This window comes from Pinus tabuliformis, chromosome 7 (assembly GCF_031772625.1).
Source record: "Pinus tabuliformis cultivar Carrire ecotype Pingquan chromosome 7, CPIR1, whole genome shotgun sequence".
Classification (NCBI taxonomy): Eukaryota; Viridiplantae; Streptophyta; class Pinopsida; order Pinales; family Pinaceae; genus Pinus; species Pinus tabuliformis.
In genome coordinates, this window is record NC_142293.1 from 72,924,106 (window position 1) to 73,212,463 (window position 288,358).

The window sequence follows — 288,358 nt, forward strand, 5'->3', positions numbered from 1 at the left end:
GCCACGTGTCCCCTGTACTGACATCATGCTAACATCATCACCAAACAATACAATGTTGCCACATGCCTACCATGAAGAGAGAGAGAAGGGTCTCAGGCCTTGTGTTTTGTGGAAAATTCCTTTGAAAAATTTTGACAAGGGTCCCAATCATTTCTTTAGCTCTTCCTTGCTCTCATTGGTCATTGTTATTGCGTTGTCTTTCATATGTGTCCTTATGCTTGTATCTTGTCCCTTAACCTTCACGTCACTTTAAAACTTTAGGGGTACACCCATTGGGATTAACTGTACTATTGGCTTATTGGGGCCTGATCTAGGTTAAGAGTTAAGTTAGCCAAACAAATCTTGGTACTAATGGCTCTTTTGGCAACAATCCGGGGAACCCGGGCTGAGGTCTCACTCGAAGTAGTATGGGAGGGTGCTAGAACCAGGTTTCCGCACACTAGAGATGTCTGATGAGTTCAAGTGGTCCACGGTTTGACCCTGCACGCTTCACGCACTTTCCCGTACCTCGCAGCCTAATATACTGCCTTCGTGTAGCCCTACTTAGGGGCAAAACACTACACTTATGCGTTATTACCCAAGACCTTACTGTTATTCCAATGTTAGTTGATTATTTTAGCCTACTTGCGTACTTTAAGTTATACTTAACAACATAAACCATTTATACAGGTGGACGTAGTAAATAAATAGTATATTTGCAAATTATATCAAACATGCATTAACCCAAGAACAAATACATAGAATTATGATAAAACCTCTCTTTATTAATTCCTTCTTTGGTTACAGACTCGACTCTGCCCTACACACTCAGCTGCAGGGGTCCGCGCGCTCAGCTACAGACTACTAGGCCTTTGTGCACTCAGTTGCAGAGCCTTCTCCTACTCTATGACCCAGAGACACACTTCATCTTACTTCCTTAGCCTCTCTTCCTATGTCTCTACTTCTTCTCCTCTTACACTTAGAGCCTCACTCTATTTATACAATTCCAAGGTCTATCCAACTGACATTACATTACAAAACTAGGGCGAACAACCCTGTGACTCTATCATACCTTTTGCACTCTACGCCCGCAATTCGCATAGATTTACAACAAGATTGGGTCAAAACTTGGGCTTTGAGCCCCAAAACATGCCTTGGGGGGGATTCCATGCCCAACATGCCCCCAACACAAACATCGTGACTCGCCCTCGAGTCACTCTATTGTGTGGCGATCTTTGTGCGGAGTCCCTGCAACTATTCTCGAATTGCGTAGAGGTCAGTAGCGGACTGAGCTGCTACTTGCTGGATCTGCTGCATCCGTTGTTCCAAGACCTCTATGTCTCGAGTGCTTCTGTGCATTAATGTGTGCATCCCTTGTATGTGTGCAAGCTTTCCTTCGATGTCTGCCGTGATGGTGAAGGACTTGTCGATCCAAGGCTGGACTTGCACTTTTAGAACTGCCTCCTTATGTCGTGTCGTGTCCACCTGCTCCTTCAGTGCTTTAGCCTGCTGCATCCTCACAAGTCGCTGGGGGAGGACCACTGTCTGCACAGTTCCTTGGACACTATCATACTATTGTTGGAGTTTTCACGCCTCTGTCTCTAAGCGCTGGATGTTGGGGTCATCCTGTAGAGTTGTGAGGACCTTAAGTGATTCTTCCAACATGCGGGTGCAGTCTCGCACTGCACCTCCGATTTCCTCCAATCCCGCTGTGATAGCACTAGCGCACTGCTCTCTCACTTCTGGGGGAGTTGATGGTTGCACCTTTAACCACAACTCGACTATCTGAAGATTCAACTCCAGCTGAACCTTTGTCATTTCCTCCCTAGCCTCACGGACTCCTGCTGCTAACCTGTGGATTCGTGCCTCCCCCAGTATATCTACTGGGATGGCCAGCTCCAAGACACTTCGGTAAGCATCGTTTATCACCTGCACTAGCTATTGATTTTGCGACACCAATTCATCACGTTGGAAGCTGAGTTGTTCCATATTTATCTTTTGCTCACTAAGGACTTGGAGCGCGCGGCTCTCCCTAGCGTGAAACTCTGTCGTTATCCCATCCTGTAATAGATATAATGTCTCACGTGGAAGAGCAGCTAGATTAATACCAAGACCTTTCATCGCACTAACCAAAAGCCTGTCAGCCTCATTTTGAGTCACTAGAGTCACTTTTGGCAACACTATTGTGTTAGTCATCTCCAAACACAACATCTTATCTGTTGTCGTGGATCTGTCTGCTAAGTTGGTTGAAAGGGTACCAACTTGAGGGGGGTGCACTTGTAAGTCCTGTAACTGTACTCTGAGGGCCCCCAACACAGTATGGTGCTCCTGCATGAAATCTTGAAGAGCCTAATTTTTGACATTGCGCACCGTCTCACTGATGTCATGCAGATCACCCTCGGTTAGGGTGATCGGGCCGATGGACAATTTTGAGGCCTTGACCTTCTTCCATAATCCTACTTGCTCTACTGGGTGTTGGGATTTCAACTGTGTGGATGCGGTTCATGGGTCCGCACCTCCTTCTTCTGTTTTTTCTTCCTCTGCTTCCTGCCCTTGCGAAGGCTTTTCTTGGCCCTCACCCTCCTTCACGGCCACTTCCTGTGTTGCTGCTGCTGCTATGGCCTTTTCCTGCTCGGCTACTTTCAGTGCCGCATCTCGCGCTGCCCTCACTTCTGCTGTTGTTGTTTCCTTTCTTCGTTTTTCAACCAACTGTGCGATGCGCAGCTTGGCATCATCTTTCTTCTTTTGTGCTCCCGACTTCTCAAGCTCTGCAATGTCTGGGGCATGCCATTCTGGTGGTCATGCCTCCAAGACATTGAAAATGGCATCGTTAGTGGCTACAAAGAGTAGCTTTGTCCACTGCTTCGTCAGATTCTTGCGCGCCCTGATATATATATTATGCATGTTTTCCTTAAATTTTGTGAAACTCTGCAGACTATTGTAAACCATGGGAGACAACCGCGGCTTACTTTTGATCCAAATTCAGATGTTCATCTCCATGAGCACCCAAAATACCTTATTTTTGCATATCCTTGTAGCATCCTTCATGGCCTAGAGCGAAGCGTACCTCGTGGCCTCTGATAAATATCTGTCAATTATGGGGAATTGACTGTCCTCCGGCAATTCCCTTACTACGAGCATGATGGATAGAAATAGTCATGCATAGTGGAAGGCTTTACCCTGCTCTTGGGCTTCACATCAATTCTCTAAAAATTTTGTGCTGAGGAATTTAGACCAGTTAAACTAGACCCCCTCCACGCACTACTCAACTAGTGTGACCATTGGTGTAGGTACCTCGTCTACATGGCACTTGCGTATAACTTTTCCTGCAAGGATTTGTGTTGCCACAGGTACTGTTTTGTCCTTGATGTTGGATATTGCGTAACCCCTCTTCTTCTTTTCCAATTTGTACTTCTTCTTCATGGCATCCACGATGGCCAAATCACTGCCCTTCCCTTTCAATATGGCCGCGAGGTCCTCTCCTTTGTGTGGAAGCCAGGAGATGTGATGAATTAAGTCTACCGTGATGGGGATAGGCTCCTCCAGCCATAAACACCCATCATGCACCAGGTAGAGCAGCTACCTAATGACGAAAATGGTTATTGGGGCAGAGTGGAAATGTAGCACCCAGAGTAGGTTCAGCAACTCGGCCTTTTCCACTCTACGCAACCACTTTCGCAGCTCTAATGTTGTCACCACCTCTGCAGTGTTCTACTTCATGAGGTTTCTGGTCTCTAGGTGAGGGAACTTCTCATGGTCAGCAAGGTCCCAATATTTGACTTTCATGCTCGGTACGTGGCCCAGGTGCATGCCTTCAAACATAATGCCATCTGGGAGGAGCAAGGTCTGGAGTGAGATCTTGGTCTCGTCTAGGTCCTTGGACCCTTTGGACTTCCCTTTTTGCAAGGGGACATAGGCGAGTAGTTTTGTCGGAGAGTGCCTAGGCTAAGTATCCACCTCCATGCCTTCATCTTCTTCTTCTACGATGGTAAGATCCAGCAAATCTTCTTCTTCTTCGTCTGTTTCTATAGTGACATCTTTCCCTTTCTCCTCCATTGATAGTTTGTTGTGCAACAGGTTCTGTCATGCGGAAAGAGTCAATTTTGCGGACAAAACCGACCTCCCTAGAAGCTAAGGCTTTCTAGTGACAAACAAAACAATCAAGCACTATCTTTCCCTAAATATGCATTTAAAATACAAGCAACCAGGTGTTTAAAGCATACCTTTAGTCCAACGCTGTTTGTAGCAGCCAAGCCTCTTCGATCTAGATGAGCTCCTCCTTCTCTTTGAAACCTACATTCACTAACAAGCAAACGATTACATAACACCTGAATAACTCATATAATAAAACATATTCATCATAAAGACCAAGGAGTATATGAAACAAATTATATATAAAAACTTGTTGAGAAAAATGAACTTAATTGTATTAATTGGAAACAAAAGAAACCATTACAACCAGTGCCTTGGTGTTGTGCAGGTCCCTCCCAGGGTCCAGCAAGAGTTCTCCTTTACTTTGATCAGCTCACCCACTTCCAAATGAAGCTAAGAAAGGATGGGAATCTCTCCTCTCAAGCTCTATAAGGGAGTCCTAATTTCAGCAGCATCTACCCTTAGGAATGTTCAGCTTTTAACCTCTCCTCCCTCTGGCCCAATGTCTGTATTTATAATGCTTTGGAGGAAGTTAATCAGGTCCACCATCAATGGGATAAGCCCCTCTTTCAATAGGATAGCTCCCCTCTTGATGGGATAAGTTCCTCTTTCATAGGGATACATGAACCATCTAGAGGCGCTCAATACACGTCAAACCATCTTCTAGAATGCTCTAGAATCGACCACAAGTAACTTTTTTGAAGTAAAACTCGCGCCTTTTGACCTTTACAAGAGTACGCACCCACCCCTTTACAGACAGAGCATACAAGTACGCAAGTATTGTGAACTTGAGGTGCGTACACACAGGTAGGGTTAAGAGAAACTGCGTAACCAGAGTTAATTGACTTTTTTTCTCTGCAAATAGTCCTGGTGACAAATTTTAGTGTAACAGATTGCCCCCTAAAGTGCGAAGCCTGTAGTAGATTAGGGTTTCATATCATCTAGGAAGGGTGAAGTACTTTATCATTTCAAGGATTATCTTGTGGAGAGCCCAGTCGGGACTTGCAAATATTCAACACAAAATACATATATAAGATCATATCATCACTGAGGTAGGCATTCCCATACTCAGATTGAAAACTTTAACTAAAAAACTAACTATTGCTCTGATATAGGAATGATTTCGCAGTACATCATAATCATAGACTCATGTAGACATAGTATGGACGCAGCCATCTGTTTATGATTAGTCTACTATATAATGAATACAAAACTCCTCGCACCCTGGATGGTGGAAACTAGATCCAGAGTCTTCATTTCTACTTCCCGAAATAGTACGATTCTATCCATGCGAATAAATGAGTTGATGTCGAACATGGTAGAAACCACTTGACTACCAGTTGATGATGTAAATTGTTAACAAGTGTGAGAGAGACCACCAGTGATGTCAATGGTTCTCAAAGTACCCAGTACAATCCATGAGATGTGAATGAATGTGTTGATGTCGAACATATCACGGAATCCTTTGATCGAAAGTCAATGATGTAAACAGTCGTCAAAGGCGAGAAACCTGCCATTGATGCATGCAGATTTCAAGGTACTGACGATTTCTAGGTCATCTTTCTAGATAATGTGCTGATGTCGATAGAAAGCGACCCGTTGCAGGCAAGCCCACAACATGAAATCATAGATCAAGTTGAAGAAATGTATCTGTAAGGATTGACTCAGGGATGGTCAAAATGGATGACAGGTATTTTGCAGATGAATGGTTTATTTGCAGTGACCTCTTGAACACATAACGACACGACAGATGGCTTGGTGACAATTGACCCAAAGTTAATACCCGGAACCGGCTGAAGATTTTCAATGTGGTTTGATCAACTGTTCGGCAAAGGATTTCCCAACCCAGGTGAATGAAAAGTGTCGTGTTCAAGAGTGGTGATAAGGTTTCTTCTGAGACAAAGGATAACAAATAGGCTCATTTTCCTCTCTTTTCCCCCACCATTTCTGGCAAGTACCTCTTTATTTTTCACAAGCTTGAGGAGGATAACATATGCTTGATTATAAGCTCATCCTTCGGATGAGTCCAACTTAGTTTAGATTTGAACCCTAAGAAGGAGTGGTCCATTCCTGTTTGTAATCGAACAGGTCCTTTACTGTGAAATTTTAACGAGTTCAGTATAGGAGAAACTCAACGTTTTTCAATTTTAAAGAGTCTGAAAAACTTAAGAAGACTCCAGGGTTGACCTTTTTCGTAAATTTGTGTCTCCCAAGCCCGAAAAAGTATAAAATAATACTTGAGAGAACCGCTTGATCTTTACGACCAAGGAGTAATTTCATGATTAGTGTCTTTGACCTGAAAAGTAAAAAGCGATCAAGGACACGTCGTTTTATTTCCAATATCGAATTTGAAATAACAAAAATCCAGCAATCTTTTCATGTTTTTACGGTCAGAAAAGGGCTATAAGAGGACCGTCTTTAATTCCATTTTAACGAGTGTAAAAGAAACGCTCGACAATCTTTTCATGTTTTAGGAGTCAGAAAAGGGCTTAAAGATGACTCTGATGTTTTTGTTTGTAAAAAATGACAATTTTCCCTGAAAATCCTTTATCCTGCACAAAAACCAACACATTACTCATACCTGTTTAAAGATAGATAAAAATACTTTGAAAAATACCTTTTCATGGTGAAAAATAAACAAATTTACCATTTATTTACCCAAAAAACCTATAAAAAGGGCTTTTACCAATTCATTTTTACCATTTTACTATTGAGGAGAGAAAAAGGGCTTTTGGCAAGAAACTTCCCGTGGACATTTCGGAGAATCCGACCGTCGAAATCGAACGTCGTCTCTTTCAGGTATTCTACAACATCCTCCTCTTCATTTTCATCCATTTAGAATTTGTTTTTAGGCCCTAGATGTCATTTTTTTGGAGGCTTTGGGGTTTCAAGATCCGCCTTTCAGGGTACGCAGGTGCCACACTAGGGACCTGCGTACCCTGACATTTTCTCAGTTGGGAAAATGCCGGGCGTACACACCTTGCCTTAAGGGAACCTGCGTATGCATGCTCTGTTCCTAAAGGCAGGGTGCGTACTCCGCGCAAAGGGTTTACAAACCCCAAATTCTCCAAATTGGACCAACAATTTTTGATTTTATGGATTCTAATGGATGTTTACTGGTGTGTAGATTGCCCACCATGCTTGATTGGCACGAGAGAGAGCACGAAGATGTTGATTTGGCCGCCATTAGTCATCAATCATCCATTGATGCTTTGAAGGCATGCGACCTTTACAAATACTGGGCCATACCTGGCATGAGGGCCCAGGTGCGCTTTCTAGAGTGGCTGGTAGAGAGATGGAACGTTCAGGACCAGTGTTTTTACATTGGAGGGTACCAGCTCGAGATAGAGCCCTCAGATATCTACTTCCTCACTGGTTTGCCCAAGAGAGGCGAACATTTGACTCTGTTCGGGACTAGGCTGGGTGGCCAGTCCATCACTAGTCTCCGACTAGAGTGGTGTAACACTCAGTCTCAGGAGAAGGGGATAGAGATCAAAACTATTTCCCGACCTGAACTTATGGTGATTGCTTTTACAGTTACCAGACTTTGCGGGGCTGCCGCTTTACACATTGCCACTGGATCCTAGATGCGGATGGCGATTGATTGCTATCGAGGCACCATTTTCAACTGGTGTGATGCTGTGTTGGCCAATTTAAAGGGCCAACTGACTAGAGTAAAAAACGGACAGCTAAAGACTTTTGGTTATGGGCCTTTAGTTGTGAGTTTTGCCTTAGAGAGGGTTCCGATGCTGATCCCACAACAGCTCACTGTTGAGGCTGGGCTTCCCCGAGAGCCTAAATTGATGCGATGGGTTGCGGTTATGGCCCGTCATCCTGATGAAGGCACAGAGATTGTCCGATTTACTCCGGAGTACTTTCACTGGTTAGAGGACCAGGTCTTTTCTATACAGGATTTTCCTTATGCCAGAGTTGATTTTCGTGGAGATCCAGACATGGTTCTTCCACCGGGAGAACAATGGGATGACACAGGTAATTCATTTTTCACAAGTTTTTAAATTATCTATTTTTTTTGTTTTTTTATATCGTCTCAAAACTGACAGTAATAATTTTCAAAATGCAGATGTAGGCCCACGTCGTCCAGCCAATCTCCGGCCTTTCGAGAGGAGACTACCAGTTGCAGCGGCACCGGCCCCACGGGACGAGGCCACAGAGACCCTAGCTGAGTTGGAACAAGACCTAGAGCGTCTTACAGCAGATATACCAGAGACTACTATAGATGATATTCCTATCAGGCTTCAGCGCTATGTAGTCGCAGTCCCAGGACCTTTTAGGAGGTTCTTGTGTAGGGTGGCTCGTGCAGTGGTGTCGTATAGAGAGCATCACCAGTGATTAGATGGTCGTTTTTGTAGACATATGTGACATTTTGGTTTTTTGTACTTATCATTTTTGCCAATCATAAGGTGTTTTTCAACCTATGATCAAAGACGATGTATTTTTTGACACACTCCTATCTATATATATCATTATTACCGGCTTATCTTGTTAAACATGTGTGATGAAATGTTTTTAAATTTACATGTATGATTATTGCAAATGTCTATTTAACATTCGAGAAGCAATTGCATTTGTTAATGTATTTAAAGACCTTGGAATATGCTGATATTCAATGTAATCAAATTCACATTCCAAGAGACGCACTCTCAAAAATTACCCTAATAACACTGGATTTCTAATGGCTACACTGTATTAAGCTGTAATACAACGAGTTCAGAATCTAACCTCACTATCAAACTCCGAATCCCAAATGAAATAGATTCAGACAGTAACTCAATCACTGCACTGTACTCGGCAATGTTGTTTGTTGTTTGACCGAGGCTCACCCCATGCATAGAAACTAACTCGTCAGAGGGCGAATAGATAACCCAAGCTGCGGAAGAGATATTCTGTGTACTACGACAAGCACCATCAACAAATCCAATGTATATTTGGAGAGGCATCGACATCTGCAAACATCAAGGGTAAAACCAAGATAAGCAGAATAACGACGAAAAACACACTCTCTAAGCTAAGCACACTGTCTAAACTAACAAACGCACCAGCTAGAAAGAAAAACTAACCTAACTAAAAATTCTCCATACCCATCATTTAAGCATAATGCCTCTTTAGGTAAAGTCCATTTCTGGGTTTACCCAAAGAGTTCCCGTCAAAGTCTACCAGCTCATAGGCCCCTTTTGCTAGCTTTTGCTTGACAATGTAGGGCCCATGCCATATAGGAACGAATTTTCTAGCACCTAATTTATCGTTAGCTTGATCATATAATATCACTAGGTCTCCTTCCGAAAAATTTTGAGGGGTCACATTTCGATCATACTGAGCTTTCATACGTTTTGTGTGAGTCTCGATTGCCAATGCAGCATCACGTCGAGTCTCATCTAATTGAGCTAAGTATAATAAACACTTCTCCTCTTCAGAAGTAGCTGGAAGTAATTCGATGGCCATTTGAAGTGACGGGATTTCACATTCAATGGGCAGCACAACTTCCAAACCATAAACTAGTTGGAAAGGAGTGAACCCTGTTGATGTTTTCACTGAGGTTCGGTACGCCCAAAGCGCGGAAAATAACATGTTGTGCCAATTCGACCAATGAATACCAATGATTCTTCGGATCATGATAACTAAAACTTTGTTGATGGACTCAACCAGACCATTCGCTTGTGGATAATAAGGAGTTGAGCTATCGTGATGCAAACCAAGCTGGCCTGTAAGTTCTGTCATCATAACGTTTCGAAAATGGCGCCCATGGTCAGTGATTATCGCTTGTGGGACACCAAACCTAGCAATAATGTGATTGAATACAAAAATTGCAGTTGTCTTGCCGTCTGCCTCGAATATAGGCATCGCCTCGGTCCACTTAGTAAAATAATCTACCGCAAGGATGATATACGCATGCCCCCCGGCCGAGTGAGGGTTACATGTAATAAAATCGATACCCCATTTGGCAAAAGGACCAACGGCAATTATAGGGTGGAGAGGAGCAGGTGGAGCGTGCATCTTGCGATCAAACACTTGACAGTTGTGGCATTTCCAGACCGCAGTAATACAATCTTTAAACAAGGACGGCCAGAAGTAGCCAGTGCACAATATCTTTTGGGTTGTGGCATACCCAGACATATGACCGCCACACGCTCCAGAGTGACAGTCATTCAGAACCCTTTCAGCTTCTTCGTGAGTTAAACAACGTCAAAAAACCAAGTCCGCCCCACGACGATAGAGAGTATCTCCAATAATTTTGTACTGTTGGGACTGGAATCGAATTTTCCGACGTTCCGACTTTGAAACTTCGGGCCGAAAGGATTGGGTCTGGAGATAGACGATGATATCCCCATACCACGGATCTAAAGTGCTAATTAGAAACAAAGATTCGTCCGCAATGGGCTCCTCTACCACAGTTTCCGTATCAGCACGCGGGAAGTCACACATTAACTCTGCAAAAACTAAAGATTTCTTAGACTTAGATTTCTCAAACTCCAAGTCGAACTCTTGCAGGATAACAATCCATTTAGAGTACTTGCCCCCTAGCAATTTTTTAATCAAAATGTAGATCATATGGTTGCAATCCGAAATGACTGTAGTTTTACGAAGTAAAATGTAGTGACGAAAACGTTGGACAGCTTGAATGGCTGCCAATGCTAGTTTCTCCACATGTGAATATTTGATTTCAGTTGGATTTAACGTCTGACTAAGGTAATATATCACATGTTCTGTTCCAATTTCATCTTCCTGTACTAAGACCATTCCAATGGTGGAATGAGTGGCGGCGAGGTACAAAAAGTAATCCTGGTTGTAGTGGGAGGATGCAGCAACGGTGCATTGGTCAACGCGTGCTTGAGTGCATCAAAAGATTTCTGAGCTATCTCATCCCAAGAGAATTGAGCATTCTGTTTCAACAACCGGGTAAAACCCTTTGTAACCTTGGCGTAGTTAGGAATGAATCGTCGTAAAAAGTTTTCTTTCCCTTGCAAACTTTGGAGTTGGTGAAGACTCGAAGGAGGAGGCAATTTGATGATAGCTTCTACCTTCGAGGGATTGACGCGAATGACGGCTTTCGAAACTACAAATCCCAGAAATCGTCCCACTTCCATGCAGAAGACACATTTGTGTGGATTCAACCGAATACGATAATGCCGACACCTCATGAAGATTGCTCGTAAATGGACAAGGTGATCAGCTCGATGTAATGAATGAGCAGGCAAATCATCGAGATACGGTTGCACAATGTGTTTGTGTTGACACCTAATCCGAAACGGATGAGGTGAAGCCGGACAGTCATCTAGAAGATGAAATGATCCGTTTTGTATTTGTATAAATAAAGTACTAGCTAATGAATAAATCAATCAGTGTTTTCTCTTGTGGAGTTACCCTGGCCTGACATGGTATCAGAGCACAGGTCCCAAATTGGTTGTAACTCCTGGTCTGTTCTGTCCTGAACGCCTCTGGCCTGACACTGCTCACTGACTGCCAGAGACTGCGCCCTCAGACCTTGAGTACTGGTGCCCTGAGTTGATGCGTTCATTCCCTGGAACGCTGCGTTGAGGTCCGTTACCTATGCGTTGATGCTGTTGAACTGAGAACTGAGGTATCGTTTTCTTTTAATGGTGACTGTGGTATGCATTCAAGATTTTGGCTGCCTTCTTAGTTTAATCAAGACTGACGGTGAATGCGTTGAAGACATGGTAGAACAGTTGCTGCGTTGGGTTTATTACTCTACCCCCATCTCACCTGAAATATGACTGTGGTTTATGGTAGAACAGTGTATTGCTGCGTTTAAAAAGAACTGTGGTTTATTACTGCGTATCGCTGCGTTTTTTTCGTTTTTTAAAGACTGTTCTGAAGACTACTGCGTTTTTTAATGCTGGCTGCGTGCGTCCCTATTTTAATGAAATACTGCATTAATGGTGCCTTCATGACTGCATTGAAGCAATGTATTGAGGCCTGCGTTTTTGTATAAGAAAGACTGCGCTTTTAATCGTTGACTGCATTGAAGCAACGTATTGAGACCTGCGTTTAATGTATTGAGAACGTATTGAGACCTGCGTTTGGTGAAAGAAGTGATGGTGTGTGGGACTTGTGACTGCGTTTTGATGCCTCCATGTGCCTTCATGACTGCGTCTCCCGGAATCACAGCGATTTCTCATTGGTGACAGCGTTTTTTCTTGCATAGACCTTTGTTCTTGCGTAGATGACTGCATGAACTGTGATATATATGTGCGCCCTTTTTTTTCAAAACAATGGTATATGCAGTGATATAACCTTCGACACAACATCATCAAGCGCCATCTTCTTTCAAAGCAGGTCGATGTTTACAATATTGTAATGTCGAAACGCCCTCATTCTTTGTTAAGCAGTGAGATCAATAAGGCATATATTGAATGTTGGTGCGTATATATTGTGATATATATTGATTAATGCTGGCTGCATATATATTGAATGTTGGTGCGTATATATTGTGATATATATTGATATATGGAAAAGCAGTGAGCGCCCTCATTTTTGTTAAACAGTGATATATATTGATATATGGAAAAGCAGTGAGCGCCCTCATTTTTTTGTTAAACAGTAATATAGTGATATATGTGAGCAGTATTTGAGCAGTGAACAGTGTATTATGCGCCCTTGTTTTGTTGAACAATGATATGTGAACAGTGATATATATATACTGTTGGAATGTTAGAAGAAAAATAAAATTGCATAAGGCTATCATATAAGGATTTTTTTTTCTCTCTCAACAGAAGTGTTTTTGGCAGAGATTTTTTTTACAGAATGCATAAGGCTATGACATAAGATTTTTTTCCAGCAGAAGTCTTGCTGTGGCATAAGTATTTTTTTTCTATCAGCAGAAGTTTTTTGTTACAGTATGCCTTCAAGAGAAAGAAGAAGATACTTCAGAGGCAGGGGGGGCAGACACCCTCAAGAAGAAAAGGCAGACTTACATTGCATTCGCTGCAAACAAAAAGGATCTCATGATGCTTCTACATGCAAGCTACCATGGGAAAAGATTGAGCAGAGAAGAAATCAGCAGAAAGGTAAAACTGATGACACAGACAAAGGTAAAGCACCTGAATCCGCTCACTATATTGAGGCACAATGTAACATTGGAGTAAATGAAGATCTGTTTAATGCTTCACTTACTTCGTCGAAAAATGACTGGTTGCTTGATTCAGGAGCAACCTGTCATATGACTCATAGGAAAGATTTTTTTGAAGATTTCACTGATAATGTTGATGGAGCAGTATACTTTGCAGATCAGTCAAAAATCAAGCCATCAGGGCTTGGCACAGTCAGCCTTAAACTGCCTGGTCTTCCAGACTTTCTTCTGGATCATGTTCTATATCTCCCACAACTCAAGAGAAACTTGCTGTCCCTGGTCCACATCCGCCAGCAAGGTCACTCCATTCATATGTTTGATGGAAAGCTTGAGGTAAGAAAGGCATCTGACCATTCACTTGTCATGAGGGGTATAGAAGAAGAAAGACTTCTTAAACTGCAAGGAACCTCTGCTCATGCACACAGCATTTTTCATATATTTCTCATCATGATGAAGGTACACTTCCATCAAGTTTATTATGGCATGCTAGATTTGGACATTTAAACTATGATAGTCTCCGCTTGTTGAAGAAAAATGGTGTTGCTGGTTTGCCTACAATTCCTCGAAAACATAAACAATGTGATGCTTGCATTCTAGGAAAGCATAACAAACAGTCTTTTCATGATTCACATTCAAGAGCACATAGGAAGCTTGAACTTATTCATTCAGATTTATGTGGTCCAATGCCTGTTCCTTCTGCAAATGGAAATAAGTATATCATGACATTTAGTGATGATTACACCAGAATGTGTTGGGTTTATTTTTTGAAGAACAAATCTGATGCTTTTCAAACATTCAAGAATTTTCATAAATGGATTGAAAATGATGCACAATCTCATATTGGGTCTATTCGCACTGATAATGGAAAAGAATATACATCAAATGAATTTGAACACTATCTTCGCCAACATGGGATTAAACATCAAACAACTGTGCCTTATAATCCTCAACAGAATGGTGTAGCTGAAAGAATGAACAGAACAATTTTGAATATGGTACGATCCATGCTTTTCTTCAAAAATGTAAAGACAATGTTTTGGGCTGATGCTGTTCTATGTGCTGCATATATAAAGAATAGATGTCCATCTAGTGCTATAAGAAACAAGACTCCTTATGAATTGTGGTATGGACATGTTCCTTCGGTAAAACATCTCAGGATTTTTGGTTCCACCTGTTATGCTTTAATACCAAAGGTACATAGAAACAAACTTGGTGCTAGAAGTCGTAAGTGTATCTTCCTGGGGTATTCAAACACATCTAAAGCATACCGCCTTTATGATGAAGTAAATAAAAAGTTTGTTTTATCTAGAGATGTCATTTTTCTTGAATCATCCAAATCTGACAGTGTTGTTGAGCGGCAACTTGATCGCTTGGATAGATTCACAAAACCAAAATCATTTCAAGAGTTTGATAATCAGATTCCACATCTTGAAGGGGGGATTCCTATACTAGATCAACATGTGGAATCTTCTTCTGAAGAACAATCTCCCCTGCATGACACTCCAACAATGGATGATGCTTTAAGTGATGTAATTGATAGAATTGGGAGACTCAATCTTGATTCAGACCCAACTCCATCAATAGAACCGCCTGGACCACCTCAAAAAGGTCCCCCAAAGTGGCTGACAAAGACACTTGAAAGTGTTCATCCTGATGAAATTGGAAAAACAGGAACCAGAAATTCAAACCGACAAGATGGAGGTGATGTAGATAACTCTAATTCACCTGTTCATATGGATGTTACTTATGATTGTGAATTGAACTTGTCTACAGATTTTGAACCAACTTCCTTCAAAGAAGCTGCTTCTCATGATGAATGGAAAGAAGCGATGCAGAAGGAGTATGATGCCCTCATAAAGAATGGCACTTGGAAGCTGGTTGATCCTCCATTTGGAACCAAACCAATTGGCTGCAAGTGGGTCTACAAGAACAAGTACAAAGCTGATGGCTCACTTGACAAGCACAAAGCTAGGCTTGTGGCAAAAGGTTTTGCACAGAAGGAAGGGGTCTATTATGAGGAAACTTTTGCTCCCACAGCAAAATGGGCCACCATCCGGACACTCTTTGCACTAGCTGCTCAGAACGGTTGGAAAGTCCATCAAATGGATGTAAAAACTGCATTCTTGAATGGAGATCTAAAAGAGAATGTTTTTATGTCCCAGCCTGAAGGATTTGCTGTGAAAGGACATGAACACAAAGTATGCAAACTTGTGAAGTCCTTGTATGGCCTCAAACAAGCACCACGAGCCTGGTATGAAAAACTAACTGAGCATCTTCTGAAACTCAACTTCAATCATTTTGATCTTGATGATGCAACTTTATTTGTCAAGAAAGTTGGCAAAACAGTTGTATATCTTGTGGTATATGTAGATGATCTTTTAATGACAGGGAACAATGAAAGCTATATTGCATCCATAAAGAAAGAATTAGGAAAATTTTTTGAAATGACTGATTTGGGCTATGTTCATTACTATCTTGGCATTGAAGTAACCCAACACCCAAAGTCCATATTTCTTTCTCAAAAGAAATACATTGGAGATTTGTTATACAGATTTGGCATGACAGAGTGCAATCCCCTTTCTACTCCAATGGAACAAAACTTGAAGCTCACATCTACTGAAGGAAAGGAATTTGAGGATGCAACTAAGTATAGACAACTTGTAGGAAGTCTCATCTACCTCACTACTACCAGACCAGACATTTCATTTGCTGTTGGAATCCTCTCCAGGTTTATGCAAAGGCCTTGTGAGGGACATTGGTCTGCTGCAAAAAGAGTCCTAAGGTACTTGAAGGGAACTCAAGACCTTGGAATCAAGTATACACAGGTGGACGACTTCAACTTGATTGGATACTCTGATTCAGACTTCGATGGAGACAAAGAAACTGGGGTATCTGCTTCAGGATATGCTATGAGTCTTGGATCAGGAGTTGTCTCCTGGAGATCATGCAAACAATCAGTACCAACAGATTCCACAACAGAAGCAGAATACGTGGCAGCAGCTGAAGCAACGAAAGAAATTGTGTGGCTCAGGAAAATTCTTGAAGATTTGCAGGTAAAACAAATACAATCAACTCCACTCATGATTGATAACACATCTGCAATAAAGTTGGCCAAGAACCCAAAGTTCCATGATCGTACTAAGCACATCAATACTAAATATCATCTGATCCGACATCATGTTGAGGCCAAAACAATCCATCTCCGTCATTGTTCCACAAACGAGCAAATTGCAGACATCTTCACCAAAGCGCTTGGAAGAGAAAAGCTTGAAAGATTCAGAATGATGCTTGGACTCACCAACATCCCTTCAGATTAAGGGGGGGAATGTTGACACCTAATCCGAAACAGATGAGGTGAAGCCGGACAATCATCTAGAAGATGAAATGATCCTTTTTGTATTTGTATAAATAAAGTACTAGCTAATGAATAAATCAATCAGTGTTTTCTCTTGTGGAGTTACCCTGGCCTGACAGTTTGATGTCATGAAACGCATAAGACATCGCCCTTTGAAAAGTTGCTCCAGCATTATTAATCCCAAAAGGCAATTTGCAATAAGCAAATGTCCCCCATGGACAAATGAAAGCTGTTTTTCATTGATCGGCAGGTAGAATATTGATTTGATTGTAACCGGAAAAACCGTCCGTAAAGGAAAATATTTCACTGTCGGCACAATCATCAATTATTTGATCGATATAGGGTGTTGGGTAGTTTTCCTTTGGACAAGCTCGATTAATGTCCCTATAGTCAATGCATATTCTTATTGTTCCCTGTTTTTTGTTAACCAGAACAATATTCGATACCCAATCCGTTAACGGGATCGGATAAATGAAACCTACTTTCAACAATTTCTCGACTTCTACTTTAATTGCAGCCGCTTTTCGTGGGTGAATCTGACGCAAACGTTGCCGGACGGGTTTAGTGTTCGGGTAAGTCTTGATATCATGAAAGAAAATCGCGGGATCAATTCCTGGCATTTCCTCATAGGACCAGGCAAACACATCGTGGAATTCTTGAAATAGGGCCTTGTATGTCTAAATTTCGTCATCTGAACACGAGGCACCTATATGAATGTGCTCAACAATTCCGGGCTTGACTGAAATGTCAATGGGAAGAGTTCGAGAAATTTTTCCCAAATTCAGCTCTGAATCAGGATGTTTCATTGGATTCTGAGCTTCTTTGACATATTCAGCTGTAAAGATTGATGAGAAATCATTTTCAAAATGATCATCCTCAGGTAAAAATGAAGATCTGTGATGGAGATCTTCCCATGGTAAATCATCTACACACAGGACTTCACGAAGTTGCTCGTCAGATGACACAACTTCGGGAAACGCTATTAACTCCGAGGTTGACGTGAAAAGTGATTCCTCACGGACCACATTCATTTGGTCGATTTTGGTTGAACACGGGTCGGTAAAAGATTGCACGGCTTCATAGGCAATTTCATATGGACTCAAAGGCATAGCATCACCAAATGAGTCTATCTCAGATTCAGAAGGAACAATCCAATGATCGTCATAAACAATAGTGTCTGATGTAATCATATGAATAGATGCAAATGAAGACAATGCGTTGATTGGAGGAAAAGGAAAAGTTCCCAGTAAACCAGCATCTTTAACTAATCCTACTCCAACATCCTTGTATGGGATAGTCGTTTTACCGACATGTTGAATACTCTCTGAAGAGGATGGGTCGGACGAAAAGTAGGCCAGCTGGTCTATTGTTACGATCTTACCATTATGTGGAAACTTTATTACTCAGAAGACCGATGAAACGATCGCTGTCATAGCGTAAGACCAACTGAGACCCAAGAGAAGGTTGTAGTCTAGAGGGGCATCAACCACCTCCACATCTAGACTAACAGTTTTTCCTTCAACCCATATAGGCAAATCCTGTAGAATGCCAAACGGATGAAACCCACGGCCATCAAAGGCCTTAAGAATTGTCAGGGATTGATTTAGTGAAGGAGAACCAAGCGATCTCCAACACTGTATCGACATAATACACGTGGAAGCTCCCTCATCAATTATAGTCCGATGAATAGGCCTGTTTTTTACTATCACTGGGATCTGGAAAGCCATTTGATGAGGTAAACGCGGTGTACTATTTTCTAGATCAAAGATTATTAGGTTCGGGTCCTGAACATCAACAGCTCCTATAGCCGACAAAAGTAATTTACGTTGTGCTAGGCATGATTGCAGCACTTCCAAAGCTGACATTACTGAGGGTGAAACAACTAAATCCTCAACAATGTTGTAATTCTGCGCCGCTCTCGCATGTGGATTGAAAGCAGACCTTCGAAGTACACCCTTGGCGGGCGGTTTGATTACTAAGTCCGGGTTAGGTTTCTCGATCTGTAGTGGATCAGAACCGGGAGCTGAGGTTGATGGATTAGAACGAGAAGATTCTGCTTCTTTTCCATCAATAGGACTTTTACTACCATAATCTTGCGATCGAGTCGCAATCCTTACATGAGACATCATCAATATGGGTTATTCATTGGCACTCGAGGAAGAACCTATCATCTTACTCTCCTTCTTTGGAAATGGATCTTTTAAAACAGCAGGAGTTAGGGAACCCTTGACGATTTTCACAACCTCTGCCCGATGAGGGCAATCTCTTGTAAAATGATCCTCTTCGCAAATAAGACAAGGATATCGAGGTTTGCGTTTTTCGTCATTGGTTTCCGACTTTTCAGTTTTCTCCTTTGGAGTTTTGTTTGCTTTATTCTTCGTCTTGCCTTTCTTTTTCCCACCAGATTTTGATTTAGCTGTAGATGACTCTACAACGTGAATATCGGCGGAAACTTCAGCAGAAGAGTCTCCTGTCGGGGAGTCTGGTAAGGTTATAATAGGAGAAGAATTCTTTGAGGACTTCTTCTTTCTTTTAGTGTTCACCGTACCAATCATACCATCAGAGGCATGAGACCCAGAAGGAGCAGCAATGATTTGATTTGACTTAGGAAGATCTGGGATCTTTTCGTGTAACGTACCTGACTGAGTATAAACTAAGTCAAGGTACTGCGCTTGAGCAATCACTTGCTCCTCAGTAACTACTCCGGCCTTAGCTATGTCTTCAGTAATCTTCGGTAACAATGATTTAACAAACCATTCAGCTAAGATTTGGTCCGGGATAAAAACTTTCACTAACCACCTTCGACGTCTCCATTCATGAATATGATCGGAAATATAAGTGGACGTCGATTGTTTTAATGAAGTTAGTAACTCCGTACCATTGTCATATCTGACCGGCAACTGAAAATGAGTTAAAAATGAAGTAGCTAACTGGCTAAAATTATAAAAAGAGGCCCGTGGTAACTCAATGTACCACTTGGCCGCGAGACCAATGAGAGTACGCTGGAAAAGACGTAAGCAGATCGAATCATCCGAGATGGAATTAGAGGCACACCAGAGGTGGTAAGTCATCACATGATTCGACAGGTCCTCTCCAAGCTTACCTTCGAACTTGGGTATGTCACTGGGCAACTTATTTGGCATTGGTGGCCAAAACGGAAGATAATTTATTAGATCGTTCGTTAGGTGCGACAAGTCTGGTAAATCCAAAGTTGCGATAAACGGTAACTACCGATTAGGATCCCTAAAACTCAGGTCACGAGACCAGTCCCAGGAGGAGGATATCCAGGATAACTAGGAATAGGAATCGCGTTCGGGATATTGTATCCTCCCGGAAAACCAGGATTAACCGGACCGTACTGGGGTTTTTGTGGTTGTTGATAAGTGTACCCAGGATACGGTTGATACTGGTAAACTGGCTGCTAGACAGCAGGCCCGTATTGGTACTGTCCCTGGTACGGTTGATAAGTGAATTGTGGTTGACTTGTGACAACCGTACTTAAACCAGGTTGTCCTACAGGCATCTGAACCGTAGTTTGAATCGTGGATCCAGACGATGGTAAAGATGTCTGAGGAGTAGTTACAGAGACAGTAGAAACTGGAGCTGTCGATACTCCATAAGTAAGTGGGGTAGATTGAACAGATGTTGCGGTAGTTACAACAGTCGTTTGAGATGGAGTACTAGGTGCAATAGGCCCAGACTGAGAAACTACCGAAGGTACAAAAGTTTGAACATTAGACTGGATGGGTTGCTGGGGTGAACCAAAAACTAAGGGTTGTCCAGTTTGAGATGACAACTGTACACTTGGCTGCAATACCTGTTGAACTTGCGATGGATCCCACACTATGTTCATTCCGGGGTATTGACTCATAACAGGTTGAGGATATTGAGATCCATAACCGGATTGAGGGTAGGATTGATAATTGAAAGGTACATTTCCCGTACCTTGAACATAAGATTGACCTTGGGGTGGTTGGTAACCTTGACTCAAGTACTGACCTTGGGGTAGATACCCTTGAGGTAAGTACTGATACTGGGGTTGACCTTGAGGTATAAATTGATACTGAGGTTGACCTTGGGGTACATATTGAGGCTGGGGTTGACCTTGAGGAATGTACTGCACCACGGGTACATACTGTCCTTGAGGTTGCCCCCTAGAGGCAATTTGTGTACCTTGAGGTTGCCCCCCAGGCGGTAACTGGCCACCTTGAGGTTGAGAACTGGGAATTGAACCTGAAATCATGTAAATGTCTCCTACGCCCAATGGTTTATTACCATTGTTTCCAGTTAATAACCCATGTTCAATGGGTTGAGGAGATGCTCCCGCAAAAGTACCAGAAAGTGACTGATACCCAGAGGGAACAGAAGGACCGCCGTACAAAAAAGATTCAGGAGATTGAGTAAACATGGACGACTGACCTGACATATTTACAGGAGTATAAATACCTCCAGGAGGATAAGGAGTATGAGGTGGAGAAAAACTTAACCCTGAGTTGTCCAAATAATTAGTTAAAGAAAGATACCAAGTAGTACTTCTAGGTGGATTGTAAAAAATGGATTCACGCTCCCTTAGATCAATAGTAGGTTGATTTTCAGGGATAGGGACGCCTATTTCTTCTTCTGGAGCAAGTTCTTCAATAGCTATCAAACCAGAAGGAAGATTTTCGGTGATGACTCTTTCTACCCTAGGTGAATCAGGAGCACTAGAAGTTGGAGTAACAGGTTCATATATCTCAGGTTCTTTGCCTATATCACTAGTAGATGAAAAACTACCAGCCAGCTCGGAAACTGCAATAGCTTCGGGATTATAACCTATTTCTAGACTTTGGTAATCAGAATGAACTACCAATGAAGACTCTCCTTCGTCAGGTGAACCTACTTTACTGCCACTAGGAGTTACAAGGACTTTCAAACCTTCGTAATGACCCGGGATGTCTTCAGGAGGTTGGCCCCGAAGTCTACGGGACTTCCTCAACAAATCGGCCACGGTTACAATCTCAGGAGACTGGCCCCGAAGTCTATGGGACTGTCTCGGTAATTCAGCCACAGTTAAAAACTTTTAACTACTGCACACGCAAACAAAGTAAAATCTCAAAGCAAACTGCCTAAAGTCTCTAAAGAACCAAACAAATTCGAATCACACGCCTAAAGAATCTAGGGCGTCAAACCATACACAAACAGTAACCTTCCGGACCGAAAACACTAGTTGGTGATGAAATCCAACATCGCCGAATTCAGTACAGAAGTGGCGGGTGGAACAGTTACCCCGGCAACCTGCTTAATGAATAGACCGGCACAAGTTCCTCCACTTTAACCGTCTCGAGTGAAGTGAACCCCCCGGAAAATCCAAGTGAGTCTAGCCGACGTCTGCTCCAGGTACAGTGGGATCTTCCCTCCACTGTCACCTTGGGTAGAACCCTAAAGATAATGGTCACTAAGGTTACCAACAACAACAAATATACCTGGGGGAACAGTCTACGATCCGATAGCACGCAATGGCAGAGTATCAAGCTCAATCCCCTTGCCGGCTCCTTGACAATAATCCAAGGTTTACCGACAAGTGACCCCAGGCTCCTCGACAATGGTCAATCCGAGGTTTACCGTTTGTAGTACGTGCGTATCTGGCGTCGTTCCCAATGAAGGAGGATTGATCCCCTCACTGGTTCGGACATGATCTCGTGCTTCTCCTTTAAGAGGAGCTTTCCCAGAGCATAAATGCAACTATTGGATTTATCCTATCACAAGATGAGCTACTTTTTTGGTTTTGCTGTCTTGGAGAGTTAATTACTCTCCTACTCCAAGACACTAGCCTGATCTATATTGGTGTTTCAGAGCCCTAGTAAATAAAAAGTTACTAAGTAAATTTTACTTTAAGCGTTAATTTTTATGGCTTTTCTTTAGGACAAAAGGTAGTGAAGATGAAACTGATGGTGTGTAGACTCGACTCAAATCCACTAAAAAGATGCACCTAAGATGATTTATACTATCTTTCCTTTTCAATGAATACCCTAGCTAAGAGAGTTGGAGAATGCAAAATTTATAAAGACAACTTTCTTGGTAATGAAAATCAAAGAAACAATCTCTTTATCTTTTCCAAAGCACACAACACATGACCACTAATTATTTCACGAAAACTTCCTTTCTCTTTTCAAAGACTTCAAACGCTACTAAAACAAACTTTTTCCAAAGAGATTTTTGTATTTTTCCTATATTAACAAAGCATGTAAAACTACTTAACAAAAAACAACTTTAAAAAATCTATGACAATCAAATCAATTTTACCTAAAAGCAAATCTAAGAGAAATTCACCTAAAAGCAAATCTAATGAGGTAAAAGCCTACAAAATATAATTCCAGGATGTTTTACTCAGTTACAATTCAACCAAGGACTAGTTCATGCAGAATCATAAACCAGTCAAAAACAAAAATCAAAATCTTTTGTTCTTTTTCTTAAGAATGAAATTCACAGCTTTAACAAACAAGCTTTCTCGAAATTCCGCAAAGAGACAACACAAAGGTAGGTTTCTCACAAAGGTGGATTTTATGAAAGGTCCGACTCCTAAGAAGACTGAAAAGACCAAGGATATCCAAGGTTTTTACAACTTCCAAAGCCAAAGTCACTACAAGACCAATGCAAAAATCAAACCTAGGGCTAGAACTTCTATGAACTTCACTAAAACTCTTGATACTAATGAAACAAGCTTAGATGAAAACTTTTGACAGGTAACCAGTGGATCTGGGCAGCAAAAAACAAATTATAAACAAAATCTAAGAGGCAAAAAGGAAAAATTTGGAATTTTCTCAACTTTTGATAGGGTACACAGGCAGCCTGTTTGCACAGGTGCGGCCACGCTCTGTGTGCAAATCTGTAGTGCGTACAGGTACGCACTGTGCTTAACGCAGAGGGTGCGTACTTCTAGCAAAACCAAGAAAAATAAAAACTAATTTAACCCTAAGCTATTCCACCCAAATTCACAGTCAATCAGTCAAAAACCAGAAAGCAATCGACTTTTCTCAAATCAAAGTATCAATCAAAAGAGAAATCAATCAAATCCATGGATTCCCCAGCAGAGTCGCCATTTTGTCATGCGGAAAGAGTCAATTTTGTGGACAAAACCGACCTCCTTAGAAGCTAAGGCTTTCTAGTGACAAACAAAACAATCAAGCACTATCTTTCCCTAAATATGCATTTAAAATACAAGCAACCAGGTGTTTAAAGCATAACTTTAGTCCAACGCTGTTTGTAGCAGCCAAGCCTCTCCGATCCAGATGAGCTCCTCCTTCTCTTTGAAACCTGCATTCACTAACAAGCAAACGATTACATAGCACCTGAATAACTCATATAATAAAACATATTCATCATAAATACCAAGGAGTATATGAAACAAATTATATATAACAACTTGTTGAGAAATTTGAACTTAATTGTATTAATTGGAAACAAAAGAAACCATTACAACCAGTGCCTTGGTGTTGTGCAGATCCCTCCCAGGGTCCAGCAAGAGTTCTCCTTTACTTTGATTAGCTCACCCACTTCCAAATGAAGCTAAGAAAGGATGGGAATCTCTCCTCTCAAGCTCTATAAGGGAGTCCTAATTTCAGCAGCATCTACCCTTAGGAATGTTCAGCTTTTAACCTCTCCTCCCTCTAGCCCAATTCCTGTATTTATAATGCTTTGGAGGAAGTTAATCAGGTCCACCATCAATGGGATAAGCCCCTCTTTCAATGGGATAGCTCCCCTCTTGATGGGATAAGTTCCTCTTTCATAGGGATACATGAACCATCTGGAGGCGCTCAATACACGTCAAACCATCTTCTAAAATGCTCTAGGATGGACCACAAGTAACTTTTTGGAAGTAAAACTCGCGCCTTTTGACCTTACAGGAGTACGCACCCACCCCTTTACAGATAGAACGTACAAGTACGCAAGTATTGTGAACTTGAGGTGCGTACACGCAGGTAAGGTTAAGAGAAACTGCGTAACCAGAGTTAATTGACTTTTTTTCTCTGCAAATAGTCATGGTGACAAATTTTAGTGTAACAGGTTCCATGGGGACATGCGTATGGGAGCCATTGCGTGTTTATCCTTCTTGGGTCTTGGGGTGCGCGGTGATTTCTAGATCTCTGCCACAATCTCGGCACCTTCTGGAACATCCCCCACAGTTAGGGCCTGTGCGGCCTCGCCGGTGGTCACCTCTGCTATCTCCATACCATCCTTAGTTTCTTTCATTGTATCTGTGCAACAATATATCACTTGAAAATTTAGGGGCTTAATCAACGCTCGACTCACAACACTCAGGGCTCTGCTCAATCAATCAATTCGCAAATTACCACGTGTTGTTTGTTGGGAAGCCCTTTTTATTTTATAACGCTTTTTGAATTCGAATTTGACAGTTCCCCCCAATTCTGGTTCATTGATGCTTTCTTGGTGGCATATTTTTCCAAATCTTGCCCATAAATCATGTCTTAAATTCCTGCCGCCTGCTCCATTTGGCATCAAGTTGAGCATCCCATCTTGAATAGTGACTTCAACGGTCACTTTCTGGCCACCCCGCACGGCATCATAGCCCCCTGTGCGTGGTCGCAAACCTTGTGACTCTTTGCTTCTGTGTGCATCTATAATATCATACAGCTCTTGGGCATAATAGTTATAGTCCTGCGCTCCCTTCCAACTACCTGGAGCACTAATACTGTCCTTCCCTTGGCTAGTCAGGTGGTCACACCACCCGTGTAGAGTTCCATCTTGTCCTCTATCATCGTTCCTGGAGAATCCCCACCTTGTGTTGTTACGGTCGACATCGCGCACTTCACCATTTGCAATGTGCTACCCTGGTCACTATGCTTAGCAATATGCAATCCAAGCCAAGGCATCAGATTGATCAATTCGTGGCAATAGGCCTTAACCCTATCATCAGGATCACATGCACCCTGTCTTACCAGTCTGGTCTTTTTGCTGAGAAAATATTTCGTTATTTTGTCCTCGATATTCTTGACCTCTGCGTCCATCAACACACTTTTCTTCCTTAACCATATCCTATTGGGTTTCTTCCTCAAGTCCCATGCATTCTGTTTCTTGCGGCTGTGTGATCCCTCCTTTCTAGGCTTCGCAAACCATCGTATCTACGGATGCTACTATGCTCGGAATAAGCTTCACATGCTCCATAGGGATTACAACATTTTCTTCATACTTCAGCTTCGAAAGTGCCCACGTGGTCAGGGTTTTTCACATGGTCCTATAAGCCCATAGAACCGCCGGTATGCGCAGGTCCCAGTCAGTTCATTTCACATGGTGGACCGTGTTTAGTGCTTCATGTACTTTGTCAAAAGCTTCTACGTGAATATGATTCTACATGCTTAGTCTTACCATACTTCTTGGTCTTCGTTTGCGCCATTGACTTGCCCGTTCTTGCTTGTCAGTCATGTTTTCTATCGTGAGGACAATGTGCATTTGTACAGGATGCACACCATACGCCTATACCCATCTGGAAAGGTGGGTGCATGGGATGTCCCATCCGTCATACTCAACTTTCATCCACATCTGAGGCTTTCCAAACTGCATGTACATCTTCCTTCTGCATTCACACCAGTCCTCAAACTTCATTGATGCATACCCCACCATCTTGCAAGTGTAGCATGCATTGCCCATTTCAAAGTGTTGAAACGCTACTATTCTGGTACTTCTCTTTCAAATTTGTTCAGGAAATCATCCACCTCACTTAACCCATCATACATAGGTAGATCTCTTACCTCTATTGCCACACAGCGCAGTGACCTTATCATCATGTTACAATTGAGCGTGGTTACCTCATGTAACTGGTTCTGCCATCGTTCTATCTCTTTGTCTGAATCTGAGGTGCAGGATCTTTCGTGCTCCCACGAGAGTTTACCATTTGCTATTGAATTTACCCAGTCCTGCTTCCATGTGGTTATATTGTAGATATAGTCTAGATCATTGCCATTGTCGTAGTCACGCACTAGCTCTATATAGCATGATCCTTCCATAGGGTCTAAAGGTACCACTATGCGTAGTGAATTTTTCTCAAAAATCATCTTGCGCTTCTTTAGACTTATCACTCTATTCATGTCAGTGGCCCAATGCTGTTACTATGATGATTCTCTACAAAGAACTGCAACAACCATAGGACTCCCCCTGAGCTTGACACACCATGCATATCAATGCTAGCCCTAGTTTCCATCACAACTAGGCTAGTTGATCTGAAAGGGAAAATTAGTTTTGTTTTGCTAAATTCCTCTTTAGAATATGAAAAAGTGCTTAAGGATTCATGAGGTTAATTGAAAGTTATAATCATGAGTTTTTGAGCATTTTTATGTAAATTACATGTACAATTTAACATAAACAAATGACTGAACAACAACTATAATAGACATGAACAAATTGTTGGATGTGTTAAATGTCCTATAAGCCCCTAAATCCTAAAATTTATGACATGTGGGGGGACATATTTCCGGGGCTAAGTCCAATGGCCTACCCCGCCGGCCAAGCCCCCACTCCACTCCGATTGTGGTCCTATGGGGTGGCATGCTCCCAAGGGTTGGCCCCCGTGGCTGGCCCTTTCCCCAAAATGTGCAACACTTAACCTTTAAATAAATGTGGAAACCCATAGTTAATAAGAACTACATGTATGACATGCTAGTAATGGTTGGTGCCTTGTGTTTGGAGGTCATGGGTTCGACCCACGCTGTTGCTTCTCGAATCTTAACCAAATTTTTGTTGGCCTCGAACTGCCATGTGTCGGCCCCTCGCTGGGTCACGTGGCAACCCGTGGTTAGCCACCAACCAACCAATCAAAAACACCCAAATCTGAACCAATAACATCGTGCCACTTGGCACCACACCATTCGCCAGAGTTTCTCAGTCACCTTGCCACATAAGCATGCCCAGTCAGTGCCATGTCAGTAGTACAAACTACTGACTGGGTTGTCTGCATTTTTTTTTTTTAATTCATATTTTTAGGAAAATGAATAGAACATGTCTCTGGGATCATACGGAGTCTATTTCGTGCGAAATGAGTTGCACCAGATTCAGGATGACGAGCACTATATCGTCGTTCAAGTTCCACATTGATTTGAAAATTTTAAATTTTGAGCAAATTTTTGAGCACCTAATCATTCCTTCCCACTAGAACCCTTTTGGACCCCAAAAAATCACTCTCATTTGTTCAGCAGGTTAGGGTACAGTTCTCTCACCTTTTCAATCTCGATCCATTTGGCCTTGGAAGGATTTGTTCCTTTGAGCCCCACTCAAAGGTAGTCCACACTCCCTCTTTTTGAAGACCTTGTTCTTCTATCAACAATGGTGTCTTACAGTAGTTCATTAAGGTATTTAGGAGAAAATTCCTCAATGGAAGGATTCTAGACATTTTCTTCTTGATATTGAATCAAAGGAGGCTCATACAACCTTAAGTTCTCAACATTAACAATGTCATAAATTTTCATATATGAATGCAAATCCAACCTGAAGGCATTGTCACCAATATTTTCCAGAATTTTGAATGGACCATATCTAATTAGTTTTAGCTTTTTACCTTCTCCTTGGAGCCTCTATTTTCTAATGTGAATCCAAACTTCATCACCAACATGGAACTTGTGATCTACTTGATGCTTGTCATGCCTTGCTTTGTACTTGCCTTAGCGCTCTTCCAACTATTCCTGAACTCTTTGGTGTACCAATTGGATTAGTTCAATGAACCTTCTTGCTTTGTCTATGTCACTATGACCATCAATAGCAACATCCTTTCCAAAAATGAAATCCAAAGGAGACTTAGGCAAGTATCCCAAAGATGCTTCAAATGCCGATGTTTGAGTTGAAGAGTGCTTGGCTCAGTTGTAAGCATGTTGAATGTAGTGCAAATGTTCATCCCACAACTTAGGATGCTTGCTGAAATACCCACGAAGAAGATGTATCACTGTCCTATTCACCACCTCGGTTTTACCATCTGTTTGCGGATGGAATGCTGTACTCTTTTTCAATTTGGTGTCCATGAATTCCCACAAGCTGGACCAAAGGTTCCCAAAAAAGCAAGAACCTCGATCACTAACAACGGATGTGGGAAATCCAAAATGCACCCATACATTCTGAAAGAATCACTGAGAAATTTGTTCAGCTATAATTTTCTTTTAACATGGCATCAAAATACACATTTTGTTGAACCTATCCACAACTACATATAAATAATCATGACCTCTTTTTGATAATGGAATACCTCCTACAAAATCCATAGAAACACTCTCCCACGATCGTGAAGGTACCAAAAGTGGTGTGTACAATCCTAAATTCCTATTGCTAGGCTTACCAAATTTACATAATGAACATCCTTTAATAAAATGTGATGCACTTTCAACCATACGAGGCCAATAACAATACCTTTATAGATGTGCAACTGTCTTACTTACATGGAAATGACCAATAATAAGAGAAGTATGTGCCTCTCTTATGATGTTGACTCTTTCTCCTTGTGGTATACAAAGCTTACCAAGATGGTACAACAAGCTATCATGCAAATGATAATACAATTCCTCTACTTGGTTACCTTAACTCAAGCTTGCATAAACATCCTGAAAGTCATTTTCTAATGCATACTGCTCAATATAACTTTCATACAAAACAAAATTATGCTTGAGTAAAGTAGTTGCACTAATAATTGATCTAAATTTAAACATGAATGCAACAAATTACAGATATAAACATAAATATAGAGATGCAGCAGAAATAACATTTCCTTTAATTAATGTCAAATAATGAAATATGCTTACAAGCAAGTATGGAAATGAGACTATCTCGGCGAGGGTAGCTTATATTTGAGAAGAAATGTGGTGGTTACATTCCTCTCAACCACGTTACAATGAGGCTCAAGGGCCTTTTATTATTGAACAATAAGATCAAACCCTAAACAACCAAAACCCTAACCCGAGGAGATGTAACACCAAGAGTTTATGGGCCCCGTTGGGGTTAATTTGGAAACCAACTTCCCGAGGTCGTGACTTGGTCATATTATCTCTGTTTGACACACATGATACCCTGTTGGAAAGATGTCTTAGAGGACTACAACAGAAAAATGACTTATAATTTTTTTTTGCCAATATATTGCCAAAAAAACATTGTTTAGGACCTCAAAATGGCTCTAAAAGTTTAGGACCCCAAAAACTATTAAAAATAGTAAACTGTGCTACAATTAAGGAAACTGAAAAACTAAAAGAGACAATGATGGGGGTCCAAGTGGAATTGGCGGGTGGCCACCAATATAGACCTGGATCATTCCTCCCCCCTTAGGAAGCAGTAGTCCCCATTGCATTGAGTGCCTCCATGAGATGGGGAAACTTCTACTAAAATTGGTCCTTGATGAGCCACTTGCCCTAGTGAAGGGGTTAGCCTGATTTGACAACTCGATATAGTTGGATCTTATGTTGGCGAGTGTTCTTGATTTGCATGTCCATGATCCAATCAGTTTTAGCTTGTTCCATGCAATCTGGATGTAACTTTTTTGTTGTGAGTTGTTCTGCAATGTCGGATGTGTCTAGTAATGGTGGAAGGTATGTTTGAAGGTGATCCACATTAAACATTGGTGTAGGCCAAGGAATGGGGGAATTCTGAGCTCAAAATCATTATCTCCCACAACCTTGGTGATGGTGTATGCCTAATATCGAAGTGGGTGAATATTGTGATGGGGCCCAACGAGGCTCTCCTTTTAAAAATGTAGCCAAAATTTATCACCCACTTGGAACTTGTGTGGCACCTGATGTTGATAATGTTGCTGCTTGTACTTGGCATTTGTTTTTTCCAATATGTTATGGACCTATTGGTGGATGTGTTGAATATGATCAATGAAGTTATTTTTCGTGTTGGCTTCGGATTGGACATGAGATGAATCTCCTTGAGTCGCTGCAATTGGTATGGCCACATCAATGGGACATAGTGGTTGGAATCCTAAGCCCTCTTGAAAAGGGTTGTGGCCAATCAAGTTGTGGAGAGCCCGGTTGTAGCTATGCTGGACATAAGGGAGGCTCTCATCCCATGTGTGTGGATTCTTTGAGTTGTACATACGCAGAATGTGTATGATCATCCTGTTGATGACCTTTGTCTGTCCATCAGTTTAGGGATGGAAAGCTGTGGACTTAGTGAGCTTGGTGTCCAGCATCGACCAAAGACTAGACAAAAATGTACTGAGGAACCTATTGTCCCGATATGAGATGATAGACTGTGGGATACCAAATTGTACCCACACTCATTCAAAGAAGATTTTAGTAGTGGCTTTTGTTGTGATACTCTTCTTGCAGGCCTCCATAATGGCCATCTTCAAGAATCAGTCGACGACCACAAAAACACAGTGGTTTCCAATCTTAATAGAAGGCCTGACATGTAATCCATGGAGATGGATTCCCAAGGTCGAATAGGGGTAGGCAACGGAGTATAGAGACCTTGCTTCTTAATGGTCGATTTGGTGATGGTGTAGGCAGTGTAGGGTCTAATGTACTTCTTGACATCCTGTTGAAGATTTAGCCAATAGAAATACTTCTGTAGTACTGCCACAGTTTTCACGACCCCAAAATGCCTAGTGGCCCGACTGTAGTGCGCTTCTCAAATCATCTTCGCACGCTCGCTTGAAGGAACACAAAGGTGTCCCATATGGCATAACAAAGCATCCTGAAGGTGGAAACCTAGAACTTGTTGAACCTCCAAGAGCATATGGTATGTGTGGCTGAATTCTAGGTTGCTTTTGTAGAGAAGTGGCCAATTAGAAGTCTCGTGCCCACAAGAGTTGAGCATGATAGTTAATGTCATGATCAGCGGTCAACTGAGGCAGTCTACAACATTATTTGTTCTTCCCTTCTTGTACTTTACATTCAAATGGAACTATTGTATGTATGTGGACCACTTCTGATGGTGATCATTCTGAAACTTCCCTTACGTCTGTATGAATTGTAGGCATCGGTGGTCTATGTGGATGACCGTTTCTTTCCCCAAAATGTAATGCTTCCATTGTTGGTAGGTCTGCACAATGGAATACATCTCTTTATCATAAGTGGGATACTTCCAGACCATGTCTAAAAGTTTCTCACTATGGTATGCCACTGGATGCCCCTGTTGATCAAGGACTACCCTAATAGCATAGTCAAAGGCATCTGTCTCAATCTCAAATGGTTGTTGCAAGTTTGGTAATGTGAGCATTGGTGCAGAGCCAAGGCGATGTTTCAACTCTGCGAATGCCTTATGTTGAGATTCAGACCAAAATAATTTTGCTTTTTCTCCTCCTTTTGTGACTTGACTCAAGGCCCAAGTGATATGACAGAACCCCAACATGAACCTGCGGTAGAAATTGGAAAGACCTTGAAAGTTGTGGAGCTATGTCAAAGTGGTTGGGGCTGGCCAATCCAAAATGACTTAGATCTTGGCTAGATCCACATGTACCCCCTGTTCATCAATAATGTATCCCAAATACTGAACCTGAGTCATGTAAAAAGTACATTTCTCTAGATTGGCACATAGCTTGTGTTGCCACAGTATTTGGAGGACCTGTTGGATGTGGTGGAGGTGCTCTTCCCAACTCTGGCTGAAGATCAGGATGTCATCTAAGTATACCACTACAAATGAGTTCGTGAATGGTCGTAAGATGTCATCCATGAGCCTGATGAAGGTTGCAAGAGAATTCGTTAACCCGAAAGGCATAACCAACCATTCAAAATGTCCATCCTTGGCTTTGAAGGTAGTCTTCCACACATCGGAGGGTTCGATCGGTACTTGATGATATCCGAACTTCAAGTCGATCTTGCTGAAGTATTTTTCTCCCTTGAGTCAGTCCAGAAGGTCTTCAATTTGTGGGATTGGGTACCTATTATGAATAGTAATCTTGTTCAATGCTCGATAGTAAATACATAGTCTCCAAGTCCCATCCTTCTTCTGTACCCACATGATCGATCTCCCACGAGGCGATGAACTCAACCAAATGTGATCTTTCTGTAGCAACTCCTGAATTTGCCTCGTGATTCCATCATTCTCTAGAACAGGGCATCAATAGATTGGTCCATTGGGTAATGGCGTACCTGGGGTCAGATCGATTGATTGCTTGACCTAACAATGCAGAGGTACTTTTACGAGGGAGGTGAAGATGTCCTTGTACTCCTCCACAACCTTGTCCATCTATTGTTGTCATGTGGAGGGGCCTTGTCTAGAGTTCATGGCCACTATCTTCTTCTTTCCTTAAGGGTGTATCATCAGGAAAACAAATTTCCCAGTTTTTGAAATTAGCTTACTGCATTGTTTTGCAGTTGCCAAAGAGATGGCAGTGGGTGGGGCTACCTCCGCTATCCTATATAAATTATTTCCTAAATTAACAATAATAGTGTGAGGCCTTGACTCATAAATAGCATGTCACTTCCGCAAGTATGGTTGGCATAATAATACATCACAAACATCAAGGGGAGCAACGTCACATAATACCTCATCTATGAAGGGCTTGATACTATATGGAAGGTGGCATTGTTGGCTCATGCGCAAATCCCATCCTTGGTGAAGCCACCTAATGGTGTATGGTTGTGGGTGTATTGTAGGCGGTAAGCCCAGCCACTTCATGACCTTCACTTCAATGAGGTTCTTTTGGCTGCTGCTGTCGACAATGAACTATAGTGGGGAACCCTTCACCCACATTTGGGAGTGGAAGAGACGCTCCCCCTCATCTGGATATTCAGGTTCCTCCTTCTGGATCTTTGTGGTGGCAATGGTGGCATTGGTCTCCACATCAATAATCTACTTCCCTTTGTCATTCCCTTTGTTGGGTTCTAACATAGAGTAAGAAAATGCATCTGATTCTAAAGCCTTCACCTCAGCCACTGGTGATGCTTGGCCCAACACTCGATTGTGTTGTGGGTGGAGCTCTTATGGAACTCACACCACTTTCCCATGTCCTTCTTCGACTTTGTAGTGTTTTCCTTTGCTTGTGGCCTTGGTGGGTTGTCCTGGGCCATCCCGCCTTGGCTTTGTCCTTTGTTCTGCGGTTTGGGGGCACCTTTCCCTTGCTTTAGATTCACAAATCCAAAGTCTTTCTTCTTCTATTTAAACTTCTGCTCAATCTTGATGGTGTATCACTACGCCATACCAAGTGAGGAGATGTCCAGGAACTCCATCTCATCCTGGATGTATCTACGTAGGTAATCGTGATACTTGAGTACCAAATGTTTCTTAGAATCCTTAATGCCCAACTTCGTACACAGGGTATGAAAAACATTGGTAAAATCTGGCACATCTTGGTCCCTTCCCTGCTGCAACGTGGTCCACTTTATTTATTTGTCCTCATAGCTCCCAAAAGGGTAGTAATACTCCTTGATGGCATCCCAGAATGAATTCCAAGTGTAAGCGGCTGAAAATAGTGAGTTTGTACTTTCATCCTTCTGCTCACAATAGGTTTCCCACCAATCCTTGACATGGGGGACATCTTTGAGAAGAGAAAAAGTAATATTTTCTCGGCTAGAAAAATCATGAACATAAAAATATCCTTCTAACAAATTCAACCATTTATCTACAGTGTCTGCATCTATTTGGCCCTTAAATATGGGAATTTCAAAGTTTACTTGTACCTTAAAAGGCGTGGAGCCTCCAGAGTCACTGTTGGATATGGATGCGCCACCGGTGGGCAACCGTTGAAGGATCTGGGAAAATTTATCCATCATCGCGTTCCTTTGTTTCTCGAGGGCCTCCTCGAGCAATATTTTGATAGGATCTCCTACTCCTTCGTCTTTCTTTTCTTCCTCCATGGGAGGCTGTCGATGTTTATGAGGTTGGTGTTGTAAAGGTTCAACCAATTTGAGCCCAACTCCTTATATCCTAACCTTGTTGGGGACATGCAAAGAAAAATAGAGAAAGAGCAGACCGCTTTTATACACCTGATCCAAATTTAAATAGCAATGCAACAAATTACAGATATAACCACAAATACAAAGATGCAACAGAAATAACTCTTCCTTTGATTAATATCGAATAATGAAATATGCTTACAAACAGTATGGAAATGAGACTAGCTAAGTGATGGTAGCTTATCTCTGAGAAGAGATGTGGTGGCTACATGCCTCTCGACTGAGTTACAATGAGGCTCAAGGGCCTTTTTACTATTGAACAATAAGAGCAAACCGTAAACAACCAAAACCCTAACTCGAGGAGATGTAACACCAAAAATTTATGGGCCCCATTAAGGTTAGTTGGGCATCCAACTTCCTGGGGTCGTGACTTGGTCATATTATCTCTATTTGACACGCATGATACCCCATTGGAAAGACCTCTCCAAGGACTATAATGGAAAAAAAATGACTTATCTATTTTCATTGGTGGTATATTTCCAAAAAAACGTCATTTAGGGCCTCAAAATGGCTCCAGAATTTTAGGACCTGAAAAACTGCTTAAAATAGTAAACTGTGCTACAGTTAAGGAAACTAAAAAACTGAAAGAGACAATGGTGGGGGTCCAAGTGGAATTGGCGGGTGGCCGCCAATATCCACCTGGATCAATAATTGGTCTAGAAGGTATATTCGCAACTTTATTGTGGATACCTTTCTTATACCTTATTACCAAGTGGAATTGTTGAATAAATCCCATCCATCAGAAGTGCCTTGATTGTTGCATCTTAGATTGAGATTGCGAGTATTGCAATGGTTGGTGATCAGTGTGAATGATTATTTATTTACCCATCAAGTAGTGTTTCCACTTTTTCACACTTTGCACCAATGCATACAATTCCTTGTCGTATGTAGGATAATTAATCACTATACTATTGAAATTTTCCGAATGAAAATAGATAGCCTTACCATGTTTCATGAGGAATGCACCCATGGCATAGTCACTAACATCATTCTGGATCTCAAATTGCTGTCTCAAGTCTGGAAGTGCAAGAATTGGGGTTGAACTAATCTTTTCCTTCAATGCATCAAAGGCCTTTTGTTGTTTGCCTCCCTTCACACTAGTCAATGCATGCAAAGGAGCTTCTATAGAAGAAAAGTTAGCAATGAATTTCCTCCAATATTGGGCTACTCCCAAAAAACTTCTTACCTCAGTAACTATCTTGGGCTTTGACCACACAAACCTTGGAGGGATCTATTTTCAACTCACCTCCTTCAACAATATGACCCAAGTAAACTAAAGAAGTTTTTCCAAACTCACACTTTGACATATTTAAATACAATTGTTCTTTCTTTAAGACATCAAGTACTTTCCTCACATGCATGAAATGTTCATCATGAGATTTACTAAAAATTAAGATGTCATCTAAGTAGACTATAGCAAACTCATCAATAAATGGCCTCAACACATCATCCATCACATGCATGAAGGTAGTAGAAGCATTACATAAACCAAAAGACATAACTAGCCATTCAAACAAACCTTGTTTTGTCTTGAATGTTGTCTTCCAAATGTCTCCTTTAGAAATTATAATTTGATGGTAGCCACTCCTTAAGTCCAACTTATTAAAATACTTTGCATGTTCCAATCGATCAAGTAAATCATCTATTCTAAGTAGTGGGTAATGGTTCTTTACCATAATCTTGTTCAATGCACGTAAGTCCACAAACATGTGCCATGTTCCATCCTTATTTGGCACCAAAACAATAGGTGACCCACATGGCCAATAATTTGGCCTCATGATCCCTTTATCCAAAAACTCTTGAATTTTCTTTTTAATTTCTGCACTTTCCATCGCTGACATCCTGTACATTCCAATGTTAGGAACATGACTATCTTGTTGCAACTGTATGTCATGGTGGACTCCTCTCTTGGGAGGCAATCCTTTTGGTTCCTATAACATCTCATCATATTGGTTAACAACATCAACCAATTTAGATTTCAATCTTGAGTCACAAACTTGAAAAGCTTCATTATCAATATAATTTTTGGGTTTTATCATTAGAAGCACAAAATTCTTGCTAGAATTCACCAGTCTTTTCATCTGCCCCGCATTAACAAGTAAAAGATTTAGTTTCTTGCTATGGGCTCTTATAATGTATTCTACTCCATCTTTGAACAAATGGTATTTGTTTTCATGTGTATGGAAGATAGCTTTTCTGTCATAGAGATACGGGTAGCCCAAAATTATACCACATATGTCTAATGGCACAACATCAAGTTCCACTTCATCTATGAAATTTGTAGTAATGGTGAATTCCAGTCTACACTTTCTAGTTACTTCCAATTGTGCATTGTCACACACCAATCCTAATGGATATGACTTATGATGTGGAATGGTTTCCAAGTTTAAACTTTTGACAATGTTTTCAGAGAAGAAATTGGCTTGAGAGACACTATAAAAAAGAGTATCAATTTTACTATGTTTTGAGATTCTTTATGTGAAAAATTTATATCCTCTTCCTTTCATTTGGAGTTTCATTGTGTAAATTTGAAGTACTAGTGCTAGCAGTGGATTCTTTTCCTTTCATACCTATGGCTGTAATTTTAGTTTCATCACCCAAATCGGATCCCAAATCCTATTGAGTGGTTGCAGTTGTCCTTTGTTTTCACTTGTTGTTGAATTTATTTGGTTTCATCTCGGGATGAAGCTTCCAACTATGAGCTTCATCATGACCCTCTTTGGAACAATGTCTACATGTTAATTTATATCCTTCCTTCTTAATGGATGCATTTTTCTTTCCTTTCCCTTTGAAACCCTTTTCTTTTCATTTACCCTTAAATGGATTTTTACTACCCTCTTATGGAGTATTTTTCCCTCTTGCCTCAAGATGATTGGCTTTCACACACACCTCATCTAGATTATTGGTATTAAACATAAGGATAGTATGCCTAAGGTAACTGTGTAAACCCCCTATATACTTCAACAATGTGTCTTGTGATTGAAAATCTACACCTAACATTAGAGACCTTCTTCTGAATTCTTGGGTGTAATCTTGCACATTTTGACCTTTAAGTTGTCTAAAGTTCTACCAATTCATGATGGATTTCTACATATATGCTAGAGGGTAAAACTATCGTTTAATTACAGTAATGAAATTAGACCAAGAAATTGAGATCTTACCATAATTTTTTATCTCTCCTTGTGTCTTGGATTCCCACCATACTAGTGTTTTACCCTCCAACCTCAAGGAAGCTAGTTGAATATTTATGTCATCATCTTGAAGGTTTTGAATTCTGCAATAGAGCTCCAACTAATGAACCCAATTTTCAAGCTTCTCTGCATTCACTTCACCATTATACATGGGGAGTTCAAATTTAACATTAAGTTTTAAAAATGGTGTTTTACCAATTAGTTTTGAGGTATGTTGATGAGTATGAGTAAGAGTTGTATTAGTAGAAGAGGGTGAAGATTCCTGTGAAGATGAAGATGAAGATGATGGTGGAGAGGGTGGAGGTTTACCTCCATTTCCATTACCTCCTCCTCTTGAAGAACCTTCTCCTTTTTGAGGCTTGGAGCTTTCTCCCTACAGTCTTGTATTCCTCTCTTTATAAAGGACTTTACCATCTTTGTCATGCCAAATAAAGCCTTCCTAAAAACCTTCTCATCCTTTGCCATATTTTTAGGCTCTCCCTCATGTGACATGATTCCTGAAGCCTCAACTGCAATTTGAGGTAGAATTAGTGGTGGAGATTGTGACAACCTTGCACTCCTCCTTGACCCAACTTCAAGACCTTCAACCAGCTTCCCTTGTCCTCTCTTGAGATTAAACCTTGTAAGCATCACATTCACTTGCGAACAGTTAAATCCTCCTTGCACAAAGTTTTTGAAAATAGCAACAAGAAATGATAACAATAGAATCCATAATATTCCAATTTTAATTTGTCCTTGAATTAAAATTCGAATTTAGTCTAACTAGCCGCTTGGAAATAATTAATTAATTCATTATGGATTAATTAGTTGGAGAAATTCAAGTTAGAAGACTTTCTGAAGTCATGCAAGAGTTATCCGTTAAATTAAGGAGATTATCCCTTAATTAAGGAGATAAGATTGAGTTATATTTGATTTGTAATTAGTTAGCACATTTACTGAGTTAAGTCCAGTTAAATTAGTTCCAAATTGTTTGAGGAACTAATTGTGATTTATCAATCAGTTGATGCATGCATGCACTCAACTAGTGTCCTCCAGATAACTGAAGATTCCCTCATCAGAAACTCATGCATGTCTATTCTAAGAAAGACCCAGTTGATATTAAATTCAAGGACAATGTAGTATCAGTTGCATGTTTTCTCCTATAAAGGAAACTCATGCATGCAGTCAAGGTAAGGTTCCTTGAGGATTGCATAGTTCTGATAGTGTATTAGAGCGGTGTGTGAGAGTAGTGTTCCATTGGGTGAAGGAGATCATCCCAAATGAACTGCGCAAGGAAATAGGAGCTTGGAGGGCATAGGAGAAGGCTTGTGAGAATCTTTGATTGCCTGTGAGCATCCAGGAGGATTGTACTAAGAGCTGGCTAGCTGTGAGAGCTAAGGCTTTGTATAATTCCTATGTATTTCCACCTTGTATGATAATACAACTAGTGGGGTTTTTAGTTGAGGCTTTCCCCAAATTATTTTCATATGTTTCATGTGCATTGATTATTATTCATCTATTATATGTGTTCAACTTTGATTCAGCTCGATCTTTAAGCTTCCACAAATTGATAGTAGAAGTAGATTATAGTATTTTGCTTTGGTTATATTGCATTATCAGGTTAATCTACAGTTAGATTTTCTACATAGTCTTAGAGTGGGATTTGTAGAGAATTTTTAGAATTTCTACATGGTATCAGAGTGATCTGATCTATAGAGAAATTTCTACATGGTATCAAAGCTAAGTTTATCAGAGCTGTGAACAGTATACGGAGAAGAGAATTCGAAGTTTGAAGTTCAGGGTTGTAGGTGAAAAATCGAATTCTTATCATACTTCAAAGTTGGCCAATGGCATTCTATGGCTTGAGACTCAAGTATGCCTTGGAAGGAAGCTTGAATTACATAGCATGGAAAGATCACATGGAGTCTGTATTAGAAGACAACAACTTGAAGGATTTCATTGATCAAGGAATCCCAAATCCAGGTTCAACTAATGCATAAGAGTTGGCTGAGTGGAAGAAGTGTGTGGCGAGGGTGAGACGGATCATCCTTGAGGGAGTTCGAGACCATATTGTCTCGAGTCTCCATGGGAAGGATACTCCATATTCAATGTGGAAGACATTGAAAGACCTCTACCAAAACAGTAGTGACCAGAGGAAATTGGCGCTCAAGGATAAGCTTCGAAGAATCAAGATGGAGAACGATGATACTATTTCCACATATATGAACAAGCTCACCACTTGCATAGATGAGCTTGGTAGTGTGGGAATAACTATTTTCGATGATGATATGGTGAGCCTTGCTCTCCTTGGCCTTCCAAAGAGCTGGAATAGCTACCAGGACTCTGTGAATGGAAGGGAGAAACTATCAGATTGGGAACGACTGTGGTCGGATCTCATGCAGGAGGAGATTAGGAGGAGCACTTGTGATGGTTCTTCATCCAAGTATGACGATAAAGAAAATCTGGCCTTAGTGAGTAAGGAAAGGAAAGGGAAGGGGAAGGATTCCCATTCCAAATAGAATTCTTCTCATGGAGGGAAGAAGGGTGACAAGTCTAAAGTGAGATGCTTTAATTGTCAAGAAATGGGAAATTATTAGACTGTTTTCCCATTGAAGAAGTCCAAGAAAGGATCCTCGGAAGGATCGGAAGGTGAGGCATTATCCTCTCAATTCGAAATGGACTTTACCCTCATCACATGCATGGTGTCATCAATGATGGTGTTGGCATTATGATTCAGGTGTTGTCCTTGATGGCAACTCACTCAGATGACAGATCACAGTGCAGCAGGTCAATAGCAAAGAATTAACGATCAAACTACAAAGAATGAAGAAAAAGAGGTATACACAGGTTCACCTTGACAAAGAAGCATATACACGTGGGTTGATAGACCGGAAGGAGCGTATAATGTACGCACGCACTTTCACAAAAGGGAAAGTGCATACATGTTGGAAAACTAAGTTTTGTTCCATGGTATCTGGTCCGAGGTATTGACCTTAGGTATTTGGTCCAAGGTATTGGTCCTAAGTGGTTTTGGTCCATGGTATTGAGTAAGGCCTAAGACTATAAAAGGAGGAGAAGATCATTAGGCCAATGTGTGCAAGTGATGAATATTGGATGAAATGTGAGATCTAGTATGCTGGTTATGGGTATGTGATGCTTTGCTAAGGATGCACCTGTGGTGAATGATGGTTGATGGACCGGGATCATGAAGACTAAAATACATTATCATTATATGGTATGAATAGTTCATATCTAAAAACTGACATATGTTTTATCCTTTATGTATGATGATCTGGGTATGTTTGAAGTAGAAAATTGTAGTGAAGGTATAAGTAATTATTTACAGATCTGTACACTGGTTGGATTTGGTAAAAGTGTGTATACACGTTGGTTTGGTTCATCAAAGTAGTGTATACATTATGAGATTTGATATTTGAGGTTGTTGTTGGTTCTAGTGGTTGTTGCAGAGTTCTATGTTCTGCTCTATGTGACTGTGTTTTGATGTCAGGGTTTCAGTGATTCAGTGTTGGGTGATTCAGAGATTGATGATGTAGGTGTAGTTGATGGTTGTATTGCAATGGTGATTGATTTTGTGCTTCAATGTAGTTGATGGGTCCAGTATGAAAATTGGATGAAACATGACCTTCAGATTATGGTGTTGTGCTCTAGGAGTAGCCAGTTTGAAAATTTATGAAACATGGTCCCTAGAGGAAGAGTGAAGGTTGGAGCCTTCAGTAGGTCGACGCCTATGTACTGGTAAACATGTCAGCCAGTATAAGAGCTAGGGGGTTGGAGTTCCCTTCTAGTAGTAGCTAGAAAACGAGAGAGGGTTGTAGCATTCTATAGGCCGGCACCTACGTACTAGTAAATATATTGGCTAGTATAAGAGCCAGGGGGTTGTAGCTCCCTTCCAGTAGTAGCTAGAGAACAAGAGAAGGTTGTAGCCTTCTGCGGGTGGGTGCTTGCATACTGGTATGAGTCTGTACCAGTACAAGATTGTAAACAGGTTTTTCTTATATTAAAGGAAGATAGCATTGGGTGGTTTTTGTCCCACATTGGGTTTCACCTTATATCATGTGTGTTTCTTAGGTGTGATGATCTGTTTTGTTTTTACTTCACCTGGTTACTATTTATATGGTTAAATAAGTTTTGATGCACTGATTAAAGATCAACATATGATGAATTAACTGAATCATAAGTTTACTGGATATATGCTAGTTGCATTAAACACAATTGCATGTACACACGGGTTCCCTTAACTGAAGTAGCGTATATGAATCTGATTATGGAAATGAAAAGTTATTGACTTGCTAATACTGATTCACCCCCCTTCTCAGTATTATTTCCAACAATTGGTATCAGAGCAGGTCCTTTGGTAGAAGCTTGATCACTTGAAGGAGATCTGTAGAACAATGGGAAAGAAAGCGCATTAGAAGAAGAAGACAACTCAAAGGAACAGCGACAGCTTGTCATTAGGTGGAAGCAAGTATTCAGATTTTGAATCACCTCAGATTGAAGACGAACAAGCAAATGAAGCATCAAATAAAATCATAGATCAACAAGATCTATTTAATAAAAGGGAGAGTGCCCTCAAAGAAGAAGTTACCAGATTAAAAGCTCAATTGGAGTGTGCCTTCAAAGTATGTCAAATGCTACAGGATGAAGTGATATCATTAAAATGGAAGTAGAATGAAGTAGATAAAGAACAAGAAAATGAGATTCTCAAATTAAGGCAACAAGTGGAAGAAGGAAGAAAGGCTGCAGAAATCTTGAAGAAGCAACATCTGGAAAAGGAAGAGCAATATTAGGTTGAGGTAAATATCTTAAAAGGTAAATTAGAATAAAAGGATAAATTGTTATGATTTCAAGACAGTACTAAGATTTTGGATGAGATTCTTAGTATTCAAAGATCCCCTACTATCAAAACTGGTCTTGATTTTTAAAAATATGTTGAAGGTGAATCTAGCTCACAGGGTGAGACAAGGAACCCCAATTCAAAACCTGAAATGCTTAACAAGGAGATAAGAGGTCAACCACATCAACAACCAAGGAAAGAAATCCATCAAAGAAAATATTTTACTCCAAACTATGGAAGTGCTAGTCGATTATTTTCTCAGATGAATAATGTTGAATGTTATGTATGTCATAATCTTGGACATGTTGTAGTGAGATCCAGAAGTAGAATGGTGCAAGACCATCACGTAGAAAGATCATCACGTTTTAGGTACTTCAAGGGATATTGTTTTCCTTGCAATATGTTTGGTCACAAAGCCATTGGCTGCTATAGAAGGAATATGAAACATGTAAGATGTTATGCATGTAACAAGCTTGGACATATAGCAAAGGAATGCTGGAGAAGATTTTGGGCACCATACCAAAAGGAGAAAACATCATCATAGTCAAAGATATGGAAGAAGAAGGAAGTACAGTCCGAAAGATGTGGCATAGCTGAGTATTCAGACATGACAAACTCAGAGGGAGCTGAAAGTGTGAAACTTCAGTGTTCTAAATCTCGTACGCAAGTTTCATGAAGACAAGTTGCATATATACACGAGTTCTATGCTGCACAGTCACATATATGTTAGTTTGAGGAAAAGCAGTGGGACAGACTCATGAAAATGGGTCTGATGTGGTTCAGTCAATTATTTGCTCTATTTGATGATGGTGACAATCTACTGACGATGTGTGGAAATGTGTTGGCACTCATAAGATGTTGTTTAGAAGTGTTTTTTATCATCACAAGTTAACTTGATGTATATCTTATTGATGATGATGCCTTGATACTTATTTCTGATATATGCATGATCAGATCTGATAGTGAACAGATGGAACAGGTTCAGGGGGAGCATATGCTTCAAATAATGCATTGTTGGCATTATGGTTAGAAGTCTTTGGTGATGATGCTTATGTGGCTAAATGATACATCTTGCTACTTATTGTTGGTTGGTCAAGAGAATGGTATTGCAGGTTACAGATGGCATTGACAGATGCTTATGGTGCAGATCATATATGGTGTATGATAGTTGTTGATGACTATCATGGTCTTGTTTAGATTGTTGGTCCTTGTTATAAAAGTCATGTATATCATTTGATGTAAAGGTCATGAAAAGACCTAATTTGTAACCCCACTATGCATGGGAAGGATGATGTAATAATGTCTATTTCACTCATGTATAAACATTTGGTATATCCCCACTTGGTTGGGTGGATGAGTAAAAAATGGTGTATCCCCACTAGGTTGGGAGATTGATGTATGAGTCATTGGTGATAGGAAGGTCATACTCACTTAGTTGAGTTGTAGGGTCATGTTATTCTTTTGAATATATTTTTGTAGACTATGCATGTGCTCAGGGGGAGCATGGATGGATTGATACATCTTAGCATGTACACAGGGGGAGCTCAATCAGAGATTTCAGCATGTACTCAGGGGGAGTATGGACAACATAATGTATATCAAAGGGAGAGAATATCTTGGTCTGCCCTTTGCCCTTGATGTCAAAGGGGGAGAGTGAACTGGTGTGGTTGTTGCCATCAAGTCCAAAGGGGAGATTGTTGGCATTATGATTCAGGAGTTGTCCTTGATGGCAACTCACTCAGATGACAGATCACAGTGCAGCAGGTCAATAGTAAAGAACTAATGATCAGGCTACAAAGAATGAAGAAAAATAGGTATACACAAGTTCACCTTGACAAAGGAGCGTATACACATGGGTTAACAAATCGGAAGGAGCGTATAATGTATCCACGCACTTTCACAGAAGGGAAAGTGTGTACATGTTGGAAAACTAAGTTTTGGTCTGTGGTATTTGGTCCATGGTATCTGGTCCGAGGTATTGACCCTAGGTATTTGGTCCAAGGTATTGGCCCTAAGTGGTTTTGGTCCATGGTATTGAGTAAGGCCTAAGACTATAAAAGGAGGAGAAGATCATTAGGCGAATGTGTGCAAGTGATGAATATCGGATGAAGTTTGAGATCTAGTATGCTGGTTATGGGTATGTCATGCTTTGCTAAGGACACACCTATGTGGCGAATGACGGTTGATGGACCAGGATCATGAAGACTAAAATAAATTATCATTATATGGTATGAATAGTTCAGATCTAAAAACTGACGTATGTTTATCCTTTATGTATGATGATCTGGGTATGCCTGAAGTAGAAAATTACAGCGAAGGTATAAGTAATTATTTTCAGATCTATATGCTGGTTGGCTTTGGTAAAAGTGCATACACATGCTGGTTTTGTTCATCAGAGTATCGTATCCATTATGAGATTTGATATTTGAGGTTGTTGTTGGTTCTAGTGGTTGTTGCAGAGTTCTGTGTTTTGCTCTGTGTTCTGGTGACTGTGTTTTGATGTCAGGGTTTTAGTGATTCAGCGTTGGGTGATTCAAAGATTGATGATGCAGGTGTAGTTGATGGTTGTATTGCAGTGGTGATTGATTTTGTGCTTCAATGTAGTTGATGGGTCCAGTATGAAAATTGGATGAAACATGGCCTTCAAATTATGGTGTTGTGATCCAAGAGTATCCAGTCTTAAAATTTATGAAACGTGGTTCCTGGAGGAAGAGTGAAGGTTGGAGCCTTCAGTAGGCCAGCACCTACGTACTGGTAAACATATCAGTGAATATAAGAGCCAGGGGGTTGGAGCTCCCTTCCAGTAGTAGCTGGAAAATAGGAGAGGGTTGTAGCCTTCTGTAGGCTGGTGCCTACGTACTAGTAAATATATCGACTAGTACAAGAGCCAGGGGATTGTAGCTCCCTTCCAGTAGTAGCTAGAGAACAAGAGAAGGTTGTAGCCTTCTGTAGGTGGGTGCCTACATACTAGTATGAGTCTGCGCTAGTACAAGATTGTAAACATGTTTTTCTTATATTAAAGGAAGATGACAGCAAGTGGTTTTTGTCCCGCATTGGGTTTCCACCTTATATTGGTGTTCATGTGTGTTTCTTATGTGTGATGATCTATTATGTTTTTACTGCACTTGGTTACTGTTTATATGGTTAAAGAAGTTCTGATGCACTGATTAATGATCAACAGATGATGAGTTAACTGAATCATAAATTTACTGGATATACGCTAGTTGCATTAAACACAGTTACGTGTACACGCGAGTTCCATTAACTGAAGTAGCGTATATGAATATGATTATGGAAATGAAAAGTTATTGACTTACTAATACTGATTCACCCCCCCTCTTATTATTATTTCCAACATATGGGTTGTGTCTGGTATCTTGATAGTGGAGCCTCATTCCACATGACCAGCGATAAAAGTTTATTTAGTGCCTTGGAGGAGAAAGACCTTAAGATGTGCATAGAGATGGGTGACGACGAAAAGTATATTGTTTCAAGAGTGGGTACAGTTGCTTTTCAGAGGGAGCATGGACCTCCTATCACCTTGATAGATGTGAAGTATGTGCCTGGACTGAAGAAGAACTTGGTATTGGTCGTGATGTTGGAGAAAAAAGGCTACGATGTTGTCTTCAGTAAAGGAAAGGCATTCCTTAGATACATCACCACGAGACAGATGAAACAGATCAGTTTAGAGTCAAGAACCTATATGCTCTTGAGGTTCGAGATGCATGCAAAGCCTTGAGGAGCAAGTCAAATGTTAGAGACTTGGTGGTTGAGAGGGAGAGTAAATTACCTCTCAACATGCAGTCCCAGAAGAAGTCTCAAACAATTCTGGAGGAGCCACAATTGGAGAAGTGGGCAGAGGGATCACATGCAACCATACCTCCAAGTATGAGGTGGGGCGATGTGAAGTGATAGTCCCAAGAAGGCTGAAATTAGGCAGGGTCCATTGGGGGCTCTTATCTCATGGATCGTACCTTGCTACGAGAGCCCAAAGAACATAGTAGAGGGAGGAATAAGTGGGATTGATGAAGTCAGAGATCAAAGTGACAGAGGTTAGAGTATTCAGATACTAAAGAGTGCAGAGAAGGATTGACAACAGTGTAGAACGGTTGAGTCAGAAAAAGTGCAAACTTTTCAGTTGATAGAGGAAATAGCAGTCAGAGACTTTGATGGCAGATGCATCATACTAATTCAGGTTGGATGTTTTTCTTGTTTCTGGAGTTGTTGGAACAACAAGACTAGAGAGAAGTGTTGCATGCAAAACATTCCAAATGTTTAGGATCGCGATCGAGTTGAATTCCTTACTTGTTGAGAGGGAGTGTTGAAAATAGCAACAAGAAATGATAAAAATAGAATCCAGAATATTCCAATTTTAATTTGTCCTTGAATTAAAATTTGAATTTAGTCTCACCAACTACTTGGCAATAATTAATTAATTCATTATGGATTAATTAGTTGGATAAATTCAAGTTAGAATTATTTCTGAAGTCATGCAAGAGTTATCCCTTAAATTAAGGAGATTATCCCTTAATTAAGGAGATAAGATTGAGTTATATTTGAGTTGTAATTAGTTAGCTCAGTTTATTGAGTTAAGTCTAGTTAAATTAGTTCCAAATTGTTTGAGGAACTAATTTTGAGTTATCACTCAGTTGATGCATGCATGCACTCAACCAGTGTACTCCAGATAACTGAAGATTCCCTCATCAGAAACTCATGCATGTCTATTATGAGAAAGACCCAGTTGAGATTAAAGTCAAGGAAAATGTACTATTAGTTGCATGTTTTCTCCTATAAAGGAAAGTCATGCATGCAGTCAGGGTAAGGTTCCTTGAGGATTGTTATGCTCTTAACCTGCAAAGCAATACCCAAGCAAAGAAAAGATACCGAGAACACAGAATATGCGAAGAAAATATACCCAGAACACAGAATAGCAATGATTTTATTATTCAGAGAGAAATGTTCACAGGCCTCTTCGAGGGGGCAACCTCCAATAGAGCAGAGCTCGATTACAAAACAAGACACAATGCTCCTCGCAGGGAGTCTCTATCCTTTATATATGACTCATACATGCAATACCACGAGCCAATATCGTGGGTTTTATTAACACCATCTATCTAATACTACCGCCCATTTGCAACTAACTGTGGTCCCGTCATTAATTGCGGGTTAACCACTTACAAATATTAATATGGGCTTTATTGACTCTTGACTATGACGTGATCCCATGACATAAATAAGGGGGTTAGGGTGGGACCCTAACATGCCCTCCCCCTTAAGACTAGCCTTGTCCTCAAGGCTGAAGCTGCGGAAACTGCTGAAGAATAGTGGCTGGTTCCCAAGTTGCATCTTCCGGAGAGGTGTCTTTCCATTTGACGAGGACCTCCTTAAGCATGCGGCCGCGCAGGTGCTTCTCTCGTGTGTCTAGAACCTGTTCAGGTTGAAGCCAGATTGACCCTTCTTCGTCCAATTCAGGTAGACTGGTTTGAACTCGGCAATTGTTCCCAATCACTTTCTTGAGGCACGATACATGGAAAACTGGGTGGATTTTTGCTGTAGGTGGCAAAGCCAACTTGTAAGCCACTTCTCCAATGCGCTGAAGTACTTGGTATGGTCCGTAGAATTTTGGAGAGAGCTTTTGACAACCCTTGTCTTTGAGTGATGTTTGCTTATATGGTTGCAGCCTCAAAAAGACCTGATCCCCTTCTTGAAATTGGCGCTCTGAGCGATGTTGGTCAGCCTGTTGCTTCATACGGTTCTGAGCTTGATGAAGATTCTCACGCAGATGGGCAAGCATGGTTGCGTGGTGTTGTAGGAGTTGATCCACGGCTTGTACTTTGGAGCACCCCGTGAGATAAGAAGTAGGGGAAGGCGGAAGTTGTCCATAGACTGCTTCATAGGGAGTCATTTTGGTAGTGGCATGATAGTTGGTGTTACCACCATTCCGCCAGAGGTAACCACTGTACCCAAAGGTGTTGTTTTTCTGAAGTGAAACACCTAAGGTAGGTTTCTAGACATTTGTTGACTGCTTCGGTTTGACCATCTGTTTGCGGATGATATGAAGTACTGAGTTTGAGTTGAGTGCCTTGTATTCTGAAGAGCTCCTGCCAAAAATTACTGGTGAAGATTGGGTCGCGGTCGGACACAATAGAAGTGGGCATGCCATGCAATTTGAAGATCTGATCCATGAAAGTTTGAGCAACCAAAGTGGGTGTGAATGGTTGGGGTAGGGCGCAGAAATGAGCATACTTCGACAGTTGGTCCACAACCACCATGATGACTGACTTGTTCCCAGACTTTGGAAGACCTGTAATGAAATCCATGGAGACCTCCGTCCAAATTGACGCCGGAATGGGCAATGGTTGTAATGTGCCTGGTGTGTGGACGGTTTCCCCTTTGTGGCGTTGACAGACGTCACATTCTGCTATGAAAGTAAGGATGTCCTGTTTCATGCCGACCCAAAAAAATGATCTTCTGGTGCGAGCATATGTCTTCTGAAAGCCCGAATGTCCTGCAATGGGAGATGAGTGCAATTCTGCTAAAATGCGATTTTTGAGGGTGGATGTTGGTGATATTACGACTCTGTCCTTGTAGCGAAGAATATCATTCTGCCACGAGTAGCCCTTGCTGGAATTAGGATCTACCTGCAATTGAGAAATGAGTTGAGAGAGCCCGGGATGTGAAAACCATTCCCTACGAGCCTCTTCAATCCAGTCTGGAATGGGGAGTGAAATTGCGAGCAGAGTACTTTCCTCCTCAAATTGGCGCGACAATGCATCTGCTACCCTGTTGTCTTTCCCTTTCTTGTAAATGATCTCATAATCATATCCCAACATTTTGGCTAACCATTTATTTTGTTGTGGGGAAGATAGGCGTTGCTCCAAAAAATATTTAAGACTGTGATGATCTGTGCGGATTTGGAAACGTCGCCTCAACAAGTAAGGTCGCCAGGTCTCGACTGCATGTAAGATGGCCATCATTTCCTTCTCGTAGGTAGATTGGCCCAGATTCCTCCCACTTAGTTGTTGGCTGGTGAAGGCCAATGGTCGCCCTTCCTGCATTAAGACTGCTCCAATACCTATTCCCGAAGCATCAGATTCAATTAAAAATGATTTGGTGAAGTCCGGTAGTGCTAAGACAGGAGTGGAACACATGGCGGTTTTGAGAGCGGTAAATGCCTGTTGTGCTTCTTCATTCCAGAAGAAGGAATTTTTCTTTAGGAGTTGCGTTAGGGGCTTCGCTATGCGGCCATAGTTGCGGACAAATTTACAATAATAGCCTGTGAGACCCAAAAATCCTCTCAAGCTTTTCAAGGTCTTAGGTTGAGGCCATTCTTGCATTGCCTGGATCTTTTTTGGGTCCACCTTGACACCTTCACGCCCCACAATGTGGCCCAAATACTCAACTTCTTCCATGCCAAATGAACACTTAGACATCTTGACAAATAATTTATGCATGCGGAGCAGTTGCAAGAGTAGATCTACATGCTGAAGATGTGCCGCCCAAGTGCCACTATAGATGAGGATGTCATCGAAGAAGACAAGGACAAATTTTCTGAGATATGGTTTGAGGAGGTGATTCATAAGGCTCTGAAAAGTAGAGGGGGCATTAGAGAGACCAAATGGCATGACTAGGAACTCATAATGGCCTTCATGAGTTCTGAAAGCTGTCTTGGGAATGTCTACTTCCTTCATGCGAATTTGGTGGTAGCCTGAGCGAAGATCCAACTTAGTGAAGAATTGAGCCCCATTGAGTTCGTCCAGCAAATTGTCAACCACTGGGATGGGAAATTTATCTTTGACTGTTAACTTATTGAGGGCCTTGAAGTCTGGACACATCCGCCACTCCCCATCTTTCTTGAGGACCATGACCACTGGAGATGAATAAGGACTAATGCTGGGACGAATGACACCTGCTTCCAACAATTCCTTGATGATTTTTTCTATTTCATTCTTTTGGGTGAACGGATATCTGTATGGCCTCACATTTGGGGGTTGGGCCCCTCGAACCAATGTGATGCTATGATCATGTTCCCCTCGCGAGGGTGGAAGCTCATGAGGCTTGTCAAAGACAGTTCGATGTTTATTTAAAATCTGTTGCATCTCAGGATGAATTGGCGGGGGCATGGTGTCGACTACCTGGATGGCATTAAATTGAGCTACCACTCCATGATGGCCCTTTTTTAACAATTTTTCCATCCTATGTGAGCTGATGATAGAGGGGGCTCCCGCCTGTAGTCCACGGAGGGTATGTGTGGAGTTGTTATGCTTAAAACTCATATATAACTCCTGGAAATCCATTGTGATTGGCCCAAGAGTGCGGAGCCATTCCGCGCCGAGGACAATGTCGCAACCCCCCATGTGTATTACAGACATGTGGGTTTTCAATTGATAATCCCCCATTTGAATTTTGACATTTTCACAGCGACCTTCACATTTCATTGTGTCCCCATCTGCAATCTAGACTTGGAAGTTAGAAACTGCCCAGACGAAACAATGTGCTGCTTCAGCGATCTTTTGGTGGATGAAATTATGGGTACTTCCACTATCAATCAAGACTACTACTGGGCGATGTTTAAGAAAACCACTTGTTATGCTCTTAACCTGCAAAGCAATACCCAAGCGAAGAAAAGATACCGTTGATAAAGCATTCCATGTAAAACTCATCTGTGAGACCCTTAGTGCGGAAGGCTAAGGCTTCAAAAGCAGTAATATATTCCTCCACTGTACCCGTCTGTCAGAGCTTAGTGAGACGCCCCAAAAAAGAGTCTTCCTGTTCAAAGCGACTGCGAAGAGTTTTGGCAAATTGGGCCCAATTCTGAAAATGTCCATTGCAACGCTGATGCCATTCCTTCCATTGCCATCGTTCATTGTCCAAGTACATGGTGCCAACCATAAGCTTAGTCCCCTCATCTGTGATATGATTCAATTGGAAATACTGCTCCATTTGTGCTAGCCATGCGGACGTGTGAGAACCGTCAAATTTTTGCATATCCAACTTGGGAGGTTGCTGACTGGGTGGTGGATGGGAGTGCCAAACGTGAGGAGAGTGGCTAGACTCACCCTCATGGTATTCATGGCCATTATACGCCTCCTCGTGGGCTGGCTTCTTGCCCTTTGAGAATGCCTCCTGTAACTGGTTACTCATTCCTTTAAGCTCAAGTTCTATGTGGTTACTCATTCCTTGAAGGTCAAGTTCGATCTTGTTCACCGCAGTTTGGAGGGAGTTGACATAGTTTTCAATTTTTTCGATCCTTTCATTGGCCATCGCTTGAGCGCGAGTTTCTACCATACACCAACCTGATGAAAAATTGGGACCGCCTAAAAATTTTTACTAAGAAATTGAATGGTACCACCTTGCTCAGCTCGTCGTCTTGATACTAATGGGCTAGGTCAACAATAAGCGCCCCGGAAGATCTCAAAATGTCAATGCCGATAAAAGTCCTGCAAAAATTATATCCAGGTACAGGAACCCTTCACAACTACTCCGATCTGGTGGATCTGAGAGATCTGAATGGTGGAACAACTGTTGCTGCTGATCTGGAATATCCAATCTGGTGGATCTGAGAAATCTGAATGGTGGAACAACTGCTGTTGCTGATCTGGAATAGATGATGTGTGATCCCCCGATAGAAAGGGAACTATGGTCTTGGGGAGTGTCAGGTGCTACAGATCTCAATATACATAAGGGTCTGACAGTAGTACTCGGCCCAATGTTTCAAGGCTCTAACTAAGGAGGATCGACCGTACCCTTAGCCGTACAACCCGACTACCCTATCGTACGGGCGAGTAATCTCTCCGAGTGCTGTTCTCGGTGTACTGTAGCCACAAGACGGCCGAAGGTTTATCTATGGCGAGGTTTCAAGGGAGCTAGGGGGCTTCCTATATACCCAGAGGGTACGTGGAAGACAGTCCGTGCGCGGTTCTGTCTAATGCGCTACTACTCGAAGGGGTACCCACAGGGGTTACAAGGGAGTCCAACAGACGTGACCACCTCTTGTATTTCCTGCGTGCATGCCTCCCCAAATCCGCAGATTTATGCGCTTAATGATAGATCCCATGGTTTAAAGACGCTGGAACACGTCTCTAGCCAAAAAAAAATTTGCTAAAATTTGGAGATCCCACCGAGCCCTGGAAAGTGCTCTGATACCACTTGTTATGCTCTTAACCTACAAAGCAATACCCAAGCGAAGAAAAGATACCGAGAACACAGAATATGCGAAGAAAATATACCCAGAACGCAAAATAGCAATGATATTATTATTTAGAGAGAAAAGTTCACAGGCCTCTTCGAGGGGGCAACCTCCAATAGAGCAGAGCTCGATTACAAAACAAGACACAATGCTCCTCGCAGGGAGTCTCTATCCTTTATATATGACTCATACATGCAATACCACGAGCCAATATCGTGGGTTTTATTAATACCATCTATCTAATACTACCGCCCATTTGCAACTAACTGTGGTCCCGTCATTAATTGCGGGTTAACCACTTACAAATATTAATATGGGCTTTATTGACTCTTCACTATGACGTGATCCCATGACATAAATAAGGGGGTTAGGGTGGGACCCTAACAAGGATTGCGCAGTTCTAACAGTGCGTTAGAGCAGTGTGTGAGAGTAGTGTTTCACTGGGTGAAGGAGATCATCCTAGAGGAACTGCACAAGGAAATAGGAGCTTGGAGGGTAGAGGAGAAGGCTTGTGAGAAGCTTTTATTACCTATGAGCATCTAGGAGGATTGTACTGAGAGCTGGCTAGCTGTGAGAGCTAAGGCTTCGTATAATTCCTATGTATTTCCACCTTGTATGATAATACAGATAGTGGGGTTTTTAGCTGAGGCTTTCTCCAAAGTATTTTCATGTGTTTAATGTGCATTGATTCTTCTTCCTCTGTTATATGTGTTCAAATCTAATTCAGCTCGATATTTAAGCTTCCAGAAATTGATAGTAGAAGTAGATTATAGTATCTTGCTTTGGTTATATTGCATTATAGGGTTAATCTAGAGTCAGATTTTCTACATAGTCTTACAGTAATATATGTAGAGAATTTGCAGAATTTCTACATGGTATCAGAGCTAGCTGATCTATAGAGAAATTTATACAAAAGAAAACCAAGGCCTCTGATACCAAACTTGATATGAATGGGAAAATTAGTTTTTTTATGCTAAATTCCTCTTCAGAATATGAAAAGGTGTTTAAGAATTCATGAGATTAATTGCAAGTTTTAATCATGAGTTTTTGAGTGTTTTTATGTAAATTACATGTACAAATTAACATAAACAAATGGTTGAGCAACAACATATAATAGATATGAACATCACCAAAATAGTATCACAACAACACATGATGAAGGAGTTCACCCTGACTGGGCTACGTCTCCTTGGTCCAGCTTCTAATGGCTTGGCCTTCTCTATTATGCTAAAAAGTTTGAATACATCAGTTTACAATGCTCAGATAGCTCTGAAACTTGTTCCAATGGATCCAAAATGCCCAAAACTGCATGTCTGGCCTCTTTCCACTCTTGATTTGGTCAAAAACTGAAGAAGTTATGGCTTCCCCAAGTCTTTCTACTAATCGCACCTTAATTTCCCCAAAATCAGGCACCATCCTACAAATTCGCCCTGAATTGCGCTAACCAAGTGTAAATTTCACCTAATTCTGGGTGAAATTGTTAGACGCGTTAAATGTCGTATAAGCCTTTAAAACTGAAAATTTAGGACATGTTGGGGGCTGCGTGCCAAGGCTAAGGCCAACGGCCCGCCCTCGCCGGTCGAGCCCCCACTCCACTCCGATCATGATCCTGTGGGGTGGCAGACACGTAAGTTTTGGCCCTCATGGCTGGCCCATTCCCCAGAATGTGCAACACTTAACCTTTAAATAAATGCGATAACCCATAGTTAATAAGCACTACTTGTATGGCGTGTTGGTAATGGTTGGAACTTGGAGTTTGGAAGTCGTTGGTTCAACCCTCGCCACTGATGCCCAAACCTTAAAAAAAAATTGGTGACCCTCGGGCTACCACGTGGCAGCCCTTGGCTGGGCCACCTGCCAGCCTTTGGTTGGCCACCAACCAACCAATCATAAACACCCAAATATGAACCAATAACATAAAACCGCTTGGCACCACACCATTCATCATAGTTGCACAGTCACATGCATAGTCACCCTGCCATGTAGGCATGCCCAGTCATCACCATGTCAGCAGTACGAATTGTTGACTGGGTTGTCTACATTTTTTTTAAGTTCCCTTATTTAGGAAAATGAACAGAACATGTTTCTAGGAGCATACAGAGTTTGTTTCATGCGAAATGAGTTGCACCAAATTCAAGATGATGAGAACTATGCAGTCGTTTAGGTCCCACACAGATCCGACAAATTTGAATTTGGGGCAAATTTTGAGCACCTAATCACTAGTGGACATCAATGCCAACACATTTGCTGCTACCAATCATTATCAATGCCAACACATTTTTTTCCACCAACCTACATCAATGCCAACACATATGTTTCAACCAACCTACATCAATGCCAACACATATGTTGCCACCAACTTCAATGTTAATCTGGTTGACATCAATGCTAACACACTTACTGCCATCAGTCATCCAGGCAATCCTAACTGTCCAACATATATATGGGCCATCCACACATCCTCCACATTCTTATATACTCAACAATACCAATGTTATACATTCCAAAGTTTTATATTAATACAACATAATACAATACAATCGGCTCCACTAACCATATGCCCAACCAATCGATGGTGATGAAAGGTCCAAAGAAATGAAGGGTCCAGATTAAAATGTGGAACCCCCCCTCCCTTTTGCTAACTTCACAAAGGGGGTTTTGATATCATGATTCCTACTCTTCTTGGCATAGTTTTGGTTAATAACAAATAATTATGTTGGTTAACCTGGAACAATACCACCTTTTACAACCTTCAGCCCAAAACAAAAATATATATATATGAAGGCCTTTGCCCCCATCAGTTTCATAGTTGGAACTTTGTTGGGTTTCCACAACAATGTCGACGCCTCTAACCTTTGGAATGATGAGGCATACATGATTTCTGCCCTTAGAACTGTGCCCCATGAAATGTGTGTATGTGTGTGTGTACACTCCTTATAATCTGACATTTAACATTATTCTTACTTTCTTGAGTATCATCGATCACACACACACACACACACACTCACATATATTAACATTTAAAAAAAAAACTTATACATGGAAATAATTCCCACTTACGAATTTTAGCCATTTGAGGCTAAAATTAACCATTTTCCATAAATTTCCTTGTAATTTCCCTATAATTAAATTGAATTAACCATTATTGAGCCTTTATTAGCACCTGTACTTTGTTTCTGTGGTGAATTTTCATCATTCTCAGCGTTGGGGCTTTTTTCAAATTGTTGGTGAGAAACCTGTAATTCTTCAATATGCCCCAAATTTGGTCCAATCTAGCCTAAACATCATCAAATTTATGATCTATAATTCCTTTTAAACTCTACCAAATACCATTCTATGGCATCTTATCTCAAATTTAGGGAAATTTCTATTATTTCCACCAGTGTCACTTTCATCAAACAAATGGTGGGTAACCTATAACCTATAAACTTTTCCTCATACTACTCCAAATCTAGACCAATTCAGAACCAGTGTTGTAAATTGGGCTCTGATACCACCTTGTAGCAACCTCAGTCCCCATCCAGGCAATGCTACATAACCAATAATACTTAAAATTGATTAATTAAACTAGAGAAGTGAATACTCTCTAACCTGCCATAATTTTCTCATGCACCTAGCAATTTGGTTAGCATTAATGCAATACTACATACACGAAATGCATTATACATCACATATAAATAATAGATACATAATAACATAATAGAAATAAATGTTCATTAACAACAAATTAACCATAACCCTAAAACTAGAGTTATAACATCATAATAGAAAATAATTTAGCATAACTGATAATTCATTACACATGAAGCATAAACACTTATATGATAATGGCAAAAATTGACTAGCTGTGGGATCTGCACATTCCACCCATCCATAGACTGTGTGGTTCATAATCTCAACCATGGGTCACCCTTAATCTGAGACTACAACTCCAAAAGAAACAATTATAAACTGGACAACCAAACCTTGGCCAAGGCACCAACCCCAGTAGCCTTAGTCTCCATCCACAATCTCATGTTCCCCTAACCTGCACCCAAGTGGTGTATGCCAAGCCCCACAACACTACCCTCTTTCTAGGGCACCTTACAGCTGGGTAGAATGGTCTTAAATTGTAGCTCTAAGACCTTTGCTGCTCTCCAGGTGTCTAAGTTCCCATAAACCCAAACTAAATAACCCCAAAGTCAGTGTCAGATTCCAAACCAAGGCTCACCGACTATAACCAAACTTTGTTCTACTAGAACTCCATGGCCACCATGCCATAACTGGAGCCACCAGGACTCACCAAAAGCTAGGATACATCCAATTCAATGCGATAAAATGAATAACCACACCTTGACCAATTTCAAAGTCTAACCCCATGAATCTTTGGCTCATCTTTAAAAGGTTTTAATTACTTCCTTCATAGGAAAGCTACACTTCATTTATTTGCACAGATTTACTTCACCATGTGGCACCCTCCAAATCCACATGGGCCCTCGGTGCACTTTTCACCAAAAATAACCTAATCGTTGCCTTTTACCTAGAGTTGTGCCTGTCGTGATCTTTTCTATGAAGTGGGATCCACAACCACCCTTATTTTATTAATATAAAATTATGTACAATGTCTACATCTTGCCCCCCCAGCCACTTAACCAAAACCGACATATAAGTATCCGAGAAAATATCCCCAAAATCATTCTAATATAACTACATGGGCACACATGCCACATAATATACTCTACCTCACCAGCCTAAATATATTTGTACATATATTTACATCATAAAAATTGGGTAGGGGCATTACATCTGTAATAGCATTCATGAATGGATTTGGTGAAAAGGGGATATCATTCTCCTTCTCTACCAAATTCAATTTAATTTTTCTTCTAATTTACTACTAAAAAGGTAAAAAATAAAATTAAAATAAAGTATATTTATGGAAACTAGGGTGTTGGCATAACTATACGATAATCCTAATTGGAAACTAGCTTCTCGCAGTTAGGATTCCCCTCTTGAATTTTCTTGAAAAATTGAATTTTTAAAGCCTACATTTCTAGCATGTAGAATTTTATTTCCCTCCAAAATATCAAAACAATTAGAAAAAACATCATAAGACTATTATTTCAAAGATATGAAACATCCTTTAGTTCAAAATAAAATCATAATACTCTAACACAAATTTTATCAATCTTCCAATTTTCGTAGTTGAAGATATTTTTAGTAGCCATTTAGTTCTTCAAAGAATGAGGTAGCATGATCCAAAGTTCAACTCCAACATATAAATAACCTAAAGGACATGTTTCAAAGAACATTCAAGCTTTCTAGAGGCAAAAAAAGGTAAACATTTGTTTGCTTTTATTAACCAAAACTATAGAACATAGAATAATGGGCATATTTCTCTAACATATGCTCAAAGAGGCACAATTCCAAAAGGCCTCATTAATAAATGATAGAAAATGGTTCATAATATTTTGATTTACCATATCTAATTATCATCAACCACATCATAAAATATCAATCCCGAATATGAAATGAAATCCTTGTATTATTTTTATCAATGAATTAAGCAATGATTATAAGGATCAAATGATTTTTTCAGTATTCCTTCAATTCCCACAAGTACTCACCTATTATCCGCCACCTTCTCCATATTGCGCATACTCCATCCAACATCTGGTTATGTTTGTATCATCGTTCTTATTATTTTTTACATAACAATGACAGAGAGAAATATTATAAAACCCATAATTCTTGAGCACAATGATGGACATTGTCATCAAAACTAAACCATTTAATAGAAATTTCTTGGGAACTTATCCTTAGTGCAGGAAATGACTACAGAGAGTAGGATGGCTTAATTTTTTTAAGAAATTTTAGGGGATGATATAGAGGCAACCAAAGAATTTGCTAGGGAATTTGGTGGACTTGAATTTGAAATCAACAACATCATAATGAAGATTATAGAGTCATTCTTAGTAGAGGAACCTGAGTTACCCAGAACCGGTGAAAAATGGTTCAAATGCCAAAAATTTAAAGATCATTCATGGAAGATATTGTTCATAATGTTGGGTGTGTGATATATTCTTTCCATGACTAGTCATACGTATGAGGGTCCACCTTATAATAGGTGGTCGGACCTACCTATAGTTTTGTGCATGGGTTTTGGACATGGTTTTGGGCATCATGGTTTTTTACCCATGGTATTTTGTAGATCCAGTCAAGGGAACTACAATTATGTTCTAATATAGGGTTAATGGATTGGGGTTTATGAATGCTTTGGCATATATATATATATTGTAACATTGAAAGGAATATAATGAAAATCAATCCGGTAGTCTTGGTTTTGGGATTTAGGGGAAAATATCTGTGTTTATTTGTTTTATGTTTTATGTTCTCACCTTTTTTTATTTTTTGTTTTAAGAATTCATTTGCAGGTAATTTCAATAAAGGGTTAAAACCTACATATGGTTTCAGAGTTGTTTCGACTTCAAGGGGAAGCCTTTGCTACTGAGGGGTTTTTCTAAGGCCTATGGTAGACCCTATTCAGTGGGATCAATTCTTGTGGTGAAAGAAGATGGTGAGCAGTGGAAATATAGAGATTGAGAAATTTATTGGTCATATTTTTGAGTTTTGGAAGCTCAAGATGGAGGATCTTTTAGTGGATCAAGATCAATGGATTGATGTAGATTCAAGCACGATACCGACATGATCTTCTGAAAAATATTGGGCGAAGTTAGATTATGTAAGGACCGGATCTATATATATATATATATATATATATATATATAAAATAAATCACAATAAAATACAACTAGAAGAGGAAAAACATTGGGAATTCAAATTTATTCAGCACTATCTAACACATCCCTAAATTTCATTTCACTGAAACATATCATAAAAATTACATATATTTAAATAAGGCCATAAAGAAATCATACAAAAGATTATTGTGACACATATGTATCGTTCACCAGAAGACGAGGCTCCACTTGATTTGTCTTTACTTTTCTTCCCTTGTTGTCGTCCACCTCCGAGTGTGAATGACGACGTACTTGATCCGAATGATATGACCCACTGGTTAACCTCCCAGCCTACTCCTTGGGTACTCTTCTTCCTCACAGACCCCTGAGCTGCAATGGGGTTGTACAATGGAGGAATGCAATAGCTGGTAGAGGAGAGCACTCCTTGGCTTAAAAGTCCCCTCTCTAAAATCCTCTACCTCACCAAACTCACTATAGTTTCGTAATCACTACTCTAACATAGTCTCCATCCAACAATAGGGTTCCCAAATCGTCCCTTCTCCCATGGCTTCACCCTTCTTTTATAGGAGTCCTCATAGGTGACACTTGACATGTCATGCATAATTAATAACTTTTTATAATTCAATAGTTTTATTATTCACACACCCATGTGTCACTCTCTCATCAAGGGTCTCCAAAATTATCTACTTAAATTTTAATTTAAAACTAATATTTTCCTCACCTCAACAAGATTCCTATTTCTTCTCCTAGTTGCTTCTTGATCCCCCTTTTTACTCCTTAATTTGTGTTCATTACTAAAGTCAAATAATGAGTCAAGATTTGATCCCCTATCTACTCCCTAATTTAACTCAAGTTATCTCTTAGATGGATATTCTTATGTTGGTTGTTGCCACATGGAGGTTCTCTAAATTTCTCTAAAATTTAATTTATTAATCTTATTTTGATTCATCATCCTCTTCTCTTAATTAGGTTTAACCATTTTAGGATTAATCTTTATCCTTACAATTATGTCCCTCTTTCCCCTTTTACCTAATTAAACTACATAATCTACCTACTATTTTCCAACATGGGAAGGGTAGAGTTTTTAAGGTAACCTATTTTATTTCTTCTTATGATCCTCTTAACCCAAATTTTATTTTTTCTTTACTTACCTTGGTTTCTAACATCATTTACCCTTGATGTAAGTTTACCTAGTTTTCATTTCTTGATTATATTTATTAATTTATTTATTTTTAATGATTTCAAGGGTGCCAAGTTTGGTTGTGCCTTTCAAGAACTTCCCTCGAAGTTCCATGGGTGCCATGCCTAATAGTTTATTTGTGATGCCAAGGGTGCCAAGTTGATCATGCCCTTCAAGAAATTCCCTTGAAGTTCCAAGGGTGCCACACCACTTGGCCTTCAAGCATTCAGTGACTACGAGGGGAAAGTATAGGTGCAACGACATAGACCACTATCATCTCTTATGTTGCCTACTATAGTGAGACTATTGGTGACGAGGATCAAGGAATCCGCCTTGATGCACGCCCCCCGGTAAAATCCTCATGAGCGAACCAGCTTTGGGACCTTCCCTCATGACATCGTGATCTTCAAGGTGAAGGTGTTTCAACCTTTATAGCCCAAGTCACAATGGGAGTGCTAGTGGGTGAGATCAGGGACACTGTCCCACCCCTCCCATGTAGTTCCATCCACTTGTACAAACCCATCACCCATATGTGAGTCATTCGGCCAAGCAACTAATCTGTGCCTGCAACCACTAACATCTCATCAAAATATAGATAAACATATATAGTAGGCTTCAAAATTGACTTTGAAAAAAAAAAAAAAAAAAAACAATTTTTTTCATCAAACCAGTTGTCGTCAACTCGTCATATGCAAGTGCCTCTGGTGGTTTCCTGCCATACTCAATAATCATCAGTAACAAGGTTTCTCAGTGTTAGTCATTGTCATAATAGCATCTTTAACAACACCTAGTCATTCACATCATTGTTCATTGTAAGCCTGAATTAATGAAAGTAGGTAACATAGGGGACACATCCATCATGGCTATCGTCATCAAAACATCAATGGAAACACACATATTCATCAAAGCTATCAACATCATAACATCAAATAGATAACAAACATAACTATTTATGCCACAATCATCATAATATCAATAAAGAACATGCATAACCATAATTTCTATCTTCATCATAATATCAATGGAGATCATACATAAACATCACGACCACTAATATCACAACCAATAATAATAGATTCATGTGTCCAGGTCCTCAACCTGAGGTCCTCAAATAATAAATTGTGGGCCTTAGGGATAAATAAATGTAAATCTCATATCACTGTCAGTCAACTAGAGCGGGCCACTATAGAAAGAATATAACACAACCCAACAATATATTCTCTCCTATGTCTACTCATAAAAGCAGGGAAAAATCTAAACTCGACCTGTTTGGGGGAATTACTAATTCCTGATGGAGTATGCAAATGGGAAAGATCACTAAAGTAAGAAACATCATCGTTTTTTGCCTAATGGAACTCATGGAGTACTTGGCAACCCTAAACCTAGATGCTATATATGCAAGGTTTGGGCCATTGTGAAAGAGGTCGAAACATTTGAAAGGATTGCCTATTTGACTGTCAAGCAGAGTCTTAGACTAAGGCATCAGAAGAGGTTAAGAAGGGAGAGAGAGAGAGGAATAGGAGGGGTAAGGGAAGGTTGATGCAACTAATGGTTGTAATCACTCTTTCTACATCAATATAGAACTGTAGTTGTGTTGTCCACTCCGTGATGTTGGTAGTATAAACTTGTTTATATGTTGATCTAATATCTTCTAGCATGAGTGGCTTAGTTATATACAACTAGATATCTTTTATATGTTCATGCATTTGTCTATCAAGGTCTTATTTTGTGATATTATGCTTGTCTTTTCTTTGTGAAGGTTTTTATCTGGAGCCGGCTCAGGGGTCTTCCGCCTAGCTGCATTTCACTCTCCAGCAACACCACACTAAGACTTGAGATAATAATTCCTTATTTCTTTGATATTTGTTTGTTAAACATAGATATGCATGTATCTTTGTGACAACTGCAGCTAATCTGACTGTCTGCTAAGGATGCCAAGAAGATCCTTGAGGGTTTTCTACATCATCAAACACCCATGCATTAATCCCTATAGAAATGGTCACTGCACCGATTTTAGTCTTCCCGGATTGGAAGAAGGATTTTGATGTACATGTTGACACATCGTGTATAGTGCTAGGAGAAGTACTGACATAGGCTAGCAGAGGAGATTTGGACCATCCTATAGCGTTCACAAGCAGAAGGTTATCTAAGGTGGAGAAAAACTATTCCACCATCGAGCACGAAGGGTTAGCCATGGTATACGCACTCTAGAAGTTTAGAAACTACTTTTTGGGTGGCCCTTTTAAGATGTATATAGATCATTCCACGCTGAAATACATGGTCAATAAGCCTGTGTTGGGGGGGAGAATCTACAAATGGCTGTTATTGTTCCAGGAGTATGATTTTGAAGTTATTGTGAAACCTAGACGAATGAACGCGGGACCAAACCATCTATCGCGCATCGAAATAGGGGAAGAACCCACCAATTTGGAGGAGGGATTTCTTGACGTGCAACTATTTGCAGTGCGCGTCTTGGATGGTCATTTTTAGGATATCATACACTTCCTAACGACAAGAACTACCCTGTAATATCCCTCCCCTAAAAATAATAAATAATAAAAATAAATAATAATAAATCAATAATAAATAATAATAAATAAATCACTTAATAATAATAAAAATAATAAATCATAAATGATTAAATAATAAATAAGATTAAAAATATATACAAAGAAAATAGTAATAACCATACTAAAGCTCTAGATAAGAATAAGGAAACTATCAAAAAGAAGGAAATAAAACAAGAAAAGGAAACTATCAAAAAGAAAGAAATCAAAAGAAAGTTGCATGAGACACATGGAGAGTGTGCATGTGGTTCCTCTTCCAATGTTTGTTCTATTTAATAGATGGCGAGGAAGATGAGAGGCATTCCTGCATTCCATCTTTCCGAGATTCTGTCTTTCATTCTCTTGGGAGAATGGTATACTAAGACCTAGGAGTCGCTGGTAGTAGTATGTTGATTAAGGGCTCGGGGGTGGCCAGTTGTAGCAAGACGTTGCACAATTGAGCCTATGGTTGGGTGGAGAGTCATCCCAGCCTTGCGAGATCACCATCCAACAAAAGAAGAATTTAGTGGTGCGCACGACAAATTTTTCTGTGATTGTTGGGCATCTGTACAAAATGGGGTCTAATGAGATATTGCAATGATATGTACCAGAGTTTGAAAGAAGCAGCATCCATGCAGATGCTCATGGGGGCACCGCGAGAGGAAATTATGTAGGGAGAACGACCGCGCAGAATATTCTACGTGTAAGGTTGTGGTGGCCAACCCTCCATCAAGATTCAAAAGCATACTGCAAGGCGTGCAATTTATGTCAAAGGACTAGCTGACCATTGTGTAGGGATGAGATGCCTCTGAATCCATAGATGACATTACAACCCTTTGAGAAATGGGCGATAGAATTTGTGGGACCCATCCAGCCCCAAGAAAGGACGGGAGCAAGGTACATTATCACCACGATGGAGTATTTGACTCGATGGGTAGCCCGTGAAGGATTACACATGCGCGACTGCTCCAAAGTTCCTCTTTGAGAATGTACTAATGCAATCTGGGTGTCCCAAGATTTCGATGAGTGATCACAATACGTATTTTCTGAATGAGACAATCAGTGTGCTAATAGAGGAATTCCAAGTATATCACCAGAAGAGCACGCCTTATCACCCCTAGGCTAATAGGATGGTTGAAGTATTCAAGAAAGTGCTAGAGAACGCATTGACCAAGGTTTGCAATGCTCAATGAAGTGATTGGGACCTACGCATACCCACAATACTATGGGCCTATCGAACGACATGCAAGAAATTGATTGGACAAACACCCTTTAGGCTTGTCTATGGTGTTGAAGCAATGATGCCCATGGAATACATTGTGCCTGGTCTGTGAATAAAAACACTCACAAGTATGATTCATCGCAGAACCCTGGAAGAAAGGCTTGTGCAGCTGGCTGAGCTTGAGGAAGAGAGATTTATAGATGGATTTCATGAACAGGTCCAAAAGAAACGTGAAAAGGCATGGCATGATCGACACATTAAGCTGCACACCTTTAAGGTAAATGACCTGGTTTTGTTATATGACAGCAAGTTTGATAAATTTCTAGGGAAGTTCAAGATGCACTGGTTAGGGCCCTATATCATTAAGGAGATTACCGATGGAGGAGCGGTTCATTTGGTCAAATTGTATGGAGAACCCTTCCCAGGAAAGGTGAATTGCAGTTGATTGAAGCCATACATCGGTGGTCCGGCCATGTGACTAAATGAAGGTAGGACAGTCTTAGCGCTCTAGGAAGCTGAAAGGAGGTATGGGACTATAAACTACACTACCCATCTTGGGGATCTATGTGATTAGAGGATTTTGTGAAGCAAGGAAGTGTCACAGGGTTCACGACATCATGAAGGGAGCTTCGGTACCCAGGCAGGAATCATGCAGGTCATTCGAAAAGTAACTGTTAAAGTCACTGTTCATGATTTCACGGTAGAAATCTAGCCAAATGGAGTGGGCAGCCAGCATTTAAGATGAAATTTATGGGTCAAATCCTTGAAGATCTGCCCCCAATTCAGCATTAATGAACCGAATTTGGAGGGAACTGTTGGATTTGCATTCAAAATGCCCTATAAATTACAAGTGGTTGTCGAGAGAAAAACACTTGGCATTTTGAGAATTGAGTTGTTGAGCTCTCAGGCACACATGAATCGCAATCACTATGAACTCCTGATAGCCTATAAAGTATTTGAGACATTACCGAAGGAGACACAAGAGTTCTTGCATAAAATCATGTCGGCACCCACAGAAGCTATAGATATCGAAGTAGAGGAGCTGGTTTCGGAAATGGAGATAGAGGTGGAGGAAGCTGCTCCAAAAGTGGGTAAAGTATTAGCAGAAGTCCCTAAATCACCAAGAAGACCGAGACCAAATCCCACCCTAACCAAGGAGAGTGCAAAGGATAAGAAGGGTAAGCATCCTGCAATACCAGTATGCGCATCGCCAAGAAGAAACCCACCGAAGCCCACCGCACAAGAGAAGGGAAAAGCCATCAATTTGGAGCCAGAGTAGAAAGAAATCAAAGACATCCTGATGGATGATGAAGCCCAGGGTGCTAACCCTATCACTCGGTTGCCTGAATATGTCCCTCCGTAGAAGGGCAAGGCTAAGGTGCCAAAAGATATCTATGAGAGCAAGACCCCCTTGCAAACCCCTCTGCTGTTGGATGAGATTGTTTTAGAAGGATAGTGCTTGGTGTGGGTTTCCCTGTTAAAACTCAAGGGCTAGGACATGGCTGATCATGAGAATTTCCCAGACTTGGCGACCGAGTAGCTGATGTGCCGCATCATCGATACAAACACTGGAATGACTGCATTGGAGCTGCAGAGGTGGCTCGGAGGAGTAGACAATGCAGGGTTGGTCAACCTGCTTTGGGTGCCGCACTACAACTACACCCCAGTTACAATTTTGGTCATCAAGAAGTTGCTATGCTTGGTGCATGATGGGTGTCTGTGGCTACAAGAGCCAGTACCCCTCACTAACAGGTTGATCCATAGGATCACGCAGTTGCCTTACTCTAGAGAAAACCAAACCATGATATTTGGTGGAAAAGGTGGTGAGCAGGCCCTCGCAGAGGCAGTAAAGGAAAAGTTTAAGCTGGTGAAGAAGCCTTGTGGATATGCCATATCCAACATCTACGACCCTGTGATAAAGGTAGCTACGCATATTTTAGAAGGGAAGGTGATGAGGAAGTTCCGCGTTGATGAGGTGTTGGCACCTGTCGTTGCACTAGTAGCCTAGTGCGCTAAAGGAGTCCAGTTCAACTGGTCAGACTATCTTTGTGGAGAGTTCCTAGCAAACTACCATGAAGCACAGGAGCTCAGCAAGACATTCCACTACACATGGCTCTTGCTATTGATTGTGCTAGTAGCGTGGGAGCTGCCAAAGGACAACCAATTCCCTTTGATCATGCTAGACTTGGCAGAAGCAGCGAAGTACGCTTCACTATGGGCGACCAAGGATGCGTAGCGCATCAAGGACAACAAGATCTTGTGGATCTTAATGGAGATGAACATTTGCATGGCCATCAACTGCAAACCATGGTTGTCACCTATGGTGTACGCAAACCTACAGGGCTATGCAGAGTTTAAAGCAGACTTTCACCATGTGTCCATCAGGGCATGGAAGGACCCTGCACAGAAATGGTATGACTTGCCTTACATAGCAAAGGATGATGCCATTGATGCAATACTTGATCAATGGCCAACAGAGTAGCAATCTACAGCAAACTTGGCAGTAGGAGGAAGCAAGTCTGCCGCACAGAAAAAGAAGGAGGAGGCCAAGCTTAAGATGACACAGCTGGCCAAAAAGAGGAAAAAGGAGGCTGCTGACAAGGCACAGGTGGAGCGCGAAGCTGATCAACAGACAAGGAAGCAAACAAGTGGAACAGAGCGGGGCTTTGACAAAGGTGCGAGGTCAGCTTCACCTGCGATAGAGGAGGAGACAGATGAGTAGACAAAGAAGCATGGCACAAATCCATAGGCGACGTCCGCCCACATCAAACATACAAGGGCGCAGGAGAAAGGAGGGTCCAGGGATAAATAAAAGGCTACTAAGACATCACTGGACCCTATCATGCTAACAGAGGGAAATCCACATGACATCGGTGACACGGTGCGGGATGTCACCGCGGAGGCCCTACAATAGTTTGAGCAACAACAACAACTATTATTGGGGGCTATCTAGATATGTCTGCAGGAGCTGTAGACCCATGCGACATAGGCTGGCACGGTGTCTACCAGCCTTGCTATCGGAACTTCAGAAGCTGTCGAGATGCTGCGTGCAAAGGCCTCCAACGAGATAGTGCTGCTTGATGGAGCACTAACCACAGAGAACGAAGCTAACAGACCCACTGTCAGCTCCCTAAAGGGAGTAGGGTTGAATCTGGTAGCGCTTCCTGGTGAATCACTCCACCTCTTACAGGATGAAGTGATTGCTGAACTGAGGGCTCGTGAGAACCATGACCTCTAGGTGATTAGTGAGCAGCGGATCAACAATGAGCATATGGCCCGATAGCGAGATTCTGCCATCACCGTTGTGACCAAGGAGACCAACCAGAGTAAGTGAATTATGCAGGTCATTAAGGAGGCATGCAGAATGGTCCTAGAGTTGGCCATTCCTGAGGAGGAACGAATCGAGGTGCGCGTCCACAAGCTGGCCACAGTGGTGCATGACGCTCGAACATAAATGGTGAGGGTTCAGTTGGAGTTGAACCTACAAATCACAGAGTTAGAGTTGAAGGCCCAACCTTCCACTCCACGAGAAGTAAAGGAGTAGTGGGCTACCGCTGTTACAGAAGCAGTAATGGTAGTTGACAGTGTAGTAGCCAGCTGCGCGCAGCTTTTTGAGTAGTCGTTCGAGGTCCTGACAAGCTTGCAGGAGGACCCCAATGTACAATGACTAGAGATAGAAGTGCACAAGCTACAGTAGCACTATGATCAGGTCAAGGGAACAATGTGAATCATCGCACTTACACAAAGACTAGCAAAGTTGTAGGAGGCTAAGCAGCTGAAAGAACAGGTGCATGCAGCGCTACACAAGGAAGCAGTGTTGAAGGCCTGACTAAAGCCCTAGCTGGATGAGGCTTACATGGTGACATGATCTATTGAAGGAAAGCTTGCGACTCTGCAAGCAACTCAGCAAAAGCTTCAAGCCAACAGTTCAAGAGCAGTGACCAAGCAGATGGTCGAAGACGCGAAGCAGGCGGTAGCTCAATGCACTCCCGAGGTTGTGGTCATACTAGTTGAGCTGGAAGGTCTTCGCACTAAGATCTTTGTGCCTACCAAGTGACTCAAGGGCGAGTCACAATGTTTTTGTTGGGGACCTATTGGGAACGGGATCCCCCAAGGAAAGTTTTAGGGCTAAAAGCCCATGTTTTGTGTTAAAATTTGGAATAAAATTGTGAAGTCTTCACATTTTGTGGTCACGGAGTGCGAAGGTGTCATGAGTCATAAAGGGTTGTACACCCTTATTTTTGTAAAGTAGGCTGTAAAATATCTACCCATGGTCCGCGGACCATGGGATTGTATAAAAAGAGCTAAGTAAGTAAGCTCTAAGTAGTGCAGATAAGTCTTAGAGAGTCATAGCTTTGAAGTAAGAAGTCTAAGTTTTGGGTCATAGCATAGGTAGAGGCTCTGCAGCTGAGTACACAAAGGCCTAGGGTGGAAGTCTGCAGCTGAGTGCATAGACCCCTGCAGCTATGTGCACAAGGAGGATAGAGTCTTTAATCACTTGAAAATATCAATAAAGAGAATTATTCTACAAATTTTGTGCCTTTGTTCGAGTTACTGTATCTTGTCATATTATGTATGGATTTCCTTTATAATGCTTATATGATGTGCGGATGAATGTAATTATGTTGGATAATTGAACACAAATTAGGATACCTGTTTATGCGATGATAACTGTGAGTATCTAATAAGATAAGTAAGATCCTTAAGATAACTAGGGAATCTGTGCAATACGTTGCCTTAACAGTGTGAAAGTATCTAAACCGAAGGTTAGGTATGCACGAAGGTTAGCCGTACCCTTTCATGGAGGTATCAAAGGAACGAATAAGGGGCTAGGTAGACAGAGCCCTAGAGCTTAACGACCTGTGTGAAAGCAGGAATAGAAGGAATAAATTGACATTATGACCATTTCAGGTGAGGAAACTTGGTTCCAACATCCCCCCATACTACTTCGGGTGAGACTTCGGTCTGCACTCTATGGGCTGATGCCAAAAGGGCCAATAGTGTAGGCATTTGTTTAGCTCACTAACGCTAAACCTTGGTCAATCCCCACCAAGCCAACAAGTTCCAAGACACATTGTTACACCATGCATCACTAACCCCATCAGCAGGGTGTTGGAGCCATTACTTACTCCTCAAAAATAAGATTATAGACTCTCTTGGCTATGTGGGAGGAGCTGATGTGAAAAGTCCCTTCATGTACAAATGAGGGGCGTATTTATAGCCAAAGGTGAAACTAACCCTTGTGGCTATTCAACTTCCCTCATGAACATTCGACTTCCATGACTTTCTAACTTACATGACTCTATGTTCAACAAGTGGGTCTCTTGGACTTCCATGTTACATCACATTGATTGACAACAAGCCCATAGTGGAGATGTGGGCAACATGACTGATGGCTTGACTCGACATGACTTGACATGACAATGATGGTACATTCAAGTTGCTGCTGGAGTGCATGTTGAGCTAGAGTGTTGCTAAGTGATGGATGTCTTCATGGTGCATCATAGCTTCAACTCTGCATGGTGAAGCGCATGGAGTCTTCGATGGTCCTTGGTTTGCCTGATGAAGCTTTATCATGTTGTTCCTTGCTTTCATGTTGGAAGGCTTGACAGGCTCACTTGTTCGCAAAGGTGCATGTTCGTCACGTTTGTCTGCTTCGCATGCTTTGTTTATTCATCCATTGGTGAACCTGTCCATCTACATGTGCTCCCTTTGTTCATCCCATTCGTCATCTTGACATGTTTGTTGGTGTACCTGTACCTGGAGTCACTCATGACGAGACAACATCAAATCCAAAAGCTCCTAGTCTACCATGACGCATGATCATTTGGATGCGGGTGACCGGGAGAGGCAACATGATTTCGATGCGAGATGATGGATTTAAGCAACTGCTGATGAAAAATACGCAAGAGTCACTAAGGGATGGAGACAGACAATCTGAGTCGATAGTAGCTGTCTGCAAGGTCTGACTTGGCTAGGAGGCAAAATTGCGCAAATTTTGGGAGGGACAGTCTCAGCTATAGGAGGGCAAAGTAGGCATGCTCTACACATTTTCCGAAATGAACAGTTAGCAATGGCTGGACAACCAAATTTGTGCAATTTTTCCAGAGGAACGGGCCAGGCTGCATGAAGGGTCAGCAAGCAAGAATTGTGCAATTTTTCTAAGGAACTTTCTGAGATACTAACAACCAGAACTGCACAATTCCCAAATGGAACTGCTAGTTGGCTGCTTGGGCGCAATTCCTAGAGGGAACTTCCATTTGGCTGCTAGGGTCAGTAATAACTAGACTTGTGCAATTCTTAGAGGGAACTGCTAGTTGGCTACTATGGTCACTGGTAGCAGAAACTGCGCAATTCCTGGAGGGAACAAGTAGTCTCCTGCTGGTTGAGAAAACTGCACTAAGGCTTAAAGGTCGGCCTGCTGATCATCTCTGCGTAATTTCTGAGCTAAGTTGACTGATGGGTAGCGGGAGGCCTGTTCATGAGCACTACGCAATTTCTGAGATGAACAGTCGGTCGACTATCCAGGTGGCCAGCATGAGTGTTGCTTGAGTTTCTTGTGAACAACACTGCTTGGAGGAACTAGCTTGGTTCTTCTGCACTATTCTAGTTGATAGTCAATCAAGTCGAAAGCAAGGTGATGGTCTAGCTGTCAGTGAGGAGTCTGGTTGTATAAATTTAGAAAAAATGAATAAGTGTGTGAATAGTAGAAAGATGTATAGGTGACTGCATGAACACACACTCACATGACTTGACGACAAAATAACCAAACCATCCAGACACACATGTTCAACATGACTGACCGACGGTGCAAGTGACAAGCGCGACACTCGTGATTGATCATTCATGTTCGATATCACACTTGTGCGATAGTGAATGTGACTTCTTGTGTGAGTGTGACAAATTCTTTCATGGTGAAGACAACAAACACATACGAAGCAAAGAATTTGAACATAACCCGAACATGGTCGCAAGCATGACTTAGAAATCAACATGAAGATACTTGAGTGCAATAAACAAGCAAGGTGAATGTTAAGACTCACACTAGCTCATGGAGTGAACCCGAGTGTGTGTAGTCATCAAGTGAAACTCTCCAAGGGAGGCTCCGAAATTGGTGCAGGCCAAAATTTTGGAGGGTGGTTGTAGCCACTACAACACTTGGCGACACACTGGTAGAACTCCATCTTCTATGTTTCAGTTCATTGCTACTACAGGGCCTTTTTCCTTCAGGGAGCATTGAATCATTGTGCAGGTTCCTTTATTTTCCCCACTTACCCTATGGATATACATGGTTCACCCTTTGCCAACTCAGTTAAACACAAAAATTTTAGCTTAGATCTCAGTGTTTCGAATCGGAGAAGGGTAGTTTAGCTCGCGAGTTGAATATTTTCAGAGTATAAGTTTTCATCTTTGGTGTTTCTCTGTTGCTAGCAGGCCTGGACGGTACCCCGATGGAGTCAAGAAAGAACACACACATTTCTCCACTACCAGTGAGCCTGGTCAGTACCCTAATGGAGTTGCATGCTTCATCTCTCTCTGCAGGAAGCCTTTCTCTTCTTTCACCTTTGTATTTTTAAAGAGAATTGTGCATAGGCACTTATTTATTTTTGGGGTGGAAGAGGGATCCCGACTTATTGAGAGCAGAAGAGGTTGTTCCTTCAGAGAAGCATATAAAACCTCTAACATAGGTTTTCTTGTTTAGAGTTTTCCCCTTCTTCGTTTCTACTAATTGGATTAGCTTCAAAACACAGAGTGAAAGACTGAGTACAAGCATGGGGTTTCCAAATGTGGACACATGTTCACATTTGGACCAAAGATTCCCTTACAGATGGCTTGTATTTTCGTTCAAGACTTCATCATCTGAATATTCTAACCAAGCACAGAGAAAATGGACACAAGACTGGCCAAGTGTTGCAGTGTCACAAGCCTCTTCAAATTTCAACCACATACTATATTCCAAAGACAAAATGTAGTAGTTGGAAGCACTTATTTCCGGAAACAAAAATAGTAATATATCAAACAAACAAAATGCACGTGAATAAAAATATTAAGCATAATAAAACAAAGAAAAAGAAAAGATAATAAGCAAAAAAAACAAATTTAACAACAAATAGCAAGAAGACTATGTACAAGGCATGGGTGCGGCCCGACCTACTGAACTAATGTTTGAGGACTTGGCCACTTGACAGGAAGATTATCAATCCTCCCGTCGAGTGATTGCACATGATATGTGTGTGAGCCAAGTTTCTCATGGACCAGTGCTGGTCCAACAGGTTCTACTACTGAAACTTGGTGGCATCCTAGAAGACCTTCAAGTGAAGACAACACCACTATTTCAGGCACTATGTGCAACATGGGCTCAAATGATGGCACGGGGTAGTTGTTTTTATTCCAGGAAGGATTCAAGTTTTTGAAGTCAATGCACAAGCGGATCTTCCAAGATTTCTTACGTGAAGGATTTGAATTAGAAAACCAAGTATGATGATGAACTTTGCAAATAATCCAAAGATTTAAAATGTTAGTTAATATTTTCAGCAAAAGGAGGACAAACAACATGTATGTGTTACCTGTTCTTTGTTGCAATGGCTTGTCTCCTCCTTTACCTAGAAGATCATGTTGGATTGCTCGAGTGTAATCAGTACTCAGGGCATCATCTACTTGTGCAAATCCATCTCGGTACTGTTCGATCAAGTGGTCAACAGTTGGTTGTTGTTTGAGTGTGTAACTTGTACCTAGATTAGCCATCTTCGGATCATGGTGGGTTCCCAGGTTGCTCTGTTCATTCATGGTGTCGGTCCTTCGTGTGTTCAACACAAGTTCTTCAACATCATAGTTTGTGACTTCAGACTTCAAAAAACTTGAAATCACACATGGTTCATTGTTTTGGATGGTTAAGATACACTTGGTCCTTGAGCCATTATGTGTTCCTTATTTTCCAAGACTCATGGCCCACAACTTGTCTGTATATGGACCGTTCACTATGCTGGTACTGCTGTTACTACCACTATTGCTACTATCAAGAAAAAAACAAAAAACAAAAAAACACAAAAAAAAACAAACAAACAAACAAAACAAACAAACAAACAAACAAACAAACAAACAAACAAAAACAAAAAACAAAAAACAAAAAACAAAACAAAAACAAACAAACAAACAAAAAACAAAAAACAAACAAAAAAAAAAACAAAAAAAAAAAACAAAAAAAAACAAAAAAACAAAACAAAACAAAACAAAAAAAACAAAAAACAAAAAACAAAAAAAAAAACAAAAACAAAAAAAAACAAAAAACAAAACAAAACAAAAACAAAACAAAACAAAAAAACTGTACAAGTTTCATTATTATCATCTGGGTGAGGAAGGAGTCCCAACTACTTGTCTGATGAGGTTCGGGTTGGCCGTGTATTATAACACTCCAATGTCTTTTCCAAGAAGCAATTGCCAAACATGAGTTCTGTGAAGGCCAATGGTTCATTCTCACCGTTAAGGGGAGTGACATTGTGTTTCATATACCTCTCTGATAACACCCATGTTTGGTTTCATCTACCCTTGTATGAAAGCCACATGTGAGACCAGTTTGTGGAAAAATATCCATCTAGCTTGCTCGACTAGTCTGTACTAAGCAGTAGACCATATGCTTCTAGTATTTCAACAAAAACTATGTTGATGCACTAGTGGACTCGACTGTCATGGGATAGTTAGATGATCACATCTCGTAGTTCACCAATGGCTGGTATTAACATTCTATCATGTAGGATGATTCTTACGGATGTTTCACTCCATCGTGCATTGATCTTCTTAGAAATGGAGAGCGACGTGATATTGGTTACTGCGTGAGAATCAACCAAGAAATTGTGGACATTGTAGTTGAAAACTTTGAATGAAAGTAGGAATGGGGGGCAACCTGAGTTTTCTTCTTCCATCCGGAGTGCATTGAGCACAATGGATAGTGATCCAGGAGGTGTGCTTGCCCCCATGTTGGTGGAGGCTACGTTATCTATTGTTGTTTGACCCAATGCGCACAGTAGGATATCTCGCTGACTCTGGACTTTGGCTAGCTCAAACAAATTGATGTTCACTCAAGTTTTCTTCATGTCATCGACTATATTGTAATCCAAAGGTTGTATAATCACCGAGGTGTCCGGGGTGGAACGGATTCTCATGCTGTCCGCCGGATTGTTCTGCAATTTGCTGCCTATGGACGTGCTCTTATCTTCAACTGTCTTCCCAGACTTTCTTTTTGTTTGTTGCTTTGAAGCAGTTGGTGGGTCGGCCTTCTTTATTAGTTGTCTCTCCTTCTCTTGCATCTCCTCAAGTGTAGGGGGAGCCCCTTTACTCCTAAGATGGTAACAATGATTTTTCCTTTGGGGCTGCTTCTCGGTGTTCGTCTTCGAGACTACTTGCGAGCACTGGTATGCATTCACCACATGCCCAAAACTTGGTGCTTCATAAGGTGCAACCTCTTCATTATCATTAGTGTCTTTTGGATGCTCCTATATGTTACCATTTGCATCGAGTGTGTGAGTCCAAACAGAGGTAACAACTCGCTTCTAATATGAACAAGAGTTCTCGAGGTGAAATTATTCATGGAAGGAATAGTACTTAGGATCAAAGCATTGATCGAGTTGGAACATAGGCTTCTACACAAATTTGGAACCGAACCGGCTATTTCTTGATGAGCTGGTTGATGAACTACACACCTTTCTCTATCTGGGTAGATGACTATTCATGAATGTGTGTGTCTTCCATTGCTTGAGTTCATACATTTTGGTGGTCAAGTTCTTTAAAAGGCAAGTGAGGGTTTCAATGTTAGTTGCTTCCTTATCCTTGCCTTTTCTCATCATTTCTTGGGGATTTTTGCTCGCATCCTTGGAGTCTTTCATTGATTCATCATCCTTGATGAATCCAATGGCCCGCAAGTCTTTCTAAACAACAATAGCATGTTCATAACTTTCTAAAAGTGTTGGCTTCGCAGCTCGCTTGACAAACTACGTAATGGTGGTTGGAAGTACAGACGTGTAATAGTCGACAGTGATGGAGTCATGAGGTTTGGTGTCTACTGCAAACTTGTTCAAAAGGCATAAACCTTTGATTGAAATCTTTCACTTTCTCTTTTCCCTCCATCCTGAGGTTTCCCAATTCTTTGAGTAGCGTGGCTGGGGTCTTATAATCAACAAAATTTTCAAGGAACATATATTTGAAAGAACCCCCATTCTATATGGAGTTGCATCGAAGGCTGTAATACCAAGCAGCTGTGTAGCCATCCAAGGTACATGGAAATAATCTACATGCTACATCATCATAATGTACCTCATGGGTCTGCATTTGTAGGTAGAAGTTGTCTAAATGGTCTTCTGCCTTCACCACACTGTTAGGGTTGAACTTGATGTTCATTCTCTCTACTTGCTTCAAAATCTTGTGCAGAGTAGCTGGGAGAGCCAATGGTCCCTGAGTCATCCATCAAGATTTGGGACAGCCATCTCTTTGTCCTCCTCATCCTCTTCATTTTCTTCCTCTCCTTCAGAATCTGCTGGTTCTGGATCTGAGTCTGTCAGTTCATCTCCACATCCACTTCCTCCACTACCTTCCCCTCCACCTCCTATACCAGATTTTGATCCTAGGACCACAAGAGTGCCTTATTCATCTTCAATGAAGATTAGAGGTTCCTCTCTGTCTTTAATACCTTCTTCCAAACCTTGAAGAGTAGTGTTGGGAACAAGTCCCCTGGGGTCATTTTTGGGACTAAAAGCCTAAGTTTGGGGCTAAAGGCCCAATTTTCGTATAAAGAATGTAAATTCTCTGAATTTTGTGGTCACGGAGCATGAAGATGTAAATAGTCAAAAGGGGTTTCCACCCTTAGTTTAGATAGCTTGTGTCGGCTTAATGAGATCCGCCCTTGGTCCGCGAGCCATGGGAATGTATAAAAAGGGAGTCTTAGAAGAGTCTAAGGCATTTTTGAAGTAGAGTTCTAAGTGAGTTTGAGTTCTTGATGAGTATGTGAGGAGCTAAGAGTGAGAGTCTTAGCATAGGAAGAGGCTCTACACCTGAGTGTGAAGAGGCCTAGGGTAGAAGTCTACAGATAAGTGCGTGGACCCTTACAGCTATGTGCGCAGGGTAGATAGAGTCTGTATTGGAAATCTGAATCATCAATAAAGAGAAATATTCTGAAATTACTATGTATTTTGTCTCTGTGGATTGCTTGTGATTATGTCATGTTAAGTTCTGGGTTTATGTTATAATTCTAATTTGATGCACGAATATATATGTTTCTATCTACCATATGAATGCAAATAAGGATATATGTTTACACGAAGATAATCTTAATTGCATGGTAAAATTGGTGAACACTTGAGATAATTTGGGAAATTATACAATAACGTTGCAACATGACACGTAAATTCCTGAGTCGCTAGTTAGGGTTGCATGAAGGATGATTGTATACCTTTGTGGAGGTTCTAAGGGACATAAGAGAAAGTACATTGATAAGACCTAAAGGCTTATTGATCTATGTGAAGGAAGGGTTTAAGGTATAAAACCAACATCACAACCATATCAGGGTGTGGAAACTTGGTTCCTGCATCCCCCCAGACTACTTCGGGTGAGACTTCGGTCCGTGCTCTACGGAATGATGCCGAAAGGGCTAGTAGTGTAGGGATTTGCTTAGCTGACTAACACTGAACCTGGGTCAAGGCCCATCAAGCCAACAAATGGTTCCATTGCCAGGACCAAGATCTACATAACGAGATGTGTGATGTAACACCATTGGAATCCAAGGAAGAAGGAGATTGAAGGCTGGTTGGATAGAAAGATCCACGAATTCGCGGCGTAAGAAAACAAGAATTCACGATTGACAAAGGAACAATGGTTGGATAGATATTTGTACACAGAAATTCATGAAATATTCTTATGTTCTTTCTCGGTTGAACTATATGAGTGGATCGCAAAGTTGGCAGATGGCCAAGGAAGGTGGAGGCTTGAAAATCCAATTATATGGACCCTGGAGTTAGTGTAGAGATTGGAAGCATCTGAAGATAAGATCGCATGTGTTGTCGATCATTGACTCGATCATATCATAGGAGGGTTTGTGACAGAGTTTTTGGTTGATACTTCGATCAACTACAACGAAGCAGTGCACCGCTTCTTCAAGAGGATGCGAGGTAAGTATTTGAAATCACTAAATACTTGGATTAAGATTCTCTTTTGTGAAAAGCGGGTCATACAGTTACCTTGATGTTTGGAGCTACGCGAAGTAGAAGGTCTTTCAGGGACGGAGGAAGAAAAGGTCCTAAGTATAGCCCACTGATTGAGCCTCCTTTGAGTGATGATGAAGGAGCAGCGTAGGCTTGCTCGCTAAGTGCTATTCAATTGATAAGACAAGGGTTCCAGTGAATACCTACACCACCTCCATCCTCATCCCATCCATATACATCGCCTCCATCCTCACCTCCACTACTATTCAACATGGCGAACTCCGTAAAGCTACCTGTATTAAAAGGGCATAGGAAATGAAGATCCATACCAGTTTTTGTTCGTCGCGGAGGCTATATGGGAAGCTCAGGGTATCACAGACGATCAAATGAAGAAAGCAATGTTGGTTAGTGCTTTGCAAGACCGCGTACTAACGTGGTACATTAAGTACAATATTGATAACCCAATGCCTGCATTGGCAGATATCTAGACTGTGTTGAATAGCGAATTCAGTAGACTAGAGTCTCAAGCGCAATATATTGTGGGATTCAAAGAGATCATGATGAAGCCTGGGGAGACGCCCTAGGATTTGGATCAAAGATTGAAGTGTATGATCAGAGAATCCAACATGACCCTAACTGATGGGTAGCACCACGAATGGTTCGTGGCCTCGCTCCTGCCCCACTTAAGGGTTTCACTATCACAACAGAAGATTGGGACCTGGGAATAAGCTCTTGAAATCGCGATGAGACTGCATGAGACACCAATGTAGGATGATAATTTGGGGGTTCAGTAGATTCACGTGTAGTTGCAGAACCTTTGCCTCGAAATGCAAAGTCTGAAGAGAGATAGAACAAATCGGCCAGAGGCATGCGAAGAAGTTTGGTGCCGAAAATGCAAAGGTTAAGGGCATGACAAGGATCACTATCTAGTATTTTCATACTATGTTGCAGCAGGGGGACAAATGCCTCTAAGGCTGGAGGCTATGGCAGAGTCAAGTATAGGCCCCGCACTATGGTGTGCTATATACCAATTAGCTTGGAAACATGTGACTGACAATTTCCATTTGCTGCAAAAATTCATACAAACACCAAAACAACTCTTCTGCGATTTCTTTCAATCAGTAAGTCATGTCGAGCACAATTTTCATAGTTACAAATCAATGATGGACAGAACACTTGCATACAGGGTGTAAGCAGAAACATGGCCTCTAGACCAAGGTGCTGGGGGAGAGTGAGGTGAGTATTAGGGGCACGACTGAGGCCAAGGTCGAGGGGGGTCTGGTAGAGGCCGAGGGTAGCTTATTTGTTACAATTGTGGAGGACCAATACACTATGCGAGAGACTACCTGAATCTGACGTGACTATCATGCCACTACTATACTCAGTTTGACCATGCGACTGAGCATTGCCCTATACTATTGGCTAAGATTCGCGAGAAGGGGGAACAACCTCTACAAATGACTCATATTCTATAGATGCTGAGGGTTGAGCCTCACAAGGAAGAACCTAAGGTAAAAATTATGCTATGGAGTGGAATGACGAATGGTGAGGATAAAGGGAAGCAACCTCCAGAAGGTGAGTGGGTCCGCAAAGCACCAAAAAAAGAAATTGGGTTTAATCTGGAGCGTGCAAAAGAAACATTTATGGAAGCAAAGAAAACTTCACTGAGGCCTCTACCTCAGGAAGTCAGGAGAAACTAGTTTAAGAAATGAAGCCTAGGGTGTGATTGACAAACAAATACAATGGACAGGATGGTCCAAGCGCGAGTCTGGCCAGGTGGACGCAGGAATATGGAAAACAACCTACACAAATGCACACGAACTCCATGCTAAAAGGTATGATCAATAAAAATGTGTTGGGGGGGGGGGGCAAATGTGCAAATGCCTCTTACTATTGGGAGGACATTATGTAGGAAGAACAATCGCGTATAAGGTTATCCACGTGTAGGAAATTTGTGATAGGTTAACCTGATAATGCAATATAAATCAAAGTAGAATACTATAACCTACTTCTACTATCAATTTGCGGAAGCTTAAAGATCGAGCTGAACAATATAACCAGAAGAAGAAGAATCAATGGCACAATACACATGAAAATACTTTGGGGAAAGTCTCAGATAAAAACGCCACACTATTGAATTATCATACAAGGTGGAAATACATAGGAATTATACAAAGCCTTAGCCCTCACAGCTAGCCAACTCTCAATACAGTCCTCAGAGATGCTCACAGGAAATCTTGGCTTCTCTCCATCCTTCCTCTCTACCCTCCAAGCTCCTATTTCCTTGCACTGTTCCTTGTGGATGATTAGCCTATTACCAAGTGGAAAAACAAGCCTTCTAAACTGCGCAATCCTCAAGGATGAATCCTTGACTGCATGCATGAGTTTCTCCATGAGAAAACACATGCAACTAATAGTACACTCTCCTTGAACATTAATCTCAACTGGGTCTTTCTCAGAATAGACATGCAAGAGTTTCTGATGAGGGAATCTTTAGTTAACTGGAGTAGCACTAGTTGAGTGCATTAATGCATCAACTGACTGTTAACTCACTATTAGTTCCGCAAACAATTTGGAACTAATTTAACTAGACTTAACTCAGTAAATTGAGTTAACTAGTTACAACTCAAATATAACTCAATCTTATCTCCTTAATTTATGGGATATCTCTTGCATGACTTCAGAAAGACTTCTAACTTGAATTTCTCCAACTAATTAATTTAAAATTAATTAATTAATTATTTCCAAGTAGCTGTTAAGACTAAATTCGATTTTAATTCACAATTTAATTCAAGGACAAATTAAATTGGAATATTCTTGTTGCCATATTTCAACAAGTACGACTAACAGAAAAGTATGATGGGAGGAATGATCCATGTGATCATTTGGGCAAATTGACTGAAGCATATGGAGCGAAGACTCAGCCAGAGTGGGTCCATCTGTTTTGTCATACCATGGAGGTTATACCAATGAATTGGTACTTGGAGACAGAACTCCATCATGGCACTGAAGAATGGGATGTTTTACACCAAGGATTTCTAATAACGTTCAATTTTGAGGATGGATTTGAGTCCATCGATGAACCGTTGTAGGAGGTTAAGACAACCATTTTTAGGATACCGTAGGATCCTCTAGACCTGATTCAACTTGATTGGACTACCTAGATGAGCCACACACTGGAATGTTACAATGTAACAGTGGAAGAAGAAGACGAAGACTTGAGAAAGATTAATATCCCGGAGACTGAAGGTCACCATGGAGTTGAAGGACCATAGCTACAGAACCCAGACATAACTGAGCCACTCAAGATCAGGCAGGTGAAAATTGGCATGGAGGCAGAACCGAAGTTTGCAAATATTGGGGAATATTGGGACAACATGACAGTAGATAAGGTCGTCGAACTGCCCCGTGAATATCAGGACTTATTTCCCATGATGTTTTTTGATCTGAAATGGATAATAAGAGACCTGGGTGTCATGAATATCACCCTAAAGCCAGACACGAAACCTATGAAACAAATACCATACCGCCTCAACCCGAAGTATAAGGAAAGGGTCCGTGTTAAGTTAGATAAGATGCTTGTGGTAGGTATTATTAAACCAGTGGAAGAATCTAATTGGGTAAGCCCTACAGTGGTTCAGGAAAAGAAACAGAAGGAAGAAATAAGGATATGCATAGATCTCAGGGAATTGAATGACGCTTGTGTGCATGATACTTTTCAACCCCATTCACTAACGAGGTCCTAGATAATGTAGGTGTACAAGAAGCATACTCTTTCACTAATGGGTTCTCTGGGTACCATCATATCAAAATCGCACTTGAGGATGGAAGTAAGATGACCTTCGCGACTGAATGGGGATGTTTTCAATACATTGTAATGCCTTTTGGGTTGAAGAATGCACCATCGATATTTCCGCGCGTCGTCATTGCGACATTCAAAGACTTCATTCATAAATTTCTAGAGGTATGCTTTGACGATTGGATAGTGTTTGGATTGGTCAAGCGCCATGTGGCAAGTCTACACTTGATGTTAGATACATGTAGGAGATACCAGATCATGCTCAATATGAAGAAGTGTTTGTTTTGTGTCCCTTTTGGGATCTTGCTGGGTCATGTGGTATGAAGACAAGGATTGATAGTAGACCTCGTGAAGATCATGGTGATAATAAACTTGGAGGCGTCGAGGAGTGTGAAACAGTTGCATGAAACTCTAGGGCATATCGAATACTATAGGAAGTTCATCAAGAACTATGCCCAGATCACTGCACCTATGGAGAAATTGTTGACAAAGGATGCTACATTTTGTTGTAATGATGAATGTCAAAAGAGCTTGGATGTGCTGAAAGAGAAAATGGTCACTGTGTCGATCGTAGTCTTCCTGGATTGGAAGAAGGAATTTCATATGCATGTGGATGCATCATGTATTTCACTAAGAGTCGTACTGACACAAGCCGATGAGGGAAAACTAGATCATGCTATAGCATTCGCAAGTAGGAAGATGTCTAAAGCGGAGAAAAAATATTCCACAATAGAGCGCGAAGGATCAGCTATGGTGTATGTGCTCCAGAATTTCAGGCACTATTTTTTGGGTGGACACTTTAAGATGTATATGAATCATTCCACGTTGAAGTACCTGGTCAACAAGCCTGTGTTGGGGGGCAAAATATGTAGGTGGTTGTTGTTGTTCCAGGAGTATGACTTCAAATTTATTGTGAAGCGAGGATGACTGAATGCAGGACCTAATCATCTGTCGTGCATTGAAACTGGAGAAGAACCTACTAATTTAGAGGAATGACTCCTTGAATGTTATAGATCTAACCCAGAAATATTATAGATCTGATATGAAAATATAAGATAATGCAAATAAACCCAGAAATAATATGAAATGATTCTTTATTGATACCACTTGTTGTAGATCTAACCCGGAAATACTATAGATCTAATATGAAAATGTAAGATAATGCAAATAAACCCAGAAATAATATGAAATGATTCTTTATAGATCAAACCCTTAAGGTAGGGAAACACCATACATTCACTCCTTAAGGAAGGAAAACACTCCACAAGCCATATGCCTTTTCATACAATAATCCTTCTCTATTCCTTCACTCTCTTGACATGGAGTCTCTAGCCTCTATATAGGCCTCATACATACAATACCATGGGTCATTAACATAGTTTCCTCATACCATCAACTAATACCATTGGCCCATTACCTTATTACTAACTACTTGTGGTCCCTTACATGATATGGGTTAACCACCTTATTTATTACTATGGCCCATCCCATTATTACATTATTACCTTGGGTACCTCCCTTGGTACCCCATATTATCCCCCCTAGGTATATAACACTGGCACACAACTCTTTGAAATTCGTGTCATGGACAACCACTTTGAAGATATTATCCACTTCCTGACGATGGGAATGGCTCTTGAAGGTTATTCAAATCAACAGAATAAGGAACTAGTAGTGCACGCGATAAAATTTTCTATCATTGCAGGGCACTTGTACAAAACGGGATCAGACGAAATATTGCGACGTTATGTGCCTAACTTTGAACAAAGCAGCATGCTCGCTGAGGCTCATGGAGGAGTCGCAGGAGGAAATTATGTAGGGAAACCAACAACGCAGAATATTCTACGTGTTGGGTTGTGGTGGCCGACCTTGCATAAGGATTTGAAAGAATATTATAGTGCATGTGACAAATGTCAAAGGACTGGTAGGCCATCCCAAGGGGATGAGATGCCTCTGATACCACAGGTGACATTACAACCATTTGAAAAATGGTCAATTGACTTTGTGGGACTAATTCAGCCTGCAGGAAAGAAGACAGGTGCATGGTACATCATCACCACGACTAAGTATTTGACCAGATGGGTGGAGGCACAACATGTGAAGGACTGCACAGGAGTGAAAATAAAAAAAAAAAAAAATTTGAGTATGTCCTGACAAGATTCGGGTGTCCAAAGATTTTGATGAGAGATCATAGTACACACTTTCTTAAAGAAACAATCAGCATGTTGATAGAGGAATTCCAGGGGTATCATCAGAAAAGTACGCCTTATCATCCGTAGGCTAATTGGACAGTGGAAGCATTTAGTAAGATACTGGAGAGCGTGTTGATGAAGGTTTGTAATGCTCAGAGAAATGATTGGGATGTGCGCATACCCGCGATACTATGGGCCTACCGAATGAATTGCAAGAAGTTGACTGGGAAAATGCATTTCAGACTCATGTATGGCATAGAAGCTATCATGCCAATGGAATACATTGTACCTAGTTTGTACATAGCAGCATTCACAGGAATGGTGGATCGCGGAGACCTAGAAGAGAGGCTTGCGCAGCTAGCGAAGCTTGAGGAGGACCGATTTCTAGCTAGATTTCATCAACAAGTTCAAAAGGAGTGCGAAAAGGCATGGCACGATCAACACATCAAACTGCACACCTTCAAGGTAAATGATTTGGTCTCGTCATATGATAGCGAGTTTGATAAATTTCCAAGGAAATTTAGGATGCACTGGCTAGGGTCATATGTCATCAAGGAGATTACTGATGGTGGAGCAATTAAGCTGGTAAAATTGAATGAAGAACCCTTTCCAGGAAAGGTGAATGGTAGTTGATTAAAGCCATACACCAGTAATCCATCTAGGTGACTATATGATGGAAGCACAGTCTTAGCACTCCAGGAAGCTGAAAGGAAGTGTGGGACTATAAACTACACTGGCCGAGTTGGAGAGTTGTGCAATTGGGGAACTATGCGGAATGAAGAAATGTCATAGAGCCTGCAAAAGCATACAGGACAGCCGAAAAGTGACCATTAAATTCAATGTTCATGATTTGATGATCAAAAAATAGCCAAATGGAGTTGGGGGCGGCATTTAAGTCAGAATTTATGGACCAGATATTTGAAAACTTGCCGCCAATTCAGCATTAATGAACCGATTGTGGGGGGAATGGTCGGATTTGAATTCAAAAATTCCTATAAATTACAAAGGTTTTCCCAGCGAAAAACACTTGGCATTTTGAGAATTGAGGTGTTGAGCTCTCAGGTGTGCATGAACCCTGAATACTTTGAAGCTCTGATAATGAGTTTAGCATTTGATAAGTTGCCAAAGGAGACACAACAGTTGTTGAATAGCATCATGTCGACATCGGTTGATATTCTAAATGTTGGGGATGCAATGATAGCCGAAGGAGTTGTTCCAGAGGTATCCATGGCAGCAGAGGGAGTTGCCTTGGAGGTTGCACATACAAAAGTACCATATGAAGTAGCTAAGTCACCATGGTCGCCTAGGCCAAGGCCTACCCCAACCAAGGAGGGTCCGAAGAACAAGAAAGGAAAGCAGGCCGTGACACCGCAGACAGTGCATGCATCACCTAGAAAGCACCCACAGAAGGATAAGCCCACCGCGTAGGAAAAGGGCAAGGTGTTTGACCTAGAGCTAAAAAAAGAGGTCAAAGAAATCCCCATGGATGACGAGGATATTGTGATGGAAATGGAGGATGTTGAGGTCGAAGGGTCTAACCCCATTTCTAAGCTACCTGAGTACATTCCTCCGCACAGGGGGAAAACTAAGGTGCCGAAGGATATTGATGAGAGTAAGGTCACCCTGCACACACCCCTACTGCCAGAGAAAATTATCATTGAGGGACCACGCTTGGGGCATGTTTCCCTTCTAAAATTGGAACACTGGGATTTAGATGACATAGAGCGTTTCCCTCATTTAGTGATAGACCAACTTATGCACCGTGTCTTCCACAAGAACACTAGAGTGACCGCTTTGGAGCCGATGAAGTGGCTGAAAGGTGTGGACAAGGCAGGCCTGCTAAACCTACTATGGGTGCCACATTACAACTGCGCGCCCATCATGATGATCACGATCAAGAATCTGTTGTGTTTGGTGCACGATGGGTGTCTATGGCTGGAGGAGCCAATACCCATCACTGACATGTTGATCCATAGGATCACGTGGTTTCTACACTCAGGAGAAAACCCGGCCATGATGTTTGGCAGAAAGGCTGGAAAGCATGCCCTTGCTGAGGCAGTGAAGGAAAAATTCAAGCTAGTAAAGAAGTCATGTGCCTATGCCATCACAAGTATCATTGACCCCACGGTCAAAGTGGTAACGCAAATCTTAGCAAGAAAGGTCATGTTATCACCCCAAGAAACTCTCCTAGGTTGTATCTCAGAGATACTTGGGAACATTACAAACATGAGACATACAGACAGCAAATCAATAGGTCACTACAAATACCAGAGAACAGGGATGCAGTCAATGTTCTTGATGATCAACCAGAACTGATTTTTGGTCCTGAAGTCAATGGTAAAATAGTAGATGGAGGAGTTCCTCCATTCTATGTGAGCTTAAACATTCATGACAAAGTGCTGCATAATGCTATGTTTGATTCAGGAGCTTGCCATAACCTAATGCCAAAATCTGTGATGGAAAGACTGGACCTAGACATCACTAGGCCTTACAAAGACTTATTCTCATTTGATTCTAGCCAGGTTAGGTGTCTAGGCCTAATCAAAGACCTTTGTGTATCCTTAGTCCAATATCCAGCGAAAACAATCTTGATGGATGTGGTGGTAGCTGATATCCCACCTAAGTATGGTATGCTTTTATCCCGATCTTGGGGTGCTAAACTCCAAGGATCTTTGCAACTAGACATGTCCTATGCCACTATTTTAGTCTTTGGAAAACCAAAGAGATTATACCGAGAAACATTAATGAAATATGTGGTTAGCAATCAAGAAAAACCCCAAAACTTCCCCATCTATTCTATACATTCCAATATGGATTCATTCATCTTATACAATGCTGACATGTGTCCCAAAACTGATATCAAACTCCTAATAAAAGTACAACCAAAGGGTATGAATGAACAATCTGCTGCTCAAGATCAGAAAACTGTTGATATGATTGATGTAACAAAGGGAAATGATATATCAAATGACATACAAGATCCAAATCGACCCATTGAACAAGCTTCTAAAACTCTTAAGACAAGTCATAACCAAGATATCTTATGGTACTCAGAGTTTGATGGCTCGGTAAACAAGTTAGGAGCAGGGGCTGGGGTTTGGATTCACAACATGCAAAATGATCATGTTGAAGGTCATGCATATAGGTTAAATTTCAGATGCACAAACAATATGGCCGAGTATGAAGCCCTTTTGTTAGGACTCAAACTGATCAGAGGTCTAGGGGCAACCAAGGTCTCAATTTTAGGCGATTCAGATCTGATCATACAGCAGATGAAGGGAAATTTTGTCACAAACGATCTAAGGTTGAGGGCTTACAGAGGGGCAGCCACTGAAATACTTAACACTTTCTCAGAATCTCAACTCACCAAAATTCCAAGAAAGCACAATTTACATGCACATAGCTTGGCAACCTTCGCTAGCACTTGCAAGCTTCCTTTTGAGCCTAATCACCACTTCACTGCTGAAATTAAGCATAGGCCTGCTGTCCCAGATAATGTCAAAAATTGGCAAGTCTTTGAGAATGATACACAAATAAATAACTTCCTGACTTTGAAAGAGGAATTCTCCAACACAAACATTGATACAAGCACCATGGATGACCAACAACAGATAGACAAAATTGGACAAAATATATCAACTGAAACAGCAAATCTGTTTTTACACCCAACAACTTTTGATGACAGAAATTTACAAGAACTGAAGCAAACAAACCTTGATGAAATAGTTGAGGCAGAAGCTGAAGTAATTGAACTAAAAGACAATTTTTTGCCCACAGGCTTAACTCCTTTGGAGGATTTATTTGATTCAAATGATATTTCAAGGAAGCCAAAGATGCAACCTCTCAATGCAAAAATTGAGGACTGCAATATTGGAACCATAGAGAATCCCAAAATGGTAAAATTGTCAAAAGCATTGCCTGCTGATCAGAAGTTGAAATATATTGACTTGTTTAAGGAGTTCCAAGATGTGTTTGCTTGGAGTTATGAGGACCTCAAATCTTATGATACTTCAGTCATCCAACATACTATACCCTTGAAAGAGAATCAAAAACCTTTCAAACAAAATCTTAGAAGAGTGAATCCTGTCCTCCTTCCTCTGATTGAAAAAGAAGTTAAACGAATGTATGAAGTTGGAATCATTGCGCCTATCAGGTTCTCAGAATGGATTTCAAATCTAGTGCCTACTAGGAAGAAAACCGGAGAGATAAGACTGTGTGTTGACCTAAGAAATTTGAATAAAGTCTCTCTCAAAGATCATTACCCTTTACCAAAAATGGATCATATCCTACAATGGGTAGTAGGAGCCTCTAGGATCTCATTGTTAGATGGATTCTCAGGATTCAATCAAATGCTAGTCCACCCAGATGATCAAGACAAAACTGCCTTTACAACACCTTGGGGAACCTTCAAATATGTCAAAATGCCTTTTGGACTCAAAAATACAGGGGCCACTTTTCAAAGAGCAATGGACATAGCCTTCGCCAAAGATATCCATGATTTCTAAGTCATATACCTTGATGATCTCACTGCTTTTTCAAAATCAGACCAAGAACATTTAGAACATTTAAGACAAGTGTTCATAATTTGCAGAAAATATGGCATATCATTGAATCCAAAGAAATCATTGTTCGGCCTAGAAGAAGGCAAACTCCTAGGTCACATAATCTCAAAAGATGGCATTAGGATTGACTCGGACAGAATTCAAGCTATCCTTCAAGTGCCTCATCCAAGAAACATCAAAGAATTGCAAGCTTTTCTAGGAAAGATCAATTTCCTAAGAAGGTTCATTCCCAATTTGGCTGAGCTAATTAGATTGTTAAATAATATGCTGAAGAAAGATTCTAAAGTCAAGTGGACCATGGAAGCTAAACAAGCCTTTGAGGACATCAAAAGAGCTTTGACAAATACACCAGTCCTCACAAGTCCTAGGTTTGATAGAGATTTCATCATCTTTTCCTTTGCATCTGAACATACTATTGTTGTTTTCCTATTGCAAAACGATGACCAAGGATGCGAGAAACCCATTTCTTTCTTCAGCAAAGCCCTTAGAGATGCTCCCTTAAAATATCAGATCATGGAAAAGCAAGCTTATGCCCTTGTAAAAGCTATCAAGGATTTCAAAGTTTATATCTTGTACTCACATGTGATAGCCTATGTTCCAAATGTTGTGGTCAAGGATATTTTAACTCAAGAAGGAATTGAAGGTAAAAGGGGCCAATGGATAGCCAACATCTTAGAGTATGACATTGAAATCAAGCTTACAAAACTGATAAAAGGGCAAGGATTAGCCAAACTGATGACTGAAACTAATTTTCAAGCCCTTGACATCAATGAACTGGACAACGAACAGGAGATGGTGACTCCACAAATCAATCAAGCCTTTTTACAATCCCCTTGGTATGCTAATATATGTTTTGTATTGTTAAACCTGCAAGCTCCTCCAGGGTTGTCCAGAACTAAAAAGAGGTTCTTGAAAATGAAAGCATCAAAGTTTTGTATTGTGGATAATGCTCTATTTTGGAAAAATCATGAAGGATTTTTTCTGAATTGCCTAACATTGGATGAAACTAACAAAGTACTCAAGGAATTTCATGCAGGAGACTGTGGAGGACACTTATACTGGAAATCAACAGTTGATAAAATCCTAAGGGCTGGATTTTATTGGCCTTCCCTGTTTGTTGATGTGAAAAAATTTGTAATGTCTTGCCATAAATGCCAGATCTTTGAAGGCAAGAGAAAGCTCTTACCTTTACCCCTCAAACCTATTTCAACTGAAAAACCATTTCAACAATGGGGTTTAGACTTCATTGGTGAAATTCATCCTTCCTCTTCTGGCCAACACAGGTGGATTTTGAATGCCACAGATTATTTTACCAAATGGATAGAAGCCACCCCTTGTAGGCAAGCCAATGACTCAATCATCATGCAATTTCTAGAAACCAACATCTTGTCCAGATTTGGCTGTCCAGAAAAAATCATTACAGACAATGCTGCTGCTTTCAAATCCAAAAGAATGATCAGTTTTTGCCACAAATACCACATTACCTTAGGCCACTCCACAGCCTATTATCCTCAAGGTAATGGCCTAGCTGAGTCCTCCAACAAAAGCCTCATCAACATCATTAAAAAGGTCTTGGAGGAGAACAAAAAGAATTGGCATAAAAAACTTGTAAATGCACTATGGGCAGACAGATTGACCACCAAAAGATCCATTGGTACAAGTCCATATGAATTGGTTTATGGAATGGAGGCAAGATTCCCTTCATCATTGGGAATCCCTATGATCAAGTTGATGCAAGAAATACAAGAAAAGCCTAATGATATTCAAAGAAGGATCAATCAAACTATTCACTTGCAGCAAACAAGAGAGGAAGTATATCAGAGAACCCAAGTTTTACAAGAAAAGCTAAAAAAGATCTTTGACAAAAGAACAAAAGCTGAGGATTTTTTCATAGGAAACAAAGTGCTGAGATGGGATTCTAGGAGGGAAGATAAAGGGAAACATGGGAAATTTGACTTTCTTTGGAAAGGACCATATGTTATTCATGTTGTACAAGGTAACAACACTTATTTTCTGAAGAGTTTGGATGGCACAAATAATGAGGAAGGCCCGGTCAATGGGCGAATGCTCAAGCACTATTTTGATTCCCTTTGATCAACACAACACAACTGTATATTGTACATAAATATTTGTATTTCCATCAGTTTTATTTACAGCAACTAGACAAGGAACAAGATTGCAGCAGATTTTGAAGCTAAAAGTCAAGGAATTACACCACTTTGGTGTATATTTTCAAATCACAACAAAGGATCAAGAGAGGACTTGGAAACTACATAAATGATGATAAATACTCAGAAAAACCAGCAAAGACAGAGCTGTAATTTTGCACAGATCAGCTCATAAGACAGCATGCAGGCTACAAAGGCTCAATTCAGTGGTCTCCAAGAGAAGGAAGTTTCGAATTACAGCAGCCATCTGAGAATAAGGCAATCTGACCTGTTGTTCTTGGCTTTTCACTAGGAAAAGCCATCCCCAAGTGGAGCCACTGTTAGGTTCCTATACCAATAGGTTTCATTTTTCATGATTGACCAGGGAAGTGCCAAATATGTTCATCTTTTCATACTGCAAAGGTTCCATATTTTGTATACAGTTAGATAGAATTAAAAAATGTAAAGAGGGTATGCCCTAAATGAAAAATCAAAGGGCAAGAAAAATGAATTGGTCAGAAAAAATAACAGAAATGAACCCCAAACCAGAAGACCAGGAAAGTGTGCTAGCTCAAGTGCCACTACTGTTCCATTTTTGAAGAACTTCAAGTCATGAGTGATTTACTCACATTTGATGGATGGTCCAACAGCTCAATCTGGGCCAGTCCATATTTGAATTTACTGTTGTAGAATAGAGAATGAATATCTGTCCAAACAGTTCAAGCTTGGCAGATGAGTAGCTAAGTAGAGAAATTAAGGAGCCCAACTGCTTAATCTGGGCCCTTGGTGGAAATAAGGGTAGACCTAGATAGGAGGGCAGTCAAAAGAAAAAGAGTTACATCAGGGTTTGCAAGTTCAAGTGCACCCAATCAGAATGAAGAAAAAATGCTAGGAAATTGTAGAATGGGTAAGTAGCTTGAAGTTGCAGAAACAGGGCTTTCAGCAGTATCATCTTTTGCATATGATCTATTTTCATAAATGTCTCAAGAGCTATGGCAAAGGTATGTTGGCAAATCAGATGTTGCATGTCTAACTTCCTCTCCCCTCCCTCACAGCACTTTTTCACTAACATCCCTTAAAGAGATTGAGATCTGCTAAAAAACTCTGGACTTCACTCCATTTCCATGAAAAGTCAAGCCAAATTGTAGGTTGGCCAAAGAGCTAAAAGCCACATTTCTTGTGTAAAAAGTTTTATTTCTCCTAAAAAACACCCTAAAGCCTAGGTGATTCAATGTCATGCACATAGTGCTTTTCCCTTCACATTCATATTAATATTCTAACTTTAATATATAAATCCCCTTTATATCTCCCTTTCCCCTATTATGTATAAAAATCCACAAAAACCCAAAAACATTATAAATACTCCTCCCCCGGCCTAATATGGCTATAAATTTCTCTCGGGAGTCATTGGTCCACCTGGGACCAATAACAGCCCGCCATTTGTCACCCTGGGATTCGTCGACCTCCGGTTGAACGAATAACCATAGTCACTGTGCTTAAAACATTGGGATTTGGTTAATATTCGATTAATCAAATAACCGCAAGTGTTTAACCCCTAACCTAAGGTTTAATCCCCGCCCAAGCAATGATTAATGGCCAAACATTAATGCGGGCCCCGTACCTTAAACCGCTGTCATTTCGCTATCCCGTCAACCATTGGATCGCGCCCTACAGATCCAACGGCCCATATTGATATCGGAGCCGCTCCGACGTACGGGAGTTAGCACCCGATAGAACGGTGGTTTTTCCGTCGTACAAAGGATGCGCGTCCCATTCCTATTGCATCGGGCCTGCTCTGACATATACCGCCCCCGTACCAAAGGCGGTCCGATAAAAACCATTTACCGCCTTCTGTCCCCGCTGCCCACGTCATACGCCACGCCAGCCCCCATGTCACTATTTCACCCAACGTGCCTGCCTAATCATCCGGCCATGTCAGCGCCCACGTCGGCTGCCATGTCACCCTCCGTACCCGCTACGGGACAAAATATACATCATGATGATGTCAGCACAAAAAGCACCAAAAGTTTAAAAAGGCCCGAAATTTGTCAAAACTCGTGAAAGTGATGGTTTTTGTCTATCTTTATTCATTTGTCTACGGAGACTTTGCATGTGATTTACGACGATTTGATCGCCATAGCTTCAGTACGCCACCCACAGGAGTTCAGTCCGCAAACTTGGCCCCTCACCAAGCTCCTCAACCTGCATTTAGCACCTGGCGTCCACAGAACAGGTATTTACCCGCAATTCATCCATAAACCTCATTTTTCCAAGTTTTTTCTGTAAAAATCACCCGCAGAGCCAAAATTCGACCCAAAATTACAGTGTTGCTCCTACACTTCTCCATTAACATCACTGTTTCAACCATTTTTCAAAAGAAAAATTGTTAACTATGTTTCCCTCCGCAAATTCGCCTACTGAGCTAAATTGAAGCTCATTTTCTTTGCACTCCGCTTACAAAGCCAATAAATTCAGTTTTCTGCCCTAGCTGAGAACAGAATGGACCAATAAAGAGAGAAATTTACCAAGGTTTTCATCCCAAACCACCTATATGTAGCTTCCCTCTGTGAACATTCCAGAAAATGCCCAAAGACTGAGTTAAATTTGTCAAACTCAATGGAAAAAAAGCACCATTTCCTTTGTTCTACCCAGCTTCCCAATTAAACTCCGCAGGCCTTCTCTTTACATCTGGGATTCACCCTGTGAGACCATCTCCATATAAAAATCAAATTACCAGATTCCTATCAAAATTCTTGTGAAGGTCCCACTGCCAGCACCTTGTTTACTGTTGACACACAAACTCAAAATCCAGTTGTAAACACTGTTGATCATGGAGGCTCCAGTGGCCTTAAATATTTCCCCCTTGAACGCGCCACATAAGAACTTGGAGTGGCTGCCCCTTGCTGACAGGGATTACCAAATGAAGGAAACAGTTGAACTGAGCAACAAATATCACATTGAAACCTTTTGTGAGATAAGGAGAAGATACAAAAGCAATGCTGATGTCCTTGGTATCTAGGAGTCCAACCTGCCAATTTATTATCTCCCACAAGTAAATGTATTCCCTGACCTTATCCATCAGTGTTGTGAAAATTATGAGCCCACTCAAAGAGCAGTTTTGGCTCCATCTGGGACTATCTTGTTCCACATCACCCCACAAGCCATAAACCAGATGCTAAAATTTGAGCCAACTAAGCCTCTGGCTCCTCTATCCATGAAACTTCTGCTTGACCAAGGTGCCAAACTGCCCAGCTCAGAGATCACAAGAATTGCCCAGCTGTTCATGCAACCAGATTTTCAGCACCGGCAACCTCCTCCTTATCTACATGTTCGGTTCAATGAAACATGGAGACTGCTGGTAGATACGTTATCCTGCATCTTAGGATTCAATACCAGTGAGTTTGTTGATGAGACAATCTTGGTGTTGTTGTCCATGTTTGCTCCAGGACAGCCCCCTGCTGTCCAGTATGATTATGTCACCTTCTTAGCTGACAAAATTCATGAGAAATTCATGAACCTGGAGAGAGAAAAGGTATTCAAATACACCTCCTACATATATCATTTACTGTTGTACTATCATCCTGATAGTTTTCCAGTTTTCCTCAAAAAATTGGATGCTAAGGGGAAGCAAAGGTCTGTAATATTTTGGTCATCAGTCTGCCACCATGTTTATTACTCTCCATATACCTACTGCGAGTTTATTGACCTATTTATATATCCAGCTTCTTCCTTACTCGTGAGCACTCCTCTTCCCAGACTCACTGATGAGATGCAAAAGATTCTACAACTTTCCAAAAGCTACAACATTGGTGACTGGTATTTTTACCAAAACCACACAGTAATCAGGATTTATGGCTGCGAATTAGCCCCCTACAGACTGCCAAAATATGTCCCTATGAGACTCTTTGCCTTGGAATACTTCCGGCAATTTGGTAATTCAGATATGATTCATTTCTATGGCACTAGGAAGAAGGCACAACTCAAGATAAGACATCAATTGGGCCCATTTATTTTCAATAAGAGAGAGGAAGCCTGGGAAGAGGCAGACAAGATTTTGAAAAATTTTCTGTTGCTAAAACCAAGCTTTTATTGGGCACCATATGACCCCAATCACTTTATAAGCTTTAGAAGAGTCAAACACAAGCTTGCAAGATATGAACACTGCAATATCCCTCAAATTGAACAATATGCTAATCAACAAGAATGGGTAGAGGGCACACTAGTTGAAGAACTTTCTGAGGAAGAGATAATAGAAAAAGCAATCAAAGACCTTGAAAAAGCAGTTGACCTGGAATCTTTTGGATACGTGTTTTTCACAACCCCTCGGCACCTTGGAGAAGGCACCTCATCTGCCATGAACTCCTAGCAACCTGTCCAAGAAAGTGCTCCACTAGTAGGAACATCTAAAGGTAAGGAGGTGCAGGATTCAGAACAACAAGTGCACAATTTGGAACAGCAAGAGACAATGGCAGACCGCCCGGCTTCTACAGATGAAAAAAGTCAAGGGCTAGACCCTTCTACTCAAGCAAAGGCAACTGAAATCCCAGTGTTACAGACTCCTCTTAATGAGGAAAGGGCTAAGAAAAGAGATAGACATGAAGAGACCCCTTCAGGGACATCCGCAGAACAGCAAGGAGAAAAGAGGCAGAGATTGAATCCTTATTCAGAGGAAGAAATGCCAGAAGGGCCAACTGAACAACAAGTTCATCCAAGCATGGAGACATCAGCTAGCTCCTTCCAGCCAGAACAAGAAAGACAATAAGGGGTGGAGGTCACATCCATCAGGCAACAAAGCAAACAGGGCTCTGATATTAAAAAGGCATTCACCGATATTAAAGCTAGAAATGAGCCAGTGAGGTACCAGCTTTACAACCAGTTGCTAAGGATGGCTCCCACTAATCAGCAAAGGCTAATGGTAGCCTATGACATCCAAGAAGGGAAAATGACTCTCAGTCATTTCAAACCTACAACTCAGCAACCACAATCAGTTGCCGAATATATCAGAACCAATCTGGAAGTTCTCGCCAGGGATATCCATCCGATGGACTAGATTGAATTACACAAGAAGACTAGCGAAATGGTATATTCTACCTTGGCAGATAAAAATTGTTGGCCCATAGATTGCAAAACTCTTTGCACAATACTGTTGCCCAGCTAGAATTGGAGAAAGCTTCATCATAGGCCAAGGACAATAGAATCAAGTCCTTGGAGGAGATAATTATAGAGCTGGGACATGATCCCACTGATCCCAAGGTCGTGCAAGCTTTGATAAAGAAGAAAGAGGAAGACATAGCAGCCCTCAAAAGACAACTCAAGTTGCCAGCTACACTACATCCTCAAACCACAAAGATAGCACAACAAAAAGAAGAGCAGGATGTAGTAACCTTGCTTATGAGCTTGCATAAAAGGTTGATAGAAACAGAGAGTGCCTTGGACGCATCATTACAAGGAAGACAGGGAGAGTTGGCCTCTCAACCAATTCAAACAATTCACATTCTTACAGCTGCTCCTCCTACGGCCACCACAACAGTCCCTCCCTGTTACAGGGAAAAGTGTCTATGCAGAACTGCTAATCCCACTAAGGCGCGTAGCTACCTTAGAAACAAACAAAGTAAAACTACTTTCGTTTTCCTTTATGAAAGATAGATTAGAGAAGAATAAAGGAGACCAACCTCTGTCTTGTGCTTGGTTCCTTGTTTGATTCCTCTCTCTTCTGATAGTCCTTTTCTACTTGCTTTCTTGTATACCCAGCTTCACAGAGTACCTGTAGAATCAAAGCAGCATAACACTATACAAGAACATGGATATATTATCATAAACAATCTAGGATCAGATGTAAATTGACCATACAAATGCACAAAACATAAATTACACAATAGTATGGAGGAAAACTTGAATAGCTTTATTGATAATCAAGAAAGAGCCAAGAGAGTTACAACCAGTTGTTCTGACCCAGCATCATCCTCTCAGCAGGTAAGCCCTTCTTCACCTCATGCAAAGCTTATATCACCCAACACTATGATATTGCCTCAAGAAACCAACAGCAATTCCTTACAAGATGCAAAATTCCAGCCTCTGGATCTCTGGGATGAGGGATCCATATATAGATGTCTATAAGGGAGATGAGTCAGCTTGTGATTTGATTAGTGTCTTCCCTCTGATAGTTCTTGCTTCCACTTGGAGATTGATGATCTCTTACTCATCCTTGGTCGAATTCAGAGAGGCAAGTGTTACAGGAGAAGTTTCTAGAAGATTCCATGCTCCTCCACCTCGCGGATTGACACTACCATTCGTCTCTTCTAGCCCATTGCACCCCATAGAAGGGATTTTTGAAATGCAATGCACCAACTGAGTGTACTTAGATGAGATGCAACGCACTTTGCCTATGGAGCAGGTGAAATGATCCAGTTTTGACCAGTTCTGAGTAGTTTTTCATGGAGAACTTCTGGGAGAAGCTGTAATCAGTTGACCTTGTTCCTTTAGGGGTTGTAACAACACTTATAGGGACTTAGGAGCCCTTGGTTTGTGGACATTTTATGCTTGGTGTTGCAGTGCCCAAAAATGTCTATAACAGTTGCCCCCTAAAGCATGAGATCGTTAATCTTTTTTAATGTCGGGTGAAATGCTTTATCATGAGGATCTGAAGTTCTTTCAAGATGGAAGGAGACCTGTAATAAGATACAATACAATACATTATCTTCATAATATTTTCATGATCTAGCTGAGTCGGGAATTCCCATGCTCAGCTTTATAAATCATTTTCATGTACATAGGACAGACAATTGTATGAGTGTAGACTGATGATTCTGGAGGAGCCATCATCCCATAGATTGGATGATTACCTGTGAAGCAATGATGTACATTTGATGTCTTTATTTTACTGAATATATATCGCAGCCCGGATGGATGAAACTAGATCCGGGGTCTTCAATCTCGTTCGATCTTCACTCAAAGTACAAGTCGATCCATGTGAGAGATGTTCTGGAGTCGAACATGGAAAGACATCGCCTGATTACCAGCCAATGATGTAAGCTATTAACAGATGCGAGAGGAATCACCGATAATGATAATGATCCTCAAGGTACTGCAGTACAATTCACGTGGTGTGAATAAAGAACTTGGCGTCGAACGCCACGCAAAATCTTTCGGTTGAAGGTCATTGATGTAAACCTATCGCCAGAAGTGAGAAACTTGCCATTGAGGCATGCAAGCTTCAAAGTACTGAAAGGGTGTTCCTAGATTGACTTCTTGGATAATGAGTTGATGTCGACAAGAAGCGATCCATCATAGGAGGGCCTTAATGAATCCCACATCAATGACACGGAACAGAGCAAATGATTTTAATGGAGGTGAAAACGGTCTGGTGATATAAGATTCAGGGTGGCGGTCTTGAAAGAATGGAGTGTAAATGTATTGCAGCGGGTGAGACACAAGTGAATTCTCTAAGTGACTTCTCTTGAACATACCAGCGACACTGACATGATGGATTGGTAGAATTAACCCCAAATGTGGATGGTGTGATGTGATCATGGTGATGTGACCGGTGAATGAAACAACCCAACCCGACTTGGATGCAGAGTGAAAGTGTCATGTTCAAGAGCGACTTGCTACCAACAAAGTTTCTTCAAGTTTTCTTCCCAATTTTTCCCCAGTCATTGCTGACCAGTACCTCTTTATTTTTGTCAAGCTTGAGGAGGATAACATATGCTTGTTCTATAATTTGCCCTTCGGGCAAACCCATCGCTATGTTTTAACAAGCCTAGCGATAGTGAAACTCGTTCTTGTCTGCTATGGACAAGTTTGTTGTTATTAGGTTTTAACAAGTTTAAAGAAAAAGATAACTCAGTCCTTTTCAATTTTAGAGAGTCTGAAAAGGGACGTAAAGGAAACTCCCAAAAATCCTTCTTCGTCATCTAATCCCTTAAGTCCGAAAAAGTATAAAACAATACAGAAGGGATGAATTTTCGATACTTTTAACGAGCCGAACAAAACAAGCGCTCGATCTTTTTGTGTAATAATCCCTCAGGTCCAAAAAGATTAAAATCTAAAGGAGGGATAGAACTTCCGGTCCCTTTAACGAGCTGGAGAGGCCAATAGCTCGGCAATATTTTCATATTTTACAAGTCAGTTGAAAAGAGCTTAAAGGAGACTCGTCTTTGAGGAACGAGTGATAAATTTGGGTAGCAGCTGATTCCAAGTAAGGTTTGGAATTTCCCAATCATGGCAGTGTTACAAGGATGGCTAACAGGATCACTCTTCGCAGCTATTCCTCAAAAGAGGTAAAAAATCAAATGGAGGTGAATGATCGGCCAATACAAAGTGGAGGTGATGAAAAGAACACAACCAAGGCTTCAAAGGCTAAAGTACTACATTCACGATGGTTATTTACTGGAAATTGGTTCATTTTTTAATGAGCTTAAACGCTGGGGGAAACATTTGCTCATTGCTTATGTTTATTTTTTAACGAGCATGAAGCCCGCGTTAAAACTGCTCGATATATCCAGTTGTACAATAAGGATGTCTCATATATAAAAATGGCAATTTTTCAAATCTTTGCCCCACATCCTTTCTTTATGCAAGTTAGGAAACGACCAATCCTACGAGTTTAAAGGGTTAGAGGACCTACAAATTTAAAAAAATAAATGGTCGCTCTTCGCTTGCACGACAAAAGGTTTGCATGCCCCCAGGTATAAAATAGAGTTTCAAGGTCACCCTTCAATCTACCGACAAAAACATTTGTTTTATCAGGAAAGGTTTACCTCTTTCATGTTAGCAAAGATTGTTTTATCTGCACCGCAAACAAAACACTTCTTCGGCGCTGCCTACAGAAATAGACAAAGGCGAGTGGCGCAGATGCCTCCACCCACATAACTTTGACAAGGAAATATTATTCCAGTCTAACCCCCTTTTCCAATCACAGACGGGAGTGTCAGACTAGTCATATATCTCTCGCGAAAACCTATCCTATACCTGAAGTTTTCCTGCCAAAGCAGACCAGGGTGCATGCCCCCTGGGTTTCAGTCATGTGCCCCGAATTACTCACGCCCATCAGGTGGACGGAATGGAGATTGATGAGACATTCCTTGTGTGAAAAGACCATTCAGGGATGGTATACGACTATTTTCCATGTGTGAACCGGGAAATGAAAGCTGGTCTACAAGCTTAACCACTCTTCCTTCGTGCGGAAAACAAATTACTCTAAAGAGTGATGAGACAATGGCTCCCATGCAATAAATATAGTCTTGTCCAAGGAGTAGATTATAATCCAGGGGTCCTTGGACTACCATTACGTTCATTTGAACGGTTTTCCCTCTCAATGTTATGGGCACATTGGGAAGGATCCCTAAAAGTCGACTGGTTCCTTTGTCAAAGCCTGTTAGATTTATCATCTCAGGCAAAAGTGATGGCGAACCAAGCGCTTTCCAAGCAGTCGAGGAAAGGATACTCACAGAAGCCCCTTCACCTATGATGGTACCGGCCATAACCATTCTATATATTTGAGCAATGATTCAGAATAGTACACTAGCCGGTAAATGGGGTCTGCTTAGTTGATTCCAGTCGAAGGAGACAACCAGGTTGCTTGGAGGTGGGACCGAATAGACGGCCGGGTACGACTCTGATGAACTTCCTTCCTGCGGTAAAGGAATGGGTAAATTGCGTCCATGTTCATCGGAGTCTGTGTTTACGAAAAGAATTTGGATGGTGTCATCCTTGTTCTCTTCGGTGACTGTATCATCTGAAGATGGAACCTCTGAAGGCAAGACCGGATCAACTACCGCCTCGACCTTTTGACTTTCGTCTAGTATGGGTTTAGATGGTTTACCTTCACTGTGTTGGATACCTATACCAATAGGTTTCATATTTCATGATTGGCAAGAGAAAGTCCAAATATGCTCTGCTTTGAGTTCACAAAGATCCCATATTTCCTAAAGAGCAAGGAGGTGTGTAAAGTGTTTCAAATGTTGATGACCTTATTTCAAATTTTGATGGATGATCCAACAGTTTAACCTGGATCATGCCATATTTCAATTTTGTGTTATAGAATAGAGAAAGAAGTCTGTCCAAACAGCCTAATCTTGGCAGACAACTAGTTTAGGTAGAGAAGAAAAGGATCCCAACAGTTTAATCTGGGACCTTGGAAGAGATAAGGGTAGAAATAGATAGAGAAAAGAATAAAGAAAAAGCCAAAGAAAAGAAAAGGCAAGTAAGGGTTTGCAAGTCCAAGTGCACCCTCCAAGGAGAAACAAAAAATGCTAGGTAAGCAGCTGGGTAGGTAGTTGGGGTTGCAGAAAGTGAGTCCTATCATTGCAAGAATGGTGATGATGGGCAGCAAAGTAAAAGACTACAGCAGGAGCATGACTAACCTCCCTCTCCCCCTTCATTTCATCACTAACATTCCCTCTCTTTTTAGCTGAGATTTATGGAGAAAGATCATGGTTTTTAGGTGGTTCTGGTTCATTCAGAAGCCACATTTCTTGTCTAAAATCTTTTCATTTTGATCTACTCTCAAAACTAAATCACTTTCATATAAACTCAGTGAGATCCCCTTCATTTGCTCCCTTCATTCATATTAACACTAATTCTATTGTATAAATCCTCATATCGCCTCTTCCCCTAATATTACTAACACCAAGGTGTATAAATCCCAAACTCTTATAAATACCCACCCCCTTGGCATTATAGCCAATAAAGTTACAAGTCAGGGATCAAATGACATCAGGTCATGTTGATAAACCTATGCCAAATACCCCTTTTCCTCATAAGCCAGTTCCTCTATCTCTACCCCCTTTTGCACATAAAACCTTTAAAAAAAGGGCCCTAAACCCCACCTTACCCGCTTCAAAGAGCCAAAAGAGCATAAAACCCACTTTCCGCCTGTTAGCCAAGGTTGGCGCATATAATTGTTTTTATCAAAATACATTAGAAAAGCGCTCAAAAGCAGGTTTATTTGCCTCCGCCCTCATCCGTATATTCCACACATGTCACTTCCCCGACGACCATTAGATCAAAGGCCTACAGATCCGACGGCCCTGATCGCGTTGGACCCCTTCCGACGTCTGACCGATACCTGTACTAACCTCCCGTCACATCTGCCTCGCGTCCGCCGTCCGATCAAAGTCCGTAGATCTAACGATCATCGTGACGTCGGAGCCCATCCGATGACCGATAGATATCTCCCGACGTCCGTATCTGGAGGACGTCATTCCACTGCGACGTGTCCTCACCACCATACGTCGGAGGTACTACTGACCGATACCGCCCCGTACAGAAGGCGGTGCGATATGAAACCACTGCTGGTTTCCGGTTTCCTTATCCCGCCCACCCACGTCATCACCGCATCAGCAACGCGTCAGCGCCCCGTCACCCAGGTACGCTGCCCCGTCGACCTCCCTGTCCCTGCCATTGGTCCACCTGTCCTGCCATGTCACCGCCACCGTGTACCAACCAGACAGCGCCACGTCACCCGATGACGTCAGTATGACGTCATCCGACCTTGACCCCACCCAATGACGTCATGCTGACGTCAGCACATATTCGCGCCAAAAGCGTAAAAAGGTCTATTTCACCCAAAATTTCGCGTTTTTTGGTCATTTTGTGTGTTCATCGTTATTCTGCTCTGCATGCAAACAACGTCCAAATTGTCTACCAACCTGCTAAACTGACCAGAAGACCTCCAGCGCACCAGTTCAACCTGCGGTCACGACCTCTGCGCGTTGTTTTACCAGGTATTCCTCATCATTCATCCTCTGTGCGCCTGCAATTATCTATTTAACGCCTTAGAAAGCTTAAAGAAAGCCGAAAATCAGAAATTCACCACTGAATTCCTCAGCAAAGCCTTGAAGTTCCAATTATCACTTCGAAAAACACCAGCCGAGCCTTTTCCCAGTGGCATTCTGCTAAGAAACCAGGCCCTGTCTGCGCAATCGTGGCAGGCGCATTTGAAACCAATTTTTAACATTGAAAGGTGCCAAAAAAAAGGGCTAAGCTTCGCTCTTAATTACCATAAAGCAGCATTTCAACTGCTGCACACCCTGCATTTACCTCCCACTTGCATTTCCATCCCTCTACAAAGAAGCTTTGCTGTTGTTACTCTGCATAGTAACACAGCCCCTGAGTAAGAGTAAAATTTGCAAAGGAAAATCATGGACCCCCCTGTAGCTCCCATAGCCCTCAATGTGGCTCCCCTGAATGTTCCTAATAGAACATTTGACACCAGAGCATTGGCAGACCTGGACTACAAGATAGCAGAGGAAATGATGAGCAGAAGCAGGTTCCATCTGCAAATATTAAACGAGATAAAGATCAAACATGAGAGGGGGACAGACATCCTGGGAATTTGGGAGTCATTCCTCCCAATATTCAAACTTCCTCAGGTTAATCAATTCCCTGAGCTTGTGCACATAGTTGCTGAACACTATGATGCATCCCAGAGAGCAGTGCTAGATGCTGAAGGTTCAATCCTGTTCCTCATTACCCCTGAAGCCATCAGGGAGATGTTGCAATTCCAGACAGAGCATAAGTTGGTCCCTCTGTCACTAGCTGATTTAATAGTACAGGGAGCCAGAACCACAGAGGCCCAAATCACTAAGGTCAACCAGCTCTTCATCAAGGCTGACACTTTGCAGATTCCTCCCATCAACTGCGTTTACCTCAATCAATTGGGCCAAGACCTGGTTGACATGATCAGTCCCATCCTGGGATATGATTCAATAGAACATATTGATGAAACAGTTATACAAATGATGCTTATGTTCTCCCCAGGAAGGAAACCAATCCACTATGATTATGCAACATACATATCAGACAAAATGCATGAACAGTTGATGAATTTGCCAAGAGAAAGAGTGTTTAGGTACACCTCCTACCTATATCATCTGCTCATATACTTCCAGCATGATAAATTCTCCTTCCCAAAGAAGAGAGTAGATGCACAGGGCAATCTGAGATCAGTAGTATATTGGACATCTGTTTTCCACGTATCATGCTACTCTCCATATACCTACTGTGAGTTTATTGATCTCTTCATCCATCCAGCCTTGACTCTACTGATTGGTTCACCTCCTCCTAGACTGACAGAGGACATGAAAAGGTGCCTACATTTGTCAAAAGTATACAGTATTGGGGACTGGTATCTTTACCAACACCACACCGTCATCAGAATATATGGGTGTGAGTTACCCCCATTTAGACTACCCAAATTTGTGCCCATGAGGCTATTTGCCTTAGAATACTTCAGGCAGTTTGGCTATGTGGATATGTTCCACTTCTCAGGCAGAGGCAAGAAAGCACAGCTGAAAATCAAGAGCCAACTTGGCCATTTAGTCTACAATGAAAGGGATGAAGGGTGGAAGGAGGCAGATAGAATACTGGTGGGACTTGGTTTGAAGTACAGTTTTATATGGAAACCCTATGACCCCAACAACTTCATCACAATGAGGAGACTCAAATATAAACTGTCTGCTTACGGTCATCATAGCCTCCCCCAAATTGAAAAATATGCCAATCAAAGCAAGTGGAAAAGGGGAACTCTAGAAGAAGATATAACTCAAAAAGAGCTTGATCAAAGAGCTCTGAACAATCAAAAGAAGATGGCTGACCTTGAGTTTTATGCACAGGTCCCCTCACTGCCAAGCACACAAATTGGAGCAGCAGCCTCCTCTTCAACTACTCCACAGCAAACTACAAAAGTTGCTGGAAAAGTATCAGAAAAAGGAAAGGAAAAGGAAATGGAGGCAGAGCAAGAGCAACAGCAGGAACAACAGCAAAATCAAAGTCAGCAAACACAAGAACAAGTAGAAGGACTACAGCAAGGGCAGCAGGAAGACATAGGACAGCAAGAGGAACAGCAGCAAGAAAAACAAGGGCAGGAGCCGCCTGCCCAGCAAAAGGAAACAGTGGATACTCCTCAGACCACTGAACAAGTCATGCCTACAAGGCAAGACTCTACATTTGATGCCTCGGTCCTCCAAACCCCTCAAAAGGAGGACACATTTGTCTTTAGGAAAAGGGAAAGAGAAACTCCCTTGACATCCTCTATCAATCAAGGAGAGAAAAGGCAAAGACTCAACGATTTTCCAGAAGAGGATATAGCCATCAGAGAAGCATTGGGCATGGGCCCACCAAGTCAAGAAATTTCAGCAAGTTCCTCCCAGCAGGAACTAGACAGGACAATGGGAGGGGAAGTCAGCTCCTCCAGCCAGCAGAAAGAGGAAAGAGTGAGCATAAAGCAGCAGTTCATAGACATTAAGAGAGGAGTGACCCAATCAAAGTTCAATTATACAATCACCTACTTAACATGGCTCCTTCCAATCAGCAGAGACTCATGTCTGCTTTTGATGTAGGTGAGGGCAAACTGACATTGAGTCATTTTATGCCTACGGCACTCAAGCCACAGTCTTCTGCTGATTATCTCAGGACCAATTTAGAGGTCCTTGCCAAAGACATACACCCCATGGACAAAATTGAGTTGCATAAACAAACAGGGGAAATGGTGTATGCTTCATTGGCCGATAAGACCTTGGACAACTACAAGTTAACAAGCAGTCTGAATGCTACAGCTTCCCAGCTGGAGCTAGAGAGAGCCTCTTCTCAGGCCAAAGACAACAGGATCAAAACCCTGGAAGAAATCATCATAGAGATTGGGCACAATCCCAATGATATTAAAGGGATACAAGAGATCTTAAAAATCAGAGATGCTGATATGGCTGCACTAAGGAAGAAGGTTAAACTTCCAGCCACTATCCATCCACAGACCGATGAAGTGGCAAAACAAAGGTATGAGCAGGATTCCACTGCTCTGTTAATTTCTGTTTACAAAGAACTTCTGAAGGCACAAGAAAAATTGGGGCAATATGAGGCCACACAAGCACCTCTGAAAGGATCATCAACACAAGCGCAAGAGGGGCAAACATCTCAGCCCCCTCCACAGGTCATTAATCTTGAGGAGACTGCTCCTACTACTGCACCTCCACCTCAGCAGGTTGAACAACCAGCCACATCTACTTCAGCAGCACCCACCAGCACAGATCAGAGCTTAGACATGCAAAAGCTAAAAAGCGAAATACAAGCTTTAGAAGCACAAATGATGCAGCTGAATGAAACTAAGGAGCAGCTGGCCAAGGTGAATGAAAGGCATGACAAAACAAAAAGAGAAGTAGGAGAGAAGGCCAAAGAAATCAAAGCTCTTAAAGACAAAATCAAGGAGCTTGAGAAAGAGCTAAAGCTAGATAAAATCATAGCCGAAATCAGAGCAATGATATGGTCCAATATTGGTAAGTCCATCAATAACCAGTGGCCATACATTGAGACAATCCATGAGCAACTGGAGCTCATTCCAAAAGCACAGAGGGAAATCAGAACATCAAGGGCCTTGTTGGGGAACATGCCTGAAATTGCAACAAAAATGATCAATGTGCTCAATCATAAGACCAGTTCTCAGTTGACCATCATGGGAATCGCAAACAGAACTGATACTATCCAAATGATCAAGAGGGTTCTTACTCTTAGAAGTCTGATGCAAACCTTAGACAGAAGAACCCAGGATATGCAAACTGAGGTAAACAGGTTCTTTGAGAGGTTTCGGGTATTGGAAAGTAAAGGACTCCCTAGCTTGCTGAACAATGGAGGGAGATTATTCACCCATGAAGAATATGCCAAGAGAGTGAATGTTTTTGCCTCATCACAGGTAAATGAGAAGGCCAGCACCTCAGAAGATACAGGGCCTATCACAGGACAGATTTTCTATGGTAAGATAGAAAATCTACTTTTTATAATGAATGAAATGAATCATCTATTTGATGTAGCTCCCAACTTTTTCAAGTATACAGAAGCTGAAGAGACAATGCAGGCCATCCTCAAGCATCAGCTCCCTACACAGGAATGGTGGACAGATGCCATCCAGAGAATTTTGTAAACATTAAGCCATGCATCAATTTCTGTTTTTTCTATAAATTTTGATGGAAAGAACAGTCAGCAAAATCAGCAGGCATCATAAAGTCAAAGCTGAGCCAACTCAGCAGATGGAGCAGCCAACAAAGCAGGAAAGACAAACGCAGCTGGCAAAGCCGAGAAATTCATTGCGCAGGCAAAAGTAAATGCGTACCTACAGGATCGATACATAGTAATGTAACCGACTCAGTGACTCCTTAAAGTCAAAACAATCATCTGACAGACATAAAGGGCATTTACTCTGCATTTAACGTTGTAATAACTCCCTGCCTACTTTCTGAACACTACTGAAGATATTTTCTCTCTCTCAGATGACTCAATGCCTGAGATATTTTGTATACTTATTTCTATATAAACCCCTGCGCATGATAGAGCAGGGGGTTGTTGTAATTTTCTTTGAAGAGCTCTCGCTTGCTGTAAGATTCTCAGAGAAATAATACAAAGGGAGAATGGAATTTCCAAAGCTTGGTGTATTTTGATGCGTTGTGGTGAATGGTGAATGTTGCAGGATTCCAGACTGTTTTCATAAAACAATAAGTTTTCTCAAATCTCTGTATTACATGTTTTCGAGTCTTTTGTTCTCTTTTATTGTTCAGATGTTTTACACTTAATAGCAAAGTAGAAGAATGGTTCCAGGACTTAATCCATGATTACCCTGAACTCAAACTGAGCTATTATCCATGTTTTCCTCAGATACAGTAACAGAAGTGTAATTCTTAGTTGCTGCACTTTGAAACTATATCTTTCGCTGTGATAGACATTCCCAGGGATTCAAGTTTGCCCCTGTGACATCTGTCTTTTCTCATAACCAGTTTGGTGGAAACATTTAAAAATGAGTGAAAATTCTTGAATGCTTTCATTGTTTGTCTTACCTGTTTCCTGTTATTAATCAAAATTTGTTCTATGAAGCATCCAAATGGCCCTGTAAGTTTCACCGGTTCATCTCAAAGTTTCTAGACACCTACAGCCACAGACTCCATTGCCCAATGATACTTGACTCTCTGAATATTACATCACAAGAGATCTGAAAGAAATTCTCCAACCAAAATATAAACAAAACCTGTGCTCAATACCTAGCCTAAAACATTATCATTACAGATACAAATCATAAAGAGAGAGCCCTCTCTGATCACAGTTTGGCTAGAAACAGTGATTAAAAGATTGGTTAGTGGTTACCCCGGCCGTATTCCCTTGGGAGTCATAGGGAACAACCTGGGTGTTAACATAATTGGCGACTCCACTGGGGACTTAAGATTTTTCAATTACTATCTATCTTCCAAAGCTACCATCAAGCCTGAAACTAGCCAAGAGGCCTTAGGACTGTTTCTGCAAACACAGGGACAGCTTTAGGGAAGAGCTAACTAGGGAATCTTCATCCTAGCTTTGAAACATATATAGTCATTCCAGAATCCTTACCTAGTCCTTGTACATATATAACCTCCTGTATAAAGTTCTAAAAGAACACTTAGAAGCTGGCTCCCAAAAGAAACCCAAGGCACACTAGGGCAAACCCTGACCCTGATCAACCCATCATTGTTGATAATCCAAATATCATTCCAAAGAACATAAGGAGACAGCAAAAGCAGGAGAAGCCTGCTGATTCAGATATAAGTTCAGACCAACCTATCCTCATTCCAACTCCTTGCAAAGTCCTTTTCCGTTCCACACCTAATTCCCCTAGTTCATCATCAACCCCTCAGAGTCCTCCTCTTCCATCTTCACCATCTGCACATACTCTTTTATCCAGCCCCCCGCTTATTACCCATCCTATTAACCCTGTTACACCTGTAATCCCAGCTGTCCCATTTGTTCCTATTAACCCCATAAACCCTATAAACATGGCCAACAGATATGCACCTCTGCAGATACCAGCCAATGCTCCAGCTCTACCCCAAGACTACCAAACCAAAATTTCATTTTTTGACTCCCATGGCCCTTTGACAGCTGTCCAGCATGCTAAGAAGATGCAAGACCACTTTGAGACCTATGAAATAGATGATGACAGTGTTAGGATGAGAATTTTTGTTCAAAGCTTAACCGGGGATGTTAGAACTTGGTTTAGATCCCTGAATGCAAATTCCATTGCAACCCCTGAGGTCCTGTACCAAGAGTTTACCAACAGATGGGAGAAAAAGAAAGATCCACTACACATACTCGGTGAATACAACACTATTAAAAGAGGTCCCCAAGAAACAGTTTTGGAATATTGTGCTAGGTTTAACAATGTATATAACGCTATCCCCCAGAATTTAAGGCCCCCTCCTGATTTGGCCCTGTATAACTTCCCTGATGGTTTTGATTCTGATATGGCCTATCAGTTGAAAGAAAGAGATCCTCCAACCCTTGCAGAAGCCCAAAGAGTTGCAGTCACTGTAGAGGCCAACCTAATTGCCAAGAGAAACAGGGCAAAGCTGGAAAAGAAGGCTGGCTTCAGAGAAGAGCCCTCGGGCCTTGATCAAAAGTTGGATGCAATACTAAACAGCATGAAGAGACTGGGTGAAAGAGTGGAATCAGTTGAAAGAAAGTCATCATGGGAGGCATCACAAAGCAATCCTCCTAGAAACCCAAATTTTAGGAGAACGCAGAACCCAAACATAGGAAAAACAAGTGCAGACCAAGATATCAGACCCCCTTTTCAAGAAAACTATGCAGAAACTTCCTCAGCCAATCAGCTCAATGAAGATCCTGAAATCAACTTAATGGGTCTGGATGGTAAAAGCCATGTTTTCTTAACACAAGAAGACCATGAGGAGGATGAAAGCAAAACATTCCAAACAAAATCAGGAGAATCCTTTGACTTTAAACAAGGGTATGACACTGCTGTCTATGAAGTCCATAAACAATACAAACTAAGGAGTAGGACTGTAAATGTAAATCAGCCTGAAAAGGTAAAGGAGAAACAACAGTCCAAAGAAACCATGGTCACTGAACCTAATGACAACACAAACGTGCCTACAAAAGAAGTAGTGGTTGAGGAGGTTACTGAACTACTGTCCCCACTACAACAGCCCATGGCAACCTCGTCCTCTCACCCTAACCCAAACATTACCCCTCAAGACATGAGTATAAGGGGCAGGTTCCAAAATCAAGATGAAATCCAACAAGAAGATTTAATGAACAAAGAAAGAACTGTTATCCGTGATTCCAAAACCCAAGCTGATAAACCTTTTGACCTAGGTACAGAGATTGGCAAGTTAAAGATAGCAATTCCTCTCTCAGAGCTAGCCAAGCATGACATATACAAGCAACAGATAAAGAAATCCCTACAGCTCACCAATAGCAAAGATGATGTAAATGTGCTAGATGACACTCCAGAATTACTGTTTGGCCCAGAGGTAGATGGAAAAACAGTAGTCACAGGGGTTTTACCTTTTTATGTCAGCCTGCATGTACATGATAAAATACTGCACAATGCAATGTTTGACTCAGGTGCCTCTCACAACCTTATGCCAAAAGCTGTCATGGAAAGATTAAACTTGGATATAACAAGACCATACAAAGACCTGTTTTCCTTTGATTCTAGTCAAGTCAAATGTTTGGGCCTAATAAAAGATTTATGTGTGTCCCTGGTTCAATTTCCCAACAAAACCATACTAATGGATGTGGTAGTTGCTGATATCCCACCCAAATACGGGATGCTCTTATCAAGATCATGGGGAGCCAAGCTCCAAGGCTCCCTGCAATTAGATATGTCATATGCAACCATCTCTGTCTTTGGGCAACCAAAAAGACTTTATAGGGAAACACTCATGAAGTATATGGTCAGCAGTGAAGAAAAGCCTCAAAATTTTCCAATATATGCTGTCCATTCGGACATAGACTCCTTCATCCTCTTCAATGACAGCGCAAGCTTCTCACACAATGACATTAAGACCGAAACACTCATACAAGAACAAAACATTGATCAAACAAGTAGCACCTGCCAAACTTCAATCAGCCCAACAATACACATTAACCCTCCTCTAGTTGTAAAAAACTGTCAAACAAGTGATGAAATTATCCCAGAAAACAAATGGGAAAAGAAACCCCAACTCATGCTCACATTGCCATCCCATGAACAGAATGTTAAATCTCCTATTCAGCAAGATATTCTGTGGGTTCTAGAGTTTGATGGCTCAGTCAACAAGTTAGGGGCAGGGGCTGGAGTATGGATACATAATAAAGAGAAAGATTATGCAGAAGGTAGGGCTTACAGATTGAAGTTTAGATGCACTAACAACATGGCAGAATATGAAGCTCTGCTGTTGGGCCTAAAGCTAGCAAAATCACTACAGGCTCCTAAACTCTCCATCATGGGAGACTCTGATCTAGTAATTCAACAAGTGAAAGGAAATTTTGTTACCAATGACAAAAGATTGAGGTCCTATAGGTCTGCTGTAATTGAAATATTAGAGACCTTCTCCGAGTTTGTTATCACAAAAATTCCAAGGGGCCACAATCTCCATGCACACAGCTTGGCAACATTTGCCAGCACCTTCAAATTCCCATTGGAACCCAACAATTGTTTCACGGCAGAGGTCAAATATAGGCCTTCTATTCCAAACAATGTCAAAGAGTGGCAAGTATTTGAGAATGACATGCAAATAAACAACTTTTTAACCTTGCAACAAGAGTTCACAGGATTAAATATTGACCTTGAGACAGCAAGTCAATCACAAATGCTTGAGACAGCAAGTCAATCACAAATATTTGATGGAGCAAGTCCATCACAATTACAGTTTCAACAGTCTGCCCACCCAATGTCACCTAGAACAGCCAAACAATTACTCAGTCCAACCATTTTCAACAAAGAAAACATTCAGCAAATTAACCAAATTGACTGTGAAGAGATGAGTAGCATTGAGGCTGAAATCATACAACTCAAAGACAATTTCCTTCCTGTGGGCCTTACCCCACTAGAGGATATTTTTGACTCGAATGACATCCCTAGAAAGCCAAAGATGCAGCCATTGGATGCAAGAGTTGAAGAATGCAACATTGGTACTGTTGACAAGCCTAAAATAATAAAGCTATCTGCCTCTTTGCCCCCTGATCAAAAGCCCAAATACATTGATCTCTTTAAAGAATTTCAAGATGTTTTTGCTTGGGGTTATGAGGACTTGAAGTCTTATGATACCTCTGTCATCCAGCATACCATTCCCCTCAAGCCTAATCAAAAACCATTCAAACAGAAACTGAGAAGAATCAATCCTGTGCTCCTTCCTTCCATTGAAAAAGAGTTGCATAAAATGTTCAAAGCTGGTATCATAGCACCAATTAGGTTCTCTGAATGGATTTCAAATTTGGTCCCTACAAGAAAGAAAACTGGTGAGATTAGACTTTGTGTAGACTTAAGAAATTTAAATCAAGTGTCACTCAAAGACAACTACCCCTTACCCAAAATGGATCACATTCTTCAAAGAGTAGTAGGGGCTTCAAGGATATCATTGCTTGATGGATTCTCAGGCTTCAATCAAATCCTAGTACACCCTGATGATCAAGACAAAACTGCATTTACAACCCCATGGGGAACTTTCAAGTATGTGAAAATGCCATTTGGATTGAAAAATGCAGGGGCAACGTTTCAAAGAGCAATGGACATTGCTTTTGCAAAAGAGATTCATGACTTCTTGGTCATTTACTTAGATGATCTTACACCCTTTTCAAAATCTGACCAAGAACACTTGAAACATTTGAGACAGATTTTCATAACATGCATGAAATATGGTATTTCCTTAAACCCCAAGAAGTCATTATTTGGCTTGGAAGAAGGGAAACTTCTAGGGCATATTATTTCAAAAAATGGCATAAGAATTGATCCAGATAGGATACAAGCTATCCTACAAATGCCTCACCCAAGGAATGTCAAGGAATTGCAAGGATTCTTAGGGAAAATCAATTTTTTAAGGAGGTTTATCCCAAATTTAGCAGAGTTAATCAGATTACTAAACAATATGCTAAAGAAAGATTCAAAGGTCAAATGGACTGTTGAAGCAAAACAAGCCTTTGAAAGTATAAAGTTGGCCTTGACTCAAACCCCAGTGTTAACCAATCCGCAGTTTGACAGAGACTTCATCATTTTCTCCTTTGCCTCCCAACATACTATTGCTGCTGTTTTATTACAGAAAGATGACCAAGGGAATGAGAAACCTATTGCCTTTTTCAGCAGAGCTCTTAGAGATGCTCCTCTAAAGTACCAAATAATGGAAAAACAAGCCTATGCCTTGATCAAAGCTATTAAAGACTTTAGGATTTACATTCTCTACTCCCATGTTGTGGCTTATGTACCAAGTCCTATTGTCAAAGACATTCTCACCCAAGAAAACTTAGAGGGTAGGAGAGGAAAATGGATTGCCAATATACTAGAATTTGACATTGAAATAAAGCCTACAAAGCTGATAAAAGGGCAAGGTTTGGCCAAATTAATGACAGAAGCAAATTTCCAAGCCTTAGATATCAACCAACTGGACAGTGAAACAGAGCTGGCGACTCCAAAGATCAATGTAGCCTTTGAACAATCTCCTTGGTACTCTGATATCTGTTATGTGTTACAAAACCTGTGTGCTCCCTCAGGACTGTCCAGAACTAAGTGTAGGTTCCTAAAAATGAAAACAGCTAGATTTTGTGTGATGGATGGAAATCTACTTTGGAAAAACCATGAAGGTATATTGCTGCACTGTCTAATAGAGAATGAAACTAACCATATCATGCAAGAATTCCATGCTGGAGACTGTGGTGGACATTTGTACTGGAAGTCCACTGTGGACAAGATATTGAGAGCTGGTTATTACTGGCCTACTATGTTCTCTGATGTGAAGAAATTCACAGCCTCATGCCACAAATGCCAACTGTTTGAAGGCAAAAGACAGCTGCTGCCACTTCCTTTGAAGCCCATTGCAACAGAGAGACCTTTTCAACAATGGGGCTTGGATTTCATTGGGGAAATTCATCCCTCATCTTCAGGGCAACACAGATGGATTCTAACAGCAACAGACTACTTCACCAAGTGGATTGAAGCTGCCCCATGCAGACAAGCAAATGATTCAGTAATCATTCAATTTTTGGAAAACAATATACTGGCTAGATTTGGCTGCCCAGACAAGATAATAACAGACAATGCTGCTGCCTTCAGATCCAAGAAGATGGTGAACTTCTGCCATAAATTTCACATTACTTTGGGCCATTCTACAGCTTACTATCCTCAAGGAAATGGCCTTGCTGAATCATCAAACAAAAGTTTGATAAATATCATAAAGAAAGTGCTAGAAGAGAACAAAAAGAACTGGCACAAGAAACTAGTAAACGCTTTATGGGCAGACAGACTAACAACTAAAAGATCAATTGGGACCAGCCCATATGAGTTAGTCTATGGATTAGAGGCCAGATTTCCTTCATCACTAGGAGTGCCGGTTATGAAACTTCTACAAGAAAGCCAAGCAGAGCCAAATGACATGCAAAGAAGGATTAACCAGATAATTTGTTTACAGCAGACCAGAGAACAAGTTTTCAGCAGAGTGCAGATACTACAAGAGAAACTGAAAAAGGCCTTTGATAGAAGAACCAAAGCAGAAGATTTCAATGTAGGGGACAAAGTTCTAAAGTGGGATGCAAGAAGAGAAGAGAAAGGGAAGCATGGAAAGTTTGACTCTTTATGGATAGGACCATTTGCTGTCCAAGCAGTGCAAGGTAATAACACCTACTTCCTCAAAAGTTTGACCGAAACTGACTTGGATGAAGGTCCTGTCAATGGCAGGATGCTGAAGCACTACTTTGATTATTCCCCATGAGTGGAACCTAAAGATTCATTGTATATATACAGATGTACATATTATCTCCTGTTTTAGATTGTAAAGAGCAGTTTTCCCAAGTAATTCACCAAGCAGCAAGAGGCTGATAGAATCAGAGGTCTTCCAAGAAAGAAGCACACCATTTTGACACATTGAGGCAGCTAGTTTCAAAGATTGGTATGGGCAGCTAAGGAGCAAGGCAATCTGACCTGCTGTTCTTGGTCTTTCAAAAGAAAAACCATCCCCATGTGGAGCCACTGTTGGATACCTATACCAATAGGTTTCATATTTCATGATTGGCAAGAGAAAGTCCAAATATGCTCTGCTTTGAGTTCACAAAGATCCCATATTTCCTAAAGAGCAAGGAGGTGTGTAAAGTGTTTCAAATGTTGATGACCTTATTTCAAATTTTGATGGATGATCCAACAGTTTAACCTGGATCATGCCATATTTCAATTTTGTGTTATAGAATAGAGAAAGAAGTCTGTCCAAACAGCCTAATCTTGGCAGACAACTAGTTTAGGTAGAGAAGAAAAGGATCCCAACAGTTTAATCTGGGACCTTGGAAGAGATAAGGGTAGAAATAGATAGAGAAAAGAATAAAGAAAAAGCCAAAGAAAAGAAAAGGCAAGTAAGGGTTTGCAAGTCCAAGTGCACCCTCCAAGGAGAAACAAAAAATGCTAGGTAAGCAGCTGGGTAGGTAGTTGGGGTTGCAGAAAGTGAGTCCTATCATTGCAAGAATGGTGATGATGGGCAGCAAAGTAAAAGACTACAGCAGGAGCATGACTAACCTCCCTCTCCCCCTTCATTTCATCACTAACATTCCCTCTCTTTTTAGCTGAGATTTATGGAGAAAGATCATGGTTTTTAGGTGGTTCTGGTTCATTCAGAAGCCACATTTCTTGTCTAAAATCTTTTCATTTTGATCTACTCTCAAAACTAAATCACTTTCATATAAACTCAGTGAGATCCCCTTCATTTGCTCCCTTCATTCATATTAACACTAATTCTATTGTATAAATCCTCATATCGCCTCTTCCCCTAATATTACTAACACCAAGGTGTATAAATCCCAAACTCTTATAAATACCCACCCCCTTGGCATTATAGCCAATAAAGTTACAAGTCAGGGATCAAATGACATCAGGTCATGTTGATAAACCTATGCCAAATACCCCTTTTCCTCATAAGCCAGTTCCTCTATCTCTACCCCCTTTTGCACATAAAACCTTTAAAAAAAGGGCCCTAAACCCCACCTTACCCGCTTCAAAGAGCCAAAAGAGCATAAAACCCACTTTCCGCCTGTTAGCCAAGGTTGGCGCATATAATTGTTTTTATCAAAATACATTAGAAAAGCGCTCAAAAGCAGGTTTATTTGCCTCCGCCCTCATCCGTATATTCCACACATGTCACTTCCCCGACGACCATTAGATCAAAGGCCTACAGATCCGACGGCCCTGATCGCGTTGGACCCCTTCCGACGTCTGACCGATACCTGTACTAACCTCCCGTCACATCTGCCTCGCGTCCGCCGTCCGATCAAAGTCCGTAGATCTAACGATCATCGTGACGTCGGAGCCCATCCGATGACCGATAGATATCTCCCGACGTCCGTATCTGGAGGACGTCATTCCACTGCGACGTGTCCTCACCACCATACGTCGGAGGTACTACTGACCGATACCGCCCCGTACAGAAGGCGGTGCGATATGAAACCACTGCTGGTTTCCGGTTTTCCTTATCCCGCCCACCCACGTCATCACCGCATCAGCAACGCGTCAGCGCCCCGTCACCCAGGTACGCTGCCCCGTCGACCTCCCTGTCCCTGCCATTGGTCCACCTGTCCTGCCATGTCACCGCCACCGTGTACCAACCAGACAGCGCCACGTCACCCGATGACGTCAGTATGACGTCATCCGACCTTGACCCCACCCAATGACGTCATGCTGACGTCAGCACATATTCGCGCCAAAAGCGTAAAAAGGTCTATTTCACCCAAAATTTCGCGTTTTTTGGTCATTTTGTGTGTTCATCGTTATTCTGCTCTGCATGCAAACAACGTCCAAATTGTCTACCAACCTGCTAAACTGACCAGAAGACCTCCAGCGCACCAGTTCAACCTGCGGTCACGACCTCTGCGCGTTGTTTTACCAGGTATTCCTCATCATTCATCCTCTGTGCGCCTGCAATTATCTATTTAACGCCTTAGAAAGCTTAAAGAAAGCCGAAAATCAGAAATTCACCACTGAATTCCTCAGCAAAGCCTTGAAGTTCCAATTATCACTTCGAAAAACACCAGCCGAGCCTTTTCCCAGTGGCATTCTGCTAAGAAACCAGGCCCTGTCTGCGCAATCGTGGCAGGCGCATTTGAAACCAATTTTTAACATTGAAAGGTGCCAAAAAAAGGGCTAAGCTTCGCTCTTAATTACCATAAAGCAGCATTTCAACTGCTGCACACCCTGCATTTACCTCCCACTTGCATTTCCATCCCTCTACAAAGAAGCTTTGCTGTTGTTACTCTGCATAGTAACACAGCCCCTGAGTAAGAGTAAAATTTGCAAAGGAAAATCATGGACCCCCCTGTAGCTCCCATAGCCCTCAATGTGGCTCCCCTGAATGTTCCTAATAGAACATTTGACACCAGAGCATTGGCAGACCTGGACTACAAGATAGCAGAGGAAATGATGAGCAGAAGCAGGTTCCATCTGCAAATATTAAACGAGATAAAGATCAAACATGAGAGGGGGACAGACATCCTGGGAATTTGGGAGTCATTCCTCCCAATATTCAAACTTCCTCAGGTTAATCAATTCCCTGAGCTTGTGCACATAGTTGCTGAACACTATGATGCATCCCAGAGAGCAGTGCTAGATGCTGAAGGTTCAATCCTATTCCTCATTACCCCTGAAGCCATCAGGGAGATGTTGCAATTCCAGACAGAGCATAAGTTGGTCCCTCTGTCACTAGCTGATTTAATAGTACAGGGAGCCAGAACCACAGAGGCCCAAATCACTAAGGTCAACCAGCTCTTCATCAAGGCTGACACTTTGCAGATTCCTCCCATCAACTGCGTTTACCTCAATCAATTGGGCCAAGACCTGGTTGACATGATCAGTCCCATCCTGGGATATGATTCAATAGAACATATTGATGAAACAGTTATACAAATGATGCTTATGTTCTCCCCAGGAAGGAAACCAATCCACTATGATTATGCAACATACATATCAGACAAAATGCATGAACAGTTGATGAATTTTCCAAGAGAAAGAGTGTTTAGGTACACCTCCTACCTATATCATCTGCTCATATACTTCCAGCATGATAAATTCTCCTTCCCAAAGAAGAGAGTAGATGCACAGGGCAATCTGAGATCAGTAGTATATTGGACATCTGTTTTCCACATATCATGCTACTCTCCATATACCTACTGTGAGTTTATTGATCTCTTCATCCATCCAGCCTTGACTCTACTGATTGGTTCACCTCCTCCTAGACTGACAGAGGACATGAAAAGGTGCCTACATTTGTCAAAAGTATACAGTATTGGGGATTGGTATCTTTACCAACACCACACCGTCATCAGAATATATGGGTGTGAGTTACCCCCATTTAGACTACCCAAATTTGTGCCCATGAGGCTATTTGCCTTAGAATACTTCAGGCAGTTTGGCTATGTGGATATGTTCCACTTCTCAGGCAGAGGCAAGAAAGCACAGCTGAAAATCAAGAGCCAACTTGGCCATTTAGTCTACAATGAAAGGGATGAAGGGTGGAAGGAGGCAGATAGAATACTGGTGGGACTTGGTTTGAAGTACAGTTTTATATGGAAACCCTATGACCCCAACAACTTCATCACAATGAGGAGACTCAAATATAAACTGTCTGCTTACGGTCATCATAGCCTCCCCCAAATTGAAAAATATGCCAATCAAAGCAAGTGGAAAAGGGGAACTCTAGAAGAAGATATAACTCAAAAAGAGCTTGATCAAAGAGCTCTGAACAATCAAAAGAAGATGGCTGACCTTGAGTTTTATGCACAGGTCCCCTCACTGCCAAGCACACAAATTGGAGCAGCAGCCTCCTCTTCAACTACTCCACAGCAAACTACAAAAGTTGCTGGAAAAGTACCAAAAAAAGGAAAGGAAAAGGAAATGGAGGCAGAGCAAGAGCAACAGCAGGAACAACAGCAAAATCAAAGTCAGCAAACACAAGAACAAGTAGAAGGACTACAGCAAGGGCAGCAGGAAGACATAGGACAGCAAGAGGAACAACAGCAAGAAAAACAAGGGCAGGAGCCGCCTGCCCAGCAAAAGGAAACAGTGGATACTCCTCAGACCACTGAACAAGTCATGCCTACAAGGCAAGACTCTACATTTGATGCCTCGGTCCTCCAAACCCCTCAAAAGGAGGACACATTTGTCTTTAGGAAAAGGGAAAGAGAAACTCCCTTGACATCCTCTATCAATCAAGGAGAGAAAAGGCAAAGACTCAACGATTTTCCAGAAGAGGATATAGCCATCAGAGAAGCATTGGGCATGGGCCCACCAAGTCAAGAAATTTCAGCAAGTTCCTCCCAGCAGGAACTAGACAGGACAATGGGAGGGGAAGTCAGCTCCTCCAGCCAGCAGAAAGAGGAAAGAGTGAGCATAAAGCAGCAGTTCATAGATATTAAGACGAGGAGTGACCCAATCAAAGTTCAATTATACAATCACCTACTTAACATGGCTCCTTCCAATCAGCAGAGACTCATGTCTGCTTTTGATGTAGGTGAGGGCAAACTGACATTGAGTCATTTTATGCCTACGGCACTCAAGCCACAGTCTTCTGCTGATTATCTCAGGACCAATTTAGAGGTCCTTGCCAAAGACATACACCCCATGGACAAAATTGAGTTGCATAAACAAACAGGGGAAATGGTGTATGCTTCATTGGCCGATAAGACCTTGGACAACTACAAGTTAACAAGCAGTCTGAATGCTACAGCTTCCCAGCTGGAGCTAGAGAGAGCCTCTTCTCAGGCCAAAGACAACAGGATCAAAACCCTGGAAGAAATCATCATAGAGATTGGGCACAATCCCAATGATATCAAAGGGATACAAGAGATCTTAAAAATCAGAGATGCTGATATGGCTGCACTAAGGAAGAAGGTTAAACTTCCAGCCACTATCCATCCACAGACCGATGAAGTGGCAAAACAAAGGTATGAGCAGGATTCCACTGCTCTGTTAATTTCTGTTTACAAAGAACTTCTGAAGGCACAAGAAAAATTGGGGCAATATGAGGCCACACAAGCACCTCTGAAAGGATCATCAACACAAGCGCAAGAGGGGCAAACATCTCAGCCCCCTCCACGGGTCATTAATCTTGAGGAGACTGCTCCTACTACTGCACCTCCACCTCAGCAGGTTGAACAACCAGCCACATCTACTTCAGCAGCACCCACCAGCACAGATCAGAGCTTAGACATGCAAAAGCTAAAAAGCGAAATACAAGCTTTAGAAGCACAAATGATGCAGCTGAATGAAACTAAGGAGCAGCTGGCCAAGGTGAATGAAAGGCATGAAAAAACAAAAAGAGAAGTAGGAGAGAAGGCCAAAGAAATCAAAGCTCTTAAAGACAAAATCAAGGAGCTTGAGAAAGAGCTAAAGCTAGATAAAATCATAGCCGAAATCAGAGCAATGATATGGTCCAATATTGGTAAGTCCATCAATAACCAGTGGCCATACATTGAGACAATCCATGAGCAACTGGAGCTCATTCCAAAAGCACAGAGGGAAATCAGAACATCAAGGGCCTTGTTGGGGAACATGCCTGAAATTGCAACAAAAATGATCAATGTGCTCAATCATAAGACCAGTTCTCAGTTGACCATCATGGGAATCGCAAATAGAACTGATACTATCCAAATGATCAAGAGGGTTCTTACTCTTAGAAGTCTGATGCAAACCTTAGACAGAAGAACCCAGGATATGCAAACTGAGGTAAACAGGTTCTTTGAGAGGTTTCGGGTATTGGAAAGTAAAGGACTCCCTAGCTTGCTGAACAATGGAGGGAGATTATTCACCCATGAAGAATATGCCAAGAGAGTGAATGTTTTTGCCTCATCACAGGTAAATGAGAAGGCCAGCACCTCAGAGGATACAGGGCCTATCACAGGACAGATTTTCTATGGTAAGATAGAAAATCTACTTTTTATAATGAATGAAATGAATCATCTATTTGATGTAGCTCCCAACTTTTTCAAGTATACAGAAGCTGAAGAGACAATGCAGGCCATCCTCAAGCATCAGCTCCCTACACAGGAATGGTGGACAGATGCCATCCAGAGAATTTTGTAAACATTAAGCCATGCATCAATTTCTGTTTTTTCTATAAATTTTGATGGAAAGAACAGTCAGCAAAATCAGCAGGCATCATAAAGTCAAAGCTGAGCCAACTCAGCAGATGGAGCAGCCAACAAAGCAGGAAAGACAAACGCAGCTGGCAAAGCCGAGAAATTCATTGCGCAGGCAAAAGTAAATGCGTACCTACAGGATCGATACATAGTAATGTAACCGACTCAGTGACTCCTTAAAGTCAAAACAATCATCTGACAGACATAAAGGGCATTTACTCTGCATTTAACGTTGTAATAACTCCCTGCCTACTTTCTGAACACTACTGAAGATATTTTCTCTCTCTCAGATGACTCAATGCCTGAGATATTTTGTATACTTATTTCTATATAAACCCCTGCGCATGATAGAGCAGGGGTTGTTGTAATTTTCTTTTGAAGAGCTCTCGCTTGCTGTAAGATTCTCAGAGAAATAATACAAAGGGAGAATGGAATTTCCAAAGCTTGGTGTACTTTGATGCGTTGTGGTGAATGGTGAATGTTGCAGGATTCCAGACTGTTTTCATAAAACAATAAGTTTTCTCAAATCTCTGTATTACATGTTTTCGAGTCTTTTGTTCTCTTTTATTGTTCAGATGTTTTACACTTAATAGCAAAGTAGAAGAATGGTTCCAGGACTTAATCCATGATTACCCTGAACTCAAACTGAGCTATTATCCATGTTTTTCCTCAGATACAGTAACAGAAGTGTAATTCTTAGTTGCTGCACTCTGAAACTATATCTTTCGCTGTGATAGACATTCCCAGGGATTCAAGTTTGCCCCTGTGACATCTGTCCTTTCTCATAACCAGTTTGGTGGAAACATTTAAAAATGAGTGAAAATTCTTGAATGCTTTCATTGTTTGTCTTACCTGTTTCCTGTTATTAATCAAAATTTGTTCTATGAAGCATCCAAATGGCCCTGTAAGTTTCACCGGTTCATCTCAAAGTTTTCTAGACACCTACAGCCACAGACTCCATTGCCCAATGATACTTGACTCTCTGAATATTACATCACAAGAGATCTGAAAGAAATTCTCCAACCAAAATATAAACAAAACCTGTGCTCAATACCTAGCCTAAAACATTATCATTACAGATACAAATCATAAAGAGAGAGCCCTCTCTGATCACAGTTTGGCTAGAAACAGTGATTAAAAGATTGGTTAGTGGTTACCCCGGCCGTATTCCCTTGGGAGTCATAGGGAACAACCTGGGTGTTAACACACTGATAGATGCTTCGGCCGACCACCTGGGCGGGTCAGCCGGATTTTCAACTAGTGACGGACTCGGCAAGAGTTTCTTATATCTAGGAGGAAGTCGTAACAGTGAAACCGGACGATCATCCAAAACTCTTTTAGCCTCATCTAAGAAGGGACAATGGTGGATGACGTGATCACCTTCACACAGTTTACAAGGAAATTTTCACTTTCCTTTTTGTCCAGGGGCTTCACTTTCACTAGTCGACAGTGTGCTTTCAACATGATCATCAGAGGTTGACGACACTGGGTTGTGCAAACGGGGGGACCAGTCCCTTAAGAACCGAGGGATGCAGGGACAATCTCTATGATAGTGGTCTCCTTTGCAAATGACACATGGTGATTTAGGCCTGGTCGGTGCAGTGTGTGGATTTTCGCTAGACGACGCCTGGTTGCCCCTTTTCACCTGTTACACTAAAAAATGTCACCATGACTATTTACAGTTAGTATGGCTCAATCAACAGTCATGCTACCCTCTTAGCCAAGTCTTATGCCTCTGCTATCCATCTCAAACTCAAAAAAGAGAGAAAGTCTTGTAAAAAATGTGTTTATCTCTGGGGACGCAGGTTCTCTCAAGCCTTACCTGCGGGGACACTCACAATGTTCACAAAGACTGCGTCCTTGGACGCTCTGTATGTTAAGGGACAGGTGCGTCCTTCTGTAAAAGGCAAAATGCGCAAGTTTCATCTTAAAAAAAGTTACTTGTGGTTACTTCTAGAACTTTCTAGAGGTCGGTTTGATGAAATGGATGCGCCTCCAGTTGGTTCATGTATCCCTATTAAGGAGGAACTTATCCCATCAATAAGGGAGCTATTCCACCCAAAGAGGGGGATTATCCCATTGATGGTGGACCTGAATAACCTCTTTACAGCACTATAAATAAAGGCATTGAGCCAGAGGGAGAGGAGGTTGAAGCTATACATTTTCTTTGGGTAAATGCTGCAGGAATTAGGACTCCCATTTAGAACCTTGTGAGGAGAGATTGTCTTTGCTTGATTCTACTTGGAAGTGGGTGAGCTTTGTCAAAGTAGAGGAAAACCCTTGATGGACCCTGGGAGGAACTTGCACAACACCAAGGCCAGGTTGTAAGAGTTTCTTTGTTTCGTTATTAATACAAACTGGTTCATTTTTCTCAATAGCTTGTGTTAATGAGTTATTTCATGTGTTCCTTGGTCTGCATGTTGAATATATGTTTTATTATATGAGATGCAAGTGCTTGGTAATTGTTTGATTGTTTGTGGTTGCAGGAATTGATGTGAAGGAGGAGCTCATCCGGATCGGCAAAGACGGACTACAACAACAACGTTTTGGAATAAGGTAAGCCTAAACACTTGTAGTTTTCATGTTTTAAAAGGTGTATTTAGAGAAAGATCGCTCCATTTTGTCTTGTTTGTCGCTAGAGAGTTTAAACTCCTAGGGAGGTCAGTTGTGTCCGCACAAACGACTTTTTCCGCCACGACAAATTGGCGACTCCGCTGGGGAAGCCATTAATGTGAAAGTCTTTTCCTTTGTGTGAACTTTGCTCTGAGAAAATCATTTTTATTTTCTGGTTTTTGACTGTGAGAATTAGTATTTGGGTGGCTTAGCTTTAGATTTAGTTAGATTTGGTTTTTCTTAACTTTTCCAGAAGGACGCACCCCCTGAGTACTGCACAGTGCGTCTTTGGACGCGCTGTTGCCGTTTGCACAGAGCGGGCCCGCGCCTGTTCTAACGGGTTGCCTGCGTCTTCCTGTAAAAATTTAGGAAAACTCCATTTTTGCTTTAATTGCTTTTAGATTTTGTTTTTTCTTAGTATTTTCTGCCCAGATCCTTTAGTACCCTGTCAAAAATTTTCACCTGAACTTGTTTTGTGAGCTTTGAGTGTTTTAGTGGATTTCAACGAAGTTTAGGCCTAGGGTTTGATTTTTGAATAGGTTCTGTAGTGACTTTGACGGTAGAAAGTTGTCCAGCCTTAGATCTCTCTGGTTTGTCAGCCTTCTTAGAAGTCGGGCCTGTCGTAAAGTCTCCTTGTGTGAGCAGCTTGCCATTTAAGTTGTCTTTTGGGTCAAATTTCGAATTACTTGTTTATAAAGTGTTGATTTCCATTTTACAAAAGAACAAAAAGATTAGAGTTTTGTTTTGACTAGTTTTTGGTTCTGCAATAAGCTAGTCCTTGATTTGATTGTGATCAAGTAAAACACCTTAGAATAATCATTGTTGGCTTTGCCTCATTAGGATTAACTAAGGTAATTTCCTTTTGATTTGTTTGTTTTTTTTTGAGTGAATTTTCATAGATTTCATAGTTTGCAATTGATTTTTATTAAAATAGATTTATGTTTTTTGTTAAATAAGAAAAATACAAAAATATCTCCTTTTAAAAGTTTTGTTTCAAGTAGCATTTAAAGTTTTTGGAAGAAAAAGAGTTTTTTCGTGCAAGTAAAGAGCGGTCATGTTTTTATGCTTGGAAAAGACAAACGAATTGTTTCTTTGATTGTCTTTAATTAAGAAGTTGCTTTTATAAAAATTGCATTCTCTCAACTTTTAGTTAAGCAATTCATCGAAAAAGTAAAGTAGTGGGTAAATCATCCTAGGTGCATTTTGTAGTGGTTTCGAGTCGAGTCAACACACCACTGGTTTCACTTCCATCACCTTTTGACTTAAGAAACAACCTTAAAAGTAACGCTTAAATTAAAATCAATCTAGTAATTTTTATTTTTCTAGGGCTCTGAAACACCAACATAGCTTAGGCTAGGGTCTTGGAGTAGGTGAGTACTTAACTCTCCAAGACTACAAAACCAAACAGATAGTTTATCTTGAGTAGATTAAATCCAATTGTTTCAATTGCACTCTGGGAAAGCTCCTCTTAAAGGAGAAGCACGAGCTCGTGTCCGAACCAGTGAGGGGATCATTCCCCCCTCGTTGGGAACGACGCCAGACAGTACGTATTACAAACGGTAAACCTCGGATTAACCATTGTCGAGGAGCCAGGGGTCACTTATCGGTAAACCTTGGATTACTGTCAAGGAGCCGGTAAGGGGATTGAGCTTGTTACTCTGCCCTTGCGTGCTGTCGGAGTTTAGACTGTTCCCCCAGGTGTAATTGTTGTGATTGGTAACTTTAGTGACCATAATCTTTAGGGTTCTACCGAGGTGACGGTGGAGGGAAGGTCCCACTGTACCTGGAGCAGACGTCGGTTATACTCACTTGGATTTTCCGGGGGGTTCACTTCACTTCGAGACGGTTAAAGTGGAGGAACTTGTGCCGGTCTATTCATTAAGCAGGTTGCCGGGGTAACTGTTCCACCCACCATTTCTGTACTGAATCCTGCGAGGTTGGGCCTAATCACCAACTAGCGCTTTTGGTCCGGAAGACTACTGTTTGTGTTTGGTTTGACGCTCTAGATTCTTTAGGCGTGTGCTTCAAATTTGTTTGCTTCTTTAGAAGACTTTAGGTGGTTTGATTTGAAATTTTTACTTTGTTTTCGTGTGTTGTAGTTAAAAATCTTTAATTGTGGCGGAATTACCGAGACAGTCCCGTCGACTTCGGGGCAAGTCTCCTGAGATTGTTACCGGAATAGATTTGTTAAGAAAACTCCGTAAATCGCGGGGTGAATCTCCTGAAGACATTCCGGGTCAGTACGAAGGGTTAAAGGTCCTTGTAACTCCTCCTAGTGACAGTAGAGTAGGTTCACCTGAAGAAGGAGAATCTTCCTTGGTAGTCCATCCAGATTACCAAAGTTTAGAGACAGGTTATAATCCCGAAGCTGTTTCAGTTTCTGAGCTTGTTGGTAGTTTTTCGTCTGCTAGTGATACAGGCGAAGAACCAGAAATATCTGAACCTGTTACTCCAACTTCTAGTGTTCCAGATTCACCAAGAATAGAAAGAATTATCACCGAAAATCTACCTTCTGGTTTGATTGCTATAGAAGAACTTGCTCCAGAAGAAGATATAGGTGTCTCTCACCTTGAAGGTCAACTTACTATTGATCTAAGGGAGCGTGAATCCATCTTTTACAGTCCTCCTAGAAGTACTTCTTGGTACCTTGCGTTAACCAATTTTTTAGACAACTCAGTAGGTTTTTCTACACCTCGTACTCCTTTTCCACCTGGAGGTATTTATACTCCTGTAAATATGTCTGGTCAGTCGTCCGTGTTTACTCAAAGTCCTGAATCTTTTTTACACGGCGGTCCTTCTGTTCCCACTGGGTATCAGTCACTTTCTGGTACCTTTGCGGGGGCATCTCCTCAACCCGTTGATCATGGGTTATTTGCTGGAAACAGTGGTAATATACCATTGGGTGTAGGAGACATTTACATGATGTCAGGTTCAGTTCCCGTTTCCCAACCTCAAGGTGGCCAATTACCGCCTGGGGGGCAACCGCAGTTAACGCCTGGGGGGCAACCTCAAGGTACACAAATCGTGTCTGGGGGGCAACCTCAAAGTCAGTATGTACCTATGGTGCAATACGTGCCTCAAGGTCAACCTCAGCCTCAATATGTACCCCAAGGTCAACCTCAGTATCAATATCAACCTCAAGGATGGCAACCCCAAGGATGGCAACCTCAAGGGTATCAACCCCAAGGTTATCAACCTCAAGGGTACCAACCTCAAGGTCAAGGTCAACCCCAGTATCAGTATTTACCTCAAGGTTATCAACCTCAAGGTCAATACTCAAGTCAAGGTTATCAACCGCCTCAAGGTCAGTCATATGTTCCAAGTATGGGAACTGCACCTTACAATTATCAATCCTACCCTCAATCTGGTTATGGATCTCAGTATCCTCAACCTGTTACGGGTCAATACCCTGGAATGTTAGTGTGGGATCCATCACAGGGTCAACAGGTGTTGCAGCCAAGTGTACAGATGGTTCCTCAAGCTGGACAACCCGTAGTTTCTGGTCCAACCCAGCAACCGCAACCTGTCCAGCCAAATGTTCAAACTTCTGTAGCTTCGGTAGTTACTCAGCCGTCAATTGCACCTAGTACTCCATCTCAAACGGCTGCTGCAACTACCGCTACATCTACCATACTTACTTCTGGAGTATCGACGGCTCCAGTTTCTACTGTCCCTGTTACCACACCTCAGACATCTTTACCGTTGTCTGGATCTACGATTCAAACCACGGTCCAGATGCCTGTAGGTCAGCCTGGTATAAGTACGGTTGTCACTACTCAACCTCAATTTGTTCAACCTCCGTACCAGGGACAGTACCAACATGGGCAAGCTGTCCAACAACCGGTTTACCAGTATCAACCGTATCCTGGGTACACTTATCAACAACCTCAACAACCCCAGTACGGTCCGGTTAATCCTGGTTTTCCAGGAGGATATAATATCCCAAATGCGACTCCTGTTCCTAGTTATCCTGGATATCCTCCTCCTGGGGCTGGTATTGTGACCCAGAGTTTTAGAGATCCTAACCGGCAGTTACCGTTTATTGCAACTTTGGATTTACCCGACTTGACGCGCCTAACGAATGATCCAATTCAATATCTTCAGTTCTGGCCGCCAATGCCAAATAAGTTGCCCAGCGATATACCCAAGTTCGAAGGTAAGTCTGGAGAGGATCCGTCCAATCATGTGATGACTTACCACCTCTGGTGTGCTTCGAATTCTATCTCAGATGATTCCATCCGCTTACGTCTTTTCCAGCGTACACTCATTGGTCTCGCGGCCAAGTGGTACATTGAGTTACCACGGGCCTCTTTTTACAACTTTAGCCAGTTAGCTACCTCGTTCTTAACTCACTTTCAGTTGCCGGTCAGATACGATAACGGCACGGAGTTATTAACTTCACTAAAACAATCGACGTCCACGTATATTTCTGATCACATTCATGAGTGGAGACGTCGAAGGAGATTAGTGAAAGTTTTTATCCCGGACCAAATCTTAGCTGAATGGTTTGTCAAATCATTATTACCGAAGATTACTGAAGATGTAGCTAAGGCCGGAGTAGTTACTGAGGAGCAAGTCATTGCTCAGGCACAATACCTTGACTTAGTTTACACTCAGTCGGGTACGTTACACGAGAAGATTCTGGATCTTCCAAAGTCGAATCAAATCGCTGCTGCTCCTTCGGGATCTCATGCCGCTGATGGTATGATTGGTATCGTGACTACGAAGAGCAAGAAGAAGTCTTCCAAGGCTTCAACTACTCCAATTATCACTTTGCCTGATTCTCCGACAGGAGAGTCTTCTCCTGAACTCACCGCCGACATTCACGCTGTAGAGTCATCTACGGCCAAATCAAAAAACGGTGGAAAGAAGAAAGGAAAGAAGAAGGCTAAAGCAGACAAGGCTCCAAAGGAGAAAACTGAAAAGTCGGAAACCAATGACGAAAAACGCAAACCTCGATATCCTTGTCTTATTTGTGAAGAGGATCATTTTACGAGAGATTGCCCTCATCGGGCCGAGGTTGTGAAAATAGTCAAAGGTTCTCCCACTCCTGCTGTGTTAAAGAATCCATTTCCAGAGCAGGAGAATAAGATGATAGGTTCTTCTTCGAATGCCAGTGAAGAACCCATTTTGATGATGTCTCATGTGAGGATTGCGACTCGATCGCAAGATTATGGTAGTAAGGCTCCTGTTGATGGTAAGGAAGCAGAATCTTCTCACTCTAACCCATCAACCTCAGCTCCTGGTTCCGATCCACTACAGATCGAAAAACCTAACCCAGACTTAGTGATTAAGCCGCCCGCCAAGGGTGTACTTCGAAGGTCTGCTTTCAATCCACATGCGAGAGCAGCCCAGAATTACAACATTGTTGAGGACTTAGCTGTTTCACCTTCAGCAATGTCGGCACTCGAAGTGCTGCAATCATGCCCAGCACAACGGAAATTGCTTTTGTCGGCTATCGGAGCTGTCGATGTTCAGGACCCGAACCTAATGATCTTTGATCTAGAAAATAGTACGCCACGTCTCCCCCATCAAATGGCTTTCCAAATTCCAGTGATAGTCAAAAACAGGCCTATTCATCGGACTGTGATTGATGAGGGAGCTTCTACGTGTATTATGTCGATTCAATGTTGGAGATCGCTTGGTTCTCCTTCGTTGAACCAATCCCCCACCATCCTTAAGGCCTTTGATGGCCGTGGGTTCCGTCCGTTTGGTATTCTACAAGAATTGCCTATAGGGGTTGAAGGTAAAACCGTTAGTCTGGATGTGGAAGTGGTTGATGCCCCTCTAGACTACAACCTTCTTTTGGGTCGAAGTTGGTCATATGCTATGACAGCGGTCGTTTCATCGGTCTTCAGAGTAATTAAGTTTCCACATAACGGTAAGATCGTGACTATTGATCAGCTGACATACTTTTCATCCGACCCAGCCTCTTCAGAGAGTATCCAGCATGTCGGTAAGACGACAATCCCTTATAGGGACGTTGGTGTAGGTTTAGTTAAGGATTCCGGTTTACTGGGAACTTTTCCTCTCCCTCCACTCAGCGCAGATCCTTCGTTTGCAACAATTCATATGATTACATCAGAAAACATTATTTATGATGATCCTTGGTTCGTCCCATCTGACTCTGAGATAGACTCACTCGGTAATGCTATGCCTTTGAGTCCGTATGAAATTGCTTATGAAGCTCTCATGTCTTTTACCGACTTTCATTCAACCAAAGTCGACCAAATGAATGTGGTCAGTGAAGAGTCACTTTTCACCTCACCCTTAGAACGGATAACGTTTCCCGAAGTCGTGTCATCTGACGAACAACTTCGCGAAATCCTAAGTGTAGACGATCTACCATGGGAGGATCTCCATCACAGATCTTCGTTTTTACCTAAGGATGATGCATTTGAAAATGATTTTTCATCTATCTTTACCGCTGAATATGTCAAAGACGCTCAGGATCCAACGAAACATTCTGATTCAGAGTTGAATTTAGGGAATATTTCTCGTACTATTCCCATTGATATTTCAGTGAAGCCCGGAATCGAGGAAAACATTCATATAGGTGCCGCATGTACTGAAGAAGAAATCCAAACTTACAAGGCCCTATTCCAAGAATTCCGCGACGTGTTTGCCTGGTCTTACGAGGAAATGCCGGGAATTGATCCTGCCATTGTTGTTCATGAAATAAAGACCTACCCGGATGCTAAACCCGTCCGGCAACGGTTGCGTCAAATTCACCCTCGAAAAGCGGCTGCGATTAAAGCAGAAGTCGAAAAGCTGTTGAAAGCAGGTTTCATTTATCCGATCCCGTTAACGGATTGGGTATCGAATATTGTTCCGGTCAATAAGAAACAAGGAACAATAAGAATCTGTATCGACTATAGGGATATAAATCGAGCTTGTCCAAAAGACAACTATCCTACGCCTTATATCGATCAAATTATTGATGATTGTGCCGGAAGTGAAATGTTTTCCTTCATGGATGGTTTCTCGGGCTATAATCAAATCAATATTCTACCTGCCGACCAACCAAAAACGGCATTCATTTGTCCATGGGGGACATTTGCTTATTGCAAATTACCTTTTGGGCTTAAGAATGCCGGGGCTACTTTTCAACGGGCGATGTCTTATGCATTTCATGACATCAAGCACATTGTGCAACCCTATCTCGATGATTTGCCTGCTCATTCTTTACATCGAGCTGATCACCTTGTCCACCTACGAGCAATCTTTATGAGGTGTAGGCATTATCGAATTCGGTTGAATCCCCACAAGTGTGTTTTCTGTATAGAAACAGGTCGATTGCTGGGATTTGTTGTTTCAAAAGCCGGCATTCGCGTCGATCCCTCGAAAGTCGAGGCTATCATCAAATTGCCTCCTCCTTCGAGTTTGCGCCAACTCCAAAGTTTGCAAGGGAAAGCGAACTTTTTACGCCGATTCATCCCAAACTACGCCGAGGTCACTAAAGGTTTTACACGGTTGTTGAAACAGAACGCACAATTCTTTTGGGACGAGATTGCCCAACAATCTTTTGATGCACTTAAACACGCGTTGACCCATGCACCGTTATTGCATCCTCCCAACTACAACCAGGACTACTTCTTATACCTCGCAGCTTCGCATTCCACCATTGGAATGGTGTTAGTTCAAGAAGATGAATTCGGAGCGGAGCATGTGATATATTATCTTAGTAGGACCTTGAATCCCACTGAGCTAAAATATTCGCATGTGGAGAAATTGGCCCTGGCAGCCGTTCAAGCTGTCCAGCGTTTTCGTCACTACATTCTTCTCCGTAAAACTACAGTTATTTCGGATTGCAACCCTATGATTTACATTTTGACAAAACAATTGCTAGGGGGCAAGTACTCTAAATGGATCGTTATCCTGCAAGAGTTCGACTTGGAGTTCGAGAAGTCCAAGTCTAAGAAATCCTTAGTTTTCGCGGAATTGATGTGTGATTTCCCGAGTGCTGACACAGAGACTGTGGCAGAAGAGTCCATTGCGGACGAATCTTTGTTTCTTATCAGTACTGTAGATCCGTGGTACGGGGATATAATCATCTATCTCCAAACCCAAACCTTTCGGCCTGAAGCTTCCAAAGCGGAACGTCGAAAAATTCGGTTTCAATCCCAGCCATACAAAATTATTGGAGATACACTTTATCGCCGGGGGGCAGACTTAGTTTTTTGACGTTGTTTAACTCACGAAGAGGCTGAGAGGGTTTTGAATGATTGTCACTCTGGAGCATGTGGCGGTCATATGTCTGGGTATGCCACAGCTCAGAAGGTGTTGCGCGCTGGCTATTTCTGGCCGTCTATGTTTAAGGATTGTATCATTGCCGTCAGGAAGTGCCACAACTGTCAAGTGTTTGATCGCAAGATGCGCGCTCCACCTGCTCCTCTCCACCCTATAATTGCCGTTGGTCCATTCGCCAAATGGGGTATCGACTTTATTACTTGTAACCCTCACTCGGCCGGGGGGCATGCGTATATCATCCTTGCGGTTGATTATTTTACTAAGTGGGCCGAGGCGATGCCTACATTCGACGCAAGCGGCAAAACAGCTGCAGTTTTCGTATTCAATCATATCATAACTAGGTTTGGTGTCCCACAAGCAATCATTACTGACCATGGGAGCCATTTTCGAAACGTCATGATGACTGAGCTTACAAGCCAGCTTGGTTTGCGCCACGATAGCTCTACTCCTTATTATCCGCAAGCCAACGGTTTGGTTGAGTCTATCAACAAAGTTCTAGTTATCATGATCCGACGAACCATTGGTGTTCATCGGTCGAATTGGCACAACATGTTATTTTCAGCGCTATGGGCATACCGAACCTCAGTGAAAAATTCAACAGGGTTCACTCCTTTCCAGCTAGTTTATGGCTTAGAAGCTGTGTTACCCATTGAATGCGAAATCCCATCACTTCAAATGGCTGTCGAATTACTTCCAGCTACTTCCGAAGAGGAGAAACGTTTATTGTACTTGGCTAAATTAGATGAGACTCGACGTGACGCTACATTGGCAATCGAGACTCACGCGAAACGAATGAAAGCTCAGTATGATAGAAATGTAACCCCTCGAAGTTTTTCGGAAGGAGACCTAGTACTATTATATGATCAAGCTAACGATAAGCTAGGTGCCGGAAAATTCGTTCCCATGTGGCATGGGCCCTACATTGTAAAGCGAAAGCTAGCAAAAGGGGCTTATGAGCTAGTTAACTTTGATGGGGACTCTTTGGGTAAACCCAGAAATGGACTTTACCTAAAGAGGTATTATGCTTAAATGATGGGTATGGAGAAATTTTTAGATAGGTTAGATTTTCTTTCTAGCTAGCAAGTGTGTTAGTTTAGTCAGTGTGCTTAGCTTAGAGAGTGTGGTTTTTCGTCGTTATTCTGGCTTATCTTGGTTTTACTCTTGATATTGCAGATGTCGACGCCTCTCCAAACATACATTGGATTTGCTGATGGTGCTTGTCGTAGTACACGGAATATCTCTTCCGCAGCTTGGGTTATCTATTCGCCCTCTGACGAGTTAGTTTCTATGCATGGGGTAAGCCTCGGTCAAACAACGAACAACATTGCAGAATACAGTGCAGTGATCGAATTATTATCCGAATCTATTTCATTTGGAATTCGACGTTTGATAGTGAGGTTAGATTCTGAACTTGTTGTATTACAGCTTAATAGAGTTTATGCCATTAGAAATCCTGTGTTATTAAGGTTGTTTTTGAGAGTGCGTCTCTTGGAACGTGAATTTGATTACATTGAATATCAACATATTCCAAGGTCTTTGAATACATTAGCAGATGCAATTGCTTCTCGAATGTTGGACAGACATTTACGATAATCATGCAAGTAAATTTAAAAAACATTTCATCACATATGTTAAACAGGATAAGCCGGTAATAGTGATATATATAGATAGAAGTGTGTCAAAAAATATATACATCGTCTTCGATCATAGGTTGAAAACACCTTATGATCGGCAAAATGATAGTACAAAAAGTCAAAATGTCACATGTGACTACAAAAGTGACTAGTCAATCATTGGTGGTGCTCTCTGTATGACACCACTGCGCGGGCTACCTTACGCAAAAATCTCCTAAACGGTCCAGGGACCGCGACTACGAAGCGCTAAAGCCTGGTAGGAATGTCGTCCATAGTAGTCTCAGGTATATCTCCCGTGAGACGCTCTAGATCATGCTCCAACTCAGCTAGTACTTCTGCAGCCGCGTCCTGTGGGGCCGGTACCGGTGCAGCTGGATGTAGTCTATCAAAAGGCCGGAGGTTGGCTGGACGCTGTGGACCAACATCTGCATTTTGAAAGTTTTACTGTTAGTTTTGAGACGATATATATGAAAAATAAAAAAAATACATAATTAGAAAACTTGTGAAAATAAAAGTACCTCTGTCATCCCATTGTTCTCCCGGTGGAAGAACCATGTCCGGATCACCTCTAAAATCCACTCCGGCATACGGAAAGTCCTGTATCGAAAAAACCTGGTCCTCTAACCAGTGAAAGTAACTATCTGAGAATCGAACCACTGTCGCACCCTCGTCAGGATGCCGGGCCATCACCGCAACCCATCGTATCAGCTTTGGCTCCCGAGGACCCAAGATATCAACAGTGAGTTGCTGAGGGATCAGCATTGGAACTCTCTCCAAGGCAAAGCTCACGACTAGAGGCCCATATCCAAAAGTCTTTAGTCGTCCGTTCTTTGCCTTGGTCAGTTGGCTCTTCATATGAGCCGACACATCTTCACACCAGTTGAAAATGGTGCCTTGGTAACAGTCAATTGCCATCCGCATTTGGGATCCGGAAGCAATGTGTAAAGCGGCCGCGCCGCAAATTCTGGTAACCGTGAACGCTATGACTTTGAGTTCACGTAGAGTGATGTGTTTTATCTCTATGCCTTTCGAATGGTGAGCCCCAGGTGTGCACCACTCGTCGCAGAGACTATCAAGGGATTGGCCACCCGGCCTAGTCCCCGCAAGACTGAGTTGCTCGCCTCTGTTCGGCAAGCCAGTGAGAAAGTATACATCCGAGGGCTCTATCTCGAGCTGGTGCCCTCCTATGTAAAAGCATTGTTCTTGAACGTTCCATCGCTCAACCAGCCATTCCAAGAATCTTACCTGGCCCCTCATGCCCGGTATGGTCCAGTATTTGTATAACCCGCATGCTCTTAGGGCATCCAGGGAAGGTTGATGATTTATTGCAACTTCATCATCCTCTACATGCTCTCTTTCTCTCCAATCTAACATGGTTAATGCCCTGCACACCAGAAATAGTCATTAGAAATTGATTTGGGGATTTTTAGATAGTTATTTGAGGGGGTTGGGGTTTTGAAATGCGCGTTTCACGGAAGACGCACCCCGCCTTTACAGCACAGGGCGCCCGGACGCGGCTGGCCTGAAGGCGGACTGCGTCTTCCGACCGTTTTCCTGTATAGGAAAAAGTCGGGGGACGCGGGTCACCCGAAGGGCACCCGCGTCCGCCGAGAGGCGCATTCCAAAACCAAAACCCCCCCAAAAAATGAAACTAAGACCTAAAAATTAATTCTAAACGGATAGAAATGCAGAGTAGGATGTGTAAAATACCTGGATAAGACGGCGTTCGATTCCGACGGTCGGATTTTCCGCAGCGACCACGGGAAGTTTCTTGTCAAAAGCTCCTTTTTCAACCTCAACAGTCAAACGGTAAAAATGACATGGTAAAAGGTCTTTTTATAGGTTTTTTGGATGAATTAGTTCATTTTTTACCATGAAAAGATATTTTTTCGATGTATTTTTGCCTATTTTAAACAGGTATGAGTAATGTGTTGCTTTTGTGCAGGACAAAGGGATTTCGAGGGAAATTGTCATTTTTCACAAACAAAAATATCAGAGTCATCTTTTAAGCCCTTTTCTGACTCCTAAAACATGAAAAGATCGCCGAGCGTTTCTTTTACACTCGTTAAAACGGAATTAAAAGACGGTCCCCTTTTAGCTCTTTTCTGACCGCAAAATCAGGAAAAGATTGCTGGGTTTTTGTCGTTTCAAACTCGATAAGGAAATAAAACGACGTGTCCTTGATCGCTTTTTACTTTTCAGGTCAACGACACTATTATGAAAGTACTCCTTGGTCGCAAGATCAAGCGGTTCCCCCAGGTATTATTTTATACTTTTTCGGGCTTGAGGGACACAAATATACGAAAAAGTTCAACGTGGAGTCTCCTTTTGTTTTTTCAGACTCTCTAAAATTGAAAAACGCCGAGTTTCTCCTATACTGGGCTCGTTAAACTTTTACAGTAGAGGACCTGTTCAATTACAAACAGGAACGAACCACTCCTTCCTAGGGTTCGAATTTAAACTAGGTTGGACTCGTCCGAAGGATGAGCTTATAATCAAGCATATGTTATCCTCCTCAAGCTTGTTAAAAATAAAGAGGTACTTGCCAGAAATGGTGGGGGAAAAGAGAGAAGAATGAACCTGTTTGTTACCTTTTGTCTCAAAAGAAACTTTATTACCACTCTTGAACACGACACTTTTTCATTCACCTGGGTTGGGAAATCTTTTACCTCACAGTTGATCAAACCACTTTGAAAGTCTTTAACCGGGTTCCGGGGATTAACTTTGAGTTATTCGTCACCAAGCCATCTGTCGTGTCGTTATGTGTTCAAGAGGTCTGCAAGCAAAACTTTCATCTGCAAAATACTTGTCATCCATTTGACCATCCCTGAGTCAGTCCTTACAGCAACATTTCTTCAACTTGAACAATGATTTCGTGTTGCGGGCTTGCCTGCAACGGGTCGCTTTCTATCGACATCGACACATTATCTAGAAAGATGACTTAGGAATCGACAGTACCTTGAAGTCTGCATGCATCAATGGCAGGTTTCTCGCCTTTGACGTTAGTTTACATCATTGACTTTCGATCAAAGGATTCCGTGAAGTGTTCGACATCAAAACATCTATTCACATTTCACGGGTTGTGCTTGGTACTTTGAGAACCATTGACATTACTGGTGGTCTCTCTCACGCTTGTTAACAGTTTACATCATCAACTGGTAATCAAGTGGTTTCTAACATGTTCGACATCAAATCATTTAATCACATGGCTAGAATCGTACCAATTCGGGAAGTAGAAGTGAAGACCCTGGATCTAGTTTCTACCATCCAGGCTGCGAGGAGTTTTGTATTCATTATCTATGTAGACTAATCATAAACAGATGGCTGCGTCCATACTGTGTCTACAAAAGTCTATAAAATGATGTACTGCAAGATCATTCCTGTATCAGAGTAGTTAGTCCATTAGTTAAAGTTTTGAATCTGAGTATGGGAATGCCTACCTCAGTGATGATATAATCTTATACATGTATTTTGTGTTGAAAATTGCAGGTTCCAACCAGGTCGTCCACAAGACAATCCTTGAAATGATAAAGCGCTTCACCCTTCCTAGAATTACAAAACCCTAATCTATTCCAGGCTTCGCACTTTAGGGGGCAATCTGTTACACTAAAAAATGTCACCATGACTATTTACAGTTAGTATGGCTCAATCAACAGTCATGCTACCCTCTTAGGCAAGTCTTATACCTCTGCTATCCATCTCAAACTCAAAAAAGAGAGAAAGTCTTGTAAAAAATGTGTTTATCTCTGGGGACGCAGGTTCTCTCAAGCCTTACCTGCGGGGACGCTCACAATGTTCACAAAGACTGCGTCCTTGGACGCTCTGTATGTTAAGGGACAGGTGCGTCCTTCTGTAAAAGGCAAAATGCGCAAGTTTCATCTTAAAAAAAGTTACTTGTGGTTACTTCTAGAACTTTCTAGAGGTCGGTTTGATGAAATGGATGCGCCTCCAGTTGGTTCATGTATCCCTATTAAGGAGGAACTTATCCCATCAATAAGGGAGCTATCCCACCCAAAGAGGGGGATTATCCCATTGATGGTGGACCTGAATAACCTCTTTACAGCACTATAAATAAAGGCATTGAGCCAGAGGGAGAGGAGGTTGAAGCTATACATTTTCTTTGGGTAAATGCTGCAGGAATTAGGACTCCCATTTAGAACCTTGTGAGGAGAGATTGTCTTTGCTTGATTCTACTTGGAAGTGGGTGAGCTTTGTCAAAGTAGAGGAAAACCCTTGATGGACCCTGGGAGGAACTTGCACAACACCAAGGCCAGGTTGTAAGAGTTTCTTTGTTTCGTTATTAATACAAACTGGTTCATTTTTCTCAATAGCTTGTGTTAATGAGTTATTTCATGTGTTCCTTGGTCTGCATGTTGAATATATGTTTTATTATATGAGATGCAAGTGCTTGGTAATTGTTTGATTGTTTGTGGTTGCAGGAATTGATGTGAAGGAGGAGCTCATCCGGATCGGCAAAGACGGACTACAACAACAGCGTTTTGGAATAAGGTAAGCCTAAACACTTGTAGTTTTCATGTTTTAAAAGGTGTATTTAGAGAAAGATCGCTCCATTTTGTCTTGTTTGTCGCTAGAGAGTTTAAACTCCTAGGGAGGTCAGTTGTGTCCGCACAAACGACTTTTTCCGCCACGACATCACCTTTGGCTCCTTCTTCTTCTTCTCTTTCTTCTTCTTTTCCTTATTCTTCTCAGGTACTTGAGTTTTGGCTTTACCAGCCTCATCAAGCGAAGAGGAAGGAGGAGAGGAAGAATTGGACGAAGTAGAGGGTTGGGGGGTAACTCTGGAATTGTCTAGTTGCTAACTCGATTGTTCAGGAATTGCGGTGTTTTGAACGACGGAGGTTGAGAAAAGCCATACGGGCAAGCCAATCATCAATCTTGGAACTGACAATGTGGCCATGTGGGGTGCACCAACATCTCCCCAAGAGGAGAAGGGACTAGGATTCCCTCCAAGGGGAACTCCTTGGTTGGTGGACTCCATTCTCTCAACCTAAGACCAACGTAGGAAAGGTGGTGATTATTCCGTTTAAAATAAATTTTAGATGCTTTGACACAACTTGTTTTTTCAATTTAAAGAGTCAAGAAAAAACAAAAGATGACTTTAGTCGCCTTCGATTTTTAATGAGCCTGAAGTGACAAGTGCTCAGATGGACCTTTTCCATTAAAGAGTCTGAAAAGGAACGAAAGGGACTGCTCTGGAAATCTAGGCAGAGGGATTACCAAACCAATCGCAAAACTGCATAGTACTTTTTACGGTACGGCAGTCAATCTTCCCGAATGCTGTGTTTAGTGCATTGCAATCGATAGTGTGGCAGAAACGGCTTCCTATGGATAAAGGATTAAGCCTATTGTGGTCTCCCAAAATATACTCGACGGTACGTGGGAGTACAAGTCCGTACTGGCACTTATCATCTCAAAGTGGAGGAATCACCCAACCAACAGTGAGAACAATAGTTACCAAGCTTTACGACGCCGGAATACGTCTCTAGCCTAGACTTCTAGATGTTGTGCATTAGGTTCCAAAGCATTGTTAGATTCATTCAATTTATTTTATAGTTGATCTGCTTAAAAAATTTTCCTTTCAGGTTCACCGCGTGATGTAGATGTACAATTCATAAAATGCAATCTAAGATGATAAACAATTGTTTTATCTTCTTTGTGCAATGAAAATCCTAGCTACTAAGGAAAGAAAGACAGAACTCTTTCAACAAAGAGCAAAGAGCACACACTATATGCACTGTCCTAAATCAAACCAATCAAAGAGTCTAAATGAAAATGCACATGCATGTATTTGTTTTCAGCCTTCTTAATATGTGAATGATAAAAAGAAAGCTAATGCGCAAATCTGAATTACTTTTCAAAGCGACAATTACTAACAAGTTTCTTTTCAAAATCAAAATGAAGACAATGACAACACTTTGCGATTTGGAAATGAAAACTTGCTTTCGACACTAGAAAAACTACTAATTCATATCAAATACAATAGTAACAGGGTAATCGACCATCAAGAACAATCAGATTCTCTTCCATGACTGAAAATGACACTTGCGACACTTTCAAATCAAGAAACGACAGTACAATTACGTTACTTCTTTGCAAAGGAGAACTGAAAATGATTCAACAAATACTCAAAAACATTTACAGTTCTTTGCACAATGGAGGTGGAATAACAGCAAGGAAAGGGGTTTCAAACAGAGGTGTACTGACTACAGGCAGCAAAACTCTTGAATAGATCTGAAAAGAGTGAACACAGAAACCAAAATTTAGGAACAATGCCTAGTCTGATCAGCGCACCTGTAACACAGTGAATTTGAAATGCAGTGCACCTACTACACTCAGGAAGTGCGCTGAATTTGAGATTCACAGAACAGACAGTGCGTTGGACCAGAAACGAGACTTTGCTTGGGTTCTGGGTCACAGTTTGCAGTTCATTTCAGGAATTTTGGCCGAGCAAGTGGTAATCAGTAAATCAATCACAGGGGTAGATCCAAGGAGGTTACTAGAGCCACCACAAGGGCAATTAGAGAGTTTGTAAATCAATTGTTTAATTCATAAAAAAAACCTGGAGATTGAATGAAGCGGCATTTATCTACTTTGCATTTGCATAGCAAATGCAGTTCGAAGGCTACCTAGCTCAACTTCAGGCTCCGTCTGTAAGTTTATAAAGTAAACAAATGTAGATAAACAAACAACCTAGTCGCTCCCCAGTGGAGTAGCCATTTTGTTACAGGGAAAAGTGTCTATGCAGAACTGCTAATCCCACTAAGGCGGGTAGCTACCTTAGAAACAAACAAAGTAAAACTACTTTCATTTTCCTTTATGAAAGATAGATGAGAGAAGAATAAAGGAGACCAACCTCTGTCTTGCGCTTGGTTCCTTGTTCGATTCCTCTCTCTTCTGATAGTCCTTTGCTACTTTCTTTCTTGTATGCCCAGCTTCACAGAGTACCTGTAGAATCAAAGCAACATAACACTATACAAGAACATGGATATATTATCATAAACAATCTAGGATCAGATGTAAATTGACCATACAAATGCACAAAACATAAATTACACAAGAGTATGGAGGAAAACTTGAATAGATTTATTGATAATCAAGAAAGAGCCAAGAGAGTTACAACCAGTTGTTCTGACCCAGCATCATCCTCTCAGCAAGTAAGCCCTTCTTCACCTCATGCAAAGCTTAGATCACCCAACACTATGATATTGCCTCAAGAAACCAACAGCAATTCCTTACAAGATGCAAAATTATAGCCTCTGGATCTCTGGGATGAGGGATACATACATAGATGTCTGTAACGGAGATGAGTCAGCTTGTGATTTGATTAGTGTCTTCCCTCTGATAGTTCTTACTTCCACTTGTAGATTGATGATCTCTTACTCATCCTTGGTCGAATTCAGAGAGGTAAGTGTCACAGGAGAAGTTTCTGGAAGATTCCATGCTCCTCCACCTCGTGGATTGACACTGCCATTTGTCTCTTCTCGCCCATCGCACCCCATAGAAGGGATTTTTAAAATGCAACGCACCCACTGAGTGTACTCAGGTGAGATGCAATGCACTTTTCCTATGGAGCAGGTGAAATGATCTAGTTTTGACCAGTTCTGAGTAGTTTTTCATGGAGAACTTCTTGGAGACGCTGTAATCAGTTGACCTTGTTCCTTTAGGGGTCGGAACAACACTTTTAGGGACTTAGGAGCCCTTGGTTTATGGAAATTTTATGCTTGGGGTTACAGTGCCCAAAATTGTCTATAACACTCCCACTGCTCCAACATCAGAAGCAAGTACCTCAAGCTCAGCACCAGTCTCAACAACAACAATAACAACAGTAGAGAAAGAGAACAGCTTGAGTATGGAGGGGATTATGAAAGAAATAAAAGCCCTGGAAGTACAGATGGCAAAATTGAAAGAGGCCAAAGAAAAACTGGCTAAGATTGAGGAAAGATATGACAAGTCAAAGCAGGATGTAGCTGAGAAGACAAGGAAAGTGAAAGCCCTGGAAAAAAGAATAAAAGAGCTAAAGAAACAGCTTACTCTTGATAGCACCTTAGCTGAGGTCAAGAAATTTTTGTGGGCCAAGATTGGCCAATCCATTACAGACCAATGGCAATCCATTGAAACCATTCATGAGCAAATGGATTTGATAGGTTTGGCTCAGTTTGAAAATCAAAAGGCTAGAGCATCTTTGGGAAATATGCCTGAGCAAGCTAATAGAATGATCCAATTCCTCAACACTCACACCAAAGAGCAATTGGTAGCAATAGGTAGCAGGAATAGGACTGATACTATCTTGCTAGTAAAAAGGGTGCAGAACCTAAGGAATTTTGTGCAAACTCTAGAAAGAAAATGCCAAGAAATTCAAGCAGAGGTGAATGAATTCAGAGTAAAGTTTGCAGCATTACAGAGCAGAGGGCTACCAAGTTTAGTAACTAGCGCTGGAAGACTGTTGTCACATGAGCATTATGCCAACAAGGTAAACAACTATGCCTCCAATAAAATCACAGTGTCCTTGAGCATATCAGAAGAAACAGGGTCTCCATCTGGACAGAGTCTTTATGACAAGCTGGAAAATTTATTCTATATTAAACATGAGATAAACCACCTATTTGAAGTCCAACCCAACTTCTATAGATACACTGAAGCTAATGAAACATTGATAAAGATACAAAGACATCAGCTGCCTATAGAGGATTGGTGGAGAGGAATGATGGAGACATTGCTCAGGTAAATTTTATTTTAAATTCTTTTTTTCAGCTACAGGTCAACGTATACAGATGGCACGGTCCACCTGTCACAAGGAAAGAAAAAGAAGTGCAAGGCAGAAACAGAATGGTCACTACAACTCATTGAATGCAAAGAAACCGAGCACCGATGATGAAGACCAAGACATCAACAAACAATGTACCAGCATGAGGACAGCATACACAGAATGAATGCGCAGCAAGCAACCGACTCACACAGCCCAGAAAAGTCAAAATATCTCTGACTAATTGGACAGCTAGCACATTCATATTTATTATAGCATTTATTCCCTCATTTACTAGTTCTTAAGAGTTGGTAAAGAAAGTTATGAGTTCAAAGACTTATCTTCATGATATTTCGTATCTCCCTTTTGTATAGATACCGCCCCATAATATGTATTTGTCGTTGGTGATTTTCTCTCTAAGCTACGTTGTAATTTCTAAGACTTCTTAATACAAATGGCTGTTGAAGTTCATGGTTTCTGAGCTGTCTGAATGTGCAAATGGTGTTCTGGGACCTGATATTGAATTCCTGAGTCATTCGATGTAACAATAAGTTATTCTAAACTTCATCTTATGTTTTCTGTGCTTACAAATTTCACATATGTGTCATAATCTTGATAACAGGGAGAAAGAATAGCCCAGGATTTGTTTAATTACACCCTGTGCTCAATTTCTGTTATTACTTATGTTTTCCTTAGAATTAGTCATAGATATGAATTCTTAACTGCTCATGTTTGTACTAATTCCTTCACTTTGAATACTATTTAGGAATTCTTAATTGCTCCTGGACAATACTCATACACTTTCCCTCTACCAACTTAATGAAAGATTCTTGATTGCCTTTCATTCCCTGGCTTCATTTCATCATTTTAGATTTGAAAATTGTTCCTAGACTGCCTACCTTGCTCTGTAGTATTACCACTTACCCCAAGAATCATTTTCAGTTGTACACCATCCTTGACTCCATGGCCCAATGGAACAGACTGTATTAGACTTTCTCCTCAGCTCTGCTTGGAATCACCATCCAAACAACTTAAAACAAAAAACCTGTGCATCATAACTAGCCTAAAATACACCAAAACAAAGCTAAATTACAAAGGGAGAGCCCTCTCTGGTTGCAGGTAGGCTAGGACCTGCAGCTAAAAGATTGGTTAGTGGTTACCTCGTCCGTATTCCCTTCAGGAGGTAGGGAACAACCTGAGTGATAACACAATCTACAGGGGATATCGGGAGGAAGCGGGAACAATAAACATGAGCCGTCAGATCGCGAGTGAGCAGATCCGACGGCAATCGGAGGGCAAAGGTGCATGGGTGATAACGAGTGGGGAAGGTACAAGTGGGCGGTAAAAGGTATTCCCCGCACCGCTTACGGGGTCGAGCAGTATTTGTACATGGGCTTGCAATCCAGTAGAACTGTGACGCGTGGTGGACAGGACCGGTGGGAAACCACTTTCCCCGTTGGTTAATGCAAGGGCAACTCGTGCGATTGGGAGGTGAAAACGTTGTCGGATCACACGATGGACGGTCGAACCACGGGGAAATGAATGAATTTTAATGCACGGGGGAAAAAGGTTTTAGCGGTGGGGACCGTTGGATCAGGACGATCAACGACTGCAATTAAAGAACGACGAAGGGTTGAGGAAGCGCGGAGTCATGTAATCGTAGAGGGTCGTATGGGCGTGGGTTCATGGGTTAAGCACCTGGGGCTTAAGGAAAAGGGGCCGAAGAGGGATTTGCTAGGTTTTAGAGGGTTTAAACAGGGAATGGAAGGGTCTTATGGAAGAAGACGGAGAAAGTGGGGCTAGGGGAGTGCAAGGGAAATGAAGGAGGAGGGAGGGAAAGAGTGCTGCGACATGCCTTCTAAGCACAAACACACGACGAAGCTAGTATTTAGTCCTCCAAAAGTTGAAGTTTGTAGCAGAGCTAACACTAGTTCCCTCTGGGGATGAGATCCTCCCTGTGAGGTCTCAAGAATTGCAGCCAACACCTTCATACAAAACCAGCTTTAAAACATTGCCTAGTATCCATTGGGCATGGAGTCAAATTAAGTCTACGCTAAAAACCTGTAAAAGAACATGCTTACAAATATTAAGGCCTAGAACCTTAAACAACGTAAATCTTCAAAAACTGGCCATCTGCTAGGCTGTCAAAACTATTTCTCCTCCTCTGGACCGGTTCATCATAGATCAGCAAAATTGGATTTATTTGATCCCCTAGCTCAAAAATTTTAGGACATTTGAGCTTAATAGGTAGAGATGATCTATATTTCATCCCCTCTCTGTATACTCTCCTTCTTGGATGTTTTTCATAGGAGCCTCTGTACACCTGATGAATAACAATGGTGACAGTGTACTTGTTTATGTTATTTGTGGCCTGCACAATTACTATGAATGGTGAACCATGGTATTCTTGTGCGGGGGACACAGAGACACCACCTGCTCCTTCATTTTTCTTAGAACAGTCCACATCCAAGTAGGAGTCCCAAAACTGTACATCCTCTTCCTCTGTCATTTGGCAAATTTCCCTTTCAAGCTGTGTGGAGGCTAACTGGGCAGGCTTCGGAACATCAAGACTGAGATTATCCATATCAGCCTTGGGCATTGAATTATGGCTTGCTCCAGTACCTAATGGGCAATTATGAGGGATTCTCTTTTGAGTAGACAAAGAAACATATGATGATGGGGAGCTTTCTTCTCCCTTATTGATCATTGGGTTGGGGACACAAGTAGGCTGGCTAATTTGCAGATCTGCATAGTCATTAGAAGATGTGTTGGCTTTAGGCTCAGATTTTTTGAGGATGGTAAGACCTACTGCTGACTGCTTCTGCTGATAAGCTTGTTGTTTTGCAGGTACAACAAACTCACGAGCAGTGCCACTAGATAATGACCTTTCATAAGAAGCTTGGGTTAAGAAAGGGACACTGCCCTTATCTTCCAAACCGTGGACCTCCTCCTCTTCTTCATACTGCTCTTCTTCCATGACTATATTCTGAAAAAGGGTCTTCACCCTTTTGTCTTCATTTACCTCCTTGTTTCTTTGCAAAATCTGCCACTGTTCATTTGCTCCTCTATATGGATTTTGATTTGGAAGAGAAAAGGAACAATGAGCTCCTGCTTCCTCAAAATGCTGCTCAGCCTCTAATTTGGAAACTTCAGAGGCTAATAACTCTATCATCCTGGCTAATTCATCGATCTTAAGATCTGAGGATGATCAGAGCTCTCTTCCCTGTCTTCTCCTATCAGCATTACCTCCGATCCTCTCTACGGCTATGATGTTTGATTCTACTTCAAAGGCTGCATCTTGCATATTAGCCAAAGAAGCACATCTTCTTTCTCTTAACAGCAGGCAGAAATGAGATTCGAAGGCATTAGCATAAGTGAGCATAGCAGAAGTAGGGGTGGGTTTCACTTCCGCTGGCATTCTGTTGTACACATGATTGAATTTGTTGTTGAAATCAGACAGCAACTCACCATTCTCCCTCTGCAAGTTCCCAAATTCAGTATGATAGTAGAGCAGATCCTTCCTATCCCCCCAATGCTTTAGGAACACATCATCTAAGAACTCAATGTCTGCTATAGACCTAGGGGGTAATTCTCTGAACCATTTTCTAGCCTCCCCATCTAGGCTTTGGACAAAAACCCTCATCCACACATCCCCTCATTGATATCTAAGTTATCAGCATAACTATAAAAGGACTCTATATGTTCTTCAGCTAATACTCCCTCAGCACCAATAAACTTAGGCATAAATTCTCGATAATCTCCTGCAGGCATGGCATTGAAAGGGACAGGCAAGACCAAGGGTCCATACCTAGCAGCAACGATTCTTTCTATCTTTGTAAGAGTTTGACGACCTGCCATGGCTGGGGTATATGAAAGGATACTGGTAGACTGAGTGATATGGATCAATGAAATGAATAGCAGAGACAGAGGAATATGATGGACAACATGGGATGCTTTCTTTGGACTAAAATCCGAAAGGGGAATGAATGAACAGGAGCTTTGTGAATCTCTGAAGGTGACTTCTTCACTAGCAGAGATACATGGGATTTTTTGGGCTTACCTGATCCTAATGCTCCTTTCTGCAATGTTTTCTTCGTCTTAACGATCTTCTCAGGGTCAAGCACTGGATCAGCTGGTGATATCTAAGGATTTCTTCGAGTGTGCCTCACAAACTGAGCCAGGACTATAACGTGGAGTCGCCAAAGGATGGTCTTCCTCCAGTGGAGTCACCAGATAGATGATTACAACCAGAAATGTGCCCATACTTTGTCTATCATCAAAATATGGAACTGTGTCATCTCTGAGGGAAGCTAAGCTTCAATCTCCTCTCCCCGGCAATGGCGCCAATTAATGTTATCACCCCAAGAAACTCTCCTAGTTCGTATCTCAGAGATGCTCGGGAACATTACAAACTCAACAAAATGTTGGAAATAGGTGGATGAATGGAAGGAATGATGCATATTCAAGACAGATAACTACTTCTACTATGCTTAACCCCAAACATGGGTGAACACCCCCAGACTACAAGGCTTTAGACCACCAATTACTCATGGTTTGAGGATTAAGTGGACGTGGAGAATACTAACCACACCAGCAGATACACAAAACCATGTGATGGTTAGCTGCAACCAGTCAAGAGGTCTGCAAATCTATTTCCTAATGCACAGACAGGATGACAGCTCTCTGGTGTTAAGTAAATAGAAACCTGCATAACATATTCAATGATACATACTAGATTCTAACACAGAGGTGGGATGACAGCCCCTCTAATGCCAAACATCAAGAGCACATAAAAAATGTATAACAGGCATAGCCTAGAACATAGCAGAAATGGAAAGTGAGAAATTAACAACAAAATAAGCTTGTATTAGCTGAAAATGAAGACCAGACGATGTAAGTATCATAGTAGTTACAGTCTCCAAAAGTTGAACCTTACATCAAAACTACAACCATCAACCCTGATTACATCTGTTTGCTGGGCATCTATAGAGTTTTATTACAAAGATATTCTGTTGTTCTATGCATGGAGGGGTAATTATGGACCACCAACCACCTTAACTCTCTGATGGAGTCTCTACTACTCTCTGCTCACTTCAATAAATAAAAATGGCCTTTTGAGATACTCTACAGTCCTTTTCGAGCAGGTGGAGTGTTGTACAGAAGAAGCTCCATAATTGATCAATTCTTTAACTGCTCGAGGCTGTCCTTTTCTTCTCAGCCATTCTTCCTTATTAATTGTAGTTGGTTGATCATTTGCTGCAAAAGGTACCAGGAACTGGTTATGCTCATCCTTCTCTCTCTCGAGTACACAAAACAGTCAAGGGCACGAATACTGCATGGTGAAATCAACGAGCATGACAGGAACAATCATCTGTCATTGGATCGCATAGATGAACGGCAGATATCGTTGGCGGGAGGAATCAGGAAAAAACGGGTGGAGTGATTTTGAGCCGTCGGATCTTGCGGATGGATGGTGGAGATCAGCCTATAGGGGATATCAGGAGGAAGCAAGAACAACAAACGTGAGCCATCAGATCGTGGGCAGGCAGATCCGATGGCAATCGGAGGGCAAAGGTGCACGGGCGATAGCGAGCGAGGAAGGTACGAGCGGGCAGTAAACGGTATTCCCCGCATTGCTTACAGGGTCAGGCGGTATTCGTACATGGGCTTGCGATCTAGTAGAACTGTGATGCATGGCGGACGGGACCGATGGGAAACCACCTTCTCCACTGGTTAACGCATGGGAAACTCACGCGATTGGGAGGTGCAAACACCATCGGATCACGCGACAGATGGTTGGACCACGGGGAAATGAACAAATTTTAACATGCGGGGTAAAAACGTTTTGGCATCGAGGACCGTTGGATTAGGACGATAACGGCTGCAATTAAAGAACGACGAAGCATTGAGGAAGCGTGGAGTCGTGCAATCGCAGAGGGTCGTATGGGCACGGGTTCATGGGTTAAGCACCCGGGGCCTGAGGAAAAGGGGCCAAAGAGGGCTTTGCTTGGTTTCAGAGGGTTTAAACAGGGAATGGAGGGGTCTTATGGAAGAAGACACAGAAAGCAGGGCTAGGGGAGTGCAAGGGAAATGAAGGAGGAGGGAGGGAAAGAGTGTTGCGACCTGCCTTCTAAGCGCAAACACACGGCGAAGCTGGTATTTAGTCCTCCAAAAGCTGAAGTTTGTAGCAGAGCTAATAGGTCATGAGGAAGTGTCATGGAGATGAAGTGTTGGCACCAGCGGTAGCCTTGGCAACCTAGTGCACAAAGGGAATATAGTTTAACTGGGCATGCTACCTCTGCGGTGAGTTCCTCGCGAACTACCGCGAGGCGTAGTGATCCAAATGGATTCGAGAAACACTATCTATGTCTTCAAAACTATGAACATCATGCCAAAAAAATGAGAAATCACATAAGACAACCTTTTAATTCACTATCAGGAGGCAAAACCTATGAAATTAATGAAAAAAACAGAGTAATGGAGGCGGAACCAATAATACACAGTAGTTAATCGATCTAGCTGATCAACGGTCTAAATCAGATTGGCAATCACAATCGGTGGTGACCTTCGGCAGAGATCGGCGAGATCCACATGAGACTTGCGATTACGATCAGTGGAATCAGTGGGATCCACATGAGGCATGCGACAGTGATTGGCGGAGTTAATCTGGACCATCGATTAAGCACGCAGATCGACGACCCATATTACATTGCCAGATTGCTATTGAGGGATTGCATAAGTGCTTACAACAGCGAAAGGGTTATTGTGATGAGCGATTGCGATATATCGCATCACCGCATCACATCAAAACTATGCAGAGGAGCGATTACATTCGGCAGGGGTCATGTGCGATATGCGATATGGCATCGGAACATGGAACAGGATCGATATCAATACACCATGTGATAGTCGAACCTGATAACATTATAAAGGAAATTTGATATAATTTCAAGACCCATAACAGAGCCATTTTTAATGTATTTTCGTGATTTAAATTGTATTTCCAAAACAAAAAGGGACGGAGCCTTCTGATACGCAATAGCGACTTGTGGATAGACCCGATAGGGGAATGAATCATAGTTAAGGACTTTTAAATTCCGATATATTGATTTTTGGCAGAATTTCACTGTTAAAACACATTTTCCCTATTTTTAACAGAGCACAACTATTTCAGGAGTTTCAAAGGCCCACGGCACTATGGCGTTACAGAATGGGTGGCCACCTCCTCTCTAGGCGTTAAACAATGATTGTATCACACTGGGAGAGGGATTCGAAGCAGAAAAAGGCCGGGGAGACCGAGAGACAGGAACATGAAATGAACAGGCAGTGCATGTTTACCTATAAAGCCACAGACAGAGATCACTGCAGAGGAGGCAGTATTGTAGGCAAATGCTGAGACAGAGTTAGGACAAAGTCAGAGAGCATTGAAGGAGTCCGTATACTCAGAGAAAACTTAAGAGGTTCAAGTAAAGTTCTTGTTATTGTATTCTGTTGTGGTGAGGCTCAAACTGAGCTCACTGTTGTAAAAACAACTCTACTTGAAGACATAATAGAGAGGCCACCACTAAGGCTGGTGTTAGCACCTAAATCTACCCTAGGCTGAAGGAAGGCAAAATTCAGGGTAACCACAAACCATGCTTAGTCTGGTAGCTAACCCTACCAGAATAGGAGAGGGCTCTCTCCGAGTCATGCTCAGTAAATGTATAAATGAAACGGTCCGAGATGACTTACAGTGAAATATTTATCTTAGGCTAGTAAGTGAATATGGATACAAGAAACAATTTTTATGAATGACTGAGCTTCTGGGATGTTATGGGACCAACGGACAGCAATGAACAGAGAATTTAATACAAAGGCACAGATTACTCTGTGAGGCAAGACAGGCAGAAAGTGTAGCAATTTAGTTCAAAATAACGTGGAATGGAGAGATTGCTTAGGAGAGTGAAAAGGGCATAAGTACATGAATCCTTTTCAACAGAAGAAGAACACTGAACATGAAATTTTCCCGCAGGTAGAGCAATAAAATTGAATTCTACCTTATCTAACTCAGAAAATTTCACTGGAAATGAATATGAATTGAACTATGAACATTACAAATTACATATGAAACATAAGAGACACATTTACTACACTCACAACCACATGAATCTCATGAAACAGAGCCGTTGCCTTTCATTAATTCTCTGTCAAAAATATACAGTGAAGAAACAGAGTTTCTTTCCCACAGTCTCCCAGAAGTTACAAGCCAACCAACCCTTTGAAAATAGTTTGCATACAATATATAGAATGTGCCATGAAGAGACAGAATGCCCAGAGGTTTGGGAGTTACTCGAATCATTACAAAATGGAAGTGGAAAGCCAACCATTAGCTACAGGTGCAACGTTACAAACATGACAAATGGCTTGGGTGACCGTTTGCCTTCCTTTGCCACTTGGATAGAAAACAATATAGAGTGAAAATACTTTAAATGCCACCTTAGGTGCCAAAAAACTGAAATGTAGATGAGCGGGTCCACTTGGAGAAGTTGCGAATCAAAATTTCGTGAAACGGAGGTAAAATTGGGTATTTTTCCTGTATGCGCCACACCATTTTTTGTGTGTTCCACGCCACTTTGGAGCCTGTTTTGAGGCACTTGTAGGAGTCCAAAATGTGCCCAAGTGTGCTTTTTGGAAAGCCTGTCCTGTCTACTTTCTAACCCAAGTGGAATTTTTGAATTTGGTGCTCATTCTCACCTCCAAATCTTCATTCTCCCAAGACTGCTTCCTGTGTGTCAAAATAGGGGCAAAGAGGTCATTTTTTGGGTGTTTTTGACCTCATGGAGACTCAGATCTTGCCCAAATTTCTTGTCCAAGAACCAGTAGTCATTATTTTTCATTCTGAATCCAAAAATGCAAACCATTCTTCATTTGGGCCTCCCAATTTTTAGCGCCACGCCACTGGGAGAAAAAACCTGTGTTTTGCCCAAAAATTTGTCATGTGAGCTCAACTCTTCTTTGTGCAGCTTGGCGATGCTCACAAATGTTTTGTAGCTCCATGATCACACGCTGATCCTCCAGCTGTTTGTTCCTCTACTCTAGGTATTTCATGTTCCACTTAGCCCTCTCCAAGTCAAGGGATAAGGCCTCAATCACTGATTGCTGCTCCTGGATGATCTCTCTAAGCTCTGCATTTGTCAGTTCTGTATCTGTCTCATCATCATGAAGGAGAACGAATTTTGTCTCTCGTTCACCTGATGGCTCACCTAAAGGACCCTCATCATGCATTGGCTCCTTACCTTTGTCCTGTTCTTGTGTCGTCGATGCCGAAAGCGAGGCCCCTTCCACCCCAGGTGGAGATAACACTCGCTTTGCCGCTGCAAACAAATGTCTACTGCCTCTCTGATAGGTGATGAATACTGGCATAGTAGTGGTCTCATGGCACTCATACTGATGAGAAGGACCACCTATCTCATGCTCTACCTCTGATACTACCTGTGGAGTGTTGAAGAAGTCCCGTGAGATGAAGTCCTCCCAAGCAATGCCCTACAATCGCAACTGATGATCCACCAAAATCCGGATAAGAGCAAAGTGATAAACACTGTTAAGCTGCTATTGGGGGGTCTTATGCTGCATGAAATTGTCCATCCTCTCTATGTTCCTACAAATGAAAAATGGGAGGTTCATCATCTTCACCCTGGTAAATTGCATGAGCAACCTGATGTGATAGGCATATAGGCGAGAGAACCTCCCCTCACAACTGAAGTACTTCATGATCAATTTCATGAGCGGAGCATACTCATATTTCAAATATCTGAATGGGAAGACTCTTGTGAGATGCCTCAAACAACTGGCCTTAATGTAAGGCTCATAGTATTGCCTATCCACCTTCTTCTTCTTATGCCACTGTTCTTCAACATTTGGTATGCTTGTTGCCACTGAGATAGTTTCGGGTGTTAATGTGAAGGTGACCCCGGCCAAGATAGACTGACCTCCATGTAGGTGAAGCACAAAAAGACGGGCCAACTCATGATGAACTCTAACGTTAGCCACCCTTTGACAAAATTCAAAGCATTCTAGGTGCTGGAAACATGACATAGCAAGAGGGCATGCTTGCAATTCAGTGAGGGTGTTTGGCTCATCCCTAACATGTTTGCCACTCTTGTGATGTCTCCTGGGAGCCTGTTCTCCTGAAGCTGTATCACTGTGAGTTTCCACCTCATACTCTGATGAACCCTCAGATGCCATGACTGTTGTTTATGTACTGTACTTAGGCTGCTCTTTGATGATGGTGTGAAGCTAGGTGTTGTTTTTTATGATATCTACCACCAAGGGGAACAATGAAAAAAAGGGGGTATTAGGAGGGGAGTAATATGATGGGAATAGGGGTTATGGGGAGAAGTTTGTTTAGGGATATGTAAGGGGTTTGGGGTATTTAATAGGGTAGGATTTTGGAGTTTGAAAAGGTAGGGTTTGGGGTTTGTATTGACCAAATAGTGGAGGGGATAAGGAGTATTAGTTTGGTAGTATTTTAGGGTAGTGGGAATAGGAAACAATAGCATAGGGGGGATGATAAGGAAGGAAAATGGAACCTTAGCATCAACACCTGTTGAGGGCCCTGAAATCGGGTCAACAACAAGGGGGATACCCACCCGGTCGGGAACCTGGTTGGCGGCTCCGTGCCCGTTTGGTGTAGCGGGTCCGACTGGGGATAACGGGACCAGCTTCCCGATCTAAGGGGTGTGTGTGTGTAGAGTTTGGTGATGTGTGTGTGTGTAGAATATGATAATGAAAATCTGGAATTATTTCTAAGCTAATTTAATTCTAAACTCTGAGACTGAATTTTATACTACTTTAATCTATCAAGAACAACACATCTAATCTACGCTAACCCGGGATAGAACTTTTTCCATTATGCGATCTAGAAAGATTTCACACAATAACTGGTAATGAAGATTATTCAGCTATTATGAGAATATAAATCAATTAAGATGAACCATCCTGCATAAAAAGTTAAGCAAAACGGTTGTGAACAGCATATCGCATAATCAGTTATTCATGTATTAAGCACAAATCAATGACTCCACCGTACAAAAGTGCCAAATGGTAGTCCACTCATTCATACATTAACATATAAACAACATCAGCTGTATATTACTCTAAGAATGCAAGCAGAAATTCGTCAAGAGATAAAAGTACCATTTATGACTGATTTTATACTCACAGACCTTAAGCAATAACGATCTATTTCTACTTACTTCTAATGCCTACTAAGAGTACAGAAGTGCAACATTAGTAGCAGGTATTAAAATGCAAACATAAATAAATCTCGATCCGTCCATTCATCAAAAACCCCCTCCGAGGGTGCAAAAGTGCATGTTCTGAGGACAAGCTTTTTGACAAATTTCCGGACCCTTCTCCAATGCAACGAGAAGGGTTAAATACTACTAACCGACTAATTTTAATTACACAAATTTAGGGAACGACTTCAAATGACCGCCCTTTTACTAAAACAAATTTATTTCTAAAAACTGAATCTAATTTCTAACCATTTCTGTATCTGCTCCTTAGTGTTGTAAGCGATGCGTTGTTCGCCATGAAAGAGTCGGCTGCTTGTCCTTTCCTTTTGTTCGAGATTGAAAATTAGAAATAACAAGAGCTGGCACCTCTTTCTGACAAACTAGAAGATATTTTTGAAAGTGTTCTTCTGGAGGAGTGTCTTCACGGCGTGTATACTTAGTACAACTCAGATTTCTTTCAAACTGATTGTGTTGTTGCTATTTCGGTTTCCGGCCATGCGAATGACTCAATGAGCTGGGGATTTTGTTGCCTGAACGATTTTCTCAATTGAAACTTGTTTCCATTCTTTGTTCCAGGCTTTTCTGAGACGTCTTTCCCCTTAAGCGTTTTTCTTTTTGCTTTACCCAATTTGGGACTCAGGACCTTTCATAAACGCTTTTCTTTTGTGCGCCTTTGACTCTGAGTCCTGGATAGCCTATTCCCATCAGCATTTGTTGAGTGATACTCTGGAATCCACGGCCCTGCTGTATGTGGTATCCATCTGCGAAGTCATCTCCTCTCTGTTCTTCTAGCTCTGGCGCTTTTCCTTAGATGTTTCCTGCATATAGATTTATATCAGTTGTTGACTTATAGTTCACGTAAATGAAAAGAGACAGAAGAAAAGATTGACATGAAAGCAATTAAGTTCTAATGAATGCATAATCATGTCACCCATTATGACTAGACTCTTCGAAAAACGCAACATAATCATCTTTGGATACACAGGCGTACAATCATTAATTTCCCGTAAGGTGCGCGCCTAATATTGGGCTCACAGACCATGCCGAGGAATGCCTGCGACGAATGGCTTCTGCGATTTGCATCGCAGCATCGAAGATTGCGATGTAAATAAGTGGTATCGCAGCAATTGATGGTCTCATTCGTCGCAAACCATAGATCGCAGGTCGCAGCTTTGCATGGTCGCAAATCGCATATCGCAAGATCGCAAAGTCGCAAGGTTTTCGCTTTGTCACTTTGTGCTGCTTATGTGACATTGCGACGTGCGACGTCGCATATCGGCCGTCGGCGGTTCTTTAGGTTTTCCCTTTTTGAACGCTTTTAATGCATGCGGTGCGATGAGTTCTCGCGTCGCTCCCTTTCAGTGTATTTATGCGCTTTGGGAGAGCGCTTCTTTTTTCCTTTGCGACGCGATATAGCTCTTAGGGAGTTAATACAAAAGATTTTTGGAACAAAAATATTTTTTGGATTTTTGGTTAAGGGTCCCCCTTTGCTTGATGTTATTACTAATATTAAACAAAGAGGGGGGTTGTTGGTGACCACAACAATGGCGATTCACTGTGAAGAACCAGTTATCTCTGCATTTCTATTGACCGTTCACTTCCGAAACAGCAAAATTTTTATATGTCTAAATTTTGTTATGGACAGATAGAGTAGATTACCCCTCACCTTGTCAACGATATTTTGTCTCAACCCTTTTTATATCCCAATTGCTTGCTTCCTCAGGTTTTTTCTTGCATTCGTATCAGACATTACTTGGTCTTGATTAAAGATAAAATAAGTTCTTCTCTGCGTACTGGCTTAAAAGTATGCTCATTTGTCGTAGGTAGAGCCTCTGCTGCCCGCAAGCGTCCATAGCCTCGACAGGGTTACCATGTTATCCAGCAATGATCCTTTTTCCTGTTTGAGGTTACTCGCAACATTCCAGATAAAAATCCTTTTTGACACATTTTTCCTTTTTTAATTCTCTAAAGAACAATGTCTTGGTTTGGTGGCCAAATTATGACACAGTCATTCACTTGATTTACACTTTTGCTGAACAAGCCGGTTCGTGATGAGACCTCTTGTCTTTTGATTGCAACAATCTTAAGTCGTTGCCCTGTTTTGATAGACAGTATTGGCAAAGTCAGCAAGTTATAATATCTGTGATCATGATAAGCCGGCTCGTGATGAGACCTCTTATTCTTTGAGATATAGTGTTTTCCTTGGATTGTTTCTCTGAATGCTGTAATTTCCTTTTAGCAGGGAGGAAGTCATTGTTTTTCCTTAAGAAAGCTCTGGACGACAATAATAGAGTTTTTGAAAACAACAGTTTTGCAGAGAATGCTTATTTTATTATTGATGATACCTTTCATGGTGCCGATACAAAACAATTCTTTTACCAAAGGTTGCTTTTGTCAAAGTTTTTTAGAGGTTGAAACAAGTATCGTAATCAAAGTGAAGTTAACTCTATTTGTCAATAATAAAATTCAGATTTTCAAAAAAATTGCTATTTGTACAAGCGAAATCAAAATCTGATAGAGAATTGGCGTGCTCTTTCATGAATCCTTTTTAAATGATCATTTACAACGGGTTTTATTCATAAAAAGAGAAAAACAAAACAAAATAAAAACTAAAAACTAAATCTATCCTACAAAAATTAGAAGAATTCTCTTTTATGGAAAGTATAATTTAAGAATCAGTCCATTGACAGGTAAAGAATCTCTCCTACCTGCCAGATCCTGCAACACGAATGTAGACGGGCCTACGACTTCTACAATCTGAAAAGGGCCAAGCCACAGCTTTTGAAATTTCGTATGTTTGCCCTTTTCTTCATGAGCCTTATCCCATTTCAAAACTAAATCACCCATCTGAAAGTTTTTTCTGGTTATGATGCTTGAGTCAAAAGAAGATTTTATTAGCGCTTGGTGATGAGCATGGGTTTTCCTAGCTTGTTCTCTTTGTTCTTCTAGTTTGATTATTTCCATTTGTCTTAATTGTAAAGAGGAAGTAGATACTTCATCGATATATTGCACTAAAGACAAAGAGGGAATGACTAGGTGAGTCGGAAGAACCACTTCTCTCCCATAAACTAAATTAAAGGGAGAAGTGCCGATTGAAGCTTTCTTTGTGATTCTATCAGCCCATAAGGCATTTACCAGCGCTTTGTGCCAATTCTTTTGGTTTTGGTCGACTGTTCTTTTGATAATTCTGATTAGGTTCTTGTTTGTTGATTCAGCCAATCCATTACCTTGCGGATAGTAGTTGGCAGAATATTTCAGTTTGAACCCTCTTTTAAGCGCAAACTAAGTCATAGTATTTCCAGAAAAATATGAAGCGTTATCAAACATTAATGCTGTTGGCAATCCAAACCTAGTGATGATAAATTGATCTATGAATTCAATAATATTTTCAGAATGAACTGTCTTGAGAGGAACTGCTTCTACCCATTTGGTAAAATAATCAGTTGTCGTAAGGATATACTTATGCTGCTTAGAAGAGTGAGGAACAATCTCACCTATTATGTCCAAGCCCCATTGACTGAATGGTTGGTCGATGTTGACTGGTTGTAGCGGCATGGACGGTTTCCTTTGTTTTCCTGCAGCAGTCTGGCAGACTTGGCATTTCCTTACGTGATTGTATGAGTCTTTGAACAGCGTGGGCCAATAATATCCTGCACGCAAGATTTTATGTGCAGTCGCATCTCCGGCATAGTGTCCACCCGCTGGTCCATCTTGGAGTTCCTGCAAAACCTTTTCGGCTTCAGTTTTCTCAAGACACCTAAGAAGCACAGAATCGTAATTCCTTTTACACAAGACATCATTTATGAGCTAGTATTGTTTAGCTTTTAATCTCAGAGCTCTTTTCTTGGTATGATCCAGACGTGATGGAGCATACCCGTTCTTAAGAAAATAAATGGTGTCAGCATATGATGATTCTGCATCGTTTAGGCTTACCTCATACGCTTGTACCTCTTCAGATGAGTTCTCCGGGATTTGCGATGCTCCGACTAACATCTTGCAGAAGCCTTGACCTCTTACAATGTTTGCTGGTTTGATCTCAAGATCATATTCTTGTAAAGCGGTAATCCAATTAGCTCTCTTTTCGCCCACGTCTTTCTGCACCAAAAGGTTTCTTACCGCCGGAAACGGTACTACGACTTTAGTGTGGGCTTTAAGCAAGAAAGGTCTGAAATATTTGATCGCTTTGAAAACAGCATATGCTTGTTTCTCTACGTCTGAGTAATTAATTTCAGCACCTTGTAAGTTCGAGCTAAAGAATGCGATTGGAGCTTCCGCTTTCTCTTGATTTGCTTGGGTCAAAATCGCGGCATAGGATTTCTCTGAGGCAAAAGTGTACAAGATAAAAGATTCCGAAAAATTTGGGGTGGCCAAAGATGGAGCATTGATGATAGCTTGTTTGATTAAGTTGAACGCTTCGTGCTCATCTAGACCCCATTTGAAATTTGAATTCTTTTTTATCATATTTTGTAAGGGAGAAATAATACGTGAAAAATCTGGGACAAATCTTTTGACAAAATTGATCTGTCCAAGGAAGGATTGCATGGCTTTCTTGTTATGGGGTATGGATATTTCGGAAATTTCCTTGATTCTGTCGGGTTCTATGTGAATACCAGATTTCGACACTATGAATCCGAGCAATTTCCCTTCGCTTAATGCAAAGAAAGATTTCTTTGGGTTGAGCGAAATCCCATACCTCAAGCATCTTTGAAAGATTTTCTTCAAATCTTTGAGATGGTTGTTTCGTTTTTTGGAGTACACTGTTATATCATCCAGGTAAATCACTACTGATTTATTGACTAGCCCTTTAAACGCAATGTCCATGGCTCTCTGAAAGGTAGCTCCGGCATTGATCAGACCAAATGGCATCTTCCGATATGCATAAGTGCCCCATTTGGTTCGGAACGTAGTCTTTAACTGATCATCGGGATGCACCAGTACTTGATTGTATCCTGAAAATCCATCCAGGAATGACATTAATTCTGAGCCTGCTACTGCCTGTAATATTTGCTCCATAGGTGGGAGGGGAAAGTTATCTTTCTGACAGGCTTTGTTGAGATTTTGGAAATCGATACAGATTCTAATGTCTCCGTTTTTCTTCCTAACGGGCACCATATTGGATACCCATTTAGAATGCCTTACGGGGAAGATTATTCTGGCTCTCAACAACTTATTAAGCTCAGTTTTTATCTGATTTTCTAGGTTAGGGTGTATTTTTCTGAGCTTCTACTGGACAGGTTTTTCATTGTCAATCATAGGGATAACATGTTGAATGATAGAAGTGTTGTATGTCTTTAGCTCATCGTAATTCCAGGCAAAAACGTTTTTGTATTGTCTCAGAAGACGGATATATGCTGATTTCTCTTCAGGGGCTAGGCCGTGACCTAGGTTAACGTTTTGTGGCTTCTGATCGGTCCCTAGGTTTACTAATTCATAGTTCAGGGTAGAACTGCAAAGTTTAGCATTGGCGGACTTTTTAAACCGACTTTTCAAATCATACAAATCTTCTAACTTGACCACTGATTTCGGTATAGCATTGTCAGAGCCATTTTGTTGTATTTGGTGATCATGATGGTCTTCGTCGATTATCTGATTTGAGTAGGATCCTTCAGAAGTAAGGAAATTTACGATGTCAGGATCATCGTTGAACACTCTCCAATTGGTGATATTGTCAGGGATGGATGGTCTAAAGATTAATTCTATTGAAAACCTATCAGGACTAAAATCTTCGGAAGGGATAAGTCTAGAGGCTACGTTAGCTAACAGGTCTGCGCTCGCGTTTTGAATTCTTGGAATTGACGAGATGTTAAATGCTACGAAATGTGCAGTGAGATCTTGAACTAATGATTGATAATGCTTTAAATGACTTGACAGGCAATGTATGGTGTTACGTACCTGTTTTACGACGATCTCCGAATCTCCAAATACTTGAAGATACTTAACGTTTAATCCGATTGCTTTGTATAGGCCTTGAACCAAGGCTTCGTACTTCGCTGTGTTGTTCGTGCAATCGAACTCAAGTATGCATGTGAGCATAATCTTGTTCCCGTCTGGGTTAATCAGAACGCATCCTGCTCCTGCTCCCTCATTGGATTTAGATCCGTCAAAATATAATTTCCAAAATAAAGAGGTATTTACAGAATTATCTAAAAAACTAAAACATTTTGAGTCATCAGTTTGGGAGAAATTTTCAACTTGGGATAAAACTGAATTCTCTAAGTATGGTGAAATATGAGCATTGAAATTACCTAGGAAAGAATCTATTGCGTAATTGCCTACAATGCTGCTATTGTATGTTATGGCTTCATTTTCTCCTTCCAGTTCTGTCACTATGTATTTTTGGTGCAACTCTCATTCAACCTTTATCTGATTTGGTTTACCATTGTATGGTAACCACATGTGCAACCAGTCGGTTGAGAAATATCCGTGGAGTTTCTCCGACCAATCCCTGCTAAGAATCAAACCATAGAACTCAGGGATATCAGCTACTAGAATGTCGATAACCTGACACACTTTTGGGTTAGACGACAATCTTATGGTCACCTGATTAAGTTCACCAATCACTTCGACTTGGGATCGATCAAGTTGAACTATACGTACTGCGGATTTTTGAGGTTGCACATTCAATTTGGCACATATTGACCTGGGTAAAATATTCGTTGAAGCACCAGAATCGACCAAGCAATTGTGCACGTTTTTATTGAAGATTTCATATGTGAGAAGAAAAGGAGGAGTATGAGATCTCGATCTTCCTCCAATCAAGGCGATGTCATTTGGATCAATTTTATTGATCGTGTTGGTTGGAGGTCTTCCCAGATTGTGGGAAGCTACAGCTGTAGGTAAAGATGTAGTAGGCACAGCATGTAATTCTTTCATCATTATTTTCTGCTGGTGTTTCAATTTACTCAATTCATATAGAGTGATATTAGCTCTAGTCTTCTTCATGTCATCAATGATGTTATATTCCATTTCATCCGACACTATTAGTGTTCTTGATGGAGGTGTTTGATCAGATTGGACTGGGCTAAGCTGGGTCTCTTTAGCAGTTGTCTTTTTTGTTGCGACCTTTTCTTTTGTTGCAGGGTTTGCGCCCTTTTGTTTTGGGGTAGTTTGGGGAGGATCAAGTTGATTTTTGCTTCTCGTGCTAACAGGAAATGCTTCTTGATCCTCTTCTTGTGGAAGGATGAAGTCCCACATTCCTTGTAGTTCTACGACCTCTTCCTCGTCGGTCTGCCCTTCAGTGGTATTCTCTTCTTCTTCGTCTTCTTCAGATTCAACGTTTGAGACAACACTAGGTGGTTTTACCTCCATGGGAGGATTTCTTTTAAAAGTCCTAAAGGGCTTTTTCGAAGAAGTCTCTGCTACTTGTTTCTTAATATCAATCATCTCATTGGACATGGCTTTCAACACTTTTTGTAATCCTTCCAAATCGAAAGGGTCTTTCGTTTGCTTCTTCTTGGTGTCTTCTTTGAAAGAGATCTTCTTAGATTTGTGTTCTTCTATAGCAGATCTCTTTTCTAGGGCTACCACGCGTTTTTCCACTGCTAACACTTCTGTCAAGTTGTCAACTAAGGTGGTCTTGTTTGCCCTATCTACGAAGATAGCCAAGTTTGGAGGTAAAGCCGTGATGTACCATTCACATCTTACTTCCTTGCTGGGTTGTGAAGCAGCGGGGATTTTGTTGAGGATCTTATTGAACCGTAAGTTAAAATCTTTAATGGGTTCTCTAGCCTCAGCCTTAAGATTAGATAGGTCATTGATCAATGTCGCCGTGGATCTGTCATCACCAAACTTGGTGAGGAACTGACTTTGAAAAATGTCCCAGCTTGTGATGGATCCGGAAGGTAACGAAAAGTACCATGACCCAGCTGTTCCTTGCATTGTATAAGGGAAAAGCCAGACAACAGCGTCTTCGTTAGTGACTCCGTTGAGATTAACAGAAAGCATGAAATTATTGATATGTTCCTCGGCTAGCATACCTGCTTCCGGATTGAATTTAGGCAGCCATTTCTCAGGATGGGCCGGTATAGGGCTCAGGGGTGGAGGCATTAAAACCGCCCCAGGATTGTTCCATGGAGACTGGGCCATCATTGAGCTGCTAGTTAATGGAAGTGCAGAAGATGATCCCTGATGCTGAGAAGATGAAGATATTAAGATCTTTGATGTTTGAAGAGGAAGGTTTGTAGAAGATGGGTGAGTGAGTTGGAATGAAAGAGTGGGTGGTTGACTTCGCGGTGAGGGAGTTGATATGGACGAAGTGGATGAAGGAGTCTTACTGTCAGACTCTGGTGGTGTTTTTCTTGCTCTTTTCCTGGTAGGAAGAGGGAGTTCACTTGGTTGTATGCCAAATTTTTCACTCTTTAATCTGGTAAGGGGATGAGCAGGGTTGTACTGCGAAGTCACGCTGCTTTTAGATTTATCAGACTTCTGGTTAAAAATAGCGAATCCATGGAGTTTACGAATCAAAGTTTGGATTTCAGGGGGTTCAATGATAGATTGGTCTGATATATTCGAATATGTAGCAGTGGTAGATACTCGAGCGACTTCAAATTCCGGGTTTAACCGTGTTGGAGAAGTCGAGGGAGTTGATGAGGGTGTATTACTCTCAGAATGGTATTTAGATATTGTTTTAGGTGCCATTCATAGTTCGTGCCCTCCTTCTAGCGCCAAATATGTTGAGGGCCCTGAAATCGGGTCAACAACAAGGGGGATACCCACCCGGTCGGGAACCTGGTTGGCGGCTCCGTGCCCGTTTGGTGTAGCGGGTCCGACTGGGGATAACGGGACCAGCTTCCCGATCTAAGGGGTGTGTGTGTGTAGAGTTTGGTGATGTGTGTGTGTGTAGAATATGATAATGAAAATCTGGAATTATTTCTAAGCTAATTTAATTCTAAACTCTAAGACTGAATTTTATACTACTTTAATCTATCAAGAACAACACATCTAACCTACGCTAACCCGGGATAGAACTTTTTCCATTATGCGATCTAGAAAGATTTCACACAATAACTGGTAATGAAGATTATTCAGCTATTATGAGAATATAAATCAATTAAGATGAACCATCCTGCATAAAAAGTTAAGCAAAACGGTTGTGAACAGCATATCGCATAATCAGTTATTCATGTATTAAGCACAAATCAAAGACTCCACCGTACAAAAGTGCCAAATGGTAGTCCACTCATTCATACATTAACATATAAACAACATCAGCTGTATATTACTCTAAGAATGCAAGCAGAAATTCGTCAAGAGATAAAAGTACCATTTATGACTGATTTTATACTCACAGACCTTAAGCAATAACGATCTATTTCTACTTACTTCTAATGCCTACTAAGAGTACAGAAGTGCAACATCAGTAGCAGGTATTAAAATGCAAACATAAATAAATCTCGATCCGTCCATTCATCAAAAACCCCCTCCGAGGGTGCAAAAGTGCATGTTCTGAGGACAAGTTTTTTGACAAATTTCCGGACCCTTCTCCAATGCAACGAGAAGGGTTAAATACTACTAACCGGCTAATTTTAATTACACAAATTTAGGGAACGGCTTCAAATGACCACCCTTTTACTAAAACAAATTTATTTCTAAAAACTGAATCTAATTTCTAACCATTTCTGTATCTGCTCCTTAGTGTTGTAAGCGATGCGTTGTTCGCCGTGAAAGAGTCGACTGCTTGTCCTTTCCTTTTGTTCGAGCTTGAAAATTAGAAATAACAAGAGCTGGCACCTCTTTCTGACAAACTAGAAGATATTTTTGAAAGTGTTCTTCTGGAGGAGTGTCTTCACGGCGTGTATACTTAGTACAACTCAGATTTCTTTCAAACTGATTGTGCTGTTGCTATTTCGGTTTCCGGCCGTGCGAATGACTCAATGAGCTGGGGATTTTGTTGCCTGAACGATTTTCTCAAATGAAACTTGTTTCCATTCTTTGTTCCAGGCTTTTCTGAGACGTCTTTCCCCTTAAGCGTTTTTCTTTTTGCTTTACCCAATTTGGGACTCAGGACCTTTCATAAACGCTTTGCTTTTGTGCGCCTTTGACTCTGAGTCCTGGATAGCCTATTCCCATCAGCATTTGTTGAGTGATACTTTGGAATCCACGGCCCTGCTGTATGCGGTATCCATCCGTGAAGTCATCTCCTCTCTGTTCTTCTAGCTCTGGCGCTTTTCCTTAGATGTTTCCTGCATATAGATTTATATCAGTTGCTGACTTATAGTTCACGTAAATGAAAAGAGACAGAAGAAAAGATTGACATGAAAGCAATTAAGTTCTAATGAATGCATAATCATGTCACCCATTATGACTTGACTCTTCGAAAAACGCAACATAATCATCTTTGGATACATAGGCGTACAATCATTAATTTCCCGTAAGGTGCGCGCCTAATATTGGGCTCACAGACCATGCCGAGGAATGCGTGCGACGAATGGCTTCTGCGATTTGCATCGCAGCATCGAAGATTGCGATGTAAATAAGTGGTATCGCAGCAATTTATGGTCTCATTCGTCGCAAACCATAGATCGCAGGTCACAGCTTTGCATGGTCGCAAATCGCATATCGCAAGATCGCAAAGTCGCAAGGTTTTCGCTTTGTCACTTTGTGCTGCTTATGCGACATTGCGACGTGAGACGTCGCATATCGGCCGTCGGCGGTTCTTTAGGTTTTCCCTTTTTGAGCGCTTTTAATGCATGCGGTGCGATGAGTTCTCGCGTCGCTCCCTTTCAGTGTATTTATGCGCTTTGGGAGAGCGCTTCTTTTTTCCTTTGCGACGCGATATAGCTCTTAGGGAGTTAATACAAAAGATTTTTGAAACAAAAATATTTTTTGGATTTTTTGTTAAGGGTCCCCCTTTGCCCTATGTTATTACTAATATTAAACAAAGAGGGGGGTTGTTGGTGACCACAACAACACCACAGTTATACAACCCTAGAAACAATGACTTTTTGGCATTTTCTTATGGTCGATTTTATGAAATTTGTTGCATTCAATCATGGGCATAAACCACCATATCACTCATAAAATTTGATGAACAAGCGATGTTATAGAGCCTACCTGCCGATTTGATGGGCTTCACAAAAATTTTGAGGAATTTTGGCAGTGTTTTGGCACTCTGTCTGTGTGCGCCGTGCGCAAAACCCAGTGCGCTGCCCCCTGGGTGTGCGTCGCGCCCATTGGAAAGTTACACTACGGGCTGTCTCTGTGTGCGCCGCGCCCTCTGTGTGCATCATGCCCCTGTCTATATGCGCCACGCCCTGTAAACCACCTCTAACTTTGCTCCAAACACCACGATGCACACTCAAACAATTTGCAATGTCTCCATCCGCACTTGATTTGCACAATGACTTTGATTTTTGTGGGAACTTGTATATAAAGTCTTAGAAGTCATGGGTTAAAATTTGCTTTTTCAAAAAGCCATTTTTCTAATGTTATGTTTTGACACTTTTTCACTGACTTAAAACAACCCTGATTTTCACTTTTCCTCTGAAATTTTAGCTCAAATGATGAAATTTTCAGCACTCTTTGCAGGGATTGCATGACAGGGCATTTGGCCACGGAAACCATGACTGCACCTGGAGAAATCAACTATGCCTTCATCCATTGGGCTATGGATTCATTTTTTCGACAAACAACACAGGACTCTAACTCATTTTTGAAACTAAAATGACCCAAAAATTAACTCAAACTTGACATTGAAATGATTTGAAGACTAGCTTGACAAACTCAAACCAAACTGAAATAAAAATGGTATTTACAATGATAGTGGAAGCAGTGTTAATAACTCAGAAATGGTACCGCTTGAGCAGCCGACCATTGATCGGCCCTCCTGGACAATCTTTCCCGTTCATTTCCTTCAGAAAAAAGGCATTTTGACCCCTATATGCTGCAACCTTGAAAGGACCTTTCCAAAGATTCTCGAACTTACCGTGCTTACCTTTCTCCTCATTCCTTGCATCCCACTTTAGCACCACATCATCCAACTAAAATTTATCTGCCTTTGCTTTTCTGTCATAAATTTTCTTGATCTTCTCCTGCAATTTGGATGTCTTCTTGAAAACTTCTTCTCTTGTCTACTGTAAGTGGACCATTTGATTCAACCTTCTCTACATGGGATCTTCTTCACTGCCGGCCTCCTGAAGAAGTCTGACTACTGGGGCAGCGAGAGAGGTAGGGAATACTGTATCAACTCCATAAACAAGCTCAAACGGTGACATATCAATGGATTTTTTCTAACTGACCCGATCTTCCCAAAGTGCATGGACCAACCTCTTATGCCAGCTCTTCTTATTTATTTCCAGTAGCTTCTTGATGATGTTGACCAATGATTTGTTCGAAGACTCCGCCAATCCATTGCCTTGCGGATGATAGGCAGTTGAGTGACCCAAAATGATGTGATATTTATGACAAAACTCTACCATCCTTTTTTATTTGAAAGCTGCTGCGTTATCGGTGATTAACTTATTCGGGCAACCAAAACGAGACAAGATGTTATTTTCAAGGAATGAAATGATTACCGCATATGTAGCTTGTCTGGTGGGAATTGCCTTGATCCATTTCGTGAAATAATCTGTCGCTGTGAGGATCCACCTGTGCTGACCGGAAGAAGCGAGATGAATTTCACCAATGAAATCCAACCCCCATTGCTGGAAAGGATCACTCACCTCAATAGGCTTAACTGGAAAAGGCTGTAACTTCTACTTTCCTTCGAAAATATGACATTTATGACAGCACTTGACCATCTTATATACATCAGCAAACAATGTCGGCTAATAGTACCCTGCTCTCAGAATTTTATTTGCTGTTGATTTCCAAAAAAGGTGACCACCACATTCTCCTCCATGGAAATCCTCCATAACTTTCTATGCTTCTTCTTCCACCAAACAATTCAACAAAACACCACCAGGATCTTTCCAATACAACGCAGAATTTAGAATGCAAAACTTGGCAGCTTTCAACTTGAGTGTTCTCGCTTTGTTTTTAGGCATGTCGGGTGGTGGTGACAAATTTTTAAGCACATATATGATATCTGAATACCATGGAGAGAGAGAAAACATTTCAGATACCTGAATTGAAGACCCTTCCTCATTCTCATCGGACATAGCAGCGATCAAATTTATGTCCAAGGCGTGCAAGTTTGATTCGGCCATTAACTTCGCCAATCCCTGTCCTTTAACCAGCTTTGTAGGCTTTATTTCCACATCATATTCCAGCAAGGCTGCAATCCATTTGCCTCGTCTTCCTTCTGGATCGGTCTGCACTAAAACATCTTTTACAGCAGCGTTAGGAACATAGGCCACAATATGAGAATGTAGAATATATACCCGGAAATCTTTCAATGCCTTCACAAGTGCTAGGGCTTGCTTCTCAATGATGTTATACTTTAAGGCTGCATCTCTTATAGCTCTGCTGAAGAATGCAATGGGTCTTTCATGATTATCTCTTTTCTGCAATAATACAGCTGCCATAGTGTGCTCCGAAGCAAATGAAAACAATATGAAATCCTGAGTGTAGTCCAGGCTGACTAGAACTGGGGCTGAAGAAAGAGCCAACTTGACCAAATTGAAAGATTTTACAGCCTCCTCCATCCATTTCACTTGGCTGTCCTTCTTAAGCATGTTTTTCATCTCTCTTAGGTGTTCAGTGAGATTAGGCACAAAGCGACGTAGGAAATTCATCTTACCATTGAATGATTGTATCTCTTTTTTATTCCGGGGCAGATCGATTTGCTGAATTGCTTGCACACGTGCTGGGTCAATACGAATGCCATCCTCTGAGATAATGTGCCCGAGTAGTTTGCCTTCCTCCATGGTGAACAAGCTCTTCTTCGGATTCAGCGACAAACCATATTTTCTACACTTTTGGAAGACAATTTTTAGATGGTACATGTGCTCCTCATCAGATTTGGACAACACTGTCAAATCATCCAGGTACACCACCAAAAAGACATCCTTCTCATTCGCAAAATCCAAATCCATTGCACGCTGAAATGTGGCACCTGCGTTCTTCAAACCGAAAGGCATTTTAGCGTAGTGAAAGGTTCCCCATGGAGTGGTGAATGTTGTCTTGTCTCGGTAATCTTCATGGACAGAAATTTGGTTATATCTGGAATAACCATCAAGTAGTGACATACGAGATGATACCACTACTCGATGAAGTATATGGTCCATTTTGGGCAGTGGATAGTTATCTTTCAACGAAACTTTATTGAGATTTCTAAAATCAATGCATAAGTGGATTTCACCTGTCTTCTTTCGTACGGGCACCAAGTTGGAGATCCAATCCGAAAATCTGATGGGCACAATGATTCCTGATTTGTACGACCTATTTACCTCCTTTTCAATAGGTGGCAGCAACTTTGGATTTATCCTTCTCAACTTCTGTCTAAATGGTTTTTGATTGGGCTTGATGGGTATAGTGTGCTGAATTATATTGGTATCATATATCTTTAAGTCTGAATAGTCCCAAGCAAACACATCTGCAAATGAAGCTAGAAAACTGATGGATTTGTCCTTGATCTTTGGCGGCAATGCTTTGGACAATTTTACCAACTTAGGATTAGCAGTTGTTCCGATGTTGACCTCTTCTACACCCTTCTCTGTTGGCTGCAATGTTGGCTTGCGGGCTACATCATCTTGATAAAAAAGTTCTTCTAAAGGTATCAAGCCTTTAGGAATAACGTTATTCTTCAGCTGCAACACATCCATTTCATTTATCTGCACCTCATCTGTACCATTCCTTTTACCATCGCCATTTTCTACATCAATTGAGGTTTCTTTAAACTTGCCTTTGTTTTGCAGAAAATCATTAATCTCCTCATCATCTTGGAACACTTGCCAATATCTCTGATTGTCTGGAACGGTTGGACGATGTTTGACATGGATTTCGAATTTATTGTTGGAGTTCATTGGGATCTTCAAACTACTTGCTGCCTTGGCAAGAGCGTCAGCAATACTATTTTTTATACGAGGCACGCATGTCAAGGTGTATTCTGAAAATAATTTTAGGATGTCTAGAACTGCATTACGGTAAGCCTGCATCCTAGGATGCTTTGCTTGATACTCGCCTCTGACTTGCTTAATTACCAATTCGGAGTCACCATATACTGAAATCCTCTTAGCATTCATCTTTCTTAGAATCTTTAGGCCAGAAATCAGAGCTTCATACTCAACTTCATTGTTTTAACACTCAAAATCCAACTTGTAAGAGCATACTCGCACGTTACTAGGCACTTTGTTTGGGGCAGAGAAAGGACTGCGTACCCAAATTCCAATTCCAACACCGTCATTTCCTACTGCTCCATCGAAATCCATGGTCCACAAACCTTCTTCCTCCTCTTGCAAGTGCTGGAAATCTATTTGTTGTGCCTTGTCTGCTTGTTGTCCATTACTTTCAGCTGATTGCGCAATAGTGTTCTGCTGTTCTTGTCCTTTTTTCTTTAAAATTTCTCTGAAATTTTCTATTATTTCCGGAATATCATCTACTTCAACTAACTGACTATCTATATCATTAAAACTATCTGAATACAAAACAAAGACTCTAAATTTGTATGTACATAGTTAATTGGATGATTTATTGGTTTCTCCTTGCTTGTGATCATGTATTTTATTTTTTGTTCCCGATACAATTTCCTCATTTGTCCAAACACCGGAATTGTTGCATAGGAGAAATCTAGCTGTAGTGTCCCTTTCAATTTCGCTACCCAAGACCTGGAAAGAAGCATGCCAAACTTGGGAGGAATATCTGCTACAACCATATCCATCAAAACATTCTTCATTGGGAGCTGATCCAGACTCACAACCAAGTATTTGATGAGTCCTATACATCTTACTCTGCCGGAATCAAATGAATAGAGATCATGGTATTTTCGGGTGATGTCCAAAACAAGCTTATCCATGATAGCCCTGGGTATGAGATTGTGAGAAGCTCCGGAATCGAACATGGCATTATGTAACACAAAATCATGCACTCCTAAACTGATATAAAAGGGTGTCACATCACTATCAGGAGACTCACCATTCGATGCTGGCCCAAAAATCATTTCAGGTTGATCATCTTTGACATTCACCATGTCGGACATTGGGTCTAAATTTAGCATTTTAGATACTTGCCCTCTATATCGGATGTTCCTCATTATTTCAGTCAAGGGGATGGATACCTTTAATTTAGAAATCTCATTCTCTAAGTTAAAAGCAGGAATCTTTTCTACCTCTTTGACTGGGATTTCTTTCTTTTCCTTTTCTTTCGATGCAACTTGCTGATGTGAGTGTTCTGCTAATGGTGATTTGCTGCTCTCTGGACCAACCACCTCCTTTCCTTTCCTTTGTGTAACTGACGACTCATTCTTCGATGCGTCAACATCCTTCCTTTTCTGAACTAGTTTGACCGGCACATCTTTGTTTCTAAGTGAATATCGTTGTTTCTGTGCGGACAGAGCATTCGTATACCCCCTTTGATACTCCTCTGAATCTTCTTCTAAAATAGTGTCACTTGCTAGAATGAAATCTGTGTCTTTGTGTGCAGCTGAACTCACCGCACACTCCTCCTCTTCAGTAATGTAAGTAGGCAGATCATCTGGAGTAAAGAGGTGGTTTTCTTCACCTATTATATTCCCGTCCTCATCTGACTCCGGTCCATGCACAAAATTTTGCTGCAAAGGTGTTTGTACTGGCTGTTGTGCTGTCTGCTCTTGGGCTCACTGATCTCTCTGTCTTATTCTATATTGTGGTTGTTGCTGACCACGAAAGTTAGGATTTCTAACTTGTGGCTCCGGTTTGTCAAGTTTCACCCTTTCAAGCATCTGCTCTACCTTCTTGAGTAATTGATCCATCGAAGAAGACTCTTCCTTAACTGTGACTTTCTTTTCTGCTTTCGCTCTAGCTCTCTTGGACAGCAGATTTGCTTCAACGCTGACCGTGATTTTCTGCATGTCTTCCATTGTGGCCGGTTCTCTCTCTCTTAGTTGGTAGGCCATGTCAGCATCAAAACCATCCAGAAATTTCATCATAGCTAGTCCCACAGGTGGCTTTAGATGATCTGGAATTTCATTATAAACTGAATTGAATCTAACACAATAGTCTTAGACCGACTCACCGGCGTTTCATTTGATTTGCTCATATTCAGCCAAAATTTGAAGAGGATTCTTTTTCACTTCCCATCGGTTTAAAAATTGTCTTTGTAGGTCGGCCAAGGTAGCGATACTTGCCGCCGGCAAACCTCTGAACCATTTCCTCACTTCACCTGCAAATTTCTGTACAAAGAGTCTCATTGCCACATTCTCCACATCGATCTCATCAAGTTCATAGAAGTCTGCCATTTTGTCCACATGTTGCTAAGCAATAATGCTGTTAGGAGTGCCATCAAAAAACGGGATTTTGCTTTGACAATCTGCGGGCATGTCATCTAGAACTTGAGGCAGAACAAGGGGTGAAAAACGGGCAGCCATCACTTTTGGTGGATTTGGCCTTGGAGGTGTTGGAGGAGTTTGCACAATTTGTAAGGGGCTAGCAATTGGAGTTTGAGGCTATGTCACAATATAATTATCAATTAACCGGTTAGCTCTTTTGGTTTCTAGATCTACAAGAAATTGTGGATTGGGGATAGTATAGTCAACAGCCCTTTCGGATTTAGACTCGAACAATGATATTTCAAACCGTTCGTCAAACTCAAGCTCTTCAAGATACTCAAAAATGTCAGGACATGAATGGGATTTGAACACGGGAGTTATAGTGTTCTCTTGACGAAGGAGTCTTGGAATCAAATTGGGGTTTTTGTAGATATGAGGAGGATCCAGGTTTGGATTGGCTCTGGTATATCATCTCAAAGCCAGCATGCTATTGAGAAAAATCCCAGGACACAACCAACTTAGTCAGCCTATCCAATCCTAAACTTATCATCAGGAAGCTTAGAATTATTAAGAAATAAGGGGATTTGATTTCAGTGTCCCCAGTTAAGTCGCCACTATGTTAGCACCTAAATCTGCCCTAGGCTGAAGGAAGGCAAAATTCAGGGTAACCACAAACCACGCTCAATCTGGTAGCTAGCCCTACCAGAACAGGAGAGGGCTCTCTCCGAGTGAAATATTTATCTTAGGCTAGTAAGTGAATATGGATACAAGAAACAATTTTTATGAATGACTGAGCTTCTGGAATGTTATGGGACCAACAGACAGCAATGAACAGAGAATTTAATACAAAGGCACAGATTACTTCGTGAGGCAAGACAGGCGGAAAGTGTAGAAATTTAGTTCGAAATAACGCAGAATGGAGAGATTCCTTAGGATAGTGAAAAGGGCATAAGTACATGAATCCTTTTCAACAGAAGAAGAACACTGACATGAAATTTTCCCACAGGCAGAGCAATAAAATTGAATTCTACCTTATCTAAATCAGAAAATTTCACTGGAAATGAATATGAATTGAACTATGAACATTACAAAATACATATGAAACATAAGAGACACATTTACTACACTCACAACCACATGAATCTCATGAAACAGAGCCGCTGCCTTTCATTAATTCTCTGTCAAAAATATACAGTGAAGAAACAGAGTTTTTTTCCCACAGTCTCCCAGAAGTTACAAGCCAACCAACCCTTTGCAAATAGTTTGCATACAATATATAGAATGTGCAATGAAGAGACAGAATTCCCAGGGGTTGGGGAGTTACTCGAATCATTACAAAATGGAAGTGGAAATCCAACCATTAGCTACAGGTGCAGCGTTGCAAACATGACAAATGGCTTGGGTGATCGTTTGCCTTCCTTTGCCACTTGGATAGAAACCGATCTGGAGTGAAAATACTTTAAATGCCACATTAGGTTCCAAAAAACTGAAATTTAGATGAGCGGGCCCGCTTGGAGAAGTCACAAATCGAAATTTCGCGAAACGGAGGTAAAATTGGGCTTTTTTCTTGTATGCGTCGCGCCATTTTCTGTGTCCGCCATGCAACTTTGGAGCCTATTTTGAGGCAGTTTCAGGAGTTCAAAATGTTCCCAAGTGTGATTGTTGGAAAGATTGTCTTGTCTACTTTCTAACCCAAGTGGAATTTCTGAATTTGGTGCTCATTTTCCCCTCCAAATCTTCATTCTCCCAAGACTGCTTCCTGTCTGTCAAAATAGGGGCACAGAGGTCATTGTTTGGGTGTTTTTGACCTCCTGGAGACTCGTATCTTGCCCAAATTTCTTGTCCAAGCACCAATAGTCGTGATTTTTCATGCTGAATCCAAAAATGCAAACCATTCTTCATTTGGGGCTCCCAATTTTTAGCACCGCGCAAGTGGCGCGGTGCACAGGGAGAAAAAACCTGTGTTTTGCCCAAAAATTTGTCATGTGACCAAAATTTCCCCAGATTTCTTGAAATTTGGGCTGGAGGTCCTCTATGAAGTGCTATGCTTTTCCAAGGAAGCTTCAACCAAGATTCGAAGCCAATCTTTCTCTTTTTCCTCTTTTGCCTCTTTTGTTGCTTTGCTCAATTTTTCCTTCAAGCTCTTTATCCGGGCCCTTGCACTCATGTTTCATGCCCTGTAATGGAAAGCCATGTGTCTCAGTAAGGCATGGTCCTTGTCAAGCTTGTCCAGCAGCTGCTCCAAATGCATGTTAACTCTCTCTAGATTGGCCTCCCGATCCTCATTGATCTCTTGCTCCAATGACGTGAGCTCAACTCTTCTTCTTTGTGCAGCTTGGCGATGCTCACGAATGTTTTGTAGCTCCATGATCACCCGCTGATCCTCCAGCTATTTGTTCCTCTGCTCCAGGTATTTCATGTTCCACTTAGCCCTCTCCAAGTCAAGGGATAAGGCCTCAATCATTGATTGCTACTCCTGGATGATCTCTCTAAGCTCTGCATTTGTCGGTTTTGTATCTGTCTCATCATCATGAAGGAGAACGAATTTTGTCTCTCGTTCACTTGATGGCTCACCTGAAGGCCCCTCATCATGCATTGGCTCCTTACCTCTGTCCTGTTCCTGTGTCGTCGATGCTGGAAGCGGGGCCCCTTCCACCCCAGGTGGAGATAACACTCGCTTTGCCGCTGCAAACAAATGTCTACTGCCTCTTTGATAGGTGATGAATGTTGGCATAGTAGCGGTCTCATGGTGCTCATACTGATGAGAAAGACCACCTATCTCATGCTCTACCTCTGATACTGCCTGTGGAGTGTTGAAGAAGTCCCAGGAGATGAAGTCCTCCCAAGCAATGCCCTGGAATCCCAACTGATGATCCACCAAAATCCGGATAAGAGCAAAGTGATAAACACTGTTAAGCTGCTGTTGAGGGGTCTTATGCTGCATGAAATTATTCATTCTCTCTATGTTCCTGCAAATGAAAAATGGGAGGTTCATCATCCACACCCTGGTAAAGTGCATGAGCAACCTGATGTGATAGGCATATAGGCGAGAGAACCTCCCCTCACAACTGAAGTACTTCATGATCAATTTCATGAGCAGAGCATACTCATCTTTCATATATCTAAATGGGAAGACTCTTGTGAGATGCCTTAAACAACTAGCCTTAATGTAAGGCTCATAGTATTTCCTATCCACCTTCTTCTTCTTATGCCACTGTTCTCCAACATTTGGTATGCCTGTTGCCACTGAGATAGTTTTGGGTGTTAATGTGAAGGTAACCCTGACCAAGATAGACTGACCTCCATGTAGGTGAAGCATAAAAAGATGGGCCAACTCATGATGAACTCTAACGTTAGCCACCCTTTGACAAAATTCAAAACATGCTAGGTGCTGGAAACATGACATAGCAAGAGGGCATGCCTACAATTCAGTGAGGGTGTTTGGCTCATCCCTAACATGTTTGCCACTCTTGTGATGTCTCCTAGGAGCCTGTTCTCCTGAAGCTGTATCATTGTGAGTTTCCACCTCATACTCTGATGAACCCTCAGATGCCATGACTGTTGTTTATGTACTGTACTTAGGCTACTCTTTGATGATGGTGTGAAGCTAGGTGTTGTTTTTTTTTATATCTGCCACCAAGTGGAACAATGAAAAAAAGGGGGTATTAGGAGGGGAGTAATGTGATGGGAATATGGGTTATGGGGAGAAGTTTGTTTAGGGATATGTAAGGGGTTTGGGGTATTTAATAGGGTAGGGTTTTTGAATTTGACAAGGTAGGGTTTGGGGTTTGTATTGACCAAATAGTGGAGGGGATAAGGAGTATGAGTTTGGTAGTATTTTAGGGTAGTGGGAATAGGAAACAATAGCATAGGGGGGATGATAAGGAAGGAAAATGGAACCTTAGCATCAACACCACACTTATACAACCCTAGCAACAATGACTTTTTGGCATTTTCTTGTGGTTGGTTTTATGAAATTTTTTGCATTAAATCATGGGCATAAACCACCATATCACTCATAAAATTTGATGAACAAGTGATGTTATAGAGCCTACCTACCGATTTGATGGGCTTCACAAAAAGTTTGATGAAGTTTGGCAGTGTTTTGGCGCTCTGTCTGTGTGCGCCGCGCGCGAAACCCAGTGCGTCGCGCCCTGGGTGTGCATCGTTCCCGTTGGAAAATTACACTGTGGGCTGGATCTGTGTGTGCCGCGCCCCTGTCTATATGCGTCGCGCCCTGTAAACTGCCTCCAACTTTGCTCCAAACACCACGATGCACACTCAAATAGTTTGCAATGTCTCCCTACGCACTTGATTTACACAATGACTTTGATTTTGGTGGGAACTTGTATATAGTCTTAGAAGTCATGGGTTAAATTTTTCTTTTTCAAAAACCCATTTTTATAATGTTATGTTTTGACACTTTTTCACTGACTTAAAACAACCCTGATTTTCACTTTTCCTCTGAAATTTTAGCTCAAATGATGAAATTTTCGGCACTCTTTGCAGGGATTGCATGACGGGGCATTTTTCCACGGAAACCATGACTGCACCTAGAGAAATCAAATATCGATCTCTTTGAAAATTTTATCACCAATGACACTGTTTGACTTTTCTTCAAAACAGAGTTTTGAAGAACAGTCGAAGTTTATCAATATGACGATGAAACTCTCTGAATCATTACTTTGTAAGGGCCTCTCTCTTGCCTGCATGGCTTTACTAGACATATTTAAAGACCAAATTGATAAATCCCTAGACCTAATGATCGAAAATGACCTTTTTCCATCAAAGGACCAGACCTTGACTGTCATGGACTTTGGTGATCATTGACAAAAGACCAAAGCTAGCAGGATCCAGACATGAGGGAAAATGACTAGCATGACCTTCTCTGTCAGATTATGGCATGCCCCTAGTGGAATGCAGCTAATTGAATGGAGCGGGACACCTAAAAATGAAATGCATAAAGAGTTTTTATCTCTAACGGAGGACTAACCAAACTGACTCTAACAGCTGGACCAGGAGATGTAGCCTAGGAGTATTGGGTGAACTCCTTATTAAATTTGTTGTGTAATGTGTGCCTATTATGCTTTTTGTTTACTGCTTCATTGTCTATGCATTTCGCCATCTTATCGATCCATTGCATAAAATGACATAGACAAATCCATGCACATAAGTCTATAAAACCTTATTAATTGTCTTAAATCTCATTATCAGATCAAGTGTTATCAGAGCTTTAGGTTTACTAAGGTTAGAAAAGCTTTTGCTAGATTGGTGAATGATAACTAGGTCAAAGCTTAAATTAGGAGAAGGAGAACTGGTTGAAACTAATGCAGAAATTGGTAGAGTCTATCCTAGGAGGGAAATGGTAGAAGAAAATCCCTTGGAATCAGACTCTCAGTTCATGGACAGTTTCATGACCATGAGATCCATGGTAGAAGAAATGTATAGAGAATTTAAGAAAGGTTGAAGTGAAGATTCTTCCACTTCCAAACAAGACAAAGGAATAGAAGAATCTCTTATAGATGGCCATTCTGAAGGCAAAGGGAAAGGAAAAGAGGTTCCTCTGTCCACACCTCCTGACAGCCCTGAAAATAGAAAGAAGAAAACATCTTTGATTAAATTAGATGTTAAATTTGATTTGCCAATATATGATGGAGTGTTAAATGCAGAGAAGTTAGATAACTGGATTAGGCATATTGATGTGTATTGCAAGGTGCAAAATATTGACTCAGACAAGAGTAAGATTCAGTTGGCCAGCCTATGCCTTGGAGGAACTGCCTTGGTATGGTGGGAAGGTAGGACACAAGCTGACTTGAAGAAGCGTGGTAAAATTCTTTCTGGCTAGAGTGAATTTGTTTCTGTAATTAAAAAAAAATTCTATCCACTAGCCTATATGTAGCAACCTATGATGAGTTGGCAAACTCTTCACCAATTAAAAGGGAAAAGTGTACAAAGTTACACCCAAGAGTTTACAAAAAGAGCTTTGATTCTAGGAATTTCTTTAGACTCACCTAAAACTTTGTTGAAGTATATAGGTGGTCTACATAGTTATTTAAGGCACACCATTGTCATGTTTAACTGTACTAGCATAGATGAGGTATCTGTTTAGGCTACCCATCTAGAGGCTAGAGGCAAGAATGTGAACCCAGAGATTGGGGGATCATCAAAACCCACTGCAAGCAAGAATAAGGAAAAGAGGAAGCAAAAAATTGAAAGAGAGGAAGGAAAATATTGTACAAAAGGCCAAACTTTCTTGCACTCACTCCAAGAAGGATGGAAATGATGATGAACATTGTTGGTCTTTGCATCCAGAGCTGAAACCCAAGAAGTTTGATGGCAAGAAGAAGAGGATTGTTGCTGCTATAAAAAAAGATTTGGGGTCAACCTCAGGTGATGAAACAACAATCGTAGCCACATATATAAAAGGTAAAAATTATGAATCATATATTAGTAATTCTACCCAAACTATTGATAGTGAAGAAAATGAGAGGAAAAGACATGAGCTTTTTCATATTAGAGTTATTTCCAAGTATCAAAAGATTGATACTTTATTTGATAGTGGCTCACAATTAAACTTAATTTCTGAAGCAATTGTAAAGAAATTGGGACTGCTAACCACACCTCACAAGAAGCCATATCCATTAGGTTGGGTATGTGATAAAGAAAAACTACAAGTAACTAGACAATGTAAACTTGGGTTCTCTTTTGTGTCATCATTTGTGGATGAGTTTGAGTTAGATATTGTTCCCTTGGATATATGTGGAATTGTTTTAGGAAGTCCTTACTTATATGATAGAAAAGCCATTTTCTATAGAGCTGAAAATAAGTATCAACTCGTTAAAGATGGAATCGAATATATTGTAAGAGCTCATAAACTCAGGGCAGATGAAAAGAATTGTAAATTCATGCAAGAAATTTTTACTGATGGTTGTAAAGGAAAAGAAACCTGATAAAACCAATGTATTTGAAGGTTGTGATGCTAAACAGCAAGCTGATTTAGAAAAATTTGTTTCAGAATATGATATCTTATTTCAAGAACCAAAAGGTCTGCCACCCAAAAGGGAAATTGTACATGATATTAATTTGCAGTAATATGCTCCATTACCTAACATCGGAATGTACAGGTTATCCACTTTAGAGAATGCAGAAATCAAGAAGTAGGTACAGGAGCTACTCGAGAAACAGTTCATAAGACCAAGCACATCACCATGTGGATCTCCAATCGTGTTGGTGAGAAAGAAAGATGGTTCGCGGAGGATGTGCATTAATTATCAAGCACTGAATAAAATAACGATCAAGAATCATTATCCCCTTCCTCGCATTGATGATCTATTGGATCAATTGAAGGAGGCTGTTTACTTTTCCAAGTTGGACCTATGTAGTGGTTACCATCAAGTCAGAGTAGTAGAGCAAGATTCATGGAAGACTGCTTTCAAAACAAAGCAAGGACTGTATGAATGGCTAGTTATGCCTTTTTTCTTAACTAATGCTCCTGCCACTTTCATGAGAGTAATGAATGATGTAATCAGGCCTTTTATTGATGATTTTGTAATTGTATATCTGGATGAAATTCTTGTATTTATTAAAACATGGGAACAAAATTTGAAGCATGTGAAGTAGACTCTAGATGTTTTGGAAAAGGAAAATATCTATGTTAAATTGTCAAAATGTTAATTTGGTAAAACATCTTTGAATTATTTGGGTCATATTGTAGGGGGTGATGAATTGAAGATAGATCCCTCTAAGGTTGTAGTCATTGTAAACTGGCCTAAACCCAAGTCTGCTACAGAAGTTATAAGCTTCCTAGGGGTAGCATAATATTGGAGAAAGTTTATTGCTAACTTTTCCTTAATTGTAGCTCCCTTATATGCTTTGATAGGATTGAACAAGGTGTTCCAATGGGGAGGCAAACAGTAGAAAGCCTTCAACACCTTGAAAGAAAAAATTAGTACAACACCAGTACTAGCATTGCCAAATCTTCAACAACCATTTGAGATTGAAATAGATGCCAGTGATTATACCATGGGAGCAGTGTTGATGCAACATGGTAAACCCATATGCTACCATTTTGAGACTTTTAATTCTGTAGTAGTTAATTATCCTACATATGATAAATAATTGTGTGCATTAGTTCAAAGTGTGAAGAAGTGGAAACATTACTTAATGGGCAAAGAAACAATAATACACACTGATCATCAGCCACTTCAATACTTGCACTCACAAACTAAATTGCAGCAATCAAGACATTATAGGTGGATGGGTTTCCTACAACAGTTCCACTTAGTCATCAGATATAAAAAGGGCATACAATAAAGTTGTAGATATGTTGTCCAGACCAATGATAAATGCATCTACTATACTTAAGCATAACTTAGTAATGCATGAAAGCTATATTGAACAATATGCTCAAGATATAGACTTTAAAGATGTATATGTAGCTTTAAATAATGGCAAAAAGGTATAAGAATTGGATTACTATCTTAAGGACCAACTCTTGTATCATTTGGGAAAGATATGCATTCCACAAACATAAGGAGTTAACATAACTAGGGAGGCACGTACTTCTCTAATATCAAGGCATTTTGGGGTAAGTAAGACAGTTGCACAGCTGCAAAGATATTGTTATTGGCCAACAATGCATGAAACAGTTTCTAGATATGTAAGAGGGTGTACCATGTGTGCTAAAAGTAAACCCAAAAATAGAAAACTAGGCTTTTACACTCCACTACTAGTCCCAACCCATCCTTGGGAAAGTGTTTCCATGGACTTTGTTGGGGGATTGCCAAAATCTAAAAAGGGACATGATTATTTATATGTTATTTTGGACAGGTTCAACAAAATGTGCATTTTAATACCTTGTAACAAATAGATTACAGCTAAACAAACAACGAAATTGTTCTTTCAGCATGTCTAGGTGCATTCTCGGTTACCCACTTCCATAGTATCTGATCGAGACTCCCGATTTGTTAGGAAGTTTTGGTCGAGTCTGTGGGAGTTGATGGACACCAAACTGAAGAAGAGAACAACCTTTCATCCACAAACAGATGGCCAAATAGAGGTAGTCAATAGGACAGTGATCCAGTTGCTTAGGAGTTATTGTAGTAAGCATCCCAAGCTTTGGGATGAACACTTATGTTACGTGCAACATTCTTACAACCGTGCTAAACATTCTTCTACACAGAGATCTCCTTTTGAGACCTGTTTTTGTTTTATACCAAGGTCTCCCTTGGATTTTGTCTTTGAAAAAGACATAGTAGCTATTGGACACAATGATGTGGACAAAGCAACCAAATTCATCGAAAAAAATCCAAGAGATTCACCAGGCAGTGCAGGAAAAACTAGAAAAGAGCCAAGCCAAATACAAGGCAAGACATGATAAGCATCCGGTGGAGCACAACTTCCAAGTTGGCAATCAAGTCTGGCTGTATATCAGCAAGGATAGAATGCAAGGTGAAGGAAAGAAGCTGAAGCCAATAAGGTATGGGCCTTTTAAGGTACTTGAGAAAATTGGTGAGAATGCTTTCTTCCTTGATCTACTAGCATACATTCACATCTATTCAGTAGTAAATGCAGAAAATTTAAGACTGTTTGAACCTTCATTAATTGAAGATCCTGAAGAGCAAAGTCAATTTCCTTGCATTGATGATCTGTTGCCTAAATACCTCAATGAGCTACAGGAAGATATAATTCTAGAAAGGAAGGTGAGGACTACACGCAGAGGGGATGTCAAGTATCTAAGAATTGGACTCAAAGGTTCAAAACCCAGTAGTGCAAAATGGATAGAGATTGGGCAAGTGAGGCAGTTGTATCCTCACTTAAACAATGCTTGAAACCCAATATTTGGTGGTCCAAAAGCCTTTTTAGTGGGAAGGCATGATCCAAATGGATCCGAGAAACACTCTCTATGTCTTCAAAACTATGAAGATCATCCCAAAAACCAAGGAGAAAGTGCATAAGGCAGCCTTTTAATTCACTATCAGGAGGCAAAACACATGAAATTAATGAAAAAAATAGAGTAATAGATGCGGAACCAATAATACATAGTAGCCATCCGATCTAGCCGATAAACGGTCTAGATCAGATCAGCAATCGCAATTAGTGGTGACCTTCGGCAGAGATAAGTGGGATCCACATGAGACTTGGGATTGCGATCAGCGGAATCGGTGGGATCCACATGAGGCATGCGATGGCGATTGGCGAAGTTAATCTAGACCATCGATCAAGCGCGCAGATAGATGGTCCATATTACATCGTTGGATCGCTATCAGGGGATTGCAAAAGCGCTTATAATGGCGAAAGGGTTATTGCAATGAGCAATTGCGATGAGTGATTGCGATATATCGCATCGCCGCATGGCATCGGAACTATGCAGAGGAGTGATTACAATCGGCAGGGGTCATGTGTGATATGCAATATCGCATTGGAACATGGAATGGGGCTAATATCAATACACCATGCGACAGCCAAACCCAATAGCATTACAAAGGAAATTTGATATAATTTCAAGTCTCGTAACAGAGCCATTTTTAATGTATTTTCATGATTTTCGTTGTATTTCCAAAACACAAAGGGACAAAGCCTTCTAATATGTGATAGTGACTTGTGGATGGACCCGATAGGGGAATGAATCATAGTTAAGGACTTTTAAAGTCCAATTTATTGATTTTTGGTAGACTTTCGCTATTAAAACACATTTTCCCTGTGTTTAACATAGCGCAACTATTTCAAGAGTTTTAGAGGCCCACGGCACTATGACGTTACAGAATGGGTGGCCACCACCGCTCTAGGCATTAAAAAATGATTATATCACGCCGAGAGAGAGATTCAAAGCAGACAGAGGCTAGGGAGACCAAGAGATAGGAACATGAAATGAACAGGTAGTGCATTTTTGGCTATAAAGCCACAGATAGAGATCACAGCAAAGGAGGGAGTATTGCAGGAAAATGTCGAAATACAGTTAGGACAGAGTTAGAGAGCATTGAAGGTGTTCGTGTACTCAGAGAAAACTTGAGAGGTTAAAGTAAAGCTCTTTTTATTGTATTCTGTTGTGGTGAGGCTCAAATTGAGCTCATTATTTTAAAAAGAACTCTGCTTGAAGACATAATAGAGAGGCCACCACTGAAGGTTGGACTAGGAGATGTAGCCCAAGAATATTGGGTGAACTCCTTATTAAATTTGTTGTGTCATGTGTGCCTATTATGTTTTTTGTTTACTTCTTCATTGTCTATGCATTTCGTAATCCTATTGATCCATTGCATAAAATGACATAGACAAATCCATGCACATGAGTCTGTAAAACCTTATTAATTGTCTTAGATCTCATTATCAGATCATGCAGGATCATAGTAAGACATTCCACTATGCATGGATACTGTTGTCCATAGTGATGGTTGCATGGGAGCTACTCGAGGATAGCTAGTTTCCTCCGATTGCGCCAAACCTATCAGAAGCAATGAATTTCACTTCGCTATGGGCTACGAAGGATCCTAAGAAGATCAAGGACAAAAACATCTTCTATATCTTAATGGAGATGAGAATCCATATGGCCATTAACCACAAGCCGTGGTTGTCACCAAAAAATTTTGATAAACTGCCGGAGTACATGGAATTCAAGGCCGACTTCCACCATGTCTCAATACGTGCACAAAAGGACCCTGAACAGAAGTGGCATGCCCTACCATACTTGGACATAGATTACATGATTGAAGCGATCCTCGACCATTGGCCGACAGATTGGCGCACTGCCGCGGACTTGACAGTGGTATCTAGCAAGTCAGCCGCACAGTGAAAAAAGGAAGAAGCCAAGCTGAAGATGGAACAGTTGGTCGCGAAGAAAAGAAAGGATGCCGACGATAAGGCCAAGGAAGAGCGCGTTTCCACGAAGAAAACAGTGGGCAAGTGAAAGAAGAGGAGCGTGGCTCTGATTGTAGTCAAAATTTGCCTTCCTCGAGACAGAAGAAGAGGATGAATATACGAAGCAGGGAGGAGCAAACCCGGAGATGAATCTGTTCCACACCAAGTGGAAGAGAGATCAAAAAAAAGTAGGGCCATGGAAGAAGTCAAAGGCTAGCAAGACATCTCTCGACCCAATCTTCCTAATAGAGGGGGACTTGAATGACATAGGTGATACGGCGAGGGATTCCACCGTGGAACTGCTACAACAATTCGAGAAGTAGTAGCAACAGGAATTAGGTGCTATCTAGACAGGTCTACGCGAGCTGCAGATCCATGCATCATAGGTATAGACCGACGCGGCATCAACTAGTTTGGCACCTGGCACCTTCGAAGCTGCAGGGATGTTGCACACACGGGGTCCTTGAGCAATAGTACTACCGAATGGAGCACTAACTATAGATATAGAAGCCGATAGGCCCGCTTTCAACACCCTCAAGGGCATTGGACTTAACTTGGCCACCCTTCCCAATGAGGTACTTCACCTTTTGCAGGATAGTGTGATCGTGGAACTGTGGGCCCACGAATAGCATGTGTTACAGGTAATTAGTGAGCAGAAGATCAACAATGCCTAAATGGATATACAACGAGACTCCACTATTGACCTCGTGCAAGACCTTATGGAAAAGAATCAACACATAGATAAGATCGTGGCTAAGGCATGCCCATTTGTCCCGAAACTAGACATTCCCGAGGCTGATCTAGTAGATGTGCAAGTTCAGAAGCTCGCTACTAGAGTATGTGATGCACGCACAGAATTGGAAAAGGTCTAGTTGGAACTGAATCTCAAAATCGCAGAGTTGCAGTTGAAGGCCAAGCCTTTGACTCTGCCAAAAATCAGAGAACAACGCAACTCAGCTATGAAAGACACCGTAGTAGTAGTGGACAACGCAGTAAAGGAATGCACGACACTCTTTGAGCGATCGCTCAAGGTGGTCACTAGCCTGCAAGAAGACCCCACTATGTAGAGAATGGAAACAAAAGTGTGGGAGATGCAACAGCGCTACGATGAAGTTAAAATGACGACACACACTGTCACCATCACGCAGAGGCTGACAAAGCTACAGGAGGCCAAGGCTTTGAAAGAGCAGATAGATACGGCTCATCACAAGGAAGCAATGCTGAAGGCTCACTTACAGCCTTGGTTGGACGAGGCCTATTTGATCATGGCCACTATCGAAGGCAAGCTAGCTAGTCTGCAGAAGACTCAATAGAAGATTTAGTCAGACGGCGCAGGACGAGAAACAAACCAACTGGTTGAGGAGATGAAGCAGGTGGAAGCACAGTGTACCTCCAAAGTTGCAGTAGTCGAAGTCGAGCTATGAGATCTTTGCGACAATATCTCCATGCCAGCCGAGTGACTCGAGGGCGAGTCACCATGTTTGTGTTGGGGGACTATTGGGAACGGGTCCCCTGGGGTCATTTCTGGGACTAAAATCCTAAGTCTAGGGCTAAAGGCCCGAGTTTTGTATAAAGAATGTAAAGTCTCCACATTTTGTGGTCGCGGAGTGCAAAAATGTAAATAGTCAAAAAGGGTTTCCGCCCTTAGTTTAGATAACATGTGTCGGCTTAATGAGATCCGCCCTTGGTCCGCATGCCATGGGAATGTATAAAAAGGGAGTCTTAAAAGAGTCGAAAGCAGTTTTGAAGTAGATTTCTAAGTAAGTTTGAGTTCTTGATGAGTCTGTGAGGAGATAAGAGTGATAGTCTTAGCGTAGGAAGAGGCTCTATAGCTGAGTGCGCAGAGGCCTATGGTAGAAGTCCGCAGCTGAGTGCGCGAACCCCTGCAGCTGTGTGCGTAGGGCAGATAGAGTCTATATTGGAAATCTGAATCATCAATAAAGAGAAGTATTCTAAGATTACTGTGTATTTTGTCTCCGTGGATTGCCTGCGATTATGTTATGTTAAGTTCTGGGTTTATGTTATAATGCTAATTTGATGCGCGAATATATATGTTTCTATATGCTATATGAATGCAAATAAGGATATATGTTTATGCGAAGATAATCTTAATTGCATGGTAAAATTGGCAAACATTTAAGATAATTTGGGAAATTATAAAATAACGCTCTAACAAGGTGCGTAAGTGTCTGAATCACTAGTTAGGGTTGTGCGAAGGATGGTCGTATACCTTCATGAAGGTTCTAAGAGACAGAAGAGAAAGTACATCGATAACCCCTAAAGGCTTATCGATCTACACGAAGGAAGGGTTTAAGGTATAAAAACAACATTAAAACCATCTCAGGGTGCAGAAACTTGGTTCCTACATTCCCCCATATTGCTTTGGGTGAGACTTTGGTCCATGCTATAGAGACTAACGCCAAGAGGGCTAGTAGTGTAAGGATTTTCTTGGCTGACTAACACTAAACCTGGGTCAGGGCCCATCAAGCCAACAAGTAGCAAGGACTACTTCTTCCACTGATGATACAACAACCCCTCTGGGAGTGGATTTTCACTTCTTAGATGTGTGTGGAAGTTAATGTATGCCTAGGATCAGTTTAACTACTTTTGTGAACTGGAAAGTGATGGGACATACTGAGCGAAGGTGTTGATATGAAATCTTGTGTTCAATTCTGAGAGGTGAGGAGTAACCAACTTTTGAGTCATGAGAGAGAGTGTGTGAGTTACTGCCTTGACCATATGGTTAATGAGTGAGTGTGAGGGGAATCTTATCCATGTAAAACTAGCTGCTCTCCTTCTAGCGCCAAAAATGTTGACGGTGTTGGACCTGCCAACATTCAAGGGATAACCTCGGTATGAAGTCCCAAATAGACCTCACACCATTTGGTGTGGGAGTCCCATCTAGTATGATGGCCTAGTTGCTATTGTCTTAAGGATTTGCCTCAACTCTTACTTGTCAGCACAGGAAGGTGGTTTTCTTTGTCTTCGAGAAGTGAGGTTCGTATACCTGGTGAGTGCAAGTGTACTTGTGTCAATGGTTATTTCACTGTGAGGGGAAAAGGTGAAGGTGAGTTTCAGGTTGAAAGGGATCATCCCAACTCGGCTAGGAACATGCAACACAAAGGACATACACAACTTCTAGCAGAGCAGTCCACTCAGATGCAGCAATGACAACATACAAGGTAATATAACACATACAACACTCACAGATCAGTCTGAACGAGTGCAATGGTTGTTATAGCAAGGTTCATGTGAAAGGTATGTCTAATGTTCGGCAAAGCAGTCAACACGGATAGGAAAACAATAGCAGCATATACAACACATTTCCATTAATAGATTATGTATTACAACAAATGAATCAGTTCATATGTAGAACACAGGTTAAAGAAACATGCATTACAAGTGTTAAATATTAGTCTTACGACAAATACAATACATGTGTGAACACGTGCTGGCTTGTGGACAGGCTTCTGAATTAAGTGAAAGTTCCAAGACACATCATTACACCATACATCACTAACCCCGTCAATGGGGTGTTGGAGCCACTACTTACTCCTCAAAGAAAATATTAGGGACTCTCTTGGCTATGTGGGAGGAGCCGAGGAGAAAAGTCCCTTCATATACAAACAAGGGGGGTATTTATAGTCAAAGTTGAAACTGACCATTGTGACTATTTGACTACCCTCATGACCATTCGAATTCCATGAATTTCTGACTTACATGACTTTATGTTCAACAAGTGGGTCTCTTGGACATCCATGTTACATCACATTGATTAACAACAAGCCCATCGTGGAGATGTGGGCAACATGCGTCATGACTTGACTCAACATGACTTGACATGACAATGCTAGCACATTCAAGCTGTTGTTGGAGTGCATGTCGAGCTAGAGTGCTGCTGAGTGATGGATGTCTTCATGGTGTATCATAGCTTCACCTCCACATGGTGAAGTATGCGGAGTCTTTGATGTTCCTTGCTTCGCTTGATGAAGCCTTGCTTTCATGTTGGAAGGCTTGACATGCTCACTTGTTCGTGAAGGTGCATGTTTTTCACATTCGTCTGCTTCGCATGCTTCATTCGTTCATCTGTTGGTGAACCTATCCATCTACATGTGCTCCTTTGTTCATCACGTTCATCGTCTTGACATGTTTTTTGGTTTACTTGTACCTGTAGTCACTCATAATGAGACGACATCAAATCCAAAACCTCCTAGTCTACCATTACACATGATCATTTGGATGCGGGTGACTGGGAGAGGCAGTAGGGCTGTGATGTGGGATGATGGCTCCAGGAAACTACTGATGAAAATTGCACAAGAGTCACTGAGGGCTGGAGACAGGCAATTTGAGATGACAATGACTGTCTACAAGATCTGGCTCGGTTGGGAGGAAAAATTGCGCAAATTTTGGGAGGGACAATCTGGGTTGCAAGAGGGCAAGGCATGCATCCTCCTCGCATTTTCCGTAACAAAAAGTCAGCGAGGGCTGGATAGTGAAATTTGCATGATTTTCTAGAGGAATGAGACGGGCTACATGAAGGGTCAACAAGTAGAGATTGCACAATTTTTATTGGGGAACAACCCGGGAGACTAGCAGCCAAAATTGTGCAATTTCCAGAGGGAACTGCTAGTTGGCTATTGGGGTAATTGGCAGCTGGGCTTATGCAATTCCCATAGGGAACTGCTAATTTGTTGCTGGGGTCACTGGTAGCCAGAGTTGGACAATTTCCAAAGGGAACTGCTAGTTGGCTGCTAGGGTCATTGGCAGTAGAAACTGTGCAATTCTTGGAGGGAACAGGTAATCTACTGTTGGGAGCTACTGCCTAGGAAAACTGCACTAAGGCTGGAAAGCTGGCCTGCTGATCATCTCTACGCAATTTCTGAGCTGGGCTGACTGATGGGCAGTGGGAGGCCCGCTCATGAGCACTGTGCAATTTTTGAGATGAACAGCTAGTCGCCTGTCTGGGTGGCCAACATGAGTGTTGCTTGAGTTGCTTGCGGGTAGCGCTACTTGAAGGAACTAGCTTGGTGCTTTTGTGATGTTCTGGTTGACATTCAATCAAGTAGAAAGTAGGGTGATTGTCTAGGTGTTAGTGAGGATTCTGGTTGTCAAAACTTCAGCAAAAATGACTAACTGTGTGAATAGTAGAAAGATGCATAGGTGATCATACAAACACACACTCGCATGACTTGATGACGAAATGACCAAACCATCCAAACACACATGTTCAATATGACTGACTGACGGTGAAAGCGACAAGCACAGCACTCGTGATTGACCGTTCATGATCGAGATGATGCTTGTGTGAAAGTGAATGTGACTCTATGCGTGAGTGCGACAGATGATTTCATGGTGAACACAAAAAACACATATGAAGCAAAGAATTTGAGCATAACCAAAACACGGTTGCAAGCATGAATTAGACATCCACATGTAGAGACTTGAGTGCAATAAACAAGCAAGGTGAATGTTAAGACTCACACGACCTCACGGGATGAAACCAAGTGTGTGCATTTATCAAGTGAAACTCTCCAAGGGAGGCTCTAAAACTGGTGCAGGAAAAAATTTTGGAGGGTGGTTGTAGCCGCTACAACATGCCACAATGAGAAATGTAGTCAAATGCAACATTAGGATGGAAAGCCATGCTGAGAGTACACTCTCAGGTAGTTAAATTGACAAAAGGGACTACATCGTTCATTATGTGACTTTGGAACAAAACCAAGGATTGTAGGTATGCAGTGTGGAAGAATGAAACATTGGAGAGTGAGCTAAGTGGATATATTTGAGGGAGTGAGTAAGTTGTTGTGAGAAGCCGAGAGTGCCTGAGCTAAAGAACAGGGAAGAGAGAAGAGAAAAATGGGTAATGTATGATACAAAAAAGTTGAAGACCGTTATTTGCTATGTGCACCGAGTGTTTTGATGATGTTCATGATGTTGTAGTGTAAATGGAGTTAGCAGCAATCTCAGTGTTGCATGTGTTGTGTAAGGTGAAGGCTACAGAGGAGAACAGAGAAGTGAAACAAGTCGAGTGAGTGCTAATAACAATGAACATTAGTTCCTTATTGAGTGTGGGTTGGAACCTACAAAGCAGGGAGTTGCTGCTTCCATCTATGTAGAAAAATTGGGGATTGGTGCCTCCTGCAAGTTGGTTTTTGCATAAATCCAAGAAGATGCAAGTTGGTGCTTGTAAAAAATACAAGAAGTTAGTGCTTTAGTTAGTGCTTCTGGTAACTAGGGTAGGTGTCTACAAAATATGGGAGTTGGTGCTTCCTATGAGTGGTGGATCACAAACAAAAATGATGTAATAGAATAGGAGCTCATATTTATATCATAATACAAACAAGATTTGGTTTTTCTCCCAGAAGAGTTTCCATATTAAACCTTGGTGTCCAATGTGTATGTTTCTCATGGTGTTTGTTAATGTGTTGACTTATCCATGTGCTGCTATTATAATAGGTTGTTGATTATTCATAAGAATGATTTCCAAGTTTGAATGTTAAATATAAATAGGCATAAAAGCAAAATTATACTTCACATTGATTCACCCGCCCCCCTCTCAGTATTAACATTGTTTCCAATAATTAGTATCATAGTTGGTCCTTCAGGAATAACTTAACCACTCAAAGGTAGATCAAAGGGAAATAATGGCTAATCAAAATTGGCTTCACCAGAAGGGGTTCCATTTTTAAATGGATCAGACTATGTTCTCTGGAAGTTTAGAATGAAATATTATTTAATTTACTTAGATGTTGATGTATGGTTCTCCATAGTGAATAGAGAGAAAAATGAGTTTAATTCAAAATCCAAGGTGATTATTATGAAAGGGTTGTCAAAGCTAAATGCTGATAAAGTGAGGTATTGAGAGAAAACAAAGGAAATGTTAGACATATTTCAATGTCTATATAGAGAAGAGAGCTATGTATCAACATAGGAGGTTGATGAACCTTGTTTCTCAAGTAGTGAACCAGAACATGCAAAATTTTCTATTGGAGATAAGAAAAGAAGGAGAAAAAGGATGAAGGCATCTCAAAGAAAAGATGCTCAAAAGATAAAAGATATTTCTCCCATTGAGGAAGTTGTTGTTCATCACTATCAAGTTGATGAATATGGAGAATGAGAAGAAAGGCCATGTTCCTCAAAAGGTGTAATATTTCTTTGTGATAAATGTAAAAATATGGGTCATTTATCTACTAGATGTTCATGTGAAGTTTCTAAAGAGAATGATATAAGTGAATCTAGTAGTGATGTAGATAGACTTATATTAGTAGAAATAGAAAATGAGGGATCATATGAATAATAAGAGAGTATATCCCGATTGAATCAAGGGGCAAAAAGGATGGAGGCTCTGACGGCGTTTCGCAAAGGATTAGGTTAAGCCGCAGACCGCAGCCGCAGGACCACAGTTAGGCTACAGATCGGGAGCAGGGCAGCGAACTGTCGACAGATCGACCGCGGAAATCGATAGGGAAGAGGTCATCAACCGTCATGGAAGGCCAACAGGTAACGGACCTCGTGGATTTCACCGAGGATCCGTTCGAGGGACAGCTAGTATTCCAAAACCCTAGCCTAGCTACGCCGGGTTTCGCTCCACCGCTTTCTGAGGGGTCACGCGCACAGGATGTTTTTCCGGTGGTCTCTCTGCCGGAACCCGCAACCTCAACTATCGGTTTGGAGGCACCGCCTCTCTCCCCAGGTACTGCCCTCCTTCTCACTTCGCTCTCGCCCGATGCTCTGATTTTCGACCCTATCTCCTCCCCGCTGCCTGGCACTCCAGAGGTTCAAGCGAATCAAACGGTTAACGCGCCAAACCCTAGCCCGGATACAGGGGTAAAATCTTCTGGTTTCTTCGGCACCCCCACGGTGAATGTTAATCCCCCGAAACCCACAATTCAGACTAGGGTTTCAAACCCGTTGGTTGAACATCCATCGGCACCTCGCTCGAAGAAACGGAAATCAAAGTGTGTAAGAGCAACCACGAAAGACATCACGGTAGAGTTCGGCAACCCTGCGGATTTTGAAGAAACCATGGTTATAGCACGTACAGTGCTGGTTGGACATGTGCGGGGGCGCACATACACGACGGAAAGGTTGAAGCGATGGGTCAAGGAAATATGGGGAGGCATGTTCACACAGATGCCAGCAGTCCGGGTTCTCCCACGAGGATGGTTCTCCCTTCGCTTCGCACATGAGGGGCACACGGACGCTGTACTCGAAAAATTTTGGCACATAGAAACAGCACCAGTCCTATTGAAGCGATGGAGTCCGCTCTTTGACCCCGAGCGAGAACAAATTGCAGCGGGGCCACTGTGGGTTCGGTTGCCAGGATTACCTTTGCAATTATGGAGAGATGAAGCATTTATCAGAATCGGTAATGCGTTAGGCACATACTTGGACCATGACCGATCCTTTATTGACTCAGGGAAGCAAACGGTGGCTCGAATTCTGGTGCACTTGGACACTAGAGAAGGCTTGGAAGAGAAAATCACCCTGAAATTGGGAAAGTACAGGCGTTCACAGATTCTGGACTATGAAGGAGTCCCCTTCCACTGAAATCGGTGCCATCAAGTGGGACACCTCTACAGGGACTGCCCACTGATCAATAGTCCTGTCAGCTCTCCAAAGATCTCGCCCATCGCATCCAGAGGGAACTCTCCACTCACTCCACAAGCGGCCCAGAAGCAAGCAGATCCAAAAGGCGACATGGAGAACCCTGAGCAGATCAAGAAGGACGTGCCCTCACCTCCTATGACTCGGGCTCGGGCAGCAGCAGCAGCCGCACAGGCATCGGGTACAAATCTTACCTCTTCCCCTATCTCTTATGAGCAATCAATTGAATTTTTAAATTCAGTGACATGTTCCATGGCGCATTGCATTATCCCTCCACCTCCCTTGGTATCCTCCACTGCCCCTCCCTCTTTGACTCGATCTCCATCACCCCCATCCGATTCATCCCCCAGGAAACCTCCTCCCCATCCATATTCCCTTCGCCCTCGGCCCTCACATGTGGAACATTCTGATCCTCTGATCGGGTTGGGTATTGTCTCCCCGGGGATGGGATCTATTTCCACAAGGGGAAGGAAATCTGATCTTAACAAAGCTATCAAACGCGCCGGTGTTGAAGTCGCATCAGGGAGACAGTCCACCATTGACGGGGTCCTTAGAGCATCAAAACCCCCAAAATGGGGGCCCTCATGAAGTGCCTCTCTTTCAACTGCAGGGGTCTGGCTAGTCCCCCCAAAAAACTAGCCATCAAACGACTTTTTGAGGTCGAAAACCCTGATATTATTCTCCTTCAAGAAACCCTTGGACCTGCTGAGACCATCACGCTCACTCTCAGCCACATCTCGTCTCGATGGAACTACATTGCCCTGGATGCCAATGGTAGATCAGGGGGTTTGGCAATTGGCTTCAACCCAAAAACCATCAGACTGGACTCTTCCTGGGGTGGTCCTGGGTTCATGGGGATTGATATCTTCACAGCTGAACTAGGGCTCAATCTGCGCATTGTCAATGCATATGGGCCATGCCATCAGAGGGAAATATTTTGGAGACAGCTCCTCAGCAGCAGACTGATGTCCCTGGACCGCATTATCTTGGGAGGTGACCTAAACTTTTCAATGGGTTTCCGGGAATCATGGGGCTCTATGGCGCAGATAGATTCCATTACAGACTTCATGAGAAGTCTCTTGGAGCAATATGACTATATCGACATCCCTATGCAGAAGCCCCTACCAACGTGGAGAAATAGAAGGGTAGGACCAGCGGCACTTGCTCGCAGACTTGATCGATTTCTGCTGAAAGGACCATTGATCCACCATCTCCACCGGTACAAACAATGGGTAGGGTCCGGAGGCATTTCAGATCACTCCCCAATTTTAATGGAGATCATGGGTCCCCTTCCAAAGCCAAAGGCACCATTCAAATTTAATCATCTCTGGCTCTAGGATCAAAGCTTCACTAATCTTGTATCAGATTTCTGGAAATCCCATCCTATTGATCGGGAATCATCGATGGCAATGGGGTTTGTCAAAAATTTGACAGAACTCAAGCACATTGTGATAGAATGGGCTAAAGCAAAGAAGATAAGGGAGGATGAACATCTCACCAGAGTGGAAGAAGAGCTCAAAGCCCTTCAGGATGACAGGAATCTGGCTTTTGGATCTATGGAGGACAAGACCCGCCTTATTGATTTAGAGAACCAAAAGCAGAACATTCTAAAGCTCAGGGAGGAATCTCTTAGACTTCGGAGCAGGGCAGTCTGGCTCAAAGCAGGGGATGAGAATTCAAGATTCTTCCACAATTTTGCTAAAGGTAGGAGATTGGCTAACACCATATGGAATATTCCCCTGCCAGATGGAGGATTGGCGGACACCTTCAACAAGCTCTCACAATTAGGTACATCTCATTTCAGAGGTATATATAAAAGTCCTGCTGGCACAAATCTGGCTGAAATCATCAGGGTGGCTACGCATTTCCCCAGATTTGTGAATGAGGAGGACATTGAGCCGCTCACTGATCCTGTCACTATGGAAGAACTGGAGAGCACCATCAAGTGGTTTCAGAAGGAAAAGAGTCCTGGACCTGACGGATGGACTATTGAGTTTTACACAGCTTTCTTTGAACTCCTTGGAGGAGACATCCTGAAGGTGGTTGAGGAGAGTAGAACATCGGGACAGATCTATCATGCTATAAACTCCACCTTCATTGCCCTCATCCCCAAATCGGACTCCCCATCATCCTTCGATGACTTTCGGCCCATCTCTTTGTGCAATGTCCTCTACAAAATTATCTCGAAAATCATCGCCAATCGGATCCGGCCCATTCTGTCCAAACATATTGCCCCTCAGCAATTTGCTTTCCTGGAAGACAGACAGATCCATGAAGCCATTGGATCAGCCCAGGAAGCAATTCACTCCATCTGGACCAAGCGACTCAAATGCATTCTCCTCAAGATTGACCTTTCAAAGGCCTTTGATCGTGTAAGCTGGCTCTTCATCAAAATGATCCTCATTCATTTGGGATTTCCCCTCCCCCTCATCAACTGGATTATGGCTTGTATCACATCCCCTACTTTTAGCATTCTTATCAACGGTGCCGCTTCTCACTTCTTCCACTCCGAAAGAGGCCTTCGCCAGGGCTGTCCTCTGTCACCCCTTCTTTTCCTCCTGGTGATGGAAGCCCTGAGTCGATTAATTATCACAGCAAAGAGGGATGGATCCATCAGGGGCCTAAAAATCTCTGATGAGTGCTTTCTTACCCATCTACTGTTCGTAGATGATGTGCTTATCATGCTAGATGGCAGCATTCAGGATACCTCCACCTTCAACAGAATATTAAAGCTTTTTGCCCTGGCAACAGGGATGGAGGTAAATCGGACAAAATCTACTATCACACTGGTTGGCACTTCAGTAAATGAATCATATGTTGCAAGCCAAGCTTTTCCTTTTTCCACCCAACCTCTGGACAGGGGGCTTAAATACCTGGGATACTGGCTAAAACCTACCTCACAAAAGATCGCGGACTGGGTTTGGCTGGTAGCAAAAGTTGAGAAAAGGATCACATGCTGGAGCTTTAGATATCTATCCAGGGTTGGCAGATTAACCTTGATCAAATCCATGCTGGAAGCAACACCGGTCTTTTGGATGGCGCTCGCTTGGATACCCCGAAATATTTTATCAAAGCTTCAGCGACTTTGCAACAGATATCTATGGGCTGGTAAACAAGAAAAGCGCACTTTCGCTTGGGTTAGATGGAATTCGATTGCCCTCCCCAAGAAATGGGGTGGCTGGGGTTTGAAGGATCTCCCCACCTTCGCCTGTGCTCTGGCAGCCAAGATGGGCTGGGCCCTGATGACAACTCACAACTTATGGACCACCATTGTTTACCACAAATACATTTGGCCCCTAAACGCTATGGATTGGCTCAGACTGCCAACTTGGAACAAAGTTGGAATATCATCTATCTGGAAGGCCCTGCTACATGCTCTGCCGCTCATCAGGAACAACATTGTTTGGAGAATCAAAAGCGGAGACAGAGCTCGAGTTGGTCTTGACCCTTGGAGTGGCAGTTGAGGGAGACACCTGCTTCCGCTAGCCCTGGTGGATTTTCTTTCTGCACATGGCATCAAGGTGATTGCTCAGATAGCGGATCAGGACCACTCTGACATATTTCACCAGGCTTGGAAGACTGCTTATCAACTAAACCTTCCACTGAGATGGCACACGACCTGGCAAGATTATTGTACTGCCCTGATGGAATCCCATATCAGAATAACTGAGGGTCCGGACGAACTGATATGGTATCAGGCTGATAGTGGATCGTACACTCCAAAGGAGGGATACACACAACTTATCATTCAGAAAAAGCCCGAGGTACTAGACAGTTGGTGGCAGAAAATATGGAAACTCTCAGCCTCGCCTCGGTCAAAGCTATTTACCTGGTGCGTCCTTCGGAACAGGGTACCCACGGGAGATTTCCTTATGCGACGAGCACTGCATGGTCCGACGAGATGTGCTCTCTGTAAAGCTGATTCTGAATCCTCTGTGCACTTATTTCTGCATTGCAATACTGTACAGCAAGTATGGAACAATATTAAGCCTTTCATTCCTTTCAACGGGGATTGGAGTGGGCCCGATCCAATCAGTGCTTGGATTGATTGGGACAAAAGACACAAAGGATCGAAGGCGGCAAACCTTCCCATTATTGTAAACTGGTACATCTGGAAAGTTAGGAACAGATTGATCTTCGATGACAAGGTCCCACTTTGGCCTCTCATTGAAGCCGGCATTATCACAGCATTCAAAGAGCTACCTGACCCGCCCCCCCCAAAAGCCCGTCGACCAAATCCTCCTCCCATCATTGATCAGGGTACCCTTGGGCATATTTCGATGGAGCTGCAAATGCTCAAAGCTGTGGGGGTGGCTTCATCCTGCACCTAAACTCAAATCACTCCTACCACATAAAAGCTGGACTGGGGGCAGGAACAAACAATTATGCTGAGCTTTTTTCATTGCGTCACCTCCTTCATTTTGCTCTAAGTCATCATTGCTCTAGTATCAACATATATGGGGACTCTCAGATTATTACAAATTGGTTCAATGAGATTTCTACATGTCACTTGCACACACTCAGAGCCATATTTGATGAAGTTCGGCAGCTCAAAGAGGCTTTTAACCATATCTCTGTTGCACACATTTATAGGGAACATAATATGGAGGCTGACAAACTGTCCAAGGAGGCCGCGCTGATGGATCGTGGATTATGGGAGATCATCGAAATTTTGGATCAGCAAGAACGAAAATTCTATCATCGTCCTTATATAGACTCGGGATATCCTACAGCGGGTCTACCCCCTACTTAACATATCGAAATGGCAGCAGCATTACAGATCACAGTTTTTTGTATAGTCTTTTTTGAACAAACTGAAGGGTGCTGAAAGGCAACAAATCATTTTACAGACAAAAACAGGATTGCACAAGTGTTTATATCAGACAAATGAACAATGTAATTTTTTGTAAAATGTACAGATCCACAGCGATCAAATGGCATATGAGAAAAGCATCTACATATGTAATCTTTTCATATTAATGAAAACTTTACGGATTTTTCCAGAGGAAAAAATAAGAGAGTATATCCCGTGAATATAATAGGAGTATCCCTGGTAGTGATGAAGATGGAATACTTCACAGGCTTTTGGAAGACTCTGTGTACATAGCGAGGAATTTATACCTATCTGATGGCTCAACTAGCATCATTGTTATCAAAGAAAAGGATCTAGATGAAATGATATATTTTAGGAGGAGGCTTATCTCTACTCTAAAAGAGATTAAGGAGCTACCAGAATAAAATATCAAGCCAAAGGAGCAGTTGCATGAGTATGAGTTCGAGGATGAGAAGTTGAGAAAAATAATTGTAGATTTGAATGCTCCATAAGAAAAGACTAGCAGGATAAATGGGTTGCTGTCTAATCAACCGAATGAAGGAGAATATTTATGTGAGTGACTACAGCATGAAGTAGTCACATTAAGACGTGATCTTGAAAGGGAAAGATAAGAGTTGTCTTAGTATCAGAAGCTTGAGGAGAGAAAAAAGGCCTTGAATGAGATTCTTGCTAATAAAAAATCCCCTCTCATCAAGGTCAGTCTGGGTCTCATAAAAGATTCAATATCCAAGAGAGAAAAGGATGAAGGGTAAACTACCAAAGAAAAGGAAGTTTAATATCCCAACAATAATAAAGGGAAAGAATTTGTTGGAAATAAGAAACAACAACGAGAGAAGAAGAACAACAGGATGTTTAGTAAAAGCATCAAGAAAAAAGGATGAACAACCATACAAGGCAGCAACAACATAGAATTTCTCAAGGAAGAAAATCAAGAATCCATGAAGGACACGAGGGGAACTGACAGAGGTCCTTTCTCCCTCTAGGACAAAGCCCTCAAAGAAAAGGTATTTTCAATTATCATAATCCTTTTCATGGTTATTGTTTTTCTTGCAATAATTTTGGACATAAAGCCATACATTGTAGATGGCATGCAAGAAAACAAGATGTATTGGGTAGAAACAACCCAATAATACAGAAAGTGGTGGGGAATAAGAACGTTGGTAGAAATAGTGGCTTTAACAAGAATTTTGTAATATATAAAAATTATTTTTCTCCATTCCTAAGCCATGTCTAATGCTATAATTGTAGGAATATTGGGCATAATCTAGCCAGTTGTAGATATGAGAAGATGAAGCATGCCTCTTAGCATATTCATGCAATGGAGTACCTTAGTTCAAGAGAAAAAAAAAATAGATAATGGATCAGAGGATTGTTAGGTTTCTCTCAATTCTCTAAGTAAAGGAAAATTTAAGGAAGGAGAAGGATGTCAACAGAGGTCTAACTCTTCGTCCAACAAAAATCACAAGAGAGTTAAGAAGAATGACCCTCTTATGTATGGTGTGAACTTCTCTGATAATGGCAACAACAATAAGAGTGCACCTTGACCTAGTAAAGAATTGGAAGCCCTGGTATTTATCCACTACAAATAAATAAAAAATGGAAGCCTCAAGCAAATCAAAGAGGCAACAAGAAGACTTGGGTGAAACTAGAGGAGTTGAATTAGAAGTGCGGTTTAGCCATGTATGGTCCAGACAAAGATCAATACAGGATAAATAAGAAATTAAAAATAAATGTTACTGTTAGGACTCGACCAATGAAAGCATGGAATAAAAATGAGTAAAATATACTCAGGGGGAGTATATATTTTTTTTCTCTTCACTAAAGGAAAAGAATGGCCTCAAGGGAGGCTAAATAAATTAGATGTAGGCAACTAGGAAATCATAATCAGAGAGGTGCATCTGAAATTTGGAGGTATGGTCGAGTCCTCTTTCTAATTATAGTGATTAGTTTGTTTATTTAAAATGAATCAACATTTCAAAGGGAGAGGAGAGTGCAGTTAGTTTGGTTTCCAAGGGATTTCACAACACTTTATGTTCTAAGAAAAGGATGAGTTGCAGCAAAAGTGTGGAATGACAAGAGGCCAATAGTTAAGTCTAGTCCACATGATCAGCCCTAATGTAAAAGTAAGGAAGAAAAAGCAGTAGATTAGAGAGAATTGGCTCAGGGGGAGATTCTTTAGTAGCAATATCATGCAACAATCAATAGCCTCAGGAAGAGTGATTGCTTAGGAAATGAAAAGTTTACATCTTGGGTGAGATACCCTTATTTCACTTAAGTTTGTGAATTTGATTATGACTAGAATCATATGTTCATGAACAAAATTGGTACAACTTTGGATGTACCTTATCTTTCATTTGGTATGGATATGTCAATTGGTGGTCTAGGTTCATGTGGAGTAAACGTTTTGTGCAAGTGGGCATTTATTTCTTAGTAGGAGCTATAGGAGTTTTCCTGGTACACTGTCCAATTTGTATCAGCTTATTTATGTAATTGGTTTAATTTAATTAGTAGTCATGATCTAGAGAAGTATTATCTTAGGGGGAGAAGAGTTGGATGATTATGATGCTCAAGTGAAGTGAGCACAATCTTAGTAGCAACAACAATAATTAAGAGTAAGCCAACAATGCAACACTAATGGTTTGTATTTTCATGCAACAAAATTATTGTGAGAAATTTTAATAAATATGAATTTCTTTTAGTTGGTACAAAAGATTCATTGGCAGAGAGAGTATTCAACCAACAACCATAAGGTGTTCTGAACTAGAGGCACTCAAGGAAGAGGTAATATATGTTAAAGGGGAACATATCATATATGTCCAATTCCTATAGCAGCAGCAATAGATACAAGAAGACATAAGGACATATTTTACTAATGTCCTGTTATGCAGGTGTATTTTCCCATGAATATTGTAGCTAGGTTTGAATTTCAGACTTCAAGTGCATCATTATGGATATCAGCCCTTGAGAAGAAATGTTTGTATAGAAGAATGAACATCAATTGTTTGACCCTCAATCCATAATTAAAAGGAGGAGAAATAATAGCTTATAACCCTTTGCTATTGATGTCAAAGGGGGAGAGTAAGTTGTGATGGCCGATGTAAAGGAGAGAAAGCCATTGGTTGCTCATGTAAGGAGAACCATGGAAACAACATGAGGATTGGCCATCAATGTGGAGAAGTAATGAGTTATGGCCATCAATTCCAAAGGGGTAGATTATTGGATAATTAGCATTGTCTAGATGGATAGTGGAAACAAGTGTGTTGGAATTGATATCAACCAGGCTAACATTGAGGTTGGTGGAAATGAATGTTTTGGCATTAATGTAGGTTGGTGGAAAGAAATGTGTTGATATTGATGTCCACTAGAATAATTGTGATGTAAACTAGGTCTAGCATTGATGTGCATTGTATGTCAAGCTCAGGTGGAGTCCCATGGTTGTTGCAGTCCCTTGTAGAGAATTATGATAGTAGTAGGCTTATTGGAGATGCCATAATATTATGAATATTATGGTAGTCCCATGTTTTGAAGGAATTTCTACCTCAGGGGTTTAGCTCAGATGCTCTTAGAAATGGCATAGTTGGATTTTTTTTGGAAAGATATTTTGAATGGTATATTTAAATCCAAAAATGGCCTCCTATATCAAGAGTTATGGCTAGTACACGTCAATTTCCCCAATGTCAAAGTTGCAGTGCTAAAAGGGGTTAAAGGACCCTTTAGTGAAATTTTGTTTGGTGGTTTGGCGAAACAAGACAAAGTATTTAAATGGATATGTTAAAGGAGAATTGGGAAGATGTGGGTGGATAGTGCAGTGGCAGGGAGCTTTGTGATTCGATTGTAGTGGAGCCATATTTACATGGAAGCCCAACATATGGACCCTGGGAGGTTCAAATAAGGAACAAATGTTTAATGGAATATATGTGTGGATAGTCCACACAATAGTGGAGAGGGGGCTTGCATGGATATTCCATAGTGTAGTAGAGCAGGTTTAGTTGATTGGCTAATAGAGGTCCCACTTGATAGTTAAGCCCAATAGGTGTACCTCGAAAGTTTTAAAGGGACACAAAGGTGAAGGGTTGGGATACAAGCATCAGGACATGTTGACAAGACAACTCAATAACTAGTGACCAATGAGCATAGGATAGAGTCAAATAAATGGTCAAGACCCCTATGAAAACTATCAAAGAAATTTGATGCAAAACATTAGGCTTGGGACCCTTCTTTCTCTCCTCATGGAAAGCATGTGGCAACATTGTATTGGTTGGTTATGAAATTAGCATGATTTAAGTCAAGGGACATGTGGCATGCAAATTCGGGGTTTTTAGGTACCCAAGTGGGCCATTTCTAGGTGACATATGGACCACTCTAGAAGTGACACGTGGCATGTGTGATGTAAACATGACATTATCCTACTGGAAGGACCCTAGAAGGTTTTGGAGCAAGGAAAAAAGGAACTGAAAGGCTGAATGGGCATTGGGTTAACAGGATAGCTGTCAGAGCCAACTCAGACTGAAAGGTAGTTGGTTGGCTTACAAGGTTGCAACAAGGGTCCCACTTGATCCAAAATGGATACTAAATCAAGAAGAAAAGGTATTACAAACTCATGTGCAGGAATGCCCATATTATTTATGTAATGGATCGAAAATATTGTGAATAATACAGGCATTTAACAATTGGAAAACATAACAATTCAACACATCAACACAGCAAATAATCAAGGAGTTCACCAGACTTCCTAGCTACGTCTCCTGGTCCAACTTTCAATGTCAACCTCTATATTATGTCTTCAAGAGAAGATTATTACAAGTGTGAGCTCAACTTGAGTCTCAACACAAAAATGACAAAAACAACATGGATTTACTCAAAATCCTCAAATCTACAAGAGTACACAACTGCTTCCTCTTGCTCTCTATCTTCTACTTTCTCTTCCACTCCCTTATTTTCCTCTTTGTCTACCATAGAGTGGTTTTTAAGCCTCTCGGCCCTGTCTATTTTCCTTCCCTCTTTGGGCTCTCTGTCTTCCTCTTCTATCCATTCACCTCCATTTAGGCATTGGACACATCTTGTTAAGACAAAATGCTTAAGGCACAAGAATTCCTTTCAGAAATGGAAGGATCGCCAGGCACGATGAAACCGACCATTCGGTCTTCCTCCACACAAGTCCCCGATATAATGAATATTTTTTATATATACAATATTATCAGAATACAAAGAAATACATAGAAATCCCAACAACAAAACTGATTATCGAAACTCGAAATATATAAAGCCGCATCTATAGCCTTGTCGGGTCCGCCTGTATTGCTATCGTAAGTCACACAGGCTATGGGTCTTCGCCCCTTTGTACATGGTCCGAATCCCACTTTGTCGATTTCATTCACCGATCACCGATCGATGCCATTGGCATATCGCACTTTGCATGGCCCGTGGTCCATTTGGCATCATCCCTTTGATATATTGCGATGCGATAGTTGCAGTCGCATATCGCTATGTCTCTGGGCCTGCAATAAGTCCTTCCCTTTTAAACCTAAGATGCGATATATGTGGTCTCCGTCATTGATCTGTGTGCCAATTTGACATTCCATGTTATATCACTGGATCGCAGTCACAACTCACTTAGGGTTAGCGCCAATATGCCCCGCTAACCTCCGCCGATGTGATATCACTGACCTCCTCCAATGCGATCTGTCGATTGGATCCGAACCATTGATCGGCCCAATCTGATGGCTCCTGTGCAGTAGCATTTCAACCTCTAATAAGCTCTACTTTTTCCATTCCTTATTGTTTTTCTCTGCAAGAATTTTTCCGATAGTTTGAAGACTAAAAATTTTTAGAGGGTTTAAGATCCATTTTGGATCATGCCTTCCCACTGAAAAGCTTTTTGACTACCAAAAGTTGGTTTTTAGCATTCGAGTAAGTGAGGATACTACTCCTTCACCTGTCCAATTTCTATCCATCGTGCTTTGCTTGGATTTGAACCTTTGAGTCCCACTCTCAGGTACTCAACATCCCCTTGACACGTAGTTCTTACCTTCCTATCCAGAACTATGTCCTCCTGTAACTTATTGAGATACTCAAGCAACAAATCCCTAATAGAAGGCAACTGAATTTGCTATTTAGGATATTCAATCAGTGAAGGTTCATACAATTTGAAGTTTTCTGCATTAACGACTGAATAGATCTGTATATAAGCTGGCAAATCAAGGCGAAAAGTATTTTCACCACTTTTATCAAGTATCTTGAAAGGTCCATACCTTATTGGTTTTAGTTTCTTACCTTCACCCTGCATTCTGTCTTTTCTGATGTACAGCCAGACTTGATCACCAACTTGAAAACTATGCTCAACTCGATGCTTGTCATGTCTTGCCTTATACTTGGCTTGAATTCTTTTTAGTTGTTCCTGTACTGCCTGGTGAATTTCTTGGATTTGTTCAATGAAATTGGTATCTTTTCCACATCACTGTGTCCATCAACTGTTATGTCTTTACCAAAGACAAAATCCAAGGGAGACTTTCGTATAAAACCAAAACAAGTCTCAAAAGGAGATCTTTGAGTAGAAGAGTGCTTGGCACGGTTGTAAGCATGTTGCACATAACACAAATGCTCATCCCAAAGCTTGGGATGCTTGCTGCAATAGCCTTTGAGAAATTGGATCACTGTCCTTTTGATGAATTCTATCTGACCATCTGTTTGTGGATGAAATGTTGTGCTTTCCTTCAATCTGGTGTCCATTAACTCTCATATATTTGACCAAAACTTCCCAACAAATCGAGAATCTCGATCAGATACAATAGAAGTGAGTAACCCAAAAGGAGCCCATACATTCTGAAAGAACAACTTTTCTATTTATTCAGTTGTAACCTGCTTGTTACATGGTATCAAAATACACATTTTACTGAACCTGTCCGCAAAAACATACAAATAATCATGACCTTTCCTAGACTTTGGCAATCCCCTAACAAAATCCATGGAAATACTTTCCCAGGGACGAGAAGGAATTGGAAGTGGAATGTACAAGCCTAATTTTCTATTATTTGGTTTGCTTGTAGCACAGATTTTTGATATATCTAGAAACCGTCTCATGCATTCTTGGCCAATAACAGAACCTTTGCAATTGTGCAACTGTTTTACTTACACCAAAATGACCTGATATGAGAGAAGTATGTGCTTCTCAAATTATGTTAACTCTGTCAGCTTTTGGAATGCATAACTTTCCCAAATGATATAAGAGTTGGTCCCTTACATAATAATCCAATTCTTCCACTTGCTTGCCATGACTTAAAGTTGCATAAACATCTTAAAAATATACATCTTGAGCATATTGTTCAATGTAACTTTCATGCATTACTGATTTATGCTTAAGTATAGTAGATGTGTTTATGGTTGGTCTTGATAACATGTCTGTAACCTTATTGTGTATGCCCTTCTTATATCTGATGAAAAGATGAAATTTCTATAGAAAACCCATCCATATATAATGTCTTAATTGTTGCAATTTAGTTTGTGAGTGCAAATATTGAAGTGGTTGATGATCTGTATGTATGATTTTTTCTTTAACCATTATGTAATGATTCTACTTTTTCACACTTTGTACTAATGCATACAATTCTTTGTCATATGTAGGATAATTAACTACTATAGAAGAAAATGTCTCAGAATGATAACATATGGGTTTTTCGTGTTGCATCAGCACTGCTCCCATGGCATAGTCACTGGCATCTATCTCAATCTCAAATGGATGTTGAAGATCTGGCAGTGCTAGTACTAGTGTTGTACTGATTTTTTCCTTTAAGGTGTTGAAGGTTTTTTGTTGTTTGCCTCCCCACATAAACACCTGTTTCAATCCTATTAAAGCATGTAATGGAGTTGCAATCAAAGAAAAGTTAGCAATAAACTTTCTCCAATATTGTGCTGCCCCTAGGAAACTCTTAACCTCTATAGCAGATTTGGGTTTAAGCCAGTTCACAATGACTTCAACCTTAGAGGGATCTATCTTCAATTCACCACCCCCTACAATATAACCAAAATAATTTAAAGATGTTCTGCCAAATTCACATTTTGACAGTTTTACATAGAGATTTTCTCTTTTTAAAACATATAAAGTCTGCTTTACATGCTTTACATGGTCTTCCCATGTCTTACTAAAAACAAGAATGTCATCTAAATAAAAAATTAAAAAATCATCAATAAATGGTCTGAGTACATCATTCATGACTCTCATAAATGTAGCAAGAGCATTAGTTAAGCCAAAAGGCATAACCAACCATTCATATAGTCTTGTCTTTGTCTTGAAAGCAGTCTTCCATGCATCTTGTTCTATAACTCTGACCTGATGATAGCCACTTCATAAATCTAACTTAGAAATGTAAACTGCTTCTTTCAATTGATCTAATAAATCATCAATACGAGGAAGAGGATAACGATTCTTGATCGTTATTTTATTTAGTGCTCTATAATCAATGCACATTCTCCACGAACCATCTTTCTTTCTCACCAGCATGATTGGAGATCCACATGGTGATGTGCTTGGTCGTATAAACCCTTTATCGAGCAACTCCTCTACCTACTTCTTTATCTCTGCATTCTCTAAAGCTGACAAGCTGTACATTCCAATGTTAGTCAATGGAGCATCTTGCTGTAAATAAATATCATGTACTATTTCTCACTTGGGTGGCATACCTTTTGGTTCTTGAAATAGAACATCATATTCTGAAACAACTTTGACTAAATCAGCTTTCTGTTTAGAATCACAGCCTTCAAATGAATTGGATTTTTTAGGATCCTTTGCCTTTACAACCATTAGTAAAAATTTCTTACTTGAATTCACAATTCTTTTCATCTATCCTGAGTTTATGAGAGAATAATTACCTTTGAGTTTATGAGCTCTTACAATATATTCTATTCCATATTTAGTGAGTTGATTCTTATTTCAACTCTATAGAAAATAACTGTTCTATCATACAAGTATGGACGTCCCAAAATAATACCACATATATCCAATGGAACTATATCTAACTCAACCTCAGCTACAAATGTTGATCTAATAGCAAACCTAAGTTTACATTGTCTCGTAACTTGTAGCTTTGTTTTATCACACACCTAACCTAATGGATATGGCTTCTCATGAGGTTTTGTTTGTAATCCTCTTATGAAACCAGCTCACAAAAAGATAGAAAAGAGAGATCCACGCCTTAGAATTCAGCCTCTTCGAGGGGGCAACCTCCTTTACATTACATAAATGAACAATTCTTGGATGATTCAAATAACAAAACCTCCTTTCTATATATAGGAGTCTATGGAGTCACAATATAATCCAGCCGACCTAACAATAATAATATAAAGCCACAAAAATAATAATAGAGGGATTCTATGGGCACATTAATAACAATATGGGGGTAATGGGGGCACAACAATATAAATAAGGGGTATAACTACAATAGTAATGGGGTAATCACTAGTATTATAGGGACCCAACATGCCCCTCTCCTTCAAAAAAGTGTTGTCCTCAACGCTTGAGTAGTTCAGGATACTTCTGCATAAAATTCTCATCCTCCCATGTGGAATCTTCAGCGGATAAGTTCTTCCACTTGATAAGGTACTCTGAAATTGATCGATTTCGTAGCTGTCGAGTTCTTGTTTCTATAACTGCTTCCGGTTCCAATATAATTTTTCCTTCTTCATCAAGTTCTGGCAATATTGTTTGAACTGGGAGCTTGTCGCCTATAACCTTCTTTAAGCATGAAACATGGAAAACTGGGTGCAATCGAGAAGCTGCAGGAAACTCCAATTTGTATGCCATAGTACCAATCTTTTGCAACACCTTGTACGGACCATAATACTTTGGTGATAATTTATTATCCTTCTTAGCTTGCTTGAGGGACATTTGCTTATATGGTTGTAGCCGTAGGAATACCCAATCACCTACATCAAAACTTCTTTCACTGCGATGTTGATCTGCCTGTTGTTTCATTCTATTCTGTGCCAACATGAGGTTATCCTTTAAGAGATGGAGGACTTGTTGTTGATGTTCGATGTGATGTTCCACTGCCTGAACCTTAGAATTTTCTCTTAAATATGATGTGATGGATGGTGGTTGATACCCATAAAGTGCCATAAATGGGGTCATTTTTGTTGTTGTATGAAAGGAAGTGTTATACCACCATTCAGCCAGAGGCAACCATTTGACCCATTGTGTCTGTTTATCAGATACAAAGCAACGAAGATATCCTTCCAAACATTTGTTTACTATCTCAGTTTGCCCATCAGATTGAGGATGATAAGATTAGCTATGAGCTAACTGAGTACCAAGACAAGAAAATAATTCTGTCCAAAAATTTCCAGTGAAAATGGGATCTCTGTCACTTGCAATAATCTTTGGGTTTCCATGTAGCTTTTGAATTGTTTCCATAAATGCAGTAGAAACTGTACTGGCTTTAAATGGATGTGATAATGCACAAAAGTGTGCATACTTGGTAAGTCTGTCAACTACCACCATGATGACACTCTTTCCCTCAAACTTGGGTAAACCTGTGATAAAATCCATTGACACCTCCTCCCAACGTTGGCTTGGAATGGATAAAGGTTGTAGTAGACCCGGTGTCTTAATTGTTTCAACTTTATTTTGTTGGCAAACCAAACATTCTGCCACAAACTTTTGAATATCTGATTTAAGGCCATCCCAAAAAACTTCCTTCTTAACCCTGTGGTAAGTTTTTAAAAATCCTGAGTGCCCTCCTAAGGGAGAAGTGTGCAATTCCATAAGAATCTTTTGTTTTAGCTGGGAATTCTTACAGAGGTATAAGCGATCTTTGTACCATAACGAATCATTTTTCCATCTAAATGTATCAAACGTACTGGAACCTTGTTGTAGCTTTCGAATAAGTGCCCACACTTCTTCGTCATTCTTCCATTCCTCCCTTGCTTCATTTATCCAATCTGGTTGGATGATAGAAATAGCGCACAACAATGCTTCCACATCCTCATCCTTCCTTGAGAGTGCATCTGCCACCACATTTTGCTTCCCTTTTTTGTAGATGATTTCAAAGTCATAACCCAACATCTTTGTGACCCACTTTTGTTGCTCTTCAGAGGATAATCTTTGTTCTAAAAAGTATTTAAGGCTATCATGATCTGTTTTTACCTTGAAGTGTCTTCCCATTAGGTAGGGTCGCCATTTCTTAAGTGCATGGAGTATTTCCAACATTTCCTTCTCATAAATAGCTTTGCTTAGAAACTTTCCCTTGATTGGATGACTTTCAAAAGCAATGGGTCTTTCATCTTGCATTAGAACAGCACCAATTCCATTTCCTGAAGCATCACATTCCACAATAAAGGTTTTTGTGAAGTCCGGTGTAGCTAAGACCGGTGCTTGGCACATTGCCTCTTTAAGATGTTCAAAGGCCTTTGTTGCTTCCGGAGTCCATGAAAATGCATCTTTCTTCAATAATGTCGTTATAGGTGCTGCTATTCTCCCATAATTCTTAACAAACTTGCGATAATACCCTGTCAACCCAAGAAATCCGCACAAATGCTTTATGGATGTGGGGATTTTCCATTCCTTAATGGCTTTAATTTTGGTAGGGTCTACCTTAACTCCTTCATGAGATACAATATGACCCAAATATTCCACCTCCTAGACTCCAAAGAAACATTTGGATCTTTTGGCATATAATTGTTTCTCTTCCAATAGTTGTAGCACCCTGTCAACATGTTCAACATGATCCTTCCAAGACTTGCTGTAGATAAGTATATCATCAAAAAATACTAACACAAATTTTCTAAGGAATGGTTTGAAAATTGAATTCATCAAACCTTGAAATGTTGAAGGTGCATTGGTAAGGCCAAAAGGCATGAACAAAAATTCATAATGACCTTCATGAGTTCTAAATGCCGTTTTCGGAATGTCTTCAATCTTCATTCTGATTTGATGATATCCTGAATGAAGATCCAACTTGGTGAAGTAAATTGATCCATGCAATTCATCCAGTAATTCATCAATGATAGGAATGGGGAACTTATCTTTAATAGTGAGCTTGTTGACCTCCCTATAATCCGGACACATGCACCATGATCCATCCTTCTTGTGCACCAATACTACTGGAGCAGAGAAAGAACTTTGACTCGGTTGAATTATACCAGCCTCTAGCATTTCTGCAACCATACGTTCAATTTCACTTTTTTGGACATAGGGATATCTGTACGGCCTGATGTTTGGAGGAAAACTTCCTGGAATCAGATGAATAGCATGATCATGATCACGCATAGGTGGGAGACCTTTGGGAGTCTCAAATACCTTGGAATGATTGTCCAGGACTTTTTGGAGATCTGGAGAAATAGATGATTCTAATGTGGAAACATCTAGCGAACATAATTGTGCAATTACACCCCTTTGCTCCTTTTTTAGAAGCTTTGTCATACCATTAGAGCTGATTATCTTTCCTGGTTTCCCTGCAATACCCCTTAATTCAACTTCCTTTCCTTCCACAGAAAATTTCATGAAAAGTTCTTGAAAATTAAAAGCTATTGTACCCAAGGATTGTAGCCATTGGACTCCTAGTACAACATCAGCACCTCCCATTGGAATGGAAAGCATTGGGCTAGTCAATACATATTCTCCCATGGATAGCTTGATATTATGGCACTTTCCAGAGCAATTTATTGTTCCTCCATTTGCAATCATCACTTGACACTCTGGTGCTGGATATAGGAAGCAATTCAATTCTTTTGCTACCCTACAATGAATAAAATTGTGGGTGCTTCCTGAATCAATCAACACTATCACCCTTTTCTTCTTGATTTGTCCTTCTATCTTGATGGTTTGAGGAGTGGTAATTCCCGCCAATGCATTACAAGATATGGTTGGATTTATTTGTTCTTCATCTAGGCTTTGTTCCTGGAGTATATCTTCTTTTGACCTTTCTTGCTCCTTTTCTTCTTCCTCTTCACAATCTATGTAGAATAATTTCTTCTCAGCACACTTATGACCTTTAGTGTATTTGCTATCACAACTATAACAAAGCCCTTTTGCTCTTTTTTCTTCCAATTGTTGTGGTGTCAACCTTATAGGTTGTGGAAGACTAGGGCCAAGTGCAGTTCCGTCTTTATAGTTGTGAGTGGTATGCTTCCTGGTTGCCATAATTTTGCTTTCCATTTTTCTTGCTAACTTGAATGCCTTCTCTAATGAATCAGGTTCCCAAAGTCGAACATCATGTTGGATATTATCCTTTAAAGACCCTATGAACACATCAATCCTATGCTGCTCTGGAATATCTTTTACCCTTATGTTCAATTTTTGGAACTCCTCAATGTGCTCCATTATTGAACCCTTTTGTTTGAGACTTATCAATTGGCTAAAAAAAGTGTTGCTTTTTGTATCCTCATAATGTGCTATCAATTATTCCGTAAAAATTGCCCAAGTGATAAATTTTTTACGAGAGCAAAGCCATTGATACCATACAAATTGATTTGGTTCCAAATATAAAGTTGCCATACGTACCTTTTGTGTGTTTTGCACATTATTGAGATCGAAGAACTGCTCCATCTATAATATCCATGTGGCGGGATCCTTGCCATCAAACTTCCTCATATCGATTTTTGGAATATGGTGGGTCTTCGATCCAACATTAGAATCTATGGAATCATGATTAACATTACTTTTGTTCACATCATGAGTTTCCTTTACAACCTTTTCACCATTAGTAAGTATCTCTTGTAGAAAATTTGTCAAATCTGTCTTCAAATCTGCCATGTCTGTCTTCAAATCTGTCTTCAAACTTGCCATGTCTTTCTTCAAATATGTCTTCAAATCTATCTTCAAATCGTCCATCTTAGCTTCCATGCCCTTTATCTTAGATTCCACGCCATTTATCTTAGCATCTGTTAGCTTTTGTGAGCGTGACATTTGTTGCACTTGTTCTTGTAATTTTGATATATCATGTAGCATTTCTTCCTCTTCTTCATGAGTCATGCTAGAGCTTTCAGGTTCCTTACTAGGTGTTTACATTTTCTTTCCTCGGGGCATCAGTTACCGATAATAATGCTTTACTAGGCCCTTTGAATTCCTTCAAACCAAGCTTATGCAAAAATAAAAAATAAAAACTACACACCTTTTTTTACTTTGTAGAAGCCTGATATTGAATCTAATGTACCTCTGTAATTTCGAATCATCCAGTTCTGAAATTGTGACCTGCAGTAGCCTTCTGTGTCCTCTTTCCAATGCCACTAGTCTGAACCAAATTGGATTCTCCAAGAAAGAGTTATGCACAATCTCCCGCAGTGACCTGATTATAGACTGGTTCAGTAGAGCGAACTTGTATGAAGTGCCACGTGTCACTGTTTCAACCTTTGACTCTGAAAAATATATAAAAGAAAATTACAGTCCATCCCCTTTCTGTACCTTCTTACGAAATTTCAATCCGATGCTCAGAAAGAAAGTTATGACAATTTTCCCCAGGTCACCTATTTTGAGTGTAATTCAGGAGTCTGCAAAAAGACCAACTTCCTGAGATCATATCTCCGAAAATATCTCGCGAAAAGCTCTGAAATTTGGACCCAAGGTTCAACGCGATTTCTTCTCAAATGGGTTTTTTTTGCGACTTCTGAAACGTCACAGAAACTAAGTTATAGCGAAAAGGCCACGATGACCTGTTTGGAGCAGCGAAACCCTAGAATCCAAAGCTCCGATACCAAATGTTATGAAACCAGCTCACAAAAAGATAGAAAAGAGAGATCCACGCCTTATAATTCAGCCTCTTCGAGGGGGCAACCTCCTTTACATTACATAAATGAACAATTCTTGGATGATTCAAATAACAAAACCTCCTTTCTATATATAGGAGTCTATGGAGTCACAATATAATCCAGCCGACCTAACAATAATAATATAAAGCCACAAAAATAATAATAGAGGGATTCTATGGGCACATTAATAACAATATGGGGGTAATGGGGCACAACAATATAAATAAGGGGTATAACTACAATAGTAATGGGGTAATCACTAGTATTATAGGGACCCAACAAATCCCAACTTCTTTACAATTGTTTTAGAAATCAAATTTACTTGTGATCCACTATCAAATAAAGTATCAATCTTATTATGCTTGGAAATTACTCTAATATGAAAAAGCTCATTTCTTTCCCTCTCATTATTTTCATTATCAACAGATTGTGCAGAATTACTTATGGATGCTTCAGAATCTTCCCCTTTAATACATGTGGCTGTAACTGTTGTTTCATCGCCTGAATCTGATCCCAAGTCATGCTAAATAGCAGCAACATTCTTTCTCTCCTTTCCACTAAACTTCTTAGGTTTTATTTCTCGATGCAAAAACCAATAGTGTGCCTCATCATGTCCTTCTTTCTTGCAAGGAGTGCATGAAGGTTTATCCTTCTTTACAGTGTTTCCTTTCCTCTCCTTCCATTTCAGTTTCTTCTTTTCCTTATTCTTGTTTACAAAAGGTTTAGATGAATTCCCAACCTCTGGGTTTACATTCTTAACTCTAGCTTCTAGATGTGTGGCTTGAACTAATACATCATCTAAGCTAGTGGGATTAAACATGAGAATAGTATGCTTTAAATAACTATGAAGACCACCTATATACTTCAATAAAGTATCAGGTGAGTCTAATGATATACCTAGAGTTAAAGCTCTCTTTCTGAATTCTTGAGTATAACTTTGTACACTTTGACCCTTCAACTGATGAAGAGTTTTCCAACTCATCATTTCCTGCTGCATGTAAGCTAAAGGATAGAATTGCTTTTTGATAGCAGAAACAAATTCATTCCAGGTAGAAATGATTTTACCATGTTTTTGCAAATCAGCTTGTGTCTTGCCTTCCCACCATACTAGTGCAATTTCTCCAAGTCGAAGGCTAGCCAGCTGAATCTTCTTCCTTTTTGAATCAACATTGGGTACCCTGCAATATACATCAATTTGTCTTATCCAATTATCTAGCTTTTCTACATTGAGTTCTCCATCATAAATTGGCAAATCAAACTTCACATCTAATTTGATTAAGGAAGTTTTCTTCTTCTTCTTAGAAGATCTAGTGTTATGCGAAGAAGATGATGTGGATGATGAAGGTGATAATGAAGGAGATGGTGGAGGAGTCATTCCTCCTTTTCCTTTGCCTTCTAGAGGGGCAACTAGAAAAGGTTCCTCTACTCCTTTGCCTGGTTTGGGTGTTGTAGTGCTTTCACCTCGACCCTTCTTAAACTCTAGATACATCTCTTCCACCATGGCTTGGAGTGTCTTAAAACTTTCTATAAATTGATATTATGATCCCAATGAAGCTTCTTCTGCCACTCTCCTCTAAGAATAGACTCTTCCAATCTCTGGATTAGCCTCAACAAGTTCTCCTTCTCCTAGTCTGAGCTTTAATTTAGTTAGCATTCAAAATCCAACACAAGCTTGTCTAACCTTGATAAAACCAAAACCAAATGCTCTGATACAACTTGATCCGAAATGGATACTAAATCAAGAAGAAAAGGTATTACAGACTCACGTGCAGGAATGCCTATATTATTTAGTGCAATGGATATAAAATATTGCAAATAATACAGACATTTAACAATTGGAAATCATAACAATTCAACACATCAATACAACAAATAATTAAGGAGTTCACCAGATTTCCTGGCTACGTCTCCTGGTCCAGATTTCAGTGTCGACCTCTATATTATGTCTTCAAGAGCATATTATTACAAGTGTGAGCTCAACCTGATTCTCAACGCAACAATGACAAAAACAACAGGGATTCACTTGAAATCCTCAAATCTACAAGAGTACACAACTACTTCCTCTTGCTCTCTGTCTGCAGCTTTCTCTTCCGCTCCCTTATTTTCCTCTTTGTCTACCATAAATTGGTTTTAAAGCCTCTTGGCCCTATCTATTTTCCTTCCCTCTTCGGGCTCCTTGTCTTCCTCTTCTGTCCATTCACCTCCCTTTCGGTGTTGGACACGTCTTGTTAAGACAAAACGCTTAAGGCACAAAAACTACTTTCAGAAATAGAAGGATCGAAGGGCACAGTGAAACCGACCGTTTAGTCTTCCTCCACACAAATCCTCGATATAACACATATTTGTTCTATATAAGATATTATCGGAATATAAAGAAATACATAGAAATCCCGACAACAAAACTGATTATCGAAACTCGAAATATATAAAGCCGCATCTATAACTCTATCGGGTCTACCTATATCGCTATCGCAAGTCGCACAGGCTATGGGTCTTCGCCCCTTTGTATGTGGTCCCGATCCCACTTCACCGATTGAATTTGCCGATCGCTGATCGGCGCCATCAGTATATCGCACTTTGCATGACCCGCGGTCCATTTGGCATCACCCCTTTGACATATTGCAATGCGATATTGTGATGCGATAGTGTTATGAAACCAACTCAAAAAAAGATAAAAAAGATAGATCAACGCCTTAGAATTCAACCTCTTCGAGGGGGCAGCGTCCTTTACATTACATAAATGAACAATTCTTGGATGATTCAAATGAAAAAACCTCCTTTCTATATATAGGAGCCTAAGGAGTCACAATATTACACAGGCGACCTAACAACAATAATATAAAGCCACGAAAATAACAATAGAGGGATTCTATGGGGCACAGTAATAATAATATGGGGACAATAGGGGCACAACAATATTAATAAGGGATACAACTACAATAGTAATAGGGTAATCACTAGTATTATAGGGACCCAACATGCCCCTCTCCTTCAAAAAAGTGTTGTCTTCAACGCTTGAGTAGTTCTGGATGCTTCTGTATAAAATTCTCATCCTCCCATGTGGAACCTTTAGTGGATAAGTTCTTCCACTTGATAAGATACTCGAAATTAATTGATTTCGTAGTTGTTGAGTTCTTGTTTCTGTGACTGCTACTGGTTCCAATATAATTTTTCCTTCCTCGTCAAGTTCTGGCAATATTGTTTGAACTGGGAGCTTGTTTCCTATAACCTTCTTTAAACATGAAACATGGAAAAATGGGTGCAATAGAGAAGCTGCATGAAGCTCCAATTTGTATGCCATAGTACCAATCTTTTGCAACACCTTGTACGGACCATAATACTTTGGTGATAATTTATTATCCTTCTTAGCGTGCTTGAGGGACATTTGCTTATATGGTTGTAGCCGTAAGAATACCCAATCACCTACATCAAAACTTCTTTCACTGCAATGTTGATCTACCTGTTGTTTCATTCTATTCTGTGCCAACATGAGGTTATCCTTTAAGAGTTGGAGGACTTGTTGTTGATGTTCGATGTGATGTTCCACTGCTTGAACCTTAGAATTTTCTCTTAAATATGATGTGATGGATGGTGGCTGATATCCATAAAGTGCCATAAATGGGGTCATTTTTGTTATTGTATGGAAGGAAGTGTTATACCACCATTCAGTTAGAGGCAACCATTTAACCCATTGTGTCAGTTTATCAGATACAAAGCAACGAAGATATCCTTCCAAGCATTTGTTTGCTATCTCATTTTACCCATCAGATTGAGGATGATAACATGAGCTATGAGCTAACTGAGTACCAAGACAAGAAAATAATTCTGTCCAAAAATTTCCAGTGAAAATGGGATCTCTGTCACTTACAATAATCTTTAGGTTTCCATGTAGCTTTTGAATTGTTTCCATAAATGTAGTAGAAACTGTACTAGCTTTAAATGGATGTGATAATGCACAAAAGTGTGCATACTTGGTAAGTCTGTCAACTACCACCATGATGACACTCTTTCCCTCAGACTTGGGTAAACCTGTGATGAATTCGATTGAAACATCCTCCCAACGTTGGCTTGGAATGGATAAAGGTTGTAATAGACTTGGTGTCTTAATTGTTTCAACTTTATTTTATTGGCAAACCAAACATTCCGCCACAAACTTTTGAATATCCAATTTAAGGCCATCCCAAAAAAAATCCTTCTTAACCCTATGGTAAGTTTTAAAAATCCTGAGTGCCCTCCTAAGGGAGAAGTGTGCAATTCCATAAGAATCTTTTGTTTTAGTTGGGAATTCTTACAGAGGTATAAGCGATCTTTGTACCATAATGAATCATTTTTCCAGCTAAATGTATCAGACGTACTAGAATCTTGTTGTAACTTTCAAATAAGTTCCCACACTTCTTCGTCATTCTTCCATTCATCCCTTGCTTCGTTTATCCAATCTGGTTGTATAATAGAAATGGCACACAACAATGCTTCCACATCCTCATCCTTTCTTGAGAGTGCATCTGCCACCACATTTTGCTTCCCTTTTTTGTAGATGATTTCAAAGTCATAACCCAACATCTTTATGACCCACTTTTGTTTCTCTTCAGAGGATAATATTTGTTTCAAAAAGTATTTAAGGCTATCATGATCCGTTTTTACCTTGAAGTGTCTTCCCATTAGGTAGGGTCACCATTTCCTAAGTGCATGGAGTATTGCCAACATTTCCTTCTCATAAATAGCTTTGTGTAAGAACTTTCCCTTGATTGGAGGACTTTCAAAAGCAATGGGTCTTTCATCTTGCATTAAAACAGCACCAACTCCATTTCCTGAAGCATCACATTCCACAATAAAGGTTTTTGTAAAGTCCGGTGTAGCTAAGACTGGTGCTTGGCACATTGCGTCTTTAAGATGTTTGAAGGCCTTTGTTGCTTCTGGAGTCCATGAAAATGCATCTTTCTTCAATAATGTTGTTAGAGGTGCTGCTATTCTCCCATAATTCTTAACAAACTTGCGATAATACCCTGTCAACCCAAGAAATCCTCGCATATGCTTTATGGATGTGGGGATTTTCCATTTCTTAATGGCTTTAATTTTGCTAGCGTCTACCTTAACTCCTTCATGAGATACAATATGACCCAGATATTCCACCTCTTGTACTCCAAAGAAACATTTGGATCTTTTTGCATATAATTGTTTCTCCTCCAATAGTTGTAGCACCCTGTCAACATGTTCAACATGATCCTTCCAAGACTTGTTGTAGATTAGTATATCATCAAAAAATACTAACACAAATTTTCTAGGAAATGGTTTGAAAATGGAATTCATCAAACCTTGAAATGTTGAATGTGCATTGGTAAGGCCAAAAGGCATGACCAAAATTCATAATGACCCTCATGAGTTCTAAATGTTGTTTTTGGAATGTCTTCAGTCTTCATTCTAATTTGATGATATCCTGAACGAATATCCAACTTGGTGAAGTAAATTGACCCATGAAATTGATCCATTGATTCATCAATGACAGGAATGGGAAACTTATCTTTAATAGTGAGCTTGTTGAGCTCCCTATAATCCAGACACATGCGCCATGATCCATCCTTCTTTTGCACCAATACTATTGGAGCAAAGAAATAACTTTGACTCAATTGAATTATACCAGCCTCTAGCATTTCTGCAACCATACGTTCAATTTCACTCTTTTGGGCATAGGGATATCTGTACGGCCTGATGTTTGGAGGAACACTTCATGGAATCAGATGAATAGCATGATCATGATCACGAATAGGTGGGAGACCTTTGGGAGTCTCAAATACCTTGGAATAATTGTCCAAGACTTTTTGGAGATCTGGAGAAATAGATGATTCCAATTTGGAAACATCTAGCAAACATAATTGTGAAATTACACCTCCTTGTTCCTTTTTTAGAAGCTTTGTCACACTGTCAGAGTTGATTATCTTTCCCAGTTTCCCTGCAATACCCCTTAATTCAACCTCCTTTCCTTCCACAGAAAGTTTCATGAAAATTTCTTGAAAATTAAAAGCTATTGTACCTAAGGATTGTAGCCATTGGACTCCTAGTACAACATCAGCACCTCCCATTGGAATGGAAAGCATTGGGCTAGTCAATACATATTCTCCCATGTATAGCTTGATATTATGGCACTTTCCAGAGAAATTTATTGTTCCCCCATTTGCAACCATCACTTGACACTCTGGTGCTGGATATAAGAAGCAATTCAATTCTTTTACTACCTTACAATGAATAAAATTGTGGGTACTTCCTGAATCAATCAACACTATTACCTTTTTCTTCTTGATTTGTCCTTCTATCTTGATGGTTTGAGGAGTGGTAATTCCCGCCAATGCATTACAAGATATGGTCGAATTCATTTCTTCTTTATCTAGGCTTTGTTCCTGGAGTATATCCTCTTCTTTTGACCTTTCTTTCTCCTTTTCTTCTTCCTCTTCACAATCTATGTAGAATAATTTCTTCTCAGCACACTTATGACCTTTAGTGTATTTGCTATCACAACTGTAACAAAGCCCTTTTTTCTCTTTTTTCTTCCAATTTTTGTGGTGTCAACCTTATAGGTTGTGGAAGACTAGGGGAACAACACTTCCATCTTTATAGTTGTGAGTGGTATGCTTCCTGGTTGCCATAATTTTGCTTTCCATTTTTCTTGCTAACCTGAATGCCTTCTCTAATGAATCATGTTCCCAAAGGTGAACATCATGTTGGATATTATCCTTTAAAGTCCCTATGAACACATCAATCCTATGCTCCTCTGAATATTTTTTACCCTTATGTTCAATTTTTGGAACTCCTCAATGTGCTCCATTATTGAACCCTTTTGTTTGAGACTTATCAATTGACTAAAAAAAGCGTTGCTTTTTGTATCCTCATAATGTGTTGTCAATTCTTCCATAAAAATTGCCCAAGTTATAATTTTTTTATGAGAGAAAAGCCATTGATACCATACAAACTGATTTGGTTCCAAATATAAAGTTGCAATACGTACCTTTTGTGTGTTTTGCACATGATTGAGATCGAAAAATTGCTCCATCTGTAATGTCCATGTTGCGGGATCCTTGCCATTAAACTTCCTCATATCGATTTTTGGAATATGATAAGTCTTCGATCCCACATTAGAGTCTATGAAATCATGATAAACATTTCTTTTGTTCACACCATGAGTTTCCTTTACTACCTTTTCACCATTAGTAAGTATTTCTTGTAGAAAATTTGTCAAATCTGTCTTCAAATCTGCCATGTCTGTCTTCAAATCTGTCATGTATCTCTTCAAATCTGTCTTCAAATCTATCTTCAAATCATCTATCTTAGCTTCCATCCCCTTTATCTTAGATTCCACGCCATTTATCTTAGCTTCTGTTAGCTTTTGTGAGAGTGACATTTGTTGCGCTTGGTCTTGTAATTTTGATATATCATGTAGCATTTCTTCCTCTTCTTCATGAGTCATGCTAGAGATTTCAGGTTGCTTACTAGGTGTTGCATTTTCTTTCCTCAAGGCATCAGTTATCGATAATAATTCTCTACTATGCCCTTTGAATTCCTTCAAAATAAATTTCCAAACCAAGCTTAAGCAAAAATTTAAAAAAATCTACACACCTTTTTTCACTTTGTAGGAGCTCGATATTGCCTCTAATGTATCTCTATACTTTCAGATCATCGAGTTCTGAAATTGAAACTTGCAGTATCCCTCTGTGTCCTCTTTCCAATGCCACTAGTCTGATCCAAATTGGATTCTCCAAGGAAGAGTTATGTGAAATCTCCCACAGTGACCTGTTTATAGACTAATTCAGTAGATCAAACTTGTACGATGTGCCACAAGTCACTGTTTCAACCTTTAGCTCTGAAAAATATATAAAAGAAGCTAAATTCCATCCTATTTCTATACCTTCTTACGAAATTTCAATCCGATTCTCAGAGAGAAAGTTATGATGATTTTCCCCAAGTCACCTGTTTGGAATGTAATTCAGGAGTCTGCAAAAAGACCAACTTCCTCAGATCATATCTCTACAAATATAAAGCAAAAAGTTCTGAAATTTGGATCCGAGGTTCAGTGTGATTTGTTCTCAAATGGGCTTTTTTTAGCTTCTGAAATGTCGCAAAAAAAAAGTTATAGCGAAAATTCCATGATGACCTATTTGGAGCATCAAAACCCTAGAATCCAAAGCTCTGATACCAAATGTTATGAAACCAGCTCAAAAAAATATAAAAAATATAGATCAACGCCTTATAATTCATCCTCTTCAAGGGGGAAACCTCCTTTACATTACATAAATGAACAATTCTTGGATGATTCAAATGACAAAACCTCCTTTCTATATATAGGAGTCTAAGGAGTCATAATATTACCCAGCCGACCTAACAATAATAATATAAAGCCACAAAAATAACAATAGAGGGATTCTATGGGGCACAGTAATAACAATATGGAGACAATAGGGGAACAAAAATATTAATAAGGGATACAACTACAATAGTAATAGGGTAATCACTAATATTATAGGGACCCAACAGATAGTCGCAGTCACATATTGCTTTGTCTCTAGGCCTGCAGTAAGTCCTTCCCTTTTAAACTTGCAATGCGATGTATGTGGTCTCTGTCGTTGATCTGCACACCGATCCGACAGTCCATGTTATATCACTGGATCGCAGTCACAACTCACTCAGGGTTAGTGCCGATATGCCCCGCTGACCTCCGTCGATGCAATATCGCCAACCTCCTCCAATGTGATCTGTCGATTTGATCTAGACCGTTGATCGGCCCGATCCGATGGCTCCTATGCAGCAGCATTTGAACCTCTGATAAGCTCTACTTTTTCCATTCCTTAGTGTTTTTCTCTACGAGAATGTTTTCTGATAGTTTGAAGACTAAAATTTTTTAGAGGGTTTAAGATCCAGCGATATAACATGAACAAAGAGAAGCAACAAGATGACTAGGCATCGTGCTCATGTGTAGTACAATGCATCTTGTCTGATCACTGATTGCTTGATGCATGCGCCAAGAAGTTCTACTAGAAATGTAATCGTGTAAGCCTTACCATGGAGAAAAACAAAGGTATGCTAAGGTTTCTACTAGGATAATAGAGCCAGGAGATGGAGATTAGTAAGCCAATTAATGATCCCGTCAAATGTGAAAATATGCCCATGTCGTGATTTTGCGGTGGTTTTGTTTGTTAAGTAACCACAGGCCTTCGGTCTAAACACAAATAAAAGGAACCAAGATGGAAAGGAAATGTAGTGGCATTATAAATGAACCTGGTAGGACTTTGATTGGTTAGTGTACACAGCAGGTGGACCCCACACTACACATAATCCCGAAGGGAAGGTTATAGGCTAAGGGTATGCCCAAGACTTGGTTCTGTCTAGCTTTGTGATCGAGGGTGCAAATGGTTTATTGCATGGTGTTTAATCCCTTGGGGATATAGTTCAAAGAAGAACTTAGGTCTAATTTTTGCAATGATTTCATGTTTTTGTGACCTATTATCGTTGCTACAATGCCCTCCAAAATTTCAGCCCACAATTAAATTTTAGAACCTACTTTTACCTTGCATACTTTCGTTTCAAGTAATAAGATTTATCCATGTGTTTTGTCCAAGTCTTCTGACCCCTTTTGGAATAAAACCAAAATGTCATATTTTGGCACGGGAAGTATCGCATATCGCATAAGAGGAGTTATGGTTTGTTCCAAGGGGTAAATCTAGTGTTAATGAGTCATATTTATCATATATACATGTATTATATATTTATCATATATACATGTATTATATATTTATCATATATACATGTATTGTCATTGCATAGAGGGGATCATATTTCTCTTGTATTATGAGTGATCAATGTTTTGAGTATGTGATCATGTTCAGGTTTTGTCCTTGTTCACTTTGACCTCACTAAGCCCACACTTATCCAAACTCTAGAAAATCTCTTGCCCGAGCAACAACCCTTCACTCAGCTCTTCGAAACAGCACACTGTGCAATCTCAACCCTCAAGCTCAGACTTTGCCTCTTGGAACTTTAAAATGCATAGTTCATGCCTCCCATAACTATGCACTACACAGTCTCAATGCTCAAATTTGGCTCCTTTAGCTCCAGAATTGCACAGTTTAGCCTCCTAGTCAGCTCCTTTTATGCACTGCGTAGTATCAAGCCTCAAGCTCTCAACCTACCTCCTTGAACTACAAAAGTGCACAATACTTAGGCCTCTCTCCCTCTAGAACCATGCATTGGGAAACTTCAAGCCTCAAGACTACCTCCATGAGCTCCTTAAACATGTAGTCACTCTACCCTGGCCTTCTTAAATTACACACAACATAGTATCAAGCCTCAATACTGACTCCTAACCTATGGAACTATGCATTGTGAAATCCTTGAGCCAGTTTCTCAACCCAACACCTAGTTCTAGCTCAATAATTGGTTTCCATGAAGCATGTTATACTACAATTTTTTTGGACTGATGTCATCTCTTCATGAGTGGTTTCCAATTGCAGGTATTATATTTTTTCATGATAGGATAATGATGAAGGAGAAGAATAAGGAGACCATGCTAGAATACACCTATGTAGCTACAAAGACAAGTTGTTCATTAAATAAAAGAAAAAGGGACACCATGTTACGACAATAATTGGAGATCAAGATCACAGTGAAAACTCCTTACCTTCAAGCCTTATGGAGGAGGAAGAGGAATACCATTCACCATTTTCAAGAAGACACAAAGATAGCAACAAAAAGAATGGCTTGACATTGGCATATCATCATGTAGTCCATGTCATGTCTTATCAAGGTTTCATGTCAAGATGTTATATGAGTCATCATTTGCCACATTATTTGTGGATATGACTATGTAATTTTCATATATGAGAAATGTTATGTAAAGTGGAAGTCCAAGAGTCATATATAGAATGTGAAAAGCCATGAAGGATTCAAATGGTCATATGGAAGTCAAAGAGTCATGAGGGAAGTCCAAGAGTCACAATGGAGGTGAAGAGTCACCCCATTTGTTATAAATACACCCTCATAACTCACATAAAGGATTTTTCGCCTTGGTTCCTCCTACCAGGGGTTAGAGAGCAAGATAGTTCTTTTGGAGGAGCAAGTGGTTTCTCTAATTCACCATTATTGGAGCTAGTCGTGTTCATTGTACCAATGTATGTTGGAACATTTTATTAATACTTGAAGCTCATTGAGCCAACACAGTTTCATGCGTATGTCGTAAATGTTGCAAGACTATTAATTGAATGTTTTTTATATATGTTGTTTTCATATGTACTAAATAAATGGAACTATTTCGTTGGCTTTGGTACTTATCTTGTTGAAGGTGTTATGCATTTGTTTTAACAATCATTTTTTCTATGTGAACTACTTCACTAGTTGATCAATGGTTCATTCATATGTATATGCTTGTGTTTTTTTACTAAATTAGTACTATTACTCTTCTTTTAAAGGATCACTTTTATCCCCCCCTTCGGTAAAATAATCTTGATACATTCTACAACTGAACATTTCACAAATCACACACACTTGTTCATTCAAAAGTACATGCACATTAATATTTCGTGTTAACATTGTATCCAAGGAAAATCTCTAAGAAACAATGGCAGTCAAGCGTTATTTTTGGAAGGGATCCCACACCAAACTATGTGAAGTCTAATTGGGATTTTTCATCGGGGAGACCCCCTTGCATGTTGGCAGGATGCAACACCATCAACATTCCAGGACTAGGAGGGAAACCACTTTTTTTATGGCTAAAAAATAACCACATCCTAATAGATATACTTCTTCACAAGGAAGTAAAGTTCCCATTTCCACTCCAACTCATACTCTTGAAACATAAGAAACTAATTAGTCTAGTACAAGAAAATCCTTTGAGCTCACTTAAGATCAACTTTGGACTATCCAACCCATCACTTGTAAGTTTGCAAGAGCTCCTGTTTTTCTTAATGTTAATATTATTCTACCTCATAATCTTGTAAATAAAGAAACAACTGCCAACAATGTATTAGTTTCTTTGATGGAAGATTTGGTTATCACGAGCCTTGACGCATTGGTTGAACATACAAAAAATCAAGGGGAACTTCCACCCATTAAGGATAATCCAGATAGTGAAGAGGAATATTTTAGTTTTTTGACAAGGAACATCTTGATTACAACATAGATTTTAATGGTGAAGGAGAAGAGTTTTTTCATATTCAAAAGAAGAGGAGGAAGAAAGAGATGAATACATTGCTGATGCAGACTTGGATTGGATGGCTGGGCCAATAGCTCTTCCAGACAATCTTCACAAGATTCCAAAACATATGGAAAAGATGATGTCAAATTTTGATCCTGATAAGAAGACCAAAGTGTAAGACCCTCTTGATGACTTCTACATGCATTTATAGATGCTTGAGGTATGCTTTAACGATGTTTCTTGCAGATTCATTTCATACACTATAGAAGGGAGAGCATCTATATGTTATCATATTCTTTCGACCAATTCTATCCATAGTTGGAGGGAGTTTAAGAAGATATTTTTGCAGAAATTGTTGATGATAAGACTTTCACCATGTTGTTAAAATAACTTGGGAACCTAAAAATGGGAGACAAATAAAGAGTTAAATATTTTAATCAGATATTGCTATATGGATTAATGCACGATGTATGGAAGATGAAGGAACCCTCAAGGGTCTTCCCAGGACCCTTGGCAGACTGTAAGATTATCTGTAGGTGTCACAAATATATGTGCATGTCCATATTCAACAACTAACTATCAAAGTGAGACAGATTCATTACCTCAAGCCTTTGTGTGGAGTTGCTAGAGAGCACAATGCAGCTAGGTGGAAGTCCCCTGAACCAGCTCCAAATCAACTCTTGCACATAGAAAAGACAAGCGTAATCACAACATAAAACCTTGATAATCAATGCATGAATATACAAAAGACATCTAGTTGCACATAACTAAGCCACTCATGATAAAAGACATTGCATAAACATATAAATGAATTATAGTACCAACATCAGGGAGTGGACAGTACAACTGCAATTCTATATTAATGTCGAAAGAGTGATTACAACCATCGGTTGCATCAACCTTCCCTTACCCCTCCAGCTCCTCTCTCTCTCTCCCTTCTTACCAACTTCTTATGCTTAAGTCTGAGACAATACTCGACATTCAAGTAAGCTATCCTTTCAAATGATCTGACCTCTTTCACAATAGCCCTAGCTCTACTTATGTAGCATGTGAGGTTATGGTTGCCAAGTTTCTCTATGAGTTTCTTTAGGTAAAATTAATGATGTTGACATTCTTTTGATCTCTTTCCCATTTGCATACTCCAGTAGGATTAGTAATCCCCCAAATAGGTCGAACTTGATTGTTTCCTTGATTTTCTGAGTTGATTTAGGAGAGAATTTAGGGATATTTCTTAGTCAATCCACTCCTTTGACCCTTAGATCCTCATTAGGGTTTACTAACATTGTTCCCGAGGTAACAAGTAGAGTTACTTGGGTCACTAATGCACCCTTAGGCTTGCTGAGAAGCTTTATAAAGCAGGTTTCTATTGTATAGGCAACGATAGCTTGGAAACAAGGCTTGTGAACTTGGTCATTGTTTTAGTCATCATGTCTTTCCCCTATGAGCTGATGAGGAGGTCATTTTCCTATATAAGCGATATTCAATAATTTTTTGAACAAGTTCCCTGTTGATGTACAACCACACGATGACATTAATAAATATTATTACACAACTAACTTTACAACTAACATTTTTGTGTTCATTAAAAGAGATGCAAAGAATAACTTGGCCTTAAACTTTGTAGAAGCTCCTGCTATTGAAAAATATTTGTGTTCTATTGGAGTCATTGAAGACACTAATGATCCTAAAGACTCCAAGGAATATGGTAAGAAAAACCAAGCCTCTTCCAGCAAAGCTAAAGAAAAAGACTCTTTTGATATGGAAAGCTTGACCAAGTCTCTGAATCTTCTTACAAACGAAGTATCAAAGTTAAAGAGGAGATCAAGCAAGGCATCCACTACCAGCAACAATTTTTCTAGGCCACCTTTCTTTAAAAAGAACAACAATTCTTGACTAGACAAATCTGCTCAAAGTTCTAATGCAATGTTCAATGTCAAAAGTTTGGGCATGGATAATTTTTGCACTTTTCATCAAGAGAAACATTCAGAAAAAATGTGCCCACAATGGGACCACAATATGAAAACTATGATGGATAACTTGGTTGATACTCTATTAATGGGAGAACAATCCAAACAAAGTGAAGAAGCAAATGAACCTATGGTGATTGAGGAAATTTTGGGTCCTAGACATTCAGTGAACATGTTTAGTGTATGTACAATGCTAATAAACATAGTGTTAATTAGCTGTTAGAGAGTGAAGCCCCTCCCAAGAATTCAAGTTATCGTTACAACTCGAGGAGAAAGGGATGTGTTTCTGAGTAGGAACTTAAGAAGCAGTTGCTACTTAGAATTATACCACCTTCAAATCCATCTCAGAATCCACAAAAAAAGTATGGAAGTTCTCATGTTGCTAAGAGCACTTCTGTCAACAACAAAAACAAGTACAACACTTTTAAAGCTTCACGTAAATCCACACCACTAGATTCATTAGCATAACTCGTTAAGATGGAAAGTATCAATTATAATATTGTTGAAGATATGAAAAGAGCCCATGCAAAAATTTCAATCATTGAGCTTGGAAAGATAACAAGTCAACGAGAACTGATTCTCTAGGCACTCTCATCTCACTCTTCGGCAGGTAAAGAAGTTTATGCTTCTCAAGTAATTTCCAGTAACTCTCACGATATCATTGAATCTTTATTAAATGTTTTAAAATTTGAGTTCTAACACTCTCTTCCCTCCATTTCTTTTAACTTTTGAAGTAATTAATTATAATGTCGATAATTGTTTGGTTGAATCTGGTGCATCCTCGAATGTTATGCCATTGTCTATTGCTAAGAAAATAAATGTTGAACAGATAAAACTGATGCATTGATCACATAGCTTGATAAATTGTATGTACAGGACATTGGTGAACTTAGAAATGTTAGCATTCACTTGTCATCTGACTGTAGAGTTAACTAGTGTATAAATATTGTAGTTGTTGACATTCTTGAAGCCTACCATCTACTGCTTAGTGGAGATTGGTCCAAAAAATTACAAGGATATTTTTCCACTGACTGGAAAGGTTTATGTCTTCCATAAAAGGGCATAAATAACCAAAATAGATTTGAAAGTAAGCGTTACATGAAACACATTGTGACACAAATTGAGGAAAAAAATGAACTAATGCATTTTGCAGATGTTATTTTTCGAAATTCGTTTCTAGAAGTAGATCATGGATTTTATCTAATCCAGGTGGATATTGGTGGCCACTCACCTATCCCACCTAGAACTCCAATCAATTTCATTTGTTTCCTTCTTTATTTAAGCATTTACTATTTTTAGCAGTATTTCGAGTCCTGAACTTCCATAGCAGTTTTGACCCCATGAATGATGGTTTTTTATGTCCATTGTAGGACCTTGGCCAAAGGCATCGGCCTATAGAAAATCTTGTAGTACTTAGAGAGAAATTTCCAACAAGGTATCGTATGCTCCAATCAAAGATAATATGACCAAGTTCTGACCTCGGGAAGTTGACTGCCTAACTAACCCCAACGGGGCCCACAACATCTTGGCGTTACATCTCTTGTGGTTAGGGTTTAGGTTGTTTAGGGTTTTCTCATGTTTTTCAATAATAAGTAGGCCTTTGAGCCTCATTGTAACAGAGTTCAGAGACATGTAGCTATCACATGTCTTCTCAGAGATAAGATACCATGTCCCAAGCTAGTCTTATTTCCATTCTGTTTGTAAGCATATTTTAGTATTTAATATTAATGAAATGAAGTGTTATTTCTACTGCATATCTATATTTATGGTTGTATATATAGTTTGTTGTGTTCCTATTTAAATTTGGATCAGTGGTATCAAAGCAGTCTTCTCTTTCTTTGTTTTTCTTTGCATGACCCCAACAAGTTCGGGATATAAGGAGTTAGGTCTTGAATTGGTCGAACCTTTGCAAGACTGGCCTCGCAAATATCGATGACCTCCCATGGGGGAAGAAAAGAAAGATGAGGGGGAAAGAGATCCTTTCAAAAATTTCTCGAAGAAGCCCATGAGTGATAAAGAGATGCGATGATGGAAAACTTTGCCCAGATCCTTCAGTGGCTACCCAAGGGTGACGCATCTACTTCTTATAGCTACTCTGGAAGCACCAAAACCTTGAAGGTACAACTTAACTTTGACATTGTCATAATTGAGGGTAAAATAGATGTAGACACTATAGATAAATGGTTAAATTTGTTAGAAGGATATTTATCTGTTCATGATTTTTCTAGTGGGGAAAAGATTACTTTTTATCTTCTCAAATCGACCCCCCACATCAAGGATTGGTGGGAAACCTACTGTGAGAATAAGGATGAAATTACGCCCTCACTATTTTCAGCCTCACCCACTTGATATTCATTCTGAGACACCATCAAGGATCAATACTACCTTTTCAAGAGCTATGAGGATAAATACATAAAGTGGACCATGCTACAACAGGGAAGGGACAAAAATGTGCCAGAGTTTACCAATGTTTTTCATACCATTTGCATGAAGTTGGGTATCAAGGATTCTGAGAAACATTTGGTACTCAAGTACTGTGACTGCCTACACAGATACATCCAGGATGATATGGCATTCCTGGACATCTCCTCACTCATCATGGCATACCGATACACTGTAAATATTGAGCAGAATCTTAAACAGAAAAAGCGAGACTTTGTATCTATGAATATGAAGCAAGGGAAAGGCGCCTACAAACCGCAAAGCAAAGGGAAAATCCAAGGTGAGGCAACCTAGGATAACCCACCAAAGCTGCAAAAAAAGAACAACACCATGAATTCAAAGAAGGACACATGAATGTGGTGTGAGTTACATAAGAGCTCCACTCACAACACAAGTGAGTCTTAGGCCAAGCAGTCACTGGTGGCCAAGCTAAAGGCTTCTGAGTCCGATGCATGTTCCAAATCTGAGTCAAAATCCAACAAGGGGGATGAAAAAGGGAAGTAGACCATTGACACAGAGCCTAGTGTCACTATGGCCACCAGCAAGATCTAGAAGATTGAGCCTAAAGATCCTGAAGAGGGGGAACACCTATTCCACTGAAGCTGTTGGGCCTATCAACTACAACACATCTGCAACGTACACCATTGGGTGGCTTCACCAAGGAGGATATCTTCACGTCAGCCAGTAGTGTCGCCTTCCCTAGGACATCAAGCCCTTCATGGATGAGGTGCTCTATGATGTTGCTCCTCTTGAAGTTTTTGATATATTATTAGGACAACCATACTTATGAAAGCGACATGTTGTATATGAGTCTAGACCTCACTATGTTATTATTTCTTTGGAAACTTATTTATACATGATACTGAAGGTAGCCCCACCTACTGCCAACTCTTTGATATATGCTAAGCCATGCAGTAAGTTCATCTCCTAGACTGGGAAATTTGTTTTATTTATGATTCACTCTCAAAGTAAGGGGAATGTCATAGCCACATCCATGGCCCCCGAGAAGGGTTCCTCCAAGTAGCAGAAGCAGGAGGATACGTTTTGTTGGAAATAATACTGAGAGGGGGGTGAATCAGTATTATCAAGTCAATTATTTTTCATTTCATAATCATATTTTCATATCCTACTTCAATTAGTGAAAATGGCATATATACGCAACTACAGTTAAGGAAACTCGCGTATAACTTTCATAGTTATAATTTAATTTATTCTTCAGATGTTGATCATTAATCTGTGTCAGAACCATATAAACAGTAACTAGGAACAGTAAAATAGAATAGACAGTCACACACATGAACACAAGATATAAGGTGGAAACCCAATGTGGGTGAAAACCACCTGCTGCAATTCCTCTCTATCTTCTTTCAATTAGAAACTTCTTTTTACAATGGATCTGTACTATTGCAGTATTATAACAGTACGCAGGCTTCTACCTACAGAAGGCTACAACCTTCTCTCGTTTTCTAGCTTCTCTTTGAAGGGAGCTACAACCCCCTTAGCTCTTGTACTAGCTAATGTACTAGTACATAGGTGCTGACCTACAGAAGGATACAACCTCCTCTTTTCTTCCACGGACCATGTTTCATAAATTTTCAGACTAGATCCATCAATGACAATAATCAAACATCAAATACATCTGCATCAACCAATCTCCTTTGCTTCAATCAAAACTGAAACAATTACTTCTTTGAATGTTGTAACCAGAATACATTGACAGTAACCAAAAACCAATCCTGAACCCAGAACACTGCAACAATAAACAAAAGTAGCTAAAACATATTTCATGAGACGTACGCTACTTCAATATGTATAACCTACATACATACTCTTCTGTATTAAGACCAACCAGGGTATACGCCGCTTTGACTTATTGAACCAGCGTGTATACGTGCCTCTGTTGTGCCAAACCTATGTACAGATCTATAAAATATAATTTACCCTTTTCACTTATTCAGACATAAGTTATACCCAGATTATCAGATTTGTAGATCAAGTCATGTGCCAAATATAACAAATAAAAATCACACAAAGATACTATTATTCAAGCCTTAATATCTTGACCCAACAATAGAACTTATCCTTCTTCTAGCGCTCAGGTTCCTCCTTGGTTCAGATCTAGCTATGCACCATAACCCAATTCTAGATCTTGCTCTTCATAAGATATTCAATGCTTGAGTGAATGCCTTTGCCTAATGATCTCCTTCCCTTTTATAGTCTTAGGCCTTACTCAATACCACGGTCCAAAACCATAAAGAATCAATACCATGGACCCAATACTTGGGTTCAACACTTCGGACGAGATACCATGGTCCAAAACCATAGGTCCAAATACCATGGACCAAAAAATAAGTTTTCCCACATGTACGCGCTTTTCCTTGCATGAAAGTGTGTGCATATGTATACGTGCCTTTTCATCTGCAATCTAGCGAGTATACGCAACTTGGTTAAGAGGAACCTGCATATATCTCTTTTTCCTTCATTCTGAGAGCTTGAACTGTGATCTGTCATCTGAGTGAGTTGCCATCAAGGACAACACCTGTGTCATAGTGTCAAACCGGTGTCATAATGCCAACAATCTCCCCCTTTGGACTTGATGGCAACCCAGAGTCACTCAAAGTCATTCTCCCCCTTTGTCATCAAGGGCAAAGGGTGATGCTCCCCCTGAGTACATGCTGAAATCTCTGCTCTTCTATGCTTTCCATGCTCCCCCTGACTATAGGCAAGGTCTGCAAAAAGATGTTCTACAAGAAGAAACATGGCTTTATACATCATAAATGACCTTCCTATCACCAAAGACTCATACATACATCCATCTCCCAACCAAGTGGGGATATACCAATATTGACTCATCCACCCAACCAAGTGGGGATACACCAAAAGTTTACACACAACAAGAACATTACATTATCCATCCTAGGCATAGTGGGGAAACCAACATAGGTCGTTACATGACCTTGATAATAAAGCAAATACATGACATAGAGACTAAATATCCGAGACAAAACTATGATAGTCATCAGCAACTAACATCAGCAGCATCTGTCAATCATCATCAAGACCAGCAACCATGATCTCCCTCTGCACCCATTCCACCTGAAAGAAAATGAAACAAAGATAATGCCAACAATGAATTATTAGAAGTATATGCTCCCCCTGAACCTATGCCAGATGATCTCTGTCAAACCCATATCAGACTCTTTTCAACCTGAGTCTGGACCGATTGTTTGTCTTCAAACCAACATATACGCTATTGTACCCACAAAAAGCAGCATATGTACGCGGATACGCTTCATGAAATTCATGTATAACCACTGTTCTCTTAAAAAAATAATTTCAATAGCAAGAGGATGCATCAACTACTCCCAGCTTGTGTCTGAGGTATTCAAATGTCTCCCTGGGTAGTGGTTTGGTGAATATATCAGCAACCTATTCCTTGGAGGGAACATACTCCAATTTGACATTTTGTTCAAGCACTTGTTCTCAGAGAAAATGATATTTGATAGGTATGTGCTTGGTCTTTGAATGCATGATTGAATTCTTTGAAATATTGATTGCACCTGTATTATCGCAAAAAATGGAGATAGGTGGAGTACAAGTGATTTGAATGTCTTGCAATGTTTGCATCATCCAGAGGAGTTGTGTGCAGCAAGATGCAGCAGCCACATATTCTGCTTTAGCTGTAGATAATGCAATTGAACTTTTTTTCTTGCTAAACCAAGATACTAATCTAGAACCCATAAATAATGCACCACCACTAGTGCTTTTTCTGTCATCCATGCTTCCTGCCCAATCTGCATATGTATATGCATGAAGTGTGAGATTTGTATCTCTAGGATACCATAAGCCCTAATTTTGAGTTCCTTGAAGATACTTGAAAATTCTTTTGACTACCTGAAGATGAGTTTCCTTTGGATTTGCCTGAAATCTTCTGACTATTCCAACTACATGCATGATGTCTGGTCGTGTACCTGTTAGATAGAGCAAACTTACAATCATTGATCTATAGGTTGGTTGATGCACTGCTGTTGATTCATCATTTGCGCTGAGGTTGCATCCTGTTACGATAGGGGTACATACTGGTTTTGAATCCTCCATCCCATATTTCTTCAAGATCTGCTTGAGGTACTTGGTTTGTGATAGAAAGATACTGTCTTTGTTTCGTTGGACTTGTAAACCAAGAAAATATGTGAGCTCATCAAGTAAGGACATTTCAAATTCTTTCTGCATCACCAAAGTGAAGTTTTGACTCATGGCTTCTTCATTGCTACCAAAGATGATATCATCAACATACACAACAAGTATTAGCAATTTATCATTATCAATTTTTATATATATATTTCTATCTATTGATCCTTTTGAAAAACCCTGTTGATGGAGGTACTTATCCAAATGATAATACCAAGCCCTTGGAGCCTGTTTAAGGCCATAGAGAGCCTTTTTGAGTTTGCATACAAGTTTTGGATCATTCCCAAGGATGAATCCATCTGGTTTCTCAATGTACACTTCTTCTTCTAAGTCTCCATTTAGAAAAGCATATTTCACATCCATTTGATATACTTTGAACTCCTGAAAGCTAGAAAAAGCAAGGAACATTCTTATGGCATCAAGTCTAGCAACTGGTGCAAAAGTTTCTTCAAAGTCTATGCCTTCTTGTTGAGCATACCCTTTTCAAACAAGTCTGGCCTTGTTTCTAATAACATATCCATTCTCATTCAGCTTGTTTTTGAATATCCATTTTGTCCCCATGACATTCTTATCATTTGATCTAGGAACTAACTCCCAAGTGTTATTCTTTTCAATCTGCTCAAGTTCTTCTTTCATGTCCTTGACCCATCATTCATCTTTGCATGCTTCACTTACATTTCGTGGTTCAGTGGAGGAGAGAAATGCTAGATAGCTTGAAGCTTCTGACATAGTTCTTCTTGTTGGTACACCTGTCTCTTTCTGCCCCAAAATTGAGTTTCTAGATTATTCTTCTGGACATACCTAGATGGAGTCTTTTCTTCTACCCTTATCTGTTCTTTTGGTTCCTCATAGGTTTCTTCTTCATTATTATTCTAATTTGATGTTGAATGATAGTCCTCATCATCTTTGAAATCTTCAGATTTTACCTGCCTTGGAATGTTTCCTTCTTCATCAACCACTACATCAATACTTTCAAAAAAAATTCTAAGTATTTTATTGTAACACTTATATCCTTTTCTTTGGGGAGAGTAACCAAGGAGAATGCCTTCATCTACTCTAGGTTCAAACGTGCCAAGGTTTTCATTAGTCCTTTTGATGTAACATTTGCTTCCAAAAATTTTGAAGTATTTTATCGTAGGAGTCTTACCATACCAGAGTTCATGAGGAGTTTGAGTGTTGTTCACCCGGACGTTTGCCTTGTTGAGAATAGTAACAACAGCAAATGTAGCTTCACCCCAGAAGGTTGCAGGAGTTCTAGACTTGTCAAGCATAGCACAACCCATTTGTTGAACCATTCTATTCATCCTTTCTACTACTCCATTTTGTTGAGGAGTCCTTGGAGTAGAGAATTCCCTTCTTATTCCAAGTTCTTCACAAAAATCAAAAAATTCATCTGAGGTAAATTCCCCTCCTCGATCAGACCTGAGGCATTTGATTTTGTGATCTGATTTGTTTTCAACTAAGGCTTTGAATGCTTTTAACTTTTCAAAATCTTCATCTTTATGCTTCAAAATTCCTATCCAACACATCCTAGAAAAGTTGTCAATGAACAATATGAAGTATTCTTCTCCTCGAGGTGACCTTTTCCTGGATGGACCACATACATATGTATGGACAAGTTCAAGTGGCTTACTTGCTGATACTTCCTTCTCGGGGAAATTAGTTCTGGTTTGCTTACCAAACTGACATGATTTTCATATTGTATTGTCTGGAATTCTGATGTCAGGGAGATGACGAACTGCCTGATATTTGCATGCTTTCCTTATCTGAGAGAAGCTTAGATGCCCCAATCTTCTATGCCATAGCCAGTGTTCATCATTCTTGCTTAGATAGCATTGTTGTTGTCCTCCCTTGAGTATGTATAAATTATTTGGAGTTCTTATGCCTTTGATCACTGTTTCTTCTGTATCAAGCTCACGAACAATATATCCATTTGATCGAAATATTACCTCATTTCCTTGATCACACATTTGACTGACACTCAATAGATTATGTTTTAAGCCATCAACATACATAACATTTCTAGCTTTGACTTTTTCTTTCAAAATAATAGAACCTTTACCTTTTATGAATGCAGGAGTGTCATTTCCAAATGAGACCTTCCTTTCCTTTTCTAAGGCACTATATGATTGAAGTTTTTATTTATCACCTATCATATGTTTCGAGCATCCACTGTCGATGTACCATTGATTTTCCTATCCTTCCGCATATAAGGCTATACCACATCTTTCCGGTTGCGGTTCTTTCTTTCTCCATGTTTTGGGACTCAATGAAGCTTGCTCCTTCTGAGTTGTTTGCCGAAACCTACTCTTGCATTCAGAATCTTCATGACTGAAGTTGTTACAAATAGGACATTCTATTTAATTTTCAAGAGCAGAAAAGTTATTGTAGGTTCTTTTCATGATTCTAGTCACGTTGCTTTGATTTCTTGCTTCTTTGGTCATGATGGTCTTGTAGGAAACACATTGAGTTGCTTTGTGTCCAAAGTTATGACAAGAGAAACATTGGCCATTGAAGAAATTCCTGCGATTATCAAACCTTTCGTCCAAGTGATTGTAGTTTCCATAGACATTCATTCTTGAGGAAAATTGAGAATGATTTACCTGCAGTTGGTTGTAGCTTCTGTTCATCCTTGAATTAGATTATCCCTGATGTACTTGGTGATCTTTGTTCATCCTTGACGTAAATTAACCCTAATTTACCTGTTGATCTACTTTATGCCTTTGTTGTTGATTGTCAACCTGTTCACTTCTCCTTGCTGCATCAAGATAACATTTGGAGGTGGATGGCTTCTGTGCTTGAGATGCTTCTTCAGTATATCCAAGAGCTATCTTGATTAGTGGAGAACGCTGCACTTTGATAATCTCATCTAAAGTTTCAGATCATTTAGCAAATCTAATATTAAGAGATTTTGTTTTCTCAATATCTTTTCTAAGTCCCACAATTTCACATTCTAACTTTTCATTGTGATTTTCCCTTTCAGCAAGTTGGAATGTCAGAGTATCTATGATCATACTCTTTTCTTCTAAACAAATTTTAAGTTTAGAAATTGTTGACATTATGAGACAAGTGTTGTCCTTGATGGCAAATCACTCAGATGATAAATTATAATGCAGCAAAGTTATTTTCAAGTTCACGCACTTTCATGGAGAGAAAAGTTTCTTTCATGTAGAGAAAAGTTCACGCACTTTCATGCAGAGAAAAGTTTCTTTCATGTAGAGAAAAGTTCACGCACTTTCATGCAGAGAAAAGTTTCTTTCATGTAGAGAAAAGTTCACTCACTTTCATGCAGAGAAAATTTTAGTTCATATAGAGAAAAGTTCACGCACTTTCATGCAAAGAAAAGTTCCTTTCATGAAGAGAAAAGTTCACGCACTTTCATGGTTGGCTCATGGTATTAGTCCGACAGTTTTTTATCCTATGGTTTTGGTCCGTGGTATTGCATCCAAAAGTGTTGATCTCACGCACTTTCATGGTTGGTTCATGGTATTAGTCCGACAATTTTTGATCCTATGGTTTTGGTCCGTGGTATTGCATCCAAAAGTGTTGATCCCAAATATTGGGTCCGTGGTATTGTGTTATTATGGTTTTGGACCGTGGTATTGTGAAAGGCCTAAAACTATAAAAGAGGAAGGAGATCATTTGGCAAAGAATCATCTGAATTATTGAATATCTGATAAAGTGCTAGATCTGGAATACTGTGATTGGTTTATGGTGCAGATCTGGATCTGAGCTAAAGAGGGATCTCACCGGTTGATGGAGAACAAGATCTAAGGATAGATCGGGATCAAATGGTTTGAAATGAACTATCTCTATATATTTGATTATGCTTATTCTAGATCTGTATACTGACGCTTGTAATGATCTAAACTGGGTATAACTTAAGTTTGAAATAGTTGCAAGTCATGTTTGAATATTTATAGATCTACACACGGGTTGGCTTTGGTGTAAGCGCGTATGTATGCAGGTTTGGTTCATTGTAGTAGCGTATACAATTTGAGCTATGATATTTGAAGTCACAGGTGGTTCTAGTTGTTGATGGGTTCTGATGACAGTTTAAAGGTGTCAGTATTCTGCATATCCTGTTTGGTTGATTGTGTTTAGCTTCAGTATTGATGGATGAGAACTAATATTGGATCAGGTTCTTAATGACTTATCTTTATGTGATCTGATGGACTAGATCTGGTTGCTAACTCACATATTATCCTTGTATATGTATTGATCTAGAGATTGGGTGATTCAGAAGATTGATTGATTATGTGCTTCAATGGGTCCAGTATGAAAATTGGATGAAACGTGGTCTTTCAGATTATGTGTTGTGCTTCAGGTGTATCTAGTCTGAAAATGTATGAAACGTGGTACCTGGAGGAGAGAATATTGTAGGCCGGTGCCTACGTACTAGTATCTTAGCTAGTACAAGAGCTAAGGGGGTGGTAGCTCCCTTCCAGTAGCAGTTGAAATCTTTGGAGCATTGTAGCAAGTAGCCACCTGCGTACTAGTAAATGGATCAGCTAGTACAAGAACTATGGGGGTTGTAGCTCCCTTCCAGGAGAGACTGGAGAACGAGAGAGGGTTGTAGCTCTCTGCAGGTAGTAGCCTGCGTACTGGTAAAGGACTACACTAGTACAGAACTTTTGTAAAAGGATTTTCTTATTAAGAAGAAGATTGAGATGACTTGCAGTAGGTGGTTTTCTCCCACATTGGGTTTCCACCTTATATCATAGTGTTCATGTGTGTGGCTTATGTGTGATGATCTGTTCTATTTTACTGCACCCGTTCATTGTTAATATGGTTAATAATGTTCTAATGCACTCATTGAAGATCAATTAACTGAATCATAAGTTTACTGAATATATGCGGGTATTCTTAACTGAAGCATCATATATGAATCAAAGTATGGAAATGAAAAAGTTTTATTGACTTAATAATACTGATTCATCCCCCCCCCCCCTCAGTATTATTTCCAACAATTGGTATCAGAGCAAGTCCTTTTGTAGAAGCTTGATCGCTTGAAGGAGATCCGTGGAACAATGGGAAAGAAGCTTAAGAAGAAAGCGCCTAAGAAGAAGAAGACATCTCAGAAGAACTATGACAGTGGGAGAATCGATTGGGGATTATGTGGAAGAAGCACTTCAGATTCAGAATCATTTCAGAATGAAGATGAACTATCAGGTATGAATTTGTTATCCTCTGATGTTCCAACTATCTATCCATTTGGAAAAGATGAAAGTGATAGCGAAACAACTGAATTTTCTTTTATGGGTGAGCAAGAAAGATATCAAATAGAGGCAGAATTTAAAAGGCTTACAGACAAAATTAGAGATCAACAAGATCTATTGAACAAAAGGGAATGTGTCTTCAAAGAAGAAGCTGCCAAACTAAAAGCTCAACTAGAGGAAGGAAACAAGGTAAGGAAGTTATTCAAGGACAAATATCAAAAGTTGCAGGATGAAGTAACATCACTAAGAGATGAAGTCAATGAAAGAAGCACAACCATCAAGAAACTCAGAGATAGATCCAGTTACTATGAAAGTCTTGAAGCCACGATCCGCTCACTAAAAGAAGATCTTGAAGAATCAAAGAATCAGAATAAAGAACTACTCCAAGCTCATGAAAATGAAGTTCTTGAAATAAGACGTCAGTTGGAAGAAGAAAGAAATGCTGAAGAAAACGTGAAGAAGTAGTATCTTGAAAAGTAAGAGCAACATCAAGTTGAGGTAAATATTCTAAAAGATAAATTAGAAGAAAAGGATAAACTGTTACGATTTCAAGATAGTACTAAAGTCTTGGATGATATTCTTAATAGTCAAAGGTCTCTTGCTATCAAAACTGGTCTTGGTTTTCACGAATCTAGTTCACAAAGTAAGACAAGGGACTTGACTACAAAATCTGAAATGCGCAATAAGGAGTTGAAAGGTCAATCTCATCATCAACCAAGGAAAGAAATTCTTCAAATAAAATCTTTTACTCCTCCTATGAAAAATGTTGAATGTTATGTATGTCATAATCTTGGACATGTTGCAGCTAGATGTAGAAGAAGAAGGTTTCAAGACCATCATGCGGAAAGATAATCACATTCAAGGTACTTTAATGGATATATCTTTGCTTGCAATATGTTTGGTCACAGAGCTGTTGATTGCTATAGAAGAAATATGAGACATGTAAGATGTTACACATGTAACAAGCTTGGACATATAGCTAAGGAATGCAAGAACAAAGTATGGGCACCATACCAAAAGGAGAAAACATCATCATCACACTTGAAGATGTGGAAGAAGAAAGAAGTATAGTCAGAAAGAGGCAGCACAGTACAACATACAAACATAACAGAATCAGAGGGAGCTGGAAGTGTAAAACTTCAGTGTCCTAAATCTCATACACAAGTTTCTTAAAGAGAAGTCACGTATATACGCGAGTTGGTTATGGCATAGTCGTGTATATGATTGTTTGAGGAAAGGCAGTAGGGACAGGTTCAGGAAAAGGATCAGTTATGATTCGGTTTATTATTTGTGTTATTTGATAATGGTTACAATTTGTTGTTGATGTGTGGAAATGACTTGATGGTTAGAAGTGTTTTGTTTCTAACTTGATAATGATCATGACTTGATACTTCTTGCTGATATGCATGATCATATCTGACAGTAAACAAGATGGCACAGGTTTAGGGGGAGCATATGCTTTTAATGCATTGTTGGCATTATGGTTAATAGTCCTTGGGGATGATGTTTATATGGATAAATGATTCATCTTGCTATGATATGGTTATGAGTTGTTCAGATGATTCTTGGGGTTACATAGTTGATATTTAGATCAGATTTGTGGTTGATTCTCTAATGGTGCTTACTTGGTGATCTTCATAAGGATAAGGAGAAGTACATAGCTTGAATTCCTTGATGATGAGTCACTCATATGTTGTTGTCGTCATATGCATAAAGATCATATATTACAGTTATGATTCCATATTCCTATTGTTCTTGGCACACATATGGATGAGGATTGTTGGCTAGATACATGGATGATTATTCAAAGTTGCATTGTTGGAGACATGATGATGATGAGTTCTTACCTATATGATGATAGGTTGTTTCATACATATGTTGATTGATGCAGATATTCCCAATTGATGATACTTGGTTCATGCAGATCTGGATGGCTATGGTGTTTCTCACATATGATAGAATGTGAATGATTCTGTATATACAGAATTATGTTCAAAAGGATGAGTTGATACGGACATACCTTGATGATTCATGCACTAATACAAGTTGTTGGTATAGTTGCTGTTGACAGATGCTATGGAGCAGATCATACAGTATTGTTGCTGATGTTTGTCATGATCTTCTTTAGGTGTTTGGTCTCTGTTATAAATGTCATGTATATCATTCGATGTAAAGGTCATATCAAGACTCATGATGTAATAGTGTGTCTCTATCTATTGTAGTCATTTGATGAGATCTCTTCAGGTCATGTAACGGCCTATGTTGATGAATGATGTTATTCTCTTATGTTATCATATGTAAACTTTTGGTATATCACCATTGTGATGGGAGATAGATGTATGTATGAGTCTTTGGTGATAGGAAGGTCATTTATGAAGTATAGAGTCATGTTCTTCTTGTAGGACATCTTTTTGCAGACCTTGCTTACAGTCAGGGGGAGCATGAACAAGCATATTTCAGTAGTTCAGAGATTTCAACAGGTACTCAGGGGGAGTATGGATAGCAAAGGAAGAGAATATCTTGGTCCGCCCTTTGCCCTTGATGTCAAAGGGGGAGAGTGATTTGGTATTGTTTCCATCAAGTCCAAAGGGGGAGATTGTTGACATTATGATGCATGTACTTGATGGCAACCAACTCGTAGAAGATCAACTCACTTATATATATCTAGATGAATCTACGAAAGAGATATCAGATGTGACAGAGTGCATGGGATGCCAGACAACTCAAAGGAATCAGATGATAGTTCTCAGGTTAGCTTTTCCATCAAGTCCAAAGGGGGAGATTGTTGGCATTATGAGACATGTGTTGTCCATGATGGCAAATCACTCAGATGATAAATTATAGTGCAGTAAAGTTATTTTCAAGTTCACGCACTTTCATGCAGAGAAAAGTTTCTTTCATGTATAGAAACGTTCACGCACTTTCATGCAGAGAAAAGTTTCTTTCATGTAGAGAAACGTTCACGCACTTTCATGCAGAGAAAAGTTTCTTTCATGTAGAGAAAAGTTCACGCACTTTCATGCAGAGAAAATTTTCTTTCATGTAGAGAAAAGTTCACGCACTTTCATGCAGAGAAAATTTTATTTCATATAGAGAAACGTTCACGCACTTTATGTAGAGAAAATTTCCTTTCATGAAGAGAAAATTTCACGCACTTTGATGGTTGGCGCATGGTACTAGTCCGACAGTTTTTGATCCTATGGTTTTGGTCCATGGTATTGCATCCAAAAGTGTTGATCTCATGCACTTTCATGGTTGGTTCATGGTATTAGTCTGACAATTTTTGATGCTATGGTTTTGGTCCGTGGTATTGCATCCAAAAGTGTTGATCCCAAGTATTGGGTCCGTGGTATTGTGTTATTATGGTTTTGGACCGTGGTATTGTGAAAGGCCTAAAACTATAAAAGAGGAAGAAGATCATTTGGCAAAGCATCATCTGAATTATTGAATATCTGATAAAGTGCTAGATTTGGAATACTGTGATTGGGTTATGGTGCAGATCTGGATCTGAGCTAAAGAATGATCTCACCGGTTGATAGAGAACAAGATCTAAGGATAGATCGGGATAAAATGGTTTGAAATGAACTATCTCTATATATTTGATTATGCTTATTCTAGATCTGTATACTGACGCTTGTAATGCTCTGAACTGAGTATAACTTAAGTTTGAAATCGCTGCAAGTCATGTTTGAATATTTATAGATCTGTACGCGAGTTGGCTTTGGTGTAAGCGCGTATGTATGCAGGTTTGGTTCATTGTAGTAGCATATACAATTTGAGCTATGATATTTGAAGTCACAGGTGGTTCTAGTTGTTGATGGGTTCTGATGACAATTTAAAGGTGTCAGTATTCTGCATATCCTGTTTGGTTGATTGTGTTTAGCTTCAGTATTGATGGATGAGAACTAATATTGGATCAGGTTCTTAATGACTTATCTTTATGTGATCTGATGGACTAGATCTGGTTGCTAACTCACATATTATCCTTGTATATGTATTGATCTGGATATTGGGTGATTCAGAAGATTGATTGATTATGTGCTTCAATGGGTCCAGTATGAAAATTGGATGAAACTTGGCCTTTCAGATTATGTGTTGTGCTTCATGTGTATCTAGTCTGAAAATGTATGAAACGTGGTACCTGGAGGAGAGAAGATTGTAGGTCGGCGCCTACGTACTAGTATCTTAGCTAGTACAAGAGCTAAGGGGGTGGTAGCTCCCTTCCAGTAGCAGTTGAAATCTTTGGAGCATTGTAGCAAGTAGCAACCTACGTACTAGTAAATGGATCGGCTAGTACAAGAACTATGGGGGTTGTAGCTCCCTTCCAGGACAGACTGGAGAACAAGAGAGGGTTGTATCTCTCTGAAAGTAGTAGCCTACGTACTGGTAAAGGACTACACTAGTACAGAACTTTTGTAAAAGGATTTACTTATTAAGAAGAAGATTGAGATGACTTGCAGTAGGTGGTTTTCTCCCACATTGGGTTTCCACCTTATATCTTGGTGTTCATGTGTGTGGCTTATGTGTGATGATCTGTTCTATTTTACTGCACCCGTTTACTATTAATATGGTTAATAATGTTCTAATGCACTCATTGAAGATCAATTAACTGAATCATAAGTTTACTGAATATACGCGGGTATTCTTAACTGAAGCAACATATATGAATCAGAGTATGGAAATGAAAAAGTTTTATTGACTTAATAATACTGATTCACCCCCCCCACCTTCTCAGTATTATTTCCAACAGAAATTTCTTCATAGAGATCATTTTCATCTATAGCATCCAAGAAATCATCATCTTCAAAAGCCATCAAAAGTCTATAATCATTAGATTGTTCCTCTTTATCACTAATTGAAAATCCATCACTGTCTTCACATGTATAATAGCTCTTCTTACTTACATTCTATTTTCTATTCCATCTAACTAGTTCCTTACCTTTATCAAGCTTATCTTTATGAGGACACTTGGCTGCATAGTGATCGACTCTTCCACAAGCAAAGCATTTGAAAGGTAGCTTACCTCTGAATCTTCCAGAACCTCATTGAAGGTTCTTGACAAAGTTTGATTCTTCCTCTCCTTCTGACATGTGTCATGACTCGTTGTAATCTCCTTTTCCTGAAGCTTTGAATGCGGCTTCTCTCCTATCTGATGGTCCCTCTTTTCTAATTTCGAAAGCAGTTAGGATTCCGTGCAGTTGTGACATGGTAATACTCTATAGATCCTGTTTTTCTTCTATGGCAAAGACTTTTGATTCAAACTTAGAAGACAAAGATCTTAGAATTTTTTCAACCAAAGTAACTTCTTTTATCTATTCACCCAAGTTTTTCATACGATTAACAATCTCATCTATACGTAAGAAATAATTAGCCACACTTTCATCATTATACATTCTGAGATTTTCATATTGAATTCTGAGAGTTTGTAGTTTTGCACGTTTTACCTAACCATCTCCTTCATAGCTCAGAATGATCTTGTCCCATATTTCTTTTGCGGTCTTGAGCTGCATAACCTTGACAAATTCTGATTGAGATAAACTCCCTAATAGAGTATTGACAACCTTTGCATTTGTTTCGTACTGCTTCTTACTAACCGTATCTATAGGAGTTGCTAATGGAAATGTGTATCCTGCTTCCATGATATCCCAAACTTTTGTACCAAGAGATTGAAGATAGGTTTTGATTCTTACCTTCCAATAGACGAAGTTGCTCGCATCAAAGATTGGTGGCCTGATCGATGCCTCTTTTTCGTAGTTGCTCATGATGATAGATCTTCCTTCAAGCGATCAAGCTTCTTCTAAAGGACCTGCTCTGATACCAATTGTTGGAAATAATACTGAGAGGGAGGGTGAATCAGTATTATCAAGTCAATTATTTTTCATTTCATAATCAGATTTTCATACGCTACTTCAGTTAGTGAAAACGGCGTATATACGCAACTACAGTTAAGGAAACTAGAGTATAATTTGCAGACTTATAATTTAATTTATTCTTCAGATGTTGATTATTAATCTGTGTGTCAGAACCATATAAAAAGTAACTAGGAACAGTAAAACAGAACTAACAGTCACACACAAGAACACAAGATATAAGGTGGAAACCACCTGCTGCAATTCGTCTCTATCTTCTTTCAATTAGAAACTTCTTTTTACAATGGATCTGTACTAGTGTAGTCTTATACTAGTACGTAGGCTTCTACTTGCAGAAGGCTACAACCTTCTCTCATTTTCCAGCTTCTCCTGGAAGGGAGCTACAACCCCCTTAGCTCTTGTACTAGCTAATGTACTAGTACATAGGTGCTAACCTACAGAAGGCTACAACCTCCTCTTTTCTTCCAGGGACCATGTTTCATAAATTTTCAGACTGGATCCATCAATGACAATAATCAAACATCAAATACATCTGCATCAACCAATCTCCTTTGCTTCAATCAAAACTGAAACAATTACTTCTCTGAATGTTGTAACCAGAATACATTGATAGTAACTAGAAACCAATCCTGAACCTAGAACACTACAGCAATAAACAAAAGTAGCTAAAACATATTTCATGAGACGTACACTACTTCAATATGTATAACCTGTGTACATATGCTTCTGTATTAAGACCAACTAGTGTATACGCTGCTTTGACTTACTGAACTAGCATGTATACATACTTCTACTGTGCCGAACCTGCGTACAGATCTATAAAAGATAATTTACCATTTTCGCTTATTCAGACATAAGTTATACCCAGATTATCATATTTATATATCAATTCATGCACCAAATATAACAGATCAAAATCACACAAAATACTACTTGGTGGGCTCCAGTATTGCAGCAATGATGTTGCAACTCTTGGGACTCCCTTCTTTACTTTTATCAACCCGGTAGTTCGTAAGAAACTTGAAAGCGACGGTGCTATATGCACAAGTACTAGCTCTTGCCGCAGGCTGTCACTTGATCAGTGGGCACAAGTCCGCTAGGAGCTTAAGCCAACTTCTATGAGCTCTTAGAAGAAGCTTTTAACTGTGATGGATGAAGGCTAACTTGAAGGAGGCTAATCTACGTGCAAAAAGAAGCTGAAAGCTGAAAGGAAATGCAAACCCTAGCAAACCCTAGTTTTACCGAATAACCCTACTGGTGCAAGAAAAGAGATGAAAGCTGCTGAAATGAATGCCATTGACTCTTGGAAAGGTAAAATGCATGTGACTAAGCTAATCCTGAAGTAAAATCTAAAAAATCATCTTTTTGTATTTTTGAGTAATCTTGCAGAATTATTATGCATGTGCTTTAATTGTTTTTTACTGTGTAGAGGTTGATTGGAAAAGGAAATGGAGTAGGCACTTGCAGGAGGCTGGAAAGGTGAGAAGAGGGCCTGAGAGGTCCCTAGAATCCTTCCAAATATTTTCACAGTGATCAGATCTTGAAAAAATGCTCATGTGAACTTCTACAGGAAGTCTGCAGGGGTTCTACAAGATGCTCTACAGGAAGTCCTACAAGAACAGCCGAAAGAGGATTTTATAGGATTGATGGAGAAAAGATGGTAGGGAAGTGGGAATGAAGGGTTGATAAGGCTGTTAAAAGGTATGGGACTTGGTAAATGAAGCTCAGAAGTGATGAAGATAGTTGGATTTGCTTAAGGATGGAGAAAGCAATGTTGCAAAAAAATATAGAAATTAGGGAAAATCAGGAAAGTATAGCGAATGGAGGGTAGGAATCTTGGATTAGGGGCTGGAACAAGTTGGATGATGGAGGAAGGGTAGATATGAATGTATTATAGATACTCTGCACACTATTTTCCAAGACTAATCGAACAAATACTAGAAAAACCAAAGATTTATCTACTTTGACCTAATCTGACCTAACAACCAGAAACATGATGAACAGAAATTTATAGACAGGAAATCATGCAAGTTAACTATGGAAACTAAGCAAGAACAGATCTAAACATGCAAGTACAACTAGTATCAACTTTTCCAACTAAAAATCTAACACTAGCAATTGCATGGAAAGGCAAAAACAGTGTTTTTGTGGCAGCAAGTATGCCTTGGTCTCAGCTCATGGTCCCAAGGAGGGAGAGGTGAGATCAAGGATTTCTTGATGGCCTTTTTGTAGAGATTTTCTGTTACCAAATTGTCAAATCAACCTGAAAAGTTATTTTAATCATCAAAAACAACCTAAGTAACAAAGCAAGATCTTAACCTAAATAGCAGAAATTAGTCTATGAATGCAAGGAAAACACATAAAAATACACCTAGGATGTATTGGCACTTGGGTTGGGCCCAACCCCAAGCGCTAAAGCTCCTAAGAAAGTTTAGAGTTGGTGCAAAGTGAAATTTATCTCCATTACTCAAAAAATAATCATGTCACAAAATTGTTTACAACAAGAACTTGAAAATGAGATGAAAGGCAGAGTTGCACTAAAGTGCGAAAAAAAATTGTTCAATGGCTAAATTAACAAGGCTTGAAGCCTTTCGACTTATGCACCACGAGGACTCCCAACAACCCTCCTTAACTTTAGGGGCTTGGCTTCTCAAAACAGCAGATAATCAGCCACTTCACAAAATCTGCTCGGCTGCCCCTTGAAATCAACTTTGGTGGGCTGTTGAACTCCGAGCTGATGGTGGATAACTCAAGGAAGGGGTCATTTAGTGCAGGAGACACCCTTCCTACAAATCCTCAGCCTGTTCCTTCGTATTTGGCTATCAACTTGCTCATAAATGCTTGTCCTTGGTCCAAAAGATGTCCAAAAATCTGCAATAAGCACGTATTAGACTTTTGTGGTCAAGTGACTATTCTCATTCATCAATTAACATAAATATATTCAAAAGCATGCATAAAACTATGAAGAATGGTGGATTAATCAAGAGTAATATGTAGGGTGTGGAGCCTGATTATCTTCTGTATTCAAAGGTATCGCCACATTGGACCCCAGCTCGAAATGGGGCGACAACGCCGCCCGTAAAATATTCGCTGCAGGGGGGGTCCAGGGGGAGTGGCTGCGACCTTTGGGGAGCCCCCCCCCCCCGGCAGGGGTTTCGGGGGCAGCGCCCCCAAAGCTAAAAATAGATGTAAAATTGCCTTGTAAAATTCTAGTAATTTCTAGTCAATTTGGGCTGTTCATTAGGCGGATGATCTAACGGTAGAAGTTATGTTTAATTTAGGTTTTTTTGACCTAGAAGGCAACCCCTCACTATATATGAGGGAATTTTATTGCATCTATGTATATCTGTATTCTGAGAGAGGAAGAGAGATGAGATTGAGAGCAAAGAGGGTGTTACAACGGATCTACTGTAGGTTGTATCTCTTCAGTTTGTTGGATAATATAAAGGGAAGGACTAGTTGTTTCTCCATGGACATAGCCCAAACTAGGTGAACCACGTATATCTGTGTCTCTCTTGTTTTATTTCTTTTCTGTGTTTATATTTCTACAATATTTTATGTGTTCCATTGCTCCGTAAGATATAATTTTCTAACATAATAGGCAAAATGAGCCCATAAAGTTACCCATTTTTGGGGCTCATCATCACCCCCCTGCTGAATGTGTTGTTCATCCTCTAAGCAACTAATCCATCTCATCATCTTTGATTGCTTTGACTGCCTCTCTTACATCCTAGGCTTCCGAGGTGATGTCCTCTTCTCGGTCATGAAACCTTGCCTTTCTCTCTACTTCCTCCCATTGCCTGTGTTCTTCTTCTTCTTTGACCCCTTCCAATAGTCCCAAAAGCAATGGAGGACTGAACTTTAGGCCAATCCAGTTAGCCTTCATATTTTGCACTAACTGTTTATAAAGTGGCACTCTTGCCAAAGCCTCCCTCATCCGTGTTAGGGAGTGGTATTCTCTTATTTTCAGACTGTGGGATAAGGTGTTCCATCTCCTTGTGCAAGCATGGATGCAGTTATCACCCAACAATCTTTCCATGTCCTCAAAGTAAGCAATGGCCTGAGCTTGCCTTTCGATGTAGTCTAGAAGAGCCTGAGGGTTGTTGGCAAGGTGCTGATGGTCATATACTAAAGCTGAGAGATCTTCTAGTTCTGCCCTGATCATGAGTGGCTCACTTAGCTCCCTATCCATAACTTTCCAAATTTCTACTGCCCTCTTTTCCTCATGGCTTAACCAAGAAGCCATGGCCATGAGTTGTACATCTCCCAATGCAGTATTAGGGTCCCATAGATTCATGTTTGGAAGCACCAAGTTGTGTAAATAGAATTCTGTTATCTTGGCCTTATCTTCAGCTGAGTTGCTGTCACACAAATGCATGAACTGATTGTAATTCTGAAATGGAGTAGTGCCCCTTTGGGCCAGTGTGTTGATTTGAAACTGCAACCATTGGACTTTAAGGTATAATGCATAAGATTTGGCAGGTTTCCTACATTGTAAGACTTCTATTGCTCAACTGGCCATGCAGGCCAATTGGGCCTCTTTATCTTGCAACTGCTGTTTCAAACCCTGCATTTATTTTGCTACCTGAGATTCCTGTTCTTGCAGCAATTTTGTTAGCATTTCCACATTAGCTTGTAGCTCTTCTTCTTTCTACCATGTCTCAATTGTGTCCTTATCTGTTGGAGGTCCTCCCTACTGTTGTTGCCCTCCCAAAATGGACAGCCTATCTTCCCTGTGGACTTCCTGTAGCTACAACTATTTTTTCAGCAGCTCATTCTCCTCCTGCAGCTTGGCTCTTTTGCAGTTTTCTACATGTCTTAGAATGGCCAATTCTCCCCTTAATTATTTTATCTTATCCTCCATGTGGCCTATGTCTTCAATTCCCTTAGATTTGGCGATTTTCATCCATGTGTGTATTATGATCCTCTCTTTCTCTAATTCGAAAAATAATGGTACAACAAATTTCTGTGGGATGATTTTCCCACCCTCTAACAGATTGTAATATGATCCCAAATCAGTTTGAGGGGTAGGTTCAGGTATCTCTTCAGTTTTTCTCTCCCCTTGTGATTGTTTAGCTACTTTCTCCTTCAATTTCTCAGTCTCTTTTAACTTGGCTAGAGTTTCCTGTAGAGATGTTGCAGCTTCCTGTAGAACTGCCTTTGAGTCCATCGACTTAATTTTCTCTTTCCATGTAGAGGTTTTTGGGCTTCCTCTTTCATAGGTGATGGATATCTTGGAAGGAGACTCTTCCTTCTATTTAGTGGGTGAGTCCTCAATGAAAATCAGTTCCCTAGACGGTGGCTGAGGTTTGCCTACTTTGATCCTTGTGCTTTTTCTAGCTTTGAAGTACATGGAGGTCCTTTTTCTCTTTCCTTTTTTCTTTGTAGGGGTGCTTAGCACAGCAAGCATAGTTGTTACCTCCCTTGCCAATGTCTCAGGGGATTTCTCTTCCTGCTGTGCTTTTCCCTCGCTTCCTGTAGAAACATCTGTGTCCACTGTTTCTGTCTGTATGACTGATATCTTAGGGTGTGTATTTCCCTTTTCTCTCTGGGTGCCTGCTTTGGCTGTGGTAGCCTTCATTTGGGCTTTCTTGGCCTTTTCCTTTCTACTCTGCATCCTCTTTTCCCCAGGTGTTTTTGTTGTTGTTTCTTCCTCTGTTTTAGGCTCAGCAATCTTGCCAATTTCTTTCTGTTCTTCTTGTGCTTCCTCTGTTTTTCCCTTTTCTTGAACGTGCTATGCTTCCTCATCATTGTTCTCCTCAATTTCTTTAGTTTTCTCCCCCTCCTCACTACTAGATGGGGTGATGTTCTTAACCAAAGTTGTAATGTTATCTTCCCTGGACATATTTCTAAAGGTTTCCCAAGATATGGGGACAGTATAGGTGTGTAAAGAATCCTCCACTAATAGTTTGATGAGCCCATGATGGGCCAACTAATCTGGGATCCCTTCATTTAGCTTTATACCACATTCAATTAAGGACCGAAGAAGGAAATATGGGATGCTCAGTTTCTTGGTTGGAGGCAAGTCAATCCCATGCCTTAATTCACACAACAACCTGAAATGATATCCATAGATGATGCTAAACCTCCCTTCACATGTGATGTACTTCATAATTTGATAACTAACTTCACTCCAGAGAGGAGGCAAGCTGGTTCTTCTAACCCCATTTTTGTCTTCTACAGGATGCTCCTCAAGTAGAAAAAATGTTTTCTTAGCAATTTAGCCCAATGACCTCTCCTCTTTGCTCCAAGGGAGCCCCAATGGTAGACCAGTAACTCCACTGATGAGCTCAGGGGTGAGTTCTAGGGTCAAACCCCTAAAACTAATTGTGGCATGTGTCTTTGAATGTGGTCTCAGGGACATTAAAAACTCTTCAGTTATTTCCTCATCATAACCCTGAATTTTGTCAAAGAAGGGTATCCAATTTGCTTGGGTGAAAAGGTCCACCACCTCAGGGTGCTCATGCAACTTGCTAGAGTCCAAGGGTTCTTTCCTTATGAATCCTCCTGGCATGGTGTTGAGTTCTCTTTTATGTTTCAACCAAAAAAGAAAATTCTCAGGAAAACAACAGTCAATCAATGAAACAGTGGATAGCTAAATTCGATTTCTTCTGAACCCAAGAAGGAATTTCTCATGTGTTCAATATCAACTAGCAATAATTCCCTTGTTTTAAGACTGCTGACACCCAGAATTCAACTGTCTGTTTATGAAAAGAAGAATTTTGTTTTTACAAAACAAAGCATAAGGACACAGGTTCTCTTTTCAGCACATAGATAGGTATGTAAATTCAGTTTTTTTCACACACATGGCTGGCCCCTACTGCTGCATATATCTTCCTTACAAGAGAATTTAAAAATGATGAGGAGATTTTGAAATGTAGAGGAAGAACTGGGTAAACTTGGTGAAATGTGCAGGCAAACTTTTACCTTTTTCTTCAATGCACGGGAAGACTTTTACTTCCTTTTTCAATCTATTGCCATGTTCAATTTACCACCTTGCTCAAACAAATCATGCACAGAGGAGTGTTCTCGAGCCTACCTCCTTTGGAGCTTGAGATTCGATGAAAATTCCAGGCTTCCCTTCCACAGAGCTGTTCTCTGCCTTTCCTGTAGAAAGCTCCCGATTCCTGTAGAATGAAACTGCGCTTTCGACAGAGCCCAATAGGCAGGATATTTTTGAAAATAGGCAGAGAAACTAGTGGAGGACAACTGGTTAACTGTTCAAGAAGCAGTGGATGCATATTCCAGTCGAGATTGTTGTGAGTGCAATATGAACAGAGGGTGGTGCATGATTCAATCTAAGCGTCTTTTAATTGTGGTGTGATTCATGGTGAGGGGATGAGGTGGCTGGACCGGACCATTGATCCGACATCATAGCCATAATGTTTCTGCATGTTTCTGACCGCCATCACCTCCTCTCTCCCATTATCCACCACCACCACTACTAGTCCCGATGATTTCTTCCTGAATGGACACTCCACACGTGCTGGTTGCACATCTAATCGGCAGTTTTGAATTTAATGGAGCTCATTGGGATTCCACGAGGATGTGTAACTGGCTGAGGGTGGCCAGTTGACTGGCCATTGATTCCACTCAATCCGAACCATTCCCATAGTCATGCAGCTTTAAAATATAATTTATGCAATTGAAGAACGAGTTTAGGCACTTACCTGCGTGGTCGCGTCAGTGTTATGTAGATTTCAAGTTTTAGAACCCATTCCTTTATTTGCTATTGCTGTATGCACACTGCATGCTTGGCCTTGGTTGTTTCTGATGTTCATATGTTCAAGTAGAGCTCCATGCATGTTTCTTCTGCCATACTTTGTTGTCCCTGTCTCTGGAGTATGTCTTTTAGAGGGATCAGCTGCTACAGGAATCCTGTAGGATGTCCTGTAGCTACTTCTCCTCCTGGAATGCAAGCTAGAATGAGTAGGGCTATACTGTCGATGAGGGTCTCAGTTGATGAGGAGTCTAGCTGGAGGGTATGGTGAGTGAAAAATTGTTGCTTGATTTGTTATTAAAAAAAATTTGCTGGTAGTATGAAGAAAACAAGATTTTTGTGTGTGACTATGCAGGAACATAAAAAATGAGTGCAATGGAGGTGTACAAAGATGGAAAAAGGGTGACATATGGCGATAGGTGGAAATAGGGATGTTGACAGGCCACATAGGTAGATTCCCAACCTTCGGATTCTCTTCTGAGATCAATTTTGGCTCATCTGTAGGTTCTACAGGATCTCCCTGTAGAAGACACAGAACTTCCTGTAGAAGGTGAAATATTAGCCCGAAGGAGACCAAATCTTAGGAAAGGGTAGTGGTCATGGAGGAATGGATTGTGAGGGGTGCTTGCGGCCTAGTGTTGACCTTTGTCTTTGTCTTGTGTGATCCTCCTAACCTGCAATGTCCTTCCTGCAACCTGCAATTTATCCAACAGAAATTAGGTGTACTTTTTTTTTTTTAGACAGCTGGGACACCTCCGGAAGGTTTTCACCTTCACTATCTACCCTGGGCGCCTCCCAAAGGTTTTCACCCAGGGATATTTTATTCTTTTTCCTTTTTTTTTTTGGTGCTCAAGGTGTGGGTGGAGTGGAGACAGGGGCCTGCTCCACCACCAACACTGATTTGTCCAGAGTTTCAATGAACTCTTGCTTAGAAAGGGGCTTCCTGTAGATTTTCAATCGATGCCCATTGACGAGCATGGGGATGGCTTCTTCATCAATGGTCCTGATAAGGATTGAACCACTATCGTTGCATTTCTCCATTGTATATGGTCCCAACCATCTTGTCCTCAGCTTTCCTTTGAAATCCGTGTATCTTGAATCATATAACAGCGCCCAATCCCCTGACTGAAATTGCTTTTCTTTAAGGTGTTGTTCATGCCATTTCTTCCTTTGAAGTTGGACCACATCTGAGTGGAGAAGGGCCTGCATTCTCTATTCATCTAGTCCATTCAGCTGTAGTAATCTTTCCTGTTGTGCATGGCTAAGATCTAGGTCCAGCTGAGCTGCCAATCTCAATGTGTTATATTCAAATTATATGGACAGCAAAGCCTTCTTCCCGTAGATCAGCTCATAAGGTGTGAAACCTGTTGTAGTTTTCCAAGTAGTATTGTAGGCCGAGGTGGCCTCAACCAAGAGATTTGCCCTGTAGTAATCTTTCCTGTTGTGCATGGCTAAGATCTAGGTCCAGCTAAGCTGCCAATCTCAATGTGTTATATTTAAATTATATGGACAACAAAGCCTTCTTTCCGTAGATCAGCTCATAAGGTGTGAAACCTGTTGTAGTTTTCCAAGTAGTATTGTAGGCCGAGATGGCCTCAACTAAGATATTTGCCCAATATTTTCTACTTCTGCTCACCACTTTAGTCAAAATCTCTTCCAAAGCTTGGTTAGTGACTTCCACCTGTCCATTTTCTTGCAGATGATAAGGGGTGGAAGTTTTGTGCTTAATCCAGTGATGAGCGAGCAGGTCTTCAATCAGGTTAGAGGTAAACTGACTTCCTTGATCTGTAACTAACTCTCTTGGGTAGCCAAACTTGTACAAGATATTTTCCCTCAAAAAATCAGCCACTTTTTCTTCTATTTCTGCCTTGATTGCCTTTGTTTCTGCCCACTTTGTCAGGTAGTCCATGCACACAATGATGTAAGACTTTTGTTTTGAAGGAGGGTTGATAGGACCCACAAATTCCATGCCCCACTTCTCAAATGGCTTGAAATTCACTTGAGGTTGGAGGGGAATTTCATCCCTTGGAGTCTGTTTCCCCATCCTTTGACATCAGTCACATTGGTTGATGTATCTCCTGACATCTTGATGAAGAGTGGGCCAGTAGTAGCCTGCCTGTAGAATTTTGAAAGCGGTTCTTTTTGCTGCAAAGTAGCCTCCACAGGGCCCATCATGATAGGTTAGGAGGATTTCAAAAACTTCCTTCTCCCTGACACAACACCTCAAAATCTGATCCAAGCCAAGTTTAAACAGGTTGCCCCCAATCCAAGTGAATGGGGCACTTTTCCTCAAGATCTTGCTCTTCTCTTTTGAGGATAGGTGTGGTGGGAACTGTGCTGAAACCAAGTAATTTTCTATATCAGCAAACCATGGAGAGAGTACTGAAATATCAAATAGGTGTTCATCTAGCATTTGATCGTCCACCATCCCTTCTTCACCTGTAAACAAATCTAGTCTAGACAGAAAATCAGCAACAACATTTTCGTTACCTGGCTTATCAACAATGGTCAAATCAAATTGTTGCAATAAAAGTAACCATCTAATGACACGAGTATTTACATCACGTTTATTCATCAAATACCTAATTGCATCATGATCATTGTGTGTGAATGTTTGATAACCAATGATGTAGTGTCTGAACTTGTTTAGGGAATGGACTATAGCTAGGAGCTCTTTCTCGGTTACAGTATAGTTTAACTCCGCCTTGGACAAGCTTTTACTGAAAAAATATATGGCATGTGCTAGCTTCTCTTCAACTTGTCCTAAGGATACTCCTATGGCTTTGTTCAAGACATCTTTGTGAATGTGGAAAGGTAGGGCTCAGTTTGGACCTCGAAAGATTGGGGCAGTTACTAGCTTATCTTTCAACACATCCAGAGCCTCTTGATAGTCGTCAATCCATATAAACTCAACATCTTTCCCCAAAAGACCAAACAATGGAGAGGTCATCTAACTGAAATCTTTAATGAATCTTCTATAATATCCTACTAAGCCTAGAAAAATCTGAACATCTCTTACCTTTTGAGGAGGTGGAACCCTTTGGATGATAGCAATCTTGTTGGGATCCACTTGTAATCCTTGCTAAGAAATTGTATGACCTAGCATAGTCCCTTCAGTCATCAAGAATTCACATTTCTTAGGACTGAGGGACAGGTTCATTTCAATACACTTGGTTAAAACTTTTCCCAAGTTAGTCAATGCTTCTTGGAAGTTGGACCCATAGGGAGTAAAGTCATCCATATAGATTTCCACCGAATCATCAACCAGCTCAAAAAATATGCTCAGTACTGCTCTCTGGAAAGTGGCAAGAGTGTTGCATAACCCAAAGGGAAGGACCCGGTAGGAAAAGGTACCCCATGGACATGTGAAAGTGGTCTTATCTTGGTCTTCCAGGCTGATTTGGATCTAATTATACCCGCTAAACCTATCTAGGAAGGAAAATAACTTCTTCCCTGCTAGGCCGTCTAACACTTGATCTATGAAAGGCAAAGGGAAATGTTCCTTCTTGGTAGCTTTGTTAAGTTCTCGATAATCTACACAGATTCTCCACTTCCCGTTCTTCTTGTGCACAAGCACCAAAGGAGAAACCCACTCGCTTTCAGAGATGGGGTAGATGAATCCTCAATCCAGCAACTTTTATAGTTCTTCTTTGACAATGTTCTTGAGGGCTGGATTCATCCTCCGTTGAGGCTGCCTGACTGGTTTACAATCCTGTTTAATGTAAATGTGATGGGTACGGACTGAAGGATGGACTCCTTTCATCTCCTTATAGCTCTAAGAAAAAGCATCCAAATGGTTGTTCAGTAAGCTACGCAGCTCTTTCTCCTGAGAGGGGGATAAGGATGAGTTGATCTTCAAGGTTCTCTCAGGGTGAAATTCCACATTCTTAACTCGAGGATAGGTCGGATCATTCACACAGAGATCCACTAAATCACTGGCTTGGGTGTCTCTTACCAACTCTTCTAATGGCAGCACACTGGGAGGTGGATTTTGAATCAGATTTTCAATAAGGTCATCCTTGGTTTGAGGACCTCCCCTGGTGGCTTCCACTTGGCACAACGGTGTAGAGTAGACTTCATCCTCATCTTCCTCCTCCAACCAGAGAGGTAAGTCATGTTCTAGCAGAGGTTGGGCAAGAGGATATAGGACTAGCTATTTGTACATAGGCCCATTCTTAATGTTCATGCTCCCAGCTCGACAACTGATGTAAGCATCTGCAGTAGCTAACCAAGGTCTTCCTAAAATGAAGGGGTATATAGTGAGTTTTTCCTTTGGCTGAAGGACCAAGAAGTCCGCAGGGTACTCCCAAGAATCAATGGAGACCATGACATCTTCCACAATCCCTTCGGGGGTCACGGTGGAGCAGTCTGCTAACTGCAGTACTATCGAGGTCTTTCTTAGGGAACTCTAAAGGTTGAGTTTGAGCATGGTGTCCCTGGTCATCACATTAATGGCAGCCCCTAGATCGATCAAGGTGTGGGGGATTATGGTGCCATTGATGTGGACATCGACTACAGGACTCCCAGGGTCCAAATATTTTGGACAGATTACTTGTCCCAACATCAGGTCAGACAGTTGTCCTATGACATTGATAGTTGGGGCATCTCTCTTGCACCTGCCTGGGTGCCTGAAACACTTCTCTTTGATCAATTTGTTGTAGATTGGTACATCTTTTATGGCCTAGAGAAGTGGTATTTTTACACACAACTGTTTAAGCTCACCCAGAAGTTCAGTCTCTTCTGGGTTTGGTTGCGTGGTTCCAGTTAGTCTCTCAGGAAAGGGTGGAATGGCTTTGGGTTCGCTTTCCTGGTTCTCTTCCTCATCCTCCTTAGGAGGAGGTTGTCTATCTGGGAGGACCTTCCCAGATTGTAGGTTGATCTCCTGAATCTCCACAACATAGGTAGGGCATGTCATCTCTCCAGTATATACCTGCTAGGCCTATCGGTTATTGGGGTTCGGGTTCGGTTGAATAGGCATTTGGGGTTGTCTCAGAGGAGCAATAGGTAATGGTTGTGGTTGAGCAGGTGGTGGACGCAAAATAGCGAGAGGAGAGTTGTATTGGGCCTCCACCCCTGTTGAGGTGCATTCCACAGAGGTTGTGGCTAAACATGAGAATGAAATGAATGAGAAGCAGGTTGAGTATGGTATTGAGTTGGATATGACCAAGGAGGGGGTGCGGACAAGGAAGGATGAGCAGGGGGACCCCAAGAAGGTATGTGAGTGGATTGGTTGGGGTTGTAATAAGTTTAGGATGTCCCATGCATCCCCTACTAGTAAGGCTTGGATCCATGTGGCCTCCTTTGGTTTAGGAAATAGAGTGGTTCAGTGGCTCCTTCAGCCCCTTGGTACACAGCTTTAAGTCCAGGTAAGTTTGGGCACTGGTTTGTAGGGTGGTCTTCCTCACAAACAAAACATACCTCTACTGAGTGCAATGGACACTCATTCCAAGGATGCTTCCTTGGACATCTGGGACAAAAGACGGCCAAAGCCTTCTCAGCTTCCTCTTTCTTTTGTTGGATTCGGAAAGTATCTAGTTGCATGGCAATGGTCTGTCTCATCTTACTCTTAAGGTCTTCCATCTGATTTGTAAACTCATGTTTGGAGAAGGTGGCACTGGCTGAAAGTTGATTCCCCCTACCTCTTTTCCGGGCTGCCTTATAATGGTTTCTAAACACAGTCTTTATGTCATCATAAGGTAGTTGGTAGATGTCTCCTTTAGCTAGAAAATGGAGGGTATCTAGAAGGTCTTCAGGGATTCCTCAGAGTAGAACCAGCTTCAGAGATTCGGGGTCAAGCGTGCACTGGGCCCTTTTATAACTCAGTTGGAAACTTTCTTCATAGTCTTCTAAGGATTCATCACTTCCCATGGTCATCCAAAAGATTTCTCCCTTCGTTTCCTTTGACCTACAGTAATCCCGGTATTTGTTGTGAAAGGCTTGCTGCATCTGAGCCCAAGTTGTGATACTGTTTCCAGGTAATCCCATGAACCAACGTAGTACTGCATCCTTGAGGATAGAGGGAAAGAGTTTCAACTTTTTCTCTTCTGCATAGTCATAAGTTCGACAAAGGACAACAAACTCAAACAAGAAGGTATCAGGGCCTTCAGTGGTCAATCCATGGAAGTGAGGAAAGGTTGAGGGAATGATGTTTTTCATTTTTTTGTCCCCATTGGTCTCTCGGATGGGAAAGGCACCTTCTATTCTCTCCTCATTTCCTATACCGTTTCTGTGTTCCGCCATGGTCTCGGGAGGAATGCTTTCTTGCTTTTCTTCTGTTATAGGATCTTCGTATATCTCTGGAGGTTCACCTATAGGTTCTTCTAGATCACTTCCACCAAAGAAGAAAGAAGGGTGACTCAGTGATGTGGTGGGGGTGTTGGGTAAGAATTTTCCTGAATTGTCTCTGTTCCTACGAGGCATGAAAGGAAATATTTTTGGTTGCTTTTTTGTTTCTTTTTTATGCTTGTACCTGTAAAAACTAAAATAGATTGAACTGCAACTAACGAAAATATATCTTGCTGAAATGAAAATGTAGAATTGAAATGGAAGCAGGAAAGGACTAATCTATGTTGCTAAAATGAAATTGCAGAAATGAAATGCTAGGCTACACTTGCAGAATTGAAATTGCAGAAATGAAATGCTAATCTACGCTTGCTGAATTGAAATTGCATAAATGAAATGCTAGGCTATGCTTGCAGAATTGAAAGTGCAGAAATGAAATGCTAATATACGCTTGCAGAATTGAAATTGCAGAATTGAAATGCTAATCTATGAAAGTGGGAAATGTTTAATCTATGCTTGTTGAAATAAACTACTTAGCAAAAGGTTGCAGTAGAAAATAGAAGAAAAGCAGCAATCACAAATACTCTGACGCTTCCCCGGCAACGGCGCCAAAAAGATGGTGGGCTCCAGTATTCCAACAATGATGCTGCAACTCTTGGGGCTCCCTTCTTTACTTTTATCAACCCGTTAGTTCGTAACAAAATTGGAAGCGACGGTGCTATATGCACAAGTACTAGCTCTTTCCGCAGGCTGTCACTTGATCAGCTGGCACAAGTCCGCTAGGAGCTTAATCCAACTTCTATGAGCTCTTAGAAGAAGATTTTAACTGTGATGGATGAAAGATAGCTCGAAGGAGGCTAATCTACTTGCAGAAAGAAGCTAAAAACTGAAAGGAAATGAAAACCCTAGCAAACCCTAGTTTTACTGAATAACCCTACTGGTGCAAGAAAAGAGATGAAAGGTACTGAAATGGATGCCATTAACCCTTGGAAAGGTAAAATTCATGTGACTAAGCTACTCCTAAAGTAAAATTTGAAAAAAACATCTTTTTGTATTTTTGAGTAATCTTGCAGAATTATTATGCATGTGCTTTAACTATTTTTTATTGTGGAGAGGTTGATTGGCGAAAGGAAATGGAGTAGGCACTTGTAGGAGGCTAGGAAGGTGAGAAGAGGGCCTAAGGGGTCCCTAGCATCCTTCTAAAGAGTTTCACAGTGATCAAATCTCGAAAAATGGCTCACGTGAACTTCTACAGGAAGTCTGCAGGGGTTCTATAGGATGTTCTATAGGAAGTCCTACAGGAACAGCCGAAAGAGGATTTTAGAGGATTGATGGAGAAAAGATGGTAGGGAAGTGGGAATGAAGGGTGGATAAGGTTGTTAAAAGGTATGGGGCTTGGTAAATGAAGCTCAGAAGTGATGGAGATAGTTGGATTTGCTCAAGGATGGAGAAAGCAATGTGCACAAAAATATAGAAATTAGGGAAAATTGGGAAAGTATAGCGAATGGAGGGTAGGAATATTGGATTAGGGGCTAGAATAGGTTGGATGATGGAGGAAGGGCAGGTAGGAAGAACAATTGAAACACATTTTGTGGGTCCTTCAAGCCCTTCGACAACACAAACTATGTGCCAAATTGGAGAAATGCACCTTTGGCATGAACCAGGTCCAATACTTGGGTTACATCATAGATGAGCATGGAGTGCATGTGGACTCGACAAAGATCCAAGTCATTTGGGATTGGCCAGCCTCGACCACTCTAACAGAGCTTCACAGCTTTTTGGGCTTTGCAAATTTTTATCGGAGGTTTGTGTTGTGATTATCCCATATCACTTGGCCTTTGAGTCAGATTACTAAGGGCGGGGCGAAAACAAAGTTTTCCTAGTCCGAGTCCCAACATAAGGCATTCATTGAGTTGAAGCACTACCTATGCTCTAGACCGATACTCACACTTCCCAACCTACAACAACCATTTGAAATCGAGACAGATGCCTTGGACTATGCTATTGTTGCAATCCCCAACCAGCATGGGCATCCAGTGGACTATCATTATGAGACACTTTCTAATACAATTCAAAAGTACCCCACCTATGATAAAGAGATATATTCCATCGTTCTTGCTGATAATGGAAGAACTACATTTTGGAGAATGAGATGGTCATCCACATCGATCACCGACCTCTTCCATTTATACAAAGACAAGGGAAGTTGCAGAATGATTTCCATCAGAAGTGGTATACATATCTGCAACAATTCCACTTGAACTTTAAATACAAAAAGGGTAGTGCCAACCATGTTACAGACTACCTTAGCCAATCCCCAGTTGCAGCAATGACTACTGTTCTCAACTCTTGTGGTCATGAGACCTCTAGATGGCCACAACTATACAAAGATGATCTAAAGTTCACCTCGACATACGAGATGCTAGTAGCTGGAAAGCAAGTTTCCGATTTCCACATCCAGGATGCATTATTATTCTACCTTGGCCACCTCTTGGTTCCTTCAAGTGAGCGTGTCAAGCTGATTTGGGAGGCACACTACAGTCAGGTTGTACAAAACTTTGGTGTGGAGAAAACTGTGGTTGTACAGAAAAAGTACTTTTATTGGCCCAAACTCCTACTGGATGTTGGGAAATATATCAGATTCTGCATTGCGTGTGCCACCGCCAAGCCAACTATCAAGAAGTAAGGCCTATATACTCCTCTACCTACTCCCAGCCAACCATGGGAATCCATCTCCATGGACTATATGTATGGCCTCCCTTCTAACAGGCATGGTAATGATGGTGTATTTGTGGTCATGGAAAAATTTTCTAAGATGGCTATATTGGTGGCCTACAAGAAGAGTATCAAAATAGAGGACACTGCCAAACTCTTCTTTGAATGAGTATGGGTACATTTTGGAATCCCGCATACCATTAGATCAAATTAGGATAGAAGGTTCCTGGGCGCATTCTCGTCAAGCCTCTAGACACTATTGGACACCAAGCTCACCAAATTAACTGTCTTCCATCCCCATACTGATGGCCAGACGAAGGTCATCAATAGGATGATAGTGCACATACTCCACATGTACAACTCCAAGCATCCTCGAACCTAGGATGAGAGTCTTCCATATGTGAAACACAGTTATAATAGAGCTCTCCATAGCTCGATTGGTCGCAGTCCCTTTATAGTGGGTCTAGGATTTCAATGATTGTGTCTGATTGATGTTGCCATGACTCATGTGACTACACAGAAATAATCCACACATGTACTATCTGAGGCGGATAAAGTGACCAGATTTATTGAACGCATCAAACACATATTCTAGCAGGTTCACAACATTCTGGAGAATTCAAATGCCAAGTACAAGCAACAACATGATCAACATCGGGTGGCACATAAGTGTCAGGTGGGCGACAAAGTCTGGTTGTATTTGTAAAAAGAACCCCTTACCAGAGTCCATTGGAAGCTCATACCACTCTGATATAGTCCTTACACTATCTCCAAGGCTATGGGAGGAAATTATTTTGAGATTAGCATTCCCCCATTCCTTGGCCTACACCCAATGTTCAATGTGGACCACCTTAGACCATACTTTCCACCATTGTTGGACACATCATACATTGCAGAACATCTCACACCAATAGAGTTAAACCCAGACTTCATGAAACATACTTGAATTGATTGGATTATGGACACATAGGCCAAGAGCACTCACCAGCAAAAGATCCAACTATATTAGGTTGTTAAAGCTGGCAACCCCTGCACCAAGGCAAGTGGTTCACCAGCGACCAGGTTCAACAAAAATTTTCTCACCTCATGGAGGCTCTGCACACAATGGAGACCATTGATTCCTAAGGAGGGAGGTTTGATCCAGGTGGAATTGGTGGCCACCCACCTATCACACCTAGATGTCTAGTTAGTTTCATTTGTTTCCTTGTTTATTTAAGCATTTACTATTTTGAGTAGTTTTTTGGGTCCTGAACTTCAAGAGCAGTTTTGACCCCCTAAACAACGTTTTTTTTAATTTCCACTGCATTCCCATAACCAAAGGCAAGGTATTGCGGAACATATTGTAGTACTAGGAGAGGCCTTTCGTACATGCCAAATGGAGATAATATGACCAAGTTATGACCCTAGGAAGTTGGCTACCCAACTAACGCAACAGGGCCCACAAAATCTTGGTGTTACATCTCTTGTGGTTATGGTTTTGGTTGTTTAGGGTTTTCTCATGTTTTTCAATAATAAAATAGGCCCTTGAGCCTCATTGTAACACATTTCAAAGGCATGTAGCCACCACATCTCTTCTCAGAGATAAGCTAACATCGCTTGAGCTAGTCTTATTTCCATTATCTTTGTAAGCATATTTCAATATTTGATATTAATGAAATGAAGTGTTATTTATGTTTCATCTCTATATCTATGGTTATATCTATAATTTGTTGCATTCACGTTTAAATTCAAATCATTATCTAGCTCATCCTTCACCCGTCCCACCAGATACATAGTTGGAACTCCTTCCTTGAAATGCAACTGGTGCAAATGAACCTTCTACAATAGATGTAAATACTAGTCGTATAGGACATAGCCCTGGTATTTATAATATTTAGAATTTTTACTTTCATGGTTTGAAAACATAGGAGGACTCTAAAGCTAGTTGCATTGTAATAGACCCGCAATAGAGAAAACATTTGATCTCTTTTCGCTTGGAGTTTGAGTGCACCAACAACGTTTCTTAACACAAAGCACTCATTCTGGGTTTGAATAAATCCATCAACCTCAAGGTTGAGGTGTTTAAAGCAGTAGGTGACTGAATTTATCACATGTTAGGTACACAATATGATACACTGTGTGTCACCTAATATTAAGAGTTATGAAGAAGAGGTATGGCATTTAATTTTTCAATTCCAATATTTTAATTTATTTTTGTTCCTAGAATCTACAACGCTACTGCAGACACGTTAGCAAATGTTGCTGCAAATTTGTCACCAGGATGGATTTTCTGTTGAAATTGTTTATAGGCCATTTGTTCCTAATAATATCACTATTTTTGCATCTTCAATGATTACCAATAGATTTTGGAATTTATGGCCAACAATGATCTATTCAAATACACAACTATTGACAAAGACGAGCATGAGAAAGCATTGCGTGATAGATATCAATCAAGCAAAGAAAACCCCATGCCCAAGGGTGTGGTGTCATTGCGAAAGATGTATGATTTTCAAAATAGCATCAGTGGACTATTCAAAGCAAAGATCCATAGTTCCACTCTATTGTAGGAATAGATAAATCTTGGTATATATCAAGATTTGAAGCTTGTTAATCTTTGTAGTTGTTGCACACCATAAGAGTGGAAATCTTTTATGCGCCTCTTTAAGAAGTACCGAGGTGTTTTTGCGTGGACATACGATGATATTAAGACTTACGACACACGAATAATCCATCATGTAATATAAATCAAGCAAGGGGCCATGCCTTTTCAATAGAAACTGCAAAAAGCTCATCCTACTGATGAGCCCTGGTATTGCACAAAGGATGTTGCAACTCCCAAGCCTTCTCAACTTAAATTATCAACCTGGTGGTCTTATAAACTTAGAGGTGATAGTGTTATATGCACAATAGGTTAGGTTATACTCATGTCACCCTCAGACATTAGATAAAATCAAGGTATTCAGAGACCACTCCTTCAATTAACTACAAATATAATTTCTTATGAAAGCATATCATGATTGCAAGGAGATGAACATGATTCTAACTATAGAGATGAAAATGACATTCATTAAATGTAAATGATAATTGAAATTGCATGAAAGGAATAGGATAATATAGTTTAAGAAATAAACCATCTTATTGTATCAACGCACTTAATAAAATCAATAGCCTATTTGCATGACTCATTTATCTATTTGCAACTTATTTAAAAAAACGAGGAATTCAATTTTCAACACAACTATGAAAAAAAATGCTAAGTCTAATTCTACTTGATGTCTTATGTTTGTAGTGAGGAAAGGATGGGGTTGGAGTGGTATTAGAGTCTTCCTTAATCATGAAATCAAATATTGGGGGCCATTATTCAAATTCAAATTGCAAGAGTGAATCTGGTTGAAGTAAGCAATGTTGCACGACTGCTACAGGAAGTGCTACAGGAGGCCCTGTTTTGCTATAGGAGGGGGTCTGAGAGCTTTTTTAGGATAAGAATGGTATATTGAAGGTGAAGGAATGTGGATGAATTTGAATGAAGGTGAATGAATGGTGTGGGAGTCCCTTAGCCAAGATTAGTACCCCTTGGAGGCCTATCTTGCACCAAAGTTTATGCCCACAGTGTCCTTTATTTGCCCTAGAAGAGTGATCTCGGTGGCAAAAGAAATGTGAAGTATCCAAGAGAGAGATGGAATGGTCTAGGTGGATGTGGAAGAGTGTTCCCACCCCTTCAAGTAAACAACAATCCCTATAGACTAATCAAACACATGCATAAAATGATCAATATCACAGGAAAATAAATTAACATGGAAAGGATGAGTTGAATTTTCTTAAAAACTACTCTACCCTACAACACAAATCTAATTGCCAATTCAGTGCTACTAACTTCTAAGTTGCAAAAACCAATAATTCAAAAGGATTACAATCCAACACTTTACAACTTCCAAGAAATCATAAACACATCTTTTTAGGTTGTTGCTATAGATCTTCCAACCACTCTTCCCACACGAGAGGTGATAAGAAAACCTGCAACTACAAGTTTTGTGATGAAATTCCTACTTAAACAAGAAAATAATTGCAATGAATTGAACAAGAACAAGGAATTAATAAAATAGAGGGACTAAATCCTATAGGTTAGGCCTAACCCAAGAGTTTCAGCCCTCCAAAACTAACTCAGATGCAGGCCAACAATGAACTTCTCATTGACATAAAATAAGAGTCACCTACATCATATGAAAGATGAAAATAACAGTATCAAGCACGAGGCTCTTAGTAGATACTCCTATCTTCAACAAAAATTGAAATCCTAATGATCCTTTAGGCTTGTTTATTTATACAAAAGGTAGCTGAGGGCAGCTCCATTCGAAAGATGAGTGATTCCCTCCAAAATCTCAAGATTGGTGAACATGGTTCCCTTGGATCTTCACATGCACTTTAGTTCCTCAAGTTCTAGTGAATTCGAGTTGTTGGTGAGGAATATTTGATATCAAGCCAAGTTGGGGAGTTAATGCAGTGGACAAGCCCCCCTTATTCTCTCTAGATGTATCCAATAAACTCCTGCATAGTAAATATCTCGGAAAATTATTCTTTTTCCTGCATAATAATCACATTAGGCTATGGAATATGGAAAGAACCCTTTATTCTTCATACTAAGAATATTATGGTTAAAAAATGCAAATTAATGTGAGAAAATGAGGGTTTAAAGGGCTAGAAGATAGCACAATGGACCTCAAAATATACCTATTGATGAGACCCATCCGCTACCCTTGAGCCCCTCATTCAAAAAGAGTTGAGAAAACTACTAGATGCTTAGATCATTTTTAAAGTTTGTCATTCAACATGGGTGTCCAATACGGTTTCGGTAAGGAAGAAGTCTAGGGAGATATGTTTGTGCATTGATTTTTGCAATCTGAATCGTGCCTTGCAAAAAGAAAAATTTCTAGTGTCATCCATGGATTTTTTTTACAAATAGTATCAGGGTATGAAATGTTTTCTTTGCTAGACAATTTCTTGGGATAAAACTAGGTTCTACTATCAGAACCCAACATGGACATGACCACGTTTCAAACCCAGTGGGGTATGTTTGATTTTAAAATAATGCATGTTGGACTTGTTAAAACAGGAGATACTTTTCAACGCGTGATGGACATCACATTTCACAGTTTAATTGGTCAAAGAATTGTGGTTTACTTGGATGACATGCTAGTGTTTTCAAAAAGGAGATCTAATCAATTACATCATCTAAAGAAAATTTTTGAGTGATATCACAAATATGAGATATCTCTTAATCCCAAGAAGAGCATTTTCGCAGTGTACAAGGGAAATCTCTTGGGCCATATTATTGCAAATATTCAGATTAAAGTAGACCCTCAATGGGTTCAAACTATCATTCATATTCCCTTCTGATGAACAAGAGAGCGATGCAGTCCTTATTAGGGAAAATAAATTTCCTCCACAAGTTCATCTCAGACTATGCATAGATAGTTAAACCACTGCAAAAACAGGTGAGTGCTAAAGGGCTGACTTCAAGGATCATTGCACCTGTATCTATACCTATGTCGGGTCCACAGTGAAATCACAATCGGTAGTCGTAGCATATGGTCGATGGCCGATGGCCGATGGATGCAATAAGACATTAAGCCAAATTGCAATATAGCATCGGGCCCGCTCTTACAATCGCAATCGGCGTTCAAGACTTCTGGGGGTCCTTTATACATCGGGCTCATGACATCGCCGATGGACGACGGTCGATCCACCACTGGACGCGATATTATATTAAGCCAAGTTGATATTCTCATCGGGTCCGCAACCGCCCATCGCAATCAGGGGTTGCCCTTGGCGGAGGTCCAATGGGATATCGCTATCGGTGATCGCAAGTTGCACAGGGTCAGGTTCGATGTGATATCGCTATCGGCGATCGCAAGGGGTCCGCTTAACATTGTATGACTTCCCTCCCGAATTCCTGATGCGATATTGTGTGCCGGACCCAATAGGACTTAACACTCCCGTTCATAGTTTTTGTTGTCGATGGTGTATTTGCATATATAACCAAGTCTTCCGCTCCGATAGTGTATTTTCCATATATGCATAGTTTTTGGCCACCGATAGTGTTAATGCCTCCTTTGCTCCTCTGATAGCTCCCGATAGTGTTATCTGTGGATATATGGCTCCCAATAGTTGTGTCTGCTTCCTCTGTGGCTCCAATAGCTCTGTTTGTTGCATCCCATGGCTCTGTTTGCTCCTCTCGTCTCCATCTACTCCTCTGGTGGCTCTATCTGCTCCTGTTTTCTCCTCTTCTTTGGCATATATATGGCATATATATATGCTTTGTTCTGCTTGCTCTGTTTTGGAATATATATATATCTATATCTATATATATATATATATATATATATAGATATATATATATATATATATATATATATATATATATATATATATATATATATATATATATATAGATAGATATAGATATATATATATATATATATATATGTGTGTGTGTGTGTGTGTGTGTGTGTGTGTGTGTGTGGCTCCTCCTATAGCTCCTCTTGCTCCAGTGTGGCTCCTCTGGCTTGGCAGTGTCTTTCAAAGACCTCCTTGCATATATGAATGCCACTCTTTCTCTAATATCTTGTGATATGCTTTGATCTGCCTTCTTTGGTAACTCTTCTTTGCTTATGGCTTAGCTATCCTGATGGCCTTGCTCCTGTCTCTTCATGAATCTTCTCTGCATCCCCTTGGCTTCATGTCATCCTTAGTATCCAAAATATTGCCATATTGACATCAATGACAACCTTGGTCAACAAAAGACACGGGCCATGATCGGCAGAGAAGAAAAGGGATACATTTAGAACTCTCTTGGTAGAGATTTCTTAGTGTTTGGATCTTGGCGAGCTTATTTCTCACCGCTTATACTACGTACCAAATGTCAAGACCTGTAAATGTTTGTCTCTACTTTTGAAAGTCAAGTCAATGTATTATATTTTTTTTTCAGAGAAGTTGATTTGGCATCTAAGTTTCCTTCTCTTGAAATGTTGAGTGGTCTGCCAGTTTTAATAATAATATCCATTGTATAACAAAGATATTAAATAGATTAATACTTTGATCCTTAAACTTTCCAGAACTATTTCGAACTTGACCCTGCAGTCAAGTGTTTAATCTGTCAGCCATTGTCTCCTGACTGGACAAGGCACTTTGCGCCGATGAAAAGTGTTTGAGACAGTATCAAGCTTCATTAAGACTGGGGGTCTCTGGATTCCCGATTCACCTATTGAAAGTATACTTGCTAAATTTAACACTGTAAAACTCATTTTTTTTAAATCTCACTAGTTTTTGGTTTCTGCTTCTACTTTTCTACGGCCTTTTCTCGGTGTTGTTAATCTCATCATTCATAGAAATTGGATATTTATAGCGGGAAAGAATAAATTCTTTACAAATTATTCAGTATGTAGAATATGGTGTTGATGCAATTGCTAGCTCCGGCACTGTCGAATAGTGAGCGACAATGAAGCTAATCAATTAACCTTCGTGAGGCGGCCCGATGCGACGAATGATGATGTGCTCGAATTTGTCAGTGGGGGTGCATATTTCTCGACATTGTTGTTGAATGGAACAATGGAATTCGTTGGAATGCGCATAGCCATGGCTGCAAGCTTACAATCTAACTGAATAATGTGAAATGTTGATTGGGGTTTGAATTTTTGTACACATGCAGGCAATTTTATGTCTTGTCCACGAAATCATTATGGCTAAAATGTATTGTAGCCAATATGCTTGTTCAAGAGTTTCTTGGTTTTGTTTCAATCCTTATGATGTAATTTAAGGGTTTTGATACGGTATTGCCTTCACAGGTGCGCTTGCAGGCAGGCCATCTTATTAATAAAATGATTTTATTTTGTGTTTTGGGGAGGGATAACCTTCCCAGTCATCCAATCCCATTTTGGGTCGGGTGGTGCTATCTCTTCTTTATGGTGTGGAATATTTCTTTGGTTGTTTGATTTCTTAAATTTCCTTAGAGTAATCATTTAATAGCCATAAGAATCTCAAGATACATTCAATAAATTTGTGTAACGATTTATTTTGTTAAAAGAAGTCCATTTAATTCTTCTATCATAAGTTATGATTGCTTAAACAGATACTTAAATATTTCACTCTACAGCACAAAATTTCAATTTATCTTTATCCTTAAAAATCATGAATCTGTAGAATTAATATTGGTATGACATATGATGAATAAATTTTCTTTCGAAATTCAAGTACCTTTTAACCCAATAATGCCACAAATATTCTTAAGCTATAGTCATTCGAATTTGGATTTTACATTGAGACAATTCTCTAAGTTTTATTCTGACATCATTATTACCTTCTAACTCATGTTTCCAATGGTTTTATACTACAAAATTTGTGATTGTTGATAATTTATGGTTTAAGTATTGTGATTGTTGATAATTTATGATAAAATATATCTTATTAAAACTCATAAACTCTGAATATAAGGATAACTTGTTAACCTTATTATTATTAGACTCTGATAATAATTATTATTGAGTATATTGGTTCTTATTTTATGCTTCTTCAAGTGATGAATCTTGATATTAAGTTACAGTAGTGTTTTATTTCTCGTACAAGGTCTCTATATCAACCTTCTTTTCTTTTTACAATTCATCAACTTTCTTTTCATTACATTTTGATAATTGATCTGCCTTTGGTAGACTGATATACTTTTAAACTAACTACAACCAACTTATTTCTTTAGAATCATTATAAAAGCATGATATTAGAAGTGAGACCCAAAATTCCAAGGGTATTACCATTTATTTTGGAAGATCAACTGTAAGTGTTTGGCCAGTATAAGTTAAAGTTTGATGCACTCATTAGTTCCTCATTGGTTTTTCTCATACATAATCATAGACAGTAGATTCTTTGGTTTGACTACCAGCTCTTTCCTTTGTGATTCTCTGCTCTCATTAGAATCTCATTACATGGTAAAACCACTATCTCATTTTCTTGAGTTGTTTTTATCATTTCCTAAACGCTATTTCATAAAATGAAAAGTGCTATAATTAACTACAACAGTTAAAGGTGTGACATAGCTCTCTCCATTACAACCATATAATAAAGCGAAATTCTAAATGAGCCACATAATTAATGGTATATAGTTTTGTTATGACTCATTAATTCATTAGAAAAGTATATAATCTTGTAATCTTGGATGGTGATAATCTACCCATAATTGACGATGTATAATTCTTGAAAGATTGCATGATTGATATGGTATACTGGCATGCTTTTGTGGAGGAACAAATCTTTAATACTAGTGTAACTACTCACCACCGGTTCATTTTACAACACATTTTACATAGCACTTGAAGTATTTAGATAATTGATGTTGAAATTTGTCACCAATTAAAGTGCTCTAAAATAGTGAAATCTATTCCAATTCACAATGGATAAATTCTGATATCTTATTACCTTTAGATGATCGTTGTTCACTTGCATCTGTTCATTATTTTATTGATCAATCTGATCTAAGACCACAGAGATAACATTCCTTGAATGTTGATCATACTATTCACTCATTATTTGGATTGGATTGTTGTTCTCATTGTCCTTTAGCGATAACAGTTGCTTGGAATTTCTTTGGTATATTATTACAAGAACACAACTCTCTCAATATGATCTTGACAATTAAGATGTTGTGAACCCATTTGGAGTGCTTACTTAGCTAAGACAGACTAAGTCATGTTTTATGGTTTGAACGTTATGATACATCTAAATCGTACCCTATGATTTCAGTGTAGTTTTGAATATAAGTTACATGAGTTTTCATGATTCAAAGTTAATTGCATATAGTGGATAAAAGTTGTCTAAGGAGAAATGGAAAGGAGAAACTTGCAATTTTTTTTAAGGATGATAACTAATGATAGCTCATGTGATTATGGCCAACGTGGATCAAATGCTTAAGGTGGTAGAGAAGAAGTATCACAACAAGGGTAAGAAACCAGTAAGAAGAGGCAACCTGTTTTGGAACATAATGGAAGAAACATAACTTGGTACTCTAAAGGTATCACTATAAGGTCTATCTAAGGATGATGCACATAAAGAAGAAAATATTGTCAATCAACCAATGAAGTTGAATAATCATGGTAATAATGAAGGACATTTTTATGGAACTTGAACAGTATGATAACATAGAATGATTGGAGAAGATAAGTTGTGTGTGTGACAACATCTATAACAATTTTCCCTCTAATGGGAGAGTCACATTGTAAAGTTTTCCATAGGTGACTAACTATATGGATGAATTATGGATAACAAGACGCATGATCAGGTAATTTTATTACGTTGATAATCGGATTACATTTGGTAGCTATCTTAATGATTTTATTTTTTTCAGGTATTACCCAAGTAGGGAAAAAGTAATGTGAAGGTATGAAGTCGCATGATGACCAAGTAATGATAAACAAAGGAATGTTGCTAGAAATTTTATAAGGATACCATGAGAAGGATTGTGTACATAGTGACAAGGAAGTAAAAATCAATTAATAGAGGTTGTATTGACTAAATTTCACTCATTGTTTCATGAGTAGGACTTCTCATAACGTTAAAAGAGGTTTTTTTTCCACATAACACCTCACATTTAAATTTTTCATGGACAAATGATGGTAGTAGTGTTTCCAACTATTTCAAAAGCTCACATAATGATACTATTTAATAAGAAAGAGTCTTTTCCCAACTTGAGGAAGGGGTGAATTTATGATAAAGCAATCAAGTGGTATCGAGATATGAACTTGAAAAACTCGACGAGATAAGAAAATATTTCTGTGGATGAAGTGCTAATTGTTAAATAAGTCAACATGGATCAACAAATCCTCATGCAAGTAAATTAAGAATGATATAAAATAAATCATGATGAAATAATTTTTATATGCAATTGCATATAGCGGTATTGGAATCAGTAAGCCAAAGGTTAAATGGATGTAAATCAAGGAATTTTAATTTTGAGATAAATAAACTAGTAATATCTTAAACAATGAATTTCACCAGAATTTCCTTGGGAAAGAAAGAATATATAACGAGAGATTAAGATCCAAGATGATGAGGCTCATGTGAAATTTAACGATGATTATACCGTTGGTGTAAATAATCAACTAACTAGTAGAAAGAAGTGGAAATGATTATTGAGAAGTAATTGACAACTTGATGAAAACATATTGACGATGTTTCATGATATGATGGTAGGAGGATAATGATGTACATGTGGTTCTTATAGTGATAATGTATCCATATTATGATAGTGATATGCATAGGTATTATGACGTTATGTCAAGGTATATTGACATATTCATTTACTACGTGATGATAAACATTTAATGTTGAATACTCATGATAAATATGATATGCATAACGTGGCATAAGAGTTATGATGCTGTAATATGAGGTTCACTGACATGTGGTTCATTTATGTGAAGTCATGATATATCTTTGATATAATTATGTTGATGGTTTAATTGAAGCATGCAATAGTTGTGTACAAATTTATGACATGCATAAGCATGCAATGCATTATTACTCCTAATGTTGCGATTAACAATAATGAATGTTTTCGTGATGACATGCACGACTTAGCATGTGGATTATTTTCTATGATACTAAGATGGTATGGTTAATGCATTGGATGCATGTTGAGGTGTGATGATTCACAGGACTCCACAAATGGGCCGAGAGGTCCGGTTTATTTGATGATCTCGTGCAAGCCCATATGCATGAGGGAGAATAAGTAACACCATATGGGCTGGGGACAAAACTCAATCAACACTACATATGCCAGTGGTTCCTTTCTCTTGTGTATAGCTCTTGAAGGGCTATGGAACCATCTTGAGGAGGCCAAGTGCCTAATGTTCTAGGCTAGGTGCCTGTTATTGGATTGGGATGCTAAAGTCCAGAAGGTATGTAAAGGACTTCGATGCCTGGGGCTATGCACCTTAGTAGTTGTGGAGGGAGTGGGCCAACCTTGCAAGATGCCCGGAGTCATTGAGTATTGTACTGAATGCCTACCTTGGGGCAGATGAGGTCTGAGTCAAGCGTGAGCCTTGGGGCCAACCTTGGACTAGGATACAGACCGGGTCAGGCTAATGCCTGGTGATGAAAGTGGGAAAAAGGATAGAGATTCCTTGAGATTTCCCGGGGTGTTGGGGACTTTCGATGCCTGCTGGTTATACTAGTTCAACAAAGGGTGTTGGCAACATGAAGTGAATAAAATAATAAATAATAAATAATTCAACTTAACTTCGGGACGAAGTTGTTAGGGTCCCACCCTAACCCCCTTATTTATATCATGGGATCACGCCATAGTCAAGAGTCAATAAAGCCCATATTAATATTTGTAAGTGGTTAACCCGCAATTAATGACGGGACCACAGTTAGTTGCAAATGTGCGGTAGTATTAGATAGATGGTAAATGGGCGGTAGTATTAGATAGATGGTATTAATAAAACCCACGATATTGGCCCGTGGTATTGCATGTATGAGTCATATATAAAGGATAGAGACTCCCTGCAAGGAGTATCGTGTCTTGTTTTGTAATCAAGCTCTGCTCTACTAGAGGTTGCTCCCTCGAAGAGGCCTGTGAACATTTCTCTCTGAATAATAAAATCATTGCTATTCTGTGCTCTGGGTATATTTTCTTCGCATATTCTGTGTTCTCGGTATCTTTTCTTCGCAAATTCTATGTTTGGGTATTACTTTGCAGGTTAAGAGCATAACAAGTGGTATCAGAGCACTTTCCAGGGCTCGGTGGGATCTCCAAATTTTAGCAAAAAAAATTTTGGCTAGAGACGTGTTCCGGCGTCTTTAAACCACGGGATCTGTCGTTAAGCGCATAAACCTGCGGATTTGGGGAGTCATGCACGCAGGAAATACAAGAGGTGGTCACGTCTGTTGGACTCCCTTCTAACCCCTGTGGGTACCCCTTCGAGTAGTAGCGCATTAGACAGAACCGCACACGGACTGTCTTCCACGTACCCTCTGGGTATATAGGAAGCCCCCTAGCTCCCTTGAAACCTCGCCATAGATAAACCTTCGGCCGTCTTGTGGCTACAGTACACCGAGAACAGCACTCAGAGAGATTACTCGCCCGTATGATAGGGTAGTTGGGTTGTACGGCTAAGGGTACAGTCGATCCTCCTTAGTTAGAGCCCTGAAACATTGGGCCGAGTACTACTGTCAGACCCTTATGTATATTGCGATCTGTAGCACCTGACACTCCTCAAGACCATAGTTCCCTTTCTATCGGGGGATCACACATCACCTATTCCAGATCAGCAAGTGCAGCAGTAGCCGACATCAGTCCCGCAGCTCCATCAGATCAGCAGCAGCAGTTGTTCCACCATTCAGATCTCTCAGATCCACCAGATCGGAGTAGTTGTGAAGGGTTCCTGTCCCTGGATATAATTTTCGCAGGACTTTTGGCGGCATTGACATTTGAGGATTTTGCGACTGCAGTATTGATCAGGAAGGAGTAAAACTCCGTTAGGAGTTTTCCAAAAAAAAAAAAAATGAGTCTGAGATCTTCCGGGGCGCTTATTGGTGACCTAGCCCATCAGAATCAGGACGACGAGCTGAGCAAGGTGGTACCATTCAATTTCTTAGTAAAAAATTTTTAGGCGGTCCCAATTTTTTCCTCAGGTTGGTGTATGGTAGAAACTCGCACTCAAGCGATGGCCAATGAAAGGATCGACAAAATTGAAGACCATGTGCACTCCCTCCAAACTGCGGTGAAGAATATCGAACTTGAGCTTAAAGGAATAAGTAACCAGATAAATGATGCACTCCCAAAGGGCAAGGAGCCAGCCCACGAGGAGGCGTATAATGGCCATGAATACCATGAGGGTGAGTCTAGCCACTCTCAGCACGTCTGGCACACCCATCCACCACCTAGTCAGCGACCTCCCAAGTTGGATATGCATACATTTGACGGTTCTCACACGTCCGCATGGCTAGCACAAATGGAGCAGTATTTCCAATTGAATCATATCATAGATGAGGGGACTAAGCTTATGGTGGGCACCATGTACTTGGACAATGAACGATGGCAATGGAAGGAATGGCATCAGCGTTGCAATGGACATTTTCAGAATTGGGCCCAATTTGCCAAAACTCTTCGCAGTCGCTTTGAACAGGAAGACTCTTTTTTGGGGCGTCTCACTAAGCTCCAACAGACAGGTACAGTGGAGGAATATATTACTGCTTTTGAAGCCTTAGCCTTCCGCACTAGGGGTCTCACAGATGAGTTCTACATGGAATGCTTTATCAGCGGTCTTAAATAAGCCATCAAAGCTCAGGTTCTACTCCACCACCCTCCCACATGGACAGAGGCTTGCCAGGTAGCCCGTAAGGTGGAACATGCATTAACAGCCCAATCCAGCCGCCCCAACTTCCCCGCTAAAGGTCGTCCCTCACAGGCTCCCAATACGACTCAGACACTTAAGATTCAAAAGGTGTCACCTGCGGAAATGGCCGAAAGAAGGAAGCAAGGACTATGTTACTACTGTGATGAAAAATATTCCCCGGGTCATAAATGCAAAGAGCACAAGTTTTTTCAAATAGATGCCACTGACTACAACTCCACCGAGGAAGATCCACCACTTGAGGAACCGGAGGAGATCGAAGAAGATAACCAAAAGGAAATTGTATCTGATGAACCAATTATTTCGCTAAATGCATTGGCAGGAATTTCTTCCCCTCAAACTCTCAAAATCAGGGGTTTTCTTAAACATCGCCCAGTAGTAGTCTTGATTGATAGTGGAAGTACCCATAATTTCATCCATCAAAAGATCGCTGAAGCAGCACATTGTTTCATCCGGGCAGTTTCTAACTTCCAAGTCCAGATTGCAGATGGGGGCACAATGAAATGTGAAGGTCGCTGTGAAAATGTCAAAATTCAAATGGGGGATTATCAATTGAAAACCCACATGTTTGCAATACACATGGGGGGTTGCGACATTGTCCTAGGCGCGGAATGGCTCCGCACTCTTGGGCCAATCACAATGGATTTCCAGGAGTTATATATGAGTTTTAAGCAGAACAACTCCACACATACCCTCCGTGGACTACAGGCGGGAGCCCCCTCTATCATCAGCTCCATAGGATGGAAAAATTGTTAAAAAAGGGCCATCATGGAGTGGTAGCTCAATTCAATGCCATCCAGGTAGTAGACACCATGTCTCCGCCAATTCATCCTGAGATGCAATAGATTTTAAATAAACATCGGACGGTCTTTGACAAGCCTCATGAGCTTCCACCCTTGCGAGGGGAACATGATCATAGCATCACATTGGTTCCAGGGGCCCAACCCCCAAATGTGCGGCCATACAGATATCCGTTCACCCAAAAGAATGAAATAGAAAAAATCATCAAGGAATTGTTGGAAGCAGGTGTCATTCGTCCCAGCATTAGTCCTTATTCATCCCCAGTGGTCATGGTCCTCAAGAAAGATGGGGAGTGGCGGATGTGTCCCGACTTCAGGGCCCTCAATAAGTTAACAGTCAAAGATAAATTTCCCATCCCAGTGGTTGACGATTTGCTGGACGAACTCAATGGGGCTCAATTCTTCACTAAGTTGGATCTTCGCTCAGGCTACCACCAAATTCGCATGAAGGAAGTCGACATTCCCAAGACAGCTTTCAGAACTCATGAAGGCCATTATGAGTTCCTGGTCATGCCATTTGGTCTCTGTAATGCCCCCTCTACTTTTCAGAGCCTTATGAATCACCTCCTCAAACCATATCTCAGAAAATTTGTCCTTCTCTTCTTCGATGACATCCTCATCTATAGTGGCACTTGGGCGGCACATCTTCAGCATGTAGATCTACTCTTGCAACTGCTCCGCACGCATAAATTATTTGTCAAGATGTCTAAGTGTTCGTTTGGCATGGAAGAAGTTGAGTATTTGGGCCACATTGTGGGGCGTGAAGGTGTCAAGGTGGACCCCAAAAAGATCCAGGCAATGCAAGAATGGCCTCAACCTAAGACCTTGAAAAGCTTGAGAGGATTTTTGGGTCTCACAGGCTATTATCGTAAATTTGTCCGCAACTATGGCCGCATAGCGAAGCCCCTAACGCAACTCCTAAATAAAAATTCCTTCTTCTGGAACGAGGAAGCACAACAGGCATTTACCGCTCTCAAAACCGCCATGTGTTCCACTCCTGTCTTAGCACTACCGGACTTCACCAAATCATTTGTCATTGAATGTGATGCTTCGGGAACCGGTATTGGAGCGGTCTTAATGCAGGAAGGGTGACCATTGGCCTTCACTAGCCAACAACTAAGTGGGAGGAATCTGGGCCAATCTACCTACGAGAAGGAAATGATGGCCATCTTACATGCAGTCGAGACCTGGCGACCTTACTTGTTGGGGCGACGTTTCTAAATCCGCACAGATCATCACAGTCTTAAATATTTTTTGGAGCAACGCCTATCTTCCCCACAACAAAATAAATGGTTAGCCAAAATGCTGGGATATGATTATGAGATCATTTACAAGAAAGGGAAAGACAACAAGGTAGCAGATGCATTGTCGCGCCAATTTTAGGAGGAAAGTACTCTGCTCGCAATTTCCCTCCCCATTCCCGACTGGATTGAAGAGGCTCGCAGGGAATGGTTTTCACATCCTGGGCTCTCCCAACTCATTTCTCAATTGCAGGTAGATCCTAATTCCAGCAAGGGCTACTCATGGCAGAATGATATTCTTCGCTACAAGGACAAAGTCGTAATATCGCCAACATCCACCCTCAAAAGTCGCATTTTGGCAGAATTGCACTCATCTCCCATTGCAGGACATTCGGGCTTTCAGAAGACGTACGCTCGCACCAGAAGATCATTTTTTTGGGCCGGCATGAAACAGGACATCCTTAATTTCGTAGCAGAATGTGACGTCTGTCAACGCCACAAAGGGGAAACCGTCAACACACCAGGCACATTACAACCATTGCCCATTCCGGCGTCAATTTGGACGGAGGTCTCCATGGATTTCATTACAGGTCTTCCAAAGTCTGGGAACAATTCAGTCATCATGGTGGTTGTGGACCGACTGTCGAAGTATGCTCATTTCTGTGCCCTACCCCAACCATTTACACCAACTTTGGTTGCTCAAACTTTCATGGATCAGATCTTCAAATTGCATGGCATGCCCACTTCTATTGTGTCCGACCGCGACCCAAACTTCACCAGTAATTTTTGGCAGGAGCTCTTTAGAATACAAGGCACTCAACTCAAACTCAGTACTTCATATCATCCACAAACAGATGGTCAAACAGAAGCCGTCAACAAATGTCTAGAAACCTACCTTAGGTGTTTCACTTCAGAAAAGCAACACCTTTGGGTACAATGGTTACCTCTGGCAGAGTGGTGGTATAACACCAACTATCATGCCACCACCAAAATGACTCCCTATGAAGCAGTCTATGGACAACTTCCGCCTTCCCCTACTTCTTATCTCACGGGGTGCTCCAAAGTACAAGCCGTGGATCAACTCCTACAACACCGCGCAACCATGCTTGCCCATCTGCGCGAGAATCTTCATCAAGCTCAGAACCATATGAAGCAACAGGCTGACCAACATCGCTTAGAGCGCCAATTTCAAGAAGGGGATCAGGTCTTTTTGAGGCTGCAACCATATAAGCAAACATCACTCAAAGACAAGGGTTGTCAAAAGCTCTCTCCAAAATTCTACGGACCATACCAAGTACTTCAGCGCATTGGAGAAGTGGCTTACAAGTTGGCTTTGCCACCTACAACAAAAATCCACCCAGTTTTCCATGTATCGTGCCTCAAGAAAGTGATTGGGAACAATTGCCGAGTTCAAACCAGTCTACCTGAATTGGACGAAGAAGGGTCAATCTGGCTTCAACCTGAACAGGTTCTAGACACACGAGACAAGCACCTGCGCGGCCGCATGATTAAGGAGGTCCTCGTCAAATGGAAAGACACCTCTCCGGAAGATGCAACTTGGGAACCAGCCACTATTCTTCAGCAATTTCCGCAGCTTCAGCCTTGAGGACAAAGCTAGTCTTAAGGGGGAGGGCATGTTAGGGTCCCACCCTAACCCCCTTATTTATGTCATGGGATCACGTCATAGTCAAGAGTCAATAAAGCCCATATTAATATTTGTAAGTGGTTAACCCGCAATTAATGACGGGACCACAGTTAGTTGCAAATGGGCGGTAGTATTAGATAGATGGTATTAATAAAACCCACGATATTGGCCCATGGTATTGCATGTATGAGTCATATATAAAGGATAGAGACTCCCTGCGAGGAGTATCGTGTCTTGTTTTGTAATCGAGCTCTGCTCTACTGGAGGTTGCCCCCTCGAAGAGGCCTGTGAACATTTCTCTCTGAATAATAAAATCATTGCTATTCTGTGCTCTGGGTATATTTTCTTCGCATATTTTGTGTTCTCGGTATCTTTTCTTCGCAAATTCTATGTTTGGGTATTACTTTGCAGTTAAGAGCATAACAGAAGTTCCTTAAAGTGGGAGAGTATGTAATATCCCTCCCCTCAATAATAAATAATAATAATAATAATAATAATAATAAATAAATACTACAAAATAATAAATAATAATATAAATAATAAATAATAATAAATAAATCACTTAATAATAAATCATAAATCATAAATGTTAAATAATAAATTATATTAAAATATATACAAGAAAATGAATAAAAATAAAAATAGTAATAACCATACTAAAGCTCTAAATAAGAATAAATAGAAATAAAACAAGAAAACTATCAAAAAGAAGAAAATAAAACAAAAAAGCTAAAAATCAAAAGAAAAGTAAAGAAATAAAACAAGAAAGCTAAAAAATCAAAAGAAAGTTGCCTGTAGACACATGGAGTGTGTACATGTGGTTTCCCATCCAATGTTTGCTCTATTTATTAGATGGTGAGGAGGATGAGAGGCATTCCATCATTCCAAGATTCTATCTTTCATTCTCTTAGGAGAATGGTGTTCTAAGACATAGGAGTCACTGGCAGTAGTACGTTGATTTAGGGCTCGGGGGTGGACAGTTGTAGCAAATCCTTGCGCAACTGAGCCTACGGTTGGGTGGAGAGTCGTCCCCAAAACCTTGTTGCAGTAAGCCTACTTCTATCACAGGTAAGCACTATTCATAGTTTGAATTTAATTTATTAATTACATGTTTATTTGGCTAAGGTAAGTGCCACTTTGATTTAAATTTAATGTTAATTAGAAAAGATATTTATTTTGGGTTGTTACATTATCCCACACAAAATAGTCCTTAAACAGCTGCGGTTTAACCTCTAGCCCTGCAGCCTTCTCTGCTCATCAACCAACCCTTCAACGCATTAGAAACAACCCTTAAACATGCCCTAGAATAGTCTGTTGTACCTCAGCAACTCGGCCTCCCCTTTAGGAATGCCCACAATGTCCTTAAGTTGTCTCTCCTTGCTGCAGTTAGGAAATTTCTCTTTGCTAAAGCTAAGTCTACTAAACCTATGGCTAGGGCTCTTTAAGGCCTCCACATGACAATGGATCTTGCTACGTATAGAAGCTCTCCTAAACAGTGGTATATCTCCCTTCTTTGTTGCAATTAGGGCATCCTTTAGGCAGCATATAAGGGTAGGTTTGGGCAGCGTATAGGAGCCCCTTTAGGCTGTGTATAGGAGCCTCTTTATTGCGGCTAGATCTCCTTCATGACTGTGTTTTAAGCTTCCTCTATATAGCGTATAGCTAGGGCATCATTATCATCTTCATGTCTATGTTTTAGACCTTTCTCTGGATAGCGTATGGCTAGGGCATCATTATAACAGCGGTTAGGGCATCCTTCTTGACCTATGATTAGGGCTTCCTCCCCTTATATTTCTCTTGCCACTAAAACCCAAAACAAGTGGAGAGAAATCAAGAGTGAATTGTGTGTCTAAATGACTATCAAGTCATCTCCTTTTATACTCAAACGTTGAGCACATGAGGGGTTTATTTGGTTGCGGGGCGACCTTGACGAATTGTCTTAAGACACAAATAAATTCATAACTCCATGAATACTTATCGGAATTGGATGATATTTAGATCAATCCTACACCTATCGATGAGAGGGGTCCAAGAAAAATATCACTTGCCATAAATAAGATGACCCACATGGAGTTTGGCCCTAGTTTCCAATTTTAACAATAATATATAATTCAATGTCTATGCATAAGAATATGTTAGATCATCATTTATAACAATTCAAACTATCATTAAGATGACAACATTTATCAGGAACAAGACATGAGCTTCTTTATTAATTAACAACATTAAGTACAGGATATATACAACCTGATCCAGATCAAAGGCACTGACAAAGCCTTCCTTTGGATTCATCTAGCTCCAGCCACGAAGACAACCTCTTTAATAGGTGCAAGAAGATGCTAGATAAGGAGACTGAGAATATCTACAAAGGAAACCAGGGTTTTCTTATAGACTGGGAGTGAAGGAGGCACAATAAAAGCAGACTTGATCTGGGGGAAAGCGAGTATAATTTTGATATGTTTCTTCTCTTATTAATTAGGCCTACCCAAGGGGTGTATATATACCACCTGAAATTGGTTATTTCAGTTAGGCCATGGGCTCCTATAGGTGGGCTCTCGGTAAAACCCATAAACCCCGCTCGAAAAATAGCATTTTATTTTATTTTTTCATATTTAAAAATATATACGCATGTATATTATTAATGGACCTGCATATATATGCTCTTTCGTGTGGTCAAATTCACATATGGAATTTGAAATATAGTTTTGAAATATAAAATCAAGTTCGCATGGGTAAAGGGACTACCGAGAGCCATAAAATAGCATCAGGTCGACAGGAGTGTTGAATGATGTTATAACAGATGTCCCCTAATATATGAGGTCAAAGGGGAACATGATTGTCAAAATATATTGATTATAGAGAGAGGATTCATTCAAAAACCCAAGAGGAGATCACCAGATTCTAGCCCATCAAATACCTGTGGGAGGAGTCAGAAAGAAAACTCATGTCTAAGCATACCCATGCCTAGAAGTAGTAAAGCATGTCCATTGATTTAGTATAATACAGATCCAAAATTTATACGTAAGTGTACAAAATGAGTTGAAGAATACATAGTGGATCATCATATCGTAACTGTGAAATATCATAGTGGAGTTATGTCTCAATATCACATAGAAGAATGTCTAAACAATGATGTTGCATCACTGATCCTCATAAAATTACTAAGTCATATAATTGGAATTGTGGTACTGCATAAACTCAAGTGCCAACATATGAGACGTTGCTAAGAAAGTCTACAACATATAGAGTTGAGAGGTGTCACTGGAAAAAAACTGAAGGAGTTGTCAAGTGAACCCAAAATGCAGACACAACCCGAGATCTTCACTGACTGTAGATGGTACATTTCTACACCATAGGAATAAATGATTTGAATCCGATTATGTGAGAAATCGTTTGATTACCATTCATTGGTGTATATAGTTAACAAATGTGAGGCAGCTCACAAATAATGATAATAAGTGTCAAGTTACCCCAATACAATCTAACAAGTGTGAATAGATGTGTTGAAGTCAAACACTTGAAAGAATCTACCAATCAAGAGACATTGATGTATTTTCACTATCAATAGTGGAGTATGCAACTGATGACTGCAAAATCTAAGGTACGAAAAAGGACTCTAGATCTTGTTCCCAAAACAATGACTTGGAGTTGATGGGAAAATATCTTGAGAATGATGAGTATTCGGAATATTAACCAAAGTATCCATTTTAGTGTCGACATTTCAAGTCTACAACAAGACTCATCGTCAAGAAAAATCCACAGAGAAGAGCAAGGAAGAAGGGAATAAATAGTGAAAGGAAGGATGAGCAAAGAGAAATGATCGACTAGATAACCCTATTTATTATAAGGATATAATGGAAAAAGTTTTAAATTGTTAAGGGAAATTTTATTAGAAATTGAAAATGTTAATGATAATAATAATTATCATTAAAGTTTATATCTAGGATAATGGTCAATTAATAAAATTAATAATCTTATTATTATGAGAATTAATTATTATCATTATTGGTAATAATTATAACTTATTACTAATAATGAAGTTCAATTAATAATATAATAATTTTATTATTAGCTAGATCAATATACATTATATTTAAATAAAGCCTATACTAATAATAATTATTAAAAATCATAATGGAATATTATTAATATTGGTAATAATGTTTTATTTCTCATGGGAAATAAAAGTGAAGTTAGAATAATAATTATTCATGTATGTTTTTATTATTATTAATATTAAGGAATAAAGTTAATGGTTATTATTAATGAACTATTAACTTTAATATTGCAATAAGATATTAGTATATTATTATTATAGTGATGAATTGTTCCTATTATTGGTTAGGGAAAATTAAGGAAGGAATGGAAGGATTATGGGAAGGGCATGCATGGAAATATTTATGAGGGGAAGATGAATATGTGGAAGAGGTTAGGAGGGAAAGGTATAATAGGGAAAAATTAAGGATTTAGTCTTGGTTGAGAGCTTTGGTGTCTTGAGTGAGTAAGGGAATCAAACTTCTACTTACTTCCAAACCCCCATTTTTATTAAGATTGTGGGGATGCTTTATAATTTGAAGAGCTTCCCGGAAAAGAATTATTGGAAGGAACACATTAAGGCATCTCACATTAACCAACGCGAGTGTAATCTACAGGCCAATAATTTGGAAGAATTGAGATGAATAAAGATGAAGCAACCATTCAAAAAAACATTTTCGGCATGCGCAAAAATGTGGCTAGTGCACGAAAGAAATCCTATGAAGCAACCAATAATGAAAGTTGACACATATATGAATAATCCACCAATATAGTCAAATGGAAACCAAGTTACTACATGAATCTCAATGTGTGATCATGTAAGCTGATGTTGAACACAAGGGAAACCACTCACTCAAAAACCCATGATATTGATCAATGTTGAGCACAATGTCACTTATGAATGATGTAAATAGGACTAGGGTGTGACTCTAGGTGTACTCTTAGAGAAATTTTTCAGATTCGATAATAAGAGACCTACCAGCAAGAATTCAATGAGGACCTTCTTAACTGGCATAGATAAAGAATGAAGTCTCTGATGTGATACTAAGAATCACTTGACAAATCAGGTATGGCAGACAAAAAGGATTCAGGACACACCATAGAATGGTCGACAACAGGTTGACTTCCCTTAAACAAAAACACAACTTGATGTGACTTTATGACAACATAAAATAACTTTGTATAAGTTTGTGATGTAGGAGGCATCAAAAAACTCTCCATATGATGTTGGGAAAAATACTGAGAGAGGGGGTGAATCGGTATTTTAAAAACTCACAATAATAATTTTCTTTTTTGAAATATGTATGTGACTTTATTGAACCCAAATCGTGTATGTACGCGACTGTTGTAAAAGAAACTAGTGTATGATTAGTAAACTTGTAAAACAACTAATTCTTTATCTGTTAAACTTAAACCAGAATGTAAGATATTTATCAGGCATTTGATAAGAAATAAGAACAGAATAAAGTATCACACATAAGCAACATATATGAACACCAGGATTTAAGGTGGAAATCCAATGTGGGAGAAAACCACCACTACTGTCATCTCAATCTTCAAACTTATTAATATCAAAAACTTCATACATTCTTGTACTGGTGAAAACTCATGCCATTATGTAGGCACCCACCTGCTAAAGGCTACAACCTTCCTTCATTCTCCATCTCCTAGTAGAAGGGAGCTCCAACCCCTTGATCTAATTACCAACTACTACTGGTAGGAAGCTTCAACTTCCTCACTGAATGTTCCAACCCTTAGCAACATCCGCAGACCACGTTTCATAAATTTTCACACTAGATCCACCTACTTTAGTACATCACAACTTCTAGATCAACTGAAGCAAACACCAACTTAATGATAAAAGAACAGTGAGATCACTGTAACCTAAACATAGAAATGAACTCAGAATACTGCATCAACACACATAATCAACTGGAACCCTGATCATTTGTATGCCAACATGTATACGCTACTTCACTTAAGGAAGACTGCGTGTATACATGCTTTTCTGTAGAGCAACCTGCGTACAGATCTCAATATACTAAAAACTTGTAATTCTGAATTAGACACAAAGTTAACCAGAGTTATTCTGAAATATTCTGTTAGCTTACAAAACCCTCATACAGTTAGCAACATCAATAATATTTTCAACCAATCAACATGTAACCAAATTCAACTTCATCATTCAATCAGTTCTACTTCAGACATTATCACTCAACCTAGATCAACATGAGGACATCATTGACAGACAACAGAGATATAGCAGCATTGATCAGGTTGATCAGTCATTTATGAACAGAAACCCTTCTTTTATGTACATGGCTTTGAAGAAACAAACCTGCATGTATACACAAATTAACCGAGACCAACCTGCGTATAGATCTGCAAATTTTGACCTAAAATTGTGCATCTCTTCAAAACTTCAGAAAGACCCAGATCATAATATTCAGAGATAAAAACATGCGTCAATACTTAGATCTAGTTAATCCATGAGTAGATCATACAATGGAAAGTCATTTCAGGTCTCATGATCCTGATCCATCATTGTATTCATCGGTGCATAATTATTTCAAATCTATGTGTCAACTATGGCCCTTACAATGCAAATATACTTCAGATTGAAGTATTCATCAAAAATCCTTTCACATGCACATTTATAGCTTTGATATTCGCCTCCTTATATAGTTAGAGCCTTAGTCAATACCATGGGTCAAAACTACACTAGTGCAGGTGGTAATCTTGGATGGGATCAAGTAACCCTTATTACACTCAATATTATGGGCTAATACCATGGTAAGGACCCTTGGTATTCTTAAATTAGTGTGCTAACATGTACGCAACTTTTATTCTTTGTACCTATGCATATACGCGACTTGGCCTTGATGAACCCGCATATAGATCTTCAAATATTCACCTTTATCAAACTTCTGATTCTGATATGTAAACCTTTGTCCCATCATTTTGTTATTTTGTTCCATCACTCTGTCACCTCTGAACTAACCTGTGGATTCATCTAGTTACCATATACTTGTTCTATTACAAGTGAGTTTCCATCAAGGACAACACATGCATCATAATGCCAACAATCTCCCCCTTTGGACTTGATGGCAACCATGTTGGTGTTGATCACCTCAACCTATAGAAACCTATTAGATACATCAAATAACCGTTATTCAAACACCAAGATACTCTCCCCCTTTGACATCAAGGGAAAAGGGTGGACCAAAGCTCCCTCTTTGGATTTGATTTGCACTATACTGTCCATGCTCCTCTTGAGCACATGTTGAATCTTCATAAAGATTTTCAAATGAAGAACATGACTCTATACTTCAATTGAGTATGACATTCCTATCACCAAGGACTCATACTTACATCAATCACCCAACCAAGTGGGGATACATATTTGACTCAATCACCCAACCAAGTGGGATTACATTTTTGACATTACCACCCAACCAAGTGGGATTACATATTTGACATGACCTCAAAATTCCATACATCATAGGTCTCCATGTGACCTTTACATCAAATGACAGATATGACATTAATAACTGAGACCAAAAGATCTTAATAGTAACATAATTCAGCAACCATAATGCCAACAATGCATTATATTTTGCAAGGCTAATGCTCCCCCCTAAACTTGCGCTACCTGTTCATTGTCAACAACTCATTCATCAAAGCATCTTCATCAATAAGATAAATATCAAAGAGAAAAACATAACTCAATACCATATCAACAAACTATACCCATCAACACTAGACTAAGAAAAATCAAATCATAGCTATCAATAGCATGTCAGAGGCTGATCTTGAGTCTGTCCCACTATCTTTCTATCAGAGAAAAACATACGCGACTGTCTACAAAGAAACTATCATATATATGCAACCATACTTCATGAAACCCACGTACAGAAAGAAACCTTCTAAATTTTCATTTGTAGACTAAGCAGACTAGATTAATAGCAAAATGAGGCAGAGACAACTCCCAGTTTCTGTTGGAGATATTCAAATGCTTCTCTGAGAAGAGTTTTAGTAAATATATCAGCAACTTGTTCTTTGGAGGGAACATACTCCAATTTAACCTCTTGCTCAAGCACTTGTTCTCGTAGAAGTGATACTTAATTGGAATATGCTTGGTCTTGGAGTGCATAATAGGATTTTTTGAAATACTAATAGCACTTGTATTATCACATAGGATGGATATAGGTGGAGAACATTTGATTTGTATATCTTGTAATGTTTGCTTCATCCAGAGAAGTTGTGTGCAACAAGATGCAGTAGCCACATATTCTACTTTCGTTGTTGATAAGGCAATGGAACTTTGTTTCTTGCTAAACCAAGATATCAATCGGGGGCCCATGTGAAATGCACCTCCACTAGTGCTTTTCCAATCATCAACATTATAGCCCAATCCACATTTGTGTATGCATGAAGGGTAAGATCTACATCTTAGGATACCATAGACGAAAGTCTTGGGTTCCTTGGAGATATTTGAATATTCTCTTTACTGCTTGAAGGTGATTCTTTTGGATTTTCTTGGAAACTTTCAACAATCCCAACTGCATGCATGATATCTGGTCTGGTACTTGTTAGATAAAGCAGAATTCCAATCATAGACATGTACTCTGGTTGGTTTACCGTGAGAGAATCATCATTATAACTAAGGCTACATCCTGTCAACATGGTAGTACATACAGGTTTGCAATCTTCCATCTCATACTTCTTCATAATCTGCTTGAGATATTTTGTTTGTGAGAGAAAGATGTCATCTTTTTCTTGTTGCACTTGTAGACCAAGAAAATAGGTTAGTTCCCCAAGTAAAGACATTTCAAATTCTTGTTGCATAACAGAAGAAAAGTTTTGACTCATAGATTCTTCATTACTGCCAAAGATGATATCATCAACATAAACAACAATAATTAGCAGTTTATCATCCTCAATTTTTGTGTACAAGTTGTTGTATGTGGATCCTTTTGTGAAACCTTGTTGTTGAAGATATTTGTCAAGACGATAATACCATTCTCGCGGAGCTTATTTTAGCCCATATAAAGCCTTTTTGAGTTTGCATACAAGGTTTTCATCATTCCCCAAAATGAATCCTTCTGGTTGTTCAATATATACTTCTTCTAGATCTCCATTAAGGAAAGCATATTTTACATCCATTTGATAAACTTTTCAATGTCGAAAACTTGAAAGTGCAAGAAACATTCATATGGCCTCAAGTCTAGCTACTGGTGCAAATGTTTTGTTGGCTTAGGGGGTCCTGACCCAGGTTCAGAGTTAGTTGCGCCAACCAACAAAACCCTACACTACTGGCCCTTTTGGCAACAACCCGCGTAGCGCAGGCTGTAGTCTCACACAAATTAGTATGGGGGGTGCAAGAACCATGTTTCTACATCTAGAGAGTAGTGGGATGTCTTCCAGCGCCTCGGATCTGCCTTCACGCAGATTGATAAACTCTTAGGGCACGTTGTTGCAACTCTTTTAAAATAGCCTTCAGACCTTCATGAAGGTCTATGAACAGTCCTTGCGTACCTTTAACAGTCAATTTTCCTACTTACGTGCATCAGAGAGCAGTCCTAAATTAGGGTTCGCACAAATTTACTTAAGTTATTAGTAAACATCAAATAATTCATCAGAGTCTTCGAAAAAATACTTAAACATGATTTTATACATTATTAAGACTTATTCAATAGAATCACATAACATTCAATCAATATCTCATAAAACAAACCATTCATCAGCAGCATATAACATTAAAAGAGATAAACAGAAATACTCATGAATTCTTGAAAATTTGTATTTATTGATCTTCAATTCAAGGTTACATACTCAAAACTACCCTTCGCACACAGCTGCAGGGGTCCGCGCACTCAGCTGCAAAATTTACCTAGGCCTCTATGCACTCAGCTGTAGAGCCTTTCTTCTTCTTTCTTACCCATTTCTTCTTACTTCTCCCTCCTTCAATTACCTTAGACTCTCTAAGACACACCTATTTATAGTCTTTTTCATACAATGCCATGGTCCGCGAACCATGGGTGAATCTCAAAACCGACTCAAAACTTATCCAAAACAAGGGGATAAGACCCTTTGACTCTTATTCATCTATGCGCTCCGTGTCAACAAATCGTGGAGACTTTACAATATTTACAAAATTGTACAAAAAATTGTGTTATCTTAACCCCAAACTAACCCAAGGGACCGCATCCCAACAGGCCCCCAACACAAAGATCATGACTCACCCTCAAATCATTCTCTTGGCGCCGCGATCTTACTGCAAAGATCCCCTAGCTCCAACTAGAACACTACAACTTCAGTAGCGCTCTGCGTTGCTGCCTACTGAATCTCCTCGACTAATGCTTCCATGGTTGGTCCTTCTATGTCTAGTCTCATTGTTTGTTGTGTCTGTTGCAGTCCTTTAAGCTTGTCTTGAATGGAATTCATGACCTGATATGCCTCCTCCAACCAAGGTTGTAGCCTGGCCTTTAGCAAGGCCTCCTTCTTCTGCGCTTCCTCGACCTGTGCCAATAGATGTTTTCCTTCTTATAACTTGGCAAGGCATTACATTGGTGCTAAGGTGCACGCAGTCACCCTGACCTCATCATATTGAACTACCTCTCCCTTACTTATGTGTTCAATGTCTACAGGTTCGGGTCTTCCTGCAGATTGGTCAACAGCTCCATAGCTTGATCAAACAACATTGCACATTCCATGACTATAGCGTCAACGGTAGCCATGCCTTCCTAATTGCGACTCTATGTTGCTCCCAGGCCTTAGGCAGAGTTGTTGGCTGCAACTTTAACTACATCTCTGCAATCTTCATGTTGAACTCAAACGTGACTCATCCAATTTCTTCTTTAGCCTCACGTACACCAGTGGCTACTTTTCTTATTTTGGCTTATGGTTGTGCATACTTTGAGATGTGAATTTCAAGCATTGTCTTACATGCCTTTGCTAGTGTTGAATCCATACACAAACTATGCGCCTGTAGCGCCTCCTTTTCATTCAGAGCCTGCATCTTTTCAACGAACGGTCACTGATTATTGACTTTGATTTCACTAAAAACAGTGAGTGCCCACTGCTCTCTAATCTTGATCTCTTCTGCAACTCCCTATAGTAATGCATGTAAAGATTCAATTGATAATGCAGCATGGTTCAGTCCCATGTGTGTGAGTTTGTGAAGCAATGCACACTGTTCAACTGTGTCAATGCGAACTGAACCTTCAAGCAAGAGGAAGACTCTCATATCCTACGGCCAGGCCATCTCTACCACTGTACTTTTTCCCCGTGCCAAATTGCCTTGCGTGCGGCTCTCTTTCCCAACATCCTCCTAGATTCAAGTTGCTTGGAGCTGCAATTCATGCAAATCCTTCTGAATGCCCCCTAACGTTTGCATGTATTGTTGCTTGAACTG